This window comes from Salvelinus fontinalis, chromosome 7 (assembly GCF_029448725.1).
Source record: "Salvelinus fontinalis isolate EN_2023a chromosome 7, ASM2944872v1, whole genome shotgun sequence".
In the NCBI taxonomy this organism is placed as follows: Eukaryota; Metazoa; Chordata; class Actinopteri; order Salmoniformes; family Salmonidae; genus Salvelinus; species Salvelinus fontinalis.
In genome coordinates, this window is record NC_074671.1 from 1504186 (window position 1) to 1792543 (window position 288358).

At 45.7% G+C, this 288358-nt stretch overlaps 3 protein-coding genes across 7 annotated transcripts in view; 2 read left to right on the forward strand and 1 right to left on the reverse strand.

Annotated features, from left to right (window-relative positions):
* Positions 1-38637: 38637 nt before the first annotated feature.
* On the forward strand, positions 38638-184829 carry map3k22 (mitogen-activated protein kinase kinase kinase 22). Of its 2 annotated transcripts, none has more exons than XM_055928155.1 (18): positions 38638-38776; positions 38883-38998; positions 81833-82210; positions 84302-84420; positions 89914-89951; positions 106116-106215; positions 115175-115279; positions 116183-116297; positions 121127-121260; positions 123216-123289; positions 127796-127845; positions 140034-140105; positions 141046-141213; positions 147744-147892; positions 148086-148217; positions 168506-168635; positions 183279-183456; positions 183692-184829. In XM_055928155.1, the coding sequence occupies exons 3-18, from the start codon at positions 82192-82194 to the stop codon at positions 183918-183920; spliced, it is 1812 nt and encodes a 603-aa protein (XP_055784130.1). In that variant the 5' UTR covers positions 38638-38776; positions 38883-38998; positions 81833-82191; the 3' UTR covers positions 183921-184829. The 2 variants fall into 2 exon arrangements, with proteins under 2 accessions (XP_055784130.1, XP_055784131.1); XM_055928156.1 differs by having other exon boundaries at positions 148086-148199.
* Positions 184830-201911: 17082 nt separating this feature from the next.
* myd88 (MYD88 innate immune signal transduction adaptor) lies at positions 201912-223659 on the forward strand. Its single transcript, XM_055928157.1, has 5 exons — positions 201912-202447; positions 202769-202891; positions 205581-205761; positions 219802-219893; positions 222294-223659. Exons 1-5 carry the CDS (start codon positions 202147-202149, stop codon positions 222446-222448), a joined length of 852 nt encoding a protein of 283 aa, XP_055784132.1. The 5' UTR covers positions 201912-202146; the 3' UTR covers positions 222449-223659.
* Positions 223660-232642: 8983 nt separating this feature from the next.
* LOC129858923 (LIM domain and actin-binding protein 1-like) overlaps positions 232643-288358 on the reverse strand; it is an 84119-nt gene continuing 28403 nt past the window's right edge. For all 4 annotated transcript variants that reach the window (XM_055928159.1, XM_055928158.1, XM_055928161.1 and 1 more), the window contains exons 5-10: positions 269639-269720; positions 251555-251697; positions 250459-250506; positions 238104-238234; positions 237674-237858; positions 232643-236362 (exon numbers count right to left, since the gene is read on the reverse strand). In XM_055928159.1, the coding sequence (XP_055784134.1) occupies positions 237687-237858; positions 238104-238234; positions 250459-250506; positions 251555-251697; positions 269639-269720 (576 nt within the window). In that variant the 3' untranslated portion in view covers positions 232643-236362; positions 237674-237686. The remainder of the gene's footprint in view (positions 236363-237673; positions 237859-238103; positions 238235-250458; positions 250507-251554; positions 251698-269638; positions 269721-288358) is intronic.

Genomic DNA, 288358 nt, shown 5'->3' on the forward strand with positions numbered 1-288358 from the left:
GGCTAACATCCTAGTCAGTTATATGGGCCATGTCTGGGCTAACATCCTATTATAGGGGTCATGTCTGGGCTAACATCCTAGTCAGTTATAGGGGTCATGTCTAGGCTAACATGCTAGTCAGTTATCGGGGCCATGTCTGGGCTAACATCCTAGTCAGTTATATGGGCCATGTCTGGGCTAACATCCTAGTCAGTTATAGGGGCCATGTCTGGGCTAACATGCTAGTCAGTTATAGGGGCCATGTCTGTGCTAACATCCTAGTCAGTTATAGGGGCCATGTCTGGGCTAACATCCTAGTCAGTTATAGGGGCCATGTCTGGGCTAACATGCTAGTCAGTTATAGGGGCCATGTCTGGGCTAACATCCTAGTCAGTTATAGGGGCCATGTCTGGGCTAACATCCTAGTCAGTTATAGGGGCCATGTCTGGGCTAACATCCTAGTCAGTTATAGGGGCCATGTCTGGGCTAACATCCTAGTCAGTTATAGGGGCCATGTCTGGGCTAACATCCTAGTCAGTTATAGGGGCCATGTCTGGGCTAACATGCTAGTCAGTTATAGGGGCCATGTCTGGGCTAACATCCTAGTCAGTTATAGGGGCCATGTCTGGGCTAACATACAAGTCAGTTATAGGGGCAATGTCTGGGCTAACATACTAGTCAGTTATATGGGCCATGTCTGGGCTATCATCCTATTATAGGGGTCATGTCTGGGCTAACATCCTAGTCAGTTATAGGGGTCATGTCTAGGCTAACATGCTAGTCAGTTATCGGGGCCATGTCTGGGCTAACATCCTAGTCAGTTATATGGGCCATGTCTGGGCTAACATCCTAGTCAGTTATATGGGCCATGTCTGGGCTAACATCCTAGTCAGTTATAGGGGCCATGTCTAGGCTAACATCCTAGTCAGTTATAGGGGTCATGTCTGGGCTAACATCCTAGTCAATTATAGGGGCCATGTCTGGGCTAACATCCTAGTCAGTTATAGGGGCCATGTATGGGCTAACATGCTAGTCAGTTATAGGGGCCATGTCTGGGCTAACATCCTAGTCAGTTATAGGGGTCATGTCTGGGCTAACATCCTAGTCAGTTATAGGGGTCATGTCTGGGCTAACATGCTAGTCAGTTATAGGGGCCATGTATGGGCTAACATCCTAGACGGTTATAGGGGCCATGTCTGGGCGAACATCCTAGTCAGTTATAGGGCACATGTCTGGGCTAACATCCTAGTCGGTTATAGGGGCCATGTCTGGGCTAACATCCTATTCAGTTATAGGGGCCATGTCTGGGCTATCATGCTAGTCAGTTATAGGGGTCATGTCTGGGCTAACATCCTAGTCAGTTATAGGAGTCATGTCTGGGCTAACATGCTAGTCAGTTATAGGGAACATGTCTGGGCTAAAACCCTAGTCAGTTATAGGGGCCATGTCTGGGCTAACATCCTAGTCAGTTATAGGGGCCATGTCTGGGCTAACATGCTAGTCAGTTATAGGGACCATGTCTGGGCTAACATCCTAGTCAGTTATAGGGATCATTTCTGGGCTAACATGCTAGTCAGTTATAGGGGCCATGTCTGGGCTAACATCCTAGTCAGTTATAGGGGTCATGTCTGGGCTAACATCCTAGTCAGTTATAGGGGCCATGTCTGGGCTAACATCCTAGTCAGTTATAGGGGCCATGTCTGGGCTAACATGCTAGTCAGTTATAGGGGCCATATCTGGGCTAACATCCTAGTCAGTTATAGGGGTCATGTCTGGGCTAACATCCTAGTCAGTTATATGGGCCATGTCTGGGCTAACATGCTAGTCAGTTATAGGGGCCATGTCTGGGCTAACATCCTAGTCAGTTATAGGGGTCATGTCTGGGTTAACATCCTAGTCAGTTATAGGGGCCACGTCTGGGCTAACATCCTAGTCAGTTTTAGGGGCCATGTCTGGGCTAACATTCTAGTCAGTTATAGGGGTCATGTCTGGGCTAACATGCTAGTCAGTTATAGGGGCCATGTCTGGGCTAACATCCTAGTCAGTTATAGGGGTCATGTCTGGGCTAACATCCTAGTCAGTTATAGGGGTCATGTCTGGGCTAACATCCTAGTCAGTTATAGGGGCCATGTCTGGGCTAACATCCTAGTCAGTTACATGGGCCATGTCTGGGCTAACATCCTATTATAGGGGTCATGTCTGGGCTAACATCCTAGTCAGTTATAGGGGTCATGTCTAGGCTAACATGCTAGTCAGTTATCGGGGCCATGTCTGGGCTAACATCCTAGTCAGTTATATGGGCCATGTCTGGGCTAACATCCTAGTCAGTTATAGGGGCCATGTCTGGGCTAACATGCTAGTCAGTTATAGGGGCCATGTCTGTGCTAACATCCTAGTCAGTTATAGGGGTCATGTCTGGGCTAACATCCTAGTCAGTTATAGGGGCCATGTCTGGGCTAACATGCTAGTCAGTTATAGGGGCCATGTCTGGGCTAACATCCTAGTCAGTTATAGGGGCCATGTCTGGGCTAACATCCTAGTCAGTTATAGGGGCCATGTCTGGGCTAACATCCTAGTCAGTTATAGGGGCCATGTCTGGGCTAACATCCTAGTCAGTTATAGGGGCCATGTCTGGGCTAACATCCTAGTCAGTTATAGGGGCCATGTCTGGGCTAACATGCTAGTCAGTTATAGGGGCCATGTCTGGGCTAACATCCTAGTTAGTTATAGGGGCCATGTCTGGGCTAACATACTAGTCAGTTATAGGGGCAATGTCTGGGCTAACATACTAGTCAGTTATATGGGCCATGTCTGGGCTATCATCCTATTATAGGGGTCATGTCTGGGCTAACATCCTAGTCAGTTATAGGGGTCATGTCTAGGCTAACATGCTAGTCAGTTATCGGGGCCATGTCTGGGCTAACATCCTAGTCAGTTATATGGGCCATGTCTGGGCTAACATCCTAGTCAGTTATATGGGTCATGTCTGGGCTAACATCCTAGTCAGTTATAGGGGCCATGTCTAGGCTAACATGCTAGTCAGTTATAGGGGCCATGTCTGGGCTAACATCCTAGTCAGTTATAGGGGCCATGTCTGGGCTAACATCCTAGTCAGTTATAGGGGCCATGTCAGTTATAGGGGTCATGCCTGGGCTAACATCCTAGTCAGTTATAGGGGTCATGTCTAGGCTAACTTGCTAGTCAGTTATAGGGGCCATGTCTGGGCTAACATGCTAGTCAGTTATAGGGGCCATGTCTGGGCTAACTTCCTAGTCAGTTATAGGGGTCATGTCTAGGCTAACATCCTAGTCAGTTATAGGGGTCATGTCTGGGCTAACATCCTAGTCAGTTATAGGGGCCATGTCTGGGCTAACATCCTAGTCAGTTATAGGGGCCATGTATGGGCTAACATGCTAGTCAGTTATAGGGGCCATGTCTGGGCTAACATCCTAGTCAGTTATAGGGGTCATGTCTGGGCTAACATCCTAGTCAGTTATAGGGGTCATGTCTGGGCTAACATGCTAGTCAGTTATAGGGGCCATGTATGGGCTAACATCCTAGACGGTTATAGGGGCCATGTCTGGGCGAACATCCTAGTCAGTTATAGGGCACATGTCTGGGCTAACATCCTAGTCGGTTATAGGGGCCATGTCTGGGCTAACATCCTATTCAGTTATAGGGGCCATGTCTGGGCTATCATCCTAGTCAGTTATAGGGGCCATGTCTGGGCTAACATGCTAGTCAGTTATAGGGGCCATGTCTGGGCTAACATCCTAGTCAGTTATAGGGGCCATGTCTGGGCTAACATCCTAGTCAGTTATAGGGGCCATGTCTGGGCTAACATCCTAGTCAGTTATAGGGGCCATGTCTGGGCTAACATCCTAGTCAGTTATAGGGGCCATGTCTGGGCTAACATCCTAGTCAGTTATAGGGGCCATGTCTGGGCTAACATGCTAGTCAGTTATAGGGGCCATGTCTGGGCTAACATCCTAGTTAGTTATAGGGGCCATGTCTGGGCTAACATACTAGTCAGTTATAGGGGCAATGTCTGGGCTAACATACTAGTCAGTTATATGGGCCATGTCTGGGCTATCATCCTATTATAGGGGTCATGTCTGGGCTAACATCCTAGTCAGTTATAGGGGTCATGTCTAGGCTAACATGCTAGTCAGTTATCGGGGCCATGTCTGGGCTAACATCCTAGTCAGTTATATGGGCCATGTCTGGGCTAACATCCTAGTCAGTTATATGGGTCATGTCTGGGCTAACATCCTAGTCAGTTATAGGGGCCATGTCTAGGCTAACATGCTAGTCAGTTATAGGGGCCATGTCTGGGCTAACATCCTAGTCAGTTATAGGGGCCATGTCAGTTATAGGGGTCATGCCTGGGCTAACATCCTAGTCAGTTATAGGGGTCATGTCTAGGCTAACTTGCTAGTCAGTTATAGGGGCCATGTCTGGGCTAACATGCTAGTCAGTTATAGGGGCCATGTCTGGGCTAACTTCCTAGTCAGTTATAGGGGTCATGTCTAGGCTAACATCCTAGTCAGTTATAGGGGTCATGTCTGGGCTAACATCCTAGTCAGTTATAGGGGCCATGTCTGGGCTAACATCCTAGTCAGTTATAGGGGCCATGTATGGGCTAACATGCTAGTCAGTTATAGGGGCCATGTCTGGGCTAACATCCTAGTCAGTTATAGGGGTCATGTCTGGGCTAACATCCTAGTCAGTTATAGGGGTCATGTCTGGGCTAACATGCTAGTCAGTTATAGGGGCCATGTATGGGCTAACATCCTAGACGGTTATAGGGGCCATGTCTGGGCGAACATCCTAGTCAGTTATAGGGCACATGTCTGGGCTAACATCCTAGTCGGTTATAGGGGCCATGTCTGGGCTAACATCCTATTCAGTTATAGGGGCCATGTCTGGGCTATCATGCTAGTCAGTTATAGGGGTCATGTCTGGGCTAACATCCTAGTCAGTTATAGGAGTCATGTCTGGGCTAACATGCTAGTCAGTTATAGGGAACATGTCTGGGCTAAAACCCTAGTCAGTTATAGGGGCCATGTCTGGGCTAACATCCTAGTCAGTTATAGGGGCCATGTCTGGGCTAACATGCTAGTCAGTTATAGGGACCATGTCTGGGCTAACATCCTAGTCAGTTATAGGGATCATTTCTGGGCTAACATGCTAGTCAGTTATAGGGGCCATGTCTGGGCTAACATCCTAGTCAGTTATAGGGGTCATGTATGGGCTAACATGCTAGTCAGTTATAGGGGCCATGTCTGGGCTAACATCCTAGTCAGTTATAGGGGTCATGTCTGGGCTAACATCCTAGTCAGTTATAGGGGCCATGTCTGGGCTAACATGCTAGTCAGTTATAGGGGTCATGTCTGGGCTAACATCCTAGTCAGTTATAGGGGTCATGTCTGGGCTAACATGCTAGTCAGTTATAGGGGCCATGTATGGGCTAACATCCTAGACGGTTATAGGGGCCATGTCTGGGCGAACATCCTAGTCAGTTATAGGGCACATGTCTGGGCTAACATCCTAGTCGGTTATAGGGGCCATGTCTGGGCTAACATCCTATTCAGTTATAGGGGCCATGTCTGGGCTATCATGCTAGTCAGTTATAGGGGTCATGTCTGGGCTAACATCCTAGTCAGTTATAGGAGTCATGTCTGGGCTAACATGCTAGTCAGTTATAGGGAACATGTCTGGGCTAAAACCCTAGTCAGTTATAGGGGCCATGTCTGGGCTAACATCCTAGTCAGTTATAGGGGCCATGTCTGGGCTAACATGCTAGTCAGTTATAGGGACCATGTCTGGGCTAACATCCTAGTCAGTTATAGGGATCATTTCTGGGCTAACATGCTAGTCAGTTATAGGGGCCATGTCTGGGCTAACATCCTAGTCAGTTATAGGGGTCATGTCTGGGCTAACATCCTAGTCAGTTATAGGGGCCATGTCTGGGCTAACATCCTAGTCAGTTATAGGGGCCATGTCTGGGCTAACATGCTAGTCAGTTATAGGGGCCATATCTGGGCTAACATCCTAGTCAGTTATAGGGGTCATGTCTGGGCTAACATCCTAGTCAGTTATATGGGCCATGTCTGGGCTAACATGCTAGTCAGTTATAGGGGCCATGTCTGGGCTAACATCCTAGTCAGTTATAGGGGTCATGTCTGGGTTAACATCCTAGTCAGTTATAGGGGCCACGTCTGGGCTAACATCCTAGTCAGTTTTAGGGGCCATGTCTGGGCTAACATTCTAGTCAGTTATAGGGGTCATGTCTGGGCTAACATGCTAGTCAGTTATAGGGGCCATGTCTGGGCTAACATCCTAGTCAGTTATAGGGGTCATGTCTGGGCTAACATCCTAGTCAGTTATAGGGGTCATGTCTGGGCTAACATCCTAGTCAGTTATAGGGGCCATGTCTGGGCTAACATCCTAGTCAGTTATAGGGGCCATGTCTGGGCTAACATGCTAGTCAGTTATAGGGGCCATATCTGGGCTAACATCCTAGTCAGTTATAGGGGTCATGTCTGGGCTAACATCCTAGTCAGTTATATGGGCCATGTCTGGGCTAACATGCTAGTCAGTTATAGGGGCCATGTCTGGGCTAACATCCTAGTCAGTTATAGGGGCCATGTCTGGGCTAACATCCTAGTCAGTTATAGGGGCCATGTCTGGGCTAACATGCTAGTCAGTTATAGGGGCCATGTCTGGGCTAACATCCTAGTTAGTTATAGGGGCCATGTCTGGGCTAACATACTAGTCAGTTATAGGGGCAATGTCTGGGCTAACATACTAGTCAGTTATATGGGCCATGTCTGGGCTATCATCCTATTATAGGGGTCATGTCTGGGCTAACATCCTAGTCAGTTATAGGGGTCATGTCTAGGCTAACATGCTAGTCAGTTATCGGGGCCATGTCTGGGCTAACATCCTAGTCAGTTATATGGGCCATGTCTGGGCTAACATCCTAGTCAGTTATATGGGTCATGTCTGGGCTAACATCCTAGTCAGTTATAGGGGCCATGTCTAGGCTAACATGCTAGTCAGTTATAGGGGCCATGTCTGGGCTAACATCCTAGTCAGTTATAGGGGCCATGTCAGTTATAGGGGTCATGCCTGGGCTAACATCCTAGTCAGTTATAGGGGTCATGTCTAGGCTAACTTGCTAGTCAGTTATAGGGGCCATGTCTGGGCTAACATGCTAGTCAGTTATAGGGGCCATGTCTGGGCTAACTTCCTAGTCAGTTATAGGGGTCATGTCTAGGCTAACATCCTAGTCAGTTATAGGGGTCATGTCTGGGCTAACATCCTAGTCAGTTATAGGGGCCATGTCTGGGCTAACATCCTAGTCAGTTATAGGGGCCATGTATGGGCTAACATGCTAGTCAGTTATAGGGGCCATGTCTGGGCTAACATCCTAGTCAGTTATAGGGGTCATGTCTGGGCTAACATCCTAGTCAGTTATAGGGGTCATGTCTGGGCTAACATGCTAGTCAGTTATAGGGGCCATGTATGGGCTAACATCCTAGACGGTTATAGGGGCCATGTCTGGGCGAACATCCTAGTCAGTTATAGGGCACATGTCTGGGCTAACATCCTAGTCGGTTATAGGGGCCATGTCTGGGCTAACATCCTATTCAGTTATAGGGGCCATGTCTGGGCTATCATGCTAGTCAGTTATAGGGGTCATGTCTGGGCTAACATCCTAGTCAGTTATAGGAGTCATGTCTGGGCTAACATGCTAGTCAGTTATAGGGAACATGTCTGGGCTAAAACCCTAGTCAGTTATAGGGGCCATGTCTGGGCTAACATCCTAGTCAGTTATAGGGGCCATGTCTGGGCTAACATGCTAGTCAGTTATAGGGACCATGTCTGGGCTAACATCCTAGTCAGTTATAGGGATCATTTCTGGGCTAACATGCTAGTCAGTTATAGGGGCCATGTCTGGGCTAACATCCTAGTCAGTTATAGGGGTCATGTATGGGCTAACATGCTAGTCAGTTATAGGGGCCATGTCTGGGCTAACATCCTAGTCAGTTATAGGGGTCATGTCTGGGCTAACATCCTAGTCAGTTATAGGGGCCATGTCTGGGCTAACATGCTAGTCAGTTATAGGGGTCATGTCTGGGCTAACATCCTAGTCAGTTATAGGGGTCATGTCTGGGCTAACATGCTAGTCAGTTATAGGGGCCATGTATGGGCTAACATCCTAGACGGTTATAGGGGCCATGTCTGGGCGAACATCCTAGTCAGTTATAGGGCACATGTCTGGGCTAACATCCTAGTCGGTTATAGGGGCCATGTCTGGGCTAACATCCTATTCAGTTATAGGGGCCATGTCTGGGCTATCATGCTAGTCAGTTATAGGGGTCATGTCTGGGCTAACATCCTAGTCAGTTATAGGAGTCATGTCTGGGCTAACATGCTAGTCAGTTATAGGGAACATGTCTGGGCTAAAACCCTAGTCAGTTATAGGGGCCATGTCTGGGCTAACATCCTAGTCAGTTATAGGGGCCATGTCTGGGCTAACATGCTAGTCAGTTATAGGGACCATGTCTGGGCTAACATCCTAGTCAGTTATAGGGATCATTTCTGGGCTAACATGCTAGTCAGTTATAGGGGCCATGTCTGGGCTAACATCCTAGTCAGTTATAGGGGTCATGTCTGGGCTAACATCCTAGTCAGTTATAGGGGCCATGTCTGGGCTAACATCCTAGTCAGTTATAGGGGCCATGTCTGGGCTAACATGCTAGTCAGTTATAGGGGCCATATCTGGGCTAACATCCTAGTCAGTTATAGGGGTCATGTCTGGGCTAACATCCTAGTCAGTTATATGGGCCATGTCTGGGCTAACATGCTAGTCAGTTATAGGGGCCATGTCTGGGCTAACATCCTAGTCAGTTATAGGGGTCATGTCTGGGTTAACATCCTAGTCAGTTATAGGGGCCACGTCTGGGCTAACATCCTAGTCAGTTTTAGGGGCCATGTCTGGGCTAACATTCTAGTCAGTTATAGGGGTCATGTCTGGGCTAACATGCTAGTCAGTTATAGGGGCCATGTCTGGGCTAACATCCTAGTCAGTTATAGGGGTCATGTCTGGGCTAACATCCTAGTCAGTTATAGGGGTCATGTCTGGGCTAACATCCTAGTCAGTTATAGGGGCCATGTCTGGGCTAACATCCTAGTCAGTTATAGGGGCCATGTCTGGGCTAACATGCTAGTCAGTTATAGGGGCCATATCTGGGCTAACATCCTAGTCAGTTATAGGGGTCATGTCTGGGCTAACATCCTAGTCAGTTATATGGGCCATGTCTGGGCTAACATGCTAGTCAGTTATAGGGGCCATGTCTGGGCTAACATCCTAGTCAGTTATAGGGGTCATGTCTGGGTTAACATCCTAGTCAGTTATAGGGGCCACATCTGGGCTAACATCCTAGTCAGTTTTAGGGGCCATGTCTGGGCTAACATTCTAGTCAGTTATAGGGGTCATGTCTGGGCTAACATGCTAGTCAGTTATAGGGGCCATGTCTGGGCTAACATCCTAGTCAGTTATAGGGGCCATGTCTGGGCTAACATCCTAGTCAGTTATAGGTGCCATGTCTGGGCTAACACCCTAGTCAGTTATAGGGGCCATGTCTGGGCTATTATCCTAGTCAGTTATAGGGGCCATGTCTGGGCTATTATCCTAGTCAGTTATAGGGGCCATGTCTGGGCTAACATCCTAGTCAGTTATAGGGGCCATGTCTGGGCTAACATGCTAGTCAGTTATAGGGGCCATGTCTGGGCTAACATGCTAGTCAGTTATAGGGGCCATGTCTGGGCTAACATCCTAGTCAGTTATAGGGGTCATGTCTGGGCTAACATCCTAGTCAGTTATAGGGGCCATGTCTGAGCTAACATCCTAGTCAGTTATAGGGGCCATGTCTGGGCTAACATCCTAGTCAGTTATAGGGGCAATGTCTGGGCTATCATCCTAGTCAGTTATAGGGGTCATGTCTGGGCTAACATCCTAGTCAGTTATAGGGGCCATGTCTGGGCTAACATGCTAGTCAGTTATAGGGGTCATGTCTGGGCTAACATCCTAGTCAGTTATAGGGGCCATGTCTGGGCTAACATCCTAGTCAGTTATAGGTGCCATGTCTGGGCTAACATCCTAGTCAGTTATAGGGGCCATGTCTGGGCTAACATCCTAGTCAGTTATAGGGGCCATGTCTGGGCTAACATCCTAGTCAGTTATAGGGGCCATGTCTAGGCTAACATCCTAGTCAGTTATAGAGGTCATGTCTGGGCTAACATCCTAGTCAGTTATAGGGGCCATGTCTGGGCTAACATCCTAGTCAGTTATAGGGGCCATGTCTGGGTTAACATCCTAGTCAGTTATAGGGGTCATGTCTGGGCTAACATCCTAGTCAGTTATAGGGGCCATGTCTGGGCTAACATCCTAGTCAGTTATAGGGGCTATGTCTGGCCTAACATCCTAGTCAGTTATAGGGGCCATGTCTGGGCTAACATCCTAGTCAGTTATAGGGGCCATGTCTGGGCTAACATGCTAGTCAGTTATAGGGACCATGTCTGGGCTAACATACTAGTCAGTTATAGAGGTCATGTCTGGGCTAACATCCTAGTCAGTTATAGGGGCCATGTCTAGGCTAACATGCTAGTCAGTTATAGGGGCCATGTCTGGGCTAACATGCTAGTCAGTTATAGGGGCCATGTCTGGGCTAACATCCTAGTCAGTTATAGGGGTCATTTCTGGGCCAACATGCTAGTCAGTTATAGGGGCCATGTCTGGGCTAACATCCTAGTCAGTTATAGGGGTCATGTCTGGGCTAACATCCTAGTCAGTTATAGGGGCCATGTCTGGGCTAACGTCCTAGTCAGTTATAGGGGTCATGTCTGGGCTAACATCCTAGTCAGTTATATGGGCCATGTCTGGGCTAACATGCTAGTCAGTTATAGGGGCCATGTCTGGGCTAACATCCTAGTCAGTTATAGGGGTCATATCTGGGTTAACATCCTAGTCAGTTATAGGGGTCATGTCTGGGCTAACATCCTAGTCAGTTATAGGGGCCATGTCAATTTTAGGGGCCATGTCTGGGCTAACATCCTAGTCAGTTATAGGGGCCATGTCAGTTTTAGGGGCCATGTCTGGGCTAACATCCTAGTCAGTTATAGTCATGTCTGGGCTAACATCCTAGTCAGTTATAGGGGTCATGTCTGGGCTAACATCCTAGTCAGTTTTAGGGGCCATGTCTGGGCTAACATTCTAGTCAGTTATAGGGGTCATGTCTGGGCTAACATCCTAGTCAGTTATAGGGGCCATGTCTGGGCTAACATCCTAGTCAGTTATAGGGGCCATGTCTGGGCTAACATCCTAGTCAGTTATAGGGGTCATGTCTGGGTTAACATCCTAGTCAGTTATAGGGGCCATGTCAGTTTTAGGGGCCATGTCTGGGCTAACATCCTAGTCAGTTATAGGGGCCATGTCAGTTATAGGGGCCATGTCTGGGCTAACATCCTAGTCAGTTATAGGAGCCATGTCTGGGCTAACATCCTAGTCAGTTATAGGGGTCATGTCTGGGCTAACATCCTAGTCAGTTATAGGGGCCATGTCTGGGCTAACATCCTAGTCAGTTAGTTATAGGGGCCATGTCATTTTTATGGGCCATGTCTGGGCTAACATCCTAGTCAGTTAAAGGGGCCATGTCAGTTTTAGGGGCCATGTCTGGGCTAACATCCTAGTCAGTTATAGTCATGTCTGGGCTAACATCCTAGTCAGTTATAGGGGTCATGTCTGGGCTAACATCCTAGTCAGTTATAGGGGTCATGTCTGGGCTAACATCCTAGTCAGTTATAGGGGCCATGCCTGGGCTAACATGCTAGTCAGTTATAGGGGCCATGTCTGGGCTAACATCCTAGTCAGTTATAGGGGCCATGTCGGGGCTAACATCCTAGTCAGTTATAGGGGTCATGTCGGGGCTAACATCCTAGTCAGTTATAGGGGTCATGTCTGGGCTAACATCCTAGTCAGTTATAGGGGTCATGTCTGGGCTAACATCCTAGTCAGTTATAGGGGTCATGTCTGGGCTAACATCCTAGTCAGTTATAGGGGTCATGTCTGGGCTAACATCCTAGTCAGTTATAGGGGTCATGTCTGGGCTAACATCCTAGTCAGTTATAGGGGCCATGTCTGGGCTAACATCCTAGTCAGTTAGTTATAGGGGCCATGTCTGGGCTAACATCCTAGTCAGTTATAGGGGTCATGTCTGGGCTAACATCCTAGTCAGTTATAGGGGCCATGTCTGGGCTAACATCCTAGTCAGTTATAGGGGCCATGTCTGGGCTAACATGCTATTCAGTTATAGGGGCCATGTCTGGGCTAACATCCTAGTCAGTTAGTTATAGGGGCCATGTCTGGGCTAACATCCTAGTCAGTTATAGGGGTCATGTCTGGGCTAACATCCTAGTCAGTTATAGGGGCCATGTCTGGGCTAACATCCTAGTCAGTTAGTTATAGGGGCCATGTCTGGGCTAACATCCTAGTCAGTTATAGGGGTCATGTCTGGGCTAACATCCTAGTCAGTTATAGGGGCCATGTCTGGGCTAACATCCTAGTCAGTTATAGGGGTCATGTCTGGGCTAACATCCTAGTCAGTTATAGGGGTCATGTCTGGGCTAACATCCTAGTCAGTTATAGGGGCCATGTCTGGGCTAACATCCTAGTCAGTTATAGGGGCCATGTCTGGGCTAACATCCTAGTCAGTTATAGGGGCCATGTCTGGGCTAACATCCTAGTCAGTTATAGGGGCCATGTCTGGGCTAACATCCTAGTCAGTTATAGGGGCCATGTCTGGGCTAACATCCTAGTCAGTTATAGGGGTCATGTCTGGGCTAACACCCTAGTCAGTTATAGGGGCCATGTCTGGGCTATTATCCTAGTCAGTTATAGGGGCCATGTCTGGGCTAACTGATTTTTCGTATTGATCAACTTAATGTAGAGCCAAGAGGAAACAAGTAATTGTCTTGTATTGGTGAGGCCAACCAACATTTAACTTCAATTACATCTGTACATCTATAACTCTCACATTAAATCCACCTGACTGCTAACCGGGATAGACAGGCTACCTATGCAACAGGTAACCTATCCTTTTGATGGTACAGTGACGTGATTGGGTGATCAGGTAACTAAGGCGGAGGTAAAGGAAAGGGAAGGTGTGAAAGAAGGAGTTGGCTCCTGGGATGTCTCCTTCCCTCTCTACCTGCCTCCAGACACTAATATCTGATCTGGCTGTACACCAACATGTTGTATAATAAAGCACATTGTTCATCCCACATGGGGAAAGGATTTCTTCTGTTTAAACTTCCAATAATGACTTTCAGACCGAATGTCACGTGCCCTAGAGACAGGACACTAGACAACCATCTCAGACAGTCAATCACGTTACCACTCGATCACAATGCCTGTTAAAGAATGGAATCAAACTGATCTTACCTTGGTACAGTTGGATCATAAAAACATTTCTAAAAAAAAAAATAGTTTGAAATTGCGCACTCGACTCATCCTATGTACTCAAAGAGGTGCCGACAGATTATGCATAGAAGTCGCATCTAACAGATTGTGAAGGTTCCTCAACAATATGAACATATTTCACACCATATTTCATATATCTACAGTTCAACCTACCATGTTTTTCTGCTTTACCGTTTGATTCCATCCCAATTTGATCAGATCAGTCCAAAGTTACCAGGTGCGTAAAATCCCCCCAACAAACGCTCAAGTCGAAGGGTCTCTATGGGATAAATGCGAATAGCAAAGCTGTGTTAAAAAGCAGTGCGCAGGTCTCGCACCATCAGTCCGCTACAAACTTCAGGCTGCTGATGAGATCCAGACAGTGGGTAACGATGTCAGTAGCCTACAGCCAATACCAAACATGCGCTCTGACCTGCCGCGCAGTCAGTCCACACCAACAGCACAGCCACACCGGTCTGACGGGTCCTCTTATTGACTCTGCAGCCTGGTCCACACCAACAGCACCACGCAATCAGTTCACAATAACAAACAGCACAGCCTCACCGGTCTGACGGGTCCTCTTATTGACTCTGCAGCCTGGTCTACACCTCTACATTAAGTTCCTGACATAGGGGACCTTCTGATATGTTGTGCCATTCATATGTATAGTGTCTCTGTGTGTCTGACAATGCTGATTGGCTGAGCTGTTGGAGGTCAGGAATACTGGTTTAAGGCAGTCTTAAGGAAAGGACTATGTTAACCTGTAGGCCTGGTCTGTCTGACAGAGTGGATGCATTCCAGCATTGGTTACATGCTGAGTCACCGTGGTTACATACTGAGTCACCGTGGTTACATGCTGAGTCACCGTGGTTACATACCGAGTCACCGTGGTTACATGCTGAGTCACCGTGGTTACATACTGAGTCACCGTGGTTACATACTGAGTCACCGTGGTTACATACTGAGTCACCGTGGATACATACTGAGTCACCGTGGTTACATACTGAGTCACCGTGGTTACATACTGAGTCACCGTGGTTACATACTGAGTCACCGTGGATACATACTGAGTCACCATGGTTACATGCTGAGTCACCGTGGTTACATGCTGAGTCACCGTGGTTACATACTGAGTCACCGTGGTTACATGCTGAGTCACCGTGGTTACATACTGAGTCACCTTGGTTACATGCTGAGTCACCGTGGTTACATACTGAGTCACCATGGTTACATACCGAGTCACCGTGGATACATACTGAGTCACCACGGTTACATACTGAGTCATCGTAGATACATACTGAGTCACCATGGTTACATACTGAGTCACCGTAGATACATACTGAGTCACCTTGGTTACATGCTGAGTCACCTTGGTTACATGCTGAGTCACCGTGGTTACATACTGAGTCACCGTGGTTACATGCTGAGTCACCGTGGTTACATACCGAGTCACCGTGGTTACATGCTGAGTCACCGTGGTTACATACTGAGTCACCGTGGTTACATACTGAGTCACCGTGGTTACATACTGAGTCACCGTGGATACATACTGAGTCACCGTGGTTACATACTGAGTCACCGTGGTTACATACTGAGTCACCGTGGTTACATACTGAGTCACCGTGGATACATACTGAGTCACCGTGGTTACATACTGAGTCACCGTAGATACATACTGAGTCACCTTGGTTACATACTGAGTCACCTTGGTTACATACTGAGTCACCATGGTTACATACTGAGTCACCGTAGATACATACTGAGTCACCTTGGTTACATACTGAGTCACCTTGGTTACATACTGAGTCACCGTGGTTACATGCTGAGTCACCATGGTTACATACTGAGTCACCATGGTTACATGCTGAGTCAACGTGGTTATATACTGAGTCACCTTGGTTACATGCTGAGTCACCATGGTTACATGCTGAGTCACCATGGTTACATACTGAGTCACCATGGTTACATGCTGAGTCACCGTGGTTACATGCTGAGTCACCATGGTTACTTGCTGAGTCACCATGGTTACATACTGAGTCACTGTGGTTACATACTGAGTCACCACGGTTACATACTGAGTTACCATGGTTACATGCTGAGTCACCGTGGTTACATAATGAGTCACCATGGTTACATACTGAGTCACCGTGGTTCCATACTGAGTAACCGTGGTTACATACTGAGTCACCGCGGTTACATACGGAGTCACCATGGTTACATACTGAGTCACCATGGTTACATACTGAGTCACCGTGGTTACATACTGAGTCAAAATGAGCAGAAGTATGTGCTAAAGCAACAGCTAAAAACAGCAGGTGTTTGACGTCATGCCTCGTCCATCAGACTCAGGCATGTATGTCTCAGCTGCAGTCAAATGACAAGGCATGTATGTCTCAGCTCCAATCAAATGACAAGGCGTCTATGTCTCAGCTCCAATCAAATGACAAGGCATGTATGTCTCAGCTCCAATCAAATGACAAGGCATGTATGTCTCAGCTCCAATCAAATGACAAGGCATGTATGTCTCAGCTCCAATCAAATGACAAGGCATGTATGTCTCAGCTCCAATCAAATGACAAGGCATGTATGTCTCAGCTCCAATCAAATGACAAGGCATGTATGTCTCAGCTCCAATCAAATGACAAGGCATGTATGTCTCAGCTCCAATCAAATGACAAGGCATGTATGTCTCAGCTCCAATCAAATGACAAGGCATGTATGTCTCAGCTCCAATCAAATGACAAGGCATCTATGTCTCAGCTCCAGTCAAATGACAAGGCATCTATGTCTCAGCTGCAGTGATGAGGGGTTAGGAGTTAGGTTAAATGGTTAAGGTTAGGAGTTAGGAGTTAGGAGTTATGTTAAAGGGTTAAGGTTAGGGGTAGGGTTAGGGGTAGGGTTAGGGGTAGGGGTTAGGGGTAGGGGTTAGGGGAGGGGTAGGGTTAGGAGTAGGGGTAGGGTTAGGGGTAGGGGTTAGGGGTAGGGGTTAGGGGAGGGGTAGGGTTAGGAGTAGGGTTAGGAGTAGGGTTAGGGGTAGGGTTAGGGGAGGGGTTAGGGGTAGGGTTAGGGGAGGGGTTAGGAGTAGGGGTTAGGGGTTGGGTTAGGGGTAGGGTTAGGGGAGGGGTTAGGGGTAGGGTTAGGGGTAGGGTTAGGGGAGGGGTTAGGGGTAGGGTTAGGGGAGGGGTTAGGGGTAGGGTTAGGGGTAGAGTTAGGGGTAGGGTTAGGGGGAGGGTTAGGGGAGGGGTTAGGGGAGGGGTTAGGGGTAGGGTTAGGGGTATGGTTAGGGGAGGGGGTAGGGTTAGGGGAGGGTTAGGGGAAGGGTTAGTTAAAGGGTTAAGGGAAGGGTTAGGGGAGGGGTTAAGGGAAGGGTTAGGGAAAGGGTTAGGGAGGGGTTAGGGGAAGGGTTAGGGGAGGGGTTAGGGTGGGGGTTAGGGGAGGGGTTAGGGTTTGGGTTAGGGGAGGGGTTAGGGGAGGGGTTAGGGGTAGGGTTAGGGGAGGGGTTAGCTATCATGCTAAGTAGCTGTGAAGTTGTTAATCAGATAAAATGCTATAGTTGTCGGTGATGAGATTCAAACACACAACCTTTGGATTGCTAGTCACCCCATAAATGTTTTTCCTTAAGCAACCTTCAGTCTTATGTAACCATACTAAACATAACCTATCATACTAATTTCAGTGTCCCTGATTTTTGTTTACTATGTTACGGCCAGCCTTTGAGACCGGCCTGGCTGAGCTGTTTGCCACGGACGTCCTCCACCTCACCCTCCTCTATCGAGGAAAAGCTGTTTCACAACAGTCACAGTAGAGAGCTCTCTGAAAGTCTGTGACATGTGGCTGACACACCCTGTTTTAGACACACCCAAAAGGTTTCAGGTGTGCACTGCAAATAGTCCCTCCTTTCACAGTAGCCTAGTAAACTATGTAACCTAAAGAGCTTTTATTTTCATTAAGTCACGATGTTCATAAACGGTTAATGACACACGGTCCTATGAAGTAGGAGGCCCCGTGTTTAACCATAGAACTAGAGTATGAGTAGGTCAGGATTGTTACCGTGTAGCAGGCGTGCTGGATCATGTTGGAAACCACAACAGTAGCAGAGGACAAGCTCTCGAGTATGTCTTGATTCTACTATAGTGGATTCCTGCAAAATTCCTGCACTTTTAATCAAGCAAATAGATTGCCTGATCAGTGGCACTGGACTTACTAGCTTGGCAAATGATTGCCATTTTTGACAGGTGAAAATATGACAGCAATTTGATTTCGTAGAGAAAAATGTTTTGTGCACATTTATTAAACACATTAGTGACTTCCTCGTGGCTGAACGATGAAAGATGTTTGGCTAACAAAGAAAATTGTTCAGCACGCACTTGGTTTAAAAAAGACAACCAGGCTGTCACTAAGCTCCAAGCAACTATCCTGCACCATTCATAAGACAGCCAGGCTGTCACTAAGCTCCAAGCAACCATCCTGTACCATTCATAAGACAGCCAGGCTGTCATTAAGCTCCAAACAACTATCCTGAACCATTCATAAGACAGCCAGGCTGTCATTAAGCTCCAAACAACTATCCTGAACCATTCATAAGACAGCCAGGCTGTCATTAAGCTCCAAACAACTATCCTGAACCATTCATAAGACAGCCAGGCTGTCACTAAGCTCCAAACAACTATCCTGAACCATTCATAAGACAACCAGGCTGTCACTAAGCTCCAAGCAACTATCCTGAACCATTCATAAGACAACCAGGCTGTCACTAATCTCCAAGCAACTATCCTGAACCATTCATAAGACAACCAGGCTGTCACTAAGCTCCAAGCAACTATCCTGAACCATTCATAAGACAGCCAGGCTGTCACTAAGCTCCGAGCAACTATCCTGCACCATTCATAAGACAACCAGGCTGTCACTAAGCTCCAAGCAACTATCCTGAACCATTCATAAGACAACCAGGCTGTCACTAAGCTCCAAGCAACTATCCTGAACCATTCATAAGACAACCAGGCTGTCACTAAGCTCCAAACAACTATCCTGTACCATTCATAAGACAACCAGGAAGTCACTAAGCTCCAAGCAACTATCCTGAACCATTCATAAGACAACCAGGCTGTCACTAAGCTCCAAACAACTATCCTGAACCATTCATAAGACAACCAGGCTGTCACTAAGCTCCAAGCAACTATCCTGAACCATTCATAAGACAACCAGGCTGTCACTAAGCTCCAAACAACTATCCTGTACCATTCATAAGACAACCAGGCTGTCACTAAGCTCCAAGCAACTATCCTGAACCATTCATAAGACAACCAGGCTGTCACTAAGCTCCAAACAACTATCCTGTACCATTCATAAGACAACAAGGCTGTCACTAAGCTCCAAGCAACTATCATGAACCATTCATAAGACAACCAGGCTGTCACTAAGCTCCAAACAACTATCCTGTACCATTCATAAGACAACCAGGCTGTCACTAAGCTCCAAGCAACTATCCTGAACCATTCATAAGACAACCAGGCTGTCACTAAGCTCCAAACAACTATCCTGTACCATTCATAAGACAACCAGGCTGTCACTAAGCTCCAAGCAACTATCCTGAACCATTCATAAGACAACCAGGCTGTCACTAAGCTCCAAACAACTATCCTGTACCATTCATAAGACAACCAGGCTGTCACTAAGCTCCAAGCAACTATCCTGAACCATTCATAAGACAACCAGGCTGTCACTAAGCTCCAAACAACTATCCTGAACCATTCATAAGACAACCAGGCTGTCACTAAGCTCCAAACAACTATCCTGAACCATTCATAAGACAACCAGGCTGTCACTAAGCTCCAAACAACTATCCTGAACCATTCATAAGACAACCAGGCTGTCACTAAGCTCCAAACAACTATCCTGAACCATTCATAAGACAACCAGGCTGTCACTAAGCTCCAAACAACTATCCTGAACCATTCATAAGACAACCAGGCTGTCACTAAGCTCCAAACAACTATCCTGAACCATTCATAAGACAACCAGGCTGTCACTAAGCTCCAAACAACTATACTGAACCATTCATAAGACAACCAGGCTGTCACTAAGCTCCAAGCAACTATCCTGAACCATTCATAAGACAACCAGGCTGTCACTAAGCTCCAAACAACTATCCTGTACCATTCATAAGACAACCAGGCTGTCACTAAGCTCCAAGCAACTATCCTGAACCATTCATAAGACAACCAGGCTGTCACTAAGCTCCAAGCAACTATCCTGAACCATTCATAAGACAACCAGGCTGTCACTAAGCTCCAAACAACTATCCTGAACCATTCATAAGACAACCAGGCTGTCACTAAGCTCCAAACAACTATCCTGAACCATTCATAAGACAACCAGGCTGTCACTAAGCTCCAAGCAACTATCCTGAACCATTCATAAGACAACCAGGCTGTCACTAAGCTCCAAGCAACTATCCTGAACCATTCATAAGACAACCAGGCTGTCACTAAGCTCCAAACAACTATCCTGTACCATTCATAAGACAACCAGGCTGTCACTAAGCTCCAAGCAACTATCCTGAACCATTCATAAGACAACCAGGCTGTCACTAAGCTCCAAACAACTATCCTGAACCATTCATAAGACAACCAGGCTGTCACTAAGCTCCAAACAACTATCCTGAACCATTCATAAGACAACCAGGCTGTCACTAAGCTCCAAGCAACTATCCTGAACCATTCATAAGACAACCAGGCTGTCACTAAGCTCCAAGCAACTATCCTGAACCATTCATAAGACAACCAGGCTGTCACTAAGCTCCAAACAACTATCCTGTACCATTCATAAGACAACCAGGCTGTCACTAAGCTCCAAGCAACTATCCTGAACCATTCATAAGACAACCAGGCTGTCACTAAGCTCCAAACAACTATCCTGAACCATTCATAAGACAACCAGGCTGTCACTAAGCTCCAAACAACTATCCTGAACCATTCATAAGACAACCAGGCTGTCACTAAGCTCCAAGCAACTATCCTGAACCATTCATAAGACAACCAGGCTGTCACTAAGCTCCAAGCAACTATCCTGAACCATTCATAAGACAACCAGGCTGTCACTAAGCTCCAAACAACTATCCTGTACCATTCATAAGACAACCAGGCTGTCACTAAGCTCCAAGCAACTATCCTGAACCATTCATAAGACAACCAGGCTGTCACTAAGCTCCAAACAACTATCCTGAACCATTCATAAGACAACCAGGCTGTCACTAAGCTCCAAACAACTATCCTGAACCATTCATAAGAAAACCAGGCTGTCACTAAGCTCCAAACAACTATCCTGAACCATTCATAAGACAACCAGGCTGTCACTAAGCTCCAAACAACTATCCTGAACCATTCATAAGACAACCAGGCTGTCACTAAGCTCCAAACAACTATCCTGAACCATTCATAAGACAACCAGGCTGTCACTAAGCTCCAAACAACTATCCTGAACCATTCATAAGACAACCAGGCTGTCATTAAGCTCCAAACAACTATCCTGAACCATTCATAAGACAACCAGGCTGTCACTAAGCTCCAAACAACTATCCTGAACCATTCATAAGACAACCAGGCTGTCACTAAGCTCCAAGCAACTATCCTGAACCATTCATAAGACAGCCAGGCTGTCACTAAGCTCCAAACAACTATCCTGAACCATTCATAAGACAACCAGGCTGTCACTAAGCTCCAAACAACTATCCTGAACCATTCATAAGACAACCAGGCTGTCACTAAGCTCCAAGCAACTATCCTGAACCATTCATAAGACAACCAGGCTGTCACTAAGCTCCAAACAACTATCCTGTACCATTCATAAGACAACCAGGCTGTCACTAAGCTCCAAACAACTATCCTGAACCATTCATAAGACAACCAGGCTGTCACTAAGCTCCAAACAACTATCCTGAACCATTCATAAGACAACCAGGCTGTCACTAAGCTCCAAACAACTATCCTGAACCATTCATAAGACAACCAGGCTGTCACTAAGCTCCAAGCAACTATCCTGAACCATTCATAAGACAACCAGGCTGTCACTAAGCTCCAAACAACTATCCTGTACCATTCATAAGACAACCAGGCTGTCACTAAGCTCCAAACAACTATCCTGAACCATTCATAAGACAACCAGGCTGTCACTAAGCTCCAAACAACTATCCTGTACCATTCATAAGACAACCAGGCTGTCACTAAGCTCCAAACAACTATCCTGAACCATTCATAAGACAACCAGGCTGTCACTAAGCTCCAAACAACTATCCTGAACCATTCATAAGACAACCAGGCTGTCACTAAGCTCCAAACAACTATCCTGAACCATTCATAAGACAACCAGGCTGTCACTAAGCTCCAAACAACTATCCTGAACCATTCATAAGACAACCAGGCTGTCACTAAGCTCCAAACAACTATCCTGTACCATTCATAAGACAACCAGGCTGTCACTAAGCTCCAAGCAACTATCCTGAACCATTCATAAGACAACCAGGCTGTCACTAAGCTCCAAACAACTATCCTGAACCATTCATAAGACAACCAGGCTGTCACTAAGCTCCAAACAACTATCCTGAACCATTCATAAGACAACCAGGCTGTCACTAAGCTCCAAACAACTATCCTGTACCATTCATAAGACAACCAGGCTGTCACTAAGCTCCAAGCAACTATCCTGAACCATTCATAAGACAACCAGGCTGTCACTAAGCTCCAAACAACTATCCTGAACCATTCATAAGACAACCAGGCTGTCACTAAGCTCCAAACAACTATCCTGAACCATTCATAAGACAACCAGGCTGTCACTAAGCTCCAAACAACTATCCTGAACCATTCATAAGACAACCAGGCTGTCACTAAGCTCCAAACAACTATCCTGAACCATTCATAAGACAACCAGGCTGTCACTAAGCTCCAAACAACTATCCTGAACCATTCATAAGACAACCAGGCTGTCACTAAGCTCCAAACAACTATCCTGAACCATTCATAAGACAACCAGGCTGTCACTAAGCTCCAAACAACTATCCTGAACCATTCATAAGACAACCAGGCTGTCACTAAGCTCCAAGCAACTATCCTGAACCATTCATAAGACAACCAGGCTGTCACTAAGCTCCAAGCAACTATCCTGAACCATTCATAAGACAACCAGGCTGTCACTAAGCTCCAAGCAACTATCCTGAACCATTCATAAGACAACCAGGCTGTCACTAAGCTCCAAGCAACTATCCTGAACCATTCATAAGACAACCAGGCTGTCACTAAGCTCCAAACAACTATCCTGAACCATTCATAAGACAACCAGGCTGTCACTAAGCTCCAAACAACTATCCTGAACCATTCATAAGACAACCAGGCTGTCACTAAGCTCCAAGCAACTATCCTGAACCATTCATAAGACAACCAGGCTGTCACTAAGCTCCAAACAACTATCCTGTACCATTCATAAGACAACCAGGCTGTCACTAAGCTCCAAACAACTATCCTGAACCATTCATAAGACAACCAGGCTGTCACTAAGCTCCAAACAACTATCCTGTACCATTCATAAGACAACCAGGCTGTCACTAAGCTCCAAACAACTATCCTGAACCATTCATAAGACAACCAGGCTGTCACTAAGCTCCAAACAACTATCCTGAACCATTCATAAGACAACCAGGCTGTCACTAAGCTCCAAACAACTATCCTGAACCATTCATAAGACAACCAGGCTGTCACTAAGCTCCAAACAACTATCCTGAACCATTCATAAGACAACCAGGCTGTCACTAAGCTCCAAACAACTATCCTGTACCATTCATAAGACAACCAGGCTGTCACTAAGCTCCAAGCAACTATCCTGAACCATTCATAAGACAACCAGGCTGTCACTAAGCTCCAAACAACTATCCTGAACCATTCATAAGACAACCAGGCTGTCACTAAGCTCCAAACAACTATCCTGAACCATTCATAAGACAACCAGGCTGTCACTAAGCTCCAAACAACTATCCTGTACCATTCATAAGACAACCAGGCTGTCACTAAGCTCCAAGCAACTATCCTGAACCATTCATAAGACAACCAGGCTGTCACTAAGCTCCAAACAACTATCCTGAACCATTCATAAGACAACCAGGCTGTCACTAAGCTCCAAACAACTATCCTGAACCATTCATAAGACAACCAGGCTGTCACTAAGCTCCAAACAACTATCCTGAACCATTCATAAGACAACCAGGCTGTCACTAAGCTCCAAACAACTATCCTGAACCATTCATAAGACAACCAGGCTGTCACTAAGCTCCAAACAACTATCCTGAACCATTCATAAGACAACCAGGCTGTCACTAAGCTCCAAACAACTATCCTGAACCATTCATAAGACAACCAGGCTGTCACTAAGCTCCAAACAACTATCCTGAACCATTCATAAGACAACCAGGCTGTCACTAAGCTCCAAGCAACTATCCTGAACCATTCATAAGACAACCAGGCTGTCACTAAGCTCCAAGCAACTATCCTGTACCATTCATAAGACAACCAGGCTGTCACTAAGCTCCAAACAACTATCCTGAACCATTCATAAGACAACCAGGCTGTCACTAAGCTCCAAGCAACTATCCTGAACCATTCATAAGACAACCAGGCTGTCACTAAGCTCCAAGCAACTATCCTGAACCATTCATAAGACAACCAGGCTGTCACTAAGCTCCAAGCAACTATCCTGAACCATTCATAAGACAACCAGGCTGTCACTAAGCTCCAAACAACTATCCTGAACCATTCATAAGACAACCAGGCTGTCACTAAGCTCCAAACAACTATCCTGAACCATTCATAAGACAACCAGGCTGTCACTAAGCTCCAAGCAACTATCCTGAACCATTCATAAGACAACCAGGCTGTCACTAAGCTCCAAGCAACTATCCTGAACCATTCATAAGACAACCAGGCTGTCACTAAGCTCCAAGCAACTATCCTGAACCATTCATAAGACAACCAGGCTGTCACTAAGCTCCAAGCAACTATCCTGAACCATTCATAAGACAACCAGGCTGTCACTAAGCTCCAAGCAACTATCCTGAACCATTCATAAGACAACCAGGCTGTCAGTAAGCTCCAAGCAACTATCCTGAACCATTCATAAGACAACCAGGCTGTCACTAAGCTCCAAGCAACTATCCTGAACCATTCATAAGACAACCAGGCTGTCATTAAGCTCCAAACAACTATCCTGAACCATTCATAAGACAACCAGGCTGTCACTAAGCTCCAAGCAACTATCCTGAACCATTCATAAGACAACCAGGCTGTCACTAAGCTCCAAACAACTATCCTGTACCATTCATAAGACAACCAGGCTGTCACTAAGCTCCAAACAACTATCCTGAACCATTCATAAGACAACCAGGCTGTCACTAAGCTCCAAACAACTATCCTGAACCATTCATAAGACAACCAGGCTGTCACTAAGCTCCAAACAACTATCCTGAACCATTCATAAGACAACCAGGCTGTCACTAAGCTCCAAGCAACTATCCTGAACCATTCATAAGACAACCAGGCTGTCACTAAGCTCCAAACAACTATCCTGAACCATTCATAAGACAACCAGGCTGTCACTAAGCTCCAAACAACTATCCTGAACCATTCATAAGACAACCAGGCTGTCACTAAGCTCCAAGCAACTATCCTGAACCATTCATAAGACAACCAGGCTGTCACTAAGCTCCAAACAACTATCCTGTACCATTCATAAGACAACCAGGCTGTCACTAAGCTCCAAGCAACTATCCTGAACCATTCATAAGACAACCAGGCTGTCACTAAGCTCCAAACAACTATCCTGAACCATTCATAAGACAACCAGGCTGTCACTAAGCTCCAAACAACTATCCTGAACCATTCATAAGACAACCAGGCTGTCACTAAGCTCCAAACAACTATCCTGAACCATTCATAAGACAACCAGGCTGTCACTAAGCTCCAAACAACTATCCTGAACCATTCATAAGACAACCAGGCTGTCACTAAGCTCCAAACAACTATCCTGAACCATTCATAAGACAACCAGGCTGTCACTAAGCTCCAAACAACTATCCTGAACCATTCATAAGACAACCAGGCTGTCACTAAGTCCAGGCTACCATGGTGTCAGTAGTCTCTGTTCTCTAGTCCCGACTACCATGGTGTTAGTAGTCTCTGTTCTCTTCTCCAGACTTCCATGGTGTCAGTAGTCTCTGTTCTCTAGTCCAGACTACCATGGTGTCAGTAGTCTCTGTTCTCTTCTCCAGACTACCATGGTGTCAGTAGTCTCTGTTCTCTTCTCCAGACTACCATGGTGTTAGTAGTCTCTGTTCTCTATTCCAGAACACCATGGTGCCAGTAGTCTCTGTTCTCTAGTCCAGACTACCATGGTGTCAGTAGTCTCTGTTCTCTAGTCCTGACTACCATGGTGTCAGTAGTCTCTGTTCTCTAGTCCAGACCACCATGGTGTCAGTAGTCTCTGTTCTCTAGTCCAGACTACCAAGGTGTCAGTAGTCTCTGTTCTCTTCTCCAGACTACCATGGTGTCAGTAGTCTCTGTTCTCTTCTCCAGACCACCATGGTGTCAGTAGTCTCTGTTCTCTAGTCCAGACTACCATGGTGTCAGTAGTCTCTGTTCTCTAGTCCAGACTACCATGGTGTCAGTAGTCTCTGGTCTCTTCTCCAGACTACCATGGTGTCAGTAGTCTCTGTTCTCTAGTCCAGACTACCATGGTGTCAGTAGTCTCTGTTCTCTAGTCCAGACCACGATGGTGTCAGTAGTCTCTGTTCTCTAGTCCAGACCACCATGGTGTCAGTAGTCTCTGTTCTCTTCTCCAGACTACCAAGGTGTCAGTAGTCTCTGTTCTCTTCTCCAGACCACCATGGTGTCAGTAGTCTCTGTTCTCTAGTCCAGACCACCATGGTGTCAGTAGTCTCTGTTCTCTAGTCCAGACTACCATGGTGTCAGTAGTCTCTGTTCTCTAGTCCAGACCACCATGGTGTCAGTAGTCTCTGTTCTCTAGTCCAGACCACCATGGTGTCAGTAGTCTCTGTTCTCTAGTCCAGACTACCATGGTGTCAGTAGTCTCTGTTCTCTTCTCCAGACTACCATGGTGTCAGTAGTCTCTGTTCTCTTCTCCAGACTACCATGGTGTTAGTAGTCTCTGTTCTCTATTCCAGAACACCATGGTGCCAGTAGTCTCTGTTCTCTAGTCCAGACTACCATGGTGTCAGTAGTCTCTGTTCTCTAGTCCTGACTACCATGGTGTCAGTAGTCTCTGTTCTCTAGTCCAGACCACCATGGTGTCAGTAGTCTCTGTTCTCTAGTCCAGACTACCATGGTGTCAGTAGTCTCTGTTCTCTTCTCCAGACTACCATGGTGTCAGTAGTCTCTGTTCTCTTCTCCAGACTACCATGGTGTTAGTAGTCTCTGTTCTCTAGTCCAGACCACCATGGTGCCAGTAGTCTCTGTTCTCTAGTCCAGACTACCATGGTGTCAGTAGTCTCTGTTCTCTAGTCCTGACTACCATGGTGTCAGTAGTCTCTGTTCTCTAGTCCAGACCACCATGGTGCCAGTAGTCTCTGTTCTCTAGTCCAGACTACCATGGTGTCAGTAGTCTCTGTTCTCTAGTCCTGACTACCATGGTGTCAGTAGTCTCTGTTCTCTAGTCCAGACCACCATGGTGTCAGTAGTCTCTGTTCTCTAGTCCAGACCACCATGGTGTCAGTAGTCTCTGTTCTCTAGTCCAGACTACCATGGTGTCAGTAGTCTCTGTTCTCTTCTCCAGACTACCATGGTGTCAGTAGTCTCTGTTCTCTAGTCCAGACAACCATGGTGTCAGTAGTCTCTGTTCTCTTCTCCAGACTACCATGGTGTTAGTAGTCTCTGTTCTCTAGTCCAGACCACCATGGTGCCAGTAGTCTCTGTTCTCTAGTCCAGACTACCATGGTGTCAGTAGTCTCTGTTCTCTAGTCCAGACCACGATGGTGTCAGTAGTCTCTGTTCTCTAGTCCAGACCACTGTGGCGTCAGTAGTCTCTGTTCTCTAGTCCAGACCACCATGGTGTCAGTAGTCTCTGTTCTCTTCTCCAGACTACCATGGTGTCAGTAGTCTCTGTTCTCTAGTCCAGACCACCATGGTGTCAGTAGTCTCTGTTCTCTAGTCCAGACTACCATGGTGTCAGTAGTCTCTGTTCTCTAGTCCCGACTACCATGGTGTTAGTAGTCTCTGTTCTCTTCTCCAGACTTCCATGGTGTCAGTAGTCTCTGTTCTCTAGTCCAGACTACCATGGTGTCAGTAGTCTCTGTTCTCTAGTCCAGACCACAGTCTCTGTTCTCTAGTCCAGACAACCATGGTGTCAGTAGTCTCTGTTCTCTTCTCCAGACTACCATGGTGTCAGTAGTCTCTGTTCTCTAGTCCAGACTACCATGGTGTCAGTAGTCTCTGTTCTCTTCTCCAGACCACCATGGTGTCAGTAGTCTCTGTTCTCTAGTCCAGACCACCATGGTGTCAGTAGTCTCTGTTCTCTTCTCCAGACTACCATGGTGTCAGTAGTCTCTGTTCTCTAGTCCAGACCACCATGGTGTCAGTAGTCTCTGTTCTCTAGTCCAGACCACCATGGTGTCAGTAGTCTCTGTTCTCTAGTCCAGACTACCATGGTGTCAGTAGTCTCTGTTCTCTAGTCCAGACTACCATGGTGTCAGTAGTCTCTGTTCTCTAGTCCAGACTACCATGGTGTCAGTAGTCTCTGTTCTCTAGTCCAGACCACCATGGTGTCAGTAGTCTCTGTTCTCTAGTCCAGACTACCATGGTGTCAGTAGTCTCTGTTCTCTAGTCCAGACCACCATGGTGTCAGTAGTCTCTGTTCTCTAGTCCAGACCACCATGGTGTCAGTAGTCTCTGTTCTCTAGTCCAGACTACCATGGTGTCAGTAGTCTCTGTTCTCTAGTCCAGACCACCATGGTGCCAGTAGTCTCTGTTCTCTAGTCCAGACCACCATGGTGTCAGTAGTCTCTGTTCTCTAGTCCAGACTACCATGGTGTCAGTAGTCTCTGTTCTCTAGTCCAGACCACCATGGTGTCAGTAGTCTCTGTTCTCTAGTCCAGACTACCATGGTGTCAGTAGTCTCTGTTCTCTAGTCCAGACCACCATGGTGTCAGTAGTCTCTGTTCTCTAGTCCAGACTACCATGGTGTCAGTAGTCTCTGTTCTCTAGTCCAGACTACCATGGTGTCAGTAGTCTCTGTTCTCTAGTCCAGACCACCATGGTGTCAGTAGTCTCTGTTCTCTAGTCCAGACTACCATGGTGTCAGTAGTCTCTGTTCTCTAGTCCAGACTACCATGGTGTCAGTAGTCTCTGTTCTCTAGTCCAGACCACCATGGTGCCAGTAGTCTCTGTTCTCTAGTCCAGACCACCATGGTGTCAGTAGTCTCTGTTCTCTAGTCCAGACTACCATGGTGTCAGTAGTCTCTGTTCTCTAGTCCAGACCACCATGTTGTCAGTAGTCTCTGTTCTCTAGTCCAGACTACCATGGTGTCAGTAGTCTCTGTTCTCTAGTCCAGACCACCATGGTGTCAGTAGTCTCTGTTCTCTAGTCCAGACTACCATGGTGTCAGTAGTCTCTGTTCTCTAGTCCAGACCACCATGGTGTCAGTAGTCTCTGTTCTCTAGTCCAGACTACCATGGTGTCAGTAGTCTCTGTTCTCTAGTCCAGACCACCATGGTGTCAGTAGTCTCTGTTCTCTAGTCCAGACTACCATGGTGTCAGTAGTCTCTGTTCTCTAGTCCAGACCACCATGGTGTCAGTAGTCTCTGTTCTCTAGTCCAGACCACCATGGTGTCAGTAGTCTCTGTTCTCTAGTCCAGACCACCATGGTGTCAGTAGTCTCTGTTCTCTAGTCCAGACCACCATGGTGTCAGTAGTCTCTGTTCTCTAGTCCAGACTACCATGGTGTCAGTAGTCTCTGTTCTCTAGTCCAGACCACCATGGTGTCAGTAGTCTCTGTTCTCTAGTCCAGACTACCATGGTGTCAGTAGTCTCTGTTCTCTAGTCCAGACCACCATGGTGTCAGTAGTCTCTGTTCTCTAGTCCAGACAACCATGGTGTCAGTAGTCTCTGTTCTCTAGTCCAGACCACCATGGTGTCAGTAGTCTCTGTTCTCTAGTCCAGACCACCATGGTGTCAGTAGTCTCTGTTCTCTAGTCCAGACTACCATGGTGTCAGTAGTCTCTGTTCTCTAGTCCAGACTACCATGGTGTCAGTAGTCTCTGTTCTCTAGTCCAGACTACCATGGTGTCAGTAGTCTCTGTTCTCTAGTCCAGACCACCATGGTGTCAGTAGTCTCTGTTCTCTAGTCCAGACTACCATGGTGTCAGTAGTCTCTGTTCTCTAGTCCAGACTACCATGGTGTCAGTAGTCTCTGTTCTCTAGTCCAGACCACCATGGTGTCAGTAGTCTCTGTTCTCTAGTCCAGACTACCATGGTGTCAGTAGTCTCTGTTCTCTAGTCCAGACCACCATGGTGTCAGTAGTCTCTGTTCTCTAGTCCAGACCACCATGGTGTCAGTAGTCTCTGTTCTCTAGTCCAGACTACCATGGTGTCAGTAGTCTCTGTTCTCTAGTCCAGACCACCATGGTGTCAGTAGTCTCTGTTCTCTAGTCCAGACCACCATGGTGTCAGTAGTCTCTGTTCTCTAGTCCAGACCACCATGGTGTCAGTAGTCTCTGTTCTCTAGTCCAGACCACCATGGTGTCAGTAGTCTCTGTTCTCTAGTCCAGACCACCATGGTGTCAGTAGTCTCTGTTCTCTAGTCCAGACCACCATGGTGTCAGTAGTCTCTGTTCTCTAGTCCAGACCACCATGGTGTCAGTAGTCTCTGTTCTCTAGTCCAGACCACCATGGTGTCAGTAGTCTCTGTTCTCTAGTCCAGACCACCATGGTGTCAGTAGTCTCTGTTCTCTAGTCCAGACTACCATGGTGTCAGTAGTCTCTGTTCTCTAGTCCAGACTACCATGGTGTCAGTAGTCTCTGTTCTCTAGTCCAGACTACCATGGTGTCAGTAGTCTCTGTTCTCTAGTCCAGACCACCATGGTGTCAGTATTCTCTGTTCTCTAGTCCAGACCACCATGGTGTCAGTAGTCTCTGTTCTCTAGTCCAGACTACCATGGTGTCAGTAGTCTCTGTTCTCTAGTCCAGACCACCATGGTGTCAGTAGTCTCTGTTCTCTAGTCCAGACCACGATGGTGTCAGTAGTCTCTGGTCTCTAGTACAGACCACCATGGTGTCAGTAGTCTCTGTTCTCTAGTCCAGACTACCATGGTGTCAGTAGTCTCTGTTCTCTAGTCCAGACTACCATGGTGTCAGTAGTCTCTGTTCTCTAGTCCAGACCACCATGGTGTCAGTAGTCTCTGTTCTCTAGTCCAGACCACCATGGTGTCAGTAGTCTCTGTTCTCTAGTCCAGACTACCATGGTGTCAGTAGTCTCTGTTCTCTAGTCCAGACCACCATGGTGTCAGTAGTCTCTGTTCTCTAGTCCAGACCACCATGGTGTCAGTAGTCTCTGTTCTCTAGTCCAGACCACCATGGTGTCAGTAGTCTCTGTTCTCTAGTCCAGACCACCATGGTGTCAGTAGTCTCTGTTCTCTAGTCCAGACCACCATGGTGTCAGTAGTCTCTGTTCTCTAGTCCAGACCACCATGGTGTCAGTAGTCTCTGTTCTCTTCTCCAGACCACCATGGTGTCAGTAGTCTCTGTTCTCTAGTCCAGACCACCATGGTGTCAGTAGTCTCTGTTCTCTAGTCCAGACCACCATGGTGTCAGTAGTCTCTGTTCTCTAGTCCAGACTACCATGGTGTCAGTAGTCTCTGTTCTCTAGTCCAGACCACCATGGTGTCAGTAGTCTCTGTTCTCTAGTCCAGACCACCATGGTGTCAGTAGTCTCTGTTCTCTAGTCCAGACCACCATGGTGTCAGTAGTCTCTGGTCTCTAGTCCAGACCACCATGGTGTCAGTAGTCTCTGTTCTCTAGTCCAGACCACCATGGTGTCAGTAGTCTCTGTTCTCTAGTCCAGACCACCATGGTGTCAGTAGTCTCTGGTCTCTAGTCCAGACCACCATGGTGTCAGTAGTCTCTGTTCTCTAGTCCAGACCACCATGGTGTCAGTAGTCTCTGTTCTCTAGTCCAGACCACCATGGTGTCAGTAGTCTCTGTTCTCTAGTCCAGACCACCATGGTGTCAGTAGTCTCTGTTCTCTAGTCCAGACCACCATGGTGTCAGTAGTCTCTGTTCTCTAGTCCAGACCACCATGGTGTCAGTAGTCTCTGTTCTCTAGTCCAGACCACCATGGTGTCAGTAGTCTCTGGTCTGTTTCTTCTGTGTGTCAGATGTGGAACAACATGTCCAGCATCACCTTCCAATGGGAGAGGAGCAGTGACTGTCACATCATAGAGGTGGAGCCCCCTGCTGGGGAAATAGGTACATGACATGGTCACATCATAGAGTTTGAGCCCCCTGCTGGGGAAATAGATACATGACATGGTCACATCATAGAGGTAGAGCCCCCTGCTGGGGAAATAGATACATGACATGGTCACATCATAGAGGTGGAGCCCCCTGCTGGGGAAATAGGTACATGACATGGTCACATCATAGAGTTTGAGCCCCCTGCTGGGGAAATAGGTACATGACATGGTCACATCATAGAGTTTGAGCCCCCTGCTGGGGAAATAGGTACATGACATGGTCACATCATAGAGGTGGAGCCCCCTGCTGGGGAAATAGGTACATGACATGGTTTACATCATAGAGTTTGAGCCCCCTGCTGGGGAAATAGGTACATGACATGGTCACATCATAGAGGTGGAGCCCCCTGCTGGGGAAATAGGTACATGACATGGTCACATCATAGAGTTTGAGCCCCCTGCTGGGGAAATAGGTACATGACATGGTCACATCATAGAGGTGGAGCCCCCTGCTGGGGAAATAGGTACATGACATGGTTTACATCATAGAGGTGGAGCACCCTGCTGGGGAAATAGGTACATGACATGGTCACATCATAGAGGTAGAGCCCCCTGCTGGGGAAATAGGTACATGACATGGTCACATCATAGAGTTTGAGCCCCCTGCTGGGGAAATAGGTACATGACATGGTCACATCATAGAGTTTGAGCCCCCTGCTGGGGAAATAGGTACATGACATGGTCACATCATAGAGTTTGAGCCCCCTGCTGGGGAAATAGGTACATGACATGGTCACATCATAGAGGTAGAGCCCCCTGCTGGGAAATAGGTACATGACATGGTCATATCATAGAGGTGGAGCCCCCTGCTGGGGAAATAGGTACATGACATGGTCACATCATAGAGGTGGAGCCCCCTGCTGGGGAAATAGGTACATGACATGGTCACATCATAGAGGTGGAGCCCCCTGCTGGGGAAATAGGTACATGACATGGTCACATCATAGAGTTTGAGCCCCCTGCTGGGGAAATAGGTACATGACATGGTCACATCATAGAGGTAGAGCCCCCTGCTGGGGAAATAGGTACATGACATGGTTTACATCATAGAGGTGGAGCCCCCTGCTGGGGAAATAGGTACATGACATGGTTTACATCATAGAGGTGGAGCTCCCTGCTGGGAAATAGGTACATGACATGGTCACATCATAGCGGTGGAGCACCCTGCTGGGGAAATAGGTACATGACATGGTCACATCATAGAGGTGGAGCCCCCTGCTGGGAAATAGGTACATGACATGGTCACATCATAGAGGTGGAGCCCCCTGCTGGGGAAATAGGTACATGACATGGTCACATCATAGAGGTGGAGCCCCCTGCTGGGGAAATAGGTACATGACATGGTCACATCATAGAGGTGGAGCCCCCTGCTGGGGAAATAGGTACATGACATGGTCACATCATAGAGGTGGAGCCCCCTGCTGGGGAAATAGGTACATGACATGGTCACATCATAGAGGTGGAGCACCCTGCTGGGGAAATAGGTACATGACATGGTCACATCATAGAGGTGGAGCCCCCTGCTGGGGAAATAGGACAGTCTGGTTGGTAGACCCCTCTGCTGACTGACTGATTCATATACTATTATGCTCTCTCTAATTCTCTCTTTTTTTCTCTTTCTTTCTTTCTTTCTTTCTTTCTCTCTCGGAGAACCTGAGCCCTAGGACCATGCCTCAGGACTACCTGGCATGATGACTCCTTGCTGTCCCCAGTCCAGCTGGCCGTGCTGCTGCTCCAGTTTCAACTGTTCTGCCTGTGGCTATGGAACCCTGACCGGACGTGCTACCTGTCCCAGACCTGCTGTTTTCAACTCTCTAGAGACAGCAGGTGTGGTAGAGATACTCTGAATGATCGGCTATGAAAAGCCAACTGACATTTACTCCTGAGGTGCTGACCTGTTGCACCCTCTACAACCACTGTGATTACTATTATTTGACCCTGATGGTTAACTATGAACGTTTGAACATCTTGGCCATGTTCTGTTATAATCTCCACCCGGCACAGCCAGAAGAGGACTGGCCAGCCCTCATAGCCTGGTTCCTCTCTAGGTTTCTTCCTAGGTTCTGGCCTTTCTAGGGAGTTCTTCCTAGCCACCGTGCTTCTACACCTGCATTGCTTGCTGTTTGGGGTTTTAGGGTGGGTTTCTGTACAGCACTTTGAGATATCAGCTGATGTAAGAAGGGCTATATAAATAAATAAATAAATATAAATACATTTGATTTGATGATTTTGGCCTACTTATTTTTGCCCCATTATTTTTTGCATTTTGCTAAGCTGTTTTGTAAATAATTAAATGGTTTATCGTGAATTGTTGGTGTTAATGGACGATGTAAACACGAGCTAAAACGTAAAGACATTGTATGAAATAGATATAGGCCTAGACATACACTGAACCAAAGCATAACCATGTAAAGTGTTGGTCCCATGTTTCAAGTGCTGAAATAAAAGACCCCAGAAATGTTGTATACGCACACAAGCGTATTTCTCTCTAATGTTGTGCACAAAATTTGTTTACATCCCTGTCGGTGAGAAGTTCTCCTTTGCCAAGATCATCCATCCGCCTGGTGTCAGAGAAAGGCCCTGAAAATTGTCAAAGACTCCAGCCACCCATGTCATAGACTGTTCTCTCTGCTACCGCCTGCAAGCGGTACCGGAGCGCCAAGTCTAGGTCCAAAAGGCTTCCTAACAGCTTCTACCCCCAACCCATAAGACTGCTGAACAGTTAAATGGCTACCCGGGATATTTGCATTGACCCCCTATTTGCATAGTCACTTTACCCCTAACAACATTAACATATTACCTCCATTACCTCAACTAACCTCTTCCCCTGCACATTGACTCGGTACCGGTACCCCCTGTATATAGCCTCATTACTAACCTGTACCCCTGCACACTGACTCGGTACCGGTACCCCCTGTATATAGCCTCATTACTAACCTGTACCCCCACACATTGACTATGTACCGGTTCCCCCTGTATATAGCCTCATTACTAACCTGTACCCCCACACATTGACTCGGTAACGGCACCCCCTGTATATAGCCTCATTACTAACCTGTACCCCTGTATATAGCCTCATTACTAACCTGTACCCCTGTATATAGCCTCATTAATAACCTGTACCCCTGTATATAGCCTCATTACTAACCTGTACCCCCTGTATATAGCCTCATTACTAACCTGTACCCCTGTATATAGCCTCATTACTAACCTGTACCCCCTGTATATAGCCTCATTACTAACCTGTACCCCCTGTATATAGCCTCATTACTAACCTGTACCCCTGTATATAGCCTCATTACTAACCTGTTCCCCCTGTATATAGCCTCATTACTAACCTGTACCCCCTGTATATAGCCTCATTACTAACCTGTACCCCCTGTATATAGCCTCATTACTAACCTGTACCCCTGTATATAGCCTCATTACTAACCTGTTCCCCCTGTATATAGCCTCATTACTAACCTGTACCCCTGTATGTACCCTCATTACTAACCTGTACCCCCTGTATATAGTCTCATTACTAACCTGTACCCCCTGTATATAGCCTCATTACTAACCTGTACCCCTGTATATAGTCTCATTACTAACCTGTACCCCTGTATATAGCCTCATTACTAACCTGTACCCCTGTATATAGTCTCATTACTAACCTGTACCCCCTGTATATAGTCTCATTACTAACCTGTACCCCTGTATATAGTCTCATTACTAACCTGTTACCCTGTATATAGCCTCATTACTAACCTGTACCCCCTGTATATAGTCTCATTACTAACCTGTACCCCCTGTATATAGCCTCATTACTAACCTGTACCCCCTGTATATAGTCTCATTACTAACCTGTACCCCCTGTATATAGGCTCATTACTAACCTGTACCCCTGTATATAGCCTCATTACTAACCTGTACCCCTGTTTATAGTCTCATTACTAACCTGTACCCCCTGTATATAGTCTCATTACTAACCTGTACCCCTGTATATAGTCTCATTACTAACCTGTACCCCTGTATATAGTCTCATTACTAACCTGTACCCCTGTATATAGTCTCATTACTAACCTGTACCCCCTGTATATAGCCTCATTACTAACCTGTTCCCCTGTATATAGCCTCATTACTAACCTGTACCCCTGTATATAGCCTCATTACTAACCTGTTCCCCTGTATATAGCCTCATTACTAACCTGTACCCCTGTATATAGTCTCATTACTAACCTGTACCCCCTGTATATAGCCTCATTACTAACCTGTTACCCCCTGTATATAGCCTCATTACTAACCTGTTACCCTGTATATAGCCTCATTACTAACCTGTACCCCCTGTATATAGCCTCATTACTAACCTGTACCCCTGTATATAGTCTCATTACTAACCTGTACCCCCTGTATATAGCCTCATTACTAACCTGTACCCCTGTATATAGTCTCATTACTAACCTGTACCCCCTGTATATAGCCTCATTACTAACCTGTATATAGCCTCATTACTAACCTGTACCCCTGTATATATCCTCATTACTAACCTGTACCCCTGTATATAGTCTCATTACTAACCTGTACCCCCTGTATATAGCCTCATTACTAACCTGTACCCCTGTATATAGCCTCATTACTAACCTGTACCCCTGTATATAGCCTCATTACTAACCTGTACCCCTGTATATAGTCTCATTACTAACCTGTACCCCTGTATATAGCCTCATTACTAACCTGTACCCCTGTATATAGTCTCATTACTAACCTGTACCCCCTGTATATAGTCTCATTACTAACCTGTACCCCTGTATATAGTCTCATTACTAACCTGTACCCCCTGTATATAGTCTCATTACTAACCTGTACCCCTGTATATAGTCTCATTACTAACCTGTACCCCTGTATATAGTCTCATTACTAACCTGTACCCCTGTATATAGTCTCATTACTAACCTGTACCCCCTGTATATAGCCTCATTACTAACCTGTTCCCCTGTATATAGCCTCATTACTAACCTGTACCCCTGTATATAGCCTCATTACTAACCTGTTCCCCTGTATATAGCCTCATTACTAACCTGTACCCCTGTATATAGTCTCATTACTAACCTGTACCCCCTGTATATAGCCTCATTACTAACCTGTTACCCCCTGTATATAGCCTCATTACTAACCTGTTACCCTGTATATAGCCTCATTACTAACCTGTACCCCCTGTATATAGCCTCATTACTAACCTGTACCCCTGTATATAGTCTCATTACTAACCTGTACCCCCTGTATATAGCCTCATTACTAACCTGTACCCATGTATATAGTCTCATTACTAACCTGTACCCCCTGTATATAGCCTCATTACTAACCTGTATATAGCCTCATTACTAACCTGTACCCCTGTATATATCCTCATTACTAACCTGTACCCCCTGTATATAGCCTCATTACTAACCTGTACCCCTGTATATAGCCTCATTACTAACCTGTACCCCTGTATATAGCCTCATTACTAACCTGTTCCCCCTGTATATAGCCTCATTACTAACCTGTACCCCCTGTATATAGCCTCATTACTAACCTGTACCCCCTGTATATAGCCTCATTACTAACCTGTACCCCTGTATATAGCCTCATTACTAACCTGTACCCCCTGTATATAGCCTCATTACTAACCTGTACCCCCTGTATATAGCCTCATTACTAACCTGTACCCCTGTATATAGTCTCATTACTAACCTGTACCCCCTGTATATAGCCTCATTACTAACCTGTACCCATGTATATAGTCTCATTACTAACCTGTACCCCCTGTATATAGCCTCATTACTAACCTGTATATAGCCTCATTACTAACCTGTACCCCTGTATATATCCTCATTACTAACCTGTACCCCCTGTATATAGCCTCATTACTAACCTGTACCCCTGTATATAGCCTCATTACTAACCTGTACCCCTGTATATAGCCTCATTACTAACCTGTACCCCTGTATATAGCCTCATTATTGTTATTTTATTTTGTAAATATTTTCTTAACTCTATTTTCTTAACTGCATTGTGTGTTAAGGGCGTGTAAGTCAGCATTTCACGGTAACTGTTGTATTCGGCGCATGTGACAAATATGTGACAAATATAATTTGATTTGATCAGTCCCAAATGTAAATGGGCAAGGCCAATAATTTATAGCATTTCAAATAAATAATATAAAGTGATCAAATGACTTGTTTGTCTAAACTTGAACTTGAATTAAAATGTTTGTCTGTCTCTGTCTGGGGCCCCATGCCATGCATTCACTGGAGGGCAGCAGATACCACAGTTCGTGGATTTAGTCCTCAAAGTGGATCCATCCACGTCGTCATTTCCCGTTCGTGTTCTTGCGGACATCAGGGGTGTATTCGTTACGGAAACCGTTTAACGAATCAGCACCGTCGGAATTTTCCAAATGTCCTCGTTCCAACTAGCATGTGAATGCGGCAAGACTCGCTGCTCTGAACACACGAGGTCTGTTTCTACCCCCTCCAGCAGGTGGCGGCGATGCACCGTTTAGGACGGAGTCCGCCGATAAAAGCTTAAAGGAGTAGAAGAAGAAGAGCAGACAAGCGGGGAGCGACAGAAACTTTCTTCTCAAAGAAAGCTGATCTTTTAAAGCTTTCGAGGGACGTCCAGAGGACACCAGTGGATTATTTATTTACCTGGGAGAGAGCACATTATATTTCTAGGTTTTACCAGGGTGAATAGAAGCTTTTTGTTTTTCAGTTTTATTCGCTAACTGTACGTGAACTGAGCGCAGCTTCCGGATGTAACTGTTTAGGGTTTGGGTCCTCTTCTCTCTGCAGGTTTTCGCCATTCTTCCTGTCTGCCCATGGTGCTTTCTAACAGCAATGGTGTATTCGATACCGTCGATAATCCTCATGAAGTGTTTTCAGAAGAATGAAGATACCCGGGTAACAAGGTGAGAATTCATGCTGAGTTAAAAACTGTAGCCTTTGACAGTCTGCAAGATCCATCTTTTATGTCGCCTATTTGTTTAGTAAGTCTGGGATGGAAATCGACTCTCCCAGTTTTGAGGGTTAGATTGCCGTCCTCTCCTCCACAAGCCACGGACCAGTTAACTGTTGTCATTGGCTGTGGTTCGGTTCAACTTTGTTGTCATTGGCTGCTGTGTTCCCCAACCAACACCTGTCCTGTAGGGTCATCCCCTGTCATGTTGTATCTTTTATTTTCCAACTTTTCTCTCCTGTCTAACCCCTTTCCTACTGTCTCCTCTCCTTCCTGAGAACTGTCTAACCCCTTTCCTACTGTCTCCTCTCCTGTCTAACCCTTTTCCTACTGCCTCCTCTCCTGTCTAACCCTTTTCCTACTGTCTCCTCTCCTGTCTAACCCTTTTCCTACTGTCTCCTCTCCTGTCTAACCCTTTTCCTACTGTCTCCTCTCCTGTCTAACCCTTTTCCTACTGTCTCCTCTCCTGTCTAACCCTTTTCCTACGGTCTCCTCTCCTGTCTAACCCTTTTCCTACTGCCTCCTCTCCTGTCTAACCCTTTTCCTACTGTCTCCTCTCCTTCCTGAGAACTGTCTAACCCTTTTCCTACTGTCTCCTCTCCTGTCTAACCCTTTTCCTACTGTCTCCTCTCCTGTCTAACCCTTTTCCTACTGTCTCCTCTCCTGTCTAACCCTTTTCCTACTGTCTCCTCTCCTGTCTAACCCTTTTCCTACTGTCTCCTCTCCTGTCTAACCCTTTTCCTACTGTCTCCTCTCCTGTCTAACCCTTTTCCTACTGTCTCCTCTCCTGTCTAACCCTTTTCCTACTGTCTCCTCTCCTGTCTAACCCTTTTCCTACTGTCTCCTCTCCTGTCTAACCCTTTTCCTACTGTCTCCTCTCCTGTCTAACCCTTTTCCTACGGTCTCCTCTCCTGTCTAACCCTTTTCCTACTGCCTCCTCTCCTGTCTAACCCTTTTCCTACTCTCTCCTCTCCTTCCTGAGAACTGTCTAACCATTTTCCTACTGTCTCCTCTCCTGTCTAACCCTTTTCCTACTGTCTCCTCTCCTGTCTAACCCTTTTCCTACTGCCTCCTCTCCTGTCTAACCCTTTTCCTACTGCCTCCTCTCCTGTCTAACCCTTTTCCTACTTCCTCCTCTCCTGTCTAACCCTTTTCCTACTGCCTCCTCTCCTGTCTAACCCTTTTCCTACTCTCTCCTCTCCTTCCTGAGAACTGTCTAACCCTTTTCCTACTGCCTCCTCTCCTGTCTAACCCTTTTCCTACTGCCTCCTCTCCTGTCTAACCCTTTTCCTACTGCCTCCTCTCCTGTCTAACCCTTTTCCTACGGTCTCCTCTCCTGTCTAACCCTTTTCCTACTGTCTCCTCTCCTGTCTAACCCTTTTCCTACGGTCTCCTCTCCTGTCTAACCCTTTTCCTACTGCCTCCTCTCCTGTCTAACCCTTTTCCTACTCTCTCCTCTCCTTCCTGAGAACTGTCTAACCCTTTTCCTACTGTCTCCTCTCCTGTCTAACCCTTTTCCTACTGCCTCCTCTCCTGTCTAACCCTTTTCCTACTGCCTCCTCTCCTGTCTAACCCTTTTCCTACTCTCTCCTCTCCTTCCTGAGAACTGTCTAACCATTTTCCTACTGTCTCCTCTCCTGTCTAACCCTTTTCCTACTGCCTCCTCTCCTGTCTAACCCTTTTCCTACTGCCTCCTCTCCTTACAGTTTTACTGTAAACTTAGTAAAATCTTAAATGTTGCTTTGCTATTTTTGTTCAGTACATTTCCAGTGTCTTTGAATAGACTTAATCTTTCTAGGGACGCTGACACTAACTTAACACACACATGGAAAAGTGCTGCTTTTCCCCCTAGAAACTCTCCTTTAGCCTGGCTATGAACTCACCACAATCTCCCCGTGTCTTCTGCGTGAGTAACCATCTGATTCAGAGGGAGAGAAAGAGAGCGTTCTCCTCTGAGGAGTTAGAGGCACTGTTTAGGCTGCTGTCTCCATGGTAACAGTGTTTAGTTCTGCTGCTGTCCCCGGTACTGTAGTCTCTCCGCTGGTGACATCACCGGAGTCTGATCGTCCCTAGTGACCAGACACCACCCCCACGGTAATGACACCAAACAAAATACATTGATTTCAAAGTTTAACAAACCATACAACTCAATGCTCAAGTACTACTTTTAACAATTTTACACGTTTTACTAGAATACTTTTTACTAGAATACGTTTTACTAGAATACGTTTACTAGAATACGTTTTACTAGAATATGTTTTACTAGAATACGTTTACTAGAATACGTTTTACTAGAATACGTTTTACTAGAATACGTTTTACTAGAATACGTTTTACTAGAATACGTTTTACTAGAATACGTAGAATACGTTTTACTAGAATACGTAGAATACGTTTTACTAGAATACGTAGAATACGTTTTACTAGAATACGTAGAATACGTTTTACTAGAATACGTAGAATACGTTTTACTAGAATACGTAGAATACGTTTTACTAGAATACGTAGAATACGTTTTACTAGAATACGTTTTACTAGAATACGTTTACTAGAATACGTTTTACTAGAATACGTTTTACTAGAATACGTTTTACTAGAATACGTTTTACTAGAATACGTTTTACTAGAATACGTTTACTAGAATACGTTTACTAGAATACGTTTTACTAGAATACGTTTACTAGAATACGTTTTACTAGAATACGTTTTACTAGAATACGTAGAATACGTTTTACTAGAATACGTAGAATACGTTTTACTAGAATACGTAGAATACGTTTTACTAGAATACGTAGAATACGTTTTACTAGAATACGTTTACTAGAATACGTTTACTAGAATACGTTTACTAGAATACGTTTTACTAGAATACGTAGAATACGTTTTACTAGAATACGTTTTACTAGAATACGTAGAATACGTTTTACTAGAATACGTAGAATACGTTTTACTAGAATACGTAGAATACGTTTTACTAGAATACGTAGAATACGTTTTACTAGAATACGTAGAATACGTTTTACTAGAATACGTAGAATACGTTTTACTAGAATACGTAGAATACGTTTTACTAGAATACGTAGAATACGTTTTACTAGAATACGTTTACAAGAATACGTTTTACTAGAATACGTAGAATACGTTTTACTAGAGTACGTAGAATACGTTTTACTAGAGTACGTAGAATACGTTTTACTAGAATACGTTTTACTAGAATACAGTTACTAGAATACGTTTTACTAAAACACGTTTTACTAGAATACGAATCGAGGTGGGGGCTAGATCAGGTGGGAGGAGTCGAGGTGGGGGCTAGATCAGGTGGGAGGAGTCGAGGTGGAGGCTAGATCAGGTGGGAGGAGTCGAGGTGGAGGCTAGATCAGGTGGGAGGAGTCGAGGTGGAGGCTAGATCACGTGGGAGGAGTCGAGGTGGGGGCTAGATCAGGTGGGAGGAGTCGAGGAGGAGGCCTAGATCAGGTGGGAGGAGTCGAGGTGGAGGCTAGATCAGGTGGGAGGAGTCGAGGTGGAGGCTAGATCAGGTGGGAGGAGTCGAGGTGGAGGCTAGATCACGTGGGAGGAGTCGAGGTGGGGGCTAGATCAGGTGGGAGGAGTCGAGGAGGAGGCCTAGATCAGGTGGGAGGAGTCGAGGTGGAGGCTAGATCAGGTGGGAGGAGTCGAGGTGGAGGCTAGATCAGGTGGGAGGAGTCGAGGTGGGGGCTAGATCAGGTGGGAGGAGTCGAGGTGGAGGCTAGATCAGGTGGGATCATTCTAGCCAATGAGAGGGCTGATACAAGTGTGATAACAGGCACAACACCGATATGAAGTGTTTTTTTTTCTCTCAGTTGCCAGGATGTCAGGTGTCCTATTTATATAAGTACACTGTTAACAACCTAATAATTTACAAAACTTCTATTCGATCAAATAAGCCACAAGTAGATAATAACCCATTACATTTTTGTTAACCAAATTCAACACTCACATTGACCTCTATACAGAACTTCTCTCTTGGGTCCAGTCATCCCTCTCTGCTAGAGTGGAGAGAATCGGGGGAGAAGAGCGAAGAGAGGTGGGGGTAAGGGTGAAAGTGCATCATCTATATAGAAATCATTTGTGCACGTGCAGCAGCTGGCGAGCCGTGGAGAGGGAGCCGATTGCAGAGCAACACACACAAACCGTAAAGTCGCTAAATCACAGGTGCTTAAAAAGTAGATACATTTGTCTCTATATTCTTTTTTCTTTTTTTACCAGTAAAAGTCGCTGGAGGTGTCTGGAAACTCGCTATATCTAGCGACAAAGTCTCAAAGTTGGCAGCACTGAGTACAGTAGAGTACAATACATTATAGTGATGTACTGTGTACTAAATTCTACTTTGCTGAACTGTGCTATATAGGGATGTAACGATTCACAGACGCCATCTGTCCCCGATTTTCAAACTTCTTTAAGATCCAATTGTAGATTGCATCGGTCAGAAAATCGATTTCAAACGCTACAAATCGCCAAATCATTTTTGTTGTTGCTCGTATTACTTTCTTTCTACTTTCTGAAAATACCTTTTGTGTCGACGGACGTGTCCTCTCCTTCAGTGTGGAACTAAGCTTGTAACAGTGTTGACAGTCACTGATCTACAAGTCATTTTGCCGAACATCCCCGGGGAATATCAGTAGTCTAGTCAGACTGTGCTTTACATGCTGACCAACGCGTGCTAGGCAGCCTGTTCTTGATCTGGCACATCTGCCAGACACTTTCAGCATTGAAACGCTAAAAAGGACTGCCGATTATTAGGCTTTATTAGTTGAGTGACCGTCCATCTTCAGGAAGTATTCACACCCCTTGACTTTTTTCCAAATTTGGTTGTTACTGCCTGAATTTAAAATGGATTAAATTGAGATTTTGTTCCTGATCTATCTACACACAATTCCCCACAATGTCAAAGTGGAATTTGTTTTAGAAAGTGTTTGAAATGAATAATAGATGAAAAGCTGAATTGTCTTGAGTGAAGTATTCAACCCCTTTGTTATGACTTAATAAGTCCACGAGTAAAAATGTGCTGAAATCACTAAAGTTGCGTGTTGATCAATAGTGTTTTAACATGATTTTGGAATGACTTCCCCTATCTCTGTACCCAGACTTCCCCTATCTCTGTACCCAGACTTCCCCTATCTCTGTACCCAGACTTCCCCTATCTCTGTACCCAGACTTCCCCTATCTCTGTACCCAGACTTCCCCTATCTCTGTACCCAGACTTCCCCTATCTCTGTACCCAGACTTCCCCTATCTCTGTACCCAGACTTCCCCTATCTCTGTACCCAGACTTCCCCTATCTCTGTACCCAGACTTCCCCTATCTCTGTACCCAGACTTCCCCTATCTCTGTACCCAGACTTCCCCTATCTCTGTACCCAGACTTCCCCTATCTCTGTACCCAGACTTCCCCTATCTCTGTACCCAGACTTCCCCTATCTCTGTACCCAGACTTCCCCTATCTCTGTACCCAGACTTCCCCTATCTCTGTACCCAGACTTCCCCTATCTCTGTACCCAGACTTCCCCTATCTCTGTACCCAGACTTCCCCTATCTCTGTACCCAGACTTCCCCTATCTCTGTACCCAGACTTCCCCTATCTCTGTACCCAGACTTCCCCTATCTCTGTACCCAGACTCCCCCTATCTCTGTACCCAGACTCCCCCTATCTCTGTACCCAGACTTCCCCTATCTCTGTACCCAGACTTCCCCTATCTCTGTACCCAGACTTCCCCTATCTCTGTACCCAGACTTCCCCTATCTCTGTACCCAGACTTCCCCTATCTCTGTACCCAGACTTCCCCTATCTCTGTACCCAGACTTCCCCTATCTCTGTACCCAGACTTCCCCTATCTCTGTACCCAGACTTCCCCTATCTCTGTACCCAGACTTCCCCTATCTCTGTACCCAGACTTCCCCTATCTCTGTACCCAGACTTCCCCTATCTCTGTACCCAGACTTCCCCTATCTCTGTACCCAGACTTCCCCTATCTCTGTACCCAGACTTCCCCTATCTCTGTACCCAGACTTCCCCTATCTCTGTACCCAGACTTCCCCTATCTCTGTACCCAGACTTCCCCTATCTCTGTACCCAGACTTCCCCTATCTCTGTACCCAGACTTCCCCTATCTCTGTACCCAGACTTCCCCTATCTCTGTACCCAGACTTCCCCTATCTCTGTACCCAGACTTCCCCTATCTCTGTACCCAGACTTCCCCTATCTCTGTACCCAGACTTCCCCTATCTCTGTACCCAGACTTCCCCTATCTCTGTACCCAGACTTCCCCTATCTCTGTACCCAGACTTCCCCTATCTCTGTACCCAGACTTCCCCTATCTCTGTACCCAGACTTCCCCTATCTCTGTACCCAGACTTCCCCTATCTCTGTACCCAGACTTCCCCTATCTCTGTACCCAGACTTCCCCTATCTCTGTACCCAGACTTCCCCTATCTCTGTACCCAGACTTCCCCTATCTCTGTACCCAGACTTCCCCTATCTCTGTACCCAGACTTCCCCTATCTCTGTACCCAGACTTCCCCTATCTCTGTACCCAGACTTCCCCTATCTCTGTACCCAGACTTCCCCTATCTCTGTACCCAGACTTCCCCTATCTCTGTACCCAGACTTCCCCTATCTCTGTACCCAGACTTCCCCTATCTCTGTACCCAGACTTCCCCTATCTCTGTACCCAGACTTCCCCTATCTCTGTACCCAGACTTCCCCTATCTCTGTACCCAGACTTCCCCTATCTCTGTACCCAGACTTCCCCTATCTCTGTACCCAGACTTCCCCTATCTCTGTACCCAGACTTCCCCTATCTCTGTACCCAGACTTCCCCTATCTCTGTACCCAGACTTCCCCTATCTCTGTACCCAGACTTCCCCTATCTCTGTACCCAGACTTCCCCTATCTCTGTACCCAGACTTCCCCTATCTCTGTACCCAGACTTCCCCTATCTCTGTACCCAGACTTCCCCTATCTCTGTACCCAGACTTCCCCTATCTCTGTACCCAGACTTCCCCTATCTCTGTACCCAGACTTCCCCTATCTCTGTACCCAGACTTCCCCTATCTCTGTACCCAGACTTCCCCTATCTCTGTACCCAGACTTCCCCTATCTCTGTACCCAGACTTCCCCTATCTCTGTACCCAGACTTCCCCTATCTCTGTACCCAGACTTCCCCTATCTCTGTACCCAGACTTCCCCTATCTCTGTACCCAGACTTCCCCTATCTCTGTACCCAGACTTCCCCTATCTCTGTACCCAGACTTCCCCTATCTCTGTACCCAGACTTCCCCTATCTCTGTACCCAGACTTCCCCTATCTCTGTACCCTGACTTCCCCTATCTCTGTACCCTGACTTCCCCTATCTCTGTACCCTGACTTCCCCTATCTCTGTACCCAGACTTCCCCTATCTCTGTACCCTGACTTCCCCTATCTCTGTACCCAGACTTCCCCTATCTCTGTACCCAGACTTCCCCTATCTCTGTACCCTGCAAATACAAGTATATGTAAGTTCCCTCAATTGAGTCATACATTTCAAGCACAGATTCCACCTGAAAGACCAGGGATATTATATTTTTCTATGCCTTGCAAAGAAGTGCGTTGGTAGATGTGTAAATATTTTAAAAAGCAGACAGTGAATATCGCTTTCAGCATGGTGAAGTTATTAATGAAGCTTTGGATGGTGTATCAATACACCCAGTCACTACAAAGATACAGGCTTCCTTCCTAACTCAGTTGCCGGAGAGGAAGGAAACTGCTCATTCACCGTGAGACCAATGGTAATTTTTCAAACAATTTACAGAGTTGAATGGTTGTGATATGAGAACTGAGGATGGATACATCAACAACATTGTAGTTACTCCAGAATACTAACATACATTTCATAGTAAAAAGGAAGCCTGTACAGAATAAAAAAGCATTCCAAGACATCCATCCTGTTTGCAACAAGACACTAAAGTAATACTGCAAAAATGTGGCAAAGAATGTATTATTTGTTTTATATTTGAGGTAAACACAACACCTCACCTGAGTACCACTCTTCATATTTTCAATCATGGTGGTGGCTGCATCATGTTATGGGTAGGATAAAAACAAACCGAATTATTGCTAAGCACAGGCATAATCCTAGAGGAAAACCTGGTTCAGTCAGCTTTCCAACAGACACTGGGAGGTGAATTCACCTTTCAATAGGACAATAATCTAAAACACAAGGCCAAATATAAACTGGAGTTGCTTACGAAGAAGAGTGCATGTTCCTGGGTGGCTTAGTGTCTTGGAAAAATGGCAAGATTTAAATGTCTTTCTAGCAATGATCAACAACCATTTTTAATAAGTATTAATGGCCAAATATTGTACAATCCAGGTGTACAAAGATCTTAGACTTATCCCAAAAGACTCAGCTGTTAAAGGTGTTGTCTCAGGGGGTGAATGTGTCTAATCAATACATTTTTCATTTTTTTAAATAAACGTTAGAATTGTTCTTCCACTTTGAGTATTTTGTGTGTAAATCATTGACAAAAAAAATGACAATAGCGGTGGGGGTGGCGGCGGGGGTGGTGGGGGTGGCGGCGGCGGGGGTGGTGGGGGTGGCGGCGGCGGGGGTGGTGGGGGTGGCGGCGGGGGTGGGGGTGGCGGTGGTGGTGGCGGTGGTGGTGGCGTGGGGAGTGTTTTCATGGCACACGTTGAGCCCTTGATTAAAGTGGAGCAACGTGGCCTCCCGAGTAGTGCAGCGGTCTAAGGCATCGCTTGTGGCGTCACTACAGACGCACGGTCGATCTCAGGCTGTCACACAACCAGCGGTGACCGGAAGTCCGATAGGGCGGCGCACAATTGGCCCAGCGTTGTTTGGGTTTGGCTGTGGGGAGGACGCATGACGCGACCTTCGCCTCTCCGGAGCCCGTTGGGAAGTTGCAGCGATGAGACCAGATCGTAGAGGCCTCTGCATTTGGGTCAATTCAAGAAGTGAGTTGAATTTAAACTTCATAAATTGACTTTTCAGTTTATTGAAAAGTAATTGAAAAAAATATGGCTTTTTTCAAATTATAAATTTTTTGAATTTCTCTTAACCTTCTTGAAATGACTCTAGGGTGGAGATACCCAGCTTAGGACAAGGTATGTTTCCATGGGGAAGCTTTCAAAACCGATTCATGGGACCGTTGCTAACTAGCATCTCTTGTCTCTGGAATTTACCCCAGCCCTGCTCTGCTTAGCTTCATATGGGAGGAAAAACACATGTGTTTGTGGTAACATGTCATCAACATCCGAGTGTAATGGAAAGAACAGCTCTAATCTACAGATGGCCTGTTAGCTTCATCTCAGGGAAAGATGTTTACCCAGAGAGATGGCAGACAGCAGGGTTCTATCAGGGGGGAAAGATGTTCCTACTCAACTAGAGAGATGGTAGACAGCAGGGTTCTATCAGGGGGAAAGATGTTCCTACCAGAGAGATGGCAGACAGCAGGGTTCTATCAGGGGGAAAGATGTTCCTACTCAGCCAGAGAGATGGCAGACAGCAGGGTTCTATCAGGGGGAAAGATGTTCCTACTCAGCCAGAGAGATGGCAGACAGCAGGGTTCTATCAGGGGGGAAAGATGTTCCTACTCAGCCAGAGAGATGGTAGACAGCAGGGTTCTATCAGGGGGGAAGATGTTCCTACTCAGCCAGAGATAAAGATGTTCCTACTCAGCCAGAGAGATGGTAGACAGCAGGGTTCTATCAGGGGGGAAGATGTTCCTACTCAGCCAGAGATAAAGATGTTCCTACTCAGCCAGAGAGATGGTAGACAGCAGGGTTCTATCAGGGGGGAAGATGTTCCTACTCAGCCAGAGAGATGGTAGACAGCAGGGTTCTATCAGGGGGAAAGATGTTCCTACTCAGCCAGAGAGATGGTAGACAGCAGGGTTCTATCAGGGGGAAAGATGTTCCTACTCAGCCAGAGAGATGGTAGACAGCAGGGTTCTATCAGGGTGAAAGATGTTCCTACTCAGCCAGAGAGATGGTAGACAGCAGGGTTCTATCAGGGGGAAAGATGTTCCTACCAGAGAGATGGTAGACAGCAGGGTTCTATCAGGGTGAAAGATGTTCCTACTCAGCCAGAGAGATGGTAGACGGCAGGGTTCTATCAGGGGGGAAGATGTTTACCCAGAGAGATGGTAGACAGCAGGGTTCTATCAGGGGGAAAGATGTTCCTACTCAGCCAGAGAGATGGTAGACAGCAGGGTTCTATCAGGGGGAAAGATGTTCCTACTCAGCCAGAGAGATGGTAGACAGCAGGGTTCTATCAGGGGGAAAGATGTTCCTACCAGAGAGATGGTAGACAGCAGGGTTCTATCAGGGGGAAAGATGTTCCTACTCACCCAGAGAGATGGTAGACAGCAGGGTTCTATCAGGGGGAGAGATGTTCCTACTCAGCCAGAGAGATGGTAGACAGCAGGGTTCTATCAGGGGGAAAGATGTTCCTACTCAGCCAGAGAGATGGTAGACAGCAGGGTTCTATCAGGGTGAAAGATGTTCCTACTCAGCCAGAGAGATGGTAGACAGCAGGGTTCTATCAGGGGGAGAGATGTTCCTACTCAGCCAGAGAGATGGTAGACAGCAGGGTTCTATCAGGGGGAAAGATGTTCCTACTCAGCCAGAGAGATGGTAGACAGCAGGGTTCTATCAGGGGGAAAGATGTTCCTACTCAGCCAGAGAGAAAGATGTTCCTACTCAGCCAGAGAGATGGTAGACAGCTGTGTGTCTGTTACTATGATGATCTGCTAGTCTACTAGTTTCCTCTGTTCTTGTGTCTGTTACTATGACGATCTGCTAGTCTACTAGTTTGTGTCTGTTACTATGACGATCTGCTAGTCTACTAGTTTGTGTCTGTTACTATGACGATCTGCTAGTCTACTAGTTTGTGTCTGTTACTATGATGATCTGCTAGTCTACTAGTTTCCTTTGTTCTTGTGTCTGCCTCTTGACAGATGTTTTTTTACTCCAGTCTAAATTGTATGTTTTAGTCTGAACGCTGCGAGATGAGGAACTATTGTGCCATACAACTGAATCGGTCATCTAATATAGTATTAAACACTGTGTACAAAACATTAGGAACATCATCACATGTTCAGTCTGGATTCACTAGGTCAGTCTATGTAATGGAAAGAGCAGGTGTTCCTAATGTTTTGAACACTTAGTTTAGTATTTAGGTTTCAGTCTCTAATACAATAGTTGGTCCCCTGTCTCTAATACACTAGTTGGTCTCTAATACACTAGTTGGTCCCCTGTCTCTAATACACTAGTTGGTCTCTAATAAACTAGTTGGTCCCCAGTCTCTAATACACTAGTTGGTCTCTAATACACTAGTTGGTCCCCAGTCTCTAATACACTAGTTGGTCTCTAATACACTAGTTGGTCTCTAATACACTAGTTGGTCCCCGGTCTCTAATACACTAGTTGGTCTCTAATACACTAGTTGGTCCCCTGTCTCTAATACACTAGTTGGTCTCTAATACACTAGTTGGTCCCCTGTCTCTAATACACTAGTTGGTCCCCAGTCTCTAATACACTAGTTGGTCTCTAATACACTAGTTGGTCCCCGGTCTCTAATACACTAGTTGGTCCCCTGTCTCTAATACACTAGTTGGTCCCCAGTCTCTAATACACTAGTTGGTCTCTAATACACTAGTTGGTCTCTAATACACTAGTTGGTCTCTAATACACTAGTTGGTCTCTAATACACTAGTTGGTCCCCTGTCTCTAATACACTAGTTGGTCCCCAGTCTCTAATACACTAGTTGGTCCCCTGTCTCTAATACACTAGTTGGTCTCTAATACACTAGTTGGTCCCCGGTCTCTAACACACTAGTTGGTCCCCTGTCTCTAATACACTAGTTGGTCTCTAATACACTAGTTGGTCCCCTGTCTCTAATACACTAGTTGGTCCCCAGTCTCTAATACACTAGTTGGTCTCTAATACACTAGTTGGTCCCCGGTCTCTAATACACTAGTTGGTCCCCGGTCTCTAATACACTAGTTGGTCCCCAGTTTCTAATACACTAGTTGGTCCCCAATGCACTAGTTGGTCTCTAATACACTAGTTGGTCTCTAATACACTAGTTGGTCTCTAATACACTAGTTGGTCTCTAATACACTAGTTGGTCTCTAATACAGTAGTTGGTCTCTAATACACTAGTTGGTCCCCAGTCTCTAATACACTAGTTGGTCCCCAGTCTCTAATACACTAGTTGGTCTCTAATACACTAGTTGGTCTCTAATACACTAGTTGGTCTCTAATACACTAGTTGGTCCCCAGTCTCTAATACACTAGTTGGTCCCCAGTCTCTAATACACTAGTTGGTCCCCAGTCTCTAATACACTAGTTGGTCCCCTGTCTCTAATACACTAGTTGGTCTCTAATACACTAGTTGGTCCCCAGTCTCTAATACACTAGTTGGTCTCTAATACACTAGTTGGTCCCCGGTCTCTAATACACTAGTTGGTCCCCGGTCTCTAATACACTAGTTGGTCCCCGGTCTCTAATACACTAGTTGGTCTCTAATACACTAGTTGGTCCCCGGTCTCTAATACACTAGTTGGTCTCTAATACACTAGTTGGTCCCCTGTCTCTAATACACTAGTTGGTCCCCAGTCTCTAATACACTAGTTGGTCTCTAATACACTAGTTGGTCCCCGGTCTCTAATACACTAGTTGGTCCCCTGTCTCTAATACACTAGTTGGTCCCCAGTCTCTAATACACTAGTTTGTCCCCTGTCTCTAATACACTAGTTGGTCCCCAGTCTCTAATACACCTGTTGGTCTCTAATACACTAGTTGGTCCCCAGTCTCTAATACACTAGTTGGTCCCCAGTCTCTAATACACTAGTTGGTCTCTAATACACTAGTTGGTCCCCGGTCTCTAATACACTAGTTGGTCCCCAGTCTCTAATACACTAGTTGGTCTCTAATACACTAGTTGGTCTCTAATACACTAGTTGGTCTCTAATACACTAGTTGGTCTCTAATACACTAGTTGGTCTCTAATACACTAGTTGGTCTCTAATACACTAGTTGGTCTCTAATACACTAGTTGGTCCCCAGTCTCTAATACACTAGTTGGTCCCCAGTCTCTAATACACTAGTTGGTCCCCAGTCTCTAATACACTAGTTGGTCCCCAGTCTCTAATACACTAGTTGGTCCCCAGTCTCTAATACACTAGTTGGTCCCCAGTCTCTAATACACTAGTTGGTCCCCTGTCTCTAATACACTAGTTGGTCCCCAGTCTCTATTACACTAGTTGGTCTCTAATACACTAGTTGGTCTCTAATACACTAGTTGGTCTCTAATACACTAGTTGGTCCCCTGTCTCTAATACACTAGTTGGTCCCCAGTCTCTAATACACTAGTTGGTCCCCTGTCTCTAATACACTAGTTGGTCTCTAATACACTAGTTGGTCCCCGGTCTCTAATACACTAGTTGGTCCCCTGTCTCTAATACACTAGTTGGTCCCCTGTCTCTAATACACTAGTTGGTCCCCAGTCTCTAATACACTAGTTGGTCTCTAATACACTAGTTGGTCCCCTGTCTCTAATACACTAGTTGGTCCCCAGTCTCTAATACACTAGTTGGTCTCTATTACACTAGTTGGTCCCCGGTCTCTAATACACTAGTTGGTCCCCGGTCTCTAATACACTAGTTGGTCCCCAGTTTCTAATACACTAGTTGGTCCCCAATACACTAGTTGGTCTCTAATACACTAGTTGGTCTCTAATACACTAGTTGGTCTCTAATACACTAGTTGGTCTCTAATACACTAGTTGGTCTCTAATACACTAGTTGGTCCCCAGTCTCTAATACACTAGTTGGTCCCCAGTCTCTAATACACTAGTTGGTCTCTAATACACTAGTTGGTCTCTAATACACTAGTTGGTCTCTAATACACTAGTTGGTCCCCAGTCTCTAATACACTAGTTGGTCCCCAGTCTCTAATACACTAGTTGGTCCCCAGTCTCTAATACACTAGTTGGTCCCCAGTCTCTAATACACTAGTTGGTCCCCAGTCTCTAATACACTAGTTGGTCCCCTGTCTCTAATACACTAGTTGGTCCCCTGTCTCTAATACACTAGCTGGTCACCAGTCTCTAATACACTAGTTGGTCTCTAATACACTAGTTGGTCTCTAATACCCTAGTTGGTCCCCAGTCTCTAATACACTAGTTGGTCCCCAGTCTCTAATACACTAGTTGGACCCCAGTCTCTAATACACTAGTTGGTCCCCAGTCTCTAATACACTAGTTGGTCCCCAGTCTCTAATACACTAGTTGGTCCCCAGTCTCTAATACACTAGTTGGTCCCCAGTCTCTAATACACTAGTTGGTCCCCAGTCTCTAATACACTAGTTGGTCCCCAGTCTCTAATACACTAGTTGGTCCCCAGTCTCTAATACACTAGTTGGTCCCCAGTCTCTAATACACTAGTTGGTCCCCAGTCTCTAATACACTAGTTGGTCCCCAGTCTCTAATACACTAGTTGGTCCCCAGTCTCTAATACACTAGTTGGTCCCCAGTCTCTAATACACTAGTTGGTCCCCAGTCTCTAATACACTAGTTGGTCCCCAGTCTCTAATACACTAGTTGGTCCCCAGTCTCTAATACACTAGTTGGTCCCCAGTCTCTAATACACTAGTTGGTCCCCAGTCTCTAATACACTAGTTGGTCCCCAGTCTCTAATACACTAGTTGGTCTCTAATACACTAGTTGGTCTCTAATACACTAGTTGGTCTCTAATACCCTAGTTGGTCCCCAGTCTCTAATACACTAGTTGGTCTCTAATACACTAGTTGGTCCCCAGTCTCTAATACACTAGTTGGTCTCTAATACACTAGTTGGTCCCCAGTCTCTAATACACTAGTTGGTCCCCTGTCTCTAATACACTAGTTGGTCCCCGGTCTCTAATACACTAGTTGGTTTCTAATACACTAGTTGGTCCCTGGTCTCTAATACACTAGTTGGTCTCTAATACACTAGTTGGTCCCCTGTCTCTAATACACTAGTTGGTCCCCAGTCTCTAATACACTAGTTGGTCTCTAATACACTAGTTGGTCCCCGGTCTCTAATACACTAGTTGGTCTCTAATACACTAGTTGGTCCCCAGTCTCTAATACACTAGTTGGTCCCCAGTCTCTAATACACTAGTTGGTCCCCAGTCTCTATTACACTAGTTGGTCTCTATTACACTAGTTGGTCTCTAATACACTAGTTGGTCCCCAGTCTCTAATACACTAGTTGGTCCCCTGTCTCTAATACACTAGTTGGTCCCCGGTCTCTAATACACTAGTTGGTCTCTAATACACTAGTTGGTCCCCGGTCTCTAATACACTAGTTGGTCCCCGGTCTCTAATACACTAGTTGGTCCCCTGTCTCTAATACACTAGTTGGTCCCCAGTCTCTAATACACCTGTTGGTCTCTAATACACCTGTTGGTCTCTAATACACTAGTTGGTCCCCAGTCTCTAATACACTAGTTGGTCCCCGGTCTCTAATACACTAGTTGGTCCCCGGTCTCTAATACACTAGTTGGTCCCCAGTGTCTAATACACTAGTTGGTCTCTAATACACTAGTTGGTCTCTAATACCCTAGTTGGTCTCTAATACCCTAGTTGGTCCCCTGTCTCTAATACACTAGTTGGTCCCCAGTCTCTATTACACTAGTTGGTCTCTATTACACTAGTTGGTCTCTAATACACTAGTTGGTCCCCGGTCTCTAATACACTAGTTGGTCCCCTGTCTCTAATACACTAGTTGGTCCCCTGTCTCTAATACACTAGTTGGTCCCCTGTCTCTAATACACTAGTTGGTCCCCTGTCTCTAATACACTAGTTGGTCCCCTGTCTCTAATACACTAGTTGGTCCCCTGTCTCTAATACACTAGTTGGTCCCCAGTCTCTAATACACTAGTTGGTCCCCGGTCTCTAATACACTAGTTGGTCTCTAATACACTAGTTGGTCCCCAGTCTCTAATACACTAGTTGGTCCCCTGTCTCTAATACACTAGTTGGTCCCCGGTCTCTAATACACTAGTTGGTCCCCGGTCTCTAATACACTAGTTGGTCCCCGGTCTCTAATACACTAGTTGGTCCCCAGTGTCTAATACACTAGTTGGTCTCTAATACACTAGTTGGTCTCTAATACACTAGTTGGTCTCTAATACACTAGTTGGTCCCCAGTCTCTAATACACTAGTTGGTCCCCAGTCTCTAATACACTAGTTGGTCCCCAGTCTCTAATACACTAGTTGGTCCCCAGTCTCTATTACACTAGTTGGTCTCTATTACACTAGTTGGTCTCTAATACACTAGTTGGTCCCCGGTCTCTAATACACTAGTTGGTCCCCTGTCTCTAATACACTAGTTGGTCCCCTGTCTCTAATACACTAGTTGGTCTCTAATACACTAGTTGGTCTCTAATACACTAGTTGGTCTCTAATACACTAGTTGGTCTCTAATACACTAGTTGGTCTCTAATACGCTAGTTGGTCTCTAATACGCTAGTTGGTCTCTAATACGCTAGTTGGTCTCTAATACGCTAGTTGGTCTCTAATACGCTAGTTGGTCTCTAATACGCTAGTTGGTCTCTAATACGCTAGTTGGTCTCTAATACGCTAGTTGGTCTAATGCGCTAGTTGGTCTCTAATGCGCTAGTTGGTCTCTAATACGCTAGTTGGTCTCTAATGCGCTAGTTGGTCTCTAATGCGCTAGTTGGTCTCTAATGCGCTAGTTGGTCTCTAATGCGCTAGTTGGTCTCTAATGCACTAGTTGGTCTCTAATACACTAGTTGGTCCCCGGTCTCTAATACACTAGTTGGTCTCTAATACACTAGTTGGTCTCCAATACACTAGTTGGTCCCCGGTCTCTAATACACTAGTTGGTCTCTAATACACTAGTTGGTCTCTAATACACTAGTTGGTCTCTAATACACTAGTTGGTCTCTAATACACTAGTTGGTCTCTAATACACTAGTTGGTCCCCAGTCTCTAATACACTAGTTGGTCCCCTGTCTCTAATACACTAGTTGTTCTCTAATACACTAGTTGGTCTCTAATACACTAGTTGGTCTCTAATACACTAGTTGGTCTCTAATACACTAGTTGGTCTCTAATACACTAGTTGGTCTCTAATACACTAGTTGGTCTCTAATACACTAGTTGGTCTCTAATACACTAGTTGGTCTCTAATACACTAGTTGGTCTCTAATACACTAGTTGGTCTCTAATACACTAGTTGGTCTCTAATACACTAGTTGGTCTCTAATACACTAGTTGGTCTCTAATACACTAGTTGGTCTCTAATACACTAGTTGGTCCCCAGTCTCTAATACACTAGTTGGTCCCCTGTCTCTAATACACTAGTTGGTCCCCTGTCTCTAATACACTAGTTGGTCCCCTGTCTCTAATACACTAGTTGGTCCCCTGTCTCTAATACACTAGTTGGTCTCTAATACACTAGTTGGTCCCCGGTCTCTAATACACTAGTTGGTCCCCGGTCTCTAATACACTAGTTGGTCCCCGGTCTCTAATACACTAGTTGGTCCCCGGTCTCTAATACACTAGTTGGTCTCTAATACACTAGTTGGTCCCCAGTCTCTAATACACTAGTTGGTCCCCTGTCTCTAATACACTAGTTGGTCACCTGTCTCTAATACACTAGTTGGTCACCTGTCTCTAATACACTAGTTGGTCACCTGTCTCTAATACACTAGTTGGTCACCTGTCTCTAATACACCAGTTGGTCACCTGTCTCTAATACACTAGTTGGTCACCAGTCTCTAATACACTAGTTGGTCTCTAATACACTAGTTGGTCCCCAGTCTCTAATACACTAGTTGGTCCCCAGTCTCTAATACACTAGTTGGTCCCCAGTCTCTAATACACTAGTTGGTCCCCAGTCTCTAATACACTAGTTGGTCCCCAGTCTCTAATACACTAGTTGGTCTCTAATACACTAGTTGGTCCCCAGTCTCTAATACACTAGTTGGTCCCCTGTCTCTAATACACTAGTTGGTCCCCTGTCTCTAATACACTAGTTGGTCCCCTGTCTCTAATACACTAGTTGGTCCCCTGTCTCTAATACACTAGTTGGTCCCCTGTCTCTAATACACTAGTTGGTCCCCTGTCTCTAATACACTAGTTGGTCCCCTGTCTCTAATACACTAGTTGGTCCCCTGTCTCTAATACACTAGTTGGTCACCTGTCTCTAATACACTAGTTGGTCACCAGTCTCTAATACACTAGTTGGTCTCTAATACACTAGTTGGTCCCCAGTCTCTAATACACTAGTTGGTCCCCAGTCTCTAATACACTAGTTGGTCCCCAGTCTCTAATACACTAGTTGGTCCCCAGTCTCTAATACACTAGTTGGTCCCCAGTCTCTAATACACTAGTTGGTCCCCAGTCTCTAATACACTAGTTGGTCCCCAGTCTCTAATACACTAGTTGGTCCCCAGTCTCTAATACACTAGTTGGTCCCCGGTCTCTAATACACTAGTTGGTCCCCGGTCTCTAATACACTAGTTGGTCCCCGGTCTCTAATACACTAGTTGGTCCCCGGTCTCTAATACACTAGTTGGTCCCCGGTCTCTAATACACTAGTTGGTCCCCGCTCTCTAATACACTAGTTGGTCCCCGCTCTCTAATACACTAGTTGGTCCCCGGTCTCTAATACACTAGTTGGTCCCCGGTCTCTAATACACTAGTTGGTCCCCGGTCTCTAATACACTAGTTGGTCCCCTGTCTCTAATACACTAGTTGGTCCCCTGTCTCTAATACACTAGTTGGTCCCCAGTCTCTAATACACTAGTTGGTCCCCAGTCTCTAATACAATAGTTGGTCCCCAATCTCTAATACAATAGTTGGTCCCCAATCTCTAATACAATAGTTGGTCTCTAATACACTAGTTGGTCCCCTGTCTCTAATACACTAGTTGGTCCCCTGTCTCTAATACACTAGTTGGTCTCTAATACACTAGTTGTTCTCTAATACACTAGTTGGTCCCCAGTCTCTAATACACTAGTTGGTCTCCAGTCTCTAATACAATAGTTGGTCCCCAATCTCTAATACAATAGTTGGTCTCTAATACACTAGTTGGTCCCCGGTCTCTAATACTCTAGTTGGTCTCTAATACACTAGTTGGTCCCCAGTCTCTAATACACTAGTTGGTCCCCAGTCTCTAATACACTAGTTGGTCCCCAGTCTCTAATACACTAGTTGGTCCCCAGTCTCTAATACACTAGTTGGTCCCCAGTCTCTAATACACTAGTTGGTCCCCAGTCTCTAAATACACTAGTTGGTCTCTAAATACACTAGTTGGTCTCTAAATACACTAGTTGGTCTCTAAATACACTAGTTGGTCTCTAAATACACTAGTTGGTCTCTAATACACTAGTTGGTCTCTAATACACTAGTTGGTCCCCAGTCTCTAATACACTAGTTGGTCTCTAATACACTAGTTGGTCCCCTGTCTCTTCAATGATGTCATCTGTATGTCATGACATCACTACTGGCACTCCCAACACAGCCCTGGTTTTATTGATTAGGGTCTTACATCTCTCTCTCTCTCCTTTCCAGTCCATTTATTGATTAGGGTCTTACATCTCTCTCCTTTCCAGTCTATTTATTGATTAGGGTCTTACATCTCTCACCTTTCCAGTCCATTTATTGATTAGGGTCTTACATCTCTCTCCTTTCCAGTCTATTTATTGATTAGGGTCTTACATCTCTCTCCTTTCCAGTCCATTTATTGATTAGGGTCTTACATCTCTCTCCTTTCCAGTCTATTTATTGATTAGGGTCTTACATCTCTCACCTTTCCAGTCCATTTATTGATTAGGGTCTTACATCTCTCTCTCTCTCCTTTCCAGTCTATTTATTGATTAGGGTCTTACATCTCTCTCCTTTCCAGTCTATTTATTGATTAGGGTCTTACATCTCTCTCCTTTCCAGTCCATTTATTGATTAGGGTCTTACATCTCTCTCTCTCACCTTTCCAGTCCATTTATTGATTAGGGTCTTACATCTCTCTCTCTCTCCTTTCCAGTCTATTTATTGATTAGGGTCTTACATCTCTCTCCTTTCCAGTCCATTTATTGATTAGGGTCTTACATCTCTCTCCTTTCCAGTCCATTTATTGATTAGGGTCTTACATCTCTCTCTCTCTCCTTTCCAGTCTATTTATTGATTAGGGTCTTACATCTCTCTCCTTTCCAGTCCATTTATTGATTAGGGTCTTACATCTCTCTCCTTTCCAGTCTATTTATTGATTAGGGTCTTACATCTCTCTCCTTTCCAGTCCATTTATTGATTAGGGTCTTACATCTCTCTCCTTTCCAGTCTATTTATTGATTAGGGTCTTACATCTCTCACCTTTCCAGTCCATTTATTGATTAGGGTCTTACATCTCTCTCTCTCTCCTTTCCAGTCTATTTATTGATTAGGGTCTTACATCTCTCTCCTTTCCAGTCTATTTATTGATTAGGGTCTTACATCTCTCTCCTTTCCAGTCCATTTATTGATTAGGGTCTTACATCTCTCTCTCTCACCTTTCCAGTCCATTTATTGATTAGGGTCTTACATCTCTCTCCTTTCCAGTCCATTTATTGATTAGGGTATTACATCTCTCTCCTTTCCAGTCCATTTGTTGACTTGTGTGTTGCCGGCTGCCTAATTGGAGAATGGAAACGGAGTGTTCTGGAGTTTGGACAAACATGTTGAAAACTTTTAATCAGATAGAATAGATGTGTGTTGTCTTGGCTCTGGAGGAGTGGAGGGAGGAGGGGGGAGAGAGGAGGGGAGAGAGGAGGGGAGAGAGGAGGGGAGGGTAGAGAGAGAGAGAGGAGGGTAGAGAGAGAGAGAGGAGGGTAGAGAGAGAGAGAGAGAGGAAGGAGGGTAGAGCGAGAGAGGGTAGAGAGGAGGGTAGGGAGGGGGGTAGAGAGGAGGGTAGAGAGGAGGGTAGGGAGGGGGGTAGAGAGGAGGGTAGGGAGGGGGGTAGAGAGGAGGGTAGGGAGGGGGGGAGAGAGAGGGTAGAGAGAGGAGGGTAGGGTAGAGAGAGGAGGGTAGGGGAGAGAGAGGAGGGTAGGGGAGAGAGAGGAGGGTAGAGGAGAGAGCGTGGAGGGTAGAGGAGAGAGAGGAGGGTAGAGGAGGGGGGAGAGATGTTTTCTTGTGGCTCCATCTGAGAGGAATAATGTAAACATGATGTCATGGTGTTCAGAGCTGGTGGGGGATGCAGTTAGAGAGAACTAACTTTCTCTTTGTCGCTCTCTCAATCTATCTCATCTCTCTCCTCTCTCTCTCTCTGCCTCTGTGTTGATTTGTCCCCTCTCTCTCTCTGTCTGCCTCTCTCCACTATTCTGTTCTCATGAGAGGAGTGGGGAAATACCCTGAGAGACAGATAAAGAAATGTTTATTTAATGAGTGATGTAAGAGAGCTGAAATAACGTGTGTGTGTGTGTGTGTGTTGGTCAGCGTGCGCCCATGCATTTGTGTATGTGAGTGAGTGTGAGAGACGTGTGTGTGTGTGAGAAACCTTTGATTCCCCCTCGATCAATCCCATGTGAATCTATTACCCTTTTTACTTCACTTTCTCAGTCCCTTTAGAGGCTCGTAACAAAAAACGCTTTCTTCAAATGACAGCTCATTCCAAGTGGTGATGTCATCCCTGGCTGGTGGTAGGAAGCAGCGTCAGTGTGTGAGGTAGTGGTGGTTGAGCCAGAGTTTCTCACCACACCCTTTACTAATGTTTCCATTACGTTCTCCAGCTCTCTTTCCAGGAAGTGAAGCCCACGCTGCTGCAGATTAGCGGCACATCTGGGCGATTCTCCACGCCAGCGGGAGATTAAAATGTTTTTTTGGTAACTCGGATTGTTCTGGCAGTTTCTCTCAACAGAAACTTTAATTGGGAGTAAAGGATGTTTTAAAATGCTTTTTTTTTTTTTTACATTTGGATCACAAAACATGTTTTAAATCCTGATGAAAGTGGCCCTTTTAGATCCTTCTAGACCTATATATGCCTCCTGTCTGACCCTGTGATCTGTCAACTATACATGATACAGACATGATGAGGTAATGACTCTAAGATGTAAACCATACAGATCACAGGGTCTGACAGGAGGCATATATAGGTCTAGAAGTTCAGTAGAGTTCATTATAATGAACTCTGTGTTATAATGAACTCTGTGTTATAATGAACTCTGTGTTATAATGAACTCTACTGTGTTATAATGAACTCTACTGTGTTATAATGAACCCTACTGTGTTATAATGAACCCTACTGTGTTATAATGAACTCTACTGTGTTATAATGAACCCTACTGTGTTATAATGAACTCTACTGTGTTATAATGAACTCTACTGTGTTATAATGAACCCTACTGTGTTATAATGAACCCTAATGTGTTATAATGAACCCTAATGTGTTATAATGAACCCTAATGTGTTATAATGAACCCTACTGTGTTATAATGAACCCTACTGTGTTATAATGAACCCTACTGTGTTATAATGAACCCTACTGTGTTATAATGAACTCTACTGTGTTATAATGAACCCTACTGTAGTATAATGAACTCTGTGTTATAATGAACACTACTGTGTTATAATGAACCCTACTGTGTTATAATGAACCCTACTGTGTTATAATGAACTCTACTGTGTTATAATGAACCCTACTGTAGTATAATGAACTCTGTGTTATAATGAACCCTACTGTGTTATAATGAACCCTACTGTGTTATAATGAACCCTACTGTGTTATAATGAACTCTGTGTTATAATGAACTCTGTGTTATAATGAACCCTACTGTGTTATAATGAACTCTGTGTTATAATGAACCCTACTGTGTTATAATGAACCCTACTGTGTTATAATGAACCCTACTGTGTTATAATGAACCCTACTGTGTTATAATGAACTCTACTGTGTTATAATGAACTCTACTGTGTTGTAATGAACCCTAATGTGTTATAATGAACCCTACTGTGTTATAATGAACCCTACTGTGTTATAATGAACCCTACTGTGTTATAATGAACCCTACTGTAGTATAATGAACTCTGTGTTATAATGAACACTACTGTGTTATGATGAAACCTACTGTGATATAATGAACCCTACTGTGTTATAATGAACCCTACTGTGTTATAATGAACTCTGTGTTATAATGAACTCTGTGTTATAATGAACTCTACTGTGTTATAATGAACCCTACTGTGTTATAATGAACTCTACTGTGTTATAATGAACCCTACTGTGTTATAATGAACCCTACTGTGTTATAATGAACTCTGTGTTATAATAAACTCTGTGTTATAATGAACCCTACTGTGTTATAATGAACCCTACTGTGTTATAATGAACCCTACTGTGTTATAATGAACTCTACTGTGTTATAATGAACTCTGTGTTATAATGAACTCTGTTATAATGAACCCTACTGTGTTATAATGAACCCTACTGTGTTATAATGAACTCTACTGTGTTATAATGAACCCTACTGTGTTATAATGAACCCTACTGTGTTATAATGAACCCTACTGTGTTATAATGAACTCTACTGTGTTATAATGAACTCTACTGTGTTATAATGAACCCTACTGTGTTATAATGAACCCTACTGTGTTATAATGAACCCTACTGTGTTATAATGAACCCTACTGTGTTATAATGAACCCTACTGTGTTATAATGAACCCTACTGTGTTATAATGAACTCTGTGTTATAATGAACTCTACTGTGTTATAATGAACCCTACTGTGTTATAATGAACCCTGCTGTGTTATAATGAACCCTGCTGTGTTATAATGAACTCTACTGTGTTATAATGAACCCTACTGTGTTATAATGAACCCTACTGTGTTATAATGAACCCTACTGTGTTATAATGAACACTACTGTGTTATAATGAACCCTACTGTGTTATAATGAACCCTACTGTGTTATAATGAACCCTACTGTGTTATAATGAACACTACTGTGTTATAATGAACTCTGTGTTATAATGAACCCTACTGTGTTATAATGAACCCTACTGTGTTATAATGAACCCTACTGTGTTATAATGAACCCTACTGTGTTATAATGAACCCTACTGTGTTATAATGAACCCTACTGTGTTATAATGAACTCTACTGTGTTATAATGAACCCTACTGTGTTATAATGAACTCTGTGTTATAATAAACTCTGTGTTATAATGAACCCTACTGTGTTATAATGAACCCTACTGTGTTATAATGAACTCTACTGTGTTATAATGAACCCTACTGTGTTATAATGAACCCTACTGTGTTATAATGAACCCTACTGTGTTATAATGAACCCTACTGTGTTATAATGAACTCTACTGTGTTATAATGAACCCTACTGTGTTATAATGAACTCTGTGTTATAATGAACTCTGTGTTATAATGAACTCTACTGTGTTATAATGAACCCTACTGTGTTATAATGAACTCTACTGTGTTATAATGAACTCTGTGTTATAATGAACTCTGTTATAATGAACCCTACTGTGTTATAATGAACCCTACTGTGTTATAATGAACTCTACTGTGTTATAATGAACCCTACTGTGTTATAATGAACCCTACTGTGTTATAATGAACCCTACTGTGTTATAATGAACTCTACTGTGTTATAATGAACTCTACTGTGTTATAATGAACCCTACTGTGTTATAATGAACCCTACTGTGTTATAATGAACCCTACTGTGTTATAATGAACCCTACTGTGTTATAATGAACCCTACTGTGTTATAATGAACTCTGTGTTATAATGAACTCTACTGTGTTATAATGAACTCTACTGTGTTATAATGAACCCTACTGTGTTATAATGAACTCTGTGTTATAATAAACTCTGTGTTATAATGAACCCTACTGTGTTATAATGAACCCTACTGTGTTATAATGAACTCTACTGTGTTATAATGAACTCTGTGTTATAATGAACTCTGTTATAATGAACCCTACTGTGTTATAATGAACTCTACTGTGTTATAATGAACCCTACTGTGTTATAATGAACCCTACTGTGTTATAATCAACCCTACTGTGTTATAATGAACTCTACTGTGTTATAATGAACTCTACTGTGTTATAATGAACCCTACTGTGTTATAATGAACCCTACTGTGTTATAATGAACCCTACTGTGTTATAATGAACCCTACTGTGTTATAATGAACTCTGTGTTATAATGAACTCTGTGTTATAATGAACCCTGCTGTGTTATAATGAACCCTGCTGTGTTATAATGAACTCTGTGTTATAATGAACCCTACTGTGTTATAATGAACCCTACTGTGTTATAATGAACCCTACTGTGTTATAATGAACTCTGTGTTATAATGAACACTACTGTGTTATAATGAACCCTACTGTGTTATAATGAACCCTACTGTGTTATAATGAACTCTGTGTTATAATGAACACTACTGTGTTATAATGAACCCTACTGTGTTATAATGAACTCTGTGTTATAATGAACCCTACTGTGTTATAATGAACCCTACTGTGTTATAATGAACCCTACTGTGTTATAATGAACCCTACTGTGTTATAATGAACCCTACTGTGTTATAATGAACCCTACTGTGTTATAATGAACTCTGTGTTATAATGAACCCTTCTGTGTTATAATGAACCCTACTGTGTTATAATGAACCCTACTGTGTTATAATGAATTCTACTGTGTTATAATGAACACTACTGTGTTATAATGAACCCTACTGTGTTATAATGAACCCTACTGTGTTATAATGAACCCTACTGTGTTATAATGAACTCTGTGTTATAATGAACCCTACTGTGTTATAATGAACTCTACTGTGTTATAATGAACCCTACTGTGTTATAATGAACCCTACTGTGTTATAATGAACCCTACTGTGTTATAATGAACCCTACTGTGTTATAATGAACCCTACTGTGTTATAATGAACTCTACTGTGTTATAATGAACTCTACTGTGTTATAATGAACCCTACTGTGTTATAATGAACCCTACTGTGTTATAATGAACCCTACTGTGTTATAATGAACTCTGTGTTATAATGAACTCTGTGTTATAATGAACTCTGTGTTATAATGAACTCTACTGTGTTATAATGAACCCTGCTGTGTTATAATGAACCCTGCTGTGTTATAATGAACTCTGTGTTATAATGAACCCTACTGTGTTATAATGAACCCTACTGTGTTATAATGAACCCTACTGTGTTATAATGAACCCTACTGTGTTATAATGAACTCTGTGTTATAATGAACCCTACTGTGTTATAATGAACCCTACTGTGTTATAATGAACCCTACTGTGTTATAATGAACCCTACTGTGTTATAATGAACCCTACTGTGTTATAATGAACTCTGTGTTATAATGAACCCTACTGTGTTATAATGAACCCTACTGTGTTATAATGAACCCTACTGTGTTATAATGAACCCTACTGTGTTATAATGAACCCTACTGTGTTATAATGAACCCTACTGTGTTATAATGAACCCTACTGTGTTATAATGAACTCTGTGTTATAATGAACCCTACTGTGTTATAATGAACCCTACTGTGTTATAATGAACCCTACTGTGTTATAATGAACCCTACTGTGTTATAATGAACCCTACTGTGTTATAATGAACTCTGTGTTATAATGAACCCTTCTGTGTTATAATGAACCCTACTGTGTTATAATGAACCCTACTGTGTTATAATGAACCCTACTGTGTCATAATGAATTCTACTGTGTTATAATGAACACTACTGTGTTATAATGAACCCTACTGTGTTATAATGAACCCTACTGTGTTATAATGAACCCTACTGTGTTATAATGAACTCTGTGTTATAATGAACCCTACTGTGTTATAATGAACCCTACTGTGTTATAATGAACCCTACTGTGTTATAATGAACCCTACTGTGTTATAATGAACCCTACTGTGTTATAATGAACCCTACTGTGTTATAATGAACCCTACTGTGTTATAATGAACCCTACTGTGTTATAATGAACTCTACTGTGTTATAATGAACCCTACTGTAGTATAATGAACTCTGTGTTATAATGAACACTACTGTGTTATAATGAACCCTACTGTGTTATAATGAACTCTGTGTTATAATGAACACTACTGTGTTATAATGAACACTACTGTGTTATAATGAACCCTACTGTGTTATAATGAACCCTACTGTGTTATAATGAACCCTACTGTGTTATAATGAACCCTACTGTGTTATAATGAACTCTGTGTTATAATGAACTCTGTGTTATAATGAACTCTGTGTTATAATGAACTCTGTGTTATAATGAACCCTACTGTGTTATAATGAACCCTACTGTGTTATAATGAACTCTACTGTGTTATAATGAACCCTACTGTGTTATAATGAACTCTACTGTGTTATAATGAACTCTACTGTGTTATAATGAACCCTACTGTGTTATAATGAACTCTGTGTTATAATAAACTCTGTGTTATAATGAACCCTACTGTGTTATAATGAACCCTACTGTGTTATAATGAACTCTACTGTGTTATAATGAACTCTACTGTGTTATAATGAACCCTACTGTGTTATAATGAACCCTACTGTGTTATAATGAACCCTACTGTGTTATAATGAACTCTACTGTGTTATAATGAACCCTACTGTGTTATAATGAACCCTAATGTGTTATAATGAACCCTACTCTGTTATAATGAACCCTACTGTGTTATAATGAACCCTACTGTGTTATAATGAACCCTACTGTGTTATAATGAACCCTACTGTGTTATAATGAACTCTACTGTGTTATAATGAACCCTACTGTAGTATAATGAACTCTGTGTTATAATGAACACTACTGTGTTATGATGAAACCTACTGTGTTATAATGAACCCTACTGTGTTATAATGAACCCTACTGTGTTATAATGAACTCTACTGTGTTATAATGAACCCTACTGTGTTATAATGAACCCTACTGTGTTATAATCAACCCTACTGTGTTATAATGAACTCTACTGTGTTATAATGAACTCTACTGTGTTATAATGAACCCTACTGTGTTATAATGAACCCTACTGTGTTATAATGAACCCTACTGTGTTATAATGAACCCTACTGTGTTATAATGAACTCTGTGTTATAATGAACTCTGTGTTATAATGAACCCTGCTGTGTTATAATGAACCCTGCTGTGTTATAATGAACTCTGTTATAATGAACCCTACTGTGTTATAATGAACCCTACTGTGTTATAATGAACTCTACTGTGTTATAATGAACCCTACTGTGTTATAATGAACCCTACTGTGTTATAATCAACCCTACTGTGTTATAATGAACTCTACTGTGTTATAATGAACTCTACTGTGTTATAATGAACCCTACTGTGTTATAATGAACCCTACTGTGTTATAATGAACCCTACTGTGTTATAATGAACCCTACTGTGTTATAATGAACTCTGTGTTATAATGAACTCTGTGTTATAATGAACCCTGCTGTGTTATAATGAACCCTGCTGTGTTATAATGAACCCTGCTGTGTTATAATGAACCCTACTGTGTTATAATGAACCCTACTGTGTTATAATGAACCCTACTGTGTTATAATGAACCCTACTGTGTTATAATGAACTCTGTGTTATAATGAACACTACTGTGTTATAATGAACCCTACTGTGTTATAATGAACCCTACTGTGTTATAATGAACTCTGTGTTATAATGAACACTACTGTGTTATAATGAACCCTACTGTGTTATAATGAACTCTGTGTTATAATGAACCCTACTGTGTTATAATGAACCCTACTGTGTTATAATGAACCCTACTGTGTTATAATGAACCCTACTGTGTTATAATGAACCCTACTGTGTTATAATGAACCCTACTGTGTTATAATGAACTCTGTGTTATAATGAACCCTACTGTGTTATAATGAACCCTACTGTGTTATAATGAACCCTACTGTGTTATAATGAACCCTACTGTGTTATAATGAACCCTACTGTGTTATAATGAACCCTTCTGTGTTATAATGAACCCTACTGTGTTATAATGAACCCTACTGTGTTATAATGAATTCTACTGTGTTATAATGAACACTACTGTGTTATAATGAACCCTACTGTGTTATAATGAACCCTACTGTGTTATAATGAACCCTACTGTGTTATAATGAACTCTGTGTTATAATGAACCCTACTGTGTTATAATGAACTCTACTGTGTTATAATGAACCCTACTGTGTTATAATGAACCCTACTGTGTTATAATGAACCCTACTGTGTTATAATGAACCCTACTGTGTTATAATGAACCCTACTGTGTTATAATGAACTCTACTGTGTTATAATGAACTCTACTGTGTTATAATGAACCCTACTGTGTTATAATGAACCCTACTGTGTTATAATGAACCCTACTGTGTTATAATGAACTCTGTGTTATAATGAACTCTGTGTTATAATGAACTCTGTGTTATAATGAACTCTACTGTGTTATAATGAACCCTGCTGTGTTATAATGAACCCTGCTGTGTTATAATGAACTCTGTGTTATAATGAACCCTACTGTGTTATAATGAACCCTACTGTGTTATAATGAACCCTACTGTGTTATAATGAACTCTGTGTTATAATGAACCCTACTGTGTTATAATGAACCCTACTGTGTTATAATGAACCCTACTGTGTTATAATGAACCCTACTGTGTTATAATGAACCCTACTGTGTTATAATGAACTCTGTGTTATAATGAACCCTACTGTGTTATAATGAACCCTACTGTGTTATAATGAACCCTACTGTGTTATAATGAACCCTACTGTGTTATAATGAACCCTACTGTGTTATAATGAACCCTACTGTGTTATAATGAACCCTACTGTGTTATAATGAACTCTGTGTTATAATGAACCCTACTGTGTTATAATGAACCCTACTGTGTTATAATGAACCCTACTGTGTTATAATGAACCCTACTGTGTTATAATGAACCCTACTGTGTTATAATGAACCCTACTGTGTTATAATGAACTCTGTGTTATAATGAACCCTACTGTGTTATAATGAACCCTACTGTGTCATAATGAATTCTACTGTGTTATAATGAACACTACTGTGTTATAATGAACCCTACTGTGTTATAATGAACCCTACTGTGTTATAATGAACCCTACTGTGTTATAATGAACTCTGTGTTATAATGAACCCTACTGTGTTATAATGAACCCTACTGTGTTATAATGAACCCTACTGTGTTATAATGAACCCTACTGTGTTATAATGAACCCTACTGTGTTATAATGAACCCTACTGTGTTATAATGAACCCTACTGTGTTATAATGAACCCTACTGTGTTATAATGAACCCTACTGTGTTATAATGAACTCTACTGTGTTATAATGAACCCTACTGTAGTATAATGAACTCTGTGTTATAATGAACACTACTGTGTTATAATGAACCCTACTGTGTTATAATGAACCCTACTGTGTTATAATGAACTCTGTGTTATAATGAACACTACTGTGTTATAATGAACCCTACTGTGTTATAATGAACCCTACTGTGTTATAATGAACCCTACTGTGTTATAATGAACCCTACTGTGTTATAATGAACTCTGTGTTATAATGAACTCTGTGTTATAATGAACTCTGTGTTATAATGAACTCTGTGTTATAATGAACCCTACTGTGTTATAATGAACCCTACTGTGTTATAATGAACTCTACTGTGTTATAATGAACCCTACTGTGTTATAATGAACTCTACTGTGTTATAATGAACTCTACTGTGTTATAATGAACCCTACTGTGTTATAATGAACTCTGTGTTATAATAAACTCTGTGTTATAATGAACCCTACTGTGTTATAATGAACCCTACTGTGTTATAATGAACTCTACTGTGTTATAATGAACTCTACTGTGTTATAATGAACCCTACTGTGTTATAATGAACCCTACTGTGTTATAATGAACCCTACTGTGTTATAATGAACTCTACTGTGTTATAATGAACCCTACTGTGTTATAATGAACCCTAATGTGTTATAATGAACCCTACTCTGTTATAATGAACCCTACTGTGTTATAATGAACCCTACTGTGTTATAATGAACCCTACTGTGTTATAATGAACCCTACTGTGTTATAATGAACTCTACTGTGTTATAATGAACCCTACTGTAGTATAATGAACTCTGTGTTATAATGAACACTACTGTGTTATGATGAAACCTACTGTGTTATAATGAACCCTACTGTGTTATAATGAACCCTACTGTGTTATAATGAACTCTGTGTTATAATGAACTCTGTGTTATAATGAACTCTACTGTGTTATAATGAACCTTACTGTGTTATAATGAACTCTACTGTGTTATAATGAACTCTACTGTGTTATAATGAACCCTACTGTGTTATAATGAACTCTGTGTTATAATGAACCCTACTGTGTTATAATGAACCCTACTGTGTTATAATGAACCCTACTGTGTTATAATGAACCCTACTGTGTTATAATGAACTCTACTGTGTTATAATGAACTCTGTGTTATAATGAACTCTGTGTTATAATGAACTCTGTTATAATGAACCCTACTGTGTTATAATGAACTCTACTGTGTTATAATGAACCCTACTGTGTTATAATGAACCCTACTGTGTTATAATGAACCCTACTGTGTTATAATGAACCCTACTGTGTTATAATGAACCCTACTGTGTTATAATGAACTCTACTGTGTTATAATGAACTCTACTGTGTTATAATGAACCCTACTGTGTTATAATGAACCCTACTGTGTTATAATGAACCCTACTGTGTTATAATGAACCCTACTGTGTTATAATGAACCCTACTGTGTTATAATGAACCCTACTGTGTTATAATGAACTCTGTGTTATAATGAACTCTGTGTTATAATGAACTCTACTGTGTTATAATGAACCCTACTGTGTTATAATGAACCCTACTGTGTTATAATGAACCCTACTGTGTTATAATGAACTCTGTTATAATGAACCCTACTGTGTTATAATGAACCCTACTGTGTTATAATGAACCCTACTGTGTTATAATGAACCCTACTGTGTTATAATGAACTCTGTGTTATAATGAACACTACTGTGTTATAATGAACCCTACTGTGTTATAATGAACCCTACTGTGTTATAATGAACTCTGTGTTATAATGAACCCTACTGTGTTATAATGAACCCTACTGTGTTATAATGAACTCTGTGTTATAATGAACCCTACTGTGTTATAATGAACCCTACTGTGTTATAATGAACCCTACTGTGTTATAATGAACTCTGTGTTATAATGAACCCTTCTGTGTTATAATGAACCCTACTGTGTTATAATGAACCCTACTGTGTTATAATGAATTCTACTGTGTTATAATGAATTCTACTGTGTTATAATGAACACTACTGTGTTATAATGAACACTACTGTGTTATAATGAACCCTACTGTGTTATAATGAACCCTACTGTGTTATAATGAACTCTGTGTTAAAATGAACCCTACTGTGTTATAATGAACCCTACTGTGTTATAATGAACCCTACTGTGTTATAATGAACCCTACTGTGTTATAATGAACCCTACTGTGTTATAATGAACTCTGTGTTATAATGAACCCTACTGTGTTATAATGAACCCTACTGTGTTATAATGAACCCTACTGTGTTATAATGAACCCTACTGTGTTATAATGAACCCTACTGTGTTATAATGAACTATACTGTGTTATAATGAACTAAACTGTGTTATAATGAACCCTACTGTGTTATAATGAACCCTACTGTGTTATAATGAACTCTGTGTTATAATGAACTCTGTGTTATAATGAACCCTACTGTGTTATAATGAACCCTACTGTGTTATAATGAACTCTGTGTTATAATGAACTCTGTGTTATAATGAACTCTGTGTTATAATGAACTCTGTGTTATAATGAACCCTACTGTGTTATAATGAACCCTACTGTGTTATAATGAACCCTACTGTGTTATAATGAACTCTGTGTTATAATGAACCCTACTGTGTTATAATGAACCCTACTGTGTTATAATGAACCCTACTGTGTTATAATGAACCCTACTGTGTTATAATGAACCCTACTGTGTTATAATGAACCCTACTGTGTTATAATGAACTCTGTGTTATAATGAACTCTACTGTGTTATAATGAACTCTACTGTGTTATAATGAACCCTACTGTGTTATAATGAACTCTGTTATAATGAACTCTGTGTTATAATGAACCCTATTGTGTTATAATGAACTCTACTGTGTTATAATGAACCCTACTGTGTTATAATGAACCCTACTGTGTTATAATGAACCCTACTGTGTTATAATGAACCCTACTGTGTTATAATGAACTCTGTGTTATAATGAACTCTACTGTGTTATAATGAACTCTACTGTGTTATAATGAACCCTACTGTGTTATAATGAACTCTGTGTTATAATAAACTCTGTGTTATAATGAACCCTACTGTGTTATAATGAACCCTACTGTGTTATAATGAACTCTACTGTGTTATAATGAACTCTGTGTTATAATGAACTCTGTTATAATGAACCCTACTGTGTTATAATGAACCCTACTGTGTTATAATGAACTCTACTGTGTTATAATGAACCCTACTGTGTTATAATGAACCCTACTGTGTTATAATGAACCCTACTGTGTTATAATGAACTCTACTGTGTTATAATGAACTCTACTGTGTTATAATGAACTCTACTGTGTTATAATGAACCCTACTGTGTTATAATGAACCCTACTGTGTTATAATGAACCCTACTGTGTTATAATGAACCCTACTGTGTTATAATGAACTCTGTGTTATAATGAACTCTGTGTTATAATGAACTCTACTGTGTTATAATGAACCCTGCTGTGTTATAATGAACCCTGCTGTGTTATAATGAACCCTACTGTGTTATAATGAACCCTGCTGTGTTATAATGAACCCTACTGTGTTATAATGAACCCTACTGTGTTATAATGAACTCTGTTATAATGAACACTACTGTGTTATAATGAACCCTACTGTGTTATAATGAACCCTACTGTGTTATAATGAACTCTGTGTTATAATGAACACTACTGTGTTATAATGAACCCTACTGTGTTATAATGAACTCTGTGTTATAATGAACCCTACTGTGTTATAATGAACCCTACTGTGTTATAATGAACCCTACTGTGTTATAATGAACCCTACTGTGTTATAATGAACCCTACTGTGTTATAATGAACCCTACTGTGTTATAATGAACCCTACTGTGTTATAATGAACTCTGTGTTATAATAAACTCTGTGTTATAATGAACCCTACTGTGTTATAATGAACCCTACTGTATTATAATGAACCCTACTGTGTTATAATGAACCCTACTGTGTTATAATGAACTCTGTGTTATAATGAACCCTTCTGTGTTATAATGAACCCTACTGTGTTATAATGAACCCTACTGTGTTATAATGAATTCTACTGTGTTATAATGAACACTACTGTGTTATAATGAATCCTACTGTGTTATAATGAACCCTACTGTGTTATAATGAACCCTACTGTGTTATAATGAACTCTGTGTTATAATGAACCCTACTGTGTTATAATGAACTCTACTGTGTTATAATGAACCCTACTGTGTTATAATGAACCCTACTGTGTTATAATGAACCCTACTGTGTTATAATGAACCCTACTGTGTTATAATGAACTCTACTGTGTTATAATGAACTCTACTGTGTTATAATGAACCCTACTGTGTTATAATGAACCCTACTGTGTTATAATGAACCCTACTGTGTTATAATGAACCCTACTGTGTTATAATGAACTCTGTGTTATAATGAACTCTGTGTTATAATGAACTCTACTGTGTTATAATGAACCCTACTGTGTTATAATGAACCCTGCTGTGTTATAATGAACCCTGCTGTGTTATAATGAACTCTGTGTTATAATGAACTCTGTGTTATAATGAACCCTACTGTGTTATAATGAACCCTACTGTGTTATAATGAACCCTACTGTGTTATAATGAACTCTGTGTTATAATGAACACTGTGTTATAATGAACACTACTGTGTTATAATGAACACTACTGTGTTATAATGAACCCTACTGTGTTATAATGAACTCTGTGTTATAATGAACACTACTGTGTTATAATGAACCCTACTGTGTTATAATGAACTCTGTGTTATAATGAACTCTGTGTTATAATGAACCCTACTGTGTTATAATGAACCCTACTGTGTTATAATGAACCCTACTGTGTTATAATGAACCCTACTGTGTTATAATGAACCCTACTGTGTTATAATGAACCCTACTGTGTTATAATGAACCCTACTGTGTTATAATGAACCCTACTGTGTTATAATGAACTCTGTGTTATAATGAACTCTGTGTTATAATGAACCCTACTGTGTTATAATGAACCCTACTGTGTTATAATGAACCCTACTGTGTTATAATGAACCCTACTGTGTTATAATGAACTCTGTGTTATAATGAACCCTTCTGTGTTATAATGAACCCTACTGTGTTATAATGAACCCTACTGTGTTATAATGAACCCTACTGTGTCATAATGAATTCTACTGTGTTATAATGAACACTACTGTGTTATAATGAACCCTACTGTGTTATAATGAACCCTACTGTGTTATAATGAACCCTACTGTGTTATAATGAACCCTGTGTTATAATGAACCCTACTGTGTTATAATGAACCCTACTGTGTTATAATGAACCCTACTGTGTTATAATGAACCCTACTGTGTTATAATGAACCCTACTGTGTTATAATGAACCCTACTGTGTTATAATGAACCCTACTGTGTTATAATGAACCCTACTGTGTTATAATGAACCCTACTGTGTTATAATGAACTCTACTGTGTTATAATGAACCCTACTGTAGTATAATGAACTCTGTGTTATAATGAACCCTACTGTGTTATAATGAACCCTACTGTGTTATAATGAACCCTACTGTGTTATAATGAACTCTGTGTTATAATGAACACTACTGTGTTATAATGAACCCTACTGTGTTATAATGAACCCTACTGTGTTATAATGAACCCTACTGTGTTATAATGAACTCTGTGTTATAATGAACTCTGTGTTATAATGAACTCTGTGTTATAATGAACTCTGTGTTATAATGAACCCTACTGTGTTATAATGAACCCTACTGTGTTATAATGAACTCTACTGTGTTATAATGAACCCTACTGTGTTATAATGAACTCTACTGTGTTATAATGAACTCTACTGTGTTATAATGAACCCTACTGTGTTATAATGAACTCTGTGTTATAATAAACTCTGTGTTATAATGAACCCTACTGTGTTATAATGAACCCTACTGTGTTATAATGAACTCTACTGTGTTATAATGAACTCTACTGTGTTATAATGAACCCTACTGTGTTATAATGAACCCTACTGTGTTATAATGAACCCTACTGTGTTATAATGAACTCTACTGTGTTATAATGAACCCTACTGTGTTATAATGAACCCTAATGTGTTATAATGAACCCTACTCTGTTATAATGAACCCTACTGTGTTATAATGAACCCTACTGTGTTATAATGAACCCTACTGTGTTATAATGAACCCTACTGTGTTATAATGAACTCTACTGTGTTATAATGAACCCTACTGTAGTATAATGAACTCTGTGTTATAATGAACACTACTGTGTTATGATGAAACCTACTGTGTTATAATGAACCCTACTGTGTTATAATGAACCCTACTGTGTTATAATGAACTCTGTGTTATAATGAACTCTGTGTTATAATGAACTCTACTGTGTTATAATGAACCCTACTGTGTTATAATGAACTCTACTGTGTTATAATGAACTCTACTGTGTTATAATGAACCCTACTGTGTTATAATGAACTCTGTGTTATAATGAACCCTACTGTGTTATAATGAACCCTACTGTGTTATAATGAACCCTACTGTGTTATAATGAACCCTACTGTGTTATAATGAACTCTACTGTGTTATAATGAACTCTGTGTTATAATGAACTCTGTTATAATGAACCCTACTGTGTTATAATGAACCCTACTGTGTTATAATGAACTCTACTGTGTTATAATGAACCCTACTGTGTTATAATGAACCCTACTGTGTTATAATGAACCCTACTGTGTTATAATGAACCCTACTGTGTTATAATGAACCCTACTGTGTTATAATGAACTCTACTGTGTTATAATGAACTCTACTGTGTTATAATGAACCCTACTGTGTTATAATGAACCCTACTGTGTTATAATGAACCCTACTGTGTTATAATGAACCCTACTGTGTTATAATGAACCCTACTGTGTTATAATGAACCCTACTGTGTTATAATGAACTCTGTGTTATAATGAACTCTGTGTTATAATGAACTCTACTGTGTTATAATGAACCCTACTGTGTTATAATGAACCCTACTGTGTTATAATGAACTCTGTGTTATAATGAACCCTACTGTGTTATAATGAACCCTACTGTGTTATAATGAACTCTGTGTTATAATGAACCCTACTGTGTTATAATGAACCCTACTGTGTTATAATGAACCCTACTGTGTTATAATGAACTCTGTGTTATAATGAACTCTGTGTTATAATGAACTCTACTGTGTTATAATGAACCCTACTGTGTTATAATGAACTCTACTGTGTTATAATGAACTCTACTGTGTTATAATGAACCCTACTGTGTTATAATGAACTCTGTGTTATAATGAACCCTACTGTGTTATAATGAACCCTACTGTGTTATAATGAACCCTACTGTGTTATAATGAACCCTACTGTGTTATAATGAACTCTACTGTGTTATAATGAACTCTGTGTTATAATGAACTCTGTTATAATGAACCCTACTGTGTTATAATGAACCCTACTGTGTTATAATGAACTCTACTGTGTTATAATGAACCCTACTGTGTTATAATGAACCCTACTGTGTTATAATGAACCCTACTGTGTTATAATGAACCCTACTGTGTTATAATGAACCCTACTGTGTTATAATGAACTCTACTGTGTTATAATGAACTCTACTGTGTTATAATGAACCCTACTGTGTTATAATGAACCCTACTGTGTTATAATGAACCCTACTGTGTTATAATGAACCCTACTGTGTTATAATGAACCCTACTGTGTTATAATGAACCCTACTGTGTTATAATGAACCCTACTGTGTTATAATGAACTCTGTGTTATAATGAACTCTGTGTTATAATGAACTCTACTGTGTTATAATGAACCCTACTGTGTTATAATGAACCCTACTGTGTTATAATGAACCCTACTGTGTTATAATGAACTCTGTTATAATGAACCCTACTGTGTTATAATGAACCCTACTGTGTTATAATGAACCCTACTGTGTTATAATGAACCCTACTGTGTTATAATGAACTCTGTGTTATAATGAACACTACTGTGTTATAATGAACCCTACTGTGTTATAATGAACCCTACTGTGTTATAATGAACTCTGTGTTATAATGAACCCTACTGTGTTATAATGAACCCTACTGTGTTATAATGAACTCTGTGTTATAATGAACCCTACTGTGTTATAATGAACCCTACTGTGTTATAATGAACCCTACTGTGTTATAATGAACTCTGTGTTATAATGAACCCTTCTGTGTTATAATGAACCCTACTGTGTTATAATGAACCCTACTGTGTTATAATGAATTCTACTGTGTTATAATGAACACTACTGTGTTATAATGAACACTACTGTGTTATAATGAACCCTACTGTGTTATAATGAACCCTACTGTGTTATAATGAACCCTACTGTGTTATAATGAACTCTGTGTTATAATGAACCCTACTGTGTTATAATGAACCCTACTGTGTTATAATGAACCCTACTGTGTTATAATGAACCCTACTGTGTTATAATGAACCCTACTGTGTTATAATGAACCCTACTGTGTTATAATGAACCCTACTGTGTTATAATGAACTCTGTGTTATAATGAACCCTACTGTGTTATAATGAACCCTACTGTGTTATAATGAACCCTACTGTGTTATAATGAACCCTACTGTGTTATAATGAACTATACTGTGTTATAATGAACTAAACTGTGTTATAATGAACCCTACTGTGTTATAATGAACCCTACTGTGTTATAATGAACTCTGTGTTATAATGAACTCTGTGTTATAATGAACCCTACTGTGTTATAATGAACTCTGTGTTATAATGAACTCTGTGTTATAATGAACTCTGTGTTATAATGAACTCTGTGTTATAATGAACTCTGTGTTATAATGAACCCTACTGTGTTATAATGAACCCTACTGTGTTATAATGAACCCTACTGTGTTATAATGAACTCTGTGTTATAATGAACCCTACTGTGTTATAATGAACCCTACTGTGTTATAATGAACCCTACTGTGTTATAATGAACCCTACTGTGTTATAATGAACCCTACTGTGTTATAATGAACCCTACTGTGTTATAATGAACTCTGTGTTATAATGAACTCTACTGTGTTATAATGAACTCTACTGTGTTATAATGAACCCTACTGTGTTATAATGAACTCTGTTATAATGAACTCTGTGTTATAATGAACCCTATTGTGTTATAATGAACTCTACTGTGTTATAATGAACTCTGTGTTATAATGAACTCTGTGTTATAATGAACTCTACTGTGTTATAATGAACCCTACTGTGTTATAATGAACCCTACTGTGTTATAATGAACCCTACTGTGTTATAATGAACCCTACTGTGTTATAATGAACCCTACTGTGTTATAATGAACTCTACTGTGTTATAATGAACTGTGTTATAATGAACCCTACTGTGTTATAATGAACCCTACTGTGTTATAATGAACCCTACTGTGTTATAATGAACCCTACTGTGTTATAATGAACCCTACTGTGTTATAATGAACCCTACGGTGTTATAATGAACCCTACGGTGTTATAATGAACCCTACTGTGGTATAATGAACTCTACTCTACTGCCCTCTACTGTACTTTCATGTCCAAACTGATACACAGATGTCTATGATTGGTTCAGATTTGGTCCAGACCAACCAGATTTGGTTTTGTGTATCTGATTAGGATACATCATCATGAAGAGAAGGACATTCATACCCATCATTATGTGTTTGTGTACCACAGATCAGGGAGCCATGATGAAATTCCGTTACCGTAATTCCGTTACCGGGTGTAAATCCACTTCACTTACTGAAGGTCAATAACCTAACAGTGGTGGAAAAAGTACTAATTTGTCATACTTGAGTAAAAGTAAAGATATCCTTTTTAATAGAAAATAACTAAAGTGAAAGTCACCCAGTAAAATACTACTTAAAGTCTAAAATAATTTAGTTTTAAATGTATCAAAGGTAAATGGAACTGCTAAAATGTACTTAATATCAAAGGTAAATGGAACTGCTAAAATGTACTTAATATCAAAGGTAAATGTATAAATCACTTCAAATTCCGTATATTAAGCAAACCAGACGGCACAATTTAATTTCAATTTAAGTTTAGTTTTTTATTGACTGGTAGCCAGTGGCACACCAACACACCACTAACCAAAATTCGATGTTTTCAAACTGAAGGGCTCGCGTCATAGCCGACACGCCATTCTTTCTGGGCTCGCGTCATAGCCGACACGCCGTTCTTTCTGGCCTCGTGTCATAGCCGACACGCCGTTCTTTCTGGCCTCGTGTCATAGCCGACACGCCGTTCTTTCTGGGCTCGCGTCATAGCCGACACGCCTTTCTTTCTGGCCTCGCGTCATAGCCGACACGCCGTTCTTTCTGGCCTCGTGTCATAGCCGACACGCCGTTCTTTCTGGCCTCGCGTCATAGCCGACACGCCGTTCTTTCTGGCCTCGCGTCATAGTCGACACGCCGTTCTTTCTGGCCTCGCGTCATAGCCGACACGCCGTTCTTTCTGGGCTCGCGTCATAGCCGACACGCCGTTCTTTCTGGCCTCGCGTCATAGCCGACACGCCGTTCTTTCTGGGCTCGCGTCATAGTCGACACGCCGTTCTTTCTGGCCTCGTGTCATAGCCGACACGCCGTTCTTTCTGGCCTCGCGTCATAGCCGACACGCCGTTCTTTCTGGGCTCGCGTCATAGCCGACACGCCGTTCTTTCTGCGGACATCTTTCACTCAATTCGTAGCAGATGTTTTTGGAAAAAGTTTTATACAAATATTTTGAAGATAAGTACACAACGCACAGACCTTGGACGAGAGGTCAGTACAGTAATAAAATGTCAAGAGGACTAAAAGTGAATTTATTAATAACAATCAATGGAAATAGTGCTGTTTTCTGTAATAGGGGATTAATGCAGAGACATGGGAGGCATTTCAGTCCTGAACTCAGACCTATGTGTTTGGAAAACGTGGACACAAAAACCAGGGAGATTTGACTGCTTCTGTTCCCAAATCATCTGCTCAGTTCTTCCAGTACATGTTCAGTGGAAACAGTTAAGGAGTCCTTGTGCATAGATTTGTATGTTTTAAACTTTGATAATGTTTTTTTGTTGACATACATTTGGAGTGAAAAGTCTTGTCTCAGAGCAATTCCGTTATTTTCTCAGTTAAACATCCCTTCTTCCCAATGAAGTTCCTATGTGAGAATTGCAATCTGACATTCCAAAATGCTTCCGCTTGCGGGGAATCGCCCACCTACAGGGAGAGGAGTGGAGGAGAGAAGAGAGGAGTGGAGGGGAGTCCGGAGTAGTCAGGACAAACTGAGTGCATGAAGGATGAACCGAGAGCGCGTGGCTAACGAGCTTGGCTGTGGCCGAGGCGAGCGACAGGGCCGTCTTATAAGACAGAGAGTCTTAAGATGCGCTGTCTCCAGGGGTTCAAAGTCATTGGCTGTAAGTGCCACATCCGATGATGGGGCAAGTGCCTTGGAGACCGAACGAAGACGGCGAGCTCCCTTCATAAAATAACAAACCAGGTGGTGGGCCCCTGATCATAGTCTCACCTAGTCTTGCATGGCCAACTGTGATTGGCGCCAGGTAGACCTTAACGGTGGAAAAGACTTTGCCCTTGTTGAGCAATTGCTGTAAGAAGAACCAACTGGCATCTCTCCCACCACCTCTGGAATACTCTCTACTTTAGATCTTAAAGTCCTCTAGTAGAAAGGGCTCTGGTGCTGTGAATTGTGGAGGCAAGCTCACAGAGTCAAAGTTGTTCCTCTCACCGGCCATGTCCAGAGATCCATCAGCTCGGGATGAGGGTGAAATATTTCCCCCGGTGCTTGGGATAGCAGATCCCGGCGCTGTGGGAGCCTCCATGGTTGTGCGTACAGGACTGGTATAATCTCTGTCAGCCATGGCTTCCCGGGCCAATGCAGAGCTATCAGGATGAGGGAATGACCGTTTAGACCGGATAGACCGTCTATCAGGATGAGGGATAGACCGGGGATATTCCTCCTTGGTGGTTGATATCTGCCACCGTAGACGTATTGCCCAGCCAGGACGTGTTAGCCCTGTAGGGATGGAGTGAGGTGCCTGAGGGCTAGTAACACAATGTAGAGTTGAAGAACATCGATAGAGGACATGAGATGAGCATCCTATTGACAAAGACCCTTGTATTGTAATGTGGTCTGTGTAGTATGTACTTTAACCTTTGTGTTTTGTCCTTTCTCTCAGGGTGAAGACTTTACCAGACCGGAGGAGTTGAGCTCGGAGCCGACCGGACCGGAGGAGTTGAGCTCGGAGCCGACCAGACCGGAGGAGTTGAGCTCGGAGCCGACCAGACCGGAGGAGTTGAGCTCGGAGCCGACCAGACCGGAGGAGTTGAGCTCGGAGCCGACCAGACCGGAGGAGTTGAGCTCGGAGCCGACCAGACCGGAGGAGTTGAGCTCGGAGCCGACCAGACCGGAGGAGTTGAGCTCGGAGCCGACCAGACCGGAGGAGTTGCGCTCGGAGCCGACCAGACCGGAGGAGTTGAGCTCGGAGCCGACCAGACCGGAGGAGTTGCGCTCGGAGTTCAACAAGATCACTTCCTGATGATGACAGTAAACATGGGTGAGTAGCATGACAACATTTCCTACAGCACTCACACTCAACCTGTTTCCCATGTTATACCACTCAACCTGTTTCCCATGTTATACCACTCAACCTGTTTCCCATGTTATACCACTCAACCTGTTTCCCATGTTATACCACTCAACCTGTTTCCCATGTTATACCACTCAACCTGTTTCCCATGTTATACCACTCAACCTGTTTCCCATGTTATACCACTCAACCTGTTTCCCATGTTATACCACTCAACCTGTTTCCCATGTTATACCACTCAACCTGTTTCCCATGTTATACCACTCAACCTGTTTCCCATGTTATACCACTCAACCTGTTTCCCATGTTATACCACTCAACCTGTTTCCCATGTTATACCACTCAACCTGTTTCCCATGTTATACCACTCAACCTGTTTCCCATGTTATACCACTCAACCTGTTTCCCATGTTATACCACTCAACCTGTTTCCCATGTTATACCACTCAACCTGTTTCCCATGTTATACCACTCAACCTGTTTCCCATGTTATACCACTCAACCTGTTTCCCATGTTATACCACTCAACCTGTTTCCCATGTTATACCACTCAACCTGTTTCCCATGTTATACCACTCAACCTGTTTCCCATGTTATACCACTCAACCTGTTTCCCATGTTATACCACTCAACCTGTTTCCCATGTTATACCACTCAACCTGTTTCCCATGTTATACCACTCAACCTGTTTCCCATGTTATACCACTCAACCTGTTTCCCATGTTATACCACTCAACCTGTTTCCCATGTTATTCCACTCAACCTGTTTCCCATGTTATACCACTCAACCTGTTTCCCATGTTATACCACTCAACCTGTTTCCCATGTTATACCACTCAACCTGTTTCCCATGTTATACCACTCAACCTGTTTCCCATGTTATACCACTCAACCTGTTTCCCATGTTATACCACTCAACCTGTTTCCCATGTTATACCACTCAACCTGTTTCCCATGTTATACCACTCAACCTGTTTCCCATGTTATACCACTCAACCTGTTTCCCATGTTATACCACTCAACCTGTTTCAGCTCTGAGTATAACATCTTTGTCATTGATGTGACTCTGTAGTATATTACTGTAACAGCTCTGTCTGTGGAGTATAACATCTTTGTCATTGATGTGACTCTGTAGTATATTACTGTAACAGCTCTGTCTGTAGAGTATAACATCTTTGTCATTGATGTGACTCTGTAGTATATTACTGTAACAGCTCTGTCTGTAGAGTATAACATCTTTGTCATTGATGTGACTCTGTAGTATATTACTGTAACAGCTCTGTCTGTGGAGTATAACATCTTTGTCATTGATGTGACTCTGTAGTATATTACTGTAACAGCTCTGTCTGTGGAGTATAACATCTTTGTCATTGATGTGACTCTGTAGTATATTACTGTAACAGCTCTGTCTGTAGAGTATAACATCTTTGTCATTGATGTGACTCTGTAGTATATTACTGTAACAGCTCTGTCTGTGGAGTATAACATCTTTGTCATTGATGTGACTCTGTAGTATATTACTGTAACAGCTCTGTCTGTAGAGTATAACATCTTTGTCATTGATGTGACTCTGTAGTATATTACTGTAACAGCTCTGTCTGTGGAGTATAACATCTTTGTCATTGATGTGACTCTGTAGTATATTACTGTAACAGCTCTGTCTGTGGAGTATAACATCTTTGTCATTGATGTGACTCTGTAGTATATTACTGTAACAGCTCTGTCTGTGGAGTATAACATCTTTGTCATTGATGTGACTCTGTAGTATATTACTGTAACAGCTCTGTCTGTAGAGTATAACATCTTTGTCATTGATGTGACTCTGTAGTATATTACTGTAACAGCTCTGTCTGTAGAGTATAACATCTTTGTCATTGATGTGACTCTGTAGTATATTACTGTAACAGCTCTGTCTGTGGAGTATAACATCTTTGTCATTGATGTGACTCTGTAGTATATTACTGTAACAGCTCTGTCTGTGGAGTATAACATCTTTGTCATTGATGTGACTCCGTAGTAGAGCAGTGTTGTAGCATGTGTGTCTCTGTGTTCCTCTAGATGACGAGGAGGCTCTGAACTCCATCATGAAGGACCTGGCAGCTCTGGGTCGCTGCTACACCCAGCAACACGACAGCAGCAGCCACAAACCTAAGCCCGGGACCTTGCTGTACAAACAGGTACACATCTTACTCCCCTACCTTAGGCTCTACCCTAGACCCTGCCCTAGGCTCTACCCTAGACCCTACCCTAGGTCCAGCCCTAGGCTTTACCCTAGCCCCTACCCTAGCCCTTAGGCCCTAGCCTCTACCCTATCCCCTGCCTCTACCCTAAGACCCTAGCCTCTACCCTAAGACCCTAGCCTCTACCCTAAGACCCTAGCCTCTACCCTAAGACCCTAGCCTCTACCCTAAGACCCTAGCCTCTACCCTAAGACCCTAGCCTCTACCCTAAGACCCTAGCCTCTACCCTAAGACCCTAGCCTCTACCCTAAGACCCTAGCCTCTACCCTAAGACCCTAGCCTCTACCCTAAGACCCTAGCCTCTATCCTAGCCTCTATCCTCTACCCTAGGCCCTACCCTAAGACCCTAGCCTCTACCCTAAGACCCTAGGCCCTACCCTAAGACCCTAGCCTCTACCCTAAGACCCTAGCCTCTACCCTAAGACCCTAGCCTCTACCCTAAGACCCTAGCCTCTACCCTAAGACCCTAGCCTCTACCCTAAGACCCTAGCCTCTACCCTAAGACCCTAGCCTCTACCCTAAGACCCTAGCCTCTACCCTAAGACCCTAGCCTCTACCCTAAGACCCTAGCCTCTACCCTAAGACCCTAGCCTCTACCCTAAGACCCTAGCCTCTACCCTAAGACCCTAGCCTCTACCCTAAGACCCTAGCCTCTACCCTAGGCCCTACCCTAAGACCCTAGCCTCTACCCTAAGACCCTAGCCTCTACCCTAAGACCCTAGCCTCTATCCTATTCTATATCCTCTACCCTAGGCCCTACCCTAAGACCCTAGCTTCTACCCTAAGACCCTAGCCTCTATCCTAGCCTCTATCCTAGCCTCTATCCTAGCCTCTATCCTAGCCTCTATCCTAGCCTCTACCCTAGCCTCTACCCTAAGACCCTAGCCTCTATCCTAGCCTATATCCTCTACCCTAGGCCCTACCCTAAGACCATAGCCCCTAACCTAAGACCCTAGCCTCTACCCTAAGACCCTAGCCTCTACCCTAGCCTCTACCCTAGCCTCTACCCTAGCCTCTACCCTAGCCTCTACCCTAGCCTCTACCCTAGGCCCTACCCTAAGACCCTAGCCTCTACCCTAAGACCCTAGCCTCTACCCTAAGACCCTAGCCTCTATCCTATTCTATATCCTCTACCCTAGGCCCTACCCTAAGACCCTAGCCTCTATCCTAGCCTCTATCCTAGCCTCTATCCTAGCCTCTATCCTAGCCTCTATCCCAGCCTCTACCCTAGCCTCTACCCTAAGACCCTAGCCTCTATCCTAGCCTATATCCTCTACCCTAGGCCCTACCCTAAGACCATAGCCCCTAACCTAAGACCCTAGCCTCTACCCTAAGACCCTAGCCTCTACCCTAGCCTCTACCCTAGCCTCTACCCTAGCCTCTATCCTAGCCTCTATCCTAGCCTCTATCCTAGCCTCTATCCTAGCCTCTATCCCAGCCTCTACCCTAGCCTCTACCCTAAGACCCTAGCCTCTATCCTAGCCTATATCCTCTACCCTAGGCCCTACCCTAAGACCATAGCCCCTAACCTAAGACCTTAGCCTCTACCCTAAGACCCTAGCCTCTATCCTAGCCTATATCCTCTACCCTAGGCCCTACCCTAAGACCATAGCCCCTAACCTAAGACCTTAGCCTCTACCCTAAGACCCTAGCCTCTATCCTAGCCTCTATCCTCTACCCTAGGCCCTACCCTAAGACCCTAGCCTCTACCCTAAGACCCTAGCCTCTACCCTAAGACCCTAGCCTCTACCCTAAGACCCTATCCTCTACCCTAGCCTCTACCCAACCCTATCCCCTGTCCCTGCCCTACCCGAAGACCCTACCCACTACTGCTAGCCTAATACCCTAGCACCTTAGCCTCTATCCTAGCCTTTACCCTAGCCTCTATCCTAGCCCCTAGCCTTTACCCTAGCCTCTATCCTAGCCCCTAGCCTTTATCCTACACCATATAGCCTTACAGCAACACAACAGCCATAAGCCCAGGCCCCTGCTATACAAACAGGCCTATACCCCTAAAATACAGGGCCATATGCCCAGGACCCTGCTATACAATGCTACTAGTGGTGATGGTAATGGTAGTAGTAGTAGAGATATTAGAGGTAGAAATACTGCTAGTGGTAATGGTGGTAGTAGAGATATTAGAGGTAGAAATACTACTAGTGGTAATGGTGGTAGTAGAGATATTAGAGGTAGAAATGATACTAGTGGTAATGGTAGCTGAGACTGACAACAGACTTGTATTAATGATGGTAGTGGTAGTAGTAGTATTCATGAGGGTGGTGGTAGCAGTAGTAGCATTAATGGTGGTGGTAGTAGTATTAATGAGGGTGGTAGTAGTAGCAGTAGTAGTATTAATGAGGGTTGTGGTGGTAGTATTAATGAGGGTGGTAGTAGTAGTATTAATGAGGGTGGTAGTAGTAGTAGTAGTAATGAGGGTGGTAGTAGTAGTAATGAGGGTGGTAGTAGTAGTAGTATTAATGAGGGTGGTATTAGCAGTAGTAGTATTAATGATGGTGGTGGTAGTAGTAGTAGTAGTATTAATGAGGGTGGTGGTAGTAGTAGTAGTAGTAGTAGTATTAATGAGGGTAGTAGTAGTAGTAGTAGTATTAATGAGGGTGGTAGTAGTAGTAGTAGTAGTAGTAGTATTAATGAGGGTGGTATTAGCAGTAGTAGTATTAATGATGGTGGTGGTAGTAGTAGTAGTATTAATGAGGGTGGTGGTAGTAGTAGTATTACTGAGGGTGGTAGTAGTAGCAGTAGTAGTATTAATGAGGGTGGTGGTAGTAGTAGTATTAATGAGGGTGGTAGCAGTATTGGTATCAATGGGGGTGGTGGTGGCAGTAGTAGCATTAATGGTGGTAGTAGTATTGTGGGTGGTAGTAGTAGCAGTATTAATGTGGGTGGTAGTAGTAGCAGTATTAATGAGGGTGATGGTAGTAGTAGTAGTAATATTAATGGGGGTGATGGTAGTAGTAGTATTATTAATGAGGGTGGTAGTAGTATTAATGTGGGCGGTAGTAGTAGTAGTATTAATGGGGGGTAGTGGTAGTAGTATTAATGGTGGCAGTGGTAGTATTAATGAGGGTGGTGGTAGTAGTATTAATGAGGGTGGTAGTAGTAGTATTAATGAGAGTGGTAGTGGTAGTATTAATGGGGGTGGTGGTAGTAGTATTAATGAGGGTGGTAGTAGTAGTAGTAGTATTAATGGGGGGTGAGGTGGTAGGAGTATTGATGAGGGTGGGGTGGTAGTAGTATTAATGAGGGTGGGGTGGTAGTAGTATTAATGAGGGTGGTAGTAGTAGTATTAATGAGGGTGGTGGTAGTAGCAGTATTAATGAGGGTGGCGGTAGTAGTAGCATTAATGAGGGTGGTAGTAGTAGTAGTATTAATGAGGGTGATGGTAGTAGTGGTATTAATGGTGGCAGTAGTAGTAGTAGTAGTAGTATTAATGGGGGGGTGGGGTGGTAGTAGTATTAATGGGGGTTGTGGTAGTAGGAGTATTGATGAGGGTGGTGGTAGCAGTAGTAGTAGTATTAATGCGGGTGGTAGTAGTAGTAGTATTAATGAGGGTGGTGGTAGTAGTAGCATTAATGGGGGTGGTAGTAGTAGTAGTATCAATGGGGGGGTGGGGGGGTAGGAGTATTGATGAGGGTGGTGGTAGTAGTAGTATTAATGAGGGTGGTGGTAGTAGTAGTAGTGGTGGTAGTAGTAGTATTAATGAGGGTGGTGATAGTAGTAGTATTAATGAGGGAAGTGGTAGTAGTAGTATTAAGGCGGGTGGTAGTAGTAGTATTAAGGCGGGTGGTAGTAGTAGTATTAATGAGGGTGGTAGTAGTAGTATTAATGGGGGGTGGGGTGTTAGGAGTGTTGGTGAGGGTGGTGGTAGTAGTGGTAGTAGTAGTATTAATGGGGGGGTGGGGTGGTAGTAGTATTAATGGGGGTTGTGGTAGTAGGAGTATTGATGAGGGTGGTGGTAGCAGTAGTAGTAGTATTAATGAGGGTGGTGGTAGTAGTATTAGTATTAATGAGGGTGGTAGTAGTAGTAGTAGTATTAATGAGGGTGGTAGTAGTAGTAGTATTATTAATGAGGTTGGTGGTAGTAGTAGTATTATTAATGAGGGTGGTGGTAGCAGTAGTAGTAGTATTAATGAGGGTGGTAGTAGTAGTAGTAGTAGTAGTAGTATTAGCGCCAAAAATAACGGCTTAAATGTCAGAAAGAAATATCAAATCTTTCCTGGTCTTTCAGACATCTTTCAGATATTGGACAAGCACTTCAGAACAAACTTCCTTTTTAAATTGTCTTAAAATTCAAAATCAAACATCAAAAGGATCCTTGGTATCAATCAAGTTTATTTTATATAGCCCTTCGTACATCAGCTAATATCTCGAAGTGCTGTACAGAAACCCAGCCTAAAACCCCAAACAGCAAGCAATGCAGGTGTAGAAGCACGGTGGCTAGGAAAAACTCCCTAGAAAGGCCAAAACCTAGGAAGAAACCTAGAGAGGAACCAGGCTATGAGGGGTGGCCAGTCCTCTTCTGGCTGTGCCGGGTGGAGATTATAACAGAACATGGCCAAGATGTTCAAATGTTCATAAATGACAAGCATGGTCAAATAATAATCAGGAGTAAATGTCAGTTGGCTTTTCATAGCCGATCATTAAGAGTATCTCTACCGCTCCTGCGGTCTCTAGAGAGTTGAAAACAGCAGGTCTGGGACAGGTAGCACGTCCGGTGAACAGGTCAGGGTTCCATAGCCGCAGGCAGAACAGTTGAAACTGACAAAGCAGCATGACCAGGTGGACTGGGGACAGCAAGGAGTCATCAGGCCCGGTAGTCCTGAGGCATGGTCCTAGGGCTCAGGTCCTCCGAGAGAAAGAAAGAGAGAAGGAGAGAATTAGAGAGAGCCAAGATTGGTATGACCTTAAAACAATTCCATATACCCCCCCCCCCCCCCCCTTCCTGGCTTAGACTGTTTAGTGCCAAAAATAAGCGGTTAAATATACTTTGTTTTTATATGACAAATGTTTCCTGGTATTTCTTATATATCGCCCGGCTTAGACGGTTATGGATTAATAGGCTTTCTTTATAAAATAGTAATCAACTGTGAACAGCAAAGGTCACTAATAATACTATCATAGTTAATAACATCCATTTGGTTTAATAACTCACCTCGTTGTGCCCTTGAGCAAGGCACTTAAACCCCTAAGTATTTCATGGGCACTGCTCTGTTCCCAGCCTGGTGGTTGTCCGGTTGGGTATTGTGACGCGGGTGGAAAAATGAAGAATATCCGTGCAAACGGACAAATAAATAAAGTATTGTATTTCTCCCACTTTATGTTTCTGTCCAGGGATAAACAGCCCAGACACCATCAGATCTCTTTCACTTGATCTTTCCAGCCTTATAATCCTCTCCGTTTTCCTTTCAACAGGATTTAAGAGTCAAGCTGGAGCATGAGAGAGAGAAACGGTGAGTTGCAACTTCCACTTCTACTTCTCTTTCCAGGGAGGGGGAGAAGGGGGGGTATTGTGTTATATCATGACTGAGTTCTCATGTCCAGGGCCTTAATGCCTCAGTGAGGAGGGAGGGGGAGAAGGGGGGGTATTGTGTTATATCATGACTGAGTTCTCATGTCCAGGGCCTTAATGCCTCAGTGAGGAGGGAGGGGGAGAAGGGGGGGTATTGTGTTATATCATGACTGAGTTCTCATGTCCAGGGCCTTAATGCCTCAGTGAGGAGGGAGGGGGAGAAGGGGGGGTATTGTGTTATATCATGACTGAGTTCTCATGTCCAGGGCCTTAATGCCTCAGTGAGGAGGGAGGGGGAGAAGGGGGGGTATTGTGTTATATCATGACTGAGTTCTCATGTCCAGGGCCTTAATGCCTCAGTGAGGAGGGAGGGGGAGAAGGGGGGGTATTGTGTTATATCATGACTGAGTTCTCATGTCCAGGGCCTTAATGCCTCAGTGAGGAGGGAGGGGGAGAAGGGGGGGTATTGTGTTATATCATGACTGAGTTCTCATGTCCAGGGCCTTAATGCCTCAGTGAGGAGGGAGGGGGAGAAGGGGGGGGTATTGTGTTATATCATGACTGAGTTCTCATGTCCAGGGCCTTAATGCCTCAGTGAGGAGGGAGGGGGAGAAGGGGGGGGTATTGTGTTATATCATGACTGAGTTCTCATGTCCAGGGCCTTAATGCCTCAGTGAGGAGGGAGGGGGAGAAGGGGGGGTATTGTGTTATATCATGACTGAGTTCTCATGTCCAGGGCCTTAATGCCTCAGTGAGGAGGGAGGGGGAGAAGGGGGGGTATTGTGTTATATCATGACTGAGTTCTCATGTCCAGGGCCTTAATGCCTCAGTGAGGAGGGAGGGGGAGAAGGGGGGGTATTGTGTTATATCATGACTGAGTTCTCATGTCCAGGGCCTTAATGCCTCAGTGAGGAGGGAGGGGGAGAAGGGGGGGTATTGTGTTATATCATGACTGAGTTCTCATGTCCAGGGCCTTAATGCCTCAGTGAGGAGGGAGGGGGAGAAGGGGGGGGTATTGTGTTATATCATGACTGAGTTCTCATGTCCAGGGCCTTAATGCCTCAGTGAGGAGGGAGGGGGAGAAGGGGGGGGTATTGTGTTATATCATGACTGAGTTCTCATGTCCAGGGCCTTAATGCCTCAGTGAGGAGGGAGGGGGAGAAGGGGGGGTATTGTGTTATATCATGACTGAGTTCTCATGTCCAGGGCCTTAATGCCTCAGTGAGGAGGGAGGGGGAGAAGGGGGGGTAAAGTAGAGCCTCACGACAGTGTTGCTTCCTGCCCCATAGAGCCTCATGACAGCGTTGCTTCCTGCCCCATAGAGCCTCATGACAGCGTTGCTTCCTGCCTCATAGAGCCTCATGACAGTGTTGCTTCCTGCCCCATAGAGCCTCATGACAGGGTTGCTTCCTGTTGCTTCCTGCCCCATAGAGCCTCATGACAGCGTTGCTTCCTGCCTCATAGAGCCTCATGACAGTGTTGCTTCCTGCCCCATAGAGCCTCATGACAGGGTTGCTTCCTGTTGCTTCCTGCCCCATAGAGCCTCATGACAGCGTTGCTTCCTGCCTCATAGAGCCTCATGACAGCGTTGCTTCCTGCCCCATAGAGCCTCATGACAGTGTTGCTTCCTGCCTCATAGAGCCTCATGACAGTGTTGCTTCCTGCCCCATAGAGCCTCATGACAGTGTTGCTTCCTGCCCCATAGAGCCTCATGACAGTGTTGCTTCCTGCCCCATAGAGCCTCATGACAGGGTTGCTTCCTGTTGCTTCCTGCCTCATAGAGCCTCATGACAGCGTTGCTTCCTGCCCCATAGAGCCTCATGACAGCGTTGCTTCCTGCCCCATAGAGCCTCATGACAGCGTTGCTTCCTGCCCCATAGAGCCTCATGACAGTGTTGCTTCCTGCCCCATAGAGCCTCATGACAGCGTTGCTTCCTGTTGCTTCCTGCCCCATAGAGCCTCATGACAGCGTTGCTTCCTGCCCCATAGAGCCTCATGACAGCGTTGCTTCCTGCCCCATAGAGCCTCATGACAGCGTTGCTTCCTGCCCCATAGAGCCTCATGACAGCGTTGCTTCCTGCCCCATAGAGCCTCATGACAGTGTTGCTTCCTGTTCCATAGAGCCTCATGACAGCGTTGCTTCCTGTTCCATAGAGCCTCATGACAGCGTTGCTTCCTGTTGCTTCCTGCCCCATAGAGCCTCATGACAGCGTTGCTTCCTGTTGCTTCCTGCCCCATAGAGCCTCATGACAGTGTTGCTTCCTGTTCCATAGAGCCTCATGACAGCGTTGCTTCCTGCCCCATAGAGCCTCATGACAGCGTTGCTTCCTGCCCCATAGAGCCTCATGACAGCGTTGCTTCCTGCCCCATAGAGCCTCATGACAGCGTTGCTTCCTGTTGCTTCCTGCCCCATAGAGCCTCATGACAGTGTTGCTTCCTGTTCCATAGAGCCTCATGACAGCGTTGCTTCCTGCCTCATAGAGCCTCATGACAGCGTTGCTTCCTGCCTCATAGAGCCTCATGACAGCGTTGCTTCCTGCCCCATAGAGCCTCATGACAGCGTTGCTTCCTGCCCCATAGAGCCTCATGACAGCGTTGCTTCCTGCCCCATAGAGCCTCATGACAGCGTTGCTTCCTGCCCCATAGAGCCTCATGACAGCGTTGCTTCCTGCCCCATAGAGCCTCATGACAGCGTTGCTTCCTGTTCCATAGAGCCTCATGACAGCGTTGCTTCCTGCCCCATAGAGCCTCATGACAGCGTTGCTTCCTGCCCCATAGAGCCTCATGACAGCGTTGCTTCCTGTTCCATAGAGCCTCATGACAGCGTTGCTTCCTGTTCCATAGAGCCTCATGACAGCGTTGCTTCCTGTTGCTTCCTGCCCCATAGAGCCTCATGACAGCGTTGCTTCCTGTTGCTTCCTGCCCCATAGAGCCTCATGACAGTGTTGCTTCCTGCCTCATAGAGCCTCATGACAGCGTTCCTTCCTGCCTCATAGAGCCTCATGACAGCGTTGCTTCCTGCCCCATAGAGCCTCATGACAGCGTTGCTTCCTGCCCCATAGAGCCTCATGACAGCGTTGCTTCCTGTTCCATAGAGCCTCATGACAGCGTTGCTTCCTGCCCCATAGAGCCTCATGACAGCGTTGCTTCCTGCCCCATAGAGCCTCATGACAGCGTTGCTTCCTGCCTCATAGAGCCTCATGACAGCGTTGCTTCCTGCCCCATAGAGCCTCATGACAGCGTTGCTTCCTGCCCCATAGAGCCTCATGACAGCGTTGCTTCCTGCCCCATAGAGCCTCATGACAGCGTTGCTTCCTGTTCCATAGAGCCTCATGACAGTGTTGCTTCCTGTTCCATAGAGCCTCATGACAGCGTTGCTTCCTGCCCCATAGAGCCTCATGACAGCGTTGCTTCCTGTTGCTTCCTGCCCCATAGAGTCTCATGACAGCGTTGCTTCCTGCCCCATAGAGCCTCATGACAGCGTTGCTTCCTGCCCCATAGAGCCTCATGACAGCGTTGCTTCCTGCCCCATAGAGCCTCATGACAGCGTTGCTTCCTGTTGCTTCCTGCCCCATAGAGCCTCACGACAGTGTTGCTTCCTGCCCCATAGAGCCTCATGACAGCGTTGCTTCCTGTTCCATAGAGCCTCATGACAGCGTTGCTTCCTGTTGCTTCCTGCCCCATAGAGCCTCATGACAGCGTTGCTTCCTGTTGCTTCCTGCCCCATAGAGCCTCATGACAGCGTTGCTTCCTGCCCCATAGAGCCTCATGACAGTGTTGCTTCCTGCCTCATAGAGCCTCATGACAGTGTTGCTTCCTGCCCCATAGAGCCTCATGACAGGGTTGCTTCCTGTTGCTTCCTGCCCCATAGAGCCTCATGACAGCGTTGCTTCCTGCCTCATAGAGCCTCATGACAGTGTTGCTTCCTGCCCCATAGAGCCTCATGACAGGGTTGCTTCCTGTTGCTTCCTGCCCCATAGAGCCTCATGACAGCGTTGCTTCCTGCCTCATAGAGCCTCATGACAGCGTTGCTTCCTGCCCCATAGAGCCTCATGACAGTGTTGCTTCCTGCCTCATAGAGCCTCATGACAGTGTTGCTTCCTGCCCCATAGAGCCTCATGACAGTGTTGCTTCCTGCCCCATAGAGCCTCATGACAGTGTTGCTTCCTGCCCCATAGAGCCTCATGACAGGGTTGCTTCCTGTTGCTTCCTGCCTCATAGAGCCTCATGACAGCGTTGCTTCCTGCCCCATAGAGCCTCATGACAGCGTTGCTTCCTGCCCCATAGAGCCTCATGACAGCGTTGCTTCCTGCCCCATAGAGCCTCATGACAGTGTTGCTTCCTGCCCCATAGAGCCTCATGACAGCGTTGCTTCCTGTTGCTTCCTGCCCCATAGAGCCTCATGACAGCGTTGCTTCCTGCCCCATAGAGCCTCATGACAGCGTTGCTTCCTGCCCCATAGAGCCTCATGACAGCGTTGCTTCCTGCCCCATAGAGCCTCATGACAGCGTTGCTTCCTGCCCCATAGAGCCTCATGACAGTGTTGCTTCCTGTTCCATAGAGCCTCATGACAGCGTTGCTTCCTGTTCCATAGAGCCTCATGACAGCGTTGCTTCCTGTTGCTTCCTGCCCCATAGAGCCTCATGACAGCGTTGCTTCCTGTTGCTTCCTGCCCATAGAGCCTCATGACAGTGTTGCTTCCTGTTCCATAGAGCCTCATGACAGCGTTGCTTCCTGCCCCATAGAGCCTCATGACAGCGTTGCTTCCTGCCCCATAGAGCCTCATGACAGCGTTGCTTCCTGCCCCATAGAGCCTCATGACAGCGTTGCTTCCTGTTGCTTCCTGCCCCATAGAGCCTCATGACAGTGTTGCTTCCTGTTCCATAGAGCCTCATGACAGCGTTGCTTCCTGCCTCATAGAGCCTCATGACAGCGTTGCTTCCTGCCTCATAGAGCCTCATGACAGCGTTGCTTCCTGCCCCATAGAGCCTCATGACAGCGTTGCTTCCTGCCCCATAGAGCCTCATGACAGCGTTGCTTCCTGCCCCATAGAGCCTCATGACAGCGTTGCTTCCTGCCCCATAGAGCCTCATGACAGCGTTGCTTCCTGCCCCATAGAGCCTCATGACAGCGTTGCTTCCTGTTCCATAGAGCCTCATGACAGCGTTGCTTCCTGCCCCATAGAGCCTCATGACAGCGTTGCTTCCTGCCCCATAGAGCCTCATGACAGTGTTGCTTCCTGTTCCATAGAGCCTCATGACAGCGTTGCTTCCTGTTCCATAGAGCCTCATGACAGCGTTGCTTCCTGTTGCTTCCTGCCCCATAGAGCCTCATGACAGCGTTGCTTCCTGTTGCTTCCTGCCCCATAGAGCCTCATGACAGTGTTGCTTCCTGCCTCATAGAGCCTCATGACAGCGTTGCTTCCTGCCCCATAGAGCCTCATGACAGCGTTGCTTCCTGCCCCATAGAGCCTCACGACAGTGTTGCTTCCTGCCCCATAGAGCCTCATGACAGCGTTGCTTCCTGCCCCATAGAGCCTCATGACAGCGTTGCTTCCTGCCCCATAGAGCCTCATGACAGCGTTGCTTCCTGCCCCATAGAGCCTCATGACAGCGTTGCTTCCTGCCCCATAGAGCCTCATGACAGCGTTGCTTCCTGCCCCATAGAGCCTCATGACAGCGTTGCTTCCTGCCCCATAGAGCCTCATGACAGTGTTGCTTCCTGTTCCATAGAGCCTCATGACAGCGTTGCTTCCTGTTCCATAGAGCCTCATGACAGCGTTGCTTCCTGCCTCATAGAGCCTCATGACAGCGTTGCTTCCTGCCCCATAGAGCCTCATGACAGCGTTGCTTCCTGCCCCATAGAGCCTCATGACAGCGTTGCTTCCTGCCCCATAGAGCCTCATGACAGCGTTGCTTCCTGCCCCATAGAGCCTCATGACAGCGTTGCTTCCTGTTCCATAGAGCCTCATGACAGTGTTGCTTCCTGTTCCATAGAGCCTCATGACAGCGTTGCTTCCTGCCCCATAGAGCCTCATGACAGCGTTGCTTCCTGTTGCTTCCTGCCCCATAGAGTCTCATGACAGTATTGCTTCCTGCCCCATAGAGCCTCATGACAGCGTTGCTTCCTGCCCCATAGAGCCTCATGACAGCGTTGCTTCCTGCCCCATAGAGCCTCATGACAGCGTTGCTTCCTGTTGCTTCCTGCCCCATAGAGCCTCACGACAGTGTTGCTTCCTGCCCCATAGAGCCTCATGACAGCGTTGCTTCCTGTTCCATAGAGCCTCATGACAGCGTTGCTTCCTGTTGCTTCCTGCCCCATAGAGCCTCATGACAGCGTTGCTTCCTGTTGCTTCCTGCCCCATAGAGCCTCATGACAGCGTTGCTTCCTGCCCCATAGAGCCTCATGACAGTGTTGCTTCCTGCCCCATAGAGCCTCATGACAGCGTTGCTTCCTGCCCCATAGAGCCTCATGACAGCGTTGCTTCCTGCCCCATAGAGCCTCATGACAGCGTTGCTTCCTGCCCCATAGAGCCTCATGACAGCGTTGCTTCCTGCCCCATAGAGCCTCATGACAGTGTTGCTTCCTGCCCCATAGAGCCTCATGACAGTGTTGCTTCCTGCCCCATAGAGCCTCATGACAGCGTTGCTTCCTGTTGCTTCCTGCCCCATAGAGCCTCATGACAGCGTTGCTTCCTGCCCCATAGAGCCTCATGACAGCGTTGCTTCCTGCCCCATAGAGCCTCATGACAGCGTTGCTTCCTGCCCCATAGAGCCTCATGACAGTGTTGCTTCCTGTCCCATAGAGCCTCATGACAGCGTTGCTTCCTGCCCCATAGAGCCTCATGACAGCGTTGCTTCCTGCCCCATAGAGCCTCATGACAGCGTTGCTTCCTGCCCCATAGAGCCTCATGACAGCGTTGCTTCCTGCCCCATAGAGCCTCATGACAGTGTTGCTTCCTGCCTCATAGAGCCTCATGACAGCGTTGCTTCCTGCCCCATAGAGCCTCATGACAGCGTTGCTTCCTGTTGCTTCCTGCCCCATAGAGCCTCACGACAGTGTTGCTTCCTGCCCCATAGAGCCTCATGACAGCGTTGCTTCCTGTTCCATAGAGCCTCATGACAGCGTTGCTTCCTGTTGCTTCCTGCCCCATAGAGCCTCATGACAGCGTTGCTTCCTGTTGCTTCCTGCCCCATAGAGCCTCATGACAGTGTTGCTTCCTGCCTCATAGAGCCTCATGACAGTGTTGCTTCCTGCCCCATAGAGCCTCATGACAGCGTTGCTTCCTGCCCCATAGAGCCTCATGACAGCGTTGCTTCCTGCCCCATAGAGCCTCATGACAGCGTTGCTTCCTGCCCCATAGAGCCTCATGACAGTGTTGCTTCCTGCCTCATAGAGCCTCATGACAGCGTTGCTTCCTGCCCCATAGAGCCTCATGACAGCGTTGCTTCCTGCCCCATAGAGCCTCATGACAGCGTTGCTTCCTGCCCCATAGAGCCTCATGACAGCGTTGCTTCCTGCCCCATAGAGCCTCATGACAGCGTTGCTTCCTGTTGCTTCCTGCCCCATAGAGCCTCATGACAGCGTTGCTTCCTGCCCCATAGAGCCTCATGACAGTGTTGCTTCCTGCCCCATAGAGCCTCATGACAGTGTTGCTTCCTGCCCCATAGAGCCTCATGACAGCGTTGCTTCCTGCCTCATAGAGCCTCATGACAGTGTTGCTTCCTGCCTCATAGAGCCTCATGACAGCGTTGCTTCCTGCCCCATAGAGCCTCATGACAGCGTTGCTTCCTGTTGCTTCCTGCCCCATAGAGTCTCATGACAGCGTTGCTTCCTGCCCCATAGAGCCTCATGACAGCGTTGCTTCCTGCCCCATAGAGCCTCATGACAGCGTTGCTTCCTGCCCCATAGAGCCTCATGACAGCGTTGCTTCCTGTTGCTTCCTGCCCCATAGAGCCTCACGACAGTGTTGCTTCCTGCCCCATAGAGCCTCATGACAGCGTTGCTTCCTGTTCCATAGAGCCTCATGACAGCGTTGCTTCCTGTTGCTTCCTGCCCCATAGAGCCTCATGACAGCGTTGCTTCCTGTTGCTTCCTGCCCCATAGAGCCTCATGACAGCGTTGCTTCCTGCCCCATAGAGCCTCATGACAGTGTTGCTTCCTGCCCCATAGAGCCTCATGACAGCGTTGCTTCCTGCCCCATAGAGCCTCATGACAGCGTTGCTTCCTGCCCCATAGAGCCTCATGACAGCGTTGCTTCCTGCCTCATAGAGCCTCATGACAGTGTTGCTTCCTGCCTCATAGAGCCTCATGACAGCGTTGCTTCCTGTTGCTTCCTGCCCCATAGAGCCTCATGACAGTGTTGCTTCCTGCCTCATAGAGCCTCATGACAGCGTTGCTTCCTGTTGCTTCCTGCCCCATAGAGCCTCATGACAGTGTTGCTTCCTGCCTCATAGAGCCTCATGACAGGGTTGCTTCCTGTTGCTTCCTGCCCCATAGAGCCTCATGACAGCGTTGCTTCCTGCCCCATAGAGCCTCATGACAGCGTTGCTTCCTGTCCCATAGAGCCTCATGACAGCGTTGCTTCCTGCCCCATAGAGCCTCATGACAGCGTTGCTTCCTGTTGCTTCCTGCCCCATAGAGCCTCACGACAGCGTTGCTTCCTGCCCCATAGAGCCTCATGACAGCGTTGCTTCCTGCCCCATAGAGCCTCATGACAGTGTTGCTTCCTGCCCCATAGAGCCTCATGACAGCGTTGCTTCCTGCCTCATAGAGCCTCATGACAGTGTTGCTTCCTGCCTCATAGAGCCTCATGACAGCGTTGCTTCCTGCCCCATAGAGCCTCATGACAGCGTTGCTTCCTGTTGCTTCCTGCCCCATAGAGCCTCATGACAGCGTTGCTTCCTGCCCCATAGAGCCTCATGACAGCGTTGCTTCCTGCCTCATAGAGCCTCATGACAGTGTTGCTTCCTGCCTCATAGAGCCTCATGACAGCGTTGCTTCCTGCCCCATAGAGCCTCATGACAGCGTTGCTTCCTGCCCCAAAGAGCCTCATGACAGTGTTGCTTCCTGTTGCTTCCTGCCCCATAGAGCCTCACGACAGCGTTGCTTCCTGCCCCATAGAGCCTCATGACAGCGTTGCTTCCTGCCCCATAGAGCCTCATGACAGCGTTGCTTCCTGCCCCATAGAGCCTCATGACAGCGTTGCTTCCTGCCCCATAGAGCCTCATGACAGCGTTGCTTCCTGCCCCATAGAGCCTCATGACAGCGTTGCTTCCTGCCCCATAGAGCCTCATGACAGCGTTGCTTCCTGCCCCATAGAGCCTCATGACAGCGTTGCTTCCTGCCCCATAGAGCCTCATGACAGCGTTGCTTCCTGCCCCATAGAGCCTCATGACAGCGTTGCTTCCTGCCCCATAGAGCCTCATGACAGCGTTGCTTCCTGTTGCTTCCTGCCCCATAGAGCCTCATGACAGCGTTGCTTCCTGTTCCATAGAGCCTCATGACAGCGTTGCTTCCTGTTGCTTCCTGCCCCATAGAGCCTCATGACAGCGTTGCTTCCTGTTCCATAGAGCCTCATGACAGCGTTGCTTCCTGCCCCATAGAGCCTCATGACAGCGTTGCTTCCTGTTGCTTCCTGCCCCATAGAGCCTCATGACAGCGTTGCTTCCTGCCCCATAGAGCCTCATGACAGCGTTGCTTCCTGTTGCTTCCTGCCCCATAGAGCCTCATGACAGCGTTGCTTCCTGCTCCATAGAGCCTCATGACAGCGTTGCTTCCTGCCCCATAGAGCCTCATGACAGCGTTGCTTCCTGTTCCATAGAGCCTCATGACAGCGCTGCTTCCTGTTGCTTCCTGCCCCATAGAGCCTCATGACAGCGTTGCTTCCTGCCTCATAGAGCCTCATGACAGCGTTGCTTCCTGCCCCATAGAGCCTCATGACAGCGTTGCTTCCTGCCCCATAGAGCCTCATGACAGCGTTGCTTCCTGTTGCTTCCTGCCCCATAGAGCCTCACGACAGCGTTGCTTCCTGCCCCATAGAGCCTCATGACAGCGTTGCTTCCTGTTGCTTCCTGCCCCATAGAGCCTCATGACAGCGTTGCTTCCTGCCCCATAGAGCCTCATGACAGCGTTGCTTCCTGCCCCATAGAGCCTCATGACAGTGTTGCTTCCTGCCCCATAGAGCCTCATGACAGTGTTGCTTCCTGTTGCTTCCTGCCCCATAGAGCCTCATGACAGTGTTGCTTCCTGCCCCATAGAGCCTCATGACAGCGTTGCTTCCTACCCCATAGAGCCTCATGACAGCGTTGCTTCCTGCCCCATAGAGCCTCACGACAGCGTTGCTTCCTGTTGCTTCCTGCCCCATAGAGCCTCATGACAGTGTTGCTTCCTGCCCCATAGAGCCTCATGACAGTGTTGCTTCCTGCCCCATAGAGCCTCATGACAGCGTTGCTTCCTGCCCCATAGAGCCTCATGACAGCGTTGCTTCCTGTTGCTTCCTGCCCCATAGAGCCTCATGACAGCGTTGCTTCCTGCCCCATAGAGCCTCATGACAGCGTTGCTTCCTGTTGCTTCCTGCCCCATAGAGCCTCATGACAGTGTTGCTTCCTGCCCCATAGAGCCTCATGACAGCGTTGCTTCCTGCCCCATAGAGCTTCATGACAGTGTTGCTTCCTGTTCCATAGAGCCTCATGACAGCGTTGCTTCCTGTTCCATAGAGCCTCATGACAGCGTTGCTTCCTGCCCCATAGAGCCTCATGACAGTGTTGCTTCCTGCCCCATAGAGCCTCATGACAGAGTTGCTTCCTGCCCCATAGAGCCTCATGACAGCGTTGCTTCCTGCCCCATAGAGCCTCATGACAGTGTTGCTTCCTGCCCCATAGAGCCTCATGACAGTGTTGCTTCCTGCCTCATAGAGCCTCATGACAGCGTTGCTTCCTGCCCCATAGAGCCTCATGACAGCGTTGCTTCCTGCCTCATAGAGCCTCATGACAGGGTTGCTTCCTGCCCCATAGAGCCTCATGACAGCGTTGCTTCCTGCCCCATAGAGCCTCATGACAGGGTTGCTTCCTGCCCCATAGAGCCTCATGACAGGGTTGCTTCCTGTTGCTTCCTGCCCCATAGAGCCTCATGACAGCGTTGCTTCCTGTTCCATAGAGCCTCATGACAGCGTTGCTTCCTGCCCCATAGAGCCTCATGACAGCGTTGCTTCCTGCCCCATAGAGCCTCATGACAGCGTTGCTTCCTGCCCCATAGAGCCTCATGACAGCGTTGCTTCCTGCCCCATAGAGCCTCATGACAGCGTTGCTTCCTGTTGCTTCCTGCCCCATAGAGCCTCATGACAGCGTTGCTTCCTGCCTCATAGAGCCTCATGACAGCGTTGCTTCCTGCCCCATAGAGCTTCATGACAGCGTTGCTTCCTGCCCCATAGAGCCTCATGACAGTGTTGCTTCCTGCCCCATAGAGCCTCATGACAGCGTTGCTTCCTGCCCCATAGAGCCTCATGACAGCGTTGCTTCCTGTTGCTTCCTGCCCCATAGAGCCTCATGACAGCGTTGCTTCCTGCCCCATAGAGCCTCATGACAGCGTTGCTTCCTGTTGCTTCCTGCCCCATAGAGCCTCATGACAGCGTTGCTTCCTGTTGCTTCCTGCCCCATAGAGCCTCATGACAGCGTTGCTTCCTGCACCATAGAGCCTCATGACAGTGTTGCTTCCTGTTCCATAGAGCCTCATGACAGTGTTGCTTCCTGCCCCATAGAGCCTCATGACAGCGTTGCTTCCTGCCCCATAGAGCCTCATGACAGCGTTGCTTCCTGCCCCATAGAGCCTCATGACAGCGTTGCTTCCTGCCCCATAGAGCCTCATGACAGTGTTGCTTCCTGCCCCATAGAGCCTCATGACAGCGTTGCTTCCTGTTCCATAGAGCCTCATGACAGCGTTGCTTCCTGCCCCATAGAGCCTCATGACAGCGTTGCTTCCTGCCCCATAGAGCCTCATGACAGTGTTGCTTCCTGCCCCATAGAGCCTCATGACAGCGTTGCTTCCTGTTCCATAGAGCCTCATGACAGCGTTGCTTCCTGCCCCATAGAGCCTCATGACAGCGTTGCTTCCTGCCCCATAGAGCCTCATGACAGCGTTGCTTCCTGCCCCATAGAGCCTCATGACAGCGTTGCTTCCTGTTGCTTCCTGCCCCATAGAGTCTCATGACAGCGTTGCTTCCTGCCCCATAGAGCCTCATGACAGCGTTGCTTCCTGCCCCATAGAGCCTCATGACAGCGTTGCTTCCTGTTGCTTCCTGCCCCATAGAGCCTCATGACAGTGTTGCTTCCTGCCCCATAGAGCCTCATGACAGCGTTGCTTCCTGCCCCATAGAGCCTCATGACAGCGTTGCTTCCTGCCCCATAGAGCCTCATGACAGCGTTGCTTCCTGCCCCATAGAGCCTCATGACAGCGTTGCTTCCTGTTGCTTCCTGCCCCATAGAGCCTCATGACAGCGTTGCTTCCTGCCCCATAGAGCCTCATGACAGCGTTGCTTCCTGCCCCATAGAGCCTCATGACAGCGTTGCTTCCTGCCCCATAGAGCCTCATGACAGCGTTGCTTCCTGTTGCTTCCTGCCCCATAGAGCCTCATGACAGCGTTGCTTCCTGCCCCATAGAGCTTCATGACAGTGTTGCTTCCTGCCCCATAGAGCTTCATGACAGCGTTGCTTCCTGCCCCATAGAGCCTCATGACAGTGTTGCTTCCTGCCCCATAGAGCCTCATGACAGCGTTGCTTCCTGCCCCATAGAGCCTCATGACAGTGTTGCTTCCTGCCCCATAGAGCCTCATGACAGTGTTGCTTCCTGCCTCATAGAGCCTCATGACAGCGTTGCTTCCTGCCCCATAGAGCCTCATGACAGCGTTGCTTCCTGCCTCATAGAGCCTCATGACAGGGTTGCTTCCTGCCCCATAGAGCCTCATGACAGCGTTGCTTCCTGCCCCATAGAGCCTCATGACAGGGTTGCTTCCTGCCCCATAGAGCCTCATGACAGGGTTGCTTCCTGTTGCTTCCTGCCCCATAGAGCCTCATGACAGCGTTGCTTCCTGTTCCATAGAGCCTCATGACAGCGTTGCTTCCTGTTCCATAGAGCCTCATGACAGGGTTGCTTCCTGTTGCTTCCTGCCCCATAGAGCCTCATGACAGCGTTGCTTCCTGCCCCATAGAGCCTCATGACAGCGTTGCTTCCTGCCCCATAGAGCCTCATGACAGCGTTGCTTCCTGTTCCATAGAGCCTCATGACAGCGTTGCTTCCTGTTCCATAGAGCCTCATGACAGCGTTGCTTCCTGCCCCATAGAGCCTCATGACAGCGTTGCTTCCTGCCCCATAGAGCCTCATGACAGCGTTGCTTCCTGCCTCATAGAGCCTCATGACAGCGTTGCTTCCTGCCCCATAGAGCCTCATGACAGTGTTGCTTCCTGCCCCATAGAGCCTCATGACAGTGTTGCTTCCTGCCCCATAGAGCCTCATGACAGCGTTGCTTCCTGCCCCATAGAGCCTCATGACAGCGTTGCTTCCTGCCCCATAGAGCCTCATGACAGCGTTGCTTCCTGCCCCATAGAGCCTCATGACAGCGTTGCTTCCTGTTGCTTCCTGCCCCATAGAGCCTCATGACAGCGTTGCTTCCTGTTGCTTCCTGCCCCATAGAGCCTCATGACAGTGTTGCTTCCTGCCCCATAGAGCCTCATGACAGCGTTGCTTCCTGCCCCATAGAGCCTCATGACAGTGTTGCTTCCTGCCCCATAGAGCCTCATGACAGTGTTGCTTCCTGCCCCATAGAGCCTCATGACAGCGTTGCTTCCTGCCTCATAGAGCCTCATGACAGCGTTGCTTCCTGTTGCTTCCTGCCCCATAGAGCCTCATGACAGCGTTGCTTCCTGCCCCATAGAGCCTCATGACAGTGTTGCTTCCTGTTGCTTCCTGCCCCATAGAGCCTCATGACAGCGTTGCTTCCTGCCCCATAGAGCCTCATGACAGCGTTGCTTCCTGCCCCATAGAGCCTCATGACAGTGTTGCTTCCTGCCCCATAGAGCCTCATGACAGTGTTGCTTCCTGCCCCATAGAGCCTCATGACAGCGTTGCTTCCTGCCCCATAGAGCCTCATGACAGCGTTGCTTCCTGCCCCATAGAGCCTCATGACAGCGTTGCTTCCTGCCTCATAGAGCCTCATGACAGCGTTGCTTCCTGCCCCATAGAGCCTCATGACAGCGTTGCTTCCTGCCCCATAGAGCCTCATGACAGCGTTGCTTCCTGTTCCATAGAGCCTCATGACAGCGTTGCTTCCTGCCCCATAGAGCCTCATGACAGCGTTGCTTCCTGTTCCATAGAGCCTCATGACAGCGTTGCTTCCTGTTCCATAGAGCCTCATGACAGGGTTGCTTCCTGTTGCTTCCTGCCCCATAGAGCCTCATGACAGCGTTGCTTCCTGCCCCATAGAGCCTCATGACAACGTTGCTTCCTGCCCCATAGAGCCTCATGACAGCGTTGCTTCCTGTTGCTTCCTGCCCCATAGAGCCTCACGACAGTGTTGCTTCCTGCCCCATAGAGCCTCATGACAGCGTTGCTTCCTGTTCCATAGAGCCTCATGACAGCGTTGCTTCCTGCCCCATAGAGCCTCATGACAGCGTTGCTTCCTGCCTCATAGAGCCTCATGACAGCGTTGCTTCCTGTTGCTTCCTGCCCCATAGAGCCTCATGACAGCGTTGCTTCCTGCCTCATAGAGCCTCATGACAGCGTTGCTTCCTGTTGCTTCCTGCCCCATAGAGCCTCATGACAGCGTTGCTTCCTGCCCCATAGAGCCTCATGACAGCGTTGCTTCCTGTTCCATAGAGCCTCATGACAGTGTTGCTTCCTGCCTCATAGAGCCTCATGACAGTGTTGCTTCCTGCCCCATAGAGCCTCATGACAGCGTTGCTTCCTGTTCCATAGAGCCTCATGACAGCGTTGCTTCCTGCCCCATAGAGCCTCATGACAGCGTTGCTTCCTGCCCCATAGAGCCTCATGACAGTGTTGCTTCCTGCCCCATAGAGCCTCATGACAGCGTTGCTTCCTGTTGCTTCCTGCCCCAAAGAGCCTCATGACAGCGTTGCTTCCTGCCTCATAGAGCCTCATGACAGTGTTGCTTCCTGCCTCATAGAGCCTCATGACAGCGTTGCTTCCTGCCCCATAGAGCCTCATGACAGCGTTGCTTCCTGTTCCATAGAGCCTCATGACAGGGTTGCTTCCTGTTGCTTCCTGCCCCATAGAGCCTCATGACAGCGTTGCTTCCTGTTGCTTCCTGCCCCATAGAGCCTCATGACAGTGTTGCTTCCTGCCCCATAGAGCCTCATGACAGCGTTGCTTCCTGTTCCATAGAGCCTCATGACAGCGTTGCTTCCTGCCCCATAGAGCCTCATGACAGGGTTGCTTCCTGTTGCTTCCTGCCCCATAGAGCCTCATGACAGCGTTGCTTCCTGCCCCAAAGAGCCTCATGACAGCGTTGCTTCCTGCCCCATAGAGCCTCATGACAGTGTTGCTTCCTGCCCCATAGAGCCTCATGACAGAGTTGCTTCCTGCCCCATAGAGCTTCATGACAGTGTTGCTTCCTGCCCCATAGAGCCTCATGACAGTGTTGCTTCCTGCCCCATAGAGCCTCATGACAGAGTTGCTTCCTGCCCCATAGAGCCTCATGACAGTGTTGCTTCCTGCCCCATAGAGCCTCATGACAGCGTTGCTTCCTGCCCCATAGAGCCTCATGACAGCGTTGCTTCCTGTTGCTTCCTGCCCCATAGAGCCTCATGACAGCGTTGCTTCCTGTTGCTTCCTGCCCCATAGAGCCTCATGACAGCGTTGCTTCCTGCCCCATAGAGCCTCATGACAGCGTTGCTTCCTGCCCCATAGAGCCTCATGACAGTGTTGCTTCCTGCCCCATAGAGCCTCATGACAGTGTTGCTTCCTGCCCCATAGAGCCTCATGACAGCGTTGCTTCCTGCCCTACTAATAGTAGGACATTGGGGATTGGACCGGGGTCTCTGTGCCGGGGTCTCTATCTGAGCCTTCAGGATGACCTCTGTCCTCTATTCCGCAGCATCATCCCGTTCCAGCGACCTCTGAAGATCAAGGAGCTGCTCCACAAGGTCACAGAGGCCTTTGGACAACACATGGACCTCTTCTACACAGACAGAGAGGTAGATGATACAACACATGGACCTCTTCTACACAGACAGAGAGGTAGATGATACAACACAATAACACATGGACCTCTTCTACACAGACAGAGAGGTAGATGATACAGCACAATAACACATGGACCTCTTCTACACAGACAGAGAGGTAGATGATACAACACATGGACCTCTTCTACACAGACAGAGAGGTAGATGATACAGCACAATAACACATGGACCTCTTCTACACAGACAGAGAGGTAGATGATACAGCACATGGACCTCTTCTACACAGACAGAGAGGTAGATAATACAGCACATGGACCTCTTCTACACAGACAGAGAGGTAGATAATACAACACATGGACCTCTTCTACACAGACAGAGGTAGATAATACAGCACATGGACCTCTTCTACACAGACAGAGAGGTAGATGATACAACACATGGACCTCTTCTACACAGACAGAGAGGTAGATGATACAACACATGGACCTCTTCTACACAGACAGAGAGGTAGATGATACAACACAATAACACATGGACCTCTTCTACACAGACAGAGAGGTAGATGATACAACACATGGACCTCTTCTACACAGACAGAGAGGTAGATGATACAGCACAATAACACATGGACCTCTTCTACACAGACAGAGAGGTAGATGATACAACACATGGACCTCTTCTACACAGACAGAGAGGTAGATGATACAACACATGGACCTCTTCTACACAGACAGAGAGGTAGATGATACAACACATGGACCTCTTCTACACAGACAGAGAGGTAGATGATACAACACATGGACCTCTTCTACACAGACAGAGAGGTAGATGATACAACACATGGACCTCTTCTACACAGACAGAGAGGTAGATGATACAACACATGGACCTCTTCTACACAGACAGAGAGGTAGATAATACAGCACATGGACCTCTTCTACACAGACAGAGAGGTAGATGATACAACACAACAACACATGGACCTCTTCTACACAGACAGAGAGGTAGATGATACAGCACATGGACCTCTTCTACACAGACAGAGAGGTAGATGATACAACACAATAACACATGGACCTCTTCTACACAGACAGAGAGGTAGATGACACAGCACAATAACACATGGACCTCTTCTACACAGACAGAGAGGTAGATGATACAGCACAATAACACATGGACCTCTTCTACACAGACAGAGAGGTAGATGATACAACACATGGACCTCTTCTACACAGACAGAGAGGTAGATGATACAACACATGGACCTCTTCTACACAGACAGAGAGGTAGATGATACAACACATGGACCTCTTCTACACAGACAGAGAGGTAGAGGATACAGCACAATAACACATGGACCTCTTCTACACAGACAGAGAGGTAGATGATACAACACATGGACCTCTTCTACACAGACAGAGAGGTAGAGGATACAGCACAATAACACATGGACCTCTTCTACACAGACAGAGAGGTAGATGATACAACACATGGACCTCTTCTACACAGACAGAGAGGTAGATGATACAGCACAATAACACATGGACCTCTTCTACACAGACAGAGAGGTAGATGATACAACACATGGACCTCTTCTACACAGACAGAGAGGTAGATGATACAACACAATAACACATGGACCTCTTCTACACAGACAGAGAGGTAGATGATACAACACAATAACAGAACACAATATCACATCATACCACACCGTGACATAGTGGTGTCACGCCACACCGTGACATAATGGTGTCACGCCACACCGTGACATAATGGTGTCACGCCACACCGTGACATAATGGTGTCACGCCACACCGTGACATAATGGTGTCACGCCACAACGTGACATAATGGTGTCACGCCACAACGTGACATAATGGTGTCACGCCACAACGTGACATAGTGGTATCACGCCACCACGTGACATAGTGGTATCACGCCACCACGTGACATAATGGTGTCACATCACACCACAGCATGGCATAATGGTATCACGCCACAATGTGACATAATGGTGTCACATTACACCACAACATGGCATAATGGTATCACACCACAACATGGCATAATGGTGTCACATTACACCACAACATGGCATAATGGTATCACACCACAACATGACATAATGGTATCACACCACAACATGACATAATGGTATCACACCACAACATGACATAATGGTATCACACCACAACATGACATAATGGTATCACACCACAACATGACATAATGGTATCACACCACAACATGACATAATGGTATCACACCACAACATGGCATAATGGTATCACATTACACCACAGCATGGCATAATGGTGTCACATTACACCACAACATGGCATAATGGTGTCACATTACACCACAACATGGCATAATGGTGTCACATTACACCACAACATGGCATAATGGTGTCACATTACACCACAACATGGCATAATGGTGTCACATTACACCACAACATGGCATAATGGTGTCACATTACACCACAACATGGCATAATGGTGTCACATTACACCACAACATGGCATAATGGTGTCACATTACACCACAACATGGCATAATGGTGTCACATTACACCACAACATGGCATAATGGTGTCACATTACACCACAACATGGCATAATGGTGTCACATTACACCACAACATGGCATAATGGTGTCACACCACAACATGGCATAATGGTGTCACACTACAGCATTACATAATGGTATCACACCACAACATGACATAATGGTATCACACCACAACATGGCATAATGGTGTCACACTACAGCATTACATAATGGTGTCACACTACAGCATTACATAATGGTGTCACACTACAGCATTACATAATGGTGTCACACTACAGCATTACATAATGGTGTCACACTACAGCATTACATAATGGTGTCACACTACAGCATTACATAATGGTGTCACACTACAGCATTACATAATGGTGTCACACTACAGCATTACATAATGGTGTCACACTACAGCATTACATAATGGTGTCACACTACAGCATTACATAATGGTGTCACACTACAGCATTACATAATGGTGTCACACTACAGCATTACATAATGGTGTCACACTACAGCATTACATAATGGTGTCACACTACAGCATTACATAATGGTGTCACACTACAGCATTACATAATGGTGTCACACTACAGCATTACATAATGGTGTCACACTACAGCATTACATAATGGTGTCACACTACAGCATTACATAATGGTGTCACACTACAACATGACATAATGGTGTCACACTACAGCATTACATAATGGTGTCACACTACAGCATTACATAATGGTGTCACACTACAACATGACATAATGGTGTCACACTACAGCATTACATAATGGTGTCACACTACAGCATTACATAATGGTGTCACACTACAGCATTACATAATGGTGTCACACTACAGCATTACATAATGGTGTCACACTACAGCATTACATAATGGTGTCACACTACAGCATTACATAATGGTGTCATATCACAACATGATGAAAGTATCTTGTCTCAGAATAACTAAGTACGGTTGGTATCTCTGACGTAATAACGGTAGTGTCTTGTCTCTGACGTAATAACGGTTGCTGTCTCTGACGTAATAACGGTAGTGTCTTGTCTCTGACGTAATAACGGTAGTATCTTGTCTCTGACGTAATAACGGACGGTGTCTTGTCTCTGACGTAATAACGGACGGTGTCTTGTCTCTGACGTAATAACGGTTAGTATCTTGTCTCTGACGTAATAACGGTTAGTATCTTGTCTCTGACGTAATAACGGTTAGTATCTTGTCTCTGACGTAATAACGGTAGTGTCTTGTCTCTGACGTAATAACGGTAGTGTCTTGTCTCTGACGTAATAACGGTAGTATCTTGTCTCTGACGTAATAACGGACGGTGTCTTGTCTCTGACGTAATAACGGTAGTATCTTGTCTCTGACGTAATAACGGTAGTATCTTGTCTCTGACGTAATAACGGACGGTGTCTTGTCTCTGACGTAATAACGGTAGTGTCTTGTCTCTGACGTAATAACGGTTAGTATCTTGTCTCTGACGTAATAACGGTAGTATCTTGTCTCTGACGTAATAACGGACGGTGTCTTGTCTCTGACGTAATAACGGTAGTGTCTTGTCTCTGACGTAATAACGGTTAGTATCTTGTCTCTGACGTAATAACGGTTAATATCTTGTCTCTGACGTAATAACGGACGGTGTCTTGTCTCTGACGTAATAACGGTAGTGTCTTGTCTCTGACGTAATAACGGTGGTGTCTTGTCTCTGACGTAATAACGGACGGTGTCTTGTCTCTGACGTAATAACGGACGGTGTCTTGTCTCTGACGTGATAACGGTTAGTGTCTTGTATCTGACGTAATAACGGTAGTATCTTGTATCTGACGTAATAACGGACGGTGTCTTGTCTCTGACGTAATAACGGACGGTGTCTTGTCTCTGACGTAATAACGGACGGTGTCTTGTCTCTGACGTAGTAACGGACGGTGTCTTGTCTCTGACGTAATAACGGACGGTGTCTTGTCTCTGACGTAATAACGGACGGTGTCTTGTCTCTGACGTAATAACGGACGGTGTCTTGTCTCTGACGTAATAACGGTTGGTGTCTTGTCTCTGACGTAATAACGGTTAGTATCTTGTCTCTGACGTAATAACGGTAGTGTCTTGTCTCTGACGTAATAACAGATGGTGTCTTGTCTCTGACGTAATAACGGTAGTGTCTTGTCTCTGACGTAATAACGGTAGTGTCTTGTCTCTGACGTAATAACGGTTGGTGTCTCTGACGTAATAACGGTAGTGTCTTGTCTCTGACGTAATAACGGTTGGTGTCTCTGACGTAATAACGGTAGTGTCTTGTCTCTGACGTAATAACGGATGGTGTCTTGTCTCTGACGTAATAACGGTTGGTGTCTCTGACGTAATAACGGTAGTGTCTTGTCTCTGACGTAATAACGGTTGGTGTCTCTGACGTAATAACGGTAGTGTCTTGTCTCTGACGTAATAACGGATGGTGTCTTGTCTCTGACGTAATAACGGTTGGTGTCTCTGACGTAATAACGGTAGTGTCTTGTCTCTGACGTAATAACGGTTAGTGTCTTGTCTCTGACGTAATAACGGACGGTGTCTTGTCTCTGACGTAATAACGGACGGTGTCTTGTCTCTGACGTAATAACGGATGGTGTCTTGTCTCTGACGTAATAACGGTTGGTGTCTCTGACGTAATAACGGTAGTGTCTTGTCTCTGACGTAATAACGGTTAGTGTCTTGTCTCTGACGTAATAACGGACGGTGTCTTGTCTCTGACGTAATATAGGTAGTGTCTTGTCTCTGATGTAATATAGGTATTGTCTTGTCTCTGATGTAATATAGGTATTGTCTTGTCTCTGATGTAATATAGGTATTGTCTTGTCTCTGACGTAATAACGGTAGTGTCTTGTCTCTGACGTGATAACGGTAGTGTCTTGTCTCTGACGTGATAACGGTAGTGTCTCTGACGTAATAACGGTAGTGTCTTGTCTCTGACGTAATAACGGATGGTGTCTTGTCTCTGACGTAATAACGGTAGTGTCTTGTCTCTGACGTAATAACGGACGGTGTCTTGTCTCTGACGTAATAACGGACGGTGTCTTGTCTCTGACGTAATAACGGTAGTGTCTTGTCTCTGACGTAATAACGGACGGTGTCTTGTCTCTGACGTAATAACGGACGGTGTCTTGTCTCTGACGTAATAACGGACGGTGTCTTGTCTCTGACGTGATAACGGTAGTATCTTGTATCTGACGTAATAACGGTTAGTGTCTTGTCTCTGACGTAATAACGGACGGTGTCTTGTCTCTGACGTAATAACGGACGGTGTCTTGTCTCTGACGTAATAACGGTTAGTATCTTGTCTCTGACGTAATAACGGTTAGTATCTTGTCTCTGACGTAATAACGGTTAGTGTCTTGTCTCTGACGTAATAACGGTTAGTGTCTTGTCTCTGACGTAATAACGGTAGTGTCTTGTCTCTGACGTAATAACGGTAGTGTCTTGTCTCTGACGTAATAACGGTAGTGTCTTGTCTCTGACGTAATAACGGTAGTGTCTTGTCTCTGACGTAATAACGGTAGTATCTTGTCTCTGACGTAATAACGGTAGTATCTTGTCTCTGACGTAATAACGGTAGTATCTTGTCTCTGACGTAATAACGGACGGTGTCTTGTCTCTGACTTAATAACGGTAGTGTCTTGTCTCTGACGTAGTAACGGACGGTGTCTTGTCTCTGACGTAATAACGGACGGTGTCTTGTCTCTGACGTAATAACGGACGGTGTCTTGTCTCTGACGTAATAACGGACGGTGTCTTGTCTCTGACGTAATAACGGTTGGTGTCTTGTCTCTGACGTAATAACGGTTGGTGTCTTGTCTCTGACGTAATAACGGTTGGTATCTTGTCTCTGACGTAATAACGGTTAGTATCTTGTCTCTGACGTAATAACGGTAGTGTCTTGTCTCTGACGTAATAACGGATGGTGTCTTGTCTCTGACGTAATAACGGTAGTGTCTTGTCTCTGACGTAATAACGGTAGTGTCTTGTCTCTGACGTAATAACGGATGGTGTCTTGTCTCTGACGTAATAACGGTTGGTGTCTCTGACGTAATAACGGTAGTGTCTTGTCTCTGACGTAATAACAGTTGGTGTCTCTGGCGTAATAACGGTAGTGTCTTGTCTCTGACGTAATAACGGATGGTGTCTTGTCTCTGACGTAATAACGGTTAGTATCTTGTCTCTGACGTAATAACGGTTGCTGTCTCTGACGTAATAACGGTAGTGTCTTGTCTCTGACGTAATAACGGTTAGTGTCTTGTCTCTGACGTAATAACGGACGGTGTCTTGTCTCTGACGTAATAACGGACGGTGTCTTGTCTCTGACGTAATATAGGTAGTGTCTTGTCTCTGACGTAATAACGGTAGTGTCTTGTCTCTGATGTAATATAGGTAGTGTCTTGTCTCTGATGTAATAACGGATGGTGTCTTGTCTCTGACGTAATAACGGTAGTGTCTTGTCTCTGACGTAATAACGGATGGTGTCTTGTCTCTGACGTAATAACGGTAGTGTCTTGTCTCTGACGTAATAACGGTAGTGTCTTGTCTCTGACGTAATAACGGTAGTGTCTTGTCTCTGACGTGATAACGGTAGTGTCTTGTCTCTGACGTGATAACGGTAGTGTCTCTGACGTAATAACGGTAGTGTCTTGTCTCTGACGTAATAACGGATGGTGTCTTGTCTCTGACGTAATAACGGTAGTGTCTTGTCTCTGACGTAATAACGGTCAGTGTCTTGTCTCTGACGTAATAACGGTTAGTGTCTTGTCTCTGACGTAATAACGGTTAGTGTCTTGTCTCTGACGTAATAACGGTTAGTGTCTTGTCTCTGACGTAATAACGGTTAGTGTCTTGTCTCTGACGTAATAACGGTTAGTGTCTTGTCTCTGACGTAATAACGGTTAGTGTCTTGTCTCTGACGTAATAACGGTTAGTGTCTTGTCTCTGACGTAATAACGGTAGTATCTTGTCTCTGACGTAATAACGGTTAGTGTCTTGTCTCTGACGTAATAACGGTTAGTGTCTTGTCTCTGACGTAATAACGGTTAGTGTCTTGTCTCTGACGTAATAACGGTTAGTGTCTTGTCTCTGACGTGATAACGGTAGTGTCTCTGACGTGATAACGGTAGTGTCTTGTCTCTGACGTAATAACGGTAGTGTCTTGTCTCTGACGTAATAACGGTCAGTGTCTTGCCTCTGGCGTGATAACGGTCAGTGCCTTGTCTCTGGTGTGATAACGGTCGGTGTCTTGTCTCTGACGTGATAACGGTTGGTGTCTTGTCTCTGACGTAATAACGGTTAGTACCGTGTCTCTGGCGTGATAACGGTTAGTACCTTGTCTCTGACGTAATAACGGTAGTGTCTTGTCTCTGACGTAATAACGGTTAGTACCTTGTCTCTGGCGTGATAACGGTTAATATCTTGTCTCTGACGTAATAACGGTAGTGTCTTGTCTCTGACGTAATAGCGGTCGGTGTCTTGTCTCTGACGTAATAACGGTAGTGTCTTGTCTCTGACGTAATAGCGGTTAGTGTCTTGTCTCTGACGTAATAGCGGTCGGTGTCTTGTCTCTGACGTAATAACGGTCGGTGTCTTGTCTCTGACGTAATAACGGTAGTGTCTTGTCTCTGACGTAATAGCGGTCGGTGTCTTGTCTTTGACGTAATAACGGTAGTGTCTTGTCTCTGACGTAATAACGGTAGTGTCTTGTCTCTGACGTAATAACGGTCGGTGTCTTGTCTCTGACGTAATAACGGTAGTGTCTTGTCTCTGACGTAATAGCGGTCGGTGTCTTGTCTCTGACGTAATAACGGTAGTGTCTTGTCTCTGACGTAATAACGGTAGTGTCTTGTCTCTGACGTAATAACGTTCGGTGTCTTGTCTCTGACGTAATAACGGTCGGTGTCTTGTCTCTGACGTAATAACGGTAGTGTCTTGTCTCTGACGTAATAACGGTAGTGTCTTGTCTCTGACGTAATAACGGTAGTGTCTTGTCTCTGACGTAATAACAGTCGGTGTCTTGTCTCTGACGTAATAACGGACGGTGTCTTGTCTCTGACGTAATAACAGTCGGTGTCTTGTCTCTGACGTAATAACGGTAGTGTCTTGTCTCTGACGTAATAACGGACGGTGTCTTGTCTCTGACGTAATAACGGTCGGTGTCTTGTCTCTGACGTAATAACGGTAGTGTCTTGTCTCTGACGTAATAACTGTCGGTGTCTTGTCTCTGACGTAATAACGGTCGGTGTCTTGTCTCTGACGTAATAACGGTAGTATCTTGTCTCTGACGTGATAACGGTTGGTGTCTCTGACGTGATAACGGACGGTGGATCTGGATAAGACTATAATGTGAATGTCTCCCTGCAGCGGCTGGTTCCTCTAAAGAGCCAGGAGGATCTCGACAGAGCGGTCCTCAACGTGGGCTCTAGCAGCCTGCTCAGACTCCTGCTGAAAACTCCCAAGAACAACCACGTGAGTCTACACTTTCACACGCCTTAGAAGACCTCGTCCAAGCATATACATGCAACAGATACTAAGCCTGTACAGACGTTATGTATATACAACCACCCCTCTTCTCTCCACTGTTTTCCCTCCATGATTTATGTGTTATAATTAGATGTGAGAAATGCTCTGATGCGTATTAGTGGGATTACCTGGACAAAGCAGTGGTCACCGACCTGAGTCAAGATCACAGAGTCAAAATGCAAGACGAGATCTACCGCTCGGATTGTGTTTTAACATGACTTAAAAAAACTTAAGCCTATGCAACACTAACCCTAAAAACAGTTCTGTATCAGTAAGGTTTGAGCAGTGAGCTATATTCCCAATATATTATTTACATTGACATTTTAGTCATTTAGCAGACGCTCTTATCCAGAGCGACTTACAGTAGAGTGCATACATTTTATTACATTTTACATACTGAGACGAGGATATCCCTACCGGCCAAACCCTCCCTAACCTGGACGACGCTATGCCAATTGTGTGTCGCCCCACGGACCTCCCGGTCGCGGCCGGCTGCGACAGAGCCTGGGCGCGAACCCAGAGACTCTGGTGGCTAGACCCTAGACCACTGCGCCACCCGGGAGACCATTATCACAGCATACTGGCTTTGCATTGATGTTCAAACCATTAAAACATATATATATCAAAATTTGAGGTAGGCTATATGATCACACCTGTATTAGATAAGTTGTTGTATTACTTGTGACAACTATAATGTATTGGACCTCTAGCTTACTGTACAGCTGACGGACCTTATTGCCCAACCCTACATTCTACGTTATCTGTTGTGACATGCACAGAGATTAACTAACTGACAACAGTTAGCTGTCCTTCTTCACTTCCTCTCCCGTCCACTTCCTGTGTGTCTAGTTCCTACAGGTGGGCAGCAGGGACAAACAGAGCGAGCTGAGGTCGTCCCGTTCTCTAGGGGATCTGAAGGGCTGTATACTCAAGAGCTCAGAGAGGGTCCGAAAACACTCCACAGGTTAGTCAACACACACACACACACACACACACACACACACACACACACACACACACACACACACACACACACACACACACACACACACACACACACACACACACACACACACACACACACACCTCGCACTACCCTGCTCTGTACACTTTCGGTGCCAAGCAAAACGTCATTGCAGCTCTATCAGGGCAGCGTTACACTCAATTTCTATGACTTCCTGTACTCACATCCACCTCCACGACTTCCTGCACTCACATCCGCCTCTATAAGAATGACTTCCTGTACTTACATCCACTTCTATAGGAATGACTTCCTGCACTCACATCCGCCTCTATAGGAATGACTTCCTGTACTCACATCCACCTCTATAGGAATGACTTCCTGCACTCACATCCACCTCTATAAGAATGACTTCCTGCACTCACATCCACCTCTATAGGAATGACTTCCTGCACTCACATCCACCTCTATAAGAATGACTTCCTGCACTCACATCCACCTCTATAGGAATGACTTCCTGCACTCACATCCGCCTCTATAGGAATGACTTCCTGCACTCACATCCGCCTCTATAGGAATGACTTCCTGCACTCACATCCACCTCTATAGGAATGACTTCCTGCACTCACATCCGCCTCTATAGGAATGACTTCCTGCACTCACATCCACCTCTATAGGAATGACTTCCTGCACTCACATCCGCCTCTATAGGAATGACTTCCTGCACTCACATCCACCTCTATAGGAATGACTTCCTGCACTCACATCCACCTCTATAGGAATGACTTCCTGCACTCACATCCACCTCTATAGGAATGACTTCCTGCACTCACATCCACCTCTATAGGAATGACTTCCTGCACTCACATCCACCTCTATAGGAATGACTTCCTGCACTCACATCCGCCTCTATAGGAATGACTTCCTGCACTCACATCCACCTCTATAGGAATGACTTCCTGCACTCACATCCACCTCTATAGGAATGACTTCCTGCACTCACATCCACCTCTATAGGAATGACTTCCTGCACTCACATCCACCTCTATAGGAATGACTTCCTGCACTCACATCCACCTCTATAGGAATGACTTCCTGCACTCACATCCGCCTCTATAGGAATGACTTCCTGCACTCACATCCACCTCTATAGGAATGACTTCCTGCACTCACATCCACCTCTATAAGAATGACTTCCTGCACTCACATCCGCCTCTATAGGAATGACTTCCTGCACTCACATCCACCTCTATAGGAATGACTTCCTGCACTCACATCCACCTCTATAGGAATGACTTCCTGCACTCACATCCACCTCTATAGGAATGACTTCCTGCACTCACATCCACCTCTATAGGAATGACTTCCTGCACTCACATCCGCCTCTATAGGAATGACTTCCTGCACTCACATTCGCCTCTATAGGAATGACTTCCTGCACTCACATCCACCTCTATAGGAATGACTTCCTGCACTCACATCCACCTCTATAGGAATGAAAAAAGAGAGTGAATGAGTTTCAATGGCGTCAAGCTTTCTTTTGTCCAGGTGTGAAATCACCTGAGCGCTTGTCAATCATAATTGCTTGTTTGTCTTAATGTACACAGTGTTAGTGTAGTGGTAAGGTACAACCGTGCTGTACAGTAGCCCTGACACTACCGTGCTGTACAGTAGCCCTGACACCACCGTGCTGTACAGTAGCCCTGACACCACCGTGCTGTACAGTAGCCCTGACACCACCGTGCTGTACAGTAGCCCTGACACTACCGTGCTGTACAGTAGCCCTGACACCACCGTGCTGTACAGTAGCCCTGACACCACCGTGCTGTACAGTAGCCCTGACACCACCGTGCTGTACAGTAGCCCTGACGCCACCGTGCTGTACAGTAGCCCTGACAACCGTGCTGTACAGTAGCCCTGACAACCGTGCTGTACAGTAGCCCTGACGACCGTGCTGTACAGTAGCCCTGACACCACCGTGCTGTACAGTAGCCCTGACACCACCGTGCTGTACAGTAGCCCTGACACCACCGTGCTGTACAGTAGCCCTGACACCACCGTGCTGTACAGTAGCCCTGACAACCGTGCTGTACAGTAGCCCTGACAACCGTGCTGTACAGTAGCCCTGACAACCGTGCTGTACAGTAGCCCTGACACCACCGTGCTGTACAGTAGCCCTGACGACCGTGCTGTACAGTAGCCCTGACACCACCGTGCTGTACAGTAGCCCTGACACCACCGTGCTGTACAGTAGCCCTGACACCACCGTGCTGTACAGTAGCCCTGACACTACCGTGCTGTACAGTAGCCCTGACACCACCGTGCTGTACAGTAGCCCTGACACCACCGTGCTGTACAGTAGCCCTGACACCACCGTGCTGTACAGTAGCCCTGACATCACCGTGCTGCACAGTAGCCCTGACATCACCGTGCTGCACAGTAGCCCTGACACCACCGTGCTGTACAGTAGCCCTGACACCACCGTGCTGTACAGTAGCCCTGACACCACCGTGCTGTACAGTAGCCCTGACACCACCGTGCTGTACAGTAGCCCTGACATCACCGTGCTGCACAGTAGCCCTGACACCACCGTGCTGTACAGTAGCCCTGACACCACCGTGCTGTACAGTAGCCCTGACATCACCGTGCTGCACAGTAGCCCTGACACCACCGTGCTGTACAGTAGCCCTGACAACCGTGCTGTACAGTAGCCCTGACACCACCGTGCTGTACAGTAGCCCTGACACCACCGTGCTGTACAGTAGCCCTGACATCACCGTGCTGTACAGTAGCCCTGACATCACCGTGCTGTACAGTAGCCCTGACGACCGTGCTGTACAGTAGCCCTGACGACCGTGCTGTACAGTAGCCCTGACAACCGTGCTGTACAGTAGCCCTGACGCCACCGTGCTGTACAGTAGCCCTGACATCACCGTGCTGTACAGTAGCCCTGACATCACCGTGCTGTACAGTAGCCCTGACACCACCGTGCTGTACAGTAGCCCTGACACCACCGTGCTGTACAGTAGCCCTGACACCACCGTGCTGTACAGTGGACCTGACACCACCGTGCTGTACAGTGGACCTGACACCACCGTGCTGCACAGTAGCCCTGACACCACCGTGCTGCACAGTAGCCCTGACGCCACCGTGCTGTACAGTAGCCCTGACGCCACCGTGCTGTACAGTAGCCCTGACGCCACCGTGCTGTACAGTAGCCCTGACGCCACCGTGCTGTACAGTAGCCCTGACACCACCGTGCTGTACAGTAGCCCTGACACCACCGTGCTGTACAGTAGCCCTGACACCACCGTGCTGTACAGTAGCCCTGACACCACCGTGCTGTACAGTAGCCCTGACATCACCGTGCTGTACAGTAGCCCTGACATCACCGTGCTGTACAGTAGCCCTGACACCACCGTGCTGTACAGTAGCCCTGACACCACCGTGCTGTACAGTAGCCCTGACACCACCGTGCTGTACAGTAGCCCTGACACCACCGTGCTGTACAGTAGCCCTGACACCACCGTGCTGTACGGTAGCCCTGACACCACCGTGCTGTACGGTAGCCCTGACACCACCGTGCTGTACGGTAGCCCTGACACCACCGTGCTGTACGGTATCCCTGACACCACCGTGCTGTACGGTAGCCCTGACACCACCGTGCTGTACGGTAGCCCTGACACCACCGTGCTGTACGGTATCCCTGACACCACCGTGCTGTACGGTAGCCCTGACAACCGTGCTGTACAGTAGCCCTGACACCACCGTGCTGTACAGTAGCCCTGACACCACCGTGCTGTACAGTGGACCTGACACCACCGTGCTGTACAGTGGACCTGACACCACCGTGCTGTACAGTAGCCCTGGCACCACCGTGCTGTACAGTAGCCCTGACACCACCGTGCTGTACAGTGGACCTGACACCACCGTGCTGTACAGTGGACCTGACACCACCGTGCTGTACAGTGGACCTGACACCACCGTGCTGTACAGTAGCCCTGACACCACCGTGCTGTACAGTAGCCCTGACACCACCGTGCTGTACAGTAGCCCTGACGACCGTGCTGTACAGTAGCCCTGACGACCGTGCTGTACAGTAGCCCTGACGCCACCGTGCTGTACAGTAGCCCTGACGCCACCGTGCTGTACAGTAGCCCTGACACCACCGTGCTGTACAGTAGCCCTGACGACCGTGCTGTACAGTAGCCCTGACGACCGTGCTGTACAGTAGCCCTGACACGACCGTGCTGTACAGTAGCCCTGACGACCGTGCTGTACAGTAGCCCTGACGACCGTGCTGTACAGTAGCCCTGACACCACCGTGCTGTACAGTAGCCCTGACACCACCGTGCTGTACAGTAGCCCTGACACCACCGTGCTGCACAGTAGCCCTGACACGACCGTGCTGCACAGTAGCCCTGACACGACCGTGCTGCACAGTAGCCCTGACGCGACCGTGCTGTACAGTAGCCCTGACGCCACCGTGCTGTACAGTAGCCCTGACGCCACCGTGCTGTACAGTAGCCCTGACACCACCGTGCTGTACAGTAGCCCTGACACCACCGTGCTGTACAGTAGCCCTGACACCACCGTGCTGTACAGTAGCCCTGACACCACCGTGCTGTACAGTAGCCCTGACACCACCGTGCTGTACAGTAGCCCTGACATCACCGTGCTGTACAGTAGCCCTGACATCACCGTGCTGTACAGTAGCCCTGAATCTTAATGGAGAATGTTTGACTCCTTCATTTCCACTCGTTTCCAACCCCCTGTATACTATGTGTTCTGTCTCTCTTCTTCATCCTTCTTTCTCCTTGCCCCCCCCCCAGGCTCTCTCCATGCAGGTCGTAGGTCCCCCCCTCCAGGCTCGGTCCCCGAGGAGCAGCAGCAGATTGGCAGGCAGGGCTCCTTCACCTCGATTCACACAGAGGGACAGTTTATACCTGAGGGCCTCGATCAGAAGGTACGAGACAACATATTATTCTCTGTCTATTTAACCTAGTTATCATTACTCAGTACTGGTACCCTGTGTATATAACCTAGTTATCATTACTCAGTACTAGTTCCCTGTGTATATAACCTAGTTATCATTACTCAGTACTGGTACCCTGTGTATATAACCTAGTTATCATTACTCAGTACTGGTACCCTGTGTATATAACCTAGTTATCATTACTCAGTACTAGTTCCCTGTGTATATAACCTAGTTATCATTACTCAGTACTAGTTCCCTGTGTATATAACCTAGTTATCATTACTCAGTACTGGTACCCTGTGTATATAACCTAGTTATCATTACTCAGTACTAGTTCCCTGTGTATATAACCTAGTTATCATTACTCAGTACTGGTACCCTGTGTATATAACCTAGTTATCATTACTCAGTACTAGTTCCCTGTGTATATAACCTAGTTATCATTACTCAGTACTGGTACCCTGTGTATATAACCTAGTTATCATTACTCAGTACTAGTTCCCTGTGTATATAACCTAGTTATCATTACTCAGTACTGGTACCCTGTGTATTTAACCTAGTTATCATTACTCAGTACTAGTTCCCTGTGTATATAACCTAGTTATCATTACTCAGTACTAGTTCCCTGTGTATATAACCTAGTTATCATTACTCAGTACTGGTACTCTGTGTATATAACCTAGTTATCATTACTCAGTACTGGTACTCTGTGTATATAACCTAGTTATCATTACTCAGTACTGGTACCCTGTGTATATAACCTAGTTATCATTACTCAGTACTGGTACTCTGTGTATATAACCTAGTTATCATTACTCAGTACATGTACCCTGTGTATATAGCCTAGTTACCATTACTCATTGACTCAGTACTGGTACCCTGTGTATATAACCTAGTTATCATGACTCAGTACTGGTACCCTGTGTATATAACCTAGTTATCATTACTCAGTACTAGTTCCCTGTGTATATAGCCTAGTTATCATTACTCAGTACTAGTTCCCTGTGTATATAACCTAGTTATCATTACTCAGTACTGGTACCCTGTGTATATAACCTAGTTATCATTACTCAGTACTAGTACCCTGTGTATATAACCTAGTTATCATTACTCAGTACTAGTTCCCTGTGTATATAACCTAGTTATCATTACTCAGTACTAGTTCCCTGTGTATATAACCTAGTTATCATTACTCAGTACTGGTACCCTGTGTATATAACCTCGTTATCATTACTCAGTACTAGTTCCCTGTGTATATAACCTAGTTATCATTACTCAGTACTAGTTCCCTGTGTATATAACCTAGTTATCATTACTCAGTACTGGTACCCTCAGTCAAATGTGTCTGTTCCCTCGTACATCTCTGTCTCAGTCAAATGTGTCTGTTCCCTCGTACATCTCTGTCTCAGTCAAATGTGTCTGTTCCCTCGTACATCTCTGTCTCAGTCAGATGAGTCTGTTCCCTCGTACATCTCTGTCTCAGTCAGATGTGTCTGTTCCCTCGTACATCTCTGTCTCAGTCAGATGTGTCTGTTCCCTCGTACATCTCTGTCTCAGTCAGATGTGTCTGTTCCCTCGTACATCTCTGTCTCAGTCAGATGCGTCTGTTCCCTCGTACATCTCTGTCTCAGTCAGATGCGTCTGTTCCCTCGTACATCTCTGTCTCAGTCAGATGTGTCTGTTCCCTCGTACATCTCTGTCTCAGTCAGATGTGTCTGTTCCCTCGTACATCTCTGTCTCAGTCAGATGCGTCTGTTCCCTCGTACATCTCTGTCTCAGTCAGATGTGTCTGTTCCCTCGTACATCTCTGTCTCAGTCAGATGCGTCTGTTCCCTCGTACATCTCTGTCTCAGTCAGATGCGTCTGTTCCCTCGTACATCTCTGTCTCAGTCAGATGTGACATAGTAAGGCTAACAATGTGAATATTCTGTTGTGTTCTTCAGTTGCTGGAGCCCTTTGGCAGTGCAAACAACTCTCTGTCCAGCAGCTGCCACTCAATAGACCAAGCATTGGACAGGTGAGACCCTTTTACTTCTCTGCCATATGAAACATCTATGTATGTAAATTGGTTATGTTTGTTGTCAATAATGTGGAGTGTTTAGTGATTATACTGTTCAGAAACACGAGAGGATGAGGAGGATGAGGAGGATGAGGGGATAGGAGGAGAGAGAGGAGAGAGAGGAGGATGAGGGGAGGAGAGAGGAGGACCAGTCTATTAACTAGAGTCTGTTGACTGACTGTTTTGAACTGAAGTTGGTTCTGACCGGAGGGCGACCAGGTGCGGTCGTGTCCAGGTGCGGTCGTGTCCAGGTGCGGTCGTGTCCAGGTGCGGTCGTGTCCAGTCTGTGGGTCATGTTCAGTTGGTTCTGACCAGAGGGCGACCAGGTGCGGTCGTGTCCAGGTGCGGTCGTGTCCAGGTGCGGTCGGGTCCAGGTGCGGTCGGGTCCAGGTGCGGTCGGGTCCAGTCTGTGGGTCATGTTCAGTTGGTTCTGACAGGAGGGCGACCAGGTGCGGTCGTGTCCAGGTGCGGTCGGGTCCAGTCTGTGGGTCATGTTCAGTTGGTTCTGACAGGAGGGCGACCAGGTGCAGTCGGGTCCAGTCTGTGGGTCATGTTCAGTTGTTGCTTTGGCTTTAGAGGTCACCTTCAAGGTGAGAGACTCTGCTGACAATGTGAGTATTGACTGATTGTTATATACTGTCCAGACCGCTCGTCCGCGGGCACCATCGTGCGCATGTTGATTTTGTCAACTGACACAGGACGCGATCAGGACACGCAGGTTTAAATATCAAAACAAACTCTGAACCAATTATATTCATTAGAGGACAGGTCGAAAAACATTTAACATCTATGTGAATTTATCTAGCTAGCTTGCTGTTGCTAGGTAACTTGACCTGGGATATAAACATCGGGTTGTTATTTTACCTGAAATTCACAAGGACCTCTACTCTGATAATGAATCCACAGATAAAAGGGTAAACAGAGTTTTAGTTTCTAGTCATCTCTCCTCCTTCAGGCTTCTTCTTCTTCTTTGGACTTTATATGGCGGTTGGCAACCAACTTTAAGGTGCATTACCACCACCGACTGGACTGGAGTGTGGACCTCAGTTCATCTTTCAATCACCCACGTGATGCATCTAAAAACCAAAGAGCAGATGGGAGAGGCGGGATTTGCATTTGGGTCAAGCGTCACGAATAGAACCAAGTTTGGGTTTGGTGTGGTCAGCATGTTACTGAGAGAGAGAGAGAGAGAGAAACGGCTCTGTGTTATCTAGACTGGCCTGGGAGGGAAACGGCTCTACCTACACAAGTGTTATCTAGACTGGCCCTGGAGGGAAACGGCTCTACCTACACAAGTGTTATCTAGACTGGCCTGGGAGGGAAACGGCTCTACCTACACAAGTGTTATCTAGACTGGCCTGGGAGGGAAACGGCTCTACCTACACAAGTGTTATCTAGACTGGCCTGGGAGGGAAACGGCTCTACCTACACAAGTGTTATCTAGACTGGCCTGGGAGGGAAACGGCTCTACCTACACAAGTGTTATCTAGACTGGCCCTGGAGGGAAACGGCTCTACCTACACAAGTGTTATCTAGACTGGCCCTGGAGGGAAACGGCTCTACCTACACAAGTGTTATCTAGACTGGCCTGGGAGGGAAACGGCTCTACCTACACAAGTGTTATCTAGACTGGCCCTGGAGGGAAACGGCTCTACCTACACAAGTGTTATCTAGACTGGCCCTGGAGGGAAACGGCTCTACCTACACAAGTGTTATCTAGACTGGCCCTGGAGGGAAACGGCTCTACCTACACAAGTGTTATCTAGACTGGCCTGGGAGGGAAACGGCTCTACCTACACAAGTGTTATCTAGACTGGCCTGGGGAACAATGACAGGATGTGTTGCTGGAACTTTCCCCTCCAGTGGGCGCCGTGCCCTCTCATCCTGGGTCTCCCCTGCCGTCTGCCTCGCTACACACACACACACACACACACACACACACACACACACACACACACACACACACACACACAGACACACACACAGACACACACACACACACACACACACAGACACACACACAGACACACACAGACACACACACAGACACACACAGACACACACAGACACACACACAGACACACACAGACACACACACAGACACACACACAGACACACACACAGACACACACACAGACACACACACAGACACACACACACACACACACACAGCGTTAGATGAGTGTTTACGGACATATCCAATCTCTCCCTATCCCAGTCTGCGGTCCCCACATGCTTCAAGATGTCCACCATTGTTCATGTTCCCAGAATGCAAAGGTAACTGAACTAAATGACTAACACCCCGTAGCACTCTGTTCTGTCATCATGAAGTGCTTTGAGAGACTAGTTAAGGATCATATCACCTCCACCTGTCACCCTAGACCCACTTCAATTTGCTTACCGCCCCAATAGATCCACAGACGATGTATTCGCCATCACACTGCCCTGTCCCATCTGGACAAGAGGAATACCTATGTCAGAATGCTGTTCATTGACTACAGCTCAACCTTCAACACCATAGTGCTCTGAGCTCATCACTAAGCTAAGGACCCCGGGCCTGTGCTTCATGTCCCAGTGTCTGGTGGAAAGCAGACTGAACCAGGTTTTCCTCTAGGATGTTGCCTGGGCTTCACCTCCCAGTGTCTGGTGGAAAGCAGACTGAACCAGGTTTTCCTCTAGGATGTTGCCTGTGCTTCATGTCCCAGTGTCTGGTGGAAAGCAGACTGAACCAGGTTTTCCTCTAGGATGTTGCCTGTGCTTCACCTCCCAGTGTCTGGTGGAAAGCAGACTGAACCAGGTTTTCCTCTAGGATGTTGCCTGGGCTTCATGTCCCAGTGTCTGGTGGAAAGCAGACTGAACCAGGTTTTCCTCTAGGATGTTGCCTGTGCTTCACCTCCCAGTGTCTGGTGGAAAGCAGACTGAACCAGGTTTTCCTCTAGGATGTTGCCTGGGCTTCACCTCCCAGTGTCTGGTGGAAAGCAGACTGAACCAGGTTTTCCTCTAGGATGTTGCCTGTGCTTCATGGGATGTTCAATGTCTGCCTTTTTATTTGTACCCATCTCCCAATAAGTTTTTTTTGTACCATCTACCAATAGGTGCTCTTCTTTGCGAGGCATTGGAAAACCTCCCTGGTCTTTGTGGTTGAATCTGTGTTTGTAATTCACTGCTCGACTGAGGGACCGTACAATTATCTGTATGTGTGGGGTACAGAGATCAAATGATAAACACTGTTATTGCACACAGAGTCCATGCAACTTATGTGACTTGTTAAGTGAATTATTTTCATTTTTAATTAATTTGTAAACATTCTAAAAACATTATTCCACTTTGACATGATGGGGTATTTTGTGTAGGCCGGTGACGACAAAACTATATTTAATCCATTTTAAATTCACTCTATTTTATATTTTATTTAACCTTTATTTTAACTAAGCAAGTCAGGGCGGCAGGTAGCCTAGTGGTTAGAGCGTTGGGCCAGTAACCAAAAGGTTGCTGGATTGAATCCTCGAGCTGACAATGTAAAACTCTGTCCTTCTGCCCCTCATCAAGGCAGTTCCCCGGTAGGCCGTCATTAAAAATAAGAATTAGTTCTTAACTGACTTGCCTAGTTAAATGCCTAGTTGTAAAACATTTCTTTTTAAATAACAAGTTCTTATTTACAACGCCGGCCCCGGACGACGCTGGGCCAATTGTGCGTCGCTCTATGGGACTCCCAATCACAGCCGGTTGTGATACAGCCTGGATTCGAACCAGGGCGTCTGTAGTGACGCCTCTAGCACTGAGATGCAGTGCCTGAGACCGCTGCGCCACTCGAGAGCCCAACAAAATATTGTAAAAGTCAAAGGGTGTGAATACATTCCGAAGGCACTGTATATAAAAAGTGGAATTTGAAATGCTTTCTAAATATAGTAGCAATCAAATGATAAACAACTGAGATGGCACCTTTTCTTATAAGTCACCATATGTAGTGACACAATTGGCACCATTTCATATAACTGATGACAGAAAAGGTTTTGCCCAGTAACGACCTAACGACAGCCAGTCTTACTCCACCAAGGCTCTAAGGCTAACAAGCTAATGCTAACAACAGCCAGTCTCACTGAGGCTAACAGGTTAGCAGACTAATGCTAACAATTTTTTGTGTTTTGGGAACATAGCTTGTCCCCACAAATGTTCCCACCAGACTGTTCCCACAACCTTATGAAACGTTCTGGGAACCTTTTTAACAGATTACAAGTGTTCTAGGAACCTTTTTAACAGATTACAAGTGTTCTAAGAATCTTCTTGCAACATCAGGCGATTGTGTAACATTCTATAATCATCAGCGTGACAGTTTGTTGTTGTTGTCATGACAACATTTGCTACGACCTTAATGAATGTTCTGGGAACTTTCACTTAACCAATTTCGTTTTTCTCTCTCTCTCTCTCGTTTCTCTCTCTTTCTACTCTCTTTTTTTTTCTCAGCCCTCCTTTTTCCCAGAACAACCGAGACAACAACTATCTGAGCCTCAGAGGTATGTATTCATTCTGACCTTCCTGCTCAATGTGTGAATTGAGGTTATTAAACTCTAGTGCTTTGTGTTATATGTTGTAATGATGTCTGACACTTTGTTTGCCGCTATTTTGGCCAGGTCTCTCTTGGAAAATAGGTTTTTAATCTCAATGAGACTACTTCCTCCTCTTCCTCCCTTCTACCTCCCCGTCTCCCCTCTACCTCCCCGTCTCCCCTCTACCTCCCTTCTACCTCCCCGTCTCCCCTCTACCTCCCTGTCTCCCCTCTACCTAACGACAGCCAGTCTTACTCCACCAAGGCTCTAAGGCTAACAAGCTAATGCTAACAACAGCCAGTCTCACTGAGGCTAACAGGTTAGCAGACTAATGCTAACAACAGCCAGTCTCACTGAGGCTAACAGGTTAACAGGCTAATGCTAACGACAGCCAGTCTCACCGAGGCAAACAGGTTCGTAGGCTAATGCTAACGACAGCCAGTCTCACCGAGGCAAACAGGTTCGTAGGCTAATGCTAACGACAGCCAGTCTCACTGAGGCTAACATGTTATCAGGCTAATGCTAACGACAGCCAGTCTCACTAAGGATAACAGGTTTAGGGACTTATGATGGCGCCTTACTATATGGCTGTCTTGTGATTATTTTTGGCATTTGACTTTTTATTTCTGGCATTTGAATTTTTATTTCAACCAAATGTGTCCCCTATCATTTCTTATGGTCAACAAGTACTTTTGAACTCACCTTAAGTCTGGCTTCAACTTTGACTCATCTGCCCTGTGCTCTTCGTGTGATTCCGACCCAATGTGGGCTACCCAAGAGGAAAAGCCGTGAAGGAGAGCTGGCGAGATTAAGACGGGGGAAAACCGGCCACCTCTTCCCTCCTGTTGCCAATATTCTCGATAATAAGATGGCTGACCTCTAAATGCGGATTCTTTGTCAATTTGACTCTCGTAGCTGCATATTCTCTGCTTTTCGGGAAACATGACTTTAGGACAAGATACCCAACTAGGCTATCCAACTCCAATGGATTCTCTGTTCACCGAGGGGACAGGAGATTGGATTCAGGGAAACCAGACAGGGGTATACCTATTCATCAACAAATAGTCTGCTCACTCTAGCACAGTGGAACTCTCAAACTGACCCTGCATATAGCTACTGACCCTGGAACTGACCCTGTATATACAGTTGAAGTCTGAAGTTTACATACACCTTAGCCAAATACATTTAAACTCAGTTTTCCACAATTCCTGACATTTAATCCAAGTAAAGATTCCCTGTCTTAGGTCAGTTAGGATCACCACTTTATTTTAAGAATGTGAAATGTCAGAATAATACTAGAGAGAATGATTTATTTCAGCTTTTACTTCTTTCATCACATTCCCAGTGGGTCAGAAGTTTACATACACTCAATTAGTATTTGGCAGTATTGCCTTTAAATTGTTGAACTTGGGTCAAATGTTTCAGGTAGCCTTCCACAAGCTTCCCACAATAAGTTGGATGAATTTTGGCCCATTCCTCCTGACAGAGCTGGTGTAACTGAGTCAGGTTTGTAGGCCTCCTTGCTCACACACGCTTTTCCAGGGTTGAGGTCAGGGCTTTGTGATGGCCACTCCAATACCTTGACTTTGTTGTCCTTAAGCCATTTTGCCACAACTTTGGAAGTATGCTTGGGGTCATTGTCCATTTGGAAGACCTGATTGCGACCAAGCTTTAACTTCCTGACTGATGTCTTGAGATGTTGCTTCAATATATCCACCTAATTTTCCAGCCTCCTGATGCCATCTATTTTGTGAAGTGCACCAGTCCCTCCTGCAGCAAAGCACCCCCACAACATGATGCTGCCACCCCCGTGCTTCACGGTTGGGATGGTGTTCTTCGGCTTGCAAGCATCCCCCTTTTTCCTCCAAACATAACGATGGTCATTATGGCCAAACAGTTCTATTTTTGTCCCATCAGACCAGAGGACATTTCTCCAAAAAGTACGATCTTTGTCTCCATGTGCAGTTGCAAATCGTAGTCTGGCTTTTTTATGCCGGTTTTGGAGCAGTGGCTTCTTCCTTGCTGAGCGGCCTTTCAGTTCATGTTCATAGGACTCGTTATACTGTGGATATAGTTACTTTTGTACCTGTTTCCTCCAGCATCTTCACAAGGTCCTTTGCTGTTGTTCTGGGTTTGATTTGCACTTTTCGCACCAAAGTACGTTCATCTCTAGGAGACAGAACACGTCTCCTTCCTGAGCGGTATGACGGCTGCATGGTCCCATGGTGTTTATACTTGCGTACTATTGTTTGTACAGAGGAACGTGGTACCTTCAGGCGTTTGGAAATTACTCCCAAGGATGAACCAGACCTGTGGAGGTCTACCATTTTTTCTGAGGTCTTGGCTGATTTCATTTGAGTTTCCCATGATGTCAAGCAAAAAGGCACTGAGTTTGAAGGTAGACCTTGAAATACATCCACAGGTACACCTCCAATTGCCTCATATTATGTCAATTAGCCTATCAGAAGCTTCTAAAGCCATGACATAATTTTCAAGCTGTTTAAAAGGCACAGTCAACTTAGTGTATGTAAACGTCTGACCCACTGGAATTGTGATACAGTGAATTATAAGTGAAATAATCTGTCTGTAAACAATTGTTGGAAAAATGACTTGTGTCATGCACAAAGTAGATGTCCTAACCGACTTGCCAAAACTATAGTTTGTTAGTAGATGTAGACTTCTGACTTCAACTGTAGCTTCCTTACTTTCTCGTGTTCTACTTTATTTTATAGTACTACTGATATTACTGCATTAGAGGTGAAGGAAAGGCATGTGACAATAAAACTTGAAAGTTGAACGACAGCCGGTCATCACGTCTGCCCAATAACGTTAAGGTAACCTGCCTAAATGACTACCGCCCCGTAGCACTCACGTCTGCCCAATAACGTTAAGGTAACCTGCCTAAATGACTACCGCCCCGTAGCACTCACGTCTGCCCAATAACGTTAAGGTAACCTCCCTAAATGACTACCGCCCCGTAGCACTCACGTCTGCCCAATAACGTTAAGGTAACCTGCCTAAATGACTACCGCCCCGTAGCACTCACGTCTGCCCAATAACGTTAAGGTAACCTCCCTAAATGACTACCGCCCCGTAGCACTCACGTCTGCCCAATAACGTTAAGGTAACCTGCCTAAATGACTACTGACCCGTAGCACTCACGTCTGCCCAATAACACGAAGGTAACCTGCCTAGATGACTACCGCCCCGTAGCACTCACGTCTGCCCAATAACGTTAAGGTAACCTCCCTAAATGACTACCGCCCCGTAGCACTCACGTCTGCCCAATAACGTTAAGGTAACCTGCCTAAATGACTACTGACCCGTAGCACTCACGTCTGCCCAATAACACTAAGGTAACCTGCCTAAATGACTACTGACCCGTAGCACTCACGTCTGCCCAATAACACGAAGGTAACCTGCCTAGATGACTACCGCCCCGTAGCACTCACGTCTGCCCAATAACGTTAAGGTAACCTGCCTAAATGACTACCGCCCCGTAGCACTCACGTCTGCCCAATAACGTTAAGGTAACCTGCCTAAATGACTACCGCCCCGTAGCACTCACGTCTGCCCAATAACGTTAAGGTAACCTGCCTAAATGACTACCGCCCCGTAGCACTCACGTCTGCCCAATAACGTTAAGGTAACCTGCCTAAATGACTACTGACCCGTAGCACTCACGTCTGCCCAATAACGTTAAGGTAACCTGCCTAAATGACTACTGACCCGTAGCACTCACGTCTGCCCAATAACACGAAGGTAACCTCCCTAAATGACTACCGCCCCGTAGCACTCACGTCTGCCCAATAACACTAAGGTAACCTCCCTAAATGACTACTGACCCGTAGCACTCACGTCTGCCCAATAACACTAAGGTAACCTCCCTAAATGACTACCGCCCCGTAGCACTCACGTCTGTAGCCATGAAGTGCTTTGAAAGGCTGGTCATGGCTCACATCAACACCATTATCCCAGAAACCCTAGACCCACTCCAATTTGCATACCGCCCCAACAGATCCACAGATGATGCAATCAACACTGCCCTTTCCCACCTGGACAAAAGGAACACCTATGTGAGAATACTGTTCATTGATTACAGCTCAGCGTTCAACACCATAGTTCCCTCTGAGCTCATCACTAAGCAAAGGATCCTGGGACTAAACACCTCCCTCTGCAACTGGATCCTGGACTTCCTGACGGGCCGCCCCCAGGTGGTGAGGGGAGGTAGCAACACATCTGCCACGTTGATCCTCAACACTGGAGCTCCCCAGGGGTGCGTGCTCAGTCCCCCCCTGTACTCCCTGAATACCAACAACGACGAGACAGCCTATAGGGAGGAGGTCAGAACCTGGCCATGTGGTGACAAGGGTCAGTAACAACAAGAGTAGGTAACAACACATCCACCGCGCTGATCCTCAACACAGGGGCCCCTCAGGGTGCGTGCTCAGTCCCCTCCTGTACTCCCTGTTCACTCATGACTGCATGGCCAAGCACGACTCCAACACCATCATTAAGTTTGCTGACGACACAACAGTGGTAGACTTGATCACCGACAACGACGAGACATCCTATAGGGAGGAGGTCAGAGCCATGGCCGTGTGGTGACAGGGTAACAACCTCTCCCTCAATGTGATCAAGACTAAGGAGATGATTGTGGACTACAGGAAAAGGAGGACCGAGTACGCCCCCATTCTCATCGACGGGGCTGTAGTGGAGCAGGTTGAGAGCTTCAAGTTCCTTGGTGTCCACATCACCAACAAACTAACATGGTCCAAACACACCAAGACAGTCGTGAAGAGGGCACGACAAAACCTATTCCCCCTCAGGAGACTGAAAAGATTTGGCATGGGTCCTGAGATCCTCAAAAGGTTCTACAGCTGCACCATCGAGAGCATCCTGACTGGTTGCATCACTGTCAGGTACGGCAACTGCTCGGCCTCCGACCGCAAGGCACTACAGAGGGTAGTATGTACGACCCAGTACATCACTGGGGCCAAGCTTCCTGCCATACAGGACCTCTATACCAGGCGGTGTCAGAGGAAGGCCCTAAAAATGGTCAAAGACTCCAGCCACCCCAGTCATAGACTGTTCCCTCTGCTACCACACGGCAAGTGGTACCGGAGCGCCAAGTCTAGGTCCAAGAGGCTTCTAAACATCTTCTACCCCCAACCCATAAGATTCCTGAACTGCTAATCAAATGGCTACCCAGACTATTTGCATTGCCCCCCCCTCTGGAACGCTGCTGCTACTCTGTTATTATCTATGTATAGTCACTTTAATAACTTTACCTACATGTCCATATTACCGCAATTACCTAAAACTAACCGGTGCCACCGCACATTGACTCTGTACCGGTACTTCCCTGTATATAGTCTCGCTATTGTTATTTTACTGCTGCTCTTTAATTACTTTTATTAGTTACTTGTATTATTATTATCTGTAATTTCTTTAAACTGCATTGTTGGTTAGGGCTTAACACCAGGTCTACTACACCTGTTGTATTCAGCATTTCACTGTGAGGTCTACTACACCTGTTGTATTCAGCATTTCACTGTGAGGTCTACTACACCTGTTGTATTCAGCATTTCACTGTAAGGTCTACTACACCTGTTGTATTCAGCATTTCACTGTAAGGTCTACTACACCTGTTGTATTCAGCATTTCACTGTGAGGTCTACTACACCTGTTGTATTCGGCATTTCACTGTGAGGTCTATTACACCTGTTGTATTCAGCATTTCACTGTGAGGTCTACTACACCTGTTGTATTCAGCATTTCACTGTGAGGTCTACTACACCTGTTGTATTCAGCATTTCACTGTGAGGTCTACTACACCTGTTGTATTCAGCATTTCACTGTGAGGTCTACTACACCTGTTGTATTCAGCATTTCACTGTAAGGTGTACTACACCTGTTGTATTCAGCATTTCACTGTGAGGTCTACTACACCTGTTGTATTCAGCATTTCACTGTGAGGTCTACTACACCTGTTGTATTCAGCATTTCACTGTAAGGTCTACTACACCTGTTGTATTCAGCATTTCACTGTAAGGTCTACTACACCTGTTGTATTCAGCATTTCACTGTGAGGTCTACTACACCTGTTGTATTCAGCATTTCACTGTAAGGTCTACTACACCTGTTGTATTCAGCATTTCACTGTGAGGTCTACTACACCTGCTGTATTCAGCATTTCACTGTAAGGTCTACTACACCTGTTGTATTCAGCAGTTCACTGTGAGGTCTACTACACCTGTTGTATTCAGCATTTCACTGTGAGGTCTACACCTGTTGTATTCAACATTTCACTGTGAGGTCTACTACACCTGTTGTATTCAGCATTTCACTGTAAGGTCTACTACACCTGTTGTATTCAGCATTTCACTGTGAGGTCTACTACACCTGTTGTATTCAGCATTTCACTGTAAGGTCTATTACACCTGTTGTATTCAGCATTTCACTGTGAGGTCTACTACACCTGTTGTATTCGGCATTTCACTGTGAGGTCTACTACACCTGTTGTATTCAGCATTTCACTGTAAGGTCTATTACACCTGTTGTATTCAGCATTTCACTGTGAGGTCTACTACACCTGTTGTATTCGGCATTTCACTGTGAGGTCTACTACACCTGTTGTATTCAGCATTTCACTGTAAGGTCTACTACACCTGTTGTATTCAGCATTTCACTGTGAGGTCTACTACACCTGTTGTATTCAGCATTTCACTGTAAGGTCTACTACACCTGTTGTATTCAGCATTTCACTGTGAGGTCTACTACACCTGTTGTATTCAGCATTTCACGGTAAGGTCTACTACACCTGTTGTATTCAGCATTTCACTGTAAGGTCTACTACACCTGTTGTATTCAGCATTTCACTGTGAGGTCTATAACACCTGTTGTATTCAGCATTTCACTGTGAGGTCTACTACACCTGTTGTATTCAGCATTTCACTGTGAGGTCTACTACACCTGTTGTATTCAGCATTTCACTGTGAGGTCTACTACACCTGTTGTATTCAGCATTTCACTGTGAGGTCTACTACACCTGTTGTATTCAGCATTTCACTGTGAGGTCTACTACACCTGTTGTATTCAGCATTTCACTGTAAGGTCTACTACACCTGTTGTATTCAGCATTTCACTGTAAGGTCTACTACACCTGTTGTATTCAGCATTTCACTGTGAGGTCTACTACACCTGTTGTATTCAACATTTCACTGTGAGGTCTACCTACACCTGTTGTATTCAGCATTTCACTGTGAGGTCTACTACACCTGTTGTATTCAGCATTTCACTGTAAGGTCTACTACACCTGTTGTATTCAGCATTTCACTGTGAGGTCTACTACACCTGTTGTATTCAGCATTTCACTGTGAGGTCTACTACACCTGTTGTATTCAGCATTTCACTGTGAGGTCTACTACACCTGTTGTATTCAGCATTTCACTGTGAGGTCTACTACACCTGTTGTATTCAGCAGTTCACTGTGAGGTCTACTACACCTGTTGTATTCAGCATTTCACTGTCAGGTCTACTACACCTGTTGTATTCAGCATTTCACTGTAAGGTCTACTACACCTGTTGTATTCAGCATTTCACTGTGAGGTCTATTACACCTGTTGTATTCAGCATTTCACTGTGAGGTCTACTACACCTGTTGTATTCAGCATATCACTGTGAGGTCTACTACACCTGTTGTATTCAGCATTTCACTGTGAGGTCTACTACACCTGTTGTATTCAGCATTTCACTGTGAGGTCTACTACACCTGTTGTATTCAGCATTTCACTGTGAGGTCTACACCTGTTGTATTCAACATTTCACTGTGAGGTCTACTACACCTGTTGTATTCAGCATTTCACTGTAAGGTCTACTACACCTGTTGTATTCGGCATTTCACTGTGAGGTCTACTACACCTGTTGTATTCGGCATTTCACTGTGAGGTCTACTACACCTGTTGTATTCGGCATTTCACTGTGAGGTCTATTACACCTGTTGTATTCAGCATTTCACTCTGAGGTCTACTACACCTGTTGTATTCAGCATTTCACTGTGAGGTCTACTACACCTGTTGTATTCAGCATTTCACTGTGAGGTCTACTACACCTGTTGTATTCAGCATTTCACTGTGAGGTCTACTACACCTGTTGTATTCAGCATTTCACTGTGAGGTCTACTACACCTGTTGTATTCAGCATTTCACTGTGAGGTCTACTACACCTGTTGTATTCAGCATTTCACTGTGAGGTCTACCTACACCTGTTGTATTCAGCATTTCACTGTGAGGTCTACTACACCTGTTGTATTCAGCATTTCACTGTGAGGTCTACCTACACCTGTTGTATTCAGCATTTCACTGTGAGGTCTACTACACCTGTTGTATTCAGCATTTCACTGTGAGGTCTACCTACACCTGTTGTATTCAGCATTTCACTGTAAGGTCTACTACACCTGTTGTATTCAGCATTTCACTGTGAGGTCTACTACACCTGTTGTATTCAGCATTTCACTGTGAGGTCTACTACACCTGTTGTATTCAGCATTTCACTGTGAGGTCTACTACACCTGTTGTATTCAGCATTTCACTGTGAGGTCTACTACACCTGTTGTATTCAGCATTTCACTGTGAGGTCTACTACACCTGTTGTATTCAGCATTTCACTGTGAGGTCTACTACACCTGTTGTCTTCAGCATTTCACTGTAAGGTCTACTACACCTGTTGTATTCAGCATTTCACTGTGAGGTCTACTACACCTGTTGTATTCAGCATTTCACTGTAAGGTCTACTACACCTGTTGTATTCAGCATTTCACTGTGAGGTCTACTACACCTGTTGTATTCAACATTTCACTGTGAGGTCTACCTACACCTGTTGTATTCAGCATTTCACTGTGAGGTCTACTACACCTGTTGTATTCAGCATTTCACTGTAAGGTCTACTACACCTGTTGTATTCAGCATTTCACTGTGAGGTCTACTACACCTGCTGTATTCAGCATTTCACTGTAAGGTCTACTACACCTGTTGTATTCAGCAGTTCACTGTGAGGTCTACTACACCTGTTGTATTCAGCATTTCACTGTGAGGTCTACACCTGTTGTATTCAACATTTCACTGTGAGGTCTACACCTGTTGTATTCAACATTTCACTGTGAGGTCTACTACACCTGTTGTATTCAGCATTTCACTGTAAGGTCTACTACACCTGTTGTATTCGGCATTTCACTGTGAGGTCTACTACACCTGTTGTATTCGGCATTTCACTGTGAGGTCTACTACACCTGTTGTATTCGGCATTTCACTGTGAGGTCTATTACACCTGTTGTATTCGGCATTTCACTGTGAGGTCTACTACACCTGTTGTATTCGGCATTTCACTGTGAGGTCTACTACACCTGTTGTATTCGGCATTTCACTGTAAGGTCTACTACACCTGTTGTATTCGGCATTTCACTGTGAGGTCTACTACACCTGTTGTATTCAGCATTTCACTGTGAGGTCTACTACACCTGTTGTATTCAGCATTTCACGGTAAGGTCTACTACACCTGTTGTATTCAGCATTTCACTGTAAGGTCTACTACACCTGTTGTATTCAGCATTTCACTGTGAGGTCTATAACACCTGTTGTATTCAGCATTTCACTGTGAGGTCTACTACACCTGTTGTATTCAGCATTTCACTGTGAGGTCTACTACACCTGTTGTATTCAGCATTTCACTGTGAGGTCTACTACACCTGTTCTATTCAGCATTTCACTGTCAGGTCTACTACACCTGTTGTATTCAGCATTTCACTGTGAGGTCTACTACACCTGTTGTATTCAGCATTTCACTGTAAGGTCTACTACACCTGTTGTATTCAGCATTTCACTGTAAGGTCTACTACACCTGTTGTATTCGGCATTTCACTGTGAGGTCTACTACACCTGTTGTATTCAACATTTCACTGTGAGGTCTACTACACCTGTTGTATTCGGCATTTCACTGTGAGGTCTACTACACCTGTTGTATTCAGCATTTCACTGTGAGGTCTACTACACCTGTTGTATTCAGCATTTCACTGTGAGGTCTACTACACCTGTTGTATTTAGCATTTCACGGTAAGGTCTACTAAACCTGTTGTATTCAGCATTTCACTGTAAGGTCTACTACACCTGTTGTATTCAGCATTTCACTGTAAGGTCTACTACACCTGTTGTATTCAGCATTTCACTGTAAGGTCTACTACACCTGTTGTATTCTGCATTTCACTGTGAGGTCTACTACACCTGTTGTATTCAGCATTTCACTGTGAGGTCTACTACACCTGTTGTATTCAGCATTTCACTGTGAGGTCTACTACACCTGTTGTATTCAGCATTTCACTGTGAGGTCTACTACACCTGTTGTATTCAGCATTTCACTGTGAGGTCTACTACACCTGTTGTATTCAGCATTTCACTGTGAGGTCTACCTACACCTGTTGTATTCAGCATTTCACTGTGAGGTCTACTACACCTGTTGTATTCAGCATTTCACTGTGAGGTCTACCTACACCTGTTGTATTCAGCATTTCACTGTGAGGTCTACTACACCTGTTGTATTCAGCATTTCACTGTGAGGTCTACCTACACCTGTTGTATTCAGCATTTCACTGTAAGGTCTACTACACCTGTTGTATTCAGCATTTCACTGTGAGGTCTACTACACCTGTTGTATTCAGCATTTCACTGTAAGGTCTACTACACCTGTTGTATTCAGCATTTCACTGTGAGGTCTACTACACCTGTTGTATTCAGCATTTCACTGTAAGGTCTACTACACCTGTTGTATTCAGCATTTCACTGTAAGGTCTACTACACCTGTTGTATTCAGCATTTCACTGTAAGGTCTACTACACCTGTTGTATTCAGCATTTCACTGTAAGGTCTACTACACCTGTTGTATTCAGCATTTCACTGTGAGGTCTACTACACCTGTTGTATTCAGCATTTCACTGTGAGGTCTACTACACCTGTTGTATTCAGCATTTCACTGTAAGGTCTACTACACCTGTTGTATTCAGCATTTCACTGTAAGGTCTACTACACCTGTTGTATTCAGCATTTCACTGTGAGGTCTACTACACCTGTTGTATTCAGCATTTCACTGTGAGGTCTACTACACCTGTTGTATTCAGCATTTCACTGTGAGGTCTACTACACCTGTTGTATTCAGCATTTCACTGTGAGGTCTACTACACCTGTTGTATTCAGCATTTCACTGTGAGGTCTATTACACCTGTTGTATTCAGCATTTCACTGTAAGGTCTACTACACCTGTTGTATTCAGCATTTCACTGTAAGGTCTACTACACCTGTTGTATTCAGCATTTCACTGTGAGGTCTACTACACCTGTTGTATTCAGCATTTCACTGTAAGGTCTACTACACCTGTTGTATTCAGCATTTCACTGTGAGGTCTACTACACCTGTTGTATTCGGCATTTCACTGTGAGGTCTACTACACCTGTTGTATTCAGCATTTCACTGTAAGGTCTACTACACCTGTTGTATTCAGCATTTCACTGTGAGGTCTACTACACCTGTTGTATTCGGCATTTCACTGTGAGGTCTACTACACCTGTTGTATTCGGCATTTCACTGTGAGGTCTATTACACCTGTTGTATTCGGCATTTCACTGTGAGGTCTACTACACCTGTTGTATTCAGCATTTCACTGTGAGGTCTACTACACCTGTTGTATTCAGCATTTCACTGTAAGGTCTACTACACCTGTTGTATTCAGCATTTCACTGTGAGGTCTACTACACCTGTTGTATTCAGCATTTCACTGTAAGGTCTACTACACCTGTTGTATTCAGCATTTCACTGTAAGGTCTACTACACCTGTTGTATTCAGCATTTCACTGTGAGGTCTACTACACCTGTTGTATTCGGCATTTCACTGTAAGGTCTACTACACCTGTTGTATTCAGCATTTCACTGTAAGGTCTACTACACCTGTTGTATTCAGCATTTCACTGTAAGGTCTACTACACCTGTTGTATTCAGCATTTCACTGTGAGGTCTACTACACCTGTTGTATTCAGCATGCGAAAGACTGGCTGGCTGACTGACTGACTGACTGTCTGGCTGACTGAATCTCTGTCTCTGCTCCCCCTGCAGGGCGCCACAGTAAAGGAGGAACTTTCCCTCGTCAATTCCACTTGTCCAATGGCAGCAAAGACTACAGCGATGGTAAGCTTGTTGAGTGTCCTTCCCTATAAGCATGCTGAAAGTCTGTTGTCAATTTGTTTACAGGAAAATAGCATTGTATCTAGTCTAACACAATTTTTTCCAAAAGTTTACAAATGGTTGGTAACAGGCTGATTGGTGGGTTATTTGAGCCAGTAAAGGGGGCTTTACTATTCTGAGGAGAATGACTTTAGTTTCCCTCCAGGCCTGAGGGAACACACTATCTAGTCGGTTTAGATTTGATAATGTGGCAAGTTTGTTTCATAGTGTAGTTCCTTCTTCTTTTTATTAAGTTCAGTCACATGATTTCTCAATTTGCAGTACGTTTGCCAATCGGCTTGCCAACGTTTGCCAATTTGAGTCTTTGAATGAAGAGATGGAGATAAAACTGTCCAGTTTGAGTGTTTGTTGCAGCTCGTTCCAGTCGCTAGCTGCAGTGAACTGAGACGAGGAGCGACCCAGGGATGTGTGTTCTTTGGGGACCTTTAACAGAATGTGACTGGCAGAACGGGTGTTGTATGTGGAGGATGAGGGCTGCAGTAGATATCTCAGATAAGGGGGAGTGAGGCCTAACAGGCTGACTACACTGCTCGCGTCGCGTGCGCAGGCATGACAAAATACATTTAGAAATCTATATTATTCAATTATTGCACCCACACTGCTCGCGCGCGCCAACGAGCGTCTGCGTTGCCAAGGGCTAAAATAGAAGTCAGTTCTATTTTCTATTTTTAAACCTCCAAGTAAATGTTACCAGGTTTTTAAGCCTCAGTTTCAACGTGTCCATAATATGCGTAATATCTTTCATCACCAGAGGGTGATAGTTTGTAGTATGCTTGCTTTTACGGTCCATTGTCGTACTTAGAACTGTGTGTGTATGCGTGTGTGCTCTTTAGTAAAATGAACATGGTTATGCATAAATATTAACGTGTGTGTGTGTGTCCAGGTCGGAGGACCTTCCCTCGGAGCTTCATGCCTCAGGAGAACCTGTTTCAGCTGGTTCCATCCAGTCAGTCCCGGAGTTACAACGGAGACAGCACTCTACAGTACAGCGACCTCAGAACACTGGGCCGAGTCACAGAGAAGAGCTGCCCCCGCAAGGAAGCACCCAAATGTGAGTTACACCCCAATATAGACTTCCTGGTTACATTCAGACATACCAGACCCTCTAATGACTTCCTGGTTACATTCAGACATACCAGACCCTCTAATGACTTCCTTGTTACATTCAGACATACCAGACCCTCTAATGACTTCCTGGTTACATTCAGACATACCAGACCCTCTAATGACTTCCTGGTTACATTCAGACATACCAGACCCTCTAATGACTTCCTGGTTACATTCAGACATACCAGACCCTCTAATGACCTCCTGGTTACATACCAGACCCTCTAATGACCTCCTGGTTACATTCAGACATACCAGACCCTCTAATGACCTCCTGGTTACATACCAGACCCTCTAATGACCTCCTGGTTACATTCAGACATACCAGACCCGCTAATGACTTCCTGGTTACATTCAGACATACCAGACCCTCTAATGACTTCCTGGTTACATTCAGACATACCAGGCCCTCTAATGACTTCCTGGTTACATACCAGACCCTCTAATGACTTCCTGGTTACATACCAGACCCTCTAATGACTTCCTGGTTACATTCAGACATACCAGGCCCTCTAATGACTTCCTGATTACATTCAGACATACCAGACCCTCTAATGACTTCCTGGTTACATTCAGACATACCAGACCCTCTAATGACCTCCTGGTTACATTCAGACATACCAGACCCTCTAATGACTTCCTGGTTACATTCAGACATACCAGACCCATACCAGACCCTCTAATGACTTCCTGGTTACATTCAGACATACCAGACCCTCTAATGACCTCCTGGTTACATTCAGACATACCAGACCCTCTAATGACCTCCTGGTTACATTCAGACATACCAGACCCTCTAATGACTTCCTGGTTACATTCAGACATACCAGACCCTCTAATGACCTCCTGGTTACATACCAGACCCTCTAATGACTTCCTGGTTACATTCAGACATACCAGACCCTCTAATGACTTCCTGGTTACATTCAGACATACCAGACCCTCTAATGACCTCCTGGTTACATTCAGACATACCAGACCCTCTAATGACTTCCTGGTTACATTCAGACATACCAGACCCTCTAATGACTTCCTGGTTACATTCAGACATACCAGACCCTCTAATGACTTCCTGGTTACATACCAGACCCTCTAATGACTTCCTGGTTACATACCAGACCCTCTAATGACTTACTGGTTACATTCAGACATACCAGACCCTCTAATGACTTCCTGGTTACATTCAGACATACCAGACCCTCTAATGACTTCCTGGTTACATTCAGACATACCAGACCCTCTAATGACTTCCTGGTTACATTCAGACATACCAGACCCTCTAATGACTTCCTGGTTACATTCAGACATACCAGACCCTCTAATGACCTCCTGGTTACATACCAGACCCTCTAATGACTTCCTGGTTACATTCTGACATACCAGACCCTCTAACTACTTCCTGGTTACATTCAGACATACCAGACCCTCTAATGACCTCCTGGTTACATTCAGACATACCAGACCCTCTAATGACTTCCTGGTTACATACCAGACCCTCTAATGACTTCCTGGTTACATTCAGACATACCAGACCCTCTAATGACCTCCTGGTTACATTCTGACATACCAGACCCTCTAATGACTTCCTGGTTACATTCAGACATACCAGGCCCTCTAATGACTTCCTGGTTTCATTCAGACATACCAGACCCTCTAACGACCCTCTAACGGTTCTCTGACAGACGGCTGATGGTTCTCTGCCAGACGGCTGTTGGTTCTCTGACAGACGGCTGATGGTTCTCTGACAGACGGCTGATGGTTCTCTGACAGACGGCTGATGGTTCTCTGACAGACGGCTGATGGTTCTCTGACAGACGGCTGATGGTTCTCTGACAGACGGCTGATGGTTCTCTGACAGACGGCTGATGGTTCTCTGCCAGACGGCTGATGGTTCTCTGCCAGACGGCTGATGGTTCTCTGCCAGACGGCTGATGGTTCTCTGCCAGATGACTAAGAGACTAAGTTATATTATAGTATGTTGAGGATGTTGAGGTGAACTCTGTTGACGTCCTCTAGACTCTCTCTTTTACGATAAATCTCTGAGCAACAGGAAACTGTAAACTGAATGTGGTTTGACTTCCTGTTTCTTGGTTTTCCCGTCTTGATAGTTTAATAGTCCGGTCTGGCGGTGATTAACCAGGATGCTCTACTACAGTTAGGGTTAGATGCAGCCTGTTCATAGGGAAGGTAACAAGGAGACGCAGCCTGTTCATAGGGAAGGTAACAAGGAGACGCAGCCTGTTCATAGGGAAGGTAACAAGGAGACGCAGCCTGTTCATAGGGAAGGTAACAAGGAGATGCAGCCTGTTCATAGGGAAGGTAACAAGGAGATGCAGCCTGTTCATAGGGAAGGTAACAAGGAGATGCAGCCTGTTCATAGGGAAGGTAACAAGGAGATGCAGCCTGTTCATAGGGAAGGTAACAAGGAGATGCAGCCTGTTCATAGGGAAGGTAACAAGGAGACGCAGCCTGTTCATAGGGAAGGTAACAAGGAGACGCAGCCTGTTCATAGGGAAGGTAACAAGGAGACGCAGCCTGTTCATAGGGAAGGTAACAAGGAGACGCAGCCTGTTCATAGGCAAGGTAACAAGGAGATGCAGCCTGTTCATAGGGAAGGTAACAAGGAGACGCAGCCTGTTCATAGGGAAGGTAACAAGGAGATGCAGCCTGTTCATAGGGAAGGTAACAAGGAGACGCAGCCTGTTCATAGGGAAGGTAACAAGGATATGCAGCCTGTTCATAGGGAAGGTAACAAGGAGACGCAGCCTGTTCATAGGGAAGGTAACAAGGAGATGCAGCCTGTTCATAGGGAAGGTAACAAGGAGATGCAGCCTGTTCATAGGGAAGGTAACAAGGAGATGCAGCCTGTTCATAGGGAAGGTAACAAGGACATGCAGCCTGTTCATAGGGAAGGTAACAAGGAGACGCAGCCTGTTCATAGGGAAGGTAACAAGGAGATGCAGCCTGTTCATAGGGAAGGTAACAAGGAGACGCAGCCTGTTCATAGGGAAGGTAACAAGGAGATGCAGCCTGTTCATAGGGAAAGTAACAAGGAGATGCAGCCTGTTCATAGGGAAGGTAACAAGGAGACGCAGCCTGTTCATAGGGAAGGTAACAAGGACATGCAGCCTGTTCATAGGGAAGGTAACAAGGAGATGCAGCCTGTTCATAGGGAAGGTAACAAGGAGATGCAGCCTGTTCATAGGGAAGGTAACAAGGAGATGCAGCCTGTTCATAGGGAAGGTAACAAGGAGACGCAGCCTGTTCATAGGGAAGGTAACAAGGAGACGCAGCCTGTTCATAGGGAAGGTAACAAGGAGATGCAGCCTGTTCATAGGGAAGGTAACAAGGAGACGCAGCCTGTTCATAGGGAAGGTAACAAGGAGATGCAGCCTGTTCATAGGGAAGGTAACAAGGAGACGCAGCCTGTTCATAGGGAAGGTAACAAGGAGACGCAGCCTGTTCATAGGGAAGGTAACAAGGAGTTAGGATACATCCCAAATGGCACCCCTGGGGCTCTGGTCAAAGCAGTGCATTGTGGGGAATATAGTGCCGTTTGATTTAGGAGACGTTCTCAGTCCGAGCATCTCTGGGGGTTTATCTAATACAGTCAGTCTGGGTTCAGTTATAGTGTACTGGGTTACTGACTCAGTCAGTCTGGGTTCAGTTATAGTGTACTGGGTTACTGACTCAGCCAGTCTGGGTTCAGTTAGTGTACTGGGTTACTGACCCAGTCAGTCTGGGTTCAGTTATAGTGTACTGGGTTACTGACTCAGTCAGTCTGGGTTCAGTTATAGTGTACTGGGTTACTGACTCAGTCTGGGTTCAGTTATAGTGTACTGGGTTACTGACTCAGTCTGTCTGGGTTCAGTTATAGTGTACTGGGTTACTGACTCAGTCAGTCTGGGTTCAGTTATAGTGTACTGGGTTACTGACTCAGTCAGTCTGGGTTCAGTTATAGTGTACTGGGTTACTGACCCAGTCTGGGTTCAGTTATAGTGTACTGGGTTACTGACTCAGCCAGTCTGGGTTCAGTTATAATGTACTGGGTTACTGACTCAGTCTGGGTTCAGTTATAGTGTACTGGGTTACTGAGTCAGTCTGGGTTCAGTTATAGTGTACTGGGTTACTGACTCAGTCTGGGTTCAGTTATAGTGTACTGGGTTACTGACTCAGTCTGGGTTCAGTTATAGTGTACTGGGTTACTGACTCAGTCTGTCTGGGTTCAGTTATAGTGTACTGGGTTACTGACTCAGTCTGTCTGGGTTCAGTTATAGTGTACTGGGTTACTGACCCAGTCTGGGTTCAGTTATAGTGTACTGGGTTACTGACCCAGTCAGTCTGGGTTCAGTTATAGTGTACTGGGTTACTGACTCAGTCAGTCTGGGTTCAGTTATAGTGTACTGGGTTACTGACCCAGTCTGGGTTCAGTTATAGTGTACTGGGTTACTGACCCAGTCTGGGTTCAGTTATAGTGTGCTGGGTTACTGACCCAGTCTGGGTTCAGTTATAGTGTACTGGGTTACTGACTCACAGCCAGTCTGGGTTCAGTTATAGTGTACTGGGTTACTGACCCAGTCTGGGTTCAGTTATAGTGTACTGGGTTGGTACGCCGGAGACGTGTGGGAGTTGTGTGGGAGTTGGTACGCCGGAGACGTGTGGGAGTTGGTACGCCGGAGACGTGTGGGAGTTGGTACGCCGGAGACGTGCGGGAGTTGGTACGTCGGAGACGTGAGGGAGTTGGTACGCCGGAGACGTGTGGGAGACGTGCGGGAGTTGGTACGCCGGAGACGTGTGGGAGACGTGCGGGAGTTGGTACGCCGGAGACGTGCGGGAGTTGGTATGCCGGAGACGTGCGGGAGTTGGTATGCCGGAGACGTGCGGGAGTTGGTACGCCGGAGACGTGCGGGAGTTGGTACGTCGGAGACGTGAGGGAGTTGGTACGTCGGAGACGTGCGGGAGACGGTACGCCGGAGACGTGCGGGAGACGTGTGGGAGTTGGTACGCCGGAGACGTGTGGGAGTTGGTACGCCGGAGACGTGAGGGAGTTGGTACGCCGGAGACGTGAGGGAGTTGGTACGCCGGAGACGTGCGGGAGTTGGTACGCCGGAGACGTGCGGGAGTTGGTACGCCGGAGACGTGCGGGAGTTGGTACGCCGGAGACGTGCGGGAGTTGGTACGCCGGAGACGTGCGGGAGTTGCTACGTCGGAGACGTGCGGGAGTTGGTACGCCGGAGACGTGCGGGAGTTGGTACGCCGGAGACGTGCGGGAGTTGGTACGTCGGAGACGTGCGGGAGTTGGTACGCCTGAGACGTGCGGGAGTTGGTACGCCTGAGACGTGCGGGAGTTGGTACGCCTGAGACGTGCGGGAGTTGGTACGCCTGAGACGTGCGGGAGTTGGTACGCCGGAGACGTGCGGGAGTTGGTACGCCGGAGACGTGCGGGAGTTGGTACGCCGGAGACGTGCGGGAGTTGGTACGCCGGAGACGTGCGGGAGTTGGTACGCCGGAGACGTGTGGGAGACGTGTGGGACTTGGTACGCCGGAGACGTGTGGGAGTTGGTACGCCGGAGACGTGTGGGAGTTGGTACGCCGGAGACGTGTGGGAGTTGGTACGCCGGAGACGTGTGGGAGTTGGTACGCCGGAGACGTGTGGGAGACGTGTGGGAGTTGCTACGCCGGAGACGTGTGGGAGTTGCTACGCCGGAGACGTGTGGGAGTTGCTACGCCGGAGACGTGTGGGAGTTGGTACGCCGGAGACGTGTGGGAGACGTGTGGGAGTTGGTACGCCGGAGACGTGTGGGAGTTGGTACGCCGGAGACGTGTGGGAGTTGGTACGCCGGAGACGTGTGGGAGTTGCTACGCCGGAGACGTGTGGGAGTTGCTACGCCGGAGACGTGTGGGAGTTGGTACGCCGGAGACGTGTGGGAGACGTGTGGGAGTTGGTACGCCGGAGACGTGCGGGAGTTGGTACGCCGGAGACGTGCGGGAGTTGGTACGTCGGAGACGTGAGGGAGTTGGTACGTCGGAGACATGCGAGAGACGTGTGGGAGTTGGTACGCCGGAGACGTGTGGGAGTTGGTACGCCGGAGACGTGTGGGAGTTGGTACGCCGGAGACGTGTGGGAGACGTGTGGGAGACGTGTGGGACTTGGTACGCCGGAGACGTGTGGGAGTTGGTACGCCGGAGACGTGTGGGAGACGTGTGGGAGTTGGTACGCCGGAGACGTGTGGGAGTTGGTACGCCGGAGACGTGTGGGAGACGTGTGGGAGTTGGTACGCCGGAGACGTGTGGGAGTTGGTACGCCGGAGACGTGTGGGAGACGTGCGGGAGTTGGTACGCCGGAGACGTGCGGGAGTTGGTACGCCGGAGACGTGCGGGAGTTGGTACGCCGGAGACGTGCGGGAGTTGGTACGCCGGAGACGTGCGGTGTGTTCTCCTAGTTTATAACGTGTTGTGTATTCTGTCTCATAGCTCCGCAGGCGCCGGTGAACTGGCGTCAGGGGAAGCTGCTGGGTCGTGGGGCGTTTGGGGAGGTATACCTCTGTTACGACGCCGACACCGGACGGGAGCTGGCCGCCAAACAGGTGCCCTTTGACCCCGACTGTCAGGAAACCAGCAAGGTGAGTGGGAAGGATCAGATTTACCTGTCAAAATACAGAGCTGCCTGAGAACACAGATTTACCCCCCCCTCTCTCTATTTATCTCTATTTATCTCCCTTCTATTTTTCTCCCCCTTTATCTCCCCCCTCTCTCCCTTCTATTTTTCTCCCCCTTTATCTCCCCCCTCTCTCCCTATTCCTCTCCCCCCTCCAGGAGGTGAATGCTCTGGAGTGTGAGGTGCAGCTGTTGAAGAACCTGCATCATGAGCGGATCGTTCAGTACTACGGGTCTTCCAGGGACCTGGAGAAGAGGAAACTCACCATCTTTGTTGAGTTCATGCCTGGGGTGCGTAGGAGGCGGCTGGGCTGCGTAGGAGGCGGCTGGGCTGCGTAGGAGGCGGCTGGGGGTGCGTAGGAGGCGGCTGGGCTGCGTAGGAGGCGGCTGGGCTGCGTAGGAGGCGGCTGGGGGTGCGTAGGAGGCGGCTGGGCTGCGTAGGAGGCGGCTGGGCTGCGTAGGAGGCGGCTGGGCTGCGTAGGAGGCGGCTGGGGGTGCGTAGGAGGCGGCTGGGCTGCGTAGGAGGCGGCTGGGGGTGCGTAGGAGGCGGCTGGGCTGCGTAGGAGGCGGCTGGGCTGCGTAGGAGGCGGCTGGGGGTGCGTAGGAGGCGGCTGGGCTGCGTAGGAGGCGGCTGGGCTGCGTAGGAGGCGGCTGGGGGTGCGTAGGAGGCGGCTGGGGGTGCGTAGGAGGCGGCTGGGGGTGCGTAGGAGGCGGCTGGGCTGCGTAGGAGGCGGCTGGGCTGCGTAGGAGGCGGCTGGGCTGCGTAGGAGGCGGCTGGGCTGCGTAGGAGGCGGCTGGGGGTGCGTAGGAGGCGGCTGGGGGTGCGTAGGAGGCGGCTGGGGGTGCGTAGGAGGCGGCTGGGGGTGCGTAGGAGGCGGCTGGGGGTGCGTAGGAGGCGGCTGGGGGTGCGTAGGAGGCGGCTGGGGGTGCGTAGGAGGCGGCTGGGGTGCGTAGGAGGCGGCTGGGGTGCGTAGGAGGCGGCTGGGGTGCGTAGGAGGCGGCTGGGGTGCGTAGGAGGCGGCTGGGGTGCGTAGGAGGCGGCTGGGGTGCGTAGGAGGCGGCTGGGGTGCGTAGGAGGCGGCCGGGCCGCGTAGTAGTAGGAGGCGGCCGGGCCGCGTAGTAGGAGGAGGCGGCCGGGCCGCGTAGTAGGAGGCGGCCGGGCCGCGTAGGAGGTCGGCCGGGCCGCGTAGGAGGTCGGCTGGGCCGCGTAGTAGGTCGGCTGGGCTGCGTCTGTTAGATTTGGACTGTTGATGTGGTGCGTGATGTTAGCATGAAGACCAGCAGACTTTAAAACAGACTGGTTTACCATCTGAACATTGAGTAGAATAGAAGTAGACTATTTTCCTTCAGGCATCGGAGACAGACAGCCTTTCAGAACGGTTTACCTGCCAACCCCAAATCAACCCACTGCACTCCGCCGTGTCACCAGCTCTCATATCCAGTCGTTCCTGTCAGCAGAACACCAGGGTTTATGAGGTCACTGTAAACCAGGACCTTAATGAGTAGCAGTCATCCCTCCTCCTCTTTACCCAGTCCCAATTCTTTATTTAACCAGACCTCTCTGCCCCCTCCTCTTTACCCAGTCCCAATTCTTTATTTAACTAGACCTCTCTGCCCCTCCTCCTCTTTACCCAGTCCCAATTCTTTATTTAACCAGACCTCTCAGCCCCCCTCCTCTTTACCCAGTCCCAATTCTTTATTTAACCAGACCTCTCTGCCCCCTCCTCTTTACCCAGTCCCAATTCTTTATTTAACCAGACCTCTCAGCCCCCCTCCTCTTTACCCAGTCCCAATTCTTTATTTAACTAGACCTCTCTGCCCCCCTCCTCTTTACCCAGTCCCAATTCTTTATTTAACTAGACCTCTCTGCCCCCCTCCTCTTTACCCAGTCCCAATTCTTTATTTAACTAGACCTCTCTGACCCCCTCTTTACCCAGTCCCAATTCTTTATTTAACTAGACCTCTCTGCCCCCCTCCTCTTTACCCAGTCCCAATTCTTTATTTAACTAGACCTCTCTGCCCTCCTCCTCTTTACCCAGTCCCAATTCTTTATTTAACTAGACCTCTCTGCCCCTCCTCCTCTTTACCCAGTCCCAATTCTTTATTTAACTAGACCTCTCTGCCCCTCCTCCTCTTTACCCAGTCCCAATTCTTTATTTAACTAGACCTCTCTGCCCCCCTCCTCTTTACCCAGTCCCAATTCTTTATTTAACTAGACCTCTCTGCCCCCCTCCTCTTTACCCAGTCCCAATTCTTTATTTAACTAGACCTCTCTGACCCCCTCTTTACCCAGTCCCAATTCTTTATTTAACTAGACCTCTCTGCCCCCCTCCTCTTTACCCAGTCCCAATTCTTTATTTAACTAGACCTCTCTGCCCCCCTCCTCTTTACCCAGTCCCAATTCTTTATTTAACTAGACCTCTCTGCCCCCCTCCTCTTTACCCAGTCCCAATTCTTTATTTAACTAGACCTCTCTGCCCCCCTCCTCTTTACCCAGTCCCAATTCTTTATTTAACTAGACCTCTCTGCCCCCCTCCTCTTTACCCAGTCCCAATTCTTTATTTAACTAGACCTCTCTGCCCCTCCTCCTCTTTACCCAGTCCCAATTCTTTATTTAACTAGACCTCTCTGCCCCCCTCCTCTTTACCCAGTCCCAATTCTTTGTTTAACTAGACCTCTCTGCCCCCCTCCTCTTTACCCAGTCCCAATTCTTTATTTAACTAGACCTCTCTGCCCCCCTCCTCTTTACCCAGTCCCAATTCTTTATTTAACTAGACCTCTCTGCCCCCCTCCTCTTTACCCAGTCCCAATTCTTTATTTAACTAGACCTCTCTGCCCCCCTCCTCTTTACCCAGTCCCAATTCTTTATTTAACTAGACCTCTCTGCCCCCTCCTCTTTACCCAGTCCCAATTCTTTATTTAACTAGACCTCTCTGCCCCTCCTCCTCTTTACCCAGTCCCAATTCTTTATTTAACCAGACCTCTCTGCCCCTCCTCCTCTTTACCCAGTCCCAATTCTTTATTTAACTAGACCTCTCTGCCCCTCCTCCTCTTTACCCAGTCCCAATTCTTTATTTAACTAGACCTCTCTGCCCCCCTCCTCTTTACCCAGTCCCAATTCTTTATTTAACTAGACCTCTCTGCCCCTCCTCCTCTTTACCCAGTCCCAATTCTTTATTTAACTAGACCTCTCTGCCCCCCTCCTCTTTACCCAGTCCCAATTCTTTGTTTAACTAGACCTCTCTGCCCCCCTCCTCTTTACCCAGTCCCAATTCTTTATTTAACTAGACCTCTCTGCCCCTCCTCCTCTTTACCCAGTCCCAATTCTTTATTTAACTAGACCTTTCTGCCCCCCTCCTCTTTACCCAGTCCCAATTCTTTATTTAACTAGACCTCTCTGCCCCCTCCTCTTTACCCAGTCCCAATTCTTTATTTAACTAGACCTCTCTGCCCCCCTCCTCTTTACCCAGTCCCAATTCTTTATTTAACTAGACCTCTCTGCCCCCCTCCTCTTTACCCAGTCCCAATTCTTTATTTAACTAGACCTCTCTGCCCCTCCTCCTCTTTACCCAGTCCCAATTCTTTATTTAACTAGACCTCTCTGCCCCCCTCTTTACCCAGTCCCAATTCTTTATTTAACTAGACCTCTCTGCCCCCCTCCTCTTTACCCAGTCCCAATTCTTTATTTAACTAGACCTCTCTGCCCCCCTCCTCTTTACCCAGTCCCAATTCTTTATTTAACTAGACCTCTCTGCCCCCCTCCTCTTTACCCAGTCCCAATTCTTTATTTAACTAGACCTCTCTGCCCCCCTCCTCTTTACCCAGTCCCAATTCTTTATTTAACTAGACCTCTCTGCCCCCCTCCTCTTTACCCAGTCCCAATTCTTTATTTAACTAGACCTCTCTGCCCCCCTCCTCTTTACCCAGTCCCAATTCTTTATTTAACTAGACCTCTCTGACCCCCTCTTTACCCAGTCCCAATTCTTTATTTAACTAGACCTCTCTGCCCCCCTCCTCTTTACCCAGTCCCAATTCTTTATTTAACTAGACCTCTCTGCCCCCCTCCTCTTTACCCAGTCCCAATTCTTTATTTAACTAGACCTCTCTGCCCCCCTCCTCTTTACCCAGTCCCAATTCTTTATTTAACTAGACCTCTCTGCTCCTCCTCCTCTTTACCCAGTCCCAATTCTTTATTTAACTAGACCTCTCTGCCCCCCTCCTCTTTACCCAGTCCCAATTCTTTATTTAACTAGACCTCTCTGCCCCCCTCCTCTTTACCCAGTCCCAATTCTTTATTTAACTAGACCTCTCTGCCCCCCACCTCTTTACCCAGTCCCAATTCTTTATTTAACTAGACCTCTCTGCCCCTCCTCCTCTTTACCCAGTCCCAATTCTTTATTTAACCAGACCTCTCTGCCCCCCCCCCCCACCCCCCTCACTGTCCCAGTCCTCTCGGCCTCCCCCACTGTCCCAGGTCTCTCTGCCCCAGGTCTCTGCCCTAGTGGCCCCTGTTATTACTGTCCCAGTCCTCTCTGCCCCCCCCTCACTGTCCCAGGTCTCTCTGCCCCCCCCCCCCCCCCCCCCCCCCCCTCACTGTCCCAGTCCTCTCTGCCCTAGTGGCCCCTGTTATTACTGTCCCAGTCCTCTCTGCCCCCCCTCACTGTCCCAGGTCTCTCTGCCCCCCCCCCCCCCTCACTGTCCCAGGTCTCTCTGCCCCCCCCCCCCCCTCACTGTCCCAGTCCTCTCTGCCTCCCCCACTGTCCCAGGTCTCTCTGCCCCCCCCCCCCCTCACTGTCCCATGTCTCTCTGCCCTCCCCCCCCCCCTCACTGTCCCAGTGCTCTCTGCCTCCCCCACTGTCCCAGTCCTCTCTGCCTCCCCCACTGTCCCAATCCTCTCTGCCCCCCCCCCCTCACTGTCCCAGGTCTCTCTGCCCCCCCCCCCCCCCCCCCCCCCACTGTCCCAGTCCTCTCTGCCTCCCCCACTGTCCCAATCCTCTCTGCCCCCCCCCCCTCACTGTCCCAGGTCTCTCTGCCCCCCCCCCCCCCCACTGTCCCAGTCCTCTCTGTCCTCTCTGCCCTCCCTCACTGTCCCAGGTCTCTCTGCCCCCGCCCCCCCCCTCACTGTCCCAGGTCTCTCTGCCCCCCCCCCCCCCCTCACTGTCCCAGTCCTCTCTGCCCCCCCTCCCCCCTCACTGTCCCAGTCCTCTCTGCCCCCCCCCCCCCTCACTGTCCCAGACCTCTCTGCCCCCCCTCACTATCCCAGTCCTCTCTGCCGCCCCTCACTGTCCCAGGTCTCTCTGCCTCCCCCCCTCACTGTCCCAGGTCTCTCTGCCCCCCCCCCCCCTCACTATCCCAGGTCTCTCTGCCCCTCCCTCACTGTCCCAGTCCTCTCTGCCCCCCCCCCCCCTCACCGTCCCAGTCCTCTCTGCCCCCCCCCTCACTGTCTCAGGTCTCTCTGCCCCCCCCCCCCCCTCACTGTCCCAGGTCTCTCTGCCCCTCCCTCACTGTCCCAGTCCTCTCTGCCCCCCCTCACTGTCCCAGGTCTCTCTGCCCCCCTCACTGTCCCAGGTCTCTCTGCCCCCCCCCCCCTCACTGTCCCAGTCCTCTCTGCCCCTCCCCCCCCCCCACTATCACAGTCCTCTTCTGCCCCCCCTCACTGTCCCATGTCTCTCTACCCCTCCCTCACTGTCCCAGTCCTCTCTGCCCCCCCCCCCCCCCCACTATCCCAGTCCTCTCTGCCCTCCCTCACTATCCCAGGTCTCTCTACCCCTCCCTCACTGTCCCAGTCCTCTCTGCCCCCCCTCACTGTCCCAGGTCTCTCTGCCCCCCCCCCCCCTCACTGTCCCAGGTCTCTCTGCCCCCCCCCCCCCCCCACTATCCCAGTCCTCTCTGCCCCCCTCACTGTCCCAGGTCTCTCTGCCCCCCCCCCCCCTCACTGTCCCAGTCCTCTCTGCCCCCCCCCCCTCACTGTCCCAGTCCTCTCTGCCCTCCCCCCCCTCACTGTCCCAGTCCTCTCTGCCCCCCCCCCCCCTCACTGTCCCAGGTCTCTCTGCCCCTCCCTCACTGTCCCAGTCCTCTCTGCCCCCCCTCACTGTCCCAGGTCTCTCTGCCCCCCCCCCTCACTGTCCCAGTCCTCTCTGCCCCCCCCCCCCCCACTGTCCCAGTCCTCTCTGTCCTCTCTGCCCCCCCTCACTGTCCCAGTCCTCTCTGCCCCCCCCCCCCACTGTCCCAGTCCTCTCTGCCTCCCCCACTGTCCCATTCCTCTCTGTCCTCTCTGCCCCCCCTCACTGTCCCAGTCCTCTCTGCCCCCCCCTTTCCCCCCCTCACTGTCCCAGGTCTCTCTGCCCCTCCCTCACTGTCCCAGTCCTCTCTGCCCCCCCTCACTGTCCCAGGTCTCTCTGCCCCCCCCCCCCCTCACTGTCCCAGGTCTCTCTGCCCCCCCCCCCCCTCACTGTCCCAGTCCTCTCTGCCTCCCCCACTGTCCCAGGTCTCTCTGCCCCCCCCCCCCCCCCCCCCCCCCGCCCTCTCTGCCCTAGTGGCCCCTGTTATTACTGTCCCAGGTCTCTCTGCCTCCCTCCCTCACTGTCCCAGGTCTCTCTGCCCCCCCCCCCCCCCCCCCTGTCCCAGTCCTCTCTGCCCCCCCCCCTCACTGTCCCAGTCCTCTCTGCCCCCCCCCCCTCACTGTCCCAGTCCTCTCTGCCCCCCCTCACTATCCCAGTCCTCTCTGCCGCCCCTCACTGTCCCAGGTCTCTCTGCCTCCCCCCCTCACTGTCCCAGGTCTCTCTGCCCCCCCCCCCTCACTATCCCAGGTCTCTCTGCCCCTCCCTCACTGTCCCAGTCCTCTCTGCCCCCCCCTCACTGTCCCAGTCCTCTCTGCCCCCCCCCCCCTCACTTTCTCAGGTCTCTCTGCCCCCCCCCTCACTGTCCCAGTCCTCTCTGCCCCCCCCCCCCCCCCCCCACTATCACAGTCCTCTTCTGCCCCCCCTCACTGTCCCATGTCTCTCTACCCCTCCCTCACTATCCCAGTCCTCTCTGCCCTCCCTCACTATCCCAGGTCTCTCTACCCCTCCCTCACTGTCCCAGTCCTCTCTGCCCCCCCTCACTGTCCCAGGTCTCTCTGCCCCCCCCCCCCCTCACTGTCCCAGGTCTCTCTGCCCCCCCCCCCCCCCCACTATCCCAGTCCTCTCTGCCCCCCCTCACTGTCCCAGGTCTCTCTGCCCCCCCCCCCCCCCCCTCACTGTCCCAGTCCTCTCTGCCCCCCCCCCCCCCCTCACTGTCCCAGTCCTCTCTGCCCTCCCCCCCTCACTGTCCCAGTCCTCTCTGCCCCCCCCCCCCCTCACTGTCCCAGTCCTCTCTGCCCCCCCCCCTCACTGTCCCAGGTCTCTCTGCCCTCCCTCACTATCCCAGGTCTCTCTACCCCTCCCTCACTGTCCCAGTCCTCTCTGCCCCCCCTCACTGTCCCAGGTCTCTCTGCCCCCCCACCCCCTCACTGTCCCAGTCCTCTCTGCCCCCCCCCCCCCACTGTCCCAGTCCTCTCTGCCTCCCCCACTGTCCCATTCCTCTCTGTCCTCTCTGTCCCCCCCCCCTCACTGTCCCAGGTCTCTCTGCCCCCCCCCCCCTCACTGTCCCAGGTCTCTCTGCCCCCCCCCCCCCCCTCACTGTCCCAGTCCTCTCTGCCTCCCCCACTGTCCCAGGTCTCTCTGCCCCCCCCCCCCCCGCCCTCTCTGCCCTAGTGGCCCCTGTTATTACTGTCCCAGGTCTCTCTGCCTCCCTCCCTCACTGTCCCAGGTCTCTCTGCCCCCCCCCCCCACTGTCCCAGTCCTCTCTGCCCCCCCCCCTCACTGTCCCAGTCCTCTCTGCCCCCCCTCCCCCCTCACTGTCCCAGTCCTCTCTGCCCCCCCCCCCTCACCGTCCCAGTCCTCTCTGCCCCCCCCCTCACTGTCTCAGGTCTCTCTGCCCCCCCCCCCTCACTGTCCCAGGTCTCTCTGCCCCTCCCTCACTGTCCCAGTCCTCTCTGCCCCCCCCTCACTATCCCAGTCCTCTCTGCCGCCCCTCACTGTCCCAAGTCTCTCTGCCTCCCCCCCTCACTGTCCCAGGTCTCTCTGCCCCCCCCCCCCCTCACTATCCCAGGTCTCTCTGCCCCTCCCTCACTGTCCCAGTCCTCTCTGCCCCCCCCCCTCACTGTCCCAGTCCTCTCTGCCCCCCCCTCACTTTCTCAGATCTCTCTGCCCCCCCCCCCCTCACTGTCCCAGGTCTCTCTGCCCCTCCCTCACTGTCCCAGTCCTCTCTGCCCCCCCTCACTGTCCCAGGTCTCTCTGCCCCCCTCACTGTCCCAGGTCTCTCTGCCCCCCCCCCCCCCACTGTCCCAGTCCTCTCTGCCCCCCCCCCCCCCCCCCACTATCACAGTCCTCTTCTGCCCCCCCTCACTGTCCCAGGTCTCTCTACCCCTCCCTCACTGTCCCAGTCCTCTCTGCCCCCCCCCCCACTATCCCAGTCCTCTCTGCCCTCCCTCACTATCCCAGGTCTCTCTACCCCTCCCTCACTGTCCCAGTCCTCTCTGCCCCCCCTCACTGTCCCAGGTCTCTCTGCCCCCCCCCCTCACTGTCCCAGTCCTCTCTGGCCCCCCCCCCCACTATCCCAGTCCTCTCTGCCCCCCCTCACTGTCCCAGGTCTCTCTGCCCCCCCCCCCCTCACTGTCCCAGGTCTCTCTGCCCCCCCCCCCCCTCACTGTCCCAGGTCTCTCTGCCCCCCCCCCCCCTCACTGTCCCAGTCCTCTCTGCCCCCCCCCTCACTGTCCCAGTCCTCTCTGCCCCCCCCCCTCACTGTCCCAGTCCTCTCTGCCCCCCCCCCCTCACTGTCCCAGGTCTCTCTGCCCCCCCTCACTGTCCCAGGTCTCTCTGCCCCCCCCCCTCACTATCCCAGGTCTCTCTGCCCCTCCCTCACTGTCCCAGTCCTCTCTGCCCCCCCCTCACTGTCCCAGGTCTCTCTGCCCCCCCCCCCCCTCACTGTCCCAGTCCTCTCTGCCCCCCCCCACTATCCCAGTCCTCTCTGCCCCCCCTCACTGTCCCAGGTCTCTCTGCCCCCCCCCCCTCACTGTCCCAGTCCTCTCTGCCCCCCCCCATCACTGTCCCAGTCCTCTCTGCCCCTCCCTCACTGTCCCAGTCCTCTCTGCCCCCCCTCACTGTCCCAGGTCTCTCTGCCTCCCCCCCTCACTGTCCCAGTCCTCTCTGCCCCCCCCCCCCCACTATCCCAGTCCTCTCTGGCCCCCCTCACTGTCCCAGGTCTCTCTGCCCCCCCCCCTCACTGTCCCAGTCCTCTCCGCCCTAGTGGCCCCTGTTATTACTGTCCCAGTCCTCTCTGCCCCCCCTCACTGTCCCAGGTCTCTCTGCCCCCCCCCCCCCTCACTGTCCCAGTCCTCTCTGCCCCCCCCCACTATCCCAGTCCTCTCTGCCCTCCCTCACTATCCCAGGTCTCTCTACCCCTCCCTCACTGTCCCAGGTCTCTCTGCCCCCCTCACTGTCCCAGGTCTCTCTGCCCCCCCCCCACTGTCTCAGTCCTCTCTGCCCCCCCCCCCCCCCCCCCACTATCACAGTCCTCTTCTGCCCCCCCTCACTGTCCCAGGTCTCTCTACCCCTCCCTCACTGTCCCAGTCCTCTCTGCCCCCCCCCCCCTCACTGTCCCAGTCCTCTCTGCCCCCCCCCCCCCCCCACTGTCCCAGTCCTCTCTGCCTCCCCCACTGTCCCATTCCTCTCTGTCCTCTCTGCCCCCCCTCACTGTCCCAGGTCTCTCTGCCCCCCCCCCTCACTGTCCCAGGTCTCTCTGCCCCCCCCCCCCCACTGTCCCAGTCCTCTATGCCCCCCCCCCCCCTCACTGTCCCAGTCCTCTCTGCCCCCCCCCCCCCCCCCACTATCACAGTCCTCTTCTGCCCCCCCTCACTGTCCCAGGTCTCTCTACCCCTCCCTCACTGTCCCAGTCCTCTCTGCCCCCCCCCCCCTCACTGTCCCAGTCCTCTCTGCCCCCCCCCCCCCCCCCACTGTCCCAGTCCTCTCTGCCTCCCCCACTGTCCCATTCCTCTCTGTCCTCTCTGCCCCCCCTCACTGTCCCAGGTCTCTCTGCCCCCCCCCCCTCACTGTCCCAGGTCTCTCTGCCCCCCCCCCCCCCCCTCACTGTCCCAGTCCTCTCTGCCTCCCCCACTGTCCCAGGTCTCTCTGCCCCCCCCCCCCCCCCCGCCCTCTCTGCCCTAGTGGCCCCTGTTATTACTGTCCCAGGTCTCTCTGCCTCCCTCCCTCACTGTCCCAGGTCTCTCTGCCCCCCCCCCCCACTGTCCCAGTCCTCTCTGCCCCCCCCCCCCTCACTATCCCAGGTCTCTCTGCCCCTCCCTCACTGTCCCAGTCCTCTCTGCCCCCCCCCTCACTGTCCCAGTCCTCTCTGCCCCCCCCTCACTTTCTCAGATCTCTCTGCCCCCCCCCCCTCACTGTCCCAGGTCTCTCTGCCCCTCCCTCACTGTCCCAGTCCTCTCTGCCCCCCCTCACTGTCCCAGGTCTCTCTGCCCCCCTCACTGTCCCAGGTCTCTCTGCCCCCCCCCCCCACTGTCCCAGTCCTCTCTGCCCCCCCCCCCCCCCCCCCACTATCACAGTCCTCTTCTGCCCCCCCTCACTGTCCCAGGTCTCTCTACCCCTCCCTCACTGTCCCAGTCCTCTCTGCCCCCCCCCCCCACTATCCCAGTCCTCTCTGCCCTCCCTCACTATCCCAGGTCTCTCTACCCCTCCCTCACTGTCCCAGTCCTCTCTGCCCCCCCTCACTGTCCCAGGTCTCTCTGCCCCCCCCCCCTCACTGTCCCAGTCCTCTCTGGCCCCCCCCCCCCCACTATCCCAGTCCTCTCTGCCCCCCCTCACTGTCCCAGGTCTCTCTGCCCCCCCCCACCTCACTGTCCCAGGTCTCTCTGCCCCCCCCCCCCTCACTGTCCCAGGTCTCTCTGCCCCCCCCCCCCTCACTGTCCCAGTCCTCTCTGCCCCCCCTCACTGTCCTAGGTCTCTCTGCCTCCCCCCCTCACTGTCCCAGTCCTCTCTGCCCCCCCCCCCACTATCCCAGTCCTCTCTGCCCCCCCTCACTGTCCCAGGTCTCTCTGCCCCCCCCCCTCACTGTCCCAGTCCTCTCCGCCCTAGTGGCCCCTGTTATTACTGTCCCAGTCCTCTCTGCCCCCCCTCACTGTCCCAGGTCTCTCTGCCCCCCCCCCCCTCACTGTCCCAGTCCTCTCTGCCCCCCCCCACTATCCCAGTCCTCTCTGCCCTCCCTCACTATCCCAGGTCTCTCTACCCCTCCCTCACTGTCCCAGGTCTCTCTGCCCCCCTCACTGTCCCAGGTCTCTCTGCCCCCCCCCCCCACTGTCCCAGTCCTCTCTGCCCCCCCCCCCCCACTATCACAGTCCTCTTCTGCCCCCCCTCACTGTCCCAGGTCTCTCTACCCCTCCCTCACTGTCCCAGTCCTCTCTGCCCCCCCCCCCACTATCCCAGTCCTCTCTGCCCTCCCTCACTATCCCAGGTCTCTCTACCCCTCCCTCACTGTCCCAGTCCTCTCTGCCCCCCCTCACTGTCCCAGGTCTCTCTGCCCCCCCCCCCCTCACTGTCCCAGTCCTCTCTGGCCCCCCCCCCCCACTATCCCAGTCCTCTCTGCCCCCCCTCACTGTCCCAGGTCTCTCTGCCCCCCCCCCCCTCACTGTCCCAGTCCTCTCTGCCCCCCCCCTCACTGTCCCAGGTCTCTCTGCCCCCCCCCCTCACTGTCCCAGTCCTCTCTGCCCCCCCCCTCACTGTCCCAGTCCTCTCTGCCCCCCCCCCTCACTGTCCCAGTCCTCTCTGCCCCCCCCCCCTCACTGTCCCAGGTCTCTCTGCCCCCCATCACTGTCCCAGGTCTCTCTGCCCCCCCCCCCCTCACTATCCCAGGTCTCTCTGCCCCTCCCTCACTGTCCCTGTCCTCTCTGCCCCCCCCTCACTGTCCCAGGTCTCTCTGCCCCCCCCCCCCCCTCACTGTCCCAGTCCTCTCTGCCCCCCCCCACTATCCCAGTCCTCTCTGCCCCCCCTCACTGTCCCAGGTCTCTCTGCCCCCCCCCCCTCACTGTCCCAGTCCTCTCTGCCCCCCCCCCCCATCACTGTCCCAGTCCTCTCTGCCCCTCCCTCACTGTCCCAGTCCTCTCTGCCCCCCCTCACTGTCCCAGGTCTCTCTGCCCCCCCCCCTCACTGTCCCAGTCCTCTCTGCCCCCCCCCCACTATCCCAGTCCTCTCTGCCCCCCCTCACTGTCCCAGGTCTCTCTGCCCCCCCCCCTCACTGTCCCAGTCCTCTCCGCCCTAGTGGCCCCTGTTATTACTGTCCCAGTCCTCTCTGCCCCCCCTCACTGTCCCAGGTCTCTCTGCCCCCCCCCCCCTCACTGTCCCAGTCCTCTCTGCCCCCCCCACTATCCCAGTCCTCTCTGCCCTCCCTCACTATCCCAGGTCTCTCTACCCCTCCCTCACTGTCCCAGTCCTCTCTGCCCCCCCTCACTGTCCCAGGTCTCTCTGCCCCCCCCTCACTGTCCCAGTCCTCTCTGCCCCCCCCCCCCCACTATCCCAGTCCTCTCTGCCCCCCCTCACTGTCCCAGGTCTCTCTGCCCCCCCCCCCCTCACTGTCCCAGTCCTCTCTGCCCCCCCCCCCTCACTGTCCCAGTCCTCTCTGCCCCCCCCCTCACTGTCCCTGTCCTCTCTGCCCCCCCCCCCTCACTGTCCCAGGTCTCTCTGCCCCCCCTCACTGTCCCAGGTCTCTCTGCCCCCCCCCCTCACTATCCCAGGTCTCTCTGCCCCTCCCTCACTGTCCCAGTCCTCTCTGCCCCCCCCCCCCTCACTATCCCAGGTCTCTCTGCCCCTCCCTCACTGTCCCAGGTCTCTCTGCCCCCCCCCCCCCCCTCACTGTCCCAGTCCTCTCTGCCCTAGTGGCCCCTGTTATTACTGTCCCAGTCCTCTCTGCCCCCCCCCTCACTGTCCCAGTCCTCTCTGCCGCCCCTCACTGTCCCAGGTCTCTCTGCCCCCCCCCCCCCCTCACTGTCCCAGTCCTCTCTGCCCCCCCCCCCCACTATCCCAGTCCTCTCTGCCCCCCCTCACTGTCCCAGGTCTCTCTGCCCCCCCCCCCCCCCCTCACTGTCCCAGTCCTCTCTGCCCCCCCCCCCCCACTATCCCAGTCCTCTCTGCCCCCCCTCACTGTCCCAGGTCTCTCTGCCCCCACCCCCCCCCCTCACTGTCCCAGGTCTCTCTGCCCCCCCCCCCCCCCTCACTGTCCCAGTCCTCTCTGCCCTAGTGGCCCCTGTTATTACTGTCCCAGTCCTCTCTGCCCCCCCCCTCACTGTCCCAGTCCTCTCTGCCGCCCCTCACTGTCCCAGGTCTCTCTGCCCCCCCCCCCCTCACTGTCCCAGTCCTCTCTGCCCCCCCCCCACTATCCCAGTCCTCTCTGCCCCCCCTCACTGTCCCAGGTCTCTCTGCCCCCCCCCCCTCACTGTCCCAGTCCTCTCTGCCCCCCCCCCCCCCCACTATCCCAGTCCTCTCTGCCCCCCCTCACTGTCCCAGTCCTCTCTGCCCCCCCCTCACTGTCCCAGGTCTCTCTGCCCCCCCCCCCCTCACTGTCCCAGTCCTCTCTGGCCCCCCCCCCCACTATCCCAGTCCTCTCTGCCCCCCCTCACTGTCCCAGGTCTCTCTGCCCCCCCCCCCCTCACTGTCCCAGTCCTCTCTGCCCCCCCCCCTCACTGTCCCAGGTCTCTCTGCCCCCCCCCCCCCCCTCACTGTCCCAGTCCTCTCTGCCCCCCCCCTCACTGTCCCAGTCCTCTCTGCCCCCCCCCCCCCTCACTGTCCCAGTCCTCTCTGCCCCCCCCCCCTCACTGTCCCAGGTCTCTCTGCCCCCCCTCACTGTCCCAGGTCTCTCTGCCCCCCCCCCCTCACTATCCCAGGTCTCTCTGCCCCTCCCTCACTGTCCCAGTCCTCTCTGCCCCCCCCTCACTGTCCCAGGTCTCTCTGCCCCCCCCCCCCCCTCACTGTCCCAGTCCTCTCTGCCCCCCCCCACTATCCCAGTCCTCTCTGCCCCCCCTCACTGTCCCAGGTCTCTCTGCCCCCCCCCCCTCACTGTCCCAGTCCTCTCTGCCCCCCCCCATCACTGTCCCAGTCCTCTCTGCCCCTCCCTCACTGTCCCAGTCCTCTCTGCCCCCCCTCACTGTCCCAGGTCTCTCTGCCCCCCCCCCCCTCACTGTCCCAGTCCTCTCTGCCCCCCCCCACTATCCCAGTCCTCTCTGCCCTCCCTCACTATCCCAGGTCTCTCTACCCCTCCCTCACTGTCCCAGTCCTCTCTGCCCCCCCTCACTGTCCCAGGTCTCTCTGCCCCCCCCTCACTGTCCCAGTCCTCTCTGCCCCCCCCCCCCACTATCCCAGTCCTCTCTGCCCCCCCTCACTGTCCCAGGTCTCTCTGCCCCCCCCCCCCCTCACTGTCCCAGTCCTCTCTGCCCCCCCCCCCTCACTGTCCCAGTCCTCTCTGCCCCCCCCCTCACTGTCCCTGTCCTCTCTGCCCCCCCCCCCCTCACTGTCCCAGGTCTCTCTGCCCCCCCTCACTGTCCCAGGTCTCTCTGCCCCCCCCCCTCACTATCCCAGGTCTCTCTGCCCCTCCCTCACTGTCCCAGTCCTCTCTGCCCCCCCCCCCCTCACTATCCCAGGTCTCTCTGCCCCTCCCTCACTGTCCCAGGTCTCTCTGCCCCCCCCCCCCCCTCACTGTCCCAGTCCTCTCTGCCCTAGTGGCCCCTGTTATTACTGTCCCAGTCCTCTCTGCCCCCCCCCTCACTGTCCCAGTCCTCTCTGCCGCCCCTCACTGTCCCAGGTCTCTCTGCCCCCCCCCCCCCCCTCACTGTCCCAGTCCTCTCTGCCCCCCCCCCCCACTATCCCAGTCCTCTCTGCCCCCCCTCACTGTCCCAGGTCTCTCTGCCCCCCCCCCCCCCCCTCACTGTCCCAGTCCTCTCTGCCCCCCCCCCCCACTATCCCAGTCCTCTCTGCCCCCCCTCACTGTCCCAGGTCTCTCTGCCCCCACCCCCCCCCTCACTGTCCCAGGTCTCTCTGCCCCCCCCCCCCCCCTCACTGTCCCAGTCCTCTCTGCCCTAGTGGCCCCTGTTATTACTGTCCCAGTCCTCTCTGCCCCCCCCCTCACTGTCCCAGTCCTCTCTGCCGCCCCTCACTGTCCCAGGTCTCTCTGCCCCCCCCCCCTCACTGTCCCAGTCCTCTCTGCCCCCCCCCCACTATCCCAGTCCTCTCTGCCCCCCCTCACTGTCCCAGGTCTCTCTGCCCCCCCCCCCCCTCACTGTCCCAGTCCTCTCTGCCCCCCCCCCCCCCCACTATCCCAGTCCTCTCTGCCCCCCCTCACTGTCCCAGTCCTCTCTGCCCCCCCTCACTGTCCCAGGTCTCTCTGCCCCCCCCCCCCCTCACTGTCCCAGTCCTCTCTGGCCCCCCCCCCCCACTATCCCAGTCCTCTCTGCCCCCCCTCACTGTCCCAGGTCTCTCTGCCCCCCCCCCCCTCACTGTCCCAGTCCTCTCTGCCCCCCCCCTCACTGTCCCAGGTCTCTCTGCCCCCCCCCCCCCCCCTCACTGTCCCAGTCCTCTCTGCCCCCCCCCCTCACTGTCCCAGTCCTCTCTGCCCCCCCCCCCCTCACTGTCCCAGTCCTCTCTGCCCCCCCCCCCTCACTGTCCCAGGTCTCTCTGCCCCCCCTCACTGTCCCAGGTCTCTCTGCCCCCCCCCCCTCACTATCCCAGGTCTCTCTGCCCCTCCCTCACTGTCCCAGTCCTCTCTGCCCCCCCCTCACTGTCCCAGGTCTCTCTGCCCCCCCCCCCCCCTCACTGTCCCAGTCCTCTCTGCCCCCCCCCACTATCCCAGTCCTCTCTGCCCCCCCTCACTGTCCCAGGTCTCTCTGCCCCCCCCCCCTCACTGTCCCAGTCCTCTCTGCCCCCCCCCCCATCACTGTCCCAGTCCTCTCTGCCCCTCCCTCACTGTCCCAGTCCTCTCTGCCCCCCCTCACTGTCCCAGGTCTCTCTGCCCCCCCCCCCCCTCACTATCCCAGGTCTCTCTGCCACTCCCTCACTGTCCCAGTCCTCTCTGCCCCCCCTCACTGTCCCAGGTCTCTCTGCCCCCCCCCCCCCTCACTGTCCCAGTCCTCTCTGCCCTAGTGGCCCCTGTTATTACTGTCCCAGTCCTCTCTGCCCCCCCCCTCACTGTCCCAGTCCTCTCTGCCGCCCCTCACTGTCCCAGGTCTCTCTGCCCCCCCCCCTCACTGTCCCAGTCCTCTATGCCCCCCCCCCCACTATCCCAGTCCTCTCTGCCCCCCCTCACTGTCCCAGGTCTCTCTGCCCCCCCCCCCCCCTCACTGTCCCAGTCCTCTCTGCCCCCCCCCCCCCACTATCCCAGTCCTCTCTGCCCCCCCTCACTGTCCCAGGTCTCTCTGCCCCCACCCCCCCCCTCACTGTCCCAGGTCTCTCTGCCCCCCCCCCCCCCCCCTCACTGTCCCAGTCCTCTCTGCCCTAGTGGCCCCTGTTATTACTGTCCCAGTCCTCTCTGCCCCCCCTCACTGTCCCAGGTCTCTCTGCCCCCCCCCCCTCACTGTCCCAGTCCTCTCTGCCCCCCCCCCACTATCCCAGTCCTCTCTGCCCCCCCTCACTGTCCCAGGTCTCTCTGCCCCCCCCCCCCCCTCACTGTCCCAGTCCTCTCTGCCCCCCCCCCCCCCCCCCCACTATCCCAGTCCTCTCTGCCCCCCCTCACTGTCCCAGGTCTCTCTGCCCCCACCCCCCCCCCTCACTGTCCCAGTCCTCTCTGCCCTAGTGGCTCCTGTTATTAATGTCCCAGCTGTGATTGAGGCGGTGTCGAGGCAGTGTTAAGTGTCCTAGTCACACATTGTCTGGTCGTGGGACATGTTTTTACTGAGGTTAGCTGGCAGAGAGGGGGAAGGGTGTTGGTCTGGGGCCTGGGGCCAAGTCAGTGTGTCAGGTCTGGCTACGTTGATGGATCCTATCAGCCTCTGAAAGGGGTGGAAGGGTACTGGCACCAGCCAGGGAGAACAGAAGAGAGGGAGGACATGAGAACAGAGGAGAGGGAAGAGGAGAGGGAGAACAGAGGAGGGAGGAGAGGACAGAGGAGAGGGAAGAGGAGAGGGAAGACAGGAGAACAGAGGAGAGGGAAGAGGAGAGGGAGAACAGAGGAGGGAGGAGAGGACAGAGGAGAGGGAAGAGGAGAGGGAAGACAGGAGAACAGAGGAGAGGGAAGAGGAGAGGGAGAACAGAGGAGGGAGGAGAGGGAAGAGGAGAGGGAAGACAGGAGAACAGAGGAGGGAGGAGAGGACAGAGGAGAGGGAGAACAGAGGAGAGGAGAGGACAGAGGAGGGGGGAGAGGGAAGAGAGGAGAAGGAGAACAGAGGAGAGGGAGAACAGAGGAGGGAGGAGAGGGGGAAGGTGCCTGCTCCTTGGTTTCTCTGGTGAGGGTCTATCTGTTGTACGTCCCAGGTGTGACTGAGCAGATCTCGTTTCCCCTCAGAGGACTGAAAACAGGAAGAGAAGGGAATGCTGCCAGGCAAAGGTGTTGAGGACTGAAAACAGGAAGAGAAGGGAATGCTGCCAGGCGAAGGTGTTGAGGACTGAAAACAGGAAGAGAGGGGAATGCTGCCAGGCGAAGGTGTTGAGGACTGAAAACAGGAAGAGAAGGGAATGCTGCCAGGCGAAGGTGTTGAGGACTGAAAACAGGAAGAGAAGGGAATGCTGCCAGGCGAAGGTGTTGAGGACTGAAAACAGGAAGAGAGGGGAATGCTGCCAGGCGAAGGTGTTGAGGACTGAAAACAGGAAGAGAGGGGAATGCTGCCAGGCGAAGGTGTTGAGGACTGAAAACAGGAAGAGAGGGGAATGCTGCCAGGCGAAGGTGTTGAGGACTGAAAACAGGAAGAGAAGGGAATGCTGCCAGGCGAAGGTGTTGAGGACTGAAAACAGGAAGAGAGGGGAATGCTGCCAGGCGAAGGTGTTGAGGACTGAAAACAGGAAGAGAGGGGAATGCTGCCAGGCGAAGGTGTTGAGGACTGAAAACAGGAAGAGAGGGGAATGCTGCCAGGCGAAGGTGTTGAGGACTGAAAACAGGAAGAGAGGGGAATGCTGCCAGGCGAAGGTGTTGAGGACTGAAAACAGGAAGAGAGGGGAATGCTGCCAGGCGAAGGTGTTGAGGACTGAAAACAGGAAGAGAGGGGAATGCTGCCAGGCGAAGGTGTTGAGGACTGAAAACAGGAAGAGAGGGGAATGCTGCCAGGCGAAGGTGTTGAGGACTGAAAACAGGAAGAGAGGGGAATGCTGCCAGGCGAAGGTGTTGAGGACTGAAAACAGGAAGAGAAGGGAATGCTGCCAGGCGAAGGTGTTGAGGACTGAAAACAGGAAGAGAGGGGAATGCTGCCAGGCGAAGGTGTTGAGGACTGAAAACAGGAAGAGAGGGGAATGCTGCCAGGCGAAGGTGTTGAGGACTGAAAACAGGAAGAGAGGGGAATGCTGCCAGGCGAAGGTGTTGAGGACTGAAAACAGGAAGAGAAGGGAATGCTGCCAGGCGAAGGTGTTGAGGACTGAAAACAGGAGAGATGCTGCCCTCTGAGGGTATTCTGTTTCAGAAAACTGCTCAAAATGGGCCCTGAGGTCCAGGCAGTGCAACGTAAACACCTGTCATACTACTATGACTGACCCTGTAAAACAACACCTATCATACTACTATGACTGACCCTGTAAAACAACACCTATCATACTACTATGACTGACCCTGTAAAACAACACCTATCATACTACTATGACTGACCCTGTAAAACAACACCTATCATACTACTATGACTGACCCTGTAAAACAACACCTATCATACTACTATGACTGACCCTGTAAAACAACACCTATCATACTACTATGACCCTGTAAAACAACACCTATCATACTACTATGACTGACCCTGTAAAACAACACCTATCATACTACTATGACTGACCATGTAAAACAACACCTATCATACTACTATGACTGACCCTGTAAAACAACACCTATCATACTACTATGACTGACCCTGTATAACAACACCTATCATACTACTATGACTGACCCTGTAAAACAACACCTATCATACTACTATGGCTGACCCTGTAAAACAACACCTATCATACTACTATGACTGACCCTGTAAAACAACACCTGTCATACTACTATGACTGACCCTGTAAAACAACACCTATCATACTACTGTGACTGACCCTGTAAAACAACACCTGTCATACTACTATGACTGACCCTGTAAAACAACACCTATCATACTACTATGACTGACCCTGTAAAACAACACCTATCATACTACTATGACTGACCCTGTAAAACAACACCTATCATACTACTGTGACTGACCCTGTAAAACAACACCTATCATACTACTATGGCTGACCCTGTAAAACAACACCTATCGTACTACTATGACTGACCCTGTAAAACAACACCTATCATACTACTATGACTGACCCTGTAAAACAACACCTATCATACTACTATGACTGACCCTGTAAAACAACACCTATCATACTACTATGACCCTGTAAAACAACACCTATCATACTACTATGACTGACCCTGGTCTCGGTCGGTCGGTCTGGTCTCCCTGTCGGTAGGTCTGGTCTCCCGGTCGGTCGGTCTGGTCTCTCTGTCGGTAGGTCTGGTCTCCCGGTCGGTCGGTCTGGTCTCCCGGTCGGTCGGTCTGGTCTCTCTGTCGGTCGGTCTGGTCTCTCTGTCGGTCGGTCTGGTCTCTCTGTCGGTCGGTCTGGTCTCTCTGTCGGTCGGTCTGGTCTCTCTGTCGGTCGGTCTGGTCTCTCTGTCGGTCGGTCTGGTCTCTGTCGGTCGGTCTGGTCTCTGTCGGTCGGTCTGGTCTCTGTCGGTCGGTCTGGTCTCTCTGTCGGTCGGTCTGGTCTCTCTGTCGGTCGGTCTGGTCTCTCGGTCTGTCTGGTTGTCTGTCTGGCCTGTCTGTTCGGTCTCTCTGTCTCATCTCTCCGTCCTTTCTCTGTCTGGTCTGTCTCTCTCTCTCTGACTGTCAGTCTGTCTGACCAGTCTCTCTGTCTGGTCTGTCTCTCTCTCTCTGACTGTCAGTCTGTCTGACCAGTCTCTCTGTCTGGTCTGTCTCTCTCTCTCTGACTGTCAGTCTGTCTGACCAGTCTCTCTGTCTGGTCTGTCTCTCTCTCTCTGACTGTCAGTCTGTCTGACCAGTCTCTCTGTCTGGTCTGTCTCTCTCTCTCTGACTGTCAGTCTGTCTGACCAGTCTCTCTGTCTGGTCGGTCTGTCTCTCTCTCTTTGTCTGTCAGTCTGTCTGACCAGTCTCTCTGTCTGGTCTGTCTCTCTCTCTCTGACTGTCAGTCTGTCTGACCAGTCTCTCTGTCTGGTCGGTCTGTCTCTCTCTCTCTGTCTGTCAGTCTGTCTGACCAGTCTCTCTGTCTGGTCTGTCTCTCTCTCTCTGACTGTCAGTCTGTCTGACCAGTCTCTCTGTCTGTCTATTTCAGGGTTCCATTAAGGACCAGTTGAAGGCATATGGTGCGCTGACAGAGAAGGTGACGCGGCGCTACACCAGACAGATCCTCCAGGGAGTCTTCTACCTTCACAGCAACATGATCGTACACAGAGATATTAAAGGTCCAGTCATATTGACACACAGAGATATTAAAGGTCCAGTCATATTGACACACAGAGATATTAAAGGTCCAGTCATATTGACACACAGAGATATTAAAGGTCCTGTCATATTGACACACAGAGATATTAAAGGTCCAGTCATGTTGACACACAGAGATATTAAAGGTCCAGTCATATTGACACACAGAGATATTAAAGCTCCAGTCATATTGACACACAGAGATATTAAAGGTCCAGTCATATTGACACACAGAGATATTAAAGGTCCAGTCATATTGACACACAGAGATATTAAAGGTCCAGTCATATTGACACACAGAGATATTAAAGGTCCAGTCATATTGACACACAGAGATATTAAAGGTCCAGTCATATTGACACACAGAGATATTAAAGGTCCAGTCATATTGACACACAGAGATATTAAAGGTCCAGTCATATTGACACACAGAGATATTAAAGGTCCAGTCATATTGACACACAGAGATATTAAAGGTCCAGTCATATTGACACACAGAGATATTAAAGGTCCAGTCATATTGACACACAGAGATATTAAAGGTCCAGTCATATTGACACACAGAGATATTAAAGGTCCAGTCATATTGACACACAGAGATATTAAAGGTCCAGTCATATTGACACACAGAGATATTAAAGGTCCAGTCATATTGACACACAGAGATATTAAAGGTCCAGTCATATTGACACACAGAGATAACAAAGGTCCAGTCATATTGACACACAGAGATAACAAAGGTCCAGTCATATTGACACACAGAGATATTAAAGGTCCAGTCATATTGACACACAGAGATATTAAAGGTCCAGTCATATTGACACACAGAGATATTAAAGGTCCAGTCATATTGACACACAGAGATATTAAAGGTCCAGTCATATTGACACACAGAGATATTAAAGGTCCAGTCATATTGACACACAGAGATATTAAAGGTCCAGTCATATTGACACACAGAGATATTAAAGGTCCAGTCATATTGACACACAGAGATATTAAAGGTCCGTCTGTATTGACAGACGTACAGGATGGTGTGAGTATCTGTGTCAAATCAAATCCCATGACATTGTTAAACAACCGGTGCAGACTGAGTGAAATGCTTCCTGAAGGTTTGAGACAACAACATAGAGAATATACTGACCAGAATGAACGGCACCACAATGGGCCTCAGGATCTCTCTGCATTCAAAATGCCATTGATAAAATGCGATTTGTATTCGTTGTCCGTAGCTTATGCCTGCCCCGTACCATAACCCCACCTCCACCATGGGGCACTCTGTTCACAACGTTGACGTCAGCAAACCGCTCGCCCACACAACGCCATACACGCCATCTTTTATTCATTTATTTATTTCACCTTTATTTAACCAGGTAGGCTAGTTGATAACAAGTTCCCATTTACAACTGCGACCTGGCCAAGATAAAGCAAAGCAGTGTGACACAAACAACAACACAGAGTTACACATGGAGTAAACAACTGTAGAGTCAATAACACAATAGAAAAAAAAGAAAGTCTATATACAGGGTGTGTAAATGGCTTGAGGAGGTAAGACAATAAATAGGCCATAGTGGCGAAGTAATTACAATTTAGCAGATTAACACTGGAGTGATAGATGAGCAGATGATGGTGTGTAAGTAGTGATACTGGTGTGCAAAAGAGCAGAAAGTAAATAAAAACAATATGGGGATGAGGTAGGTAGATTGGGTGGGCTATTTACAGATGGGCTATGTACAGCTGCAGCGATCGGTTAGCTGCTCAGATAGCTGATGTTTAAAGTTAGTGAGGGAAATATTAGTCTCCAGCTTCAGTAATTTTTGCAGTTCGTTCCAGTCACTGGCAGCAGACAACTGGAAGGAAAGGCAGCCAAAGGAGGTGTTGGCTTTGGGGATGAAATATACCTCCTGGAGCGCGTGCTAGGGGTGGGTGTTGCTATGGTGACCAGCGAGCTGAGATAAGGCAGAGCTTTACCTAGCATGGACTTATAGATGACCTGGAGCCAGTGGGTTTGCATACAGGTCGCAGTGGTGGGTAGTATATGGGGCTTTGGTGACAAAACGGATGGCACTGTGATAGACTGCATCCAATTTCCTGAGTAGAGTGTTGGAGGCTATTTTATAAATGACATCGCCGAAGTCGAGGATCGGTAGGATAGTCAGTTTTACAAGGGTATGTTTGGCAGCGTGAGTGAAGGAGGCTTTGTTGCGGAATAGGAAGCCGATTCTAGATTTAACTTTGGATTGGAGATGCTTGATGTGAGTCTGGAAGGAGAGTTTACAGTCTGACCAGACACCTAGGTATTTGTAGTTGTCCACATATTCTAAGTCAGAACCGTCCAGTAGAGTAGTGATGCTGGACGGGCGGGCAGCAATCAGTTGAAGAGCATGCTTTTAGTTTTACTAGAATTTAAGAGCAGTTGGAGGCCACGGAAGGAGAGTTGTATGGCATTGAAGCTCGTCTGGAGGTTTGTTAACACAGTGTCCAAAGAAGGGCCAGATGTATACAAAATGGTGTCGTCTGCGTAGAGGTGGATCAGAGAATCACCAGCAGCAAGAGCGACATCATTGATGTAGTGATGCTGGACGGGCGGCTGGGACCAAGGTTGTTGAGTCTGCCGATAAGAATATGGTGATTGACAGAGTTGAAAGCCTTGGCCAGGTCGATGAAGACGGCTGCACAGTACTGTCTCTTATCGATGGCGGTTATGATGTCGTTTAGCCTCCACATTGACTCTGTACCGTAATACCCTGTATAGAGCCTCCACATTGACTCTGTACCGTAACACCCTGTATATAGCCCCCACATTGACTCTGTACCATAACACCCTGTATATAGCCTCCACATTGACTCTGTACCGTAACACCCTGTATATAGCCTCCACATTGACTCTGTACCGGTACCCCCTGTATATAGCCTCCACATTGACTCTGTACCGTAACACCCTGTATATAGCCTCCACATTGACTCTGTACCATAACACCCTGTATATAGCCTCCACATTGACTCTGTACTGGTACCCCCTGTATATAGCCTCCACATTGACTCTGTACCGGTACCCCCTGTATATAGCCTCCACATTGACTCTGTACCGGTACCCCCTGTATATAGCCTCCACATTGACTCTGTACCGGTACCCCCTGTATATAACCTCCACATTGACTCTGTACCGGTACCCCCTGTATATAGCCTCCACATTGACTCTGTACCGTAACACCCTGTATATAGCCTCCACATTGACTCTGTACCGGTACCCCCTGTATATAGCCTCCACATTGACTCTGTACCGTAACACCCTGTATATAGCCTCCACATTGACTCTGTACCGGTACCCCCTGTATATAGCCTCCACATTGACTCTGTACCGGTACCCCCTGTATATAGCCTCCACATTGACTCTGTACCGTAATACCCTGTATATAGCCTCCACATTGACTCTGTACCGTAACACCCTGTATATAGCCTCCACATTGACTCTGTACCGGTACACCCTGTATATAGCCTCCACATTGACTCTGTACCGGTACCCCCTGTATATAGCCTCCACATTGACTCTGTACCGTAATACCCTGTATATAGCCCCCACATTGACTCTGTACCGTAATACCCTGTATATAGCCTCCACATTGACTCTGTACCGTAACACCCTGTATATAGTCTCCACATTGACTCTGTACCGTAACACCCTGTATATAGCCTCCACATTGACTCTGTACCGGTACCCCCTGTATATAGCCTCCACATTGACTCTGTACCGTAACACCCTGTATATAGCCTCCACATTGACTCTGTACCGGTACACCCTGTATATAGCCTCCACATTGACTCTGTACCGGTACCCCCTGTATATAGCCTCCACATTGACTCTGTACCGGTACACCCTGTATATAGCCTCCACATTGACTCTGTACCGGTACCCCCTGTATATAGCCTCCACATTGACTCTGTACCGTAATACCCTGTATATAGCCTCCACATTGACTCTGTACCGTAACACCCTGTATATAGCCTCCACATTGACTCTGTACCGGTACACCCTGTATATAGCCTCCACATTGACTCTGTACCGGTACCCCCTGTATATAGCCTCCACATTGACTCTGTACCGTAATACCCTGTATATAGCCCCCACATTGACTCTGTACCGTAATACCCTGTATATAGCCTCCACATTGACTCTGTACCGTAACACCCTGTATATAGTCTCCACATTGACTCTGTACCGTAACACCCTGTATATAGCCTCCACATTGACTCTGTACCGGTACACCCTGTATATAGCCTCCACATTGACTCTGTACCGGTACCCCCTGTATATAGCCTCCACATTGACTCTGTACCGTAATACCCTGTATATAGCCTCCACATTGACTCTGTACCGGTACCTCCTGTATATAGCCTCCACATTGACTCTGTACCGTAATACCCTGTATATAGCCTCCACATTGACTCTGTACCGTAACACCCTGTATATATTCTCCACATTGACTCTGTACCGGTAACCCCTGTATATAACCTCCACATTGACTCTGTACCGTAACACCCTGTATATAACCTCCACATTGACTCTGTACTGGTACCCCCTGTATATAGTCTCCACATTGACTCTGTACCGGTACCCCCTGTATATAGCCTCCACATTGACTCTGTACCGTAACACCCTGTATATAGCCTCCACATTGACTCTGTACCGTAATACCTTGTATATAGACTCCACATTGACTCTGTACCGTAACACCCTGTATATAGCCTCCACATTGACTCTGTACCGTAACACCCTGTATGTAGCCTCCACATTGACTCTGTACCGTAACACCCTGTATATAGCCTCCACATTGACTCTGTACCAGTACCCCCTGTATATAGCCTCCACATTGACTCTGTACCGGTACCCCCTGTATATAACCTCCACATTGACTCTGTACCGTAACACCCTGTATATATTCTCCACATTGACTCTGTACCGGTAACCCCTGTATATAACCTCCACATTGACTCTGTACCGGTAACCCCTGTATATAACCTCCACATTGACTCTGTACTGGTACCCCCTGTATATAGCCTCCACATTGACTCTGTACCGGTACCCCCTGTATATAGCCTCCACATTGACTCTGTACCGTAACACCCTGTATATATTCTCCACATTGGCTCTGTACCGGTAACCCCTGTATATAACCTCCACATTGACTCTGTACTGGTACCCCCTGTATATAGCCTCCACATTGACTCTGTACCGGTACCCCCTGTATATAGCCTCCACATTGACTCTGTACCGTAACACCCTGTATATATTCTCCACATTGACTCTGTACCGGTAACCCCTGTATATAACCTCCACATTGACTCTGTACCGTAACACCCTGTATATAACCTCCACATTGACTCTGTACTGGTACCCCCTGTATATAGCCTCCACATTGACTTTGTACCGGTACCCCCTGTATATAGCCTCCACATTGACTCTGTACCGGTACCCCCTGTATATAGCCTCCACATTGACTCTGTACCGGTACCCCCTGTATATAGCCTCCACATTGACTCTGTACCGGTACCCCCTGTATATAGCCTCCACATTGACTTTGTACCGTAATACCCTGTATGTAGCCTCCACATTGACTCTGTACCGGTACCCCCTGTATATAGCCTCCACATTGACTCTGTACCGGTACCTCCTGTATATAGCCTCCACATTGACTCTGTACCGGTACCCCCTGTATATAGTCTCCACATTGACTCTGTACCGTAACACTCTGTATATAGCCTCCACATTGACTCTGTACCAGTACCCCCTGTATATAGCCTCCACATTGACTCTGTACCGGTACCCCCTGTATATAGCCTCCACATTGACTCTGTAGCGTAACACCCTGTATATAGCCTCCACATTGACTCTGTACCGTAACACCCTGTATATAGCCTCCACATTGACTCTGTACCGGTACCCCCTGTATATAGCCTCCACATTGACTCTGTACTGGTACCCCCTTGTATATAGCCTCCACATTGACTCTGTACCAGTACCCCCTGTATATAGCCTCCACATTGACTCTGTACCGTAACACCCTGTATATAACCTCCACATTGACTCTGTACCGTAACACCCTGTATATAGCCTCCACATTGACTCTGTACCGTAACACCCTGTATATGACCTCCACATTGACTCTGTACCGTAACACCCTGTATATAGCCTCCACATTGACTCTGTACCAGTACCCCCTGTATATAGCCTCCACATTGACTCTGTACCGGTACCCCCTGTATATAACCTCCACATTGACTCTGTACCGTAACACCCTGTATATATTCTCCACATTGACTCTGTACCGGTACCCCCTGTATATAACCTCCACATTGACTCTGTACCGTAACACCCTGTATATAGTCTCCACATTGACTCTGTACCGGTACCCCCTGTATATAGCCTCCACATTGACTCTGTACCGGTACCCCCTGTATATAACCTCCACATTGACTCTGTACCGGTAACCCCTGTATATAACCTCCACATTGACTCTGTACTGGTACCCCCTGTATATAGCCTTCCACATTGACTCTGTACCGGTACCCCCTGTATATAGCCTCCACATTGACTCTGTACCGGTACCCCCTGTATATAGCCTCCACATTGACTCTGTACCGGTACCCCCTGTATATAGCCTCCACATTGACTCTGTACCGGTACCCCCTGTATATAGCCTCCACATTGACTCTGTACCGTAATACCTTGTATATAGCCCCCACATTGACTCTGTACCGTAACACCCTGTATATAGCCTCCACATTGACTCTGTACCGTAACACCCTGTATATAGCCTCCACATTGACTCTGTACCAGTACCCCCTGTATATAGCCTCCACATTGACTCTGTACCGGTACCCCCTGTATATAGCCTCCACATTGACTCTGTACCGGTGCCCCCTGTATATAGCCTCCACATTGACTCTGTACCGTAATACCCCCTGTATATAGCCTCCACACTGACTCTGTACCGTAATACCCTGTATATAGCCTCCACATTGACTCTGTACCGTAATACCCTGTATATAGCCTCCACACTGACTCTGTACCGTAATACCCTGTATATATTGTTATTTTTACTGCTCCTCTTTAATTACTTTTATCTCTTATTCTTATCTGGGGGTTTTTAAACTGCACTGTTGGTTATGGGCTTGTAAGTCAGCATTTCACTGTGAGGTCTACTACACCTGTTGTATTCAGCATTTCACTGTAAGGTCTACTACACCTGTTGTATTCAGCATTTCACTGTAAGGTCTACTACACCTGTTGTATTCAGCATTTCACTGTAAGGTCTACTACACCTGTTGTATTCAGCATTTCACTGTAAGGTCTACTACACCTGTTGTATTCAGCATTTCACTGTGAGGTCTACTACACCTGTTGTATTCAGCATTTCACTGTGAGGTCTACTACACCTGTTGTATTCAGCATTTCACTGTGAGGTCTACTACACCTGTTGTATTCAGCATTTCACTGTAAGGTCTACTACACCTGTTGTATTCAGCATTTCACTGTGAGGTCTACTACACCTGTTGTATTCAGCATTTCACTGTAAGGTCTACTACACCTGTTGTATTCAGCATTTCACTGTGAGGTCTACACCTGTTGTATTCAGCATTTCACTGTGAGGTCTACTACACCTGTTGTATTCAGCATTTCACTGTAAGGTCTACTACACCTGTTGTATTCAGCATTTCACTGTAAGGTCTACTACACCTGTTGTATTCAGCATTTCACTGTGAGGTCTACTACACCTGTTGTATTCAGCATTTCACTGTGAGGTCTACTACACCTGTTGTATTCAGCATTTCACTGTGAGGTCTACTACACCTGTTGTATTCAGCATTTCACTGTGAGGTCTATTACACCTGTTGTATTCAGCATTTCACTGTGAGGTCTACTACACCTGTTGTATTCAGCATTTCACTGTGAGGTCTACTACACCTGTTGTATTCAGCATTTCACTGTGAGGTCTACTACACCTGTTGTATTCAGCATTTCACTGTGAGGTCTACTACACCTGTTGTAGTCAGCATTTCACTGTAAGGTCTACTACACCTGTTGTATTCAGCATTTCACTGTAAGGTTGTCAGGTCTCTGACCTCCTCCCTATAGGCTGTCTCATCGTTGTCTCTGACCTCCTCCCTATAGGCCGTCTCATCGTTGTCAGGTCTCTGACCTCCTCCCTATAGGCTGTCTCATCGTTGTCAGGTCTCTGACCTCCTCCCTATAGGCTGTCTCATCGTTGTCAGGTCTCTGTCCTCCTCTCTATAGGCTGTCTCATCGTTGTCAGGTCTCTGTCCTCCTCTCTATAGGCTGTCTCATCGTTGTCAGGTCTCTGACCTCCTCCCTATAGGCTGTCTCATCGTTGTCAGGTCTCTGACCTCCTCCCTATAGGCTGTCTCATCGTTGTCAGGTCTCTGACCTCCTCCCTATAGGCTGTCTCATCGTTGTCAGGTCTCTGACCTCCTCCCTATAGGCTGTCTCATCGTTGTCAGGTCTCTGTCCTCCTCCCTATAGGCCGTCTCATCGTTGTCAGGTCTCTGACCTCCTCTCTATAGGCTGTCTCATCGTTGTCAGGTCTCTGACCTCCTCCCTATAGGCTGTCTCATCGTTGTCAGGTCTCTGCCCTCCTCCCTATAGGCTGTCTCATCGTTGTCTCTGACCTCCTCCCTATAGGCTGTCTCATCGTTGTCAGGTCTCTGACCTCCTCCCTATAGGCTGTCTCATCGTTGTCAGGTCTCTGACCTCCTCCCTATAGGCTGTCTCATCGTTGTCAGGTCTCTGACCTCCTCCCTATAGGCTGTCTCATCGTTGTCAGGTCTCTGACCTCCTTCCTATATGCTGTCTCATCGTTGTCAGGTCTCTGTCCTCCTCTCTATAGGCTGTCTCATCGTTGTCAGGTCTCTGACCTCCTCCCTATAGGCTGTCTCATCGTTGTCAGGTCTCTGACCTCCTCCCTATAGGCTGTCTCATCGTTGTCAGGTCTCTGACCTCCTTCCTATAGGCTGTCTCATCGTTGTCAGGTCTCTGACCTCCTCCCTATAGGCTGTCTCATCGTTGTCAGGTCTCTGACCTCCTCCCTATAGGCTGTCTCATCGTTGTCAGGTCTCTGACCTCCTCCCTATAGGCTGTCTCATCGTTGTCAGGTCTCTGACCTCCTCCCTATAGGCTGTCTCATCGTTGTCAGGTCTCTGACCTCCTCCCTATAGGCTGTCTCATCGTTGTCAGGTCTCTGATCTCCTCCCTATAGGCTGTCTCATCGTTGTCAGGTCTCTGACCTCCTCCCTATAGGCTGTCTCATCGTTGTCAGGTCTCTGACCTCCTCCCTATAGGCTGTCTCGTCGTTGTCAGGTCTCTGACCTCCTCCCTATAGGCTGTCTCATCGTTGCCAGGTCTCTGACCTCCTCCCTATAGGCTGTCTCATCGTTGTCAGGTCTCTGACCTCCTCCCTATAGGCTGTCTCATCGTTGTCAGGTCTATGACCTCCTCCTATAGGCTGTCTCATCGTTGTCAGGTCTCTGACCTCCTCCCTATAGGCTGTCTCATCGTTGTCAGGTCTCTGTCCTCCTCCCTATAGGCTGTCTCATCGTTGTCAGGTCTCTGACCTCCTCCCTATAGGCTGTCTCATCGTTGTCAGGTCTCTGACCTCCTCCCTATAGGCTGTCTCATCGTTGTCAGGTCTCTGACCTCCCTCTAGGCTGTCTCATCGTTGTCGGTGATCAGGCCTACCACCGTCGTGTCGTCACAAAATTTGATGATGGTGTTGGAGTCGCGTACGGCCGTGCAGTCATGGGTGCCACTCATGCTGCCAAACATACCCTCGTAAAACTGACCATCCTACCAATCCTCGACTTCGGTGATGTCATTTACAAAATAGCCTCCAAAACCCTACTCAATAAATTGGATGCAGTCTATCACAGTGCCATCCGTTTTGTCACCAAAGCCCCATATACTACCCACCACTGCGACCTGTACGCTCTCGTTGGCTGGCCCTCGCTTCACACTCGTCGCCAAACCCACTGGCTACAGGTCATCTACAAGACCCTGCTAGGTAAAGTCCCCCCTTATCTCAGCTCGCTGGTCACCATAGCAGCACCTACCTGTAGCACGCGCTCCAGCAGGTATATCTCTAGTCACCCCCAAAACCAATTCTTCCTTTGGCCGCCTCTCCTTCCAGTTCTCTGCTGCCAATGGCTGGAACGAACTACAAAAATCTCTGAAACTGGAAACACTTATCTCCCTCACTAGCTTTAAGCACCAGCTGTCAGAGCAGCTCATAGATTACTGCACCTGTACGTAGCCCATCTATAATTTAGCCCAAACAACTACCTCTTTACCTACTGTATTTATTTATTTTGCTCCTTTGCACCCCATTATTTCTTTCTCTACTTTGCACCTTCATTCACTGCAAACCAACCATTCCAGGTTTTTTTTACTTGCTATATTGTATTTACTTCGCCACCATGGCCTTTTTTATATTTTTATTTATATATATATTCTATTTGCCTTCACCTCCCTTATCTCACCTCACTTGCTCACATTGTATATAGACTTATTTTTCACTGTATTATTGACTGTATGTTTGTTTTACTCCATGTGTAACTATGTGTTGTTGTATGTGTCGAACTGCTTTGCTTTATCTTGGCCAGGTCGCAATTGTAAATGAGAACGTGTTCTCAACTTGCCTACCTGGTTAAATAAAGGTGAAAAAAAATACAAATAAATGGGTGAACAGGGAGTACAGGAGGGGACAAAGCACACACCCCTGAGGGACCCCCGTGTTGAGGATCAGCGTGGCGGATGTGTTGTTGCCTACCCTTACCACCTGGGGACAGCCCGTCAGGAAGTCCATGATCAGAGGGAGGTGTTGCAGAGGGAGGTGTTTAGTCCCAGGGTCCTTTGCTTAGTGACGAGCTTTGTGGGCACTATGGTGTTGAACGCTGAGCTGTAGTCAATGAACAGCATTCTCACATAGGTGTTCATTTTGTCCAGGTGGGAGAGTGCAGTAGAGGTTGTGTGTGAGCTATTCTAACTTTACTGTCTGACCCCGTTCACCCTTCCACCAGAGCTGACTGATGAAACCTGTAATCATATTCAGACAGGACCATGCATACATTCACAGTGACACTACCTCATTACCGTAGGTTCATACACCTTCACAGTGACACTACCTCATTACCGTAGGTTCGTTTACCTTCACAGTAACACTGCCTCATTACCGTAGGTTCATTCACCTTCACAGTAACACTACCTCATTACCGTAGGTTCGTTTACCTTCACAGTAACACTACCTCATTACCGTAGGTTCATACCCCTTCACAGTAACACTACCTCATTACCGTAGGTTCATACACCTTCACAGTAACACTACCTCATTACCGTAGGTTCATACCCCTTCACAGTAACACTGCCTCACTACCATAGGTTCATACCCCTTCACAGTAACACTGCCTCACTACCATAGGTTCATTCACCTTCACAGTAACACTACCTCATTACCATAGGTTCATACCCCTTCACAGTAACACTGCCTCACTACCATAGGTTCATTCACCTTCACAGTAACACTGCCTCACTACCATAGGTTCATTCACCTTCACAGTAACACTGCCTCACTACCATAGGTTCATACCCCTTCACAGTAACACTGCCTCACTACCATAGGTTCATTCACCTTCACAGTAACACTACCTCATTACCATAGGTTCATACCCCTTCACAGTAACACTGCCTCACTACCATAGGTTCATACCCCTTCACAGTAACACTGCCTCACTACCATAGGTTCATTCACCTTCACAGTAACACTACCTCATTACCGTAGGTTCGTTTACCTTCACAGTAACACTGCCTCACTACCATAGTGCAACTGTGAAGGTGAATGAACCTAAGATTATGGTCCATGTGTCAAGAGACTAGTGGTAGTGTTGTATTATTATATTATATAGTGGTAGTATTATTATATTATATAGTGGTAGTGTAGTATTATTATATTATATAGTGGTAGTTTTATAGTATTATTATATTATATAGTGGTAGTTTTATAGTATTATTATATTATAGAGTGGTAGTATTATAGTATTAGTATATTATAGAGTGGTAGTATTATAGTATTATTATATTATATAGTGGTAGTTTTATAGCAGAATTATATTATATAGTGGTAGTTTTATAGTATTAGTATATTATAGAGTGGTAGTATTATAGTATTATTATATAGTGGTAGTTTTATAGTATTATTCTATTATAGAGTGGTAGTATTATAGTATTATTATATAGTGGTAGTTTTATAGTAGTATTATATTATATCGTGGTAGTATTATTATACAGATGTAGCATTATTATAGTATGTAGTGGTAGTATATTATATAGTGGTAGTATTATTATATAGTGGTAGTGTTATTGTATTATTATATAGTGGTAGTATTATTGTATTATTATATAGTGGTAGTATTGTAGTATTATTATATTATGTAGTATTATAGTTTTGTTATATTATATAGTGTTATTGTATTATATAGTGGTAGTATTATTATATCAAATAGTGGTGGTTTTATAGTATTATTGTATTATATAGTGGTCGTATTATTATATAGAAGTAGTATTATAGTATATAGTGGTAGTATTATGGCATTATTATATTATGTAGTGGTAGTATTATATTATGATATGATATAGCTGTAGTACTATAGTATTATTATTTGGTGGTAGTATTATTATATTGTGGTAGTATTATGGTATTATTATATTATATAGTGGTAGTATTATATTATGTAGTGATTGTATTATAGTATTGTATTTTATAGTGGTGGTATTGTAGTATTATTATATATAGTGGTAGTATTATAGTATTATATTGTATAGCGGTAGTATTATTATATGGTGGTAGTATTATAGTGTTATTATATTATATAGTGGTAGTATTATAGTGTTATTATATTATATAGTGGTAGTATTATTATATTATATAGTGGTAGTAGTATATTATATAGTGGTAGTATTATAGTATTATATTGTATAGCGGTAGTATTATTATATGGTGGTAGTATTATAGTGTTATTATATTATATAGTGGTAGTAGTATATTATATAGTGGTAGTATTATGGTATTATTATATTAAGTAGTGGTAATATTATATTATACAGTGGTAGTATTATATTATTATATTATATATCTGTAGTATTATAGTATTATTATATTGTGGTATTATTATATTATATAGTGGTAGTATTATATTATATAGTGGTACTATTATAGTGTTATATTTTATAGTGGTAATATTATTATATTATATAGTGGTAGAATTATATTGTATAGTGGTAGTATTATATTATATAGTGGTTGTATTATAGTATTATATTCTATAGTGGTGGTATTGTAGTAGTATTATATTATATAGTGGTACTATTATAGTATTATATTTTATAGTGGTAGTATTATTATATTATATAGTGGTAGTATTATTATATTATATAGTGGTAGTGTTATATTATATAGTGGTAGTATTATATTATATAGTGGTAGTATTAAATTATATAGTGGTAGTATTAAATTATATATATATTGGTAGTATTATGTTATTATATTATATAGTGGTAGTATTATAGTATTATATAGTGGTAGTATTATAGTATTATATTTTATAGTGGTTGTATTATATATTATATAGTGGTAGTATTAAATTATATATATATTGGTAGTATTATGTTATTATATTATATAGTGGTAGTATTATAGTATTATATAGTGGTAGTATTATAGTATTATATTTTATAGTGGTTGTATTATATAGTGGTAGTATTATTATATTATATAGTGGTAATATTATTTGATTATATAGTGGTAGTATTATTATATTTTATAGTGGTAGAATTATATTATATAGTGGTAGAATTATATTATATAGTGGTAGTATTATATTATATAGTGGTTGTATTATAGTATTATATTATATAGTGGTAGTATTATATTATATAGTGGTTGTATTATAGTATTATATTATATAGTGGTAGTATTATATTATATAGTGGTTGTATTATAGTATTATATTATATAGTGGTAGTATTATATTATATAGTGGTAGTATTATATTATATAGTGGTTGTATTATAGTATTATATAGTGGTAGTATTATATTATATAGTGGTAGTATTATATTATTATGTTTTATAGTGGTAGTATTATATATTATATAGTGGTAGTATTATTATATTTTATAGTGGTAGTATTATATTATATAGTGGTTGTATTATAGTATTATATTATATAGTGGTAGTATTATTTGATTATATAGTGGTAGTATTATTATATTTTATAGTGGTAGTATTATTATATTTTATAGTGGTAATATTATTATATTATATAGTGGTAGAATTATATTATATAGTGGTAGTATTATATTATATAGTGGTTGTATTATAGTATTATATTATATAGTGGTAGTATTATTTGATTATATAGTGGTAGTATTATTATATTTTATAATGGTAGTATTACTATATTTTTTAGTGGTAGTATTATTTTATTATATAGTGGTAGTATTATTTTATTATATAGTGGTAGTATTTTCCTTCATACTAACTTTCTGTTGTCCTCTAGGTGCCAACATCCTGAGAGACTCCACTGGCAACATAAAGCTGGGGGACTTTGGGGCCAGTAAACGCATACAGACCATCTGTATGTCAGGAACTGGCATCAAATCGGTCACCGGTACACCTTACTGGATGAGCCCAGAGGTCATCAACGGAGAAGGATACGGACGCAAAGCTGATGTCTGGTAAAAAAAACAACATAGACTCATGATGCAGTCAGGTGGCTCTTTTTTTAGTGCCATTCACACTTTTACAAGAACATTTGGCGATATCAATGTTTTTTGTTAAACAAATTCCTGATTTTCTTGCCTTGTTTAAGAATATACACTAATGTTAAAGTTGATTTATTTCTCATGTTTGTCTCCTGATGTACTAGATGAAGTGGGTCTGTCTCCATAAAGTTTTTTTTCTATCTGTCAGGTCTGTGGCGTGCACAGTGGTGGAGATGCTTACCCAGAAGCCTCCCTGGGCGGAATACGAGGCCATGGCAGCCATCTTTAAGATAGCCACACAGCCCACCAAGCCCATCCTCCCTGAGGGCGTCTCCGAGGCCGCCCGGGACTTTGTGCGCCAGGTGTTCATAGACGAGAAGTGGCGTCCCACGGCCGAGAACCTCCTCTCACACCCCTTCGTCCAAGGGGGGTTCTGACCCTAACCCCTGACCTCTGACCCCTCCAGGGCCACCCTGCCTTCAAGGCCTCTCCACAGCTCCAGTCCTCCTGGCTTCCAGGGCCCAGCACCATAATGCCAACTGACCCCAGACCTGATCATAACCTGAGCCCCAGTCTCTCTCCTTCACCAGCTAACTGACCCCAGACCTGATCATAACCTGAGCCCGAGTCTCTCTCCTTCGCCAGCTAACTGACCCCAGACCTGATCATAACCTGAGCCCTAATCTCTCTTATATTCTGCTTGTATTGTGATCACTGATCACCTTTTATATTCTGTTTGGTTAAGAGCAAATTCTGAAAATACATTCTGCCTGCCAGGACTGTAAGTTAGTCATCAAATGTCCCTGTCGTCTTTGAGTGTGAACAATTTGTGAACAATTTTTGAAATACATCCTAGATGAACACTTGCAGTTTACCTTAACAGTTGATGACTATATTTTGACCAGAGATGTGTACATTGAGTTTTGTCTGAATTGCCAAACGCCTTACAATGTTACATCTACAGAATGACCCTGTTTCTACAACATAGCACTGGCGTTGCACATTTTATACCACGTGTTCAGTAGGTGCCCCCTAACCCTAACCCTAACCCCAACCCCAACCCCAACCCCAACCCTAACCCAACCCCAACCCTAACCCCAACCCTAACCCTAACCCTAACCCCAACCCCAACCCTAACCCCAACCCTAACCCCAACCCTAACCCTAACCCTAACCCCAATGCAGGATAATCAACAGGATAAAATAGATGCTGTAAATATATTTCACATTTTTATAATTTCATAATGAGAGAAATGTTTTTTTTATTCCAATGTTTGGAGAAAAATACCAAACATTTTATATTGTTGTGATTGGTTACTCATCGTGTATAAACGAGCAATTCTCCTACGCTGACCAGCCTGTTTAAATCCACGTACGTGCCATGTTTCGTTCTATCCCAGGGTATTGTTCATCAGCACACAACTGTCCAACGAGAGTTCAGTAATACTCCATGCTCTTCCCAGCGTTGGAAACTAAAATAACTCCCCCGTCTAGATTACTTAGCCACTGAATCAGTCCTCAGCCTGAAATCCAGAATATGGACTTCTTAGCCAGTCCTCAGCCTGAAATCCAGAATATGGACTTCTTAGCCAGTCCTCAGCCTGAAATCCAGAATATGGACTTCTTAGCCAGTCCTCAGCCTGAAATCCAGAATATGGACTTCTTAGCCAGTCCTCAGCCTGAAATCCAGAATATGGACTTCTTAGCCAGTCCTCAGCCTGAAATCCAGAATATAGACTTCTTAGCCAGTCCTCAGCCTGAAATCCAGAATATGGACTTCTTAGCCAGTCCTCAGCCTGAAATCCAGAATATGGACTTCTTAGCCAGTCCTCAGCCTGAAATCCAGAATATGGACTTCTTAGCCAGTCCTCAGCCTGAAATCCAGAATATGGACTTCTTAGCCAGTCCTCAGCCTGAAATCCAGAATATGGACTTCTTAGCCAGTCCTCAGCCTGAAATCCAGAATATGGACTTCTTAGCCAGTCCTCAGCCTGAAATCCAGAATATAGACTTCTTAGCCAGTCCTCAGCCTGAAATCCAGAATATGGACTTCTTAGCCAGTCCTCAGCCTGAAATCCAGAATATGGACTTCTTAGCCAGTCCTCAGCCTGAAATCCAGAATATGGACTTCTTAGCCAGTCCTCAGCCTGAAATCCAGAATATAGACTTCTTAGCCAGTCCTCAGCCTGAAATCCAGAATATGGACTTCTTAGCCAGTCCTCATCCTGAAATCCAGAACATGTTTTGTGATAACTTCTTACTCCATGTACAGTTGAAGTCTGAAGTTTACATACACCTTAGCCAAATACATTTAAACTCAGTTATCCACAATTCCTGACATTTAATCATAGTAAAAAATTAACTGTCTTAGGTCAGTTAGGATCACCATTTTATTTTAAGAATGTGAAATGTTAGAATAATAGTAGAGAGTGATTTATTTCAGCTTTTATTTATTTCATCACATTCCCAGTGGGTCAGAAGTTTACATACACTCAATTAGTATTTGGTAGCATTGCCTTTAAATTGTTTAACTTGGGTCAAATGTTTCGGGTAGCCTTCCACAAGCTTCCCACAATAAGGTGGGTGAATTTTGGCCCATTCCTCCTGACAGAGCTGGTTTAACTGAGTCAGGTTTGTAGGTCTCCTTGCTCACACATGCTTTTTCAGTTCAGCCCACAAATGTTCTATAGGATTGAGGTCAGGGCTTTGTGATGGCCACTCCAATACCTGTACTTTGTTGTCCTTAAGCCATTTTGCCACAACTTTGGAAGTATGCTTGGGGTCATTGTTCATTTGGAAGACCCATTTGCGACCAAGCTTTAACTTCCTGACTGATTTCTTGAGATGTTGCTTCAATATATCCACATAATTTTCCTCCCTCCATAATGCCATCTATTTTGTGAAGTGCACCAGTCCCTCCTGCAGCAAAGCACCCCCACAACATGATGCTGCCACCCCCGTGCTTCACGGTTGGGATGGTGTTCTTCGGCTTGCAAGCCTCCCTCTTTTTCCTCCTAACATAACGATGGTCATTATGGCCAAACAGTTATATTTTTGTTTCATCAGACCAGAGGACATTTCTCCAAAAAGTACGATCTTTGTCCCCATGTTCAGTTGCAAACCGTAGTCTGGCTTTTTTATGCCGGTTTTGGAGCAGTGGCTTCTTCCTTGCTGAGGGGCCTTTCAGGTTATGTCGATATAGGACTCGTTTTACTGTGGATATAGATACTTTTGTACCTGTTTCCTCCAGCATCTTTACAAGGTCCTTTGCTGTTGTTCTGGGATTGATTTGCACTTTTCACACCAAGTACGTTCATCTCTAGGAGACAGAACGCGTCTCCTTCCTTACTATTGTTTGTACAGATGAACGTGGTACCTTCAGGCGTTTGGAAATTGCTCCCAAGTATGAACCAAACTTGTGGAGGTCCACATTTTTTTTTCTGAGGTCTTGGCTGATTTCCTTTGATTTTCCCATGATGTCAAGCAAAGAGGCACTGAGTTTGAAGGTAGGCCTTGAAATACATCCACAGGTACACCTCCAATTGACTCGAATTAGGTCAATTAGCCTATCAGAAGCTTCTAAAGCCATGACATCATTTTCTGGAATTTTCCAAGCTGTTTAAAGGCACAGTCAACTTAGTGTATGTAAACTTCTGACCCACTGGAATTGTGATACAGTGAATTATAAGTGAAATAATCTGTCTGTAAACAATTGTTGGACAAATTACTTGTTTTATGCACAAAGTAGATGTCCTAACCGATTTGCCAAAACTAAAGTTTATTAACAAGAAATTTGTGGAGTGGTTGAAAAACGAGTTTTAATGACTCCAACCTAAGTGGATGTAAACTTCCGACTTCAACTGTACTCTGTGATGTTTGGAATGACAAGGAGTGGAAAGTTGGTGTAACCCGAGTAGATGTGTGATACTTACTCTTCAGCCTGAAGTGTACCCACTTGCGCCAGCGATTAGCTAGCTTTTCACGTGGCTCCCACTGGTAAGATGCTTCAGGAGTGCGGTCACGCGTGCTAGCAAGGCAGAGGTCCTGAGGTCAGTCCAGGTATGGGCCAAATCGAGCCAAAGTGGTACTCGATAAGCAAGCAGCATGACGTCCTTTACATTAGCACAAATAGAATGTGGATTTCTCAGCCACTTTCTCACTACAGTGCTCTGCTGTAGATAGAAGTCTCCCTGTACCGAGGACCTCTGCTGTAGATAGAAGTCTCCCTGTACCAAGGACCTCTGCTGTAGATAGAAGTCTCCCTGTACCGAGGACCTACCCCTCTGCTGTAGATAGAAGTCTCCCTGTACCGAGGACCTCTGCTGTAGATAGAAGTCTCCCTGTACCAAGGACCTACCCCTCTGCTGTAGATAGAAGTCTCCCTGTACCGAGGACCTACCCCTCTGCTGTAGATAGAAGTCTCCCTGTACCAAGGACCTACCCCTCTGCTGTAGATAGAAGTCTCCCTGTACCGAGGACCTCTGCTGTAGATAGAAGTCTCCCTGTACCGAGGACCTACCCCTCTGCTGTAGATAGAAGTCTCCCTGTACCGAGGACCTCTGCTGTAGATAGAAGTCTCCCTGTACCAAGGACCTACCCCTCTGCTGTAGATAGAAGTCTCCCTGTACCAAGGACCTACCCCTCTGCTGTAGATAGAAGTCTCCCTGTACCAAGGACCTCTGCTGTAGATAGAAGTCTCCCTGTACCAAGGACCTCTGCTGTAGATAGAAGTCTCCCTGTACCAAGGACCTCTGCTGTAGATAGAAGTCTCCCTGTACCAAGGACCTCTGCTGTAGATAGAAGTCTCCCTGTACCAAGGACCTCTGCTGTAGATAGAAGTCTCCCTGTACCAAGGACCTCTGCTGTAGATAGAAGTCTCCCTGTACCAAGGACCTACCCCTCTGCTGTAGATAGAAGTCTCCCTGTACCAAGGACCTCTGCTGTAGATAGAAGTCTCCCTGTACCAAGGACCTCTGCTGTAGATAGAAGTCTCCCTGTACCAAGGACCTCTGCTGTAGATAGAAGTCTCCCTGTACCAAGGACCTCTGCTGTAGATAGAAGTCTCCCTGTACCGAGGACCTCTGCTGTAGATAGAAGTCTCCCTGTACCAAGGACCTCTGCTGTAGATAGAAGTCTCCCTGTACCGAGGACCTCTGCTGTAGATAGAAGTCTCCCTGTACCAAGGACCTCTGCTGTAGATAGAAGTCTCCCTGTACCGAGGACCTCTGCTGTAGATAGAAGTCTCCCTGTACCAAGGACCTCTGCTGTAGATAGAAGTCTCCCTGTACCAAGGACCTCTGCTGTAGATAGAAGTCTCCCTGTACCAAGGACCTCTGCTGTAGATAGAAGTCTCCCTGTACCAAGGACCTCTGCTGTAGATAGAAGTCTCCCTGTACCGAGGACCTCTGCTGTAGATAGAAGTCTCCCTGTACCAAGGACCTACCCCTCTGCTGTAGATAGAAGTCTCCCTGTACCAAGGACCTACCCCTCTGCTGTAGATAGAAGTCTCCCTGTACCGAGGACCTCTGCTGTAGATAGAAGTCTCCCTGTACCGAGGACCTCTGCTGTAGATAGAAGTCTCCCTGTACCAAGGACCTCTGCTGTAGATAGAAGTCTCCCTGTACCAAGGACCTCTGCTGTAGATAGAAGTCTCCCTGTACCAAGGACCTCTGCTGTAGATAGAAGTCTCCCTGTACCGAGGACCTCTGCTGTAGATAGAAGTCTCCCTGTACCAAGGACCTCTGCTGTAGATAGAAGTCTCCCTGTACCAAAGACCTACCCCTCTGCTGTAGATAGAAGTCTCCCTGTACCAAGGACCTACCCCTCTGCTGTAGATAGAAGTCTCCCTGTACCGAGGACCTCTGCTGTAGATAGAAGTCTCCCTGTACCGAGGACCTCTGCTGTAGATAGAAGTCTCCCTGTACCGAGGACCTCTGCTGTAGATAGAAGTCTCCCTGTACCGAGGACCTCTGCTGTAGATAGAAGTCTCCCTGTACCAAGGACCTACCCCTCTGCTGTAGATAGAAGTCTCCCTGTACCAAGGACCTCTGCTGTAGATAGAAGTCTCCCTGTACCGAGGACCTCTGCTGTAGATAGAAGTCTCCCTGTACCAAGGACCTACCCCTCTGCTGTAGATAGAAGTCTCCCTGTACCGAGGACCTCTGCTGTAGATAGAAGTCTCCCTGTACCGAGGACCTCTGCTGTAGATAGAAGTCTCCCTGTACCGAGGACCTCTGCTGTAGATAGAAGTCTCCCTGTACCAAGGACCTACCCCTCTGCTGTAGATAGAAGTCTCCCTGTACCGAGGACCTCTGCTGTAGATAGAAGTCTCCCTGTACCAAGGACCTCTGCTGTAGATAGAAGTCTCCCTGTACCGAGGACCTCTGCTGTAGATAGAAGTCTCCCTGTACATTTACATTTCAGTCATTTAGCAGACGCTCTTATCCAGAGCGACTTACAAATTGGTGCATTCACCTTATGACATCCAGTGGAACAGCCACTTTACAATAGTGCATCTAAATCTTTTAAGGGGGGGGGGGGGGCAGAAGGTACCAAGGACCTCTGCTGTAGATAGAAGTCTCCCTGTACCGAGGACCTACCCCTCTGCTGTACAGTCGTGGCCAAAAGTTTTGAGAATGACACAAATGTCAATTTTCACACAGTCTGCTGCCTCAGTTTGTATGATGGCAATTTGCATATACTCCAGAATGTTATGAAGAGTGATCAGATGAATTGCAATTAATTGCAAAGTCCCTCTTTGCCATGCAAATGAACTGAATCCCCCCCAAAACATTTCCACTGCATTGCTGGGCTTCAGGGGGCACCCAAGAAAGTCCAGCAAGCGCCAGGACCGTCTCCTAAAGTTGATTCAGCTGCGGGATCGGGGCACCACCAGTACAGAGCTTGCTCAGGAATGGCAGCAGGCAGGTGTGAGTGCATCTGCACGCACAGTGAGACGAAGACTTTTGGAAGATGGCCTGGTGTCAAGAATTATTATTGTTATCGATCTTTTGTACATTTTACATATAAGTTAATAAATCAAATGTCTGAAAATCAAGATGTCTGTCTTTCTTACGATGTTGCCTTTTTTTTTTACACATTAACCGTTTTGTTTTGTCACTTGTCTTCATTCTACATTTAAAGAAAATAATTAGGGCTTTTTCACTATTTAAAAACTCGAATAGCCTGTGTTTCATTAATATGGTGTTGATAAAATCACGTTATTACTAACTAATTCAATAACTGTTATAAGGAAATCATCCATGATCTCATTCTAACGAGAAAGAAAACGTTATAACGGAAAAGATAACTTTATAACCAGAAATATAACTCTGTAACGGGAAGATAACGTTATAATGAGAAAGATAACGTTATAACGGGAAGATAACGTTATAAAGATAACGTTATAACCAGTGGTGTAAAGTACCTAAGTAATGATACTTGAAAATACTACTTAAGATGTTTTTGGGGTTTCTTTACTTTACTATTTATTTTTTTCTGGGTGACTTTCACTTTTACCTGAGTCATTTTCTATTAAGGTATTTTAATGAGACAGATCATGTTATAATGAGACAGATCAGGTTATAATAAGACAGATTACGTTATAGAAAGGGAGGGATTATAATCTGAATAAAGGGAGAGGTTGTAATCTGAATAAAGGGAGAGGTTGTAACCTGAATAAAGGGAGAGGTTGTAATCTGAATAAAGGGAGAGGTTGTAATCTGAATAAAGGGAGAGGTTGTAATCTGAATAAAGGGAGAGGTTGTAATCTGAATAAAGGGAGAGGTTGTAATCTGAATAAAGGGAGAGGTTGTAATCTGAATAAAGGGAGAGGTTGTAATCTGAATAAAGGGAGAGATTATAATCTGAATAAAGGGAGAGGTTGTAATCTGAATAAAGGGAGAGGTTGTAATCTGAATAAAGGGAGAGATTATAATCTGAATAAAGGGAGAGGTTGTAATCTGAATAAAGGGAGAGGTTGTAATCTGAATAAAGGGAGAGGTTGTAATCTGAATAAAGGGAGAGGTTGTAATCTGAATCAAGGGAGAGGTTGTAGTCTGAATAAAGGGAGAGGTTGTAATCTGAATAAAGGGAGAGGTTGTAGTCTGAATAAAGGGAGAGGTTGTAATCTGAATAAAGGGAGAGGTTGTAATCTGAATAAAGGGAGAGGTTGTAATCTGAATAAAGGGAGAGGTTGTAATCTGAATAAAGGGAGAGGTTGTAATCTGAATAAAGGGAGAGGCTGTAATCTGAATAAAGGGAGAGGTTGTAATCTGAATAAAGGGAGAGGTTGTAATCTGAATAAAGGGAGAGGTTGTAATCTGAATAAAGGGAGAGGTTGTAATCTGAATAAAGTGAGAGGTTGTAATCTGAATAAAGGGAGAGGTTGTAATCTGAATAAAGGGAGAGGTTGTAGTCTGAATAAAGGGAGAGGTTGTAATCTGAATCAAGGGAGAGGTTGTAATCTGAATAAAGGGAGAGGTTGTAATCTGAATAAAGGGAGAGGTTGTAATCTGAATAAAGGGAGAGGTTGTAATCTGAATAAAGGGAGAGGTTGTAATCTGAATAAAGGGAGAGATGGTAATCTGAATAAAGGGAGAGGTTGTAATCTGAATCAAGGGAGAGGTTGTAATCTGAATAAAGGGAGAGGTTGTAATCTGAATAAAGGGAGAGGTTGTAATCTGAATAAAGGGAGAGGTTGTAATCTGAATAAAGGGAGAGGTTGTAATCTGAGTAAAGGGAGAGGTTGTAATCTGAATAAAGGGAGAGGTTGTAATCTGAATAAAGTGAGAGGTTGTAATCTGAATAAAGGGAGAGGTTGTAGTCTGAATAAAGGTAGAGGTTTTAATCTGAATAAAGGGAGAGGTTGTAATCTGAATAAAGGGAGAGGTTGTAATCTGAATAAAGGGAGAGGTTGTAATCTGAATAAAGGGAGAGGTTGTAATCTGAATAAAGGGAGAGGTTGTAATCTGAATAAAGGGAGAGGTTGTAGTCTGAATAAAGGTAGAGGTTGTAATCTGAATAAAGGGAGAGGTTGTAATCTGAATAAAGGGAGAGGTTGTAATCTGAATAAAGGGAGAGGTTGTAATCTGAATAAAGGGAGAGGTTGTAATCTGAATAAAGGGAGAGGTTGTAGTCTGAATAAAGGTAGAGGTTGTAATCTGAATAAAGGTAGAGGTTGTAATCTGAATAAAGGGAGAGGTTGTAGTCTGAATAAAGGGAGAGATTGTAATCTGAATAAAGGGAGAGATTGTAATCTGAATAAAGGGAGAGGTTGTAATCTGAATAAAGGGAGAGGTTGTAATCTGAATAAAGGGAGGGATTGTAATCTGAATAAAGGGAGAGGTTGTAATCTGAATAAAGGGAGAGGTTGTAATCTGAATAAAGGGAGAGGTTGTAATCTGAATAAAGGGAGAGGTTGTAATCTGAATAAAGGGAGAGGTTGTAATCTGAATAAAGGGAGGGATTGTAATCTGAATAAAGGGAGAGGTTGTAATCTGAATAAAGGGAGAGGTTGTAATCTGAATAAAGGGAGAGGTTGTAGTCTGAATAAAGGGAGAGGTTGTAATCTGAATAAAGGGAGAGGTTGTAATCTGAATAAAGGGAGAGGTTGTAATCTGAATAAAGGGAGAGGTTGTAATCTGAATAAAGGGAGAGGTGAATAAAGGGAGAGGTTGTAATCTGAATAAAGGGAGAGGTTGTAGTCTGAATAAAGGGAGAGATTGTAATCTGAATAAAGGGAGAGATTGTAATCTGAATAAAGGGAGAGGTTGTAATCTGAATAAAGGGAAAAAGGCCATTCTTGAACATGGGTTGAGACATTCTTACCAATTTGCTAGAAAACCATTTTGGATTTAAGTATAACTTTTGTATGACATGGTTTTCGAGAAAATGTATAAGAATGTCTCACCCCATGTTCAACTATTTTGTATGACTGAAGCCTCTAGTGAGAGGTCTAATGTTTTAATATTTAATAATCTGCCCTCCGAATTCAAATTCATTATATAAATAGGCCCATTTAATTTCGTCTGGTTTGCCGTTCCATATAAAATGGAATATTGAAACCAGTAGACTACAGTTTCTCCAGTAGACTAATACAAAGGAATGTAGACTACAGTTTCTCCTGTAGACTAATACAAAGGAATGTAGACTACAGTTTCTCCAGTAGACTAATAGAAAGGAATGTAGACTACAGTTTCTCCAGTAGACTAATAGAAAGGAATGTAGACTACAGTTTCTCCAGTAGACTAATACAAAGGAATGTAGACTACAGTTTCTCCAGTAGACTAATACAAAGGAATGTAGACTACAGTTTCTCCAGTAGACTAATACAAAGGAATGTAGACTACAGTTTCTCCAGTAGACTAATACAAAGGAATGTAGACTACAGTTTCTCCAGTAGACTAATACAAAGGAATGTAGACTACAGTTTCTCCTGTAGACTAATACAAAGGAATGTAGACTACAGTTTCTCCAGTAGACTAATACAAAGGAATGTAGACTAGTTTCTCCAGTAGACTAATACAAAGGAATGTAGACTACCAGGGGTTCATACTGTAATGCAGCTCCATCTTGTGGATGTTAGGCCCATCATTTGTCTTTATCATCCTTTTTTGACGTTGCTTCCTTCCTGTATATTTCTCTGACTTCCTGTTTGTCTGTCATACCCATACCAATTCATCAGGGGAAAGTAGACCCATTGGCGGCTCCCGGCTGTAGCCTATAGCCTAAATGGTGCAGCATTCAGTCCCTCCAAAACGCCCCCAATTCATCTGACGCACACCTCACGCAGGTCCACTGATGTCGGAATCACTATTTTCAATTTGCTAAACAGATTCAATAGTATTTACATTTCAAAAATTGCAATATTCTCGTACATCTTGATTATTTTTCTCTCGATAAGAGACCTTTACTGAAAGGCTATAAGTCGTTCCGACTAATGTGCTGCACTAACACATAATGCCATGTGACTATACAGTAGCCTACATCTATAGTTTACTGTAAAATGATATGCTGCTTTTGGCTAAATACTGTAGTTTTCTGTGTGCTTCAATAGAACAACTGGAAAGAGTTCCTACTGTATGCTCTTTTTTGTACCGGAACCAAAAACCAATGTCTCTGTGTCACGCCCTGACCTTGGAGATCCTTTCTATGTCTCTATTTGGTTTGGTCAGGGGTGGGCATTCTATGTTTTCTATTTCTGTGTGTTTGGTCGGGTGTGGTTCTCAATCAGAGGCAGCTGTCTATCGTTGTCTCTGATTGGGAACCATACTTAGGTAGCCTTTTCCCACCTGGTGTTTTGTGGGTAGTTGTTTTCTGTTTTTGTGTTTCTGCACCAGACAGAACTGTTTCGCTTTCGTTCTCCTGTTTGTTGTTTTTGTTCGGTTTGTTTTTTTGGATTAAATCATGAACACTTTAAACGCTGCACCTTGGTCCACTCTTCCTTCAGCCCACGAGAACCGTTACAGCACGGATGTGAAAATCAAGGCGGTCTGGAACTGCACGAACAAAAATAAGTCCAAAAGGCGTTGGCATCAGTCCGTGCTTACTGAGGTGTAGCCTACAGTGAATGTTATGAATACCCATCTATGTGGTAAGTCTACCATTTGTAAAAACACAAAAAAACGATGTCCAGACAGGACCAAAAAAAGACTTCCAAAAGATTTTGGCTCGTGCTTACTAGAGTGTAGCCTACCATGTCTTACTAGAGCCTACCATGTCTTACTAGAGCCTACCATGTTTTACTAGAGCCTACCATGTCTTACTAGAGTGTAGACTACCATGTCTTACTAGAGTGTAGACTACCATGTCTTACTAGAGCCTACCATGTCTTACTAGAGCCTACCATGTCTTACTAGAGCCTACCATGTCTTACTAGAGTGTAGCCTACCATGTCTTACCAGAGCCTACCATGTCTTACTAGAGCCTACCATGTCTTACTAGAGTGTAGTCTACCATGTCTTACTAGAGCCTACCATGTCTTACTAGAGTGTAGACTACCATGTCTTACTAGAGCCTACCATGTCTTACTAGAGTGTAGCCTACCATGTCTTACTAGAGTGTAGACTACCATGTCTTACTAGAGTGTAGACTACCATGTTTTACTAGAGTGTAGACTACCATGTCTTACTAGAGCCTACCATGTCTTACTAGAGTGTAGACTACCATGTCTTACTAGAGTGTAGACTACCATGTCTTACTAGAGTGTAGACTACCATGTCTTACTAGAGTGTAGACTACCATGTCTTACTAGAGTGTAGACTACCATGTCTTACTAGAGTGTAGACTACCATGTCTTACTAGAGTGTAGACTACCATGTCTAACTGGTGCCTACCATGTCTTACTAGAGCCTACCATGTCTTACTAGAGCCTACCATGTCTTACTAGAGTGTAGCCTACCATGTCTTACTAGAGCCTACCATGTCTTACTAGAGTGTAGACTACCATGTCTTACTAGAGCCTACCATGTCTTACTAGAGCCTACCATGTCTTACTAGAGCCTACCATGTCTTACTAGAGTCTACCATGTCTTACTAGAGTGTAGTCTACCATGTCTTACTAGAGCCTACCATGTCTTACTAGAGCCTACCATGTCTTACTAGAGTGTAGACTACCATGTCTTACTAGAGTGTAGACTACCATGTCTTACTAGAGCCTACCATGTCTTACTAGAGCCTACCATGTCTTACTAGAGCCTACCATGTCTTACTAGAGCCTACCATGTCTTACTAGAGTGTAGCCTACCATGTCTTACTAGAGCCTACCATGTCTTACTAGAGCCTACCATGTCTTACTAGAGCCTACCATGTCTTACTAGAGCCTACCATGTCTTACTAGAGTGTAGCCTACCATGTCTTACTAGAGTGTAGCCTACCATGTCTTACTAGAGTGTAGCCTACCATGTCTTACTAGAGTGTAGCCTACCATGTCTTACTAGAGTGTAGCCTACCATGTCTTACTAGAGCGTAGCCTACCATGTCTTACTAGTGTAGCCTACCATGTCTTACTAGAGCCTACCATGTCTTACTAGAGTGTAGCCTACCATGTCTTACTAGAGTGTAGTCTACCATGTCTTACTAGAGTGTAGACTACCATGTCTTACTAGAGTGTAGACTACCATGTCTTACTAGAGTGAAGCCTACCATGTCTTACTAGAGTGTAGACTACCATGTCTTACTAGAGTGTAGACTACCATGTCTTACTAGAGTGTAGACTACCATGTCTTACTAGTGTAGCCTACCATGTCTTACTAGTGTAGCCTACCATGTCTTACTAGAGTGTAGACTACCATGTCTTACTAGAGTGTAGACTACCATGTCTTACTAGAGTGTAGACTACCATGTCTTACTAGAGTGTAGACTACCATGTCTTACTAGAGTGTAGCCTACCATGTCTTACTAGAGTGTAGACTACCATGTCTTACTAGTGTAGCCTACCATGTCTTACTAGAGTGTAGCCTACCATGTCTTACTAGAGTGTAGCCTACCATGTCTTACTAGAGTGTAGCCTACCATGTCTTACTAGAGTGTAGCCTACCATGTCTTACTAGAGTGTAGCCTACCATGTCTTACTAGAGTGTAGCCTACCATGTCTTACTAGAGTGTAGCCTACCATGTCTTACTAGAGTGTAGACTACCATGTCTTACTAGAGTGTAGACTACCATGTCTTACTAGAGTGTAGACTACCATGTCTTACTAGAGTGTAGACTACCATGTCTTACTAGAGCCTACCATGTCTTACTAGAGCCTACCATGTCTTACTAGAGCCTACCATGTCTTACTAGAGCCTACCATGTCTTACTAGAGTGTAGACTACCATGTCTTACTAGAGCCTACCATGTCTTACTAGAGCCTACCATGTCTTACTAGAGTGTAGCCTACCATGTCTTACTAGAGTGTAGCCTACCATGTCTTACTAGAGTGTAGCCTACCATGTCTTACTAGAGTGTAGACTACCATGTCTTACTAGAGTGTAGACTACCATGTCTTACTAGAGTGTAGACTACCATGTCTTACTAGAGTGTAGACTACCATGTCTTACTAGAGCCTACCATGTCTTACTAGAGTGTAGACTACCATGTCTTACTAGAGTGTAGACTACCATGTCTTACTAGAGCCTACCATGTCTTACTAGAGCCTACCATGTCTTACTAGAGTGTAGCCTACCATGTCTTACTAGAGCCTACCATGTCTTACTAGAGCCTACCATGTCTTACTAGAGCCTACCATGTCTTACTAGAGCCTACCATGTCTTACTAGAGTGTAGACTACCATGTCTTACTAGAGCCTACCATGTCTTACTAGAGCCTACCATGTCTTACTAGAGTCTACCATGTCTTACTAGAGTGTAGTCTACCATGTCTTACTAGAGTCTACCATGTCTTACTAGAGTCTACCATGTCTTACTAGAGTGTAGCCTACCATGTCTTACTAGAGTGTAGCCTACCATGTCTTACTAGAGTGTAGCCTACCATGTCTTACTAGAGTGTAGCCTACCATGTCTTACTAGAGTGTAGCCTACCATGTCTTACTAGAGTGTAGCCTACCATGTCTTACTAGAGTGTAGCCTACCATGTCTTACGAGTGTAGCCTACCATGTCTTACTAGAGCCTACCATGTCTTACTAGAGTGTAGTCTACCATGTCTTACTAGAGTGTAGACTACCATGTCTTACTAGAGTGTAGACTACCATGTCTTACTAGAGTGTAGCCTACCATGTCTTACTAGAGTGTAGCCTACCATGTCTTACTAGAGTGTAGCCTACCATGTCTTACTAGAGTGTAGACTACCATGTCTTACTAGAGTGTAGACTACCATGTCTTACTAGAGTGTAGACTACCATGTCTTACTAGAGTGTAGACTACCATGTCTTACTAGAGTGTAGACTACCATGTCTTACTAGAGTGTAGACTACCATGTCTTACTAGAGTGTAGACTACCATGTCTTACTAGTGTAGCCTACCATGTCTTACTAGTGTAGACTACCATGTCTTACTAGAGTGTAGCCTACCATGTCTTACTAGAGTGTAGCCTACCATGTCTTACTAGAGTGTAACCTACCATGTCTTACTAGAGTGTAGCCTACCATGTCTTACTAGAGTGTAGACTACCATGTCTTACTAGTGTAGCCTACCATGTCTTACTAGAGTGTAGCCTACCATGTCTTACTAGAGTGTAGCCTACCATGTCTTACTAGAGTGTAGCCTACCATGTCTTACTAGAGTGTAGACTACCATGTCTTACTAGTGTAGCCTACCATGTCTTACTAGAGTGTAGCCTACCATGTCTTACTAGAGTGTAGCCTACCATGTCTTACTAGAGTGTAGCCTACCATGTATTACTAGCGTGTAGACTACCATGTCTTACTAGAGTGTAGACTACCATGTCTTACTAGAGTGTAGCCTACCATGTCTTACTAGAGTGTAGACTACCATGTCTTACTAGAGTGTAGCCTACCATGTCTTACTAGAGTGTAGCCTACCATGTCTTACTAGAGTGTAGCCTACCATGTCTTACTAGAGTGTAGCCTACCATGTCTTACTAGAGCCTACCTTGTCTTACTAGAGCCTGCCATGTCTTACTAGAGCGTAGCCTACCATGTCTTACTAGAGCGTAGCCTACCATGTCTTACTAGAGCCTACCATGTCTTACTAGAGCGTAGCCTACCATGTCTTACTAGAGCGTAGCCTACCATGTCTTACTAGAAATACTTTTCACAGATGTATTTTAGGTCTGACACAGAACCCAAACCGGCTGCGCGCGTGCGCCATCGTGCATACATTTATTTTGTCCCCCCACACCAAACGCGATCACGACACGCAGGTTAAAATATCAAAACAAACTCTGAACCAATTATATTAATTTGGCAACAGGTCGAAAAGCATTAAACATTTATGGCAATTTAGCTATCTAGCTTTCACTTGCTAGCTAATTTGTCCTATTTAGCTAGCTTGCTGTTGCTAGCTAATTTGTCCTATTTAGCTAGCTTGCTGTTGCTAGCTAATTTGTCCTATTTAGCTAGCTTGCACTTGCTAGCTAATTTGTCCTATTTAGCTAGCTTGCTGTTGCTAGCTAATTTGTCCTATTTAGCTAGCTTGCTGTTGCTAGCTAATTTGTCCTATTTAGCTAGCTTGCACTTGCTAGCTAATTTGTCCTATTTAGCTAGCTTGCTGTTGCTAGCTAATTTGTCCTGGGATATAAACATTGAGTTGTTATTTTACCTGAAATGCACAAGGTCCTCTACTCCACCAATTAATCCACACATAAAACGGTCAACCGAATTCTTTCTAGTCATCTCTCCTCCTTCCAGGCTTTTTCTTCTCTTGACTTTATATTGCGATTGGCAACTTTCATAAATTAGGTGCAATTACCGCCACTGACCTTGTACGCCTTTCAGTCACCCACGTGGGTATAACCAATGAGGAGATGGCACGTGGGTATCTGCTTCTATAAACCAATGAGGAGATGGGAGAGGCAGGACTTGCAGCGCGATCTGCGTCAGAAAGAGAACTGATTTCTATTTTAGCCCTTGGCAACGCAGACGCTCGTTGGTGCAGCGCGAGCAGTGTGGGTGCAATAATTGAATAACATAGATTTCTAATTTTATTTTGCAACGCTCGTGCATGTGACGCTAGTGGTGTGGTCAGCCTGTTAGAGTTGAGTTGACACTAGAAGGGGGAACTGAAAACACTAAGGCCTTGAATAGGGGTCAACTTCCCTTTATGTTGGCTTTGAGAAGGTACCGCTGAATGTGTTGACCATATACTGCTGAAGGTGTGGACCATATACTGCTGAAGGTGTGGACCATATACTGCTGAAGGTGTGGACCATATACTGCTGAAGGTGTTGACCATATACTGCTGAAGGTGTTGACCGTATACTGCTGAAGGTGTTGACCATATACCGCTGAAGGTGTTGACCATATACTGCTGAAGGTGTTGACCGTATACTGCTGAAGGTGTTGACCGTATACTGCTGAAGGTGTTGACCGTATACTGCTGAAGGTGTTGACCATATACTGCTGAAGGTGTTGACCATATACCGCTGAAGGTGTTGACCATATACCGCTGAAGGTGTGGACCGTATTCTGCTGAATGTATCATGTGATGATATAGGCATGTCTGAATGATCCGCCTTCACGCCAAGATACTCACAAGACTATTTTATATTTGGTGTTTAATAACTGTTTCATACATGTCATCTTGCATTGTCTCATACGTCACGAAGAACCACAAAACCAGTCGAGGTAGTACCTGTATTTGGTGTTTTCACTCTCTACAAAAGCAGCCATATCATTATCATGGTTCATAAGTAACATGTTCTAAGGTGTCTTGATGTTTCCTATCAGGGAGGAAGGAAGTGAAAGATAGTAGCTCTGCCAGCTCTGTATTTCAGGGCTGTTTATCAGAATAGGGAAGCGAAACCTTTCCACTGGAATACAGTTTAATGCATCTCTAGCACCTTCTCAACTGGTAAGAAACGCCCCATGCTCAGACTAAATGCAACACAGAACACTTCTAATAAAGACCAGAGAGGATTATCCCACTGCTGCCACCAATGTAGAGACTGAGGGGATTATCCCACTGCAGCCATCAATGTAGAGACTGAGGGGATTATCCCACTGCTGCCACCAATGTAGAGACTGAGGGGATTATCCCACTGCAGCCATCAATGTAGAGACTGAGGGGATTATCCCACTGCTGCCACCAATGTAGAGACTGAGGGGATTATCCCACTGCAGCCATCAATGTAGAGACTGAGGGGATTATCCCACTGCTGCCACCAATGTAGCGTCTGAGGGGATTATCCAACTGCTGCCACCAATGTAGCGTCTGAGGGGATTATCCCACTGCTGCCACCAATGTAGCGTCTGAGGGGATTATCCAACTGCTGCCACCAATGTAGCGTCTGAGGGGATTATCCCACTGCTGCCACCAATGTAGCGACTGAGGGGATTATCCAACTGTTGCCACCAACGTAGCGTTTGAGGGGATTATCCCACTGCTGCCACCAGTGTAGCGACTGAGGGGAGGGGGAATAGCTGTAACCGGGCCTGAAACAACTAAAATGGTGGGGTGAGCACATTACCTCTGCTGAAATGTCCAGACATTGACAGATGCCATTTCTAAAAAATCACCAGCCCCCATGAATTATATTGTATAACTTGTATATAACTATACCATACACAACAATATTTCCATAATTCAGGGAAAAATAGATTTTTCTAATCTGGGTAAATAAACCATGTTTCTTCCGTGTGTGACGCATGCAGGTCTTGATAAAGCTGTTTCCTCATTCTCTGTCAATGGGAAGTTCGTTTTGCATGGCCCGGTACCCCGGAATCGGATTTTGTTCATTTTAGAACATTCCATTGGTCCTTAAGTGAAATCTCCCCTCAACCCGGGGCACCGGGCCAGCCAGTCCCTCCCCTGGTCCGCCCCCCTGGTCAGGCCTCTACAGAAGCCTCAGTCATTTCTAGGACATCAATAACTTTCACAACAACCGAAGCCCTCAAACTGAACAATTATTCTAGTTTGGACATATCTATTTCTGGCGGATTAAATGACAAATCAAAAGTCTTAATTCTACTCGTATAAAGGAGCGGTTTCGGTTTGTATACATTTTACGCATTCATAATAACCAGAAACGACAACTTCCCTGAATATGTCAACTAGTTTAGACCTGTGGAATATTCCCCTGAGAGCGCTGAATATCAACGTGAGAAAAAGATTGGGACTGTTTTTAAATCCGCGAAACACTGTGGCATCAGACTGGATGTCTGTCGCAGAAAACATGGGTTTCTCTTATTTAGAGATCAAGAATTACGAGGATTGCCAAGATCCAACACGGAAGATTCTAGAGGACTGGCAATCGCGTTGTCCCGGAGCCAAAGTTGGAAAGTTAGTTTCAATTCTGGAAAACGTGGACCGAAAAGACGTTGTGGAGGATCTCCGAGATCTCATTGGTAGGTTAACTCTGCTTTTTATTGCTAAATAATATGACATGTAATCATCTATAAAGGATGAGTGAAACCTGTATATATGTGTGTGTGTTCTGAAATGTGTTATTACAGCCATGTTATACATTAATTACAAAATAACCTTTAGTTGAAGTGTCATTAATTATGATGACCTAATATTGAAATAATTGCTGAGTAACTTGACCTGTGTGTGTGTGTATGTCTGGGTGTATGCACGTCTCTCTGTGTGTGTGTATATGTCTGGGTGTATGCACGTCTCTGTGTGTGTGTGTGTATGTCTGGGTGTATGCACGTCTCTGTGTATAGAGGAGGACTGTAAGAAGTACATAGAGAAACAGAATGAGCCCCCAGTCCAGGTTCCCGAGGTGGACAGCTGTGTCCCCAGAACCCCAGAGAGACAAGGCATCACCCTGCAGGATGACCCAGAAGGTAATAATGTTTTATCGTCTGTAGTACATTACTATCCAATAATAACACTAGTGTTACACACTGGCGGTCTGTAGTTCAGATTACTTTCTTTGTCAAATGTACACAAGGTCCAATCAAAATGTGCCTTCCACTTCATGCCAACCCCCTCTGAATGACAGACATAATGTACAGAGGTTGGAGACACACTGGGCGCCCGGTAGTTGTGGAGAGGTTACGTGCCTTGCTCAATGGCACAATGGCAGGCAATGGCATTTAGGATTTGATACCCAGCAACCCTATGGACGCTAGCTCACTGCCCAACAGATTTTCCCTGTCAGACCTGGGATTTGAACTGACAATCCTCCGGTTGCTGGCCTTCCTCTTTTACCGCTAGGCTACCTGCCGCTCCACACAACTAAATGATAGAAACACTGGTATTACATTCAGTATCATGGTGACTATATCAACTCTGCTTAGCACAACATTACTAAGTAGAGAGACTTGCAAACAGCCTTCTGTGTACAATGGCAGCAGCTTGTCTCTGGCCATTATGCACCAATGTTAATATTTACGACAGTTTATTACCTATTGAGTCACCTCTCTCCTCTGTCTCCTGTTGAGTCTCCTCTCCTCTGTCTCCTGATGTTGAGTCCTCTCTCTCCTGATGTTGAGTCCTCTCTCCTCTCTCTCCTGATGTTGAGTCCTCTCTCCTCTCTCTCCTCTCTCTCCTGATGTTGAGTCCTTTCTCCTCTCTCTCCTCTGTCTCCTCTGTCTCCTGTTGAGTCTCCTCTCCTCTGTCTCCTGATGTTGAGTCCTCTCTCTCCTCTCTCTCCTCTGTCTCCTGATGTTGAGTCCTCTCTCTCCTCTCTCTCCTCTGTCTCCGGATGTTGAGTCCTCTCTCTCCTCTCTCTCCTGATGTTGAGTCCTCTCTCTCCTCTCTCTCCTCTGTCTCCTGATGTTGAGTCCTCTCTCTCCTCTCTCTCCTCTGTCTCCTGATGTTGAGTCCTCTCTCTCCTCTCTCTCCTGATGTTGAGTCCTCTCTCTCCTCTCTCTCCTGATGTTGAGTCCTCTCTCTCCTCTCTCTCCTGATGTTGAGTCCTCTCTCTCCTCTGTCTCCTGATGTTGAGTCCTCTCTCTCCTGATGTTGAGTCCTCTCTCCTCTCTCTCCTGATGTTGAGTCCTCTCTCTCCTCTCTCTCCTGATGTTGAGTCCTCTCTCTCCTCTCTCTCCTGATGTTGAGTCCTCTCTCTCCTCTCTCTCCTCTCTCTCCTGATGTTGAGTCCTCTGTCTCCTCTGTCTCCTGATGTTGAGTCTCCTCTCCTCTCTCTCCTCTCTCTCCTATGTCTCCTGATGTTGAGTCTCCTCTCCTCTCTCTCCTCTCTCTCCTGATGTTGAGTCTCCTCTCCTCTCTCTCCTCTCTCTCCTGATGTTGAGTCATCTCTCTCCTCTGTCTCCTGATGTTGAGTCCTCTCTCTCATCTGTCTCCTGATGTTGAGTCCTCTCTCCTCTCTCTCCTCTGTCTCCTGATGTTGAGTCCTCTCTCCTGATGTTGAGTCCTCTCTCTCCTCTCTCCTGATGTTGAGTCCTCTCTCCTCTCTCTCCTCTGTCTCCTCTGTCTCCTGATGTTGAGTCCTCTCTCCTCTCTCTCCTCTGTCTCCTGATGTTGAGTCCTCTCTCCTCTCTCTCCTGTCTCCTGATGTTGAGTCCTCTCTCTCCTCTCTCTCCTCTCTCTCCTCTCTCTCCTGATGTTGAGTCCTCTCTCTCCTCTCTCTCCTCTGACTCCTGATGTTGAGTCCTCTCTCTCCTCTCTCTCCTCTGTCTCCTGATGTTGAGTCCTCTCTCTCCTCTCTCTCCTGATGTTGAGTCCTCTCTCTCCTCTCTCTCCTCTCTCTCCTGATGTTGAGTCCTCTCTCTCCTCTCTCTCCTGATGTTGAGTCCTCTCTCCTCTCTCTCCTCTGACTCCTGATGTTGAGTCCTCTCTCTCCTCTGACTCCTGATGTTGAGTCCTCTCTCTCCTCTCTCTCCTGATGTTGAGTCCTCTCTCCTCTCTCTCCTCTGTCTCCTCTGTCTCCTGATGTTGAGTCCTCTCTCCTCTCTCTCCTCTGTCTCCTGATGTTGAGTCCTCTCTCCTCTCTCTCCTCTGTCTCCTGATGTTGAGTCCTCTCTCTCCTCTCTCTCCTCTCTCTCCTCTCTCTCCTGATGTTGAGTCCTCTCTCTCCTCTCTCTCCTCTGACTCCTGATGTTGAGTCCTCTCTCTCCTCTCTCTCCTCTGTCTCCTGATGTTGAGTCCTCTCTCTCCTCTCTCTCCTGATGTTGAGTCCTCTCTCTCCTCTCTCTCCTCTCTCTCCTGATGTTGAGTCCTCTCTCTCCTCTCTCTCCTGATGTTGAGTCCTCTCTCCTCTCTCTCCTCTGACTCCTGATGTTGAGTCCTCTCTCTCCTCTGACTCCTGATGTTGAGTCCTCTCTCTCCTCTGTCTCCTGATGTTGAGTCCTCTCTCTCCTCTCTCTCTTGATGTTGAGTCCTCTCTCTCCTCTCTCTCCTGATGTTGAGTCCTCTCTCTCCTCTCTCTCCTGATGTTGAGTCCTCTCTCCTCTCTCTCCTCTCTCTCCTGATGTTGAGTCCTCTCTCTCCTCTCTCTCCTGATGTTGAGTCCTCTCTCCTCTCTCTCCTGATGTTGAGTCAACTCTCTCCTCTCTCTCCTCTCTCCAGGGGGTATACCGGAGCTGTTTGATGCCTTTATCTGCTACTGTCAGAGTGACTTTGACTTTGTTCATGAGATGATCCAGCAGTTGGAGCAGACGGACCACAAGTTGAAGCTGTGTGTGTTTGACCGGGACGTCCTGCCTGGATCATGTGTCTGGACTATCACCGGCGAACTCATCGAGAAAAGGCAAGTTGAGGCCCTGCTCAATTTAAGCAGCGCCACAGTGGCGTCGTCGAGATCCACGGCCACTTATTGGCTGTGTTCTGTTTCTGTTTTAATGGCTCATCCTCATGTTTTCAGAATTGTATTAGCTCAAGAGATGGGTTCTGCTATGCAAAAGCATGTTACAGCGAAGAGGGTGATGGTTATGGCTGGATAATACTGTATGTTGTTGATCTGTAGGGGTTATGGCTGGATAATACTGTATGTTGATCTGTAGGGGGTTATGGCTGGATAATAATGTATGTTGATCTGTAGGGGGTTATGGCTGGATAATAATGTATGTTGATCTGTAGGGGGTTATGGCTGGATAATACTGTATGTTGATCTGTAGGGGGTTATGGCTGGATAATACTGTATGTTGTTGATCTGTAGGGGGTTATGGCTGGATAATACTGTATGTTGATCTGTAGGGGTTATGGCTGGATAATACTGTATGTTGTTGATCTGTAGGGGTTATGGCTGGATAATACTGTATGTTGTTGATCTGTAGGGGTTATGGCTGGATAATACTGTATGTTGATCTGTAGGGGGTTATGGCTGGATAATACTGTATGTTGTTGATCTGTAGGGGGTTATGGCTGGATAATACTGTATGTTGTTGATCTGTAGGGGGTTATGGCTGGATAATACTGTATGTTGTTGATCTGTAGGGGGTTATGGCTGGATAATACTGTATGTTGATCTGTAGGGGGTTATGGCTGGATAATACTGTATGTTGATCTGTAGGGGTTATGGCTGGATAATACTGTATGTTGATCTGTAGGGGTTATGGCTGGATAATACTGTATGTTGATCTGTAGGGGGTTATGGCTGGATAATACTGTATGTTGATCTGTAGGGGTTATGGCTGGATAATACTGTATGTTGATCTGTAGGGGGTTATGGCTGGATAATACTGTATGTTGATCTGTAGGGGTTATGGCTGGATAATACTGTATGTTGTTGATCTGTAGGGGGTTATGGCTGGATAATACTGTATGTTGTTGATCTGTAGGGGGTTATGGCTGGATAATAATGTATGTTGATCTGTAGGGGGTTATGGCTGGATAATACTGTATGTTGTTGATCTGTAGGGGGTTATGGCTGGATAATACTGTATGTTGTTGATCTGTAGGGGTTATGGCTGGATAATACTGTATGTTGATCTGTAGGGGGTTATGGCTGGATAATACTGTATGTTGATCTGTAGGGGTTATGGCTGGATAATACTGTATGTTGATCTGTAGGGGTTATGGCTGGATAATACTGTATGTTGATCTGTAGGGGGTTATGGCTGGATAATACTGTATGTTGTTGATCTGTAGGGGTTATGGCTGGATAATACTGTATGTTGTTGATCTGTAGGGGTTATGGCTGGATAATACTGTATGTTGTTGATCTGTAGGGGTTATGGCTGGATAATACTGTATGTTGATCTGTAGGGGTTATGGCTGGATAATACTGTATGTTGTTGATCTGTAGGGGGTTATGGCTGGATAATACTGTATGTTGATCTGTAGGGGGTTATGGCTGGATAATACTGTATGTTGATCTGTAGGGGGTTATGGCTGGATAATACTGTATGTTGATCTGTAGGGGGTTATGGCTGGATAATACTGTATGTTGTTGATCTGTAGGGGTTATGGCTGGATAATACTGTATGTTGATCTGTAGGGGGTTATGGCTGGATAATACTGTATGTTGATCTGTAGGGGGTTATGGCTGGATAATAATGTATGTTGATCTGTAGGGGGTTATGGCTGGATAATACTGTATGTTGTTGATCTGTAGGGGTTATGGCTGGATAATACTGTATGTTGTTGATCTGTAGGGGTTATGGCTGGATAATACTGTATGTTGATCTGTAGGGGTTATGGCTGGATAATACTGTATGTTGATCTGTAGGGGGTTATGGCTGGATAATACTGTATGTTGATCTGTAGGGGTTATGGCTGGATAATACTGTATGTTGATCTGTAGGGGTTATGGCTGGATAATACTGTATGTTGTTGATCTGTAGGGGGTTATGGCTGGATAATACTGTATGTTGTTGATCTGTAGGGGTTATGGCTGGATAATACTGTATGTTGTTGATCTGTAGGGGTTATGGCTGGATAATACTGTATGTTGTTGATCTGTAGGGGTTATGGCTGGATAATACTGTATGTTGTTGATCTGTAGGGGTTATGGCTGGATAATACTGTATGTTGATCTGTAGGGGTTATGGCTGGATAATACTGTATGTTGATCTGTAGGGGTTATGGCTGGATAATACTGTATGTTGATCTGTAGGGGTTATGGCTGGATAATACTGTATGTTGTTGATCTGTAGGGGGTTATGGCTGGATAATACTGTATGTTGTTGATCTGTAGGGGGTTATGGCTGGATAATACTGTATGTTGATCTGTAGGGGGTTATGGCTGGATAATACTGTATGTTGATCTGTAGGGGGTTATGGCTGGATAATACTGTATGTTGATCTGTAGGGGTTATGGCTGGATAATACTGTATGTTGATCTGTAGGGGGTTATGGCTGGATAATACTGTATGTTGATCTGTAGGGGGTTATGGCTGGATAATACTGTATGTTGATCTGTAGGGGTTATGGCTGGATAATACTGTATGTTGTTGATCTGTAGGGGTTATGGCTGGATAATACTGTATGTTGTTGATCTGTAGGGGTTATGGCTGGATAATACTGTATGTTGATCTGTAGGGGTTATGGCTGGATAATACTGTATGTTGATCTGTAGGGGTTATGGCTGGATAATACTGTATGTTGATCTGTAGGGGTTATGGCTGGATAATACTGTATGTTGATCTGTAGGGGTTATGGCTGGATAATACTGTATGTTGATCTGTAGGGGTTATGGCTGGATAATACTGTATGTTGATCTGTAGGGGGTTATGGCTGGATAATACTGTATGTTGATCTGTAGGGGTTATGGCTGGATAATACTGTATGTTGTTGATCTGTAGGGGGTTATGGCTGGATAATACTGTATGTTGTTGATCTGTAGGGGTTATGACTGGATAATACTGTATGTTGATCTGTAGGGGTTATGGCTGGATAATACTGTATGTTTGATCTGTAGGGGGTTATGGCTGGATAATACTGTATGTTGTTGATCTGTAGGGGTTATGGCTGGATAATACTGTATGTTGATCTGTAGGGGTTATGGCTGGATAATACTGTATGTTGTTGATCTGTAGGGGTTATGGCTGGATAATACTGTATGTTGATCTGTAGGGGGTTATGGCTGGATAATACTGTATGTTGATCTGTAGGGGTTATGGCTGGATAATACTGTATGTTGATCTGTAGGGGTTATGGCTGGATAATACTGTATGTTGTTGATCTGTAGGGGGTTATGGCTGGATAATACTGTATGTTGATCTGTAGGGGTTATGGCTGGATAATACTGTATGTGTTGATCTGTAGGGGTTATGGCTGGATAATACTGTATGTTGATCTGTAGGGGGTTATGGCTGGATAATACTGTATGTTGTTGATCTGTAGGGGTTATGGCTGGATAATACTGTATGTTGATCTGTAGGGGTTATGGCTGGATAATACTGTATGTTGATCTGTAGGGGTTATGGCTGGATAATACTGTATGTTGTTGATCTGTAGGGGTTATGGCTGGATAATACTGTATGTTGATCTGTAGGGGTTATGGCTGGATAATACTGTATGTTGATCTGTAGGGGTTATGGCTGGATAATACTGTATGTTGTTGATCTGTAGGGGTTATGGCTGGATAATACTGTATGTTGATCTGTAGGGGTTATGGCTGGATAATACTGTATGTTGTTGATCTGTAGGGGTTATGGCTGGATAATACTGTATGTTGTTGATCTGTAGGGGTTATGGCTGGATAATACTGTATGTTGATCTGTAGGGGTTATGGCTGGATAATACTGTATGTTGATCTGTAGGGGTTATGGCTGGATAATACTGTATGTTGTTGATCTGTAGGGGTTATGGCTGGATAATACTGTATGTTGATCTGTAGGGGTTATGGCTGGATAATACTGTATGTTGATCTGTAGGGGTTATGGCTGGATAATACTGTATGTTGATCTGTAGGGGTTATGGCTGGATAATACTGTATGTTGATCTGTAGGGGTTATGGCTGGATAATACTGTATGTTGATCTGTAGGGGTTATGGCTGGATAATACTGTATGTTGTTGATCTGTAGGGGTTATGGCTGGATAATACTGTATGTTGATCTGTAGGGGTTATGGCTGGATAATACTGTATGTTGATCTGTAGGGGTTATGGCTGGATAATACTGTATGTTGATCTGTAGGGGTTATGGCTGGATAATACTGTATGTTGATCTGTAGGGGTTATGGCTGGATAATACTGTATGTTGATCTGTAGGGGTTATGGCTGGATAATACTGTATGTTGTTGATCTGTAGGGGTTATGGCTGGATAATACTGTATGTTGTTGATCTGTAGGGGTTATGGCTGGATAATACTGTATGTTGTTGATCTGTAGGGGTTATGGCTGGATAATACTGTATGTTGATCTGTAGGGGTTATGGCTGGATAATACTGTATGTTGTTGATCTGTAGGGGTTATGGCTGGATAATACTGTATGTTGTTGATCTGTAGGGGTTATGGCTGGATAATACTGTATGTTGTTGATCTGTAGGGGTTATGGCTGGATAATACTGTATGTTGTTGATCTGTAGGGGTTATGGCTGGATAATACTGTATGTTGTTGATCTGTAGGGGTTATGGCTGGATAATACTGTATGTTGATCTGTAGGGGTTATGGCTGGATAATACTGTATGTTGATCTGTAGGGGTTATGGCTGGATAATACTGTATGTTGATCTGTAGGGGTTATGGCTGGATAATACTGTATGTTGATCTGTAGGGGTTATGGCTGGATAATACTGTATGTTGATCTGTAGGGGTTATGGCTGGATAATACTGTATGTTGTTGATCTGTAGGGGTTATGGCTGGATAATACTGTATGTTGATCTGTAGGGGTTATGGCTGGATAATACTGTATGTTGTTGATCTGTAGGGGTTATGGCTGGATAATACTGTATGTGTTGATCTGTAGGGGTTATGGCTGGATAATACTGTATGTTGTTGATCTGTAGGGGTTATGGCTGGATAATACTGTATGTTGATCTGTAGGGGTTATGGCTGGATAATACTGTATGTTGTTGATCTGTAGGGGTTATGGCTGGATAATACTGTATGTTGATCTGTAGGGGTTATGGCTGGATAATACTGTATGTTGATCTGTAGGGGTTATGGCTGGATAATACTGTATGTTGATCTGTAGGGGTTATGGCTGGATAATACTGTATGTTGTTGATCTGTAGGGGTTATGGCTGGATAATACTGTATGTTGATCTGTAGGGGTTATGGCTGGATAATACTGTATGTTGATCTGTAGGGGTTATGGCTGGATAATACTGTAGTGTTGATCTGTAGGGGTTATGGCTGGATAATACTGTATGTTGTTGATCTGTAGGGGTTATGGCTGGATAATACTGTATGTTGATCTGTAGGGGTTATGGCTGGATAATACTGTATGTTGATCTGTAGGGGTTATGGCTGGATAATACTGTATGTTGTTGATCTGTAGGGGTTATGGCTGGATAATACTGTATGTTGTTGATCTGTAGGGGTTATGGCTGGATAATACTGTATGTGTTGATCTGTAGGGGTTATGGCTGGATAATACTGTATGTTGATCTGTAGGGGTTATGGCTGGATAATACTGTATGTTGATCTGTAGGGGTTATGGCTGGATAATACTGTATGTTGATCTGTAGGGGTTATGGCTGGATAATACTGTATGTTGATCTGTAGGGGTTATGGCTGGATAATACTGTATGTTGTTGATCTGTAGGGGTTATGGCTGGATAATACTGTATGTTGTTGATCTGTAGGGGTTATGGCTGGATAATACTGTATGTTGATCTGTAGGGGTTATGGCTGGATAATACTGTATGTTGATCTGTAGGGGTTATGGCTGGATAATACTGTATGTTGATCTGTAGGGGTTATGGCTGGATAATACTGTATGTTGTTGATCTGTAGGGGGTTATGGCTGGATAATACTGTATGTTGATCTGTAGGGGTTATGGCTGGATAATACTGTATGTTGATCTGTAGGGGTTATGGCTGGATAATACTGTATGTTGATCTGTAGGGGTTATGGCTGGATAATACTGTATGTTGTTGATCTGTAGGGGGTTATGGCTGGATAATACTGTATGTTGATCTGTAGGGGTTATGGCTGGATAATACTGTATGTTGTTGATCTGTAGGGGTTATGGCTGGATAATACTGTATGTTGATCTGTAGGGGTTATGGCTGGATAATACTGTATGTTGTTGATCTGTAGGGGTTATGGCTGGATAATACTGTATGTGTGATCTGTAGGGGTTATGGCTGGATAATACTGTATGTTGTTGATCTGTAGGGGTTATGGCTGGATAATACTGTATGTTGATCTGTAGGGGTTATGGCTGGATAATACTGTATGTTGATCTGTAGGGGTTATGGCTGGATAATACTGTATGTTGATCTGTAGGGGTTATGGCTGGATAATACTGTATGTTGATCTGTAGGGGTTATGGCTGGATAATACTGTATGTTGTTGATCTGTAGGGGTTATGGCTGGATAATACTGTATGTTGTTGATCTGTAGGGGTTATGGCTGGATAATACTGTATGTTGTTGATCTGTAGGGGTTATGGCTGGATAATACTGTATGTTGATCTGTAGGGGTTATGGCTGGATAATACTGTATGTTGTTGATCTGTAGGGGTTATGGCTGGATAATACTGTAGTGTTGATCTGTAGGGGTTATGGCTGGATAATACTGTATGTGTGATCTGTAGGGGTTATGGCTGGATAATACTGTATGTTGATCTGTAGGGGGTTATGGCTGGATAATACTGTATGTTGATCTGTAGGGGTTATGGCTGGATAATACTGTATGTTGATCTGTAGGGGTTATGGCTGGATAATACTGTATGTTGATCTGTAGGGGTTATGGCTGGATAATACTGTATGTTGTTGATCTGTAGGGGTTATGGCTGGATAATACTGTATGTTGTTGATCTGTAGGGGTTATGGCTGGATAATACTGTATGTTGATCTGTAGGGGTTATGGCTGGATAATACTGTATGTTGATCTGTAGGGGTTATGGCTGGATAATACTGTATGTTGATCTGTAGGGGTTATGGCTGGATAATACTGTATGTTGTTGATCTGTAGGGGGTTATGGCTGGATAATACTGTATGTTGATCTGTAGGGGTTATGGCTGGATAATACTGTATGTTGTTGATCTGTAGGGGTTATGGCTGGATAATACTGTATGTTGATCTGTAGGGGTTATGGCTGGATAATACTGTATGTTGATCTGTAGGGGTTATGGCTGGATAATACTGTATGTTGATCTGTAGGGGTTATGGCTGGATAATACTGTATGTTGATCTGTAGGGGTTATGGCTGGATAATACTGTATGTTGATCTGTAGGGGTTATGGCTGGATAATACTGTATGTTGTTGATCTGTAGGGGTTATGGCTGGATAATACTGTATGTTGATCTGTAGGGGTTATGGCTGGATAATACTGTATGTTGATCTGTAGGGGTTATGGCTGGATAATACTGTATGTTGATCTGTAGGGGTTATGGCTGGATAATACTGTATGTTGTTGATCTGTAGGGGTTATGGCTGGATAATACTGTATGTTGTTGATCTGTAGGGGTTATGGCTGGATAATACTGTATGTTGATCTGTAGGGGTTATGGCTGGATAATACTGTATGTTGATCTGTAGGGGTTATGGCTGGATAATACTGTATGTGTTGATCTGTAGGGGTTATGGCTGGATAATACTGTATGTTGATCTGTAGGGGTTATGGCTGGATAATACTGTATGTTGATCTGTAGGGGTTATGGCTGGATAATACTGTATGTTGTTGATCTGTAGGGGTTATGGCTGGATAATACTGTATGTTGATCTGTAGGGGTTATGGCTGGATAATACTGTATGTTGATCTGTAGGGGTTATGGCTGGATAATACTGTATGTTGATCTGTAGGGGGTTATGGCTGGATAATACTGTATGTTGATCTGTAGGGGTTATGGCTGGATAATACTGTATGTTGATCTGTAGGGGTTATGGCTGGATAATACTGTATGTTGATCTGTAGGGGTTATGGCTGGATAATACTGTATGTTGTTGATCTGTAGGGGTTATGGCTGGATAATACTGTATGTTGTTGATCTGTAGGGGGTTATGGCTGGATAATACTGTATGTTGATCTGTAGGGGTTATGGCTGGATAATACTGTATGTTGATCTGTAGGGGTTATGGCTGGATAATACTGTATGTTGTTGATCTGTAGGGGTTATGGCTGGATAATACTGTATGTTGTTGATCTGTAGGGGTTATGGCTGGATAATACTGTATGTTGATCTGTAGGGGTTATGGCTGGATAATACTGTATGTTGATCTGTAGGGGGTTATGGCTGGATAATACTGTATGTTGATCTGTAGGGGTTATGGCTGGATAATACTGTATGTTGATCTGTAGGGGGTTATGGCTGGATAATACTGTATGTTGATCTGTAGGGGTTATGGCTGGATAATACTGTATGTTGTTGATCTGTAGGGGTTATGGCTGGATAATACTGTATGTGTTGATCTGTAGGGGTTATGGCTGGATAATACTGTATGTTGTTGATCTGTAGGGGTTATGGCTGGATAATACTGTATGTTGATCTGTAGGGGTTATGGCTGGATAATACTGTATGTTGATCTGTAGGGGTTATGGCTGGATAATACTGTATGTTGATCTGTAGGGGTTATGGCTGGATAATACTGTATGTTGATCTGTAGGGGTTATGGCTGGATAATACTGTATGTTGTTGATCTGTAGGGGTTATGGCTGGATAATACTGTATGTTGATCTGTAGGGGGTTATGGCTGGATAATACTGTATGTTGTTGATCTGTAGGGGTTATGGCTGGATAATACTGTATGTTGTTGATCTGTAGGGGTTATGGCTGGATAATACTGTATGTTGATCTGTAGGGGTTATGGCTGGATAATACTGTATGTTGATCTGTAGGGGGTTATGGCTGGATAATACTGTATGTTGATCTGTAGGGGTTATGGCTGGATAATACTGTATGTTGTTGATCTGTAGGGGTTATGGCTGGATAATACTGTATGTTGATCTGTAGGGGGTTATGGCTGGATAATACTGTATGTTGTTGATCTGTAGGGGTTATGGCTGGATAATACTGTATGTTGTTGATCTGTAGGGGTTATGGCTGGATAATACTGTATGTTGTTGATCTGTAGGGGTTATGGCTGGATAATACTGTATGTTGATCTGTAGGGGTTATGGCTGGATAATACTGTATGTTGATCTGTAGGGGTTATGGCTGGATAATACTGTATGTTGATCTGTAGGGGTTATGGCTGGATAATACTGTATGTTGATCTGTAGGGGTTATGGCTGGATAATACTGTATGTTGATCTGTAGGGGGTTATGGCTGGATAATACTGTATGTTGATCTGTAGGGGTTATGGCTGGATAATACTGTATGTTGATCTGTAGGGGTTATGGCTGGATAATACTGTATGTTGATCTGTAGGGGTTATGGCTGGATAATACTGTATGTTGATCTGTAGGGGTTATGGCTGGATAATACTGTATGTTGTTGATCTGTAGGGGTTATGGCTGGATAATACTGTATGTTGTTGATCTGTAGGGGTTATGGCTGGATAATACTGTATGTGTTGATCTGTAGGGGTTATGGCTGGATAATACTGTATGTTGATCTGTAGGGGTTATGGCTGGATAATACTGTATGTTGATCTGTAGGGGTTATGGCTGGATAATACTGTATGTTGATCTGTAGGGGTTATGGCTGGATAATACTGTATGTTGATCTGTAGGGGTTATGGCTGGATAATACTGTATGTTGTTGATCTGTAGGGGTTATGGCTGGATAATACTGTATGTTGATCTGTAGGGGTTATGGCTGGATAATACTGTATGTTGTTGATCTGTAGGGGTTATGGCTGGATAATACTGTATGTTGTTGATCTGTAGGGGTTATGGCTGGATAATACTGTATGTTTGATCTGTAGGGGTTATGGCTGGATAATACTGTATGTTGATCTGTAGGGGGTTATGGCTGGATAATACTGTATGTTGATCTGTAGGGGTTATGGCTGGATAATACTGTATGTTGTTGATCTGTAGGGGTTATGGCTGGATAATACTGTATGTGTTGATCTGTAGGGGTTATGGCTGGATAATACTGTATGTTGATCTGTAGGGGTTATGGCTGGATAATACTGTATGTTGTTGATCTGTAGGGGTTATGGCTGGATAATACTGTATGTTGTTGATCTGTAGGGGTTATGGCTGGATAATACTGTATGTTGATCTGTAGGGGTTATGGCTGGATAATACTGTATGTTGATCTGTAGGGGTTATGGCTGGATAATACTGTATGTTGTTGATCTGTAGGGGTTATGGCTGGATAATACTGTATGTTGATCTGTAGGGGTTATGGCTGGATAATACTGTATGTTGATCTGTAGGGGTTATGGCTGGATAATACTGTATGTTGTTGATCTGTAGGGGTTATGGCTGGATAATACTGTATGTTTGATCTGTAGGGGTTATGGCTGGATAATACTGTATGTTGATCTGTAGGGGTTATGGCTGGATAATACTGTATGTTGTTGATCTGTAGGGGTTATGGCTGGATAATACTGTATGTTGATCTGTAGGGGTTATGGCTGGATAATACTGTATGTTGATCTGTAGGGGTTATGGCTGGATAATACTGTATGTGTTGATCTGTAGGGGTTATGGCTGGATAATACTGTATGTTGTTGATCTGTAGGGGTTATGGCTGGATAATACTGTATGTTGTTGATCTGTAGGGGTTATGGCTGGATAATACTGTATGTTGTTGATCTGTAGGGGTTATGGCTGGATAATACTGTATGTTGATCTGTAGGGGTTATGGCTGGATAATACTGTATGTTGTTGATCTGTAGGGGTTATGGCTGGATAATACTGTATGTTGTTGATCTGTAGGGGTTATGGCTGGATAATACTGTATGTTGATCTGTAGGGGTTATGGCTGGATAATACTGTATGTTGATCTGTAGGGGGTTATGGCTGGATAATACTGTATGTTGATCTGTAGGGGTTATGGCTGGATAATACTGTATGTTGATCTGTAGGGGTTATGGCTGGATAATACTGTATGTTGTTGATCTGTAGGGGTTATGGCTGGATAATACTGTATGTTGTTGATCTGTAGGGGGTTATGGCTGGATAATACTGTATGTTGATCTGTAGGGGTTATGGCTGGATAATACTGTATGTTGATCTGTAGGGGTTATGGCTGGATAATACTGTATGTTGATCTGTAGGGGGTTATGGCTGGATAATACTGTATGTTGTTGATCTGTAGGGGTTATGGCTGGATAATACTGTATGTTGTTGATCTGTAGGGGTTATGGCTGGATAATACTGTATGTTGTTGATCTGTAGGGGTTATGGCTGGATAATACTGTATGTTGTTGATCTGTAGGGGGTTATGGCTGGATAATACTGTATGTTGTTGATCTGTAGGGGTTATGGCTGGATAATACTGTATGTTGATCTGTAGGGGGTTATGGCTGGATAATACTGTATGTTGATCTGTAGGGGGTTATGGCTGGATAATACTGTATGTTGATCTGTAGGGGGTTATGGCTGGATAATACTGTATGTTGTTGATCTGTAGGGGGTTATGGCTGGATAATACTGTATGTTGTTGATCTGTAGGGGGTTATGGCTGGATAATACTGTATGTTGATCTGTAGGGGTTATGGCTGGATAATACTGTATGTTGTTGATCTGTAGGGGTTATGGCTGGATAATACTGTATGTTGTTGATCTGTAGGGGGTTATGGCTGGATAATACTGTATGTTGATCTGTAGGGGTTATGGCTGGATAATACTGTATGTTGATCTGTAGGGGTTATGGCTGGATAATACTGTATGTTGATCTGTAGGGGTTATGGCTGGATAATACTGTATGTTGTTGATCTGTAGGGGGTTATGGCTGGATAATACTGTATGTTGATCTGTAGGGGGTTATGGCTGGATAATACTGTATGTTGATCTGTAGGGGTTATGGCTGGATAATACTGTATGTTGTTGATCTGTAGGGGTTATGGCTGGATAATACTGTATGTTGATCTGTAGGGGTTATGGCTGGATAATACTGTATGTTGATCTGTAGGGGTTATGGCTGGATAATACTGTATGTTGTTGATCTGTAGGGGTTATGGCTGGATAATACTGTATGTTGTTGATCTGTAGGGGTTATGGCTGGATAATACTGTATGTTGATCTGTAGGGGTTATGGCTGGATAATACTGTATGTTGATCTGTAGGGGTTATGGCTGGATAATACTGTATGTTGTTGATCTGTAGGGGTTATGGCTGGATAATACTGTATGTTGTTGATCTGTAGGGGTTATGGCTGGATAATACTGTATGTTGATCTGTAGGGGGTTATGGCTGGATAATACTGTATGTTGATCTGTAGGGGTTATGGCTGGATAATACTGTATGTTGTTGATCTGTAGGGGGTTATGGCTGGATAATACTGTATGTTGATCTGTAGGGGTTATGGCTGGATAATACTGTATGTTGTTGATCTGTAGGGGGTTATGGCTGGATAATACTGTATGTTGATCTGTAGGGGGTTATGGCTGGATAATACTGTATGTTGATCTGTAGGGGTTATGGCTGGATAATACTGTATGTTGTTGATCTGTAGGGGTTATGGCTGGATAATACTGTATGTTGATCTGTAGGGGTTATGGCTGGATAATACTGTATGTTGATCTGTAGGGGGTTATGGCTGGATAATACTGTATGTTGATCTGTAGGGGGTTATGGCTGGATAATACTGTATGTTGTTGATCTGTAGGGGTTATGGCTGGATAATACTGTATGTTGTTGATCTGTAGGGGGTTATGGCTGGATAATACTGTATGTTGATCTGTAGGGGGTTATGGCTGGATAATACTGTATGTTGTTGATCTGTAGGGGTTATGGCTGGATAATACTGTATGTTGTTGATCTGTAGGGGTTATGGCTGGATAATACTGTATGTTGATCTGTAGGGGTTATGGCTGGATAATACTGTATGTTGATCTGTAGGGGTTATGGCTGGATAATACTGTATGTTGTTGATCTGTAGGGGTTATGGCTGGATAATACTGTATGTTGTTGATCTGTAGGGGTTATGGCTGGATAATACTGTATGTTGATCTGTAGGGGTTATGGCTGGATAATACTGTATGTTGTTGATCTGTAGGGGTTATGGCTGGATAATACTGTATGTTGATCTGTAGGGGGTTATGGCTGGATAATACTGTATGTTGATCTGTAGGGGTTATGGCTGGATAATACTGTATGTTGTTGATCTGTAGGGGTTATGGCTGGATAATACTGTATGTTGATCTGTAGGGGGTTATGGCTGGATAATACTGTATGTTGATCTGTAGGGGGTTATGGCTGGATAATACTGTATGTTGTTGATCTGTAGGGGGTTATGGCTGGATAATACTGTATGTTGATCTGTAGGGGTTATGGCTGGATAATACTGTATGTTGATCTGTAGGGGTTATGGCTGGATAATACTGCATGTTGTTGATCTGTAGGGGTTATGGCTGGATAATACTGTATGTTGATCTGTAGGGGTTATGGCTGGATAATACTGTATGTTGATCTGTAGGGGTTATGGCTGGATAATACTGTATGTTGATCTGTAGGGGTTATGGCTGGATAATACTGTATGTTGTTGATCTGTAGGGGTTATGGCTGGATAATACTGTATGTTGTTGATCTGTAGGGGTTATGGCTGGATAATACTGTATGTTGTTGATCTGTAGGGGTTATGGCTGGATAATACTGTATGTTGATCTGTAGGTGTAAGCGGATGGTGGTGGTGATATCTGATGAGTACCTGGACAGTGATGCCTGTGACTTCCAGACAAAGTTTGCCCTCAGTCTCTGTCCTGGTAAGTCTCTGTCCTGGTAAGTCTCTGTCCTGGTAAGTCTCTGTCCTGGTAAGTCTCTGTCCTGGTAAGTCTCTGTCCTGGTAAGTCTCTGTCCTGGTAAGTCTCTGTCCTGGTAAGTCTCTGTCCTGGTAAGTCTCTGTCCTGGTAAGTCTCTGTCCTGGTATGTCTCTGTCCTGGTAAGTCTCTGTCCTGGTATGTCTCTGTCCTGGTAAGTCTCTGTCCTGGTATGTCTCTGTCCTGGTAAGTCTCTGTCCTGGTAAGTCTCTGTCCTGGTAAGTCTCTGTCCTGGTAAGTCTCTGTCCTGGTATGTCTCTGTCCTGGTAAGTCTCTGTCCTGGTAAGTCTCTGTCCTGGTAAGTCTCTGTCCTGGTATGTCTCTGTCCTGGTAAGTCTCTGTCCTGGTAAGTCTCTGTCCTGGTAAGTCTCTGTCCTGGTAAGTCTCTGTCCTGGTAAGTCTCTGTCCTGGTAAGTCTCTGTCCTGGTAAGTCTCTGTCCTGGTAAGTCTCTGTCCTGGTAAGTCTATCACTCAGTAACATGTTGTTGCTCTGGAGGTATTTTAAGATGTTGTGGTAGATCAGGTCTGCGTCTGACCTCTTTCCACTTCCTGTTGTTTTTCTCCATGTCAATGTCATGATAGGTTGTTGTCATATTAATGTCATGGTAGGTTGTTGTCATGTTAATGTCATGGCAGGTTGTTGTCATGTTAATGTCATGGTAGGTTGTGTCATATTAATGTCATGGTATGTTGTCATATTAATATCATGGTAGGTTGTCATATTAATGTCATGGTCGGTGGTTGTAGTGCCATATTAATGTCATGGTAGGTTGTTGTCATGGTAGGTTGTTGTCATTAATGTCATGGTAGGTTGTTGTCATTGATGTCATGGTAGCTTGTCATATTGATGTCATGGTAGGTTGTTGTCATTAATGTCATGGTAGCTTGTTGTTATATTGATGTCATGGTAGCTTGTGTCATATTGATGTCATGGTAGCTTGTGTCATATTAATATCATGGTAGCTTGTGTCATATTAATGTCATGGTAGGTTGTTGTCATATTGATGTCATGGCAGGTTGTTGTTGTCACGACTGTTTGGAGGATTGACGGACCAAAACGCAGCATTAGGAAAATAAGCCATCTCCTTTTATTGATGAAGAAGGCAAAACGAAACAAACCCACTACGAACTAACCAAAACAATAAACGATCGTGAAGCTAAATAAACGATGTGCACACACAGGCTACAAACGTTTAACATAGACAACTACTCACATCAAATGAAAGCCTATGGCTACCCTAAATATGGCTCCCAATCAGAGACAACCGAAATCAGCTGTCTCTAATTGGGAACTCATTCAGGCAACCATAGACTCTCCTAGACAACTAAACATACATAGACAACGCTAGACACCTGTACTCAACACAAACCCATATACTACACCCAACACCCCCTTTACCATAGAATCACCCAAAACCAACAAAACACAAACATTCCCCATGTCACACCCTGACCTAACTAAAATAATAAAGAAAACAAAGAATACTAAGGCCAGGGCGTGACAGTTGTTATATTAATGTCATGGTAGGTTGTTGTCATATTAATGTCATGGTAGGTTGTTATAGTGTAATATTGATGTCATGGCAGGTTGTTGTCATATTAATATCATGGTAGGTTGTTGTCATATTAATATCATGGTAGGTTGTTGTCATATTAATATCATGGTAGGTTGTCATATTAATGTCATGGTAGGTTGGTGTAGTGCCATATTAATGTCATGGCAGGTTGTTGTCATATTGATGTCATGGCAGGTTGTTGTCATGGTAGGTTGTTGTCATATTAATATCATGGCAGGTTGTTGTCATGGTAGGTTGTTGTCATATTAATGTCATGGTAGGTTGTTGTCATATTAATATCATGGCAGGTTGTTGTCATGGTAGGTTGTTGTCATATTAATGTCATGGTAGGTTGTTGTAATGTCATGGTAGGTTGGTGTAGTGCCATATTAATGTCATGGTAGGTTGTTGTAGTGCCATATTAATGTCATGGTAGCTTGTTGTCATATTGATGTCATGGAAGGTTGTTATAGTGTCATATTGATGTCATGGTAGCTTGTTATATTGATGTCATGGTAGCTTGTTATATTGATGTCATGGTAGCTTGTTATATTAATGTCATGGTAGCTTGTTGTCATATTGATGTCATGGTAGCTTGTTATATTGATGTCATGGTAGCTTGTTGTCATATTGATGTCATGGTAGCTTGTTGTTATATTGATGTCATGGCAGCTTGTTGTTATATTGATGTCATGGTAGCTTGTTGTTAAATTGATGTCATGGTAGCTTGTTGTGTCATATTAACTGCAGCTCGATTTAACATCTATCTCCTCTCTGAAACCTCTCCTAGGTGCCCGAAGCAAGCGGCTGATCCCTGTGATGTATAGGTCTATGAAGAAACCTTTCCCCAGTATCCTGAGGTTCCTGACGGTGTGTGACTACACACGACCCTGTACACAGTCCTGGTTCTGGGTCCGGCTGGCCAGGGCCCTCTCCCTGCCCTGAATGAATGGTACAGACTTACAGCAACCAATCATCACAGGGGTTCTGCCCCTCTACATCGGGAACAGGCGGAGTACATGTCAGCTCGGTGGTACTGTTACTTTACTGGGGACCGCTGATCGCCTCGGTTTAGTTAACATATTTTATATTCATTTATATTTTATATTCATTCATGTCTTAGTTAGAACAGTTTGTGTATTGTACGTACTACTTTGAACACATAAGATGAGACTTGTAGTAGTTTTCTGAAACCACAGATGGAGTTCCTGGGGTATTCTCCTCTTTTTGTCCTCATCACTGAGAGCCTGATGGCTGGTTCACTCATTACCGATTATATTTGGGTTTAATATGAGATTTCATTCCATCGAAAACGTTTTATATGTTTTCAATATGATATTTTATTCTGAGCCCCATCGCTCATATGGACCAAATATCAACCTGAAGGAATAAATGCTGGGTTTTTTTATATTGCAATTTTTTCACCTGTTAAGAATATTGTATAGATCAGATATCTGCATGGTTGGCAACACATTTTACAATTATTTAGCTAATTGTTTATCTGACGGGTCAGCTCTTTAGTTTTCATATCCTCCTTCCTCCTGTCATGGCGGCCATGTCTCCTCAGATGAGAGATATCAGCCTGTGACTTCCTCCTGTCATGGCGGCCATATTGTCTCCTCAGATGAGAGATATTAGTCTGTCATGACGGCCATGTTGTCTCCTCAGATGAGAGATATCAGCCTGTGACTTCCTCCTGTCATGGCGGCCATATTGTCTCCTCAGATGAGAGATATTAGCCTGTCATGACGGCCATGTTGTCTCCTCAGATGAGAGATATCAGCCTGCGACTTCCTCCTGTCATGGCGGCCATGTTGTCTCCTCAGATGAGAGATTGCAGCCTGCGACTTCCTCCTGTCATGACGGCCATGTTGTCTCCTCAGCCTGTGACACCCTGTTTCAGTACAGAGCAGAGAGACTGTCACCTGGCACATTCACCACACTTTATAAAGCTGTATATATCCACCAATACTGTAAAAACAATGTAAAGAAATGGGAGAAGGACAGCAAGTGATAAGGGACTTTGTCAGCGATGTAACTGGGCATTTCCAAATGTATCCTGTGACTGTTTCTCTGGTAACTACTGGAAGTATATTTTGTGTTTCTTTATTTCATCTGCTCTGTTTTTCTATTAAAAAACATCTTTATTAAGCTTCCTAATGTCTACCAGCGTACTTCCTGTATGGCATGACAATTACTTTCAGGATTGTAACTAGTGAGTCACACAGTAGGACCTGGTCCGGCGGTACCACAGTAGGGCCTGGTCCGGCGGTACCACAGTAGGGCCTGGTCCGGCGGTACCACAGTAGGGCCTGGTCCGGCGGTACCACAGTAGGGCCTGGTCCAGCCCTACATGCAGCAGCTACTCTTCCTGGGGTTCATTAACTACTGAATATACAGCAGCTACTCTTCCTGGGGTCCATTAACTACTGAATATACAGCAGCTACTCTTCCTGGGGTTCATTAACTACTGAATATACAGCAGCTACTCTTCCTGGGGTTCATTAACTACTGAATATACAGCAGCTACTCTTCCTGGGGTTCATTAACTACTGAATATACAGCAGCTACTCTTCCTGGGGTTCATTAACTACTGAATATACAGCAGCTACTCTTCCTGGGGTTCATTAACTACTGAATATACAGCAGCTACTCTTCCTGGGGTTCATTAACTACTGAATATACAGCAGCTACTCTTCCTGGGGTCCATTAACTACTGAATATACAGCAGCTACTCTTCCTGGGGTCCATTAACTACTGAATATACAGCAGCTACTCTTCCTGGGGTTCATTAACTACTGAATATGCAGCAGCTACTCCTCCTGGGGTTCATTAACTACTGAATATGCAGCAGCTACTCTTCCTGGGGTTCATTAACTACTGAATATGCAGCAGCTACTCCTCCTGGGGTTCATTAACTACTGAATATACAGCAGCTACTCTTCCCGGGGTCCATTAACTACTGAATATACAGCAGCTACTCTTCCTGGGGTTCATTAACTACTGAATATACAGCAGCTACTCTTCCTGGGGTCCATTAACTACTGAATATACAGCAGCTACTCTTCCTGGGGTCCATTAACTACAGCAGCTACTCTTCCTGGGGTTCATTAACTACAGCAGCTACTCTTCCTGGGGTTCATTAACTACTGAATATACAGCAGCTACTCTTCCTGGGGTAAAACATAAAACATACAAATACATGGCAAAGATCAGAACAGTTATAGACAAAAACAACAGAAGATATTACAATAAATTCAAAATGTTTTTTTAATCAGAGTTATATATAGGAAAGACAACAAGTGACAATACTATTTCCACACTATTTATACTGTATATACACATATTCATATTGTTATATACAGTACAGTTAAATTAGAGTTTTAGAGAGAGGAGAGGCTATGTGATACAACATGGGTTTAAATCTAAGTAACCCACAGTACCAGTCTATACATAACTGAGTAACCTACAGTACCAGTCTATACATACCTGAGTAACCTAGAGTACCAGTCTATACATACCTGAGTAACCTAGAGTACCAGTCTATACATACCTGAGTAACCTAGAGTACCAGTCTATACATACCTGAGTAACCTAGAGTACCAGTCTATACATACCTGAGTAACCTAGAGTACCAGTCTATGCATACCTGAGTAACCTACAGTACCAGTCTATACATACCTGAGTAACCTAGAGTACCAGTCTATACATACCTGAGTAACATAGAGTACCAGTCTATACATACCTGAGTTACCTACAGTACCAGTCTATACATACCTGAGTAACCTACAGTACCAGTCTATGCATACCTGAGTAACCTAGAGTACCAGTCTATACATACCTGAGTGACCTACAGTACCAGTCTATACATACCTGAGTAACCTACAGTACCAGTCTATACATACCTGAGTAACCTACAGTACCAGTCTATACATACCTGAGTAACCTACAGTACCAGTCTATACATACCTGAGTAACCTAGAGTACCAGTCTATACATACCTGAGTTACCTACAGTACCAGTCTATACCTACCTGAGTAACCTACAGTACCAGTCTATACATACCTGAGTAACCTACAGTACCAGTCTATACATACCTGAGTAACCTACCGTACCAGTCTATACATACCTGAGTAACCTAGAGTACCAGTCTATACATACCTGAGTAACCTCCAGTACCAGTCTATACATACCTGAGTAACCTAGAGTACCAGTCTATACATACCTGAGTAACCTACAGTACCAGTCTATTCATACCTGAGTAACCTAGAGTACCAGTCTATACATAACTGAGTAACCTAGAGTACCAGTCTATACATACCTGAGTAACCTAGAGTACCAGTCTATACATACCTGAGTAACCTACAGTACCAGTCTATACATACCTGAGTAACCTACAGTACCAGTCTATACATACCTGAGTAACCTACAGTACCAGTCTATACATACCTGAGTAACCTGCAGTATCAGTCTATACATACCTGAGTAACCTACAGTACCAGTCTATACATACCTGAGTAACCAAGAGTACCAGTCTATACATACCTGAGTAACCTAGAGTACCAGTCTATACATACCTGAGTAACCTAGAGTACCAGTCTATACATACCTGAGTAACCTACAGTACCAGTCTATACATACCTGAGTAACCTACAGTACCAGTCTATACATACCTGAGTAACCTACAGTACCAGTCTATACATACCTGAGTAACCTGCAGTACCAGTCTATACATACCTGAGTAACCTACAGTACCAGTCTATACATACCTGAGTAACCTAGAGTACCAGTCTATATATACCTGAGTAACTCACAGTACCAGTCTATACATACCTGAGTAACCTACAGTACCAGTCTATACATACCTGAGTAACCTAGAGTACCAGTCTATACATACCTGAGTAACCTAGAGTACCAGTCTATACATACCTGAGTAACCTACAGTACCAGTCTATACATACCTGAGTAACCTAGAGTACCAGTCTATACATACCTGAGTAACCTACAGTACCAGTCTATACATACCCGAGTAACCTAGAGTACCAGTCTATACATACCTGAGTAACCTACAGTACCAGTCTATACTTACCTGAGTAACCTACAGTACCAGTCTATACATACCTGAGTAACCTACAGTGCCAGTATATACATACCTGAGTAACCTACAGTACCAGTCTATACATACCTGAGTAACCTAGAGTACCAGTCTATACATACCTGAGTAACCTAGAGTACCAGTCTATGCATACCTGAGTAACCTACAGTACCAGTCTATACATACCTGAGTAACCTACAGTACCAGTCTATACATACCTGAGTAACCTAGAGTACCAGTCTATACATACCTGAGTAACCTACAGTACCAGTCTATACATACCTGAGTAACCTACAGTACCAGTCTATACATACCTGAGTAACCTAGAGTACCAGTCTATACATACCTGAGTAACCTACAGTACCAGTCTATACATACCCGAGTAACCTAGAGTACCAGTCTATACATACCTGAGTAACCTACAGTACCAGTCTATACATACCTGAGTAACCTAGAGTACCAGTCTATACATACCTGAGTAACCTACAGTACCAGTCTATACATACCTGAGTAACCTACAGTACCAGTCTATACATACCTGAGTAACCTACAGTACCAGTCTATACATACCTGAGTAACCTACAGTACCAGTCTATACATACCTGAGTAACCTGCAGTACCAGTCTATACATACCTGAGTAACCTAGAGTACCAGTCTATACATACCTGAGTAACCTAGAGTACCAGTCTATACCTACCTGAGTAACCTACAGTACCAGTCTATACATACCTGAGTAACCTACAGTACCAGTCTATACATACCTGAGTAACCTACAGTACCAGTCTATACATACCTGAGTAACCTAGAGTACCAGTCTATACATACCTGAGTAACCTACAGTACAGTACCAGTCTATACATACCTGAGTAACCTCCAGTACCAGTCTATACATACCTGAGTAACCTCCAGTACCAGTCTATACATACCTGAGTAACCTACAGTACCAGTCTATACATACCTGAGTAACCTACAGTACCAGTCTATACATACCTGAGTAACCTACAGTACCAGTCTATACACACCTGAGTAACCTACAGTACCAGTCTATACATACCTGAGTAACCTACAGTACCAGTCTATACATACCTGAGTAACCTAGAGTACCAGTCTATACATACCTGAGTAACCTACAGTACAGTACCAGTCTATACATACCTGAGTAACCTCCAGTACCAGTCTATACATACCTGAGTAACCTCCAGTACCAGTCTATACATACCTGAGTAACCTACAGTACCAGTCTATACATACCTGAGTAACCTACAGTACCAGTCTATACATACCTGAGTAACCTACAGTACCAGTCTATACATACCTGAGTAACCTAGAGTACCAGTCTATACATACCTGAGTAACCTACAGTACCAGTCTATACATACCTGAGTAACCTACAGTACCAGTCTATACATACCTGAGTAACCTACAGTACCAGTCTATACATACCTGAGTAACCTAGAGTACCAGTCTATACACACCTGAGTAACCTAGAGTACCAGTCTATACACACCTGAGTAACCTAGAGTACCAGTCTATACATACCTGAGTAACCTACAGTACCAGTCTATACATACCTGAGTAACCTACAGTACCAGTCTATACATACCTGAGTAACCTACAGTACCAGTCTATACATACCTGAGTAACCTAGAGTACCAGTCTATACATACCTGAGTAACCTACAGTACCAGTCTATACATACCTGAGTAACCTAGAGTACCAGTCTATACATACCTGAGTAACCTACAGTACCAGTCTATACATACCTGAGTAACCTAGAGTACCAGTCTATACATACCTGAGTAACCTACAGTACCAGTCTATACATACCTGAGTAACCTACAGTACCAGTCTATACATACCTGAGTAACCTATAGTTACTCTGGTAGCAGGTCATTCCATGATGACATGACTCTATACATAACTGAGTAACACATTAAATCTGTTTTTGGTTTGGGTACCATGAAGAAACCCATACTGGTGTGTTTGGTGAGGTATGTACAGTACCAGTCAAATGTTTGGACACACCTACTCATGCCAGGGTTTTTCTTTATTTTTTAATTATTTATACATTGTAGAATAATAGTGAAGACTTCAAAACTATGAAATAACGCATATGGAATCATGTAGTAACCAAAAAAGTGTTAAACACATCAAAATAAAGATGGCACTGAAGAACATGGCTGACATTTTACATTCTCCCAACCAATTGTGCTATTTAAAAAAAAGTTTTGTGTAACTTATTTTTAAATGTATTGTGTACATAATGTTGCTGCTACTGTCTCTTATGACCGAAAATAACTTCTGGACATCAGAACAGCGATTACTCACCGCGGATTTGAAGAAACTTTTCCTTTCAACGAGTCCGACGAGAAGGATGTCCTGCTTTCACTGGAACAAGACCAGATCCACGCCTTTTGTGTGAAGAAAAGACGGCGGAAAAGGGGCCGCAGATCGGGCAGCCTTCTGAGGATCCGTAGGTGAGGGAGTAAACTGCCACTGCCATCTTCTTGCCGACGTGCAATCATTGGAAAATAAAATTGATGACCTAAGATTAAGATTAACCAACGGGACATTAAAAACTGTAACATCTTATGTTTCACCGAGACGTGGCTGAACGACGATATGGACAATATAGAGCTGGCATGATTTTGCATGCACCGGCAGAACAGAGACGCTACCTCTGGTAAGACGAGGGGTGGGTGTGTGTGTCTATTTGTCAATAACAGCTGGTGTGCGATGTATAATATTAAAGAAGTCTCGAGATATTGCTCGCCTTAGGTAGAGTACCTCATGATAAGCTGTAGACCACACTATCTACCAAGAGAGTTCTCATCTATATTATTTGTAGCCGTCTATTTACCAAAACGAAGCTGGCACTAAGACCGCACTCAACCAACTCTATTAGCAAAGAAAATGCTCACCCAGAAGCGGCACTCCTAGTGGCCGGGGACTTTAATGCAGGCAAACTTAAATTAGTTTTAACAAATTTTTACCAGCATGTCACATGTGCAACCAGAGAAATAAAATCCTAGACCACCTTTACTCCACACACAGAGATGCATACAAAGCTCTCCCTCGCCCTCCATTTGGCAAATTTGATCATAATTATATCCTTCTGATTCTTGCTAACAAGCAAAAGCTAAATGGGGAAGTACCAGTGTCTCGCTCAATACGGAAGTGGTCAGATGACACGGATGCTACACTACAGGACTGTTTTGCACAGACTGGAATATGTTCCGAGATTCATCCTGTTGTCATTGAGGAGTACACCACCTCAGTCATCGGCTTCATCAGTAAGTGCATCGACGACGCCATACCCACTGTGACTGTACGTACATATCCCAACCAGAAGCCATGGTTTACAGGCAACATCCGCATTGAGCTAAAGGCTAGAGCTGCCGCTTTCAAGGAGCGGGACACTAATCCGGACGCTTATAAGAAATCCTGCTGTGCCCTCAGATGAACCATCAAACAAGCAACACTTCAATACAGGATTAAGATTGAATCCTACTACACTGGCTCTGACGCTCGTCGGATGTGACAGGGCTTAAAAACTATTACTGATTACAAAGGGAAACCCAGACGCGAGCTGCCCAGTGATGCGAGCCTACCTGACGAGCTAAATGCCTTTTATGCTCGCTTCGAGGCAAGCAACACTGAAGCATACACAAGAGCACCAGCTGTTCTGCATGACTGTGTGATAACGCTCTCGGTAGCCGATGTGAACAAAACCTTTAAACAGGTCAACATTCACAAAGCCGCTGGGCCAGACGGATTACCAGGACGTGTACTCAAAGCATGCACAGATCAACTGTCAAGTGTCTTCACTGACATTTTCAACCTCTCCCTGACCGAGTCTGTAATACCTACATGTTTCAAGCAGACCACCATGGTCCCTGTGCCCAGGGAAGTGAAGGTAACCTGCCTAAATCATTACCGCCCCGTGGCACTCACGTCAGTAGCCATTACATGCTTAGAAAGGCTGGTCAAAGGCTGGTCATAGCTCACATCAACAGCATCCTTCCGGACCCCCTAGACCCACTCCAATTTGCACACCGCCCCAACAGATCCACAGATGACGCAATCTCAATCACACTCCACACTGTCCTTTCTCACCTGGACAAAATGCTGTTCATTGACTACAGCTCAGCGTTCAACACCATAGTGCCCTCGAAGCTCATCACTAAGCAAAGGATCCTGGGACTAAACACCTCCCTGTGCAACTGGATCCTGGACTTCCTGACGGGCCTCCACACTGACTCTGTACCATAACACCCTGTATATAGCCTCCACATTGACTCTGTATCGTAACACCCTGTATATAGCCTCCACATTGACTCTGTACCGTAACACCCTGTATATAGCCTCCACATTGACTCTGTACCGTAATACCCTGTATATAGCCTCCACATTGACTCTGTACCGTAACACCCTGTATATAGCCTCCACACTGACTCTGTACCGTAACACCCTGTATATAGCCTCGTTATTGTTATTGTGTTACTTTCTATTATTACTTTCTATTTTAGTCTTCTTGGTAAATATTTGGTTAAGGGCTTGTAAGTAAGCATTTCATGGTAAAGTCTACACTTGTTGTATTTGGCGCATGTGACAAATAAAGTTTGGGTGGGCGGATGGATGGATGGGGTGGGAGGGTTGGTGGATGGATGGTTGGGATGGGAGGGTTGGTGGATGGTTGGGGTGGGAGGGTTGGTGGGTGGATGGTTGGGGTGGGAGGGTTGGTGGGTGGATGGTTGGGGTGGGAGGGTGGGTGGATGGTTGGGGTGGGAGGGTGGGGGTGGGAGGGTGGGTGGATGGTTGGGGTGGGAGGGTGGGTGGGTGGATGGTTGGGATGGGAGGGTTGGTGGATGGTTGGGGTGGGAGGGTTGGTGGGTGGATGGTTGGGGTGGGAGGGTGGGGGTGGGAGGGTTGGGGTGGGAGGGTGGGGGTGGGAGGGTTGGGGTGGGAGGGTGGGTGGATGGATGGTTGGGGTGGGAGGGTTGGGGTGGGAGGGTTGGGGTGGGAGGGTTGGGGTGGGAGGGTTGGGGTGGGAGGGTGGGGGTGGGAGGGTGGGGGTGGGAGGGTGGGTGGGTGGATGGTTGGGATGGGAGGGTTGGTGGATGGTTGGGGTGGGAGGGTTGGTGGGTGGATGGTTGGGGTGGGAGGGTTGGTGGATGGTTGGGGTGGGTGGGTGGATGGGGTGGGAGGGTTGGTGGGTGGATGGTTGGGGTGGGAGGGTTGGGGTGGGAGGGTTGGGGTGGGAGGGTTGGGGTGGGAGGGTTGGGGTGGGAGGGTTGGTGGGTGGGTGGGGGTGGGAGGGTGGGGGTGGGAGGGTTGGGGTGGGTGGGTGGGGGTGGGAGGGTTGGGGTGGGAGGGTTGGGGTGGGAGGGTGGGGGTGGGAGGGTTGGGGTGGGAGGGTTGGGGTGGGAGGGTTGGGGTGGGAGGGTTGGTGGGTGGGTGGGGGTGGGAGGGTTGGGGTGGGTGGGTGGGGGTGGGAGGGTTGGGGTGGGAGGGTTGGGGTGGGAGGGTTGGTGGGTGGGTGGGTGGTTGGGGTGGGTGGTTGGGAGGGTGGGAGGGTGGGTGGATGGTTGGATGGGGTGGGAGGGTTGGTGGATGGTTGGGGTGGGAGGGTTGGTGGATGGTTGGGGTGGGAGGGTGGGTGGATGGATGGATGGGGTGGGAGGGTTGGTGGATGGTTGGGTGGATGGGTGGGTGGGTGGATGGATGGGTGGATGGGTGGGTGGATGGGTGGGTGGATGGATGGGTGGGTGGATGGGTGGGTGGATGGGTGGATGGGCGGGAGGGTGGGTGGGCGTTATTGTTTGAGACAACAGTAACGATATATACTTCATAGGAGGATGAAAATAAGCATTTTAACTGTATTGATATCAACATATTTAATTTCCAAGTATTTAGAAATGTGGATCAAGTTTAATACTTATATATATTGGACATATTAGTACTCTTATGTTTTGATTCTAGAACTCCTGACAAGTTGAATCATCAACATGGACTCAGCCAATTAAAGGAGAAAACTGAAAAATGATGATCACAAAAATGTCAATGTTTATTACTTCAGCTTGAGCTTTACAACATGTGATTATCTTGATTAGGTATAAATATCAAGTACACTGCATCACCAAAAGTATGTGGACACCTGCTCGTCGAACATCTCATTCAAAATCATGGTCATTCATATGTAGTTGGTCCCCCCTTCACTTCTATAACAGCCTCCACTCTTCTGGGAAGGCTTTCCACTAGATGTAGGAACATTGCTGCTATAACAGCCGCCACTCTTCTGGGAAGGCTTTCCACTAGATGTTGGAACATTGCTGCTATAACAGCCTCCACTCTTCTGGGAAGGCTTTCCACTAGATGATGGAACATTGCTGTTATAACAGCCTCCACTCTTCTGGGAAGGCTTTCCACTAGATGTTGGAACATTGCTGCTATAACAGCCTCCACTCTTCTGGGAAGGCTTTCCACTAGATGTAGGAACATTGCTGCTATAACAGCCTCCACTCTTCTGGGAAGGCTTTCCACTAGATGTTGGAACATTGCTGCTATAACAGCCTCCAGTCTTTTGGGAAGGCTTTCCACTAGATGTTGGAACATTGCTGCTATAACAGCCTCCACTCTTCTGGGAAGGCTTTCCACTAGATGTTGGAACATTGCTGCTATAACAGCCTCCACTCTTCTGGGAAGGCTTTCCACTAGATGTTGGAACATTGCTGCAGGGACTTGCTTCCATTCAGCCACAAGAGCATTAGTGAGGTCGGGCACCGATGTTGGGCGATTAGGCCTGGATCGCAGTCAGCATTACAATTCATCCCAAAGGTGTTCAATGGGGTTGAGGTCAGGGCTCTGTGCAGGCCAGTCAAGTTCTTCCACACCGATCTCGACAAACCATTTCTGTACGGACCTCTCTTTGTGCACAGGAGCATTGTCATGCTGAAACAGGAAATGGTCTTCCCCAAACTGTTGCCACCAAGTTGGAAGTACAGAATCATCTAGAATGTCATTGTATGCTGTATCGTTAAGATTTCCCTTCACTGGAACTAAGGGGTCCGAACCATGAAAAACAGCCCCAGACCATTATTCCTCCTCCACCAAACTTTACAGTTGGCACTATGCATTACGGCAGAAAGCTTTCTCCTGGCATCTGCCAAACCCAGATTCGTCCATTGGACTGCCAGATGGTGAAGCGTGATTCATCACTCCAGAGAACGCGTTTCCACTGCTCCAGAGCTTTACACCATTCCAGGCGACGCTCGGCATTGAGCTTGGTGATCAGAGGCTTGTGTGCGGGTGCTCGGCCATGGAAACCCATTTCATGAAGCTCCCGACGAAGAGTTCATGTGCTGACGTTGCTTCCAGAAGCAGTTTAAGTTCCAAACTGCTTCTAGAAGCAACTGAGGACAGACGATTTTTATGCGCTTCAGCGCTCGGTGGTCCCGTTCTGTGAGCTTGTGTGGCCTACCACTTCGTGGCTGAGCCGTTGTTGCTTCTAGGCGTTTCCACTACACAATAACGACACAATAACAGCACTTACAGTTGACCGGGGCAGCTCTAGCAGGGCAGAAATTTGACAAACTGACTTGTTTGAAAGGTGGCATCCTATGACGGTGCCAAGTTGAAAGTCACTGAGCTCTTCATCCTACTGCCACTGTTTGTCTATGGAGATTGCATGGGTGTGTGCTTGGTTTAATACACCTGTCAGCAATGGGTGTGGCTGAAATAGCCGAATACGCTCATTTGAAGGGGTGTCCACATACTTAGTGTAGATATAGTGTAGATATCGTGTAGATATAGTGTAGATATACTAAATGAAAAATAAAGATAACTGATTGTTATTCAGATCTCAAACTTCATTGTTTGAGAGACATTTTCGAAAAAGAAAAAAAATGAATTGAATTATGAAATGAATGACATGACATAATGCATTATTTACATCACAAAAAAAAAACATTTTGATATCGGTGAACATTTCTAAGTAAAAGAGAAATAAAAGTTACAACGCCAGCATGTTGTTTTCAGAAATCAGCTTCATTTCCAACATGAAGATCAATGTTATAAAGAATGATGGGAAAAAACTTTGGAGAACCGTAAATGAAATTATGGGCAGAAAGACAAATTCAACTCCATCTTTCATCGAATTAGATGGCTTATTCATCACAAAACCAATTGATGTTGCCAATTATTTTAATGATTACTTCACAGTCAAAGTGGTCAAACTTATGCAGGAAATGCCAACAACAAATAGTGAGCCTTCATATTCAAGCATAAAAAATAAAAATAAAATGAAAGAAAACCATTGCAAGTTTGAATTTTGTAAAGTTAGTGTGGGAGAGGTGGAAAGATTATTGTTAACGATCAATAATGACAAAGCTCCTGGCATTGACAACTTAGATGGACAGCTACTGAGGATGGTAGCTGACTCTATAGCCACTCCTATCTGTCATATTTTTAATCTGAGCCGAGAGGAAAGTCTTTGTCCTCAGGCCTGGAGGGAAGCCAAAGTTATTGGTTACTGGTTCTAACAGCAGGCCTATCAGCTCTTAGCAAACTGTTGGAACAAATGGTTTTTCACCAAATACAATGCTCTTTCTCTGTAAACAAATTAACAACAGACTTTCAGCATGCTTGTAGAGAAGGGCACTCAACATGTACTGCAATGGACACTAATGACTGATGATTGGTTGAAAGAAATTGATAAAAAGATTGTGGGAGCTGTAGTGTTAGATTTCAGTACAGCCTTTGACATTATTGACCAGAACCTTTTGTTGAGAAAGCGTATGTGTTATGGCTTTTCAACCTCTGCCATATTGTGAACTCAGAGCTATCTATCTAATAGAACTCAGAGGGTTTTCTTTAATGGAAGCTTCTCTAATGTCAAAACATATAAAGTGTGGTGTACCGCAGGGCAGCTCTCTAGGCCCTCTACTCTTTTCAATTTTTACCAATGACCTGACACTGGTATTAAACAAAGCATGTGTGTCCATGTATGCTGATGATTCACCCATATACGCATCAGCAACCACAGCTAATGAAGTCACTGAAACCCTTAACAGAGAGTTGCAGTCTGTTTTGGAATGGATGGCCCAGTAATAAACTGGTCCTGAACATCTCTAAAACTAAGAGCATTGTATTTGGTAGAAATCATTCCCTAAGTTCTAGACCTCAGCTGAATATGGTAATGAATGGTGTGTCTGTTGAACAAGTTGAGGAGACTAAATTACTTGGTGTTCCCTTAGACTTTAAACTGTCGTGGTCAAAACATATAGAATCAATGGGGAGAGGTCTGTCCGTAACAAAGAGATGCTCTGCTTTTTTGACACCGTACTCCAAAAAGCAAGTCCTACAGGCTCTACTTCTGTCTTATCTTGATTATTGTCCCGTCGTGTGATTGCTGCAAAGAAAGACCTAGTTAAACTACTGCTTTCGCAACAGTTAATGGGGATACTAATAAGATGCCAAAATTCCCAATATTTTGCTGATATGGAAAAGATGAAATCAGAATCGGGAGTGATCTTGTCTCAGAAACAAAACATCATGTAATTTCTCTGTAATTGTGTCCATAAAGTGGACTCTGATGCTGATTACTGTCAGCATCAGAGTCCATACTGTACTCAGTCCATACTGTACTCAGTGTGTACAGTATGTACATTCAGCGACTCAGTGTGTACAGTATGTACATTCGAGTACATGACCCAGGCGACTCCAAAGATGCTGTGATTCAGTGTCGTCATGGTCACCACGTCAGCTGAGAACACACAAAACAAAACACTTTCACCAGTTTTCCTCTCCATAAAACGGGAACTGTCCCTTTAAACAGCTACTACCGTACACTCGTTAAATGATAAACACCTTGTACTGTGTCTGTGTGGTTATTACACTGTCTGTGTGGGTATTACACTGTCTGTGTGGGTATTACACTGTCTGTGTGGGTATTACACTGTCTGTGTGGGTATTACACTGTCTGTGTGGTAATTACACTGTCTGTGTGGGTATTACACTGTCTGTGTGGGTATTACACTGTCTGTGTGGGTATTACACTGTCTGTGTGGGTATTACACTGTCTGTGTGGTCACTAAACTGTCTGTGTGGTCACTGGACACTAAACTGTCTCTGTGGTCACTAAACTGTCTGTGTGGTCACTAAAATGTCTGTGTGGTCACTAAACCGTCTGTGTGGTCACTAAACTGTCTGTGTGGTCACTAAACTGTCTGTGTGGTCACTAAAATGTCTGTGTGGTCACTAAACTGTCTGTGTGGTCACTAAAATGTCTCTGTGGTCACTAAACTGCCTGTGTGGTCACTAAAATGTCTGTGTGGTCACTAAACTGTCTGTGTGGTCACTAAACTGTCTGTGTGGTCACTAAACTGTCTGTGTGGTCACTAAACCGTCTGTGTGGTCACTAAACTGTCTGTGTGGTCACTAAACTGTCTGTGTGGTCACTGGACACTAAACTGTCTGTGTGCTCACTAAACTGTCTGTGTAGACACTAAACTGTCTGTGTGGTCACTAAACTGTCTGTGTGGTCAATAAACTGCCTGTGTGGTCACTAAACTGTCTGTGTGGTCACTAAACTGTCTGTGTGGACACTAAACTGTCTGTGTGCTCACTAAACTGTCTGTGTGGACACTAAACTGTTTGTGTGGACACTAAACTGTCTGTGTGGTCACTAAACTGTCTGTGTGGTCACTAAACTGTCTGTGTGGTCACTAAACTGTCTGTGTGGTCACTAAACTGTCTGTGTGGTCACTAAACTGTCTGTGTGGACACTAAACTGTCTGTGTGGACACTAAACTGTCTGTGTGGTCACTAAACTGTCTGTGTGGACACTAAACTGTCTGTGTGATCATTAAACTGTCTGTGTGGACACTAAACTGTCTGTGTGGACACTAAACTGTCTGTGTGGACACTAAACTGTCTGTGTGGACACTAAACTGTCTGTGTGGACACTAAACTGTCTGTGTGGTCACTAAACTGTCTGTGTGGTCACTAAACTGTCTGTGTGGTCATTAAACTGTCTGTGTGGACACTAAACTGTCTGTGTGGACACTAAACTCACCAATCAGAGAGCTCTATATGACATCAGCGCTGTTAGACCCCGGCGTCTCATTGGTTCTCTGCAGCCAGCGGTCTTTGTGTTGGGTGTGGCCAAAACCCTCGTCGTAGTTCCCTTTCCTCCTGAACAGCTGCTGGTAGTGGAATACACAGTAGAACTCCCCGTACAGAGGAGCATAGCTGTGCATGCTACACACACACACACACACACACACACACACACACACACACACACACACACACACACACACACACACACACACACACACACACACACACACACACACACACACACACACACACACACACACACACACACACACACACACACAGTGGGTGATGAATTTACATTCACTAAAGTGTTGGGTGAATAATCAAGATGGATGACATATGTTTGATTAGTTTCCAAAGTTGAGCTGATCTCATTGTCTCACCTGAGCTTCTTCTGACAGTGTTTACAGCAGAAACAGTTCTTGTGAAATATGAATTTATCAGCGGTCATTTTCTCCATAGGATAGACTGGCTTCAGACAGGATGAACACACGTCCTGTTTACACGGCAGGAACTGGAGGGACAGGGATGTGTGTTATTACGCTAATATGATCAGGGTAGCAACATTCCGCTAACCTGAAATACTGGTTGGAAGATTCCCGGAATCGGAATAAGCAGAGAAATCTGTAATCCTCCAACCAGGATTTCTGTAAAACAATATAATTTTGGGAAAGTTAGCGTCATTTTGCAACCCTAGATATGAGCTATTACATGGCAAACTGCTGTAATGCCAAGATGAACTAGAGCAGTGCTTCTCAATTATTTTCTGTTACGCCCCCCCCCTAGGAAGAAGTAAACATTTTGCGCCCCCCAACTCTCCGCCGCGACTGTAAATAGTATAATTTGTCTATAAAATTGTTATAAGTACACCTCTGCATAACATTGTATCCTTATTAACATTAAAGAAAAAGAAAAAGAAAGAAATATAGATCAACTTACAACAAAGAATAACTTTATTGACATTGTTTTTTAGTCTGTAACAGAAAAGACTTAAAGTACATCGATTTGCCTGAAATAAAAAATAAAAATTCAAGCCTTATTTAAACTGTAGACATTTTTTTACCATTTGACACTGAAAAATTAAATATAATCAATAAATAATAAATTCAAATTGATCAGCAACATTAACTCAGGAGCACAATATATGAAATTCTTTGACCTATAAAACAAAAATGAATAAAACAATTTGTGCTGATTTTTCAAAATCAAAATGAGGAAGTCATAGTTTTTATTTTTGCAGCACTTGCGTCATCCTGCATGACAGAGACCATGTCTAATGCTGCAGGCAGTATCAGCTCTGCTATGGAGTGTTTTTTTTGCACTGAGCAATTTGGTATGCCACCTTATATGATGCTAACAGTGCTCGCTGGTTTGCTGAAGTAGCATTCACAAAGCGGGACGATTGTTGGCAATATTCGGCACGTTTTCGCTGAAAAAACTCAAGCGGCTTATCAGCGTGATTGGGGTGTATAATGTCTTTAAGTGATGCCTTCATTTATTTGGCTTCATGCTGTCCGCTGCCAACATTTTTAGACACAGTAAACATACCGGTCTTTCCTCGTCTCCCAACGTAGTCACAGTGAAGCCAAGCGCTACATACGCGTCGTCATATTTCTTTGTGTTAACTTTCGGGAGACTTACGTTTGTCTCATTATCTCCGTCTCTCTCCGCTTTCTTATCATCCCTGTTAAATATTTTTCCATGGTGTCTCTTAGGGGTTTGTTATCTGTACTTCATATCTTCTGCTCTGTGCTGTGTGCTCTTGTTCGGTGAAAAAAAAAAATACTCCCTGCAGCAAAAAAAGCATGTTCCCCGGGGTCACACGCGCCCCCCCTTGGCATCGCTCCGAGCCCCCCCAGGGGGGCGCGCCCCACTATTTGAGAAGGACTGAACTAGAGAAACGCTAATTGTTTAATGATGAAGTCAAAGACTGAAAACAATGAATGGCCTCTATGAATTGAATGTTCTTTGACTAGAGATCTGACTCCTGTTGCAACATGATAGAGATCTGACTCCAACATGACAGAGATCTGACTCCAACATGATAGAGATCTGACTCCTGTTACAACATGACAGAGATCTGACTCCAACATGACAGAGATCTGACTCCAACATGATAGAGATCTGACTCCAACATGACAGAGATCTGACTCCAACATGACAGAGATCTGACTCCTGTTACAACATGATAGAGATCTGACTCCAACATGATAGAGATCTGACTCCTGTTACAACATGATAGAGATCTGACTCCAACATGATAGAGATCTGACTCCTGTTGCAACATGATAGAGATCTGACTCCAACATGACAGAGATCTGACTCCTGTTGTAACATGATAGAGATCTGACTCCTGTTACAACATGATAGAGATCTGACTCCTGTTACAACATGATAGAGATCTGACTCCAACATGACAGAGATCTGACTCCTGTTACAACATGATAGAGATCTGACTCCTGTTACAACATGACAGAGATCTGACTCCAACATGACAGAGATCTGACTACAACATGACAGAGATCTGACTCCAACATGATAGAGATCTGACTCCAACATGACAGAGATCTGACTCCTGTTGCAACATGATAGAGATCTGACTCCTGTTCCAACATGATAGAGATCTGACTCCTGTTACAACATGATAGAGATCTGACTCCTGTTGTAACATGACAGAGATCTGACTCCAACATGATAGAGATCTGACTCCTGTTCCAACATGATAGAGATCTGACTCCTGTTACAACATGACAGAGATCTGACTACAACATGACAGAGATCTGACTCCAACATGATAGAGATCTGACTCCAACATGACAGAGATCTGACTCCTGTTACAACATGACAGAGATCTGACTCCTGTTACAACATGACAGAGATCTGACTCCTGTTGCAACATGATAGAGATCTGACTCCAACATGACAGAGATCTGACTCCTGTTGCAACATGATAGAGATCTGACTCCAACATGATAGAGATCTGACTCCTGCTGCAACATGACAGAGATCTGACTCCAACATGACAGAGATCTGACTCCTGTTGTAACATGATAGAGATCTGACTCCTGTTACAACATGATAGAGATCTGACTCCAACATGATAGAGATCTGACTCCTGCTGCAACATGACAGAGATCTGACTCCAACATGACAGAGATCTGACTCCTGCTGCAACATGACAGAGATCTGACTCCTGTTACAACATGATAGAGATCTGACTCCAACATGATAGAGATCTGACTCCAACATGACAGAGATCTGACTCCTGCTGCAACATGATAGAGATCTGACTCCTGTTGCAACATGATAGAGATCTGACTCCTGTTCCAACATGATAGAGATCTGACTCCTGTTACAACATGATAGAGATCTGACTCCTGTTGTAACATGATAGAGATCTGACTCCTGTTACAACATGACAGAGATCTGACTCCTGTTGTAACATGATAGAGATCTGACTCCTGTTGTAACATGATAGAGATCTGACTCCTGTTACAACATGATAGAGATCTGACTCCTGTTACAACATGATAGAGATCTGACTCCAACATGATAGAGATCTGACTCCTGTTGTAACATGACAGAGATCTGACTCCTGTTGCAACATGATAGAGATCTGACTCCTGTTGCAACATGATAGAGATCTGACTCCTGTTGCAACATGACAGAGATCTGACTCCTGTTACAACATGACAGAGATCTGACTCCTGTTACAACATGATAGAGATCTGACTCCTGTTACAACATGATAGAGATCTGACTCCAACATGATAGAGATCTGACTCCTGTTGCAACATGATAGAGATCTGACTCCTGTTACAACATGATAGAGATCTGACTCCAACATGACAGAGATCTGACTCCAACATGATAGAGATCTGACTCCTGTTACAACATGACAGAGATCTGACTCCTGTTGCAACATGATAGAGATCTGACTCCTGTTGCAACATGATAGAGATCTGACTCCAACATGATAGAGATCTGACTCCTGTTGCAACATGACAGAGATCTGACTCCTGTTGCAACATGATAGAGATCTGACTCCTGTTGCAACATGACAGAGATCTGACTCCAACATGATAGAGATCTGACTCCTGTTACAACATGATAGAGATCTGACTCCTGTTCCAACATGATAGAGATCTGACTCCTGTTGTAACATGATAGAGATCTGACTCCTGTTGCAACATGACAGAGATCTGACTCCTGTTACAACATGATAGAGATCTGACTCCTGTTGCAACATGATAGAGATCTGACTCCAACATGATAGAGATCTGACTCCTGTTGCAACATGATAGAGATCTGACTCCTGTTGCAACATGATAGAGATCTGACTCCAACATGACAGAGATCTGACTCCAACATGACAGAGATCTGACTCCAACATGATAGAGATCTGACTCCTGTTCCAACATGATAGAGATCTGACTCCAACATGACAGAGATCTGACTCCAACATGATAGAGATCTGACTCCTGTTCCAACATGATAGAGATCTGACTCCAACATGACAGAGATCTGACTCCAACATGATAGAGATCTGACTCCTGTTGTAACATGATAGAGATCTGACTCCAACATGACAGAGATCTGACTCCTGTTACAACATGACAGAGATCTGACTCCTGTTGCAACATGATAGAGATCTGACTCCTGTTACAACATGACAGAGATCTGACTCCAACATGATAGAGATCTGACTCCAACATGACAGAGATCTGACTCCTGTTGCAACATGATAGAGATCTGACTCCTGTTACAACATGATAGAGATCTGACTCCTGTTGCAACATGACAGAGATCTGACTCCTGTTACAACATGATAGAGATCTGACTCCTGTTGTAACATGACAGGGATCTGACTCCAACATGATAGAGATCTGACTCCTGTTGCAACATGATAGAGATCTGACTCCAACATGATAGAGATCTGACTCCAACATGACAGAGATCTGACTCCAACATGACAGAGATCTGACTCCAACATGATAGAGATCTGACTCCTGTTGTAACATGACAGAGATCTGACTCCTGTTGCAACATGATAGAGATCTGACTCCTGTTGTAACATGATAGAGATCTGACTCCTGTTACAACATGATAGAGATCTGACTCCTGTTGTAACATGACAGGGATCTGACTCCAACATGATAGAGATCTGACTCCTGTTGCAACATGATAGAGATCTGACTCCTGTTACAACATGACAGAGATCTGACTCCTGTTGCAACATGATAGAGATCTGACTCCAACATGATAGAGATCTTACTCCTGTTGCAACATGACAGAGATCTGACTCCTGTTGTAACATGACAGAGATCTGACTCCTGTTACAACATGATAGAGATCTGACTCCTGTTACAACATGATAGAGATCTGACTCCTGTTGCAACATGATAGAGATCTGACTCCTGTTGCAACATGATAGAGATCTGACTCCTGTTACAACATGATAGAGATCTGACTCCTGTTCCAACATGATAGAGATCTGACTCCTGTTGCAACATGATAGAGATCTGACTCCTGTTGCAACATGATAGAGATCTGACTCCAACATGATAGAGATCTGACTCCTGTTGCAACATGACAGAGATCTGACTCCTGTTCCAACATGACAGAGATCTGACTCCTGTTCCAACATGACAGAGATCTGACTCCTGTTCCAACATGACAGAGATCTGACTCCTGTTGCAACATGACAGAGATCTGACTCAGGCCCAGGTGAGTGTCTCAAGCTCTGATTCTTCACCGGCCCAGGTGAGTGTCTAGGTGTGTTGATCTCACGTCCTGCAGAACCATTCCTCTCTGCAGGTATAGTACTTTGGCCTGCCTGTCCTTGGCAAAGTGGCTGCTCCTTTTTGTTGTACACAGCTCTGGTTGGCCGAGAACATGCTCTTCAGTTTCTTCACATCAACTGGGACTCCGGATCATTCTGCTCCATAGAGTCCTCTGGTTGTTGTTGAAGAGAATGTGTCTTTGGCTCTGTGTAGACACCCGTTACAATGTCAGTCTGCTTCTGGAGTTCCTCCTCTCTGGCTGGACTTGCAGGTTCTTTAGATGCTCCAGATCACCCTTCTCAACGCAGCTCCTAAAATAACTGTGACATTCCCCTTGACCTCATGTCTGTAATAGGCTGGGGCTGAGAGGTTCTGACTGGTGGCCAAGACACAGCTGACGGTTGACTACACATCGCCTCTCCTCACGTCACTAGTCTCTGTTTTATTCTTGTCTCCTCCTGCAGCTACGTCTAGGACGTTTGTTTCCGTCCTCTGTTCCTGCGGGTGGGAGGTACCTCTCCACCTCTCCTTCAGAGTGGTTGTTCAAGGAGTTAACGGTGACCTCAGCCCGTTCCTGACCATCCTCCTGTATAACTACCCCTTTCATCAGAGAGCTGTCCTGACTGAGGATGTCCTCAATGAGTTGGAGAATGTTAGCTGTTCTGAACTCTTTATCTTTAAAACCAGATGTACCTGAGAGACAGGTACTGTCACCATGGTGACCTCCACGTTCCCCTGCTTGTCATTCTTCAGGTAAACTACCTGAGGCTTAAGGGTTGTCCGGGGCAACAGCTGGAGTATAAAGTTCTTAACCCTGCCCTCAGCCACCTCATCCTGTTCTATCTCTGGTCTCAGGATGGAGTCAGCCCGTAACTTGCCTTCTTTTTTTTTCTTTCTTTTTTTTTCACCCCTTTTCTCCCCAATTTTCGTGGTATCCAATCGCTAGTAATTACTATCTTGTCTCATCGCTACAACTCCCGTACGGGCTCGGGAGAGACGAAGGTCGAAAGCCACGCGTCCTCCGAAGCACAACCCAACCAAGCCGCACTGCTTCTTCACACAGCGCGCCTCCAACCCGGAAGCCAGCCGCACCAATGTGTCGGAGGAAACACTGTGCACCTGGCCCCCTTGGTTAGTGCGCACTGCGCCCGGCCCGCCACAGGAGTCGCTGGAGCGCGATGAGACAAGGATATCCCTACCGGCCAAACCCTCCCTAACCCGGATGACGCTAGCCCAATTGTGCGTCGCCCCACGGACCTCCCGGTCGCGGCCGGCTGCGACAGAGCCTGGGCGCAAACCCAGAGACTCTGGTGGCGCAGCTAGCACTGCGATGCAGTGCCCTAGACCACTGTGCCACCCGGGAGGCCGTACCTTGCCTTCTGACCACTTCTTGTCTCTCTACCCTCGATGATGGATCCGTGGGAGTGGATGACGTTGAAGTGATGGAGAGAGTTCATTGTGTTGATGATGCTCTCTGCCACTGTCTCTATCTCCACTCTGTTCTGGAGGTTGAGCTGAGCTATTGTTAGGAACAGCTGAGCTCTGTTCCTAACAATAGCCTCTAACACCAACATCTCCTTCTGGACCCTTATATCTGGAGCTAGGTCACCTGGAGGTGAATGGTTATTCTGAGGCTTTGGTTCCTACAGATGTGATGGACATCCTGTTATGTGATTGACTGTGGAGACTCCTTTATGCTGTAGCTGGACCTTTCTCCCAAAGACGTGTTTGACTGTGGAGACCCCTTCATGTTGTAGCTGGACCTTTCTCCCAAAGACGTGTTTGACTGTGGAGACCCCTTGATGGACCTCACTAAGTGTGTGCATTGTTACATCTGACATCCAGAACTTCTCCTCTTTCTCCTCTCCTCTCCTCTTCCTGCTTTTGATCACTCTCTGTACTGTCTTACTGCTTCTCTTCTCAAACACTTGTTTTCTCTTATGAATTGCTCCTCACTTGTCCTCTGACATGATGGCCTTGTTCAGGGCTACAAGTTCATCTTGGCTGGCCAACAGGGTGTCGAGCTGCTGGCTCTCAAACAGCCTCCTAGCAGACTGGACGTCCATTGTGATCAACTCCTCCTCCTCACACCCAGTAAGTTCCCCATGAGCAGCGTCAGCCCTCTCCACCTTGTCCGTGGCTCCGTTAACCCTCTCCTCCTGAATGTTCTGGCTATCCAATGGCTGCTCAAACAAAGCTGATGTTCTCTTCACGTTTCCCCAAACCCCAGCCCCAACTCCAACCCCAGCTCCAACCCAACCCCAGCTCCAAACAAGTCACTAAGATACTCCTTTGCAAACATCTTCTACAAATCAAGTCATATTATGTTAGCTGAACTCCAGACAGTCTGTTAGCTGAACTCCAAACATTCTGTTAGTTGAACTCCAAACATTCTGTTAGTTGAACTCCAAACATTCTGTTAGTTGAACTCCAAACATTCTGTTAGTTGAACTCCAAACATTCTGTTAGTTGAACTGCAAACATTCTGTTAGTTGAACTGCAAACATTCTGTTAGTTGAACTGCAAACATTCTGTTAGTTGAACTCCAAACATTCTGTTAGTTGAACTCCAAACATTCTGTTAGTTGAACTCCAAACATTCTGTTAGTTGAACTCCAAACATTCTGTTAGTTGAACTCCAAACATTCTGTTAGTTGAACTCCAAACATTCTGTTAGTTGAACTGCAAACATTCTGTTAGTTGAACTCCAAACATTCTGTTAGTTGAACTGCAAACATTCTGTTAGTTGAACTGCAAACATTCTGTTAGTTGAACTCCAAACATTCTGTTAGTTGAACTGCAAACATTCTGTCAGTTGAACTCCAAACATTCTGTTAGTTGAACTCCAAACATTCTGTTAGTTGAACTGCAAACATTCTGTTAGTTGAACTTCAAACATTCTGTTAGTTGAACTCCAAACATTCTGTTAGTTGAACTGCAAACATTCTGTTAGTTGATCTCCAAACATTCTGTTAGTTGAACTCCAAACATTCTGTTAGTTGAACTCCAAACATTCTGTTAGTTGAACTCCAAACATTCTGTCAGTTGAACTCCAAACATTCTGTCAGTTGAACTCCAAACATTCTGTTAGTTGAACTCCAAACATTCTGTTAGTTGAACTCCAAACATTCTGTTAGTTGAACTCCAAACATTCTGTTAGTTGAACTCCAAACATTCTGTTAGTTGAACTCCAAACATTCTGTTAGTTGAACTCCAAACATTCTGTTAGTTGAACTCCAAAACATTCTGTTAGTTGAACTGCAAACATTCTGTTAGTTGAACTGCAAACATTCTGTTAGTTGAACTCCAAAACAATCGGTGCCGTAAGTCACAGTCCTCAGTGAAAGCAGGCTTATCCGTATTTTTCTATGTTTGTGTAACGGGTGACGCTCTCCTCATCCTCGGACGAGGTGAGGAGAGAGGGATCTGAAGACCAAAACGCAGGCTTTGGGAAATAAGCCATCTTTATTAAACAACGATGATGGCAAACACGAAACGAAACAAAACACTTTCAAACTACAAAATAACAAAACGACGTTGCCAAACCCTGAACATAAACTTACATAACTAAACATAAACTTACGTACAGGAAACAGACGACATCGAAACGAAAACGAAACAAACAAACGCTACAGTCCAGTGTGGTACGAACAAACATACTGACACAGGAGACAATCACCCACAAACAAACAGTGAGAATGCCCTACCTAAATATGACTCTTAATTAGAGGCAAACGCAAACCACCTGCCTCTAATCAAGAGCCATACCAGGCAAACCGAAACCAACATAGAAACAGATAACATAGAATGCCCACCCAACCTCACGTCCTGACCAACTAACACACAAAAACTAACATAAATAGGTCAGGAACGTGACAGTACCCCCCCCCACAAGGTGCGAACTCCGGACGCACCAGCACAAAGTCTAGAGGAGGGTCTGGGTGGGCATCTAACCACGGTGGTGGCTCAGGCTCCGGGCGCGGTTCCCACCCCACCATAATCCATCCTAGCCCCCTCCCTTCAAGAATGTCCACCCTCTTACTTCCCCCACAAAATCCTCCTAATAACATATCTAATAATGACAATAACGGGACAGAGAGATAAACCAAGACAGAGGGATAGATAAGACTATAGAGGTAGATAAAGATAGAGAGGGAGATCAGGATAGAGGGGCAACTCCGGACTGAAAGGCAACTCCGGACAGAGAGACAGCTCTGGACTGATGGGCAGTTCTGGGTATCTAGCCTTTTCAGGCTGAAGGGCAGCTCATGGCTGACTGACGACTCTCGATGCTCATGGCTGGCTGACGGCTCTCGACGCTCATGGCAGGCTGACGGCTCTCGACGCTCATGGCAGGCTGACGGCTCTCGACGCTCATGGCAGGCTGACGGCTCTCGACGCTCATGGCAGGCTGACGGCTCTCGACGCTCATGGCGCTCTGACGGCTCTGGCTGCTCATGGCGCTCTGACGGCTCTGGCTGCTCATGGCGCTCTGACGGCTCTGGCTGCTCATGGCGCTCTGACGGCTCTGGCTGCTCATGGCGCTCTGACGGCTCTGGCTGCTCATGGCGCTCTGACGGCTCTGGCTGCTCATGGCGCTCTGACGGCTCTGGCTGCTCATGGCGCTCTGACGGCTCTGGCTGCTCATGGCGCTCTGGCAGATCCTGTCTGGTTGGCGGCTCTGGCAGATCCTGTCTGGTTGGCGGCTCTGGCAGATCCTGTCTGGTTGGCGGCTCTGGCAGATCCTGTCTGGTTGGCGGCTCTGGCAGATCCTGTCTGGTTGGCGGCTCTGGCAGATCCTGTCTGGTTGGCGGCTCTGGCAGATCCTGTCTGGTTGGCGGCTCTGGCAGATCCTGTCTGGTTGGCGGCTCTGGCAGATCCTGTCTGGTTGGCGGCTCTGGCAGATCCTGTCTGGCTGACGGCTCTAGCGGCTCCTGTCTGGCTGACGGCTCTAGCGGCTCCTGTCTGGCTGACGGCTCTGTAGGCTCATGGCAGACGGGCGGCTTTGCAGGCTCATGGCAGACGGGCGGCTTTGCAGGCTCCTGGCAGACGGATGGCTCAGACGGCGCTGGGGAGACGGATGGCTCAGATGGCGCTGGGGAGACGGATGGCTCAGATGGCGCTGGGGAGACGGATGGCTCAGATGGCGCTGGGGAGACGGATGGCTCAGATGGCGCTGGGGAGACGGATGGCTCTGGCCGGATATGGCGCACTGTAGACCTGGTGCGTGGTGCCGGAACTGGAGGCACCGTGCTAATGACAAGCACCTTCCTACTAGTGCGGGGAGCAGGAACAGGGCACACTGTATTCTCAAAGCCTACTCTATCCCTGATGCGTGGTACCGGCACTGGTGACGCCGGGCTGAGGACAAGCACATCAGGATTAGTAGGGGGAGAATATACAGTGTGTATAGGGCTCTGGAGACGCACTGGTAGCTTAGTGCGTGGGGCCGGAACTGGAGGCACCGGGCTAGATACACGCACTACAGGGAGAGTGCGTGGAGGAGGAACAGGGCTCAGGATACGCACTGGTAGCCTAGTGCGTAGTGTATACACTGTAGGTACTAGGCTGGGGCGGGGAGGTGGTGCCGGAAATACCGGACCGTGGAGGCGTACTGGCACTCTTGAGCATTGAACCTGCCCAACCTTACCTGGTTGAATACCCCCGGTTGCCCGACCAGTGCGGGGAGGTGGAATAACCCGCACCGGCCTATGTAGGCGAACCGGGGAAACCATGCGTAAGGCAGGTGCCATGTATGCCGGCCCGAGGAGACGCACTGGAGACCAGACGCGTTGAGCCGGCCTCATGACACCTGGCTCAATACCCAATCTAGCCCTCCCAGTGCGGGGAGGTGGAATAACCCGCACTGGGCTATGCACTCGTACAGGAGACACCGTGCGCTCTACTGCGTAACACGGCGCCTGCCCGTACTCCCGCTCTCCACGGTAAGCCTGGGAAGTGGGCGCAGGTCTCCTACCTGCCCTTGGCCCACTATCTCCTAGCCCCCCCCCAAGAAATTTTTGGGAATTACTCACGGGCTTTTTTGGCTTCCGTGCCAGACGCGTTCCCTCATAGCTCCGGTTCCTCTCTCCGGTAGCCTCTGCTCTCCTCAGTGCCTCCAGCTGTTCCCATGGGAGGCGATCCCTCCCAGCTAGGATCTCCTCCCAAGTGTAGCAACCCTTTCCGTCCAAAACATCGTCCCATGTCCATTGCTCCTTCTTTTCCTGTCCCTTTCTCCTTTGACTACGCTGCTTGGCTCTGGAGAGGTGGGTGATTCTGTTATAACTGTCGCTTTCCTCATCCTCAGATGAGGTGAGGAGAGAGGGATCTGAAGACCAAAACGCAGGCTTTGGGAAATAAGCCATCTTTATTAAACAACGATGATGGCAAACACGAAACGAAACAAAACACTTTCAAACTACAAAATAACAAAACGACGTTGCCAAACCCTGAACATAAACTTACATAACTAAACATAAACTTACGTACAGGAAACAGACGACATCGAAACGAAAACGAAACAAACAAACGCTACAGTCCAGTGTGGTACGAACAAACATACTGACACAGGAGACAATCACCCACAAACAAACAGTGAGAATGCCCTACCTAAATATGACTCTTAATTAGAGGCAAACGCAAACCACCTGCCTCTAATCAAGAGCCATACCAGGCAAACCGAAACCAACATAGAAACAGATAACATAGAATGCCCACCCAACCTCACGTCCTGACCAACTAACACACAAAAACTAACATAAATAGGTCAGGAACGTGACAGTTTGTATGGTTATGGTTTGACAAAATACCATTATATTGCAACAAAATCAACAACAAAACAGCATTACCTGCAAGCCAAACAAACAATCCTTGCACCTTGTCAAACAAAATACACCTTGCACCTTGTCATGCCACCTCTGAGACGTTTAAGAAGACAATAGGACTCCTCTGCCTACCTTGGATGGTTTCACTCCTCTCTTGGTTGGAGAGGATGGATCTTGAGCCTGCAGGGAAATATCATAGAATCAGTTCAATATGACAAACTAATATGATAATAATTATCTGTAAGGATAATCACTATCATTACATAACAGTTATAGTACTGTATTTTTTATTACTGGCTTCTCAGTGATCTGCATTGATGTTTTCTGTGTGTTGTGGAGACCAGAGGCCTTGTTGTTTATATATATATATTTAGATCCTACAGAAGACAGACATAGAGCTATAGCAGAACTCTCCAACAATGTTCCTGGAGTTAAAACCTACAGGAGGGTAGATCTCCAGGTAGAGGTTTGGAGTTAATACCTACAGGAGGGTTTCTCTCCAGGAACAGGGTTGGAGTTAAAACCTACAGGAGGGTCTCTCTCCAGGAACAGGGTTGGAGTTAAAACCTACAGGAGGGTCTCTCTCCAGGAACAGGGTTGGAGTTAAAACCTACAGGAGGGTGTCTCTCCAGGAACGGGGTTGGAGTTAAAACCTACAGGAGGGTCTCTCTCCAGGAACAGGGTTGGAGTTAAAACCTACAGGAGGGTCACTCTCCAGGAACAGGGTTGGAGTTAAAACCTACAGGAGGGTGTCTCTCCAGGAACAGGGTTGGAGTTAAAACCTACAGGAGGGTATCTCTCCAGGAACAGGGTTGGAGTTAAAACCTACAGGAGGGTTTCTCTCCAGGAACAGGGTTGGAGTTAAAACCTCCAGGAGGGAATCTCTCCAGGAACAGGGTTGGAGTTAAAACCTACAGGAGGGTGTCTCTCCAGGAACAGGGTTGGAGTTAAAACCTACAGGAGGGTTGGAGTTAAAACCTCCAGGAGGGTATCTCTCCAGGAACAGGGTTGGAGTTAAAACCTACAGGAGGGTATCTCTCCAGGAACAGGGTTGGTGTTAAAACCTACAGGAGGGTCTCTCTCCAGGAAGAGGGTTGGAGAGTACTGATCTATAGATCCTTGAGATAAGATGGACATAGTTCTATAGCTCATAGATAAGATACTGTAGCACCTCTAACCCCAGGGCCAATGAGACACATCTCAGAGGAGCGAGCGAAGGAGTACTAACCGTTGACTCTGCAGCTGCTACCTTGGACAGATAGAGAGCAGATATAGCTCTGACAGAGACAGAAGCCTCCGGTTTCTCCCTGTCCGGGTTGAAGGAGGAGGAACTGGCATCTCTGAGGTCTGAGATCGACTTCCTCTTGTCATCTACGGAAACATCAGGGGGACAGACAGTTTTTTTTTGCACACACTTTCCCATTGATATCTTACAAGACATTCTTAGCTGTGATGCACTGCAAATTTACACCATTTCACAGTTTTACCCCACTTCATTGTGATGATAGTGTATCTTAATGTACTGTGTGTAACCCTAACCTATTACGTATCCGTCCACTCACAGAGTTTCTAAACCCAGAGGCGCAACATGGTGAGACTTCCGGGAACGCTTGTGAAACAGACCGAACAGACCAGGCTGGAGTTTGGGGTTTGAGAAGTCAATGAGAGAAGTGAAGAATTCTTCCTTAGTTGTTCATTTTCTCCAAATCTAAAGGCACAAACCCTGATTGGAGCCGATGTCTTAAATAGTTGAACATGTTATTACTCCAACCTCATGAACGTGACAAACTGACATGTTTTCGTCTTCGTCAAAAACAGCTTTATATCGACGGACTGCCTTTGATTTGATGGCCGGCACACACGCGGTTCTGCGCGAGACGACAGTTAGACCCGATGACTTGTTTCTACGCACGAGCTTAGCTAGCCTACGCTGCCATGACATCACCTACAAATGTGATCGGGGATTTCTATTGGACAAGCAGTTTCTGCCTATCTTCATACTGTAGTGTCTTTGGTCGGTTCGGTACTAGAATTTTTAAAATTCTCTCTCTCTCTCTCTCTCTCTCTCTCTCTCTCTCTCTCTCTCTCTCTCTTTCTCTCTCTCTCTCTCTCTCTCTCTCTCTCTCTCTCTCTCTCTCTCTCTCTCTCTCTCTCTCTCTCTCTCTCTCTCTCTCTCTCTCTCTCTCTCTCTCTCTCTCTCTCTCTCTCTCTCTCTCTCTCTCTCTCTCTCTCTCTCTCTCTCTCTCTCTCTCGGGTCACACACACCACATCTTGTCTATAGAATGCCAGCTTTTAGATTTTTATCACCAAGTCATTGTCAGCTCAAGCTATCGCTAGCAAAACCCTTTTCCTTAACCAGACGCCCAGACTAACTGCAGGGTGCTAGAGTGGACACCATAAAACGCAGCCTTAGCAGGCCAGTCTTACTCTTAGTTAAATATATAACAGTTTACTATTAATATCAAACAAATCAGGTAATTATGTAATTTTCCTCTGACACAGGGCAGCCCCTTTATAGAGCTAAGAGCCAAGATCCTGCTACATCTACTCATTCACTGCTGCAGCTGTCTGGTCTGCATTAGTCCCCACTCACTCATATCACAGTGCCATCCGTTTTGTTACCAAAGCCCCTTATACCACCCACCACTGCGACCTGTATGCTCTAGTCGGCTGGCCCTCGCTACATATTCGTCGCCAGACCCACTAGCTCCAGGTCATCTATAAGTCAATCTATAAGTCTATGCTAGGTAAAGCTCTGCCTTATCTCAGCTCACTGGTCACGATAACAACACCCACCCGTAGCACGCGCTCCAGCAGGTATATCTCACTGGTCATCCCCAAAGCCAACACCTCCTTTGTCTGCCTTTCCTTCCAGTTCTCTGCTGCCAGTGACTGGAACAAATTGAAAAAATCGCTGAAGCTGGAGACTAATATTTCCCTCACTAACTTTAAACATCAGCTATCTGAGCAGCTAACTGATTGCTGCAGCTGTACATAGCCCATCTGTAAATAGCCCACCCAATCTACCTACCTCATCCCCATATTGTTTTTATTTACTTTCTGCTCTTTTGCACACCAGTATCACTACTTACACACCATCATCTGCTCATCTATCACTCCAGTGTTAATCTGCTAATTGTAATTACTTCGCTACTATGGTCTATTTATTGCCTTACCTCCTCACGCCATTTGCACACACTGTATATAGACTTTCTTTATTCTACTGTATTATTGACTGTACGGTTGTTTATTCCATGTAACTCTGTGTTGTTGTTTTTGTCGCACTGCTTTGCTTTATCTTGGCCAGGTCACAGTTGTAAATGAGAACTTGTTCTCAGCTGGCCTACCTGGTTAAATAAAGGTGAAATTAAAAATAATTTAAAAAATGTGGTACACAAGAACTTCTTGACAATTAACTGAAAATGACACAAGAATTTTGCTGATATCGTTCATTATAAGTAGCCTATACTAGAGAAATGTCAAATTTGAAATGAAATACGTTTGTTAATCTTTTTATTTTTTATTTTTTATGGGACAAATGATGGCTTCACACTACCAGTTCAAAGGACAATAAAAACTGTGGTGCACATTCATGTTAGAAACTTAGCGTTCTATTTATCAGGGGCAGTATTGAGTAGCTTGGATGAAAGGTGCACAGAGGTGCCCAGAGTAAACGGCCTGCTCCTCAGTCCCAGTTACTAATATATGCATATTATTATTAGTATTGAATAGAAAACACTCTGAAGTTTCTAAAACTGTTTGAATTATGTCTGTGAGTATAACAGAATTCATATGGCAGGCAAAAACCTGAGAAGTTCCACTTCCTGTTTGGATTTTTTCTGGGGGTGGCAGATTTTCAACCTGAAATTACAGCGAGATATGGATGAAAGCGCGAAGCTTTTAATCAGGGCGAGCGGAAAACATGACCGAATACAAACAGTGCAGCTATTCCCTCCGCAAGGCAGTCAAAACAAGCAAAGCGTCAGTATAGAGAAGAAGTAGAGTCGCAATTCAACGGCTCAAACACGAGACGTATGTGGCAGGGTCTACAGGATCTTGATGCTTGACATCATGGGAAAATCAAAAGAAATCAGACAAGACCTCAGAAAAACATTGTAGACCTCCACAAGTCTGGTTCATCCTAGGGAGCAATTTACAAATGCCTAAAGGTACCACGTTCATCTGTACAAACAATAGTACGCAAGTATAAACACCATGGGACCACGCAGCCGTCATACCGCTCCTAGAGATAAATGTACTTTGGTGCGAAAAGTGCAAATCAATCCCAGAACAACAGCAAAGGGCCGTGTGAAGATGCTGGAGGAAACAGGTACAAAAGTATCTATATCCACAGTAAAACGAGTCCTATATCGACATAACCTGAAATGCTGCTCAGCAAGGAAGAAGACACTGCTCCAAAACCGCCATAAAAAAGACAGACTACGATTTGCAACTACACATGGGGACAAAGATCGTACTTTTTGGAGAAATGTCCTCTGGTCTGATGAAACAAAAATGGAACTGTTTGGCCATAATGACCATCGTTATGTTTGGAGGAAAAAGGGGGAGGCTTGCAAGCCGAATAACACCATCCCAACCGTGAAGCACGGGGGTGGTAGCATCATGTTGTGGGGGGTGCTTTGCTGCAGGAGGGACTGGTGCACTTTACAAAATAGATGGCATCATGAGACAGGAAAATTATGTGGATATATTGAAGCAACATCTCAAGACGTCAGTGGCAGAATGGCAACAACAGGTACAACAGACTCAAGGTATTGGAGTGGCCATCACAAAGCCTTGACCTCAATCCTATAGAAAACCTGTGGGCAGAACTGAAAAAGCATGTGCGAGCAAGGAGGCCTACAAACCTGACTCAGTTAAACCAGCTCTGTCAGGAGGAATAGTTCAAAATTCATCCAACTTATTGTGGGAAGCTAGTGGAAGGCTACCTGACACGTTTGACCCAAGTTAAACAATTTAAAGGCAATGCTACCAAATACTAATTGAGTGTATGTAAACTTCTGACTCACTGGGAATGTGATGAAAGAAATAAAAGCTGAAATAAATCATTCTCTCTACTATTAATCTGACATTTCACATTCTTAAAATAAAGTGGTTATACTAACTGACCTAAGACAGGGAATTTTTACTAGGATTAAATGTCAGGAATTGAGAAAAGTGAGTTTAAATATATTTGGCTAAGGTGTATATACACTTCTGATTTCAACTGTAACTTGGCAAATCAGTTAAGAACAAATTTTATACTATAATAGTACGCAAGTATAAACACCATGGGACCACGCAGCCGTCATACCGCTCAGGAAGGAGACGCGTTCTGTCTCCTAGAGATGAATGTACTGTGGTGTGTACTGTACTGTACTTTGGTGCGAAAAGTGCAAATCAATCCCAGAACAACAGCAAAGGACCTTGTGAAGATGAAGTTCCATGTAGTCATGGCTCTATGTAGTACTGTGGAATAGAGTTCCATGTAGTCATGGCTCTATGTAGTACTGTGGAATAGAGTTCCATGTAGTCATGGCTCTATGTAGTACTGTGGAATAGAGTTCCATGTAGCCATGGCTCTATGTAGTACTGTGGAATAGAGTTCCATGTAGTCATGGCTCTATGTAGTACTGTGGAATAGAGTTCCATGTAGTCATGGCTCTATGTAGTACTGTGGAATAGAGTTCCATGTAGTCATGGCTCTATGTAGTACTGTGGAATAGAGTTCCATGTAGTCGTGGCTCTATGTAGTACTGTGGAATAGAGTTCCATGTAGTCATGGCTCTATGTAGTACTGTGGAATAGAGTTCCATGTAGTCATGGCTCTATGTAGTACTGTGGAATAGAGTTCCATGTAGTCATGGCTCTATGTAGTACTGTGGAATAGAGTTCCATGTAGTCATGGCTCTATGTAGTACTGTGGAATAGAGTTCCATGTAGTCATGGCTCTATGTAGTACTGTGGAATAGAGTTCCATGTAGTCATTGCTCTATGTAGTACTGTGGACTAGAGTTCCATGTAGTCATGGCTCTATGTAGTACTGTGGAATAGAGTTCCATGTAGTCATGGCTCTATGTAGTACTGTGGAATAGAGTTCCATGTAGTCATGGCTCTATGTAGTACTGTGGAATAGAGTTCCATGGAGTCATGGCTCTATGTAGTACTGTGGAATAGAGTTCCATGTAGTCATGGCTCTATGTAGTACTGTGGAATAGAGTTCCATGTAGTCATGGCTCTATGTAGTACTGTGGAATAGAGTTCCATGTAGTCATGGCTCTATGTAGTACTGTGGAATAGAGTTCCATGTAGTCATGGCTCTATGTAGTACTGTGGAATAGAGTTCCATGTAGTCATGGCTCTATGTAGTACTGTGGAATAGAGTTCCATGTAGTCGTGGCTCTATGTAGTACTGTGGAATAGAGTTCCATGTAGTCGTGGCTCTATGTAGTACTGTGGAATAGAGTTCCATGTAGTCGTGGCTCTATGTAGTACTGTGGAATAGAGTTCCATGTAGTCGTGGCTCTATGTAGTACTGTGGAATAGAGTTCCATGTAGTCGTGGCTCTATGTAGTACTGTGGAATAGAGTTCCATGTAGTCGTGGCTCTATGTAGTACTGTGGAATAGAGTTCCATGTAGTCGTGGCTCTATGTAGTACTGTGGAATAGAGTTCCATGTAGTCATGGCTCTATGTAGTACTGTGGAATAGAGTTCCATGTAGTCATGGCTCTGTGTAGTACTGTGGAATAGAGTTCCATGTAGTCATGGCTCTATGTAGTACTGTGGAATAGAGTTCCATGTAGTCATGGCTCTATGTAGCACTGTGGAATAGAGTTCCATGTAGTCATGGCTCTATGTAGTACTGTGGAATAGAGTTCCATGTAGTCATGGCTCTATGTAGTACTGTGGAATAGAGTTCCATGTAGTCATGGCTCTATGTAGTACTGTGGAATAGAGTTCCATGTAGTCATGGCTCTATGTAGTACTGTGGAATAGAGTTCCATGTAGTCATGGCTCTATGTAGTACTGTGGAATAGAGTTCCATGTAGTCATGGCTCTATGTAGTACTGTGGAATAGAGTTCCATGTAGTCATGGCTCTATGTAGTACTGTGGAATAGAGTTCCATGTAGTCATGGCTCTATGTAGTACTGTGGAATAGAGTTCCATGTAGTCATGGCTCTATGTAGTACTGTGGAATAGAGTTCCATGTAGTCATGGCTCTATGTAGTACTGTGGAATAGAGTTCCATGTAGTCATGGCTCTATGTAGTACTGTGGAATAGAGTTCCATGGAGTCATGGCTCTATGTAGTACTGTGGACTAGAGTTCCATGTAGTCATGGCTCTATGTAGTACTGTGGAATAAAGTTCCATGTAGTCATGGCTCTATGTAGTACTGTGGAATAGAGTTCCATGTAGTCATGGCTCTATGTAGTACTGTGGAATAAAGTTCCATGTAGTCGTGGCTCTATGTAGTACTGTGGAATAGAGTTCCATGTAGTCATGGCTCTATGTAGTACTGTGGAATAGAGTTCCATGTAGTCATGGCTCTATGTAGTACTGTGGAATAGAGTTCCATGTAGTCATGGCTCTATGTAGTACTGTGGAATAGAGTTCCATGTAGTCATGGCTCTATGTAGTACTGTGGAATAGAGTTCCATGTAGTCATGGCTCTATGTAGTACTGTGGAATAGAGTTCCATGTAGTCATGGCTCTATGTAGTACTGTGGAATAGAGTTCCATGTAGTCATGGCTCTATGTAGTACTGTGGAATAGAGTTCCATGTAGTCATGGCTCTATGTAGTACTGTGGAATAGAGTTCCATGTAGTCATGGCTCTATGTAGTACTGTGGAATAGAGTTCCATGTAGCAATGGCTCTATGTAGTACTGTGGAATAGAGTTCCATGTAGTCATGGCTCTATGTAGTACTGTGGAATAGAGTTCCATGTAGTCATGGCTCTATGTAGTACTGTGGAATAGAGTTCCATGTAGTCATGGCTCTATGTAGTACTGTGGAATAGAGTTCCATGTAGTCGTGGCTCTATGTAGTACTGTGGAATAGAGTTCCATGTAGTCGTGGCTCTATGTAGTACTGTGGAATAGAGTTCCATGTAGTCATGGCTCTATGTAGTACTGTGGAATAGAGTTCCATGTAGTCATGGCTCTGTGTAGTACTGTGGAATAGAGTTCCATGTAGTCATGGCTCTATGTAGTACTGTGGAATAGAGTTCCATGTAGTCATGGCTCTATGTAGCACTGTGGAATAGAGTTCCATGTAGTCATGGCTCTATGTAGTACTGTGGAATAGAGTTCCATGTAGTCATGGCTCTATGTAGTACTGTGGAATAGAGTTCCATGTAGTCATGGCTCTATGTAGTACTGTGGAATAGAGTTCCATGTAGTCATGGCTCTATGTAGTACTGTGGAATAGAGTTCCATGTAGTCATGGCTCTATGTAGTACTGTGGAATAGAGTTCCATGTAGTCATGGCTCTATGTAGTACTGTGGAATAGAGTTCCATGTAGTCATGGCTCTATGTAGTACTGTGGAATAGAGTTCCATGTAGTCATGGCTCTATGTAGTACTGTGGAATAGAGTTCCATGTAGTCATGGCTCTATGTAGTACTGTGGAATAGAGTTCCATGTAGTCATGGCTCTATGTAGTACTGTGGAATAGAGTTCCATGTAGTCGTGGCTCTATGTCGTACTGTGGAATAGAGTTCCATGTAGTCGTGGCTCTATGTAGTACTGTGGAATAGAGTTCCATGTAGTCATGGCTCTATGTAGTACTGTGGAATAGAGTTCCATGTAGTCATGGCTCTATGTAGTACTGTGGAATAGAGTTCCATGTAGTCATGGCTCTATGTAGTACTGTGGAATAGAGTTCCATGTAGTCATGGCTCTATGTAGTACTGTGGAATAGAGTTCCATGTAGTCATTGCTCTATGTAGTACTGTGGACTAGAGTTCCATGTAGTCATGGCTCTATGTAGTACTGTGGACTAGAGTTCCATGTAGTCATGGCTCTATGTAGTACTGTGGAATAGAGTTCCATGTAGTCATGGCTCTATGTAGTACTGTGGAATAGAGTTCCATGTAGTCATGGCTCTATGTAGTACTGTGGAATAGAGTTCCATGTAGTCATGGCTCTATGTAGTACTGTGGAATAGAGTTCCATGTAGTCATGGCTCTATGTAGTACTGTGGAATAGAGTTCCATGTAGTCGTGGCTCTATGTAGTACTGTGGAATAGAGTTCCATGTAGTCGTGGCTCTATGTAGTACTGTGGAATAGAGTTCCATGTAGTCGTGGCTCTATGTAGTACTGTGGAATAGAGTTCCATGTAGTCGTGGCTCTATGTAGTACTGTGGAATAGAGTTCCATGTAGTCATGGCTCTATGTAGTACTGTGGAATAGAGTTCCATGTAGTCATGGCTCTGTGTAGTACTGTGGAATAGAGTTCCATGTAGTCATGGCTCTATGTAGCACTGTGGAATAGAGTTCCATGTAGTCATGGCTCTATGTAGCACTGTGGAATAGAGTTCCATGTAGTCATGGCTCTATGTAGTACTGTGGAATAGAGTTCCATGTAGTCATGGCTCTATGTAGTACTGTGGAATAGAGTTCCATGTAGTCATGGCTCTATGTAGTACTGTGGAAAAGAGTTCCATGTAGTCATGGCTCTATGTAGTACTGTGGAATAGAGTTCCATGTAGTCATGGCTCTATGTAGTACTGTGGAATAGAGTTCCATGTAGTCATGGCTCTATGTAGTACTGTGGAATAGAGTTCCATGTAGTCATGGCTCTATGTAGTACTGTGGAATAGAGTTCCATGTAGTCATGGCTCTATGTAGTACTGTGGAATAGAGTTCCATGTAGCAATGGCTCTATGTAGTACTGTGGAATAGAGTTCCATGTAGTCATGGCTCTATGTAGTACTGTGGAATAGAGTTCCATGTAGTCATGGCTCTATGTAGTACTGTGGAATAGAGTTCCATGTAGTCATGGCTCTATGTAGTACTGTGGAATAGAGTTCCATGTAGTCATGGCTCTATGTAGTACTGTGGAATAGAGTTCCATGTAGTCGTGGCTCTATGTAGTACTGTGGAATAGAGTTCCATGTAGTCATGGCTCTATGTAGTACTGTGGAATAGAGTTCCATGTAGTCATGGCTCTGTGTAGTACTGTGGAATAGAGTTCCATGTAGTCATGGCTCTATGTAGTACTGTGGAATAGAGTTCCATGTAGTCATGGCTCTATGTAGCACTGTGGAATAGAGTTCCATGTAGTCATGGCTCTATGTAGTACTGTGGAATAGAGTTCCATGTAGTCATGGCTCTATGTAGTACTGTGGAATAGAGTTCCATGTAGTCATGGCTCTATGTAGTACTGTGGAATAGAGTTCCATGTAGTCATGGCTCTATGTAGTACTGTGGAATAGAGTTCCATGTAGTCATGGCTCTATGTAGTACTGTGGAATAGAGTTCCATGTAGTCATGGCTCTATGTAGTACTGTGGAATAGAGTTCCATGTAGTCATGGCTCTATGTAGTACTGTGGAATAGAGTTCCATGTAGTCATGGCTCTATGTAGTACTGTGGAATAGAGTTCCATGTAGTCATGGCTCTATGTAGTACTGTGGAATAGAGTTCCATGTAGTCGTGGCTCTATGTAGTACTGTGGAATAGAGTTCCATGTAGTCGTGGCTCTATGTAGTACTGTGGAATAGAGTTCCATGTAGTCATGGCTCTATGTAGTACTGTGGAATAGAGTTCCATGTAGTCATGGCTCTGTGTAGTACTGTGGAATAGAGTTCCATGTAGTCATGGCTCTATGTAGTACTGTGGAATAGAGTTCCATGTAGTCATGGCTCTATGTAGCACTGTGGAATAGAGTTCCATGTAGTCATGGCTCTATGTAGTACTGTGGAATAGAGTTCCATGTAGTCATGGCTCTATGTAGTACTGTGGAATAGAGTTCCATGTAGTCATGGCTCTATGTAGTACTGTGGAATAGAGTTCCATGTAGTCATGGCTCTATGTAGTACTGTGGAATAGAGTTCCATGTAGTCATGGCTCTATGTAGTACTGTGGAATAGAGTTCCATGTAGTCATGGCTCTATGTAGTACTGTGGAATAGAGTTCCATGTAGTCATGGCTCTATGTAGTACTGTGGAATAGAGTTCCATGTAGTCATGGCTCTATGTAGTACTGTGGAATAGAGTTCCATGTAGCCATGGCTCTATGTAGTACTGTGGAATAGAGTTCCATGTAGTCATGGCTCTATGTAGTACTGTGGAATAGAGTTCCATGTAGTCATGGCTCTATGTAGTACTGTGGAATAGAGTTCCATGTAGTCATGGCTCTATGTAGTACTGTGGAATAGAGTTCCATGTAGTCGTGGCTCTATGTAGTACTGTGGAATAGAGTTCCATGTAGTCGTGGCTCTATGTAGTACTGTGGAATAGAGTTCCATGTAGTCATGGCTCTATGTAGTACTGTGGAATAGAGTTCCATGTAGTCATGGCTCTGTGTAGTACTGTGGAATAGAGTTCCATGTAGTCATGGCTCTATGTAGTACTGTGGAATAGAGTTCCATGTAGTCATGGCTCTATGTAGCACTGTGGAATAGAGTTCCATGTAGTCATGGCTCTATGTAGTACTGTGGAATAGAGTTCCATGTAGTCATGGCTCTATGTAGTACTGTGGAATAGAGTTCCATGTAGTCATGGCTCTATGTAGTACTGTGGAATAGAGTTCCATGTAGTCATGGCTCTATGTAGTACTGTGGAATAGAGTTCCATGTAGTCATGGCTCTATGTAGTACTGTGGAATAGAGTTCCATGTAGTCATGGCTCTATGTAGTACTGTGGAATAGAGTTCCATGTAGTCATGGCTCTATGTAGTACTGTGGAATAGAGTTCCATGTAGTCATGGCTCTATGTAGTACTGTGGAATAGAGTTCCATGGAGTCATGGCTCTATGTAGTACTGTGGACTAGAGTTCCATGTAGTCATGGCTCTATGTAGTACTGTGGAATAAAGTTCCATGTAGTCATGGCTCTATGTAGTACTGTGGAATAGAGTTCCATGTAGTCATGGCTCTATGTAGTACTGTGGAATAAAGTTCCATGTAGTCGTGGCTCTATGTAGTACTGTGGAATAGAGTTCCATGTAGTCATGGCTCTATGTAGTACTGTGGAATAGAGTTCCATGTAGTCATGGCTCTATATAGTACTGTGGAATAGAGTTCCATGTAGTCATGGCTCTATGTAGTACTGTGGAATAGAGTTCCATGTAGTCATGGCTCTATATAGTACTGTGGAATAGAGTTCCATGTAGTCATGGCTCTATGTAGTACTGTGGAATAGAGTTCCATGTAGTCATGGCTCTATGTAGTACTGTGGAATAGAGTTCCATGTAGTCATGGCTCTATGTAGTACTGTGGAATAGAGTTCCATGTAGTCGTGGCTCTATGTAGTACTGTGGAATAGAGTTCCATGTAGTCATGGCTCTATGTAGTACTGTGGAATAGAGTTCCATGTAGTCATGGCTCTATGTAGTACTGTGGAATAGAGTTCCATGTAGTCGTGGCTCTATGTAGTACTGTGGAATAGAGTTCCATGTAGTCATGGCTCTATGTAGTACTGTGGAATAGAGTTCCATGTAGTCATGGCTCTATGTAGTACTGTGGAATAGAGTTCCATGTAATCATGGCTCTATATAGTACTGTGGAATAGAGTTCCATGTAGTCATGGCTCTATATAGTACTGTGGAATAGAGTTCCATGTAGTCATGGCTCTATGTAGTACTGTGGAATAGAGTTCCATGTAGTCATGGCTCTATGTAGTACTGTGGAATAGAGTTCCATGTAGTCATGGCTCTATGTAGTACTGTGGAATAGAGTTCCATGTAGTCATGGCTCTATGTAGTACTGTGGAATAGAGTTCCATGTAGTCATGGCTCTATGTAGTACTGTGGAATAGAGTTCCATGTAGTCATGGCTCTATGTAGTACTGTGGAATAGAGTTCCATGTAGTCATGGCTCTATGTAGTACTGTGGAATAGAGTTCCATGTAGTCATGGCTCTATGTAGTACTGTGGAATAGAGTTCCATGTAGTCATGGCTCTATGTAGTACTGTGGAATAGAGTTCCATGTAGTCATGGCTCTATGTAGTACTGTGGAATAGAGTTCCATGTAGTCATGGCTCTATGTAGTACTGTGGACTAGAGTTCCATGTAGTCGTGGCTCTATGTAGCACTGTGGAATAGAGTTCCATGTAGTCGTGGCTCTATGTAGTACTGTGGAATAGAGTTCCATGTAGTCATGGCTCTATGTAGTACTGTGGAATAGAGTTCCATGTAGTCATGGCTCTATGTAGCACTGTGGAATAGAGTTCCATGTAGTCGTGGCTCTATGTAGTACTGTGGAATAGAGTTCCATGTAGTCGTGGCTCTATGTAGTACTGTGGAATAGAGTTCCATGTAGTCATGGCTCTATGTAGTACTGTGGAATAGAGTTCCATGTAGTCATGGCTCTATGTAGTACTGTGGAATAAAGTTCCATGTAGTCATGGCTCTATGTAGTACTGTGGAATAAAGTTCCATGTAGTCATGGCTCTATGTAGTACTGTGGAATAGAGTTCCATGTAGTCATGGCTCTATGTAGTACTGTGGAATAGAGTTCCATGTAGTCATGGCTCTATGTAGTACTGTGGAATAGAGTTCCATGTAGTCATGGCTCTATGTAGTACTGTGGAATAGAGTTCCATGTAGTCATGGCTCTATGTAGTACTGTGGAATAGAGTTCCATGTAGTCATGGCTCTATGTAGTACTGTGGAATAGAGTTCCATGTAGTCATGGCTCTATGTAGTACTGTGGAATAGAGTTCCATGTAGTCATGGCTCTATGTAGTACTGTGGAATAGAGTTCCATGTAGTCATGGCTCTATGTAGTACTGTGGAATAGAGTTCCATGTAGTCATGGCTCTATGTAGTACTGTGGAATAGAGTTCCATGTAGTCATGGCTCTATGTAGTACTGTGGAATAAAGTTCCATGTAGTCATGGCTCTATGTAGTACTGTGGAATAAAGTTCCATGTAGTCATGGCTCTATGTAGTACTGTGGAATAGAGTTCCATGTAGTCATGGCTCTATGTAGTACTGTGGAATAGAGTTCCATGTAGTCATGGCTCTATGTAGTACTGTGGAATAGAGTTCCATGTAGTCATGGCTCTATGTAGTACTGTGGAATAGAGTTCCATGTAGTCATGGCTCTATGTAGCACTGTGGAATAGAGTTCCATGTAGCCATGGCTCTATGTAGTACTGTGGAATAGAGTTCCATGTAGTCATGGCTCTATGTAGTACTGTGGAATAGAGTTCCATGTAGTCATGGCTCTATGTAGCACTGTGGAATAGAGTTCCATGTAGTCATGGCTCTATGTAGTACTGTGGAATAGAGTTCCATGTAGCCATGGCTCTATGTAGTACTGTGGAATAGAGTTCCATGTAGTCATGGCTCTATGTAGCACTGTGGAATAGAGTTCCATGTAGTCATGGCTCTATGTAGTACTGTGGAATAGAGTTCCATGTAGTCATGGCTCTATGTAGTACTGTGGAATAGAGTTCCATGTAGTCATGGCTCTATGTAGTACTGTAGAATAGAGTTCCATGTAGTCATGGCTCTATGTAGTACTGTGCTCCTCCCATAGTCTGTTCTGCTGGCTGGAGTGTTTACGGACATATTCAATCTCTCCCTCGCCCAGTCTGCTGTCCCCCACTTGCTCCAAGATGGCCACCATTGTTCCTGTTCTCAAGAAGTCAAAGGTATCTGGACTAAATGACTATCGCCCCATAGCACTCACTTCTGTCATCATGAAGTGCTTTGAGAGGCTAGTTAAGGATCATATCACCTCTACCTTACCTGACACCCTAGACCCACTCCAATTTGCTTACCGCCCCAATAGGTCCATAGACGATGTATTTGCCATCACACTGCATTGTCTCATCTGGACAAGAGGAATACCTATGTAAGAATGCTGTTCATTGACTACAGCTCAGCATTTAACACCATAGTACCCTCCAAACTTGTCATTAAGCTCGAGACCTTGGGTCTTGACCCCGCCCTGTGCAACTGGGTCCTGGACTTCCTGACAGGCCGCCCCCAGGTGGTGAAGGTAGGAAACAACATCTCCACCCCGCTGATCCTCAACACTGGGGCCCCACAAGGGTGCGTTCTCAGCCCCCTCCTGTACTCCCTGTTCACCCACGACTGCGTGGCCACGCACGCTTCCAACTCAATCATCAAGTTTACAGACGACACTACAGTGGTAGGCCTGATTACCAACAACGACGAGACGGCCTACAGGGAGGAGGTGAGGGCCCTCGGAGTGTGGTGTCAGGAAAATAACCTCACACTCAACATCAACATAACAAAGGAGATGATCGTGGACTTCAGGAAACAGCAGAGGGAGCAGCCCCCTATCCACATCGGCGGGACAGTAGTGGAGAAGGTGGAAAGTTTTAAGTTCCTCGGTGTACACATCACTGACAAACTGAAATGGTCCACCCACACAGACAGCGTTGTGGAGAAGGCACAACAGAGTCTCTTCAACCTCAGAAGGCTGAAGAAATTTGTCTTGTCTTCTAAAAGACTCTTATACAGATCCACAATCGAGAGCTTCCTGTCGGGCTGTATCACCGCCTGGTACGGCAACTGCTCCGCCCACAACCGTAAGGCTCTCCAGAGGGTAGTGAGGTCTGCACAACACATCACCGGGGGCAAACTACCTGCCCTCCAGGACACCTACACCACCCGATGTCACAGGAAGGCCAAAAAGATCATCAAGGACAACAACCACCCGAGCCACTGCCTGTTCACCCCGCTATCATCCAGAAGGCGAGGTCAGTACAGGTGCATCAAAGCAGGGACCGAGAGACTGAAAAACAGCTTCTATCTCAAGGCCATCAGACTGTTAAACAGCCATCACTAACATTGAGTGGCTGCTGCCTACATACAGACTCAAATCTCTGGTCACTTTAATAAATGGACTTAATAAAGGGATCACTAGTCACTTTAAATAACGCCACTTTAATAATGTTTACATATCCTACATTACTCATCTCATATGTATATACTGTATTCTATACCATCTACTGCATCTTGCCTATGCCACACGCCATCACTCATCCATAAATGTATATATAAATATTCTATTCATCCCTTTACATTTGTGTGTATTTGTATGTATAAGGTAGTTGTTGTGAATTTGTTAGATTACTTGTTAGATATTACTACACGGTCGGAACTAGAAGCACAAGCATTTCTCTACACTCGCATTAACATCTGCTAAGGATCTGCAGAGAAGAATGGGAGAAACTCCCCAAATACAGGTGTGCCAAGCTTGTAGCGTCATACCCAAGAAGACTCGAGGCTGTAATCGCTGCCAAAGGTGCTTCAACAAAGTACTGAGTAAAGGGTCTGAATACTAATGTACATTTAATATTTCAGTTTTTATTTTTAATACATTCGCAAAAATGTGATATTTCACATATTTTATTTGTAATACATTTTGCACACACACAAAAAAAGCAGTTTTTAATTTGTCATTATGGGGTATTGTGTGTAGACATGTTTTGATGTATTATTCATTTTAGGATAAGGCTGTAACGTAACAAAATGTGGAAAAGGTCAAGAGGTCTGAATACTTTCAGAATGCACTGTAGATACATACACAGTACCAGTCAAAAGTTTTGACACACCTACTCAATCCAGGGTTTTTCTTAATTTGTACTATTTTCTACATTGTAGAATAATAGTGAAGATATCAAAACTATGAAATAACACATATGGAATCATGTAGTAACCCAAAAAGTGTTAAACAAATCAAAATATATTTTATATTTGACATTCTTCATAGTAGCCACCCTTTGCCATGATGACAGCTTTGCACATTCTTGGCGTTCTCTTAACCATGAATTGCTAACAACCCTGTTTAAAATCCGGTATGTGGTTCTCGGTAACCGCCGGACGGCTCATGACAAGAGGCGTGGAGTGTGTTGTGTACGTACCTCCAATCAAGTTGATTTGTGATTTTCCATCGAGATTTGTGTCATATTGGATTAGATATGATGGTAGGGAGATTTGTGTCATATTGGATTAGATATGATGGTAGGGAGATTTGTGTCATATTGGATTAGATATGATGGTAGGGAGATTTGTGTCATATTGGATTAGATATGATGGTAGGGAGATTTGTGTCATATTGGATTAGATATGATGGTAGGGAGATTTGTGTCATATTGGATTAGATATGATGGTAGGGAGATTTGAATTTAACATTGAGCTTCAACCAATACCTATCGTCACGTCTATAATACACATCATTACCAACAGTATGTGGACACCTGCTTGTCGAACATCTCATTCCAAAATCATGGGCAGTAAAATGGAGTTGGTGCCCCCCCTTTGCTCTATAACAGCCTCCACTCTTCTGGGAAGGCTTTCCATAGATGTTGGAACATTGCTGTTATAACAGCCTCCACTCTTCTGGGAAGGCTTTCCACTAGATGTTGGAACATTGCTGCTATAACAGCCTCCACTCTTCTGGGAAGGCTTTCCACTAGATGATGGAACATTGCTGCTATAACAGCCTCCGCTCTTCTGGGAAGGCTTTCCACTAGATGTTGGAACATTGCTGCTATAACAGCCTCCACTCTTCTGGGAAGGCTTTCCACTAGATGTTGGAACATTGCTGCTATAACAGCCTCCGCTCTTCTGGGAAGGCTTTCCACTAGATGTTGGAACATTGCTGCTATAACAGCCTCCACTCTTCTGGGAAGGCTTTCCACTAGAAGATGGAACATTGCTGCTATAACAGCCTCCACTCTTCTGGGAAGGCTTTCCACTAGATGTTGGAACATTGCTGCTATAACAGCCTCCACTCTTCTGGGAAGGCTTTCCACTAGATGTTGGAACATTGCTGCTGTAACAGCCTCCACTCTTCTGGGAAGGCTTTCCACTAGATGTTGGAACATTGCTGTTATAACAGCCTCCACTCTTCTGGGAAGGCTTTCCACTAGATGTTGGAACATTGCTGCCATAACAGCCTCCACTCTTCTGGGAAGGCTTTCCACTAGATGTTGGAACATTGCTGCAGGGACTTGCTTCCATTTAGCCACAAGAGTATTAGCGAGCTCGGGCACTGATGTTGGGCGATTAGGCCTGGCTCACAGTTGGCGGTCCAATTCATCACAAAGGTGTTCGATGGGGTTGAGGTCAGGGTTTTGTGCAGGCCAGTCAAGTTATTCCACACCGATCTCAATAAACCGTTTCTGTATGGACATCGCTTTGTGCACTGGGGCATTGTCATGCTGAAACAGGAAAGGGACTTCCCCAGAATGTTACCACAAAGCACAGAATCGTCTTGAATGTCAGGAGCCCTAGACCAAACCATGAAAAACAGCCCCAGACCATTATTCCTCCTCCACCAAACTTTACAGTTGGCACTGTGCATTTGGGCAGGTAGCGTTCTTCTGGCATCCACCAAACCCAGATGCGTCCGTCGGAATGCCAGATGGTGAAGCGTGATTCATCACTCCAGAGAACATGTTTCCACTGCTCCAGAGTCCAATGGCGGCGAGCTTTACACCACTCCAGCCGACGCTTGGCATTGAGCATGGTGATCTTCGGCTTGTGTGCGGCTGCTCGGCCATGGAAACTAATTTCATGAAGCTCTCGACGAAGAGTTATTGTGTTGAAGTTGCTTCCAGAGGCAGTTTGGACCTCAGTAGTCAGTGTTGCAACCGAGGACATGATTTTTATGAGCTATGTGCTTCAGTACTCGGAGGTCCCACTCTGTGAGCTTGTGTGGCCTACCACTTCGCGGCTGAGCTGTTATTGCTCATAGACTTTTCCACTTCACAATAACAGCAACAACAGTTGACCGGGGCAGCTCTAGCAGGGCAGAAATTTGACGAACTGACTTGTTGGAAAGGTGGCATCCTATGACGGTGACACGTTTGAAGTCACTGAGCTCTTCAGTACGGGCCATTCTACTGCCAATGTTTGTCTATGGAGATTGCATGGCTGTGTGCTCAATGTTATACACCTGTCAGCAACGGGTGTGGCTGAAATAGACGAATCCAGTCATTTGAAGGGGTGTCCACATACTTTTGTGTACATATAGTGTAGATACAGTAGGTTGACTGTTGTGGGGGTCTGTATGACCTGAGTGCGATATATAATCTCGTACATTGCTGATGAAATGTAATCACATGATATGATGACTAGGACAGTGCTGTAGTTACTCACCATCCTGAGATGCTGTAGATGTCTTCTCCAGATTGATACCACTGATGGTCATTCTCCTCTCTGAGCGCCTCATTCTCCCAACCTCAGGGGACAGAAATGACAAAGTTCGTATGATGTCACTGCTAACCACCAGACATGATACGATATATTAGCAGTAGAACAGTACCATGGTTACTGGAATAATACCATGGTTACTGGAATAATACCATGGTTACTGGAATAATACCATGATTACTGGAATAATACCATGACTACTGGAATAATACCATGGTTACTGGAATAATACCATGACTACTGGAATAATACCATGGTTACTGGAATAATACCATGGTTACTGGAATAATACCATGATAACTGGAATAATACCATGACTACTGGAATAATACCATGGTTACTGGAATAATACCATGATAACTGGAATAATACCATGGTTACTGGAATAACTCCATGGTAACTGGAATAATACCATGACTACTGGAATAATACCATGACTACTGGAATAATACCATGACAACTGGAATAATACCACGATAACTGGAATAATACCAGGGTTACTGGAATAATACCATGGTTACTGGAATAATACCATGACAACTGGAATAATACCACGATAACTGGAATAATACCAGGGTTACTGGAATAATACCAGGGTTACTGGAATAATACCATGGTTACTGGAATAACTCCATGGTAACTGGAATAATACCATGACAACTGGAATAATACCATGACTACTGGAATAATACCATGGTTACTGGAATAATACCATGGTTACTGGAATAATACCATGGTTACTGGAATAATACCCCGATAACTGGAATAATACCCCGATAACTGGAATAATACCATGGTTACTGGAATAACTCCATGGTAACTGGAATAATACCATGACAACTGGAATAATACCATGGTTACTGGAATAATACCATGATTACTGGAATAATACCATGGTTACTGGAATAATATAATGATAACTGGAATAATACCATGGTTACTGGAATAATATAATGATAACTGGAATAATACCATGGTTACTGGAATAATACCATGACAACAGGAATAATACCACGATAACTGGAATAATACCATGGTTACTGGAATAATACCATGATTACTGGAATAATACCATGACAACTGGAATAATACCACGATAACTGGAATAATACCATGGTTACTGGAATAATACCATGATAACTGGAATAATACCATGATAACTGGAATAATACCATGATAACTGGAATAATACCATGACTACTGGAATAATACCATGACAACTGGAATAATACCATGATAACTGGAATAATACCATGATAACTGGAATAATACCATGACTACTGGAATAATACCATGGTTACTGGAATAATACCATGGTTACTGGAATAATATAATGATTACTGGAATAATACCATGGTTACTGGAATAATATCATGACAACTGGAATAATACCATGATAACTGGAATAATACCATGATAACTGGAATAATACCATGACTACTGGAATAATATAATGATAACTGGAATAATTCCATGACTACTGGAATAATACCATGGTTACTGGAATAATACCATGACTACTGGAATAATACCATGACATCTGGAATAATACCATGGTTACTGGAATAATACCATGGTTACTGGAATAATACCATGGTTACTGGAATAACACCATGATTACTGGAATAATACCATGACAACTGGAATAATACCATGATTACTGGAATAATACCATGACATCTGGAATAATACCATGACAACTGGTATAATACCATGGTTACTGGAATAATACCATGGTTACTGGAATAATACCCCGATAACTGGAATAATACCATGACAACTGGAATAATACCATGATTACTGGAATAATACCACGATAACTGGAATAATACCATGACAACTGGAATAATACCATGATTACTGGAATAATACCATGGTTACTGGAATAATACCATGGTTACTGGAATAATACCCAGATAACTGGAATAATACCATGATAACTGGAATAATACCATGGTTACTGGAATAATACCATGAAAACTGGAATGATACCATGGTTACTGGAATAATACCATGAAAACTGGAATAATACCATGGTTACTGGAATAATACCATGGTTACTGGAATAATACCATGGTTACTGGAATAATACCATGAAAACTGGAATAATACCATGAAAACTGGAATAATACCATGATAACTGGAATAATACCATGATTACTGGAATAATACCATGATTACTGGAATAATTCCATGATTACTGGAATAATATAATGATAACTGAAATAATACCATGATTACTGGAATAATACCATGGTTACTGGGATAATACCAGGGTTACTGGAATAATACCATGGTTACTGGAATAACTCCATGGTAACTGGAATAATACCATGACAACTGGAATAATACCATGACTACTGGAATAATACCATGGTTACTGGAATAATACCATGGTTACTGGAATAATACCATGGTTACTGGAATAATACCCCGATAACTGGAATAATACCAGGGTTACTGGAATAATACCATGGTTACTGGAATAACTCCATGGTAACTGGAATAATACCATGACAACTGAAATAATACCATGGTTACTGGAATAATACCATGATTACTGGAATAATACCATGGTTACTGGAATAATATAATGATAACTGGAATAATACCATGGTTCCTGGAATAATACCATGATTACTGGAATAATACCATGACAACTGGAATAATACCACGATAACTGGAATAATACCATGATAACTGGAATAATACCATGATAACTGGAATAATACCATGACTACTGGAATAATACCATGACAACTGGAATAATACCATGATAACTGGAATAATACCATGATAACTGGAATAATACCATGACTACTGGAATAATATATTGATAACTGGAATAATACCATGACTACTGGAATAATACCATGGTTACTGGAATAATACCATGACTACTGGAATAATACCATGACATCTGGAATAATACCATGGTTACTGGAATAATACCATGGTTACTGGAATAATACCATGGTTACTGGAATAATACCATGATTACTGGAATAATACCATGACAACTGGAATAATACCATGGTTACTGGAATAATACCATGATTACTGGAATAATACCCCGATAACTGGAATAATACCATGACAACTGGAATAATACCTTGATACCTGGAATAATACCATGACTACTGGAATAATACCATGGTTACTGGAATAATACCATGGTTACTGGAATAATACCATGATTACTGGAATAATACCATGGTTACTGGAATAATACCATGGTTACTGGAATAATACCATGGTTACTGGAATAATACCATGATTACTGGAATAATACCCCGATAACTGGAATAATACCATGACAACTGGAATAATACCACAACAACTGGAATAATACCATGGTTACTGGAATAATACCATGATTACTGGAATAATACCATGACAACTGGAATAATACCATGGTTACTGGAATAATACCATGATTACTGGAATAATACCATGACAACTGGAATAATACCATGATTACTGGAATAATACCATGACATCTGGAATAATACCATGACAACTGGAATAATACCATGGTTACTGGAATAATACCATGGTTACTGGAATAATACCCCGATAACTGGAATAATACCATGACAACTGGAATAATACCATGATTACTGGAATAATACCACGATAACTGGAATAATACCATGACAACTGGAATAATACCATGATTACTGGAATAATACCATGGTTACTGGAATAATACCATGGTTACTGGAATAATACCCCGATAACTGGAATAATACCATGACAACTGGAATAATACCATGATAACTGGAATAATACCATGGTTACTGGACTAATACCATGAAAACTGGAATAATACCATGAAAACTGGAATAATACCATGAAAACTGGAATAATACCATGGTTACTGGAATAATACCATGGTTACTGGAATAATACCATGGTTACTGGAATAATACCATGAAAACTGGAATAATACCATGAAAACTGGAATAGTACCATGATAACTGGAATAATACCATGATTACTGGAATAATACCATGATTACTGGAATAATACCATGATTACTGGAATAATACCATGGTTACTGGAATAATACCATGATTACTGGAATAATACCATGGTTACTGGAATAATACCATGGTTACTGGAATAATACCATGGTTACTGAAATAATACCATGACTACTGGAATAATACCATGACAACTGGAATAATACCATGATTACTGGAATAATACCATGGTTACTGGAATAATACCATGACAACTGGAATAATACCATGGTTACTGGAATAATACCATGACAACTGGAATAATACCATGACAACTGGAATAATACCATGACAACTGGAATAATACCATGATTACTGAAATAATATAATGATAACTGGAAATATACCATGATAACTGGAATAACTCCATGATTACTGGAATAATACCATGGACACTGTCCTCTGCTAGCCAAATTTACCCAGGAAAAGGATTAATCAATACACATGCACCTTTAGATTGGCTAGCCTCCACACACTCACCTGTAGACCAGTGGCGGTCCGTGCCATTTAAGATCAGGGAGGACAATCTTTTTTAAAAATGTTTAATTGTAAACGTATTTGTATTTAAATGTATTTGGCTAAGGTGTATGTAAACTTCTGACTTCAACTGTATGTAAGAATGCTGTTCATTGACTACAGCTCAGTATTTAACACCATAGTACCCTCCAAACTCGTCATTAAGCTTGAGACCCTGGGTCTCGATCCCGCCCTGTGCAACTGGGTCCTGGACTTTTTGACGGGCCGCCCCCAGGTGGTGAAGGTAGGACACTGGAACCCCACAATGGGTGCGTTCTCAGCCCTCTCCTGTACTCCCTGTTCACCCACGAAGCTGCGTGGCCATGCACGCCTCCAACTCAATCATCAAGTTTACAGACGACACTACAGTGGTAGGCCTGATTACCAACAACGACGAGACGGCCTACAGGGAGGAGGTGAGGGCCCTCGGAGTGTGGTGTCAGGAAAATAACCTCACACTCAACATCAACAAAACAAAGGAGATGATCGTGGACTTCAGGAAACAGCAGAGGGAGCACCCCCCTATCCACATCGACGGGACAGTAGTGGAGAAGGTGGAAAGTCTTAAGTTCCTCGGCGTACACATCACGGACAAACTGAAATGGTCCACCCACACAGACAGCGTTGTGGAGAAGGAGCAGCAGCGCCTCTTCAACCTCAGGAGGCTGAAGAAATTTGGCTTGTCACAAACATTTACAGATGCACATTCGAGAGCATTCTGTCGGGCTGTATCACCGCCTGGTACGGCAACTGCTCCGCCCACAACGGCAAGGCTCTCCAGAGGGTAGTGAGGTCTGCACAACACATCACCGGGGACAAACTACCTGCCCTCCAGGACACCTACACCACCCGATGTCACAGGAAGGCCAAAAAGATCATCAAGGACGACAACCACCTGAGCCACTGCCTGTTCACCCCGCTATCATCCAGAAGGTGAGGTCAGTACAGGTGCATCAAAGCAGGGACCGAGAGACTGAAAAACAGCTTCTATCTCAAGGCCATCAGACTGTTAAACAGCCATCACTAACATTGAGTGGCTGCTGCCAACATACTGACTCAAATCTCTAGCCACTTAATAATTAATAATTGGATGTAATACATGTATCACTAGTCACTTTAAACAATGCCACTTCATATAATGTTTACTTACCCTACATTACTCATCTCATATGTATATACTGTACTCTATACCATCTACTGCATCTTGCCTATGCCTTTCGGCCATCGCTCATCCATATATATATGTACATATTCTTATTCATTCCTTTACACTTGTGTGTATTAGGTAGTAGTTGTGAAATTGTTAGGTTAGATTACTTGTTAGATATTCCTGCACGGTCGGAACTAGAAGCACAAGCATTTCGCTACACTCTCATTAACATCTGCTAACCACGTGTATGTGACCAATAAAATTAGATTAGATTTGATTTACCAGGGAGGGATGGCTCCAGTATGGAGTTGGAGGCCCTGATCTCTAAACAATAAAAACTGTTGACACAGCAGATACGGTCTGGTATCTTTCATACAGATCTTAACCTTGTGGCCCATTCTATACGTCTGTTGTTCGTCATGTAGGTTGAAAGGGGTGTATTTTAGCTATAAAATACCTTTGTACTTTTGTCTCGGGGCTCTCAACGAATCATCTGAGCGTGAATCGTCGACCAGCCATCGTTATCGTAGAGCGCTCAATCGATTAACTTTGTGTGTGTGTCGTATTGACCTGCTCCCTTATTAATAAGTGAATATAGATTTAGTTTAAGCATAACTCTGACTTGTGTGATAAGTTTGTTTCTCCTCAGTTGATAGTAAAGAAATGAACCACCCCACATTATAAACTGGGTGGTTCCAACCCTCAATGCTGATTGGTACATCAGACCGTATACCACAGGTATGATAAAACTTTTATTTTTACTGTTCTAATTACATTGGTAACCAGATTATAAGCAGTAAGGCACCTCAGGGTTTGTGGCAGATGGCCAATATGACCACGGCTAAGGGCTGTATCCAGGCACTCCCCCATACGTTGTGCATAAGAAGCCGTGGTATATTGGCCATACACCACACCCCCTCGTGTCTTATTGCGTAAATATATGTGTGGGGATGTGAGATATATGGTAGCTTAATCTCTGGCATGTTGTAATCATTTACAGTATTTATAATCGAGGGTTGTTGCGTCTGTTTCGGCCTGCAGAGGGAGCCGTTCGCTCTAGTGGTCGCTTCACACGCTCTCACTCTAACCTGCCTAGTCAGTGAGCCAGTTGAACGAGAGCCAACTGAAAAGAGAAGCATCCTATAAACTAAATATGTTAAACCTTATCATCATGGTGAGCGAGTTATAAAGCATAGGATAGGAAACACCAAGTTAAGTCGAGTGTAATGATATAATAGTCATATTTTTTTAATGACGTTTTAATTTAAAAGTCTGTTAGCATAGAACCCAACATCAGCTAAAGTTAGCTCCGGTCAAGCTAGCCTGTTGTAGTCATGGCGACGGGACCGAGGAACGTCCGCACAGTGTAAACAAAGGGGAACGTTGTAACTAACTGTTTTAGGGATAATATGTTGAGAATTACACGATGAAAATGTATCTCTGAGATAAGATGAAAATGAATACCTTTTTACTAATTATTTTTTGGTATGTTGGTTATTTAGATTTGTAAATGAGTAGCCAAGTCAGTTGATTAAAAGAGAGACAACTGAAAACTGTATTGAAGAGAGAAGCCCCTGATAAACTATTTTAAATCTTCACGGTTTCAGACTCCCTTCATTCCTCTCACCATATCCTATCCAGGTCCCAAGGTTTAATAGGGTACACTACTACACCCTGTCTGCTGGGGGTTTTCACTATGAGTTAAAGGGGTTTAATAGGGTACACTACTAGACCCTGTCTGCTGGGGGTTTTCACTATGAGTTAAAGGGGTATAATAGGGTACACTACTAGACCCTGTCTGCTGGGGTTTTCACTGAGTTAAAGGGGTTTAATAGGGTACACTACTAGACCCTGTCTGCTGGGGTTTTTCACTATGAGTTAAAGGGGTTTAATAGGGTACACTACTAGACCCTGTCTGCTGGGGTTTTCACTGAGTTAAAGGGGTTTAATAGGGTACACTACTAGATCCTGTCTGAGTTAAAGGGGTTTAATAGGGTACACTACTAGACCCTGTCTGAGTTAAAGGGGTATAATAGGGTACACTACTAGACCCTGTCTGCTGGGGTTTTCACTATGAGTTAAAGGGGTTTAATAGGGTACACTACACTACTAGACCCTGTCTGCTGTGGGTGTTCACTGTGAGTTAAAGGGGTTTAATAGGGTACACTACTAGACCCTGTCTGCTGGGGTTTTCACTGAGTTAAAGGGGTTTAATAGGGTACACTACTAGACCCTGTCTGCTGGGGTTTTCACTGTGAGTTAAAGGGGTTTAATAGGGTACACTACTAGACCCTGTCTGAGTTAAAGGGGTTTAATAGGGTACACTACTAGACCCTGTCTGCTGGGGTTTTACACTGAGTTAAAGGGGTATAATAGGGTACACTACACCACTAGACCCTGTCTGCTGTGGGTTTTTCACTGAGTTAAAGGGGTTTAATAGGGTACACTACTAGACCCTGTCTGCTGGGGTTTTCACTGAGTTAAAGGGGTTTAATAGGGTACACTACACCACTAGACCCTGTCTGCTGGGGTTTTTCACTGAGTTAAAGGGGTTTAATAGGGTACACTACTAGACCCTGTCTGCTGTGGGTTTTTCACTGAGTTAAAGGGGTTTAATAGGGTACACTACTAGACCCTGTCTGCTGGGGTTTTTCACTGAGTTAAAGGGGTTTAATAGGGTACACTACACCACTAGACCCTGTCTGCTGGGGTTTTTCACTGAGTTAAAGGGGTTTAATAGGGTACACTACACCACTAGACCCTGTCTGAGTTAAAGGGGTTTAATAGGGTACACTACTAGACCCTGTCTGCTGGGGTTTTCACTGAGTTAAAGGGGTATAATAGGGTACACTACTAGACCCTGTCTGCTGGGGTTTTCACTGAGTTAAAGGGGTTTAATAGGGTACACTACACCACTAGACCCTGTCTGAGTTAAAGGGGTTTAATAGGGTACACTACTAGACCCTGTCTGCTGGGGTTTTTCACTGAGTTAAAGGGGTTTAATAGGGTACACTACACCACTAGACCCTGTCTGCTGGGGTTTTTCACTGAGTTAAAGGGGTTTAATAGGGTACACTACACCACTAGACCCTGTCTGAGTTAAAGGGGTTTAATAGGGTACACTACACCACTAGACCCTGTCTGCTGTGGGTTTTTCACTGAGTTAAAGGGGTTTAATAGGGTCCACTACTAGACCCTGTCTGCTGGGGTTTTTCACTGAGTTAAAGGGGTTTAATAGGGTACACTACTAGACCCTGTCTGCTGGGGTTTTTCACTATGAGTTAAAGGGGTTTAATAGGGTACACTACTAGACCCTGTCTGAGTTAAAGGGGTTTAATAGGGTACACTACTAGACCCTGTCTGCTGGGGTTTTCACTGAGTTAAAGGGGTATAATAGGGTACACTACTAGACCCTGTCTGCTGGGGTTTTCACTGAGTTAAAGGGGTTTAATAGGGTACACTACTAGACCCTGTCTGCTGGGGTTTTCACTGAGTTAAAGGGGTTTAATAGGGTACACTACACTACTAGACCCTGTCTGCTGTGGGTTTTCACTGAGTTAAAGGGGTTTAATAGGGTACACTACTAGACCCTGTCTGAGTTAAAGGGGTTTAATAGGGTACACTACTAGACCCTGTCTGCTGTGGGTTTTTCACTATGAGTTAAAGGGGTTTAATAGGGTACACTACACTACTAGACCCTGTCTGCTGGGGTTTTTCACTGAGTTAAAGGGGTTTAATAGGGTACACTACACTACTAGACCCTGTCTGCTGGGGTTTTTCACTGAGTTAAAGGGGTTTAATAGGGTACACTACTAGACCCTGTCTGCTGGGGTTTTTCACTATGAGTTAAAGGGGTATAATAGGGTACACTACTAGACCCTGTCTGCTGGGGTTTTCACTGAGTTAAAGGGGTTTAATAGGGTACACTACTAGACCCTGTCTGCTGTGGTTTTCACTGAGTTAAAGGGGTTTAATAGGGTACACTACACCACTAGACCCTGTCTGAGTTAAAGGGGTTTAATAGGGTACACTACACCACTAGACCCTGTCTGCTGTGGGTTTTTCACTGAGTTAAAGGGGTTTAATAGGGTACACTACTAGACCCTGTCTGCTGGGGTTTTTCACTGAGTTAAAGGGGTTTAATAGGGTACACTACACCACTAGACCCTGTCTGAGTTAAAGGGGTTTAATAGGGTACACTACTAGACCCTGTCTGCTGGGGTTTTTCACTGAGTTAAAGGGGTTTAATAGGGTACACTACACCACTAGACCCTGTCTGCTGGGGTTTTTCACTGAGTTAAAGGGGTTTAATAGGGTACACTACACCACTAGACCCTGTCTGAGTTAAAGGGGTTTAATAGGGTACACTACACCACTAGACCCTGTCTGCTGTGGGTTTTTCACTGAGTTAAAGGGGTTTAATAGGGTACACTACACTACTAGACCCTGTCTGCTGGGGTTTTTCACTGAGTTAAAGGGGTTTAATAGGGTACACTACACCACTAGACCCTGTCTGAGTTAAAGGGGTTTAATAGGGTACACTACTAGACCCTGTCTGCTGGGGTTTTTCACTGAGTTAAAGGGGTTTAATAGGGTACACTACTAGACCCTGTCTGCTGGGGTTTTTCACTGAGTTAAAGGGGTTTAATAGGGTACACTACACCACTAGACCCTGTCTGAGTTAAAGGGGTTTAATAGGGTACACTACTAGACCCTGTCTGCTGGGGTTTTCACTGAGTTAAAGGGGTATAATAGGGTACACTACTAGACCCTGTCTGCTGGGGTTTTCACTGAGTTAAAGGGGTTTAATAGGGTACACTACTAGACCCTGTCTGCTGGGGTTTTCACTGAGTTAAAGGGGTTTAATAGGGTACACTACACCACTAGACCCTGTCTGAGTTAAAGGGGTTTAATAGGGTACACTACTAGACCCTGTCTGCTGTGGTGTTTCACTGAGTTAAAGGGGTTTAATAGGGTACACTACTAGACCCTGTCTGAGTTAAAGGGGTTTAATAGGGTACACTACTAGACCCTGTCTGCTGTGGGTTTTTCACTATGAGTTAAAGGGGTATAATAGGGTACACTACTAGACCCTGTCTGCTGGGGTTTTTCACTGAGTTAAAGGGGTTTAATAGGGTACACTACACTACTAGACCCTGTCTGCTGGGGTTTTTCACTGAGTTAAAGGGGTTTAATAGGGTACACTACACTACTAGACCCTGTCTGCTGGGGTTTTTCACTGAGTTAAAGGGGTTTAATAGGGTACACTACTAGACCCTGTCTGCTGGGGTTTTTCACTATGAGTTAAAGGGGTTTAATAGGGTACACTACTAGACCCTGTCTGCTGGGGTTTTTCACTATGAGTTAAAGGGGTTTAATAGGGTACACTACTAGACCCTGTCTGCTGGGGTTTTTCACTATGAGTTAAAGGGGTATAATAGGGTACACTACTAGACCCTGTCTGAGTTAAAGGGGTTTAATAGGGTACACTACTAGACCCTGTCTGCTGGGGTTTTTCACTATGAGTTAAAGGGGTATAATAGGGTACACTACTAGACCCTGTCTGCTGGGGTTTTCACTGAGTTAAAGGGGTTTAATAGGGTACACTACTAGACCATGTCTGCTGGGGTTTTTCCCTGAGTTAAAGGGGTTTAATAGGGTACACTACACTACTAGACCCTGTCTGCTGGGGTTTTTCACTATGAGTTAAAGGGGTATAATAGGGTACACTACTAGACCCTGTCTGCTGGGGTTTTCACTGATTTAAAGGGGTATAATAGGGTACACTACTAGACCCTGTCTGAGTTAAAGGGGTTTAATAGGGTACACTACTAGACCCTGTCTGCTGGGGTTTTCACTGAGTTAAAGGGGTTTAATAGGGTACACTACTAGACCCTGTCTGCTGGGGTTTTTCACTGAGTTAAAGGGGTTTAATAGGGTACACTACTAGACCCTGTCTGCTGGGGTTTTTCACTATGAGTTAAAGGGGTTTAATAGGGTACACTACTAGACCCTGTCTGCTGGGGTTTTTCACTATGAGTTAAAGGGGTTTAATAGGGTACACTACTAGACCCTGTCTGAGTTAAAGGGGTTTAATAGGGTACACTACTAGACCCTGTCTGCTGTGGTTTTTCACTATGAGTTAAAGGGGTATAATAGGGTACACTACTAGACCCTGTCTGCTGGGGTTTTCACTGAGTTAAAGGGGTTTAATAGGGTACACTACTAGACCCTGTCTGCTGGGGTTTTTCACTGAGTTAAAGGGGTTTAATAGGGTACACTACACTACTAGACCCTGTCTGCTGGGGTTTTTCACTATGAGTTAAAGGGGTATAATAGGGTACACTACTAGACCCTGTCTGCTGGGGTTTTCACTGAGTTAAAGGGGTTTAATAGGGTACACTACTAGACCCTGTCTGCTGGGGTTTTTCACTGAGTTAAAGGGGTTTAATAGGGTACACTACACTACTAGACCCTGTCTGCTGGGGTTTTTCACTATGAGTTAAAGGGGTATAATAGGGTACACTACTAGACCCTGTCTGCTGGGGTTTTCACTGATTTAAAGGGGTATAATAGGGTACACTACTAGACCCTGTCTGAGTTAAAGGGGTATAATAGGGTACACTACTAGACCCTGTCTGCTGGGGTTTTCACTGATTTAAAGGGGTATAATAGGGTACACTACTAGACCCTGTCTGAGTTAAAGGGGTTTAATAGGGTACACTACTAGACCCTGTCTGCTGGGGTTTTCACTGAGTTAAAGGGGTTTAATAGGGTACACTACTAGACCCTGTCTGCTGGGGTTTTTCACTGAGTTAAAGGGGTTTAATAGGGTACACTACTAGACCCTGTCTGCTGTGGGTTTTCACTGAGTTAAAGGGGTTTAATAGGGTACACTACTAGACCCTGTCTGCTGGGGTTTTCACTGAGTTAAAGGGGTTTAATAGGGTACACTACTAGACCCTGTCTGCTGGGGGTTTTCACTATGAGTTAAAGGGGTTTAATAGGGTACACTACTAGACCCTGTCTGCTGTGGGTTTTTCACTGAGTTAAAGGGGTTTAATAGGGTACACTACTAGACCCTGTCTGCTGGGGTTTTCACTGAGTTAAAGGGGTTTAATAGGGTACACTACTAGACCCTGTCTGCTGGGGTTTTCACTGAGTTAAAGGGGTTTAATAGGGTACACTACTAGACCCTGTCTGAGTTAAAGGGGTTTAATAGGGTACACTACTAGACCCTGTCTGCTGGGGTTTTTCACTATGAGTTAAAGGGGTTTAATAGGGTACACTACTAGACCCTGTCTGCTGGGGTTTTCACTGAGTTAAAGGGGTTTAATAGGGTACACTACTAGACCCTGTCTGAGTTAAAGGGGTTTAATAGGGTACACTACACTACTAGACCCTGTCTGCTGGGGGTTTACACTGAGTTAAAGGGGTTTAATAGGGTACTAGGCCTACGCTTTTCCATTGCAGAGCTAGTAGTCAATGTTGCATTTTGTGAGTACCATAAAATACAGTTTTTTGTCACTTTACCCGACAAATAGTGGGACACAGACATGTTTCACTACATACTGCTAGTACAAAATCATGTTTTTTATTTTTTATTGTACTACCATGGTTCATTTTTGTACCATGGTAGCTAGTACAATTTTTCTAAATCGTGTTTTTGGGTCACTAGCATGGCAGGATAATGCCATGGCATTGCAACAGTATCAAGGTATTTTCCTGCCATGGTAGTGACCAGAAAAATATGCTAGTACCATGGTATTTTTTTTCATTGTACTACCATCGTACATTTTTGTAATAGCCACAGTGCTTGCTAGCTAGCGGTAACTTATGCTTTCAGTACTAGATTCCTTCTCTGATCCTTTGATTGAGTGGACAACTTGTATATAGCCTCATTATTGCTATTTCATTGTGTTACTATTTTTCCTTTAGTTTATTTAGCAAATTTTTCTTACTTTGTTAAAACTCTACATTGTTGTTTAAGGGCTTTCCAAGTAAGCATTTCACTGTTGCTTTCTGATAGGTTGGAGGACATCCTCTGGAAGTTGTCATAATTACTGCGTAAGTCTATGGAAGAGGGTGAGAACCATGAGCCTCCTAGGTTTTGCATTGAAGTCAATGTACCCAGAGGAGGACGGAAGCTAGCTGTTCTCCGGCTACACCATGGTGCTACCCTACAGAGTGTAGTTGAGGCAACTGTAGATAATCTTTGCAAAACAGTCTGTTTTAATAAATGATTTGGTAACATGTGAATATATTTATTATAGTTTTATCTAAAAAGTAATAACTTAAAAAAAAAAAAAAAACTATTTTTATTTTTATGAAATTGATTGAGGATGAACTTCCTCCTCTGAGGAGCCACTGCTGTAGATTGGCTAACTACCACACACTCACCTGTAGATTGGCTAACTACCACACACTCACATGTAGATTGGCTAACTACCACACACTCACCTGTAGATTGGCTAACTACCACACACTCACATGTAGATTGGCTAACTACCGCACACTCACTTGTAGATTGGCTAACTACCTCACACTCACATGTAGATTGACTAACTACCGCACACTCACCTGTAGATTGGCTAACTACCGCACACTCACCTATAGATTGGCTAACTACCACACACTCACCTGTAGATTGGCTAACTACCACACACTCACATGTAGATTGGCTAACTACCACACACTCACCTGTAGATTGGCTAACTACCACACACTCACCTGTAGATTGGCTAACTACCGCACACTCACCTATAGATTGGCTAACTACCACACACTCACCTGTAGATTGGCTAACTACCACACACTCACATGTAGATTGGCTAACTACCACACACTCACCTGTAGATTGGCTAACTACCACACACTCACCTGTAGATTGGCTAACTACCTCACACTCACATGTAGATTGACTAACTACCGCACACTCACCTGTAGATTGGCTAACTACCGCACACTCACCTATAGATTGGCTAACTACCACACACTCACCTGTAGATTGGCTAACTACCACACACTCACATGTAGATTGGCTAACTACCTCACACTCACATGTAGATTGGCTAACTACCACACACTCACCTGTAGATTGGCTAACTACCTCACACTCACATGTAGATTGGCTAACTACCGCACACTCACCTGTAGATTGGCTAACTACCGAACACTCACATGTAGATTGACTAACTACCGCACACTCACCTGTAGATTGGCTAACTACCACACACTCACATGTAGATTGGCTAACTACCTCACACTCACATGTAGATTGGCTAACTACCACACACTCACCTGTAGATTGGCTAACTACCTCACACTCACATGTAGATTGGCTAACTACCGCACACTCACCTGTAGATTGGCTAACTACCACACACTCACCTGTAGAATGGCTAACTACCACACACTCACCTGTAGATTGGCTAACTACCGCACACTCACCTGTAGATTGGCTAACTACCGCACACTCACCTGTAGATTGGCTAACTACCGCACACTCACCTGTAGATTGGCTAACTACCACACACTCACCTGTAGATTGGCTGACTACCACACACTCACCTGTAGATTGGCTGACTACCGCACACTCACCTGTAGATTGGCTAACTACCGCACACTCACCTGTAGATTGGCTAACTACCGCACACTCACCTGTAGATTGGCTAACTACCACACACTCACCTGTAGATTGGCTAACTACCACACACTCACCTGTAGAATGGCTAACTACCACACACTCACCTGTAGATTGGCTAACTACCACACACTCACCTGTAGATTGGCTAACTACCACACACTCACCTGTAGAATGGCTAACTACCACACACTCACCTGTAGATTGGCTAACTACCGCACACTCACCTGTAGATTGGCTAACTACCGCACACTCACCTGTAGATTGGCTAACTACCGCACACTCACATGTAGATTGGCTAACTACCACACTCTCACATGTAGATTGGCTAACTAAAACGCACTCATCTATAGATTGGCTAACTTCCACACGCTCACCTATAACTAGTTAGCCAAACTATAACACACACACATGGATATAGATGCAACCCCCACACACACAAACACACTTTCACTCTTCACATACGCTGCTGCTACTCTGTTTATTATCTATCCTGATTGACTAGTCACTTTACCCCTACCTGCATGTACATATTACCTCAATTATCTACACTACCTGGTACCCCTGCACACACCGGTGCTCCTTGTATATAACCATGTTACTACCTGGTACTGCTTGTATATAGCCATGTTACTACCTGGTACTCCCTGTATATAGCCATGTTATTACCTGGTACTCCCTGTATATAGCCACGTTATTACCTGGTACTTCCTGTATATAGCCATGTTACTACCTGGTACTCCCTGTATATAGCCATGTTATTACCTGGTACTCCCTGTATTTAGCCATGTTATTACCTGGTACTCCCTGTATATAGCCATGTTACTACCTGGTACTCCCTGTATATAGCCATGTTATTACCTGGTACTCCCTGTATTTAGCCATGTTATTACCTGGTACTCCCTGTATATAGCCACGTTATTACCTGGTACTCCCTGTATTTAGCCATGTTATTACCTGGTACTCCCTGTATATAGCCACGTTATTACCTGGTACTCCCTGTATATAACCATGTTACTACCTGGTACTCCTTGTATATAACCATTTTACTACCTGGTAGTACTGTGTAACAGGTTTGCTTCCGTCCCTCTGCTCGCCCCTACCTGGGCTCGAACCAGGGACCCTCTCCACACATCAACAACTGCCTTAAACGAAGTATCGTTACCCATCACACCACAAAAGCCGCAAGGGGAACAACTACTTCAAGGTCTCAGAGCGAGTGACGTCACCGATTGAAACACTATTAGCGCGTACCACCGCTAACTAGCTAGTCATTTCATATCGGTTACACCTGCACATTGACTCAGTACTGGTACTCCTTGTATATACCCATGTTATTACCTGGTACTCCCTGTATATAGCCATGTTATTACCTGGTACTCCCTGTATATAGCCATGTTATTACCTGGTACTCCCTGTATATAGCCATGTTATTACCTGGTACTCCCTGTATATAGCCATGTTACTACCTGGTACTCCTTGTATATAGCCATGTTATTACCTGGTACTCCCTGTATATAGCCATGTTATTACCTGGTACTTCCTGTATATAGCCATGTTATTACCTGGTACTCCCTGTATATAGCCATGTTATTACCTGGTACTCCCTGTATATAGCCATGTTATTACCTGGTACTCCCTGTATATAGCCATGTTACTACCTGGTACTCCCTGTATATAGCCATGTTATTACCTGGTACTCCCTGTATATAGCCATGTTATTACCTGGTACTCCCTGTATATTACCATGTTATTACCTGGTACTCCCTGTATATATAACCATGTTATTACCTGGTACTCCTTGTATATAGCCATGTTATTACCTGGTACTCCCTGTATATAACCATGTTATTACCTGGTACTCCCTGTATATAGCCATGTCATTACCTGGTACTCCTTGTATATAGCCATGGTATTGCCTGGTACTCCTTGTACATAGCCATGTTACTACCTGGTACTCCCTGTATATAGCCATGTTACTACTTGGTACTCCTTGTATATAGCCATGTTACTACCTGGTACACCCTGTATATAGCCATGTTACTACCTGGTACTCCCTGTATATAGCCATGTTACTACCTGGTACTCCCTGTATATAGTCATGTTACTACCTGGTACTCCTTGTATATAACCATGTTATTGTTATTTTACTGTCTTACCTGGCAGTACTGCATATTGACTCAGTAATGGTACTCCTTGTATATAACCATGTTACTACCTGGTACTCCTGCACATTGACTCAGTACTGGTACTCCTGCACATTGACCCAGTACTGGTACTCCCTGTATATAACCATGTCATTACCTGGTACTCCTTGTATATAGCCATGTTATTACCTGGTACTCCTTGTATATAGCCATGTTACTACCTGGTACTCCCTGTATATAGCCATGTTATTACCTGGTACTTCCTGTATATAGCCATGTTACTACTTGGTACTCCCTGTATATAGCCATGTTATTACCTGGTACTCCCTGTATATAACCATGTTATTACCTGGTACTCCTTGTATATAGCCATGTTACTCCCTGGTATTCCTTGTATATAGCCATGTTACTACCTGGTACTCCCTGTATATAGCCATGTTATTACCTGGTACTCCCTGTATATAGCCATGTTATTACCTGGTACTCCCTGTTATATAACCACGTTATTACCTGGTACTCCCTGTATATAACCATGTTATTACCTGGTACTCCCTGTATATAGCCATGTTACTACCTGGTACTCCCTGTATATAGCCATGTTATTACCTGGTACTCCCTGTATATATAACCATGTTATTACCTGGTACTCCTTGTATGTAGCCATTTAATTACTAGCTGGTACTCCCTGTATATAGCCATGTTACTACCTGGTACTCCTTGTATATAGCCATGTTACTACCTGGTACTCCTGCATAGTGACTCAGTAATGGTACTCCTTGTATATAGCCATGTTATTACCTGGTATTCCTTGTATATAACCATGTTATTACCTGGTACTCCCTGTATATAGCCAGGTTACTACCTGGTACTCCTTGTATATAGCCATGGTATTGCCTGGTACTCCTTGTATATAGCCATGTTACTACCTGGTACTCCCTGTATATAGCCATGTTACTACCTGGTACTCCTTGTATATAGCCATGTTACTACCTGGTACTCCTTGTATATAGCCATGGTATTGCCTGGTACTCCCTGTATATAGCCATGTTATTACCTGGTACTCCCTGTATATAGCCATGTTATTACCTGGTACTCCCTGTATATAACCATGTTATTACCTGGTACTCCCTGTATATAGCCATGTTATACCTGGTACTCCCTGTATATAGCCATGTTATTACCTGG

Coding starts and splice junctions, on each gene's coding strand:
- map3k22 (XM_055928155.1), top strand. Junction 116,298..121,126: donor GGTCCGAAAACACTCCACAG/GTTAGTCAACAC, acceptor CCCCCCCCCCAG/GCTCTCTCCATGCAGGTCGT. Junction 168,636..183,278: donor CGTACACAGAGATATTAAAG/GTCCAGTCATAT, acceptor GTTGTCCTCTAG/GTGCCAACATCCTGAGAGAC.
- myd88 (XM_055928157.1), top strand. CDS start 202,147: ATGTCAACTAGTTTAGACCTGTGGAATATTCCCCTGAGAGCGCTGAAT. Junction 202,892..205,580: donor CCTGCAGGATGACCCAGAAG/GTAATAATGTTT, acceptor TCCTCTCTCCAG/GGGGTATACCGGAGCTGTTT. Junction 205,762..219,801: donor GGCGAACTCATCGAGAAAAG/GCAAGTTGAGGC, acceptor GTTGATCTGTAG/GTGTAAGCGGATGGTGGTGG.